The sequence below is a fragment of the Rhipicephalus sanguineus genome, chromosome 1 (assembly GCF_013339695.2).
Source record: "Rhipicephalus sanguineus isolate Rsan-2018 chromosome 1, BIME_Rsan_1.4, whole genome shotgun sequence".
Lineage (NCBI taxonomy): Eukaryota > Metazoa > Arthropoda > Arachnida > Ixodida > Ixodidae > Rhipicephalus > Rhipicephalus sanguineus.
In genome coordinates, this window is record NC_051176.1 from 249,624,941 (window position 1) to 249,913,298 (window position 288,358).

Sequence of the window (288,358 nt, forward strand, 5' to 3'; positions counted from 1 at the left end):
CGTAGGTTCGCGTGTTGCCTTACAGACGCCCAGTTGGCCTTTCGCTGATTCGCAAAAGGAAGAATTATGGCGTAGTGGGCAGTGAACAACTGTACTTGCAGTAGGCATTCTAAGATAGTTTGAAAACGGCCACTGTTTACGCGCAGTCGTCGTTTCCTTACGGCACGGTTGGGGCATGCACCGAGGGCCCGATTACGCTATCGCGTTCTACTCTTGAAGGCGAAGCTCAAACGCCCTCCCATTTTTTTGCACTTTCATTGCGAGGGCTTCGTTCCGGCAGGCGTGGTGCAGCATATGCGAGGGTTTATTGCATGGTCAGCTGCCGCCTCGTGTAAAGATCACGTGCCTCGTGACGTCCTCTGGCAAAAAGTGTTCCACACTCGCCGCCTTGACTACGAGTGGTGCTGGCTGACACTAACAGAGACTAAAAGCACAAATATCCCACAAAGTGTAGAGTTACTGTATATGCTACCTAAAGGTAGCATATACAGTAACTCTAAAAAAGTGGACAAGAGAGCGCCCTCTTTCGTAATTCTTTAAGGGGGTGTGATATCGGATTTCTGACGTCACACAAAGTATGTAGTCAAACAAAATAAAATAACTTATGAAATATACATATTAAAGCTAAAAACAGAAAATGAAAAAAACAAAAGTTGAAATTATGATGAACGCAGTAAAGTAAATTAATAAGGGAACAAAAATACGATGTCTGACGCCACAATCAACATTTACAAAACACAAAGAAAATCCGATCTTCCTGACAAATTTTGTACTGGGGCAAGTTCTTCTCAATTGAACATTCCGTCTCGTTGGACATTCATATTCTTTAGACATACAGTCTCGGTTGGGCATTCAGACTCGCTTGGACATTCAGGCTCGCCGGTCACGTGACCCATTGAACATTCCGTCTCGTTCGACATTCAGGCTCTGCCAGGTTGCCAACGGTCTTCATTTATGGCATTTCGCTCAGCCACTCAAGTGGTGTCCTCCCCTCACTTCCCCTTCACCATGTTGAAAAATTTGCTCGCCTTCCGTCGCTTCACCTACACAAAAATTACCCACCATCCCTTGCCCTCGTCCTCCCATTGAAAAGACTACCATACTCCTTTTACCTTCGTTTTGCTCGATATACCATTTACTCATACCGGTAACTTGATTGACAAATAGATATATGTTGTAGGTTTTCACGTGCTATCCAGATACGAACAAACAGCTGGTCCTGGTCATAGGCATGCGCAGGGTTCTACATGGGGGGGGGGGGGGAAGCAGCAAGTTTCATTGCACCCCCCCCCCCCTTACCGTTGGTCGAGTCCGAAAGAGAACTAGCTTCGCAATGGATGCAAAATTGAAAATGGACCAATGACGTGCTTCTCACAGCAAACGTGCTTTTTGTTCCCGGCTTTCCGGGAGTAAAGGTAGGAAGTATAAAAAGTTCTTAAAATGCAACGTCTAGAATCCACGGCCGCCATTACTGTGAAAAAGTTGCGTGACCACAACCCTGCACTTTAAACAATGGAAGGGACAAGTCCGACTGAGTTAAGATACAGGGCAGACTTCGCGCACGCCTTAGATGATTGAGAGGGGCGCCCCCTCTGCCCCCCCTCCCCTGTGTTCCTGGTCACCATTCTAGCGACTCGTGCATTTAGATTTAGGCAGTGGCGTAAATCATGGGGAGGTCAGGGTGGTTCTGACCCCTCTTGTGTTCGGGTTCGGGGGCACACCCTTGAGACTTATCTTTCAAATATCATATAGCCTGATCATATATGCTAGTCGAATGAATATTTTGATCTCCCATTAATCATACTGTACAGAACGTTTCATATTCAACTTTCTTTAACATCTATTTATTTTGCAGTGGTAACTGTGTTCAATACCCTAGGTTCTGTAAGACTATTGAAACTGCGACTGCTGTTCGAACGGTTTCCGAGAATACTGAATAGCACAATACAATTACGTGATGTATGGACCTATGCTCGTTTTCTTTTTTATTTCAAAGCATGATTTTAAATTCCCTATCATTCAAAATAAAACTTATATTTATGAAAACATGGCCACCATAGCAAGATCTGTGCTCCCCCCCCCCCCCCCCCCCCCCCCACTCTCTTGATTTTTCTGGATTTATGCGTCTGGAACGCTTGATCTGTGACCTCTCTTTTGTAGTGAAACGTACAAATTGCGTTTGGTCAGTATTGACTAGGGATGTTGAAGTAGCGTTTATTGGCAGCGTTGTATTGTGGGCGGCGGTAGTAAGGCCAGCGTCTCCTTGGCGGGCATCGGCAGCCGTGGACTAGGCAGTTCTGTGCTGTCGCAGAAAGTTGGACCGTAGTTCCCGGCGAAGATACTGGCCCGTCGGGGACTTCGGAAGGCCGGATACAAACTCCAGGCCGCCGTGCAGCTGCATCGCATGCTCCACTTGCTCTGGAAGTAATAAGTGGAATATATTGTATTTTCTGTAACATCGTATCTCTTCATTTATTGTTGCCGTATAGGGCTATAGCATCATGCCGCCACCATCGCATCCATCAGGCAGTCGCTATTTTTGCGGTCGCGTAGCACCAGTTGGGCAGTTTGTAGTATTTTTGCGTATCGTTTCCACTGCATATCTCCGTCTATACAGATATATGACTCGTTTGAATGTCGCAATGATTGGGCCGACAGTAACATGCGTTAGTGCAGCGCGAAACTACACGGGCGATGACGAAGGCTGTTCTGTGGAAATCCTCAAAGTGGAGAAAGTTTCGTCATTGCGAAATTCTCTTAATGATTCACGAAGAAAACTCGTACGTGTTTCTCTCTCGCCTGGACGGCACTTTTCTTTATACGCTGGCACTTGAGTGAAAAGTGTCGTTGGTAAGGAATGTGTTCAATTAAAAAAAAAAAGAATAGCTGGTCTTGCTGGTATGGTGTCGTTTTGGTACGGTGCAAAAGCATACATGTAGCGAAAACGCAGCACAGCGTTTACGTAAATTTCCGGGGAAAATAGTTTCCAGGGCAGGGGCTCACTTAAAACTGTTGATTTGCGCGCTCCTCTCGTTTTGTAGATGGGAGCCTGTCGAAGGTTAAAGTTATGCTGAGTGCCGCATGAGACAACATTGTTGTGTCAGCAGATGCCGACGCTAATCTTACCGCCAGTCTTATAGGTAGCAAAGCCTATCTAACCTTCCAGGGGCGTAGCGAGAAATTTTTTTCAGGGAGGTTGAGGGGGGGGGGGGGGGGTCCGATCCCCCTCTTATGTATGTCCGTACGTGTGTTTGTGTGTGGGCGTGTACGTATATAAGCATGCAAAATGTAAAAATTTCGGGCGGGGGAGGGGGGTTGAACCCTTCACCTCTCTGGCTACACCAATGTAACCAACATGGTGGAGCCATGTAGGATGCGGCAATAAACGAACGCCGCCGTGTATCCATCAAACTTCGCTTGGAAGCGCTTCAGAAGCGGCGCGCCAGCGCGCCTCTATTTCATATTTCGTGTACTAAGCGGGTTTTTGTTTTTTCTTGGAAGAAACAACCAGGCAAATTTCAGCGCGAAATAAATGCTTGATTTCAAGGTTATTTGAGGCGGCCTGTAACATTATAATTGACATATAACGATTCAAGCAATAATTCAATGTCTACCAATTAAAACAATTAACATTTAATTATGAAATAGATTGGTTCCAAGCACACGCGACTACCGCTAATGTGCCGTTGGTCTATTTTTCTAGGGCTCCTTTTTTTTTTACACGAAAGTCGTTTATACCGGGGTCCACCAAGACTTTGTTGACACAATTTCCGTCACGGATGTGATGTCAGTAAAATGCACACGAAGAAATGACAAAGAAAAAGCAGAAGAGAAAGCTTCGTTCATTGGGATGACTTGGCAGCCGAACCCATGACCTCTCGGTCCGCGACTGTAAGAGCTTTTACAAACGCATCTTATATCTTTCACACCTTCTCCCTTTCACAATGACCTTGGTTGACGTCGGGCGGTGTCGCCGTCTTGGAGAGGTGAAGTACTCCATCGTGACACTAACAAGCGCCGGCAGGACGCGCTTCGGTAGTCTCAGAGCAGCAGAAGCTGGCTGCCCGATTTCCACTCCCAGTTCGTTTCATAGTTTCAGTGAGTGCTTTGTTGCAGATAGAAACACACCAGCGGGAGCGGAATGCCTTCGCGCGTTCACGGCACCTTGCACGGCTCGAGCTACGCGAGCTCCGCCTATCGCGTTCCTGAAGCGCTGTGTGGTGGTGTATGCATGGGCAGAAGTGTAGGTTAACTGAAGAGCGCACACCTTGCCGTTTATCTCCTCAAATGACGACGCTTTCCACGGGCGCACATCGAGTACTGGTGATTATGTGCTTGTTGATGCCATCTTTGCGCGGGATCCACCATACGCTGTGTCCTGGTTTATGTTGACTACTTCAGATACCACAAAGGTTTAATCATGATCGTTGACGTATGGCCGTCGGGACGGAGATGTGCCACTAGGATGAATGTAGGTGCGTCCACGCACCTACCTCACTGGCAGCCAAAAACCAACAGAATTGTGCAAGCTCTCATTTATCAATGTACAATGAACATTGAACTACTTTTGTAAAGGCACGTTTCACTTTTGTGTTATACCGACTCCTGTGACGGAGGGATCAACCATGTCTTTTTTTAGCTTCCATTCTTAGTCCAAGTGAATAATTGATTAGATTTAACATCCCAAAACCACGATATGGTTACGAAGGACGCCGTAGTGGAGGGCTCCGGAAATTTCGACCACCTGGGGGGTTCTTTAACGTGCACCTGAATCTAAGTACACGGGTCTCAAGCATTTTCGCCCCCCATCGAAAGGCCGGGATTCGATCCCGCGACCTTCAGGTCAGCAGTCGAGCACCATGACCACTAGACCACCGCGGCGGGTTTCTTGGTTCAAGTTAGGTGGACACCCTGCATACAAGAACCGAACTTCATAGGAACGCGGGCAATATGATATATTACGCCATCAACAACTCGTTATGACCTTGAAACCATGCACGGACAGGAGTCAAGGTTCTTTCTTGGGTGTCGCGCATAGACTGACTTTAGTAGCGACATTTGAACTTAGTGCTTAGGCCGTACTCTGCGTTGGAACCTGGGTTTTGCGGGTTTCTAACATCACTTTCTCCAATAAAGGTTTCTGCACCGTTCTGAAGGATACATCCGTCAACCGTTGTTTATTGGTGCTGTATTAATACGCCTTTCTCCTGAGCACTCCTGTATCTTCACGAAACCTTAATTCTATCATTGACGGTACGCATGCGCATCAACATGTTTCGTGTGTGCTGCATTTCCATGCGAACCATCTGAAGTGAGCGCGAGATTAGGCTCGAATCCGATAGCTCCCTGCGGTGACGAAGTACACTTGTTAACTCCAAATGCCTTCAATGAAACACTTGAGGAAGTAAAACTAGAGTGAGCAAAACCTGCTCCTCGACACTGCGCGACGGAAGCATAATATGCACGCACCGGAGACGTGCAGGAGTAGCTCCTGCGCGAGCGCGTCGTCGGCGCTGACGCCGTCGGCGAGCACGACGAAGGCCCTGGGAACCTCGCCCATCTGCGGGTGGGGAATGCCCACGACGAGCGCCTCGGCGACAGCCGGGTGGCTCAGCAGGAGCTGCTCCAACTCGGCCGGCACCACGTGCACGTCCAGGCAGCGAATCAGGTCCTTCACTCGCTCCACCACGCACACGTTGCCGTCTTCATCGAAGTGGCCCACATCCCCTGCATCGGGACACTGGTGATACAGAACGCGCGGGACTTTTGTCTACGCAGGGGGTTTTATTTATCTCATATGCAGGTCTTTGAATGCCCTCTGAGGCAACTGTTTTGCGCAAGAATGGCACACGTGTCTTGACGTGATCCTGGCAAGTTCTTACATTTGTCTGCGCAATGCGCACTAGCCCGCCACACGAAAAATTAAAAAATGGGCCTGTGAAGCGCACGCTCGGCCCATGATCAGCATGGGCGCCATGCTTTTTCAACCTTAAAGGGCTCCTACACCACCCAGAGGTAGAAATTTAGTTGTGTTGTTGCAGTTGTACACGAGTCTACAAGAAACACATGCCCGCGAGAATTTTTCGAAATGGTGCCGTAATATCGGAGTTGCATGCGTTTGATAATCAAAATGCGGCCCTCACTGGTTTCGCTCTTTTCTTCGCTACGCTCCGTTCCCGTCTCTCCTCCTGGCCGAGTGTTCCTTCTCGCTGTGCGAGGAAAGAATTCAGGGAGCGCGCGTATCTGCTGGCAGACAAACAGGCTTTTGCTGCTGCTGCTGCTGTCATGACCATTATTGATTCTATTGGTGATGTCACGACCCACGACCAACTCTGGGGGTCGTGGGTCGTGACATATATATATATTATATATATATATATATATATATATATATATATATATATATATATATATCGGAGGTGGTTTGGAGCGCTTTAAGAGTTGTCGAAGGTTCACCAAACCCCCGCGCATACCCACGATGATTAAATAAAAGCTTGTTCGTACCTGTGTGCAGCCAGCCGTCAGCATCGATCGTTTGGTCTGTGGCTTCCCTGTTGTTAATGTAACCTTTCATGACTTGAGGACCTCGGGCACAGATCTCGCCGTCTTCATTGGGACCCACCGACTCTTTGGTGTGGATGTCGATGACCTATAAGGTAGAGAAAGACGCTTTGGCTTTGTGACAAACATCCGTTGCTGTTACTTTTAAAGACAGCAAGAACGCGACTTACTTTTATTTCAGTCATTGGGAAAGGAGCCCCTATTGATTCTGGGTTTGTCGTAGGCATAGTCATGAAACCAGTCAACTCTGTCATGGAATAACCTGGGCGAATCGAAAAAAAAAAAGAAACTTGCAGAACCAACTTATATGTTGGAATTATCTACGTAAAGCGAATCTTTGTGCATTTGTCGATAACTATGCGTGCAACTGTATTATCATGCAATGTTTACGTTTAGGCACCGCACATATCATAACTTTAATGCCATGCACTGTTTGGGCATGCATGACACCGGTCGTTCACAAACTGCCGAAATGCAATCTTATGCGAATACAGATATAGCATAGTTATATTGTGATATGTGGACGCAGTGATGCGCCATATGAAGCCGAAAGCTATGTTTGATGTTGGTTGAGGGAAGACTGGACAGGAGAGGTGCATGCAGATATAAGTACGACACCAAAGACAGCGGTATTAGATGAGGTTGTTATTTGCCCGTTTCATTCCTGCGAACTAGCGCGCGCACGAATCGCCTCAAAAAGCTATATACTTAGCATTGGCACGAGATAAGCTAGCGTGTGATTGTGGACTAATTGTTAGAGCATCGCGCTGTTTTGTTGCGAGGCCGATATTCCATCTCATGATTGGACACACGCTTATTTTTTTTTTTTTTTGTTCTAGTCGGGAAGACAGCAGATACACTCTAAGCCAAAATCGAGTATTTGGGGAGTATTTCTGCCACACAACAATAATCGTCATCTGGCTTGATCGCGTTTCCTTTCTTGAAAACCCAGCTCTCGTCACTTTCCTGTCAAGAATGCTATGTCACGCTGATAACGCGCGCGCCGTTCGTGACCGGGAAGTGCCGCGACCGCGGTGATAACGCGAGGAAAGCACGCGAGGTGGATGACGATTGTTGTTGTGTGGCAGAAACACTCCCAAAATACTCGATTTTGGCTTAGAGTGTACCACGGTCAGCAAAGGTTGGCAGGGATCGCGAACGAATTAAGATTGCGGTCAATCATATTTAAACTGCTGCATGAAACCAAATATGTGCACAGTGCGCGAAGAGTGCTGTTTTCCCGATTATGATGTGTGTGCGTTTGTTAATTGCTGCTGTTGCGCGGACATTGCCCGAACAAACAGTATATACCGAACATACCTCTCGGCAGGGCTGGGCAAAGATACTTTGAAATTGTATCGCGATACGATACAAGATACTAAGGCAAGAAGTATTGGAGATACAGATACAGGATACTGCCGCAATAATTGTGTCCGATACGATACTTGGCAATTGTATCTTAAGATACTTCGATACATTCTTAAATTTGTTATTATAGATCCATACAATGTAGAAGCAAGCGCCTATACACGAAGATGTCTCCTTGAAAATTTCTGACTGTGACCTATTTAGTTTCACTTGCATGAAATGTCTGTTAGTATCTCAAACGTTTTGCCCTTCTTGCTCAGAGTTTCCTTGCAAAGCAACTTATTGGGGCTTGTTTTAGCTTCTTCACAGGACAACTCGTTATACACTTCGCTGACAGCGGTTCTTGCATGTCATTTTTGTAATTGATGGGAGCCGCTGCTCAGCTTGCCGACCAGCTAGCGGGTTGCCATATAATCACAATAACGTCAATATGCCGTCTTCGCACGACGGCACAAATACAGGTGTGGACGTTTACCTTGTCCGTAAAAGACAGTTTGCACAAACAATATCGTATATCCGGACAGGTGTACAGCAGCAACAACGCTAATAGCGACTTTTTTTTTCTAGGGGGGGGGGGGGGGAGTGGCGCGGGGAACGCATGGTGTATACGGGGCTTGTGACCCTTCGCTAGCGGCCCGGCCGGCACACATGACCGTCTCCGTTTCATTTGTTTTTATTTTCTAAATAAGTATGTTCGTGAGCTACACAGACATGACTGGTCTCAAGCATTTCTTTCATGGGGAACAAGCGGTCATCATGTGCTGAAACATAACCGTGGAACAAAAACTCTATATTTCAATCCGCGTCCAAATTTCACTCGTTATGTACATCCGTATCGTCGTTTCTGGAATCCAGACTCCAAATTCCCTTCAGAAATGACCTATATATGAGATATGTGAAAGGCTTCCTTTCAAATGGCAACGTCATTTTGTTCAAACTCTCGCGACTCCACCATCTTCACTGTCCCGGCCTTTGGAGCTAAATTTCGTGACTGCGTTCCGCCGGCTATAAGCTGAGTTTGAGACTCCTGTTGTATACGTAGATGACGTAAAACTGCAATGAATTTCCATGTTCTACTTAACTGCTGGCGTAAGGGATTCTTTGTTGATATACTCACTAACGTGCAATCTTTTAGTAATTTTTCTTGAACGAGAGAACAAGTGCAACACAGAAATATCTCAGACGTATCGTATAGCTGCACAAAGCATCACAGGCCACCGCCGCTATTAGCGCTATTGCCGCTTATAGCTCCCATTACGTAGCGATTAGCAATAACAAAAATATTTAAGAAGGCCTAAAACAGGAAAACAAATATAAGTAAAATAGAGAGGTGGTTGTTTAACAAACATTCACATTGAATGAGTACAGAAATACGATACAGACGGCGCCCTTTAACAGCTATGATCATGAAGTACCGTCAACTTACCTGCTGAGGCCTGGCCCGTAGCCAGGAATTTTTTTTTTTTTGGGGGGGGGGGGAGTGGCCTGGGCCCCTAGACCCGGGCCACTTCCCCTCCCCCCTCCCCCCCCCCCCCCTCAACCAGGCCCTTAGCCAGGGGGCTAAGGGCCTGGTTGAGACAATAGAAAATTAACTGCCTATAAAAAAGTGCCTGAAACGGCTCGTTGGGACGCTCATGAGGAAAACGGAGCATTCAGTAAAACAACGTTTCTCGAATCCCCTTCTTAACATCTTTAAGATGGCTCTTCCATGATTAAAATGCAAACTCAATTTCGCTATTTTCCTAAGCGGTAAGCAGAATGTTTTGTACTGTATACTCAAGGCACGCCCACATAGTAATATATTTGTTTTCAAAATCACCTTGGTAACGTGCAAGCGTGTTAACAGTAGTAGAAATAACGCAGACAGAAGAATAAAGCAGCAATCGTTTTTTGGGAGCGCGTTACAAAAGACATACTGCATTGACCAGACCGGAAAAACAGTGCGTAGACCTAGGTAATGTATGTGATGCAAAATGACTGCTAAGAAAGCACTTGTGCTAATATTCAAATTATGATTTCATAAATTCTTTGAATAAATGTAGATGGAAGTGAAAAACTGCGGTACGCCAAGATATTTCCTGTTAGATAAACGCTTGCTCTATTAGATCTAGCATCACTACCTGTGGGTGCTAAAGTTGTTAGAATTTTATTTGCATATAAGTTAATTCATTGCATGCAAGTAAAACTTACATCCACGAGATCCTTCAAATCGCTGATATCTAAAATCCACGCGACGCAAAGCAACCCCATTCTGGCACGCATCACACTTCGTTACGGATCAAGACGCAAGAGAATCTGCAATAACGACATTGTAACAACATCAGAATTTGCGCGATAGACGCCGCACGCAGTGGAGTACGCCGCGCAGGGCAGTGGCTAAGAGCAAGTGTCGCGGCATTGGCGCAACTAAAAAGAAAGGAAATCGAGAAAACAAAAGGTACGTAGGCTGGGCGTAGACGTCGGCGTGCTTGTCTTCCTGATCTTCTACCCTCAATGAACGACTCTGGGGTAAAAATAAAATAACGTCACTGCCCTTAGACTTATTCAGATCGCTTAGCGGCACTATTACCAACTTGAGAAGAGGAGTTTGGCCAGCGATTATTGCTTTGCACGGCTGTGCTGCGATAGAAGTATCTTGTATCTTAAGATACACGATACATTAGCGAATGTATCGGGAATAGATACAGATACTCGTCTTTCGAGACGTATCGCGATACAGATACAAGATACCCATAGTGTATCTAAGATAGTATCTATGATACATGTATCTTCGATACTGCCCAGCACTGCCTCTCGGACATCCGCACTCTTACCGAAGTAGATGTGGTCCAGCTTGAACTTCTCTTTGAAATCTTCTATGATGGAAGCCGGCAAGACGCCTCCACCGAGCCCGGCACTCGTCCAGCTGGTCAAATTGTACTTGGAAACCAGGGGGCTGTTGGCTAGTGTCATCAGGCGCGTAGGCATCAGCGGCACATGTGTTATCTGGCAGAGAAGACGACACGCGCATATAGTCACTTGCAGCCGCCTCACGCGCGTTTATCGAACAGCATAGCCCAAGGGAATTCTCGATCACGTGTTGCTGCCACGGATCCCAGTTTTGACCGTGCGTGCCTTGTCATCTGACTTCATTTTGCATGCACACCCGTATAAAGCTCCACATACCACGTTGGCACAGAAATCTCGTACGCGCGCTACGAAATATTTTGTACTAGAAAATATAAGTGTACGACTCGCAGGGGCGGCTCTAAAGTGGACCAGTGCGAGGGCCACAACTAATATTACTTCCTGCCCTGGCATATCTCTCCTCCTTGAACCAAAGTAATGGACTTACTTCCTGTTCCCCCAACGAAAATGCCCATGCTCCCCCATCAGAAAAAATTACGGCGCCATCTTTGACGACTCCGGTGTTTATTCTTATATCCAGTAGAATAAAGACTGCAGGCAAATTACAGATGACGCAAGGCACAGGCAAATCTCTAATCATCGGTAAATTAAATCGTTTGCGAAGTGCATGAAGGAGGGTTATAGTGGTGGAAGCATCTACATACGCGATATTTCTCGATGGCAGCAAATATGTCCTCAGTCTCCGTGGAGGACAGCAGCACCTGCGTGCAGCCTCGAAGGCAGTTCCCAAGAACTGTGACAATGCCTGACAGGTGCACAGGCGGCATCCAATCCAGCGTCACTGGGCGAACCACGCGGGCATTGGCTACCGGCAGCGTGGCCGTCCACCTGCGCCGTTGTTGCATGTAGTAGATGTCAACGAGCGGTGAGGCTTGAGGCATCATATTTAGCACCGATTATATTCAAATTTAGAAAAATCGAAATTGATGCCTGTAAAGTGGCGCTGTGCGTACACACAGAGTGACGAGTGTCTATAGACACTGCTTCTGTAAGAGGCATGTTCGGTTAGTGTGGGGGAAATTGGCGTCTCTCGTCGCGGACAGGTTCCTCAGCACACGTCGCCGTTTCCGTACGTGTCTCCCAAGGAGTGAGAGAATATACAACGCTGCTTGTAGTTTTGGTGCTTTGCCGAGGGCTATCGGCATCACGTACGTATGGCATGGTGTTTGCGGAAGTCATGATGGCAACACTCTTTTCCGCGCGTAAACGACTCTCGCAATGGGATGAACTATAGCGAGCAGGAAGCAGATGACAGGTATACGTACGCGTCCCACATGATCTGAGTAGCGACGAAGTTGTGGTGTGTGAGCATGACGCCCTTCGGCGCCCCAGTGGTACCTCCCGAGTAGGTGATCACCATGACGGCCTCGCGTGGGTCCAGGACAGGCTCGCGAAGAGTCAGAGCTTCGCCTTCGGCTACCAGCTCGTCGTACGACTTGCACCCTTCGCAGTCGCCGTAACACACAACGCCCTGCATGAGCGAACACCGCGTCTCGCAGAGACAGCGCGTGCCAGCGTCAAACCACCGCTGCGAGGGCCGCGAAACGAAGCTGAGTGGAAGAGGGTGTTTTCGCTCAGTGAAGATCAAATTGGTCCACAAAGTTCGATCAACGGCTCTGCTGCCAAGTATACTGCTCAACGCCGTGTATATACTTTCCTACACGCGACAGTAACTATACGAACGCTTTCTGCTTTCCGTACCTTGAAGTTTTCGAGTCCCTTGGCAGCCTCGAGCATCTTCGGACAGTGTTCAGGCTCGGCAAATACTAACGACGGCTTGGAATCTTCAAGCTGGTACTTGAACTCTCCTGCAAACGGCGATGTTGTAGACATGAATGTAGTGCACTCTATGGAAACACAGAACCCCGGCACATACACCTAAAACTCCCCTGGAACTAGTGAGGTGTAACATACTCCTAACTTCCAAGGAACATATTAGCGAAATAATTTCTGAAGAAAATGAGCGGATAAATTACGAGCGCAGGTTATCTTTCCCATTCCTCGAACGTCCTCGCCTACGGGCGTGGCGGACGCAGTCGGTTGCTGACTGAAGTGCGCAGTTCTTGTCCAAATTCGAAACGCAGATTTTTAAATTAGTTCAGCCGTTTTAGTTATGCGTCTATAAATAAACACACAAAGCAAGTATAAGCGCAGTATTCATATCGCGCATCTCGCCGCCTACGTGCCAACTGTCGTTCACATGCAGCTCCGTGGTAATCTGCTCTGTCACGGCACGTGGAGCGCTTCGAGGCTGCCTTCGAGAGGGGTGACGAGCAAACCACTGTTTGAAAAGTAGACGTCCAGAGAGGAGGTAACAATGGCCACTCCACATGCGATCTTCATGCATTTTTTCCGTGCACGGCTACAAAAATTTTGCTGCGTTGCCCACATGCAAGCACCGTTTGCTATCCCCGGAACGTGTTTCCTCACCAAGCTCGGATGAGCGATTCAGGGCGCCTTCAGAAAAGATAACTGACGCATTTCGACCATATCTCAAAGCGCTCTAAGTAGTTTATGCTGCGGTAGCCAGTTCCAGTTTCGTTTAAACTTGTATATACTATATACGTAGTGACTTGACGCTGCATTAGATTAATGAATTTCTGCAATTTTACGTGCCGAAACCACAATATGATTATGAGGCACGCCGCAGTGGAGTACTCATATTCTCGCATTTCACCCCCACCGAATTGCGGCCGCCGTGGCCGGGAATCGAACCGGCGTCCTCGACCTTAGCAGCGCGGCACCTGCATGACATCGCAATGTTTTCGTACTCGCTCCGGTCCGATCTAAAGTCCCTAGATTTTTCCCTGTTCTTTAGGGACTTTAGTCCGATCCGCTCGGTCGCCTCCCATGCTGACATACTTGTCGTGCGTGATGCCAGATGTGGCAGCATATACAGGGTTTTCTTTTTTTTTTTTTGACGCTATAGGGCTTTTATAAAAAATGCTGAAGCACCTGTCGTCTTCGCGTATACGTCGAGGCGAAAATGAACGCGGTGGTAAAATTTCACCACATATTCTGACATCACTGCTCAGCCAAACGTAATATTTTAGCTAGGAATGACGAACTTGTAATTCCCAATATGCTTTAGCTTTTGCTTTAGCACAGAAAAATACTTACTCCTTGAACGGAAACCACTTATAGAACGGCCTTCGTACACCAGCAGGTGCGGGCTCCCCGAGGATAGTGCTTGGTTTTCGCTACCTATGAAGTGGGCAGGCTGTACGTGACGTCATCGCGAGGCTGTCATTTTCTTGTACTACAGCCAGCACAGTAAATAAAAAGCGGCGCTGTATCTCGTTCTGTTATCTCCAGAAGCACATCTAGTCGGAGCTGTGAATCTTACTAAATAATGGCGTACGTTGACGTCACGTGACGTCAACGTACGCCATTACTTCGTACGCTTCGCAGCTTCCACTATCACTACCCATAGATTACGTTTGCTATTCGCACTGCTAAGTTTTGGCGTCCAAGCGGTATGCGTCTGAGCACTAACATAATGATAATAATACCTATAATCGGTTACAAGCCAATAATGAATACAAGCTCCGCGCCCAGAGCTACGTCGCGCCTGTCATTCATCTGTGCAAGAAAGTCGTGCGAGGTGGTTTCCGTTCGAACCGCAAGTACTTTTTCGCTGCTAATGTAAATACTACGCATATTGCGAATTAAAAGCTCGCCGTCCTTTTGGCTGAGCAGTGACGTCGGAATCTTTGCCGAAATTTGGCAAGAAGTTCAAGTTTTCGACCAAAAACCAGCAACACGAACATGTGTCCTGTGTGGGAAAATCACCCTACCTGAAATACGCAAATGGTGCTTGACGTCACGAAAATGAGCAAATGCGATTGGATAGGACAACTTATGCAATGTGACATCGACTGCTGTGGGCGGAACTTGCTTTTATTCTTATAGGTTGTAACCGACTATGAAGTACTGGCGTAGGCGCTGCCAAATTCCGCCATATTTTCCTCCTTTTTTTTTTTTTTTCGCGTATGCGTATGCAGTCACCCTGCAGTCAAGCCAAGCAGGGCATGCAGGATGACGAACGCGACAATGCGGTGGTATGTGGCAACGTCCGGAGTGACGCCCCCGGTCGGCTGGGCACTTCGCTTACGGATTGTTTCGCCGCGGACCGACAGCAGCGTGCATCCAGAGCGGATGACCGCGAGCGCAGTGACGAGGAATTCTAGGATGAGGCCGCAGCGGACGCCCACCAAGTCGCCTGGCTGGAGGCCGAGCCGCTGCAGGGTACATGCCAGCCTGTAGCTGGCTTGCAGAACCTCGCGGTACGTCTGCCGCCGGCCGCTCACTGCGCCAATCTGTGCCAGAAACAGTCATTAAAAAAAAAAAAAAACGAGCGATATGTTCCTTAATTTTCTTCGTCTGATTGCAAAATTTTGTTCTACGAATCTGTTCTAAGGCTAAGAGGCAAAAGTTATTGAAAAGAAAAAAAAAAAACATGTTTGATCCCTCCGTCATAGGAATCGGTATAACACGAAAGTAAACCGTGTCTTCACTGGAGTATAGTTCATTGTTTGTTGTACATTGATGTATGAGAGCTTGCACAATGTCCATTAGTGTTTGGCAGCTATAGCACCGCTTGAAGTGGATGTACCCACGTTGATGCTTAGTGGCACATCTCCATGCCGACGACAGAGCGTATGCTGAATCCCGTGCAAATCCGGCCCCGACCGTTCGCATCACCTTCTCAATCGCTAGCCTATATAGCTTTGCTTCTCGGTGGATACCTCAGCCGTTTCAAGCTATCTTAGAATGCCTACTGCAAGTACAGCTGGGAAGTCCCTACTACGCCATAATTATTCCTTCTGCCAATTGGCAAAATACCCGTCCGTAGGGGACACGTGCATCTGCCCACTTTGTTGATGCTGTTGTTGATGACGATGATTAGTTATGCCTGAGCGCTTTGTCATGGGTGGGCCTTTAAACCACTCACTCGTTGCGCAACTCATATGTTTTGACGCCTGATGAAATTCTACTCTTATGCCACGTGTTATTACATGTGGTAATGACACTCCTCACGCTCCTCCTCACTCAATTTCGAGCACCGGCGTCGCTCTGTGGTAGAACACCTGCTTGCCACGCAGAAAGCGTGGGCTCGATTCCCACTCGAACCGATTATTTTTTATTATTATTTATTTATTTGTATCTATTGCGATTTTTCGCTCACAACCAACGACGCCGACGCCGGGATTTCTGTGAAACGAGCTCTTAACGCTATCGTGTTAAAATTATCAAATTATGGGAGGGTTATGCGGCCACGATGCTAGTAGCTTACGTAAACATCACGTGCGAACCTTGCAAAGAAAAATTAAAAAGACATGATGGCATAGAGTTAGTGTCACCGACGACAGTTCTCTAAGATCGTAGCTAGCTGTCTGTTGTTTCGCGACCGCAATGGAGACGATTGTGGAGTCGAGACGATCGCACGTGTGTACTTGAACATACTTTACCTTAGTATACAAAGATTACAGCGTCTTTCGCTGAACTATAAGATAGGCAAGCTTGACAATGGCCTTCGGACGCTTCTGACGTTGCTGCCTACATCAGCGCAAAAGGCACCAAAGATAGGCTGAGCCACCATACGTCCCACGAAACACAAAACCTCTAAAAAACGTCTCGAAACGGCTACAAACGACTATAGACGTCTTGGTCTACGAGAAGACCTAAAATAGACATTAAAAAAAACATTTACGCCTTAAATGTGCCATGCATACTGTTTATTAGCATTTTCAACAGCTACGGCATAGCCAGAGTCTATTTTGCCAAACAAGTTCATAACGTCTACTTCGAGACATCTTTTAGACATTTTGTCTAAAAGTGCGAGTCCACAACGACTACCTCAGTCATTCTTCGAATGTTTTCTCGAGAAGGGCCAATATGTCAAAACGGCATGCCAAAAGAGCGGTGACCGTCGGTTTTACTCAAACAAATTGCGCAGACAACAAAACCCCTAAAATAATTGTTTTTCACACCGCAACGCGATGTATACCTGTAGACATATTACTATCAACAGATAACGCTGCCTCTAGCAGCATGCTCGTACAGCAGCGACTGACAACAGGAGCAAAACGCAGGCACGCACGCAGCGCACCGTGCACTCAGCTTCGGCGGCACTCATGTTGAAACGTGTCCTTCACGATCGTGCACCGGAGATTGCGGAGGGGCCCTTTGGCGTCGTTTTGCGCTGGCAGCAGCTCGGTGTTCATTGTTTTGCGTTTTGTGTAGCGTTGCTAGCTTTTATGCACGGTTCACTGGCTGTTAACTGGTATTAAGTAACTGTACTCATGCCGTTTGCCGCATATTTTCCATCAGTGTTTCGTGAAACACGCTCTACTGTGTGTTTTTGCCGACGGTAGCCGACGCTTCGTTACAACAATGGCCGGATCTGCTCGCCACCTTCGTTGCAGCTAGGAAGCAGCTACTCGGATAACGTAGTACTTCTTTCGGTAAGTGAAATTAAGTGCACCTGACTTTTCGTCGTTACTGCTGGAACTATAGCTGCTGTTAAATATGACAGTTCTTCGTTGGTGGTTGAACCTTGGTCGAACGCGAAACTATAAATGGAGGACGCGACCGCGCGCAGTATCAGCGCCTTACAACGGCGATAATCTGCGAGACCGGCAACAGTACGCGCAGGCGCACAAAGCAGCGCTAGCGCAAGCGTCGTCTGCCACGCTGTTCCTTTCAGGACGATGCACGCCCTACCACAATGACTGTATTAGTCTCCTTAGATAAAAAAAGGGAAAACAAAAGCGGTGTGAACAAAACCATGCGCACAACTTAAACCGTGATCTACCAATTCATGTCACCTAAAGAAGGTGCTAGTATTGGCAGCAGCGCATGCTGTTGAACGCAAACGTGGAGATGAAAAAAAAAACGAAAACGTTCGTGACGTTTCTATCTGCGATTGTGCGCACTCCGGGCGCCTTTAACAAAGAAAGGGAGTGTTTGATCCTGAAAGGAACAGCCTGGCAGACGACGCTTGCGCTAGCGCTGCTTCGTGCGCCTGCGCGTACTGCTGCCAGTCTCGCAGATTATCGCCGTTGTAAGGCGCTGATACTGCGTGCGGTCGACACTCGCGCGATATTATTAAAAATGCTGGAGGCTGTACCTCGCTTTGTGGGTGCAGTTATGATTGATTGTCGTTTAAAAATAAATGACAGCATTTTATCAAATCTGTAATTGGAAATCTGACTTTAGAATGACTTGATTCTCTGTTATTTGTTGTAAATTATATTTAGCTTTCTTGTTTTTTCTTGTATGCAGCTTTTCTTCACTGCTGTTTGTACAAGACATTAGGCCTGAGACCGCGCCAAGTGTGGAAGCCAGTGCAGTTTCTTTGACGGGACCTGGAGTGCATTCATGCAGAACCTGAATTTATGTTGCTACCGTGTGTGGTAGTAAGAGTCTGTGGCCCACAACCGAAGGAGAAAACGGAACCAAAGAGGACGACGACGGTGTGCGCGAGCGAGTCGCTCGCGAAGCTCGAGAGCTGGAGAACAGGCGTTACAGCCCGTCAGTCTTTCAATATGGATGCATCACTTACTCAGTCAATTTCTTCTATTGTTGAGAAAGTAGTGGAAAAGTCCCTAGAAAAACTTCTGCTGAACATATCAGAGACATTGGCTCAAGTGATTTCGGCGCAGTTATCTGGCATTTCGGAGCAGTTAGCCAAGAGCGTTCAGAATCCTTTGGTACTATATAAGTCTTCACTTGGGTCTCTATCAGGTATTTCTAGTATTAATGTCAAGCAAGCTTCTAACTCACGAATGTCTGATCAAGAATGTCTGTCCGATTCCGGCTCTCAGAGTATTCAGGATGTAGACATGGATGCCCGGATGCTTAAACGCACCATATCTCCAACTCACAAGAAGCACAGTTCTTCTCCTAAATCCAAGAAAAGTGTGAAGGAGTCTTTGACCAGAAATGATTTTTTAAAAGATAGTATTTTGGATCAAGCAGTTGCGACTGCTTGTCTGTCATCACAATAGGGTGTCTTAGAGTCCTTCAGTGGAATTGCTGTTCTATACTTTCTGCTGTCACCGATTTATTATACCTTATTTCTCAGAATTCTCCGGACGTTATTTTATTACAAGAAACTTGGTTGTCTTCAGGTCAAACGTTTCATCTACCAAATTATAAATGTTTCCGGCTAGACAGGAATTCACGAGGTGGAGGAATAGCGTTTTTCATCGCATCAAAATTTTGTCATAGAGCGAAAGTTGTTTTCCAGACAATGTCAAGTGATCACGAAGTTTTAGTATTAGAAATTGAAACTCCAGGATCGGGTCCAATCACTCTTGTGAACAGCTACTTTCCGATTGGCGTAAAAGATGAACGTATTCTTGACTCCGCTCAGAGTCTCTGTAGACCGAATACGTTATTAGCGGGTGACTTTAATTCGCACCACGTGTCTTGGGGGTATCGCACAGACGCATCAGGAAGAATTTTGTGGAACTGGATCTGTAAAAACAACTATACATGTCTCAATTCCAAAGTTCCTACTTTTGCAAGAGGTACTTCAAGATCTGTTTTAGACTTATCATTCGCTAGCTCAACCCTTCTTATCTCTTCTTGGTCTGTAGCGAATACTGCAACTAATAGTGATCACTGCCCAATAGTGATTGATATTAATTACTCCTTGGTCCCATTGGATATCCCAACTCACAGTTTTGTTAACTATTCCAAATTTAAAACTTGCCTACAGTCAGCTTTGTCCTCTCTGACCAATTCCGATAGTGGTATTAAAGCTATGAGTCTGTGTTCGGTTTTAAAATGCTCTATGAAGAAATCGCAGTTTACGGTAACCTCAGCAAAAGAAAGACCTGTGAGTGGTTGGTGGGATTCAGAGTGTGAACGAGAGTACAGGCGTAGAAAGGCCGCATGGAAAAAACTTCTCCACAACCAGTGCCCTACTAATTGGAGTAACTATAAATTCGCCAAAGCGATGTTTAAGAGAACTGTTTCCATGGTGAAAGCTAAGTATGATGAAAACCGTTATACTTTTCTCTCAAAGAGTAGGAACAAGAAAGCCCTTTTTCGATTTCTTAGGTCGCGCAAAATTATCCCTTCGCCCATAAACATTGAATCCGTTGTTCTCTCTCCATCAGAATTGGCTGACTTATTAGATGGCATCGCACTAGGCTTACAAAAGCGCTTCACCTCTCAACTGCAATCCGTTTTCCCCAAACCTTCTTGTGTGAATGATTTCGAGCGAGTAGCTATAGAAGAACTTGCAAGTGTTGTTCACACACTTCCCAATTCAGCTCCAGGGCCAGATGGCATTTCAACAGGTATGTTAAAATTGCTATTTGAGGTGTCTTCTCAGGACCTTCTCAATCTTGTCAATTACTCACTCAAGAATGGCTGGGTTCCTCCAGATTGGAGAACTGCAAAAATAATTCCACTGCTCAAAAAACAAGGAGGAGGTGTACATATTGATAATATCAGACCTATCGCACTAACTTCACATGTTATTAAATTAATTGAAAGAGTTGTGTACAATATGATAAACAAATTTATAGCAGCTAACTCAATTCTGAGCCCATGTCAGATAGGCTTTAGACCAGGATATTCTATATGGTTTGCACATGTAGATTTAGAGGGACGGATTAAGCTTGCTCGGCACAGGCGGCAATATTCAGCATTGGTAACATTAGATTTGGCTAAGGCATACGACAGTGTAGAACATGCTACCTTGCTCAACTGTCTAACAAACTTGAACTTCCCGCAATATATTATTAATTGGCTGTATGAGTTTTTAAAGGATAGAAAATTTTACTGTTCCCAGCGTGGCTTATGTTCCCCAAAATATAGTCAGTCCAGAGGAGTCCCTCAAGGTTCCGTTCTTTCTCCTGTTTTATTTAATGTTCTATTAAGTTCAGTTCCTATGAAGACTAACGTTCATCTGTTTGTATATGCAGATGACATCGCGTTTTTCTCTTCTGCGTGTGATATTCAGTCATTGCATGCTACACTACAATCATATTTAGGAACTTTAGAGTTATGGTTTGAACAGATACGAATGACACTAAACGTCAGTAAATGTTCCGTTATTGTTTTTCCTTTGAATGCTCCAATTAGCATTTCACTACAGTACCGTCAAGAAATAATTCCCCAAAAAGACTGCGTTAAGTATTTGGGGGTGTTTTATGACGAAAAACTAACTTGGCTACATCACATTGAGCATATTAAATCGAAGGCAACTAGCAATATTGGAATGCTTCGTAAACTTGGTCGTCACCCCACTGGGTTACGCAGGGACAATCTCCTTATGATTTACCGTATGTATGTTCGCCCGATTCTAGAATTTGGTTGCGTGTTATTCTCTGGGGGGCCAGCATACAAAATTAATCCCCTGGTTCTTTTAGAGCGCGAGGCTCTTCGTAGTTGTCTAGGGGTTTCCGAAATTTACAGCGAACAGTGTTCTATATCAAGAAGCCCGAGTACCTACTCTGACTTGCAGATTCCGCATTCTTACGGTCAACACGTATTTAAAAATTTACGCATCTTCTCTAAGACGTTTACAGTTTGTATTCATTTCTGAATCGAGATCATTTTTTAATGAGCCATGGTCTCGGATACATAAGCCGCAAGTTTTGTTTGTGCAGGAGCAGCTAGATCCTTTACAGGTGAATATACGCAACATTGTTTCAAACGATTACTCATTGGCTAAGACAAAATTGAATTCGATGATATATTCCCATCCAATTCTAAATTTCTTCCCTCTAGATATCTGAAAGGCTTGCTAGAAGACCATTTAGGTCAGTTGGGAATTTTTAACGTAATTGCTACTGATGCATCCATGCGTGAAGAGAAAGCGGGAGTAGGTATTTTCTCAGAGGCTTTATCTTGGTCATTCTCACTGCGACTCCCGGATTATACTCCAATATTTGAAGCAGAGCTCTTAGCAATTCTTTTAGCCCTTCGCAAGCTTTCAGCAAATGAGTCGTCAGCTCTAATAGTCACTGATTCGAAATCTGTCTGTAGTGCTCTCACTTCAGCTTCTCCGCCCGAGTCCTCCTCCTCAAATGTGTTCATGTCATTAATTCCTAAAAACTTAAGCACTGTGCGGTTGGTATGGGTGCCAGGCCACCGTGGCATATTTTTAAACGAGATGGCGGATGTTCTCGCGCGGTGGTCCCTAGATGGTCCTGCAATGTACATTGTACCAGATACAGACTTTATTACTGCATCTAGATTCCGAAAATACTCATTACATCAGGATTCCATGAAAGCAAGATTACCACAGCAAGAATATGGTCACCTTTCTTTTCCTTGGAACAATAAATGGTGTCCCTCTCGTAAATTGGAGGTGTCCCTTACTAAACTTCGATGCCGTATTCCTCCTCTAAATTTTTATTTACACAGGGCTGGTCTGGTTCCGTCCCCTCTTTGCTTTTTATGTCAAGAGCCTGAAAACATTGATCACTTTTTAATACATTGCCGTCATTTCTCTAGTCACAGGAAAAAACATTTCGAATATTTATTCAGAAATTTGAACATTCCTCTAGATTCTGCCAATATTCTTTCCCTTGGGGCGTCTTCTCTGGGCCACAGCAACAGGAACGTTTGCATAGCTGTCTGCGAATTTCTTCGAGACACAAGAAGAGTTCCTTATTAAGTTATTTCCTATTGCAATTTGGTATTTTATAATTCTTTTCTCTAATTGATTATTTTCGATATTACGGTTCTTTTCTCATTCTATTGGCACATAACCCAAAGATTCTTATTTTATTTTCAATACTCGCTTGTAGTCCGATTAATTCAATTACTTTTGCCTAAATTTTAAATTTCCATGTAATGTTTACCGCCGGTTTCATGGCCAATCCCCCTTTGTGGGTAAGAGCCACTAGAAGAGGATCAAGCAAGCAAGCAAAACGTCGCCGGCTCGGAGAACGCGGCCAGGAACGAGCGTCCCGGGAACGAGCAATCGTTACGGGCCGGGCCTAGCAGCTGTTCCTGTGGTGAACGAGCGTGCGGGCCAGGAGCCGAGATCGTGGCCTCGGCGCCACGTCCAGGCGGTTCCGGCGCAACCCGAGCTGACCCCGTTCCGGAGCCGAGATCGTGGCCGTGGTGCCACATCCCAGTTGGCCGTCGTCAGCGTGGGCCTGTGCGTTCCGCGACGAGCGGGTCGTCGTCTGCTCGTGCACCTTCGCACGACTTCATCACTCACCTGTCCGCTTCGTGCTGGCATCGTCGCTACCTGACTGCGGTACTGTGAGTGACGCTCGACGGGCCTATACGTCAGGACGCTCCGATCCTCTTGAGTGTGGGTTATAAACTCTGAGATTTAAGACTTGAGGGATATTTGTATTGTTAAGTCAGACAAAGCGTGTGTAATTGTGTGTGTGTCAAGTCGATAAATGTGTTCCTTGTTCGTGTCTTGGTTTTCCTGCATCTGAGGGCCCAAGAACCACCACATTTGGCGAGCCTGCCATGGTGGTGGCGAGCCTGCAAATGTGGTGGTTCTTGGGCTCTCAGATGCAGGAAAACCAAGGCACGAACAAGAAACACATTTATCGACTTGACACACACAATTACACACGCTTTGTCTCACTGAACAATACTGATCGATATCCCTAAGTCCTAAATTTTAGAGTTTTAACCACACGCGAGAGCATCGGCGCGTCCTGACGTATAGGCCCGTCGAGCGTCACTCACAGTACGGCAGTCAGGTAGCGACGATGCCAGCACGAAGCGGACAGGTGAGTGATGAAGTCGTGCGAAGGTGCACGAGCAGACGACGACCCGCTCGTCGCGGAACGCACAGGCCCACGCTGACGACGACCAACTCGGATGTGGCACCACGGCCACGATCTCGGCTCCTGGCCCGCACGCTCGTTCACCACAGGAACAGCTGCTAGGCCCGGCCCGTAACGATTGCTCGTTCCCGGGACGCTCGTTCCTGGCCGCGTTCTTCCAGCCGGCGACGTTCTCCAGCTCTCGAGCTTCGCGAGCGACTCGCTCGCGCACACCGTCGTCGTCCTCTTTGGTTCCGTTTTCTCCTTCGGTTGTGGGCCACAGACTCTTACTACCACACGTGGCAATCAGCTTCACCTTGTGCGGTCACCTTCTGTCGTATTTTGTACCACATTCGGTTGCGCTTTATTAGGGGCCAAGTACCGTAGGGGCTCGGCTTGTCGGCGGTGCATCGTCGTCTGCTGTCGCCGCATACATCGTCGTGACCATTTGCTTGCCTGCATCGTCTTGTCCTGTCCATTTGCTTGAGCGCAAGAGAGGGTGCCACCACAGGCGTGCGCGCAGGGTGGGCAGGGGGGGCGCCCCCCCCTAATCACCTAAGAGGGGGGGGCGCAAAATCTGCCCCATACATTGACTTAGTAGGGTGGGGGGCGCTGCGATGAACCTTTGCCCCCCCCCCCCCCCCTGATGGGGAACCTTGCGCACGCCTATCGGTGCCACCGCCTCAGCGCTCACTGTGTGGCGAGAGAGAGCGAACGGCGCGCGTTGACTATGGAAACGCTCTTTCTGCGATGAACGCTGAACTACCAGCTCGCGAGGAACGAGAACGCGCCCTCGCCCGCAAGAGACAACGCCGATGCAGGCAGCGTCTGCTAGCGAGTTTCTTGAAAAAACCGACTGCTCGCCCTGCACAACCGTTCACCGGCCACCCCGTATATATAGGCTCTGGATCTTGACCTGCAATGTAGTGCCGCTGGGAGATTTCTCTTGTGCGTAGTTGAACAGTAAAGATTCGCAGCGTGCACTTTAACTAAAAGCGGACTGCGGGTGTCTGTGTCTAATCTTCCGTCTGTCTCTCATTTTGTCAATTAGCAGTGATTTCGTTGTGGGAAACACCGGCGCACACTGCATATGCTTGGCCCGTCACAGGTTTCACGTTAGTGGAGCTGAAACATCCTTCCCTACATGCCTTTTTTAATTAATAAAACCGATTTTACAAGATCATGGAATAATTTATTGCTTCTGATAAACATAATTATTTGTGCGCCATACACTAAACGTCATTTATGAAGTACGTGTTCATCCTCTGCGTGTTCAGATTTATTATTTGTTCGATAGTAAACCGATGTGTTCTATATATGAAAATTGGATAAATATGGTGTGCTGAAGTAATTTTCCCGGCATATGGCATTGACACATGGCACGTCGAAAATTTAAAAGTGCCACAGTGTGGACACGGCTGGATGAACAGGTATGTTAGCATAAGCGTGCGCACGTGGGGGCAGGGGGGTGGCCGCCTCCCCCCCCTCTATTCACCTAAGAGGGGGGGGGTGCAAAGTCAGCCCCACACATTGACATAATAGGGAGGGGGGCGCTGCGACTCGGGAGGGGGGGAGGCGCAATGTCAGCGCCATACATTGACATAATTGGGAGGGGGGCGCTGCGACGAACCTTCACCCCCGCCCCCCCCTAAGGGGAACCCTGCGCGCGCCTATGTATGTTAGTGATGTTGCTCGAGTGGTCACCTGCACAACTACTGACATAGGAAATGGGAGAAAAAACAGCCAAGAACTCCCGCGGGAGCTGTTTTCTGTTATAAAATAAGCTATTATAACTGTGCAACATGTTTGGTCGGCAGCCTGACGGATCCCTATGGTAGCCGTCAGGCTGCCGACCAAACATGCTGCAAAGACAGTTATATTAGCTTAATTGTTTTTTTATTTCTAAAGCCATTGCAACAAAATTACGAAAACGTCTAAAAAACGTCATAGCTTGATCTTGTCAAGACGTTTTTTTTAAAGACAACTTTTAGCGTCACATTAGCACGGCTATCCGACGGTCGGATAGCCGTCTACGGCTACAGAATGTCTTCACCAAGACATCTATTAGCCCTTTCGGCTAGCCGTTCAAGACGTTTTTTAGACGTGAAATAGCTTCTTTTGTGTTTCATGGGGTGGCCTGTGCTCATATTCGCACGGATTGTATTGCTGTATTTCATCTCGGCCCCTAGAATTTCAATTTCATGCTGTCCGTGCATAAGTAATACTTTCTGCATCATTTCTCATCCTTCGCAGCATATATATATATATATATATATATATATATATATATATATATATATATATATATATATATATATATATATATATATATATATATATATATCGAACTCGACTTTGCAATATATATGAACAAACGCGATAGAAACTGCGTGATGGGTGTCTTGTGCTGCAGGCAGCTCTTGTCCTACGTCGGCTATATATAATGACAACAGATATCAGCTGCTTGCATGCCGGTATATCAAACGCTTTTACGTGTGGAGCACTTTAGGCGCCCGGGCTGTCGTATGCTGTCGTCGCTTGGCGTAACGCAGGCAAAACCACGTATAAAAATAGAAAAAAAGGAGGAAGCAAGCGAGAAATAGAGAGAGAAAGGAAGAGAAAAAAAATAGGAAGAAAAATATAAATAATTAGAAATAAAGAGAGAAAATAAAGACAGAAAAACGTAAAAAGAGAAAAAGAAAGAAAAAAATAAAGAGAAACAAAGAAGGCTGCGCAGCTCCGCACTTCCTTCAGGCTTGGCACTACTAGTAGGAAGCTGCCTTGATTTTTTTCCCCTTTTTGTTTGTATATTTACCCTCCTGTTCGCCTCATTGCATTTCACACCACTTGAAAAACTAACTTTGTTTAGACTGGTTGAACGCCCCTTCTCCTTCACGGGGTGGCGGGTTCGATTCAACTGGGGCGGGACGCAAGAACGCTAGCGTACTTACGTCTTTGTACACGTTCCCGCATAGCCAGAATTCGGAGCGCTCCATTTCGTACGGGCGTCCCTCAGAGCGCACAGTTCTGGCTGGGACGTTAAACCCCACCGTTTAGTTTTATATTGTCAAAATGATGATCCAACTTTCGTATAAACATCAATTATACTTCAGCATCCAACAAATAAGCGCTGTTTATAAAAAATAAGTGCGTAAAAGGCACCACGTAAGCTTTTTCGAAACACGTAAGTTTAGCGCAGTGATATACATATACGTAAAGCGTTAATGGTATACCCCAGTCGAGAGCTCCTCTTTGGTTGAACAATTAAGAAGCAGTCGAGAATGCATCGCCATGTACAGCTGCGCGATTTGCATGTATAGATAAGATGCAGAGGAAGTCGAGACATTCGAGCCAGGAACTGACTTCAGCACTTTTTTGTATCGGAAAAAAATAGCACTATACGATAAAGCATGAGCACTTAGCGAGCGAACGGTCTGGCACAACCACTTGACACAGATGAAGAAGAGGAGAAATGTGTCCCGTGAAACGACAACACCGAGCATGCCACGCTCTAGAGAATAGCTATATTTCTCGCCTTAAATGTTTTGCAAGACTTTATACACAGAATCACTGATCGCAAGAAACGCGTGTGCATCGCGGGCTGTTTCTTTGAAAATCACATTCACGCACAAGCACATCGGCATGTAACTGTAAAACCTTAGCGCGGATATGTATACGGCTGAAACAAGAAGACGCTTCTCAAAAGTCAGACCGCGGGCACGAAAGTTTAGGTTGAACCACTTAATTGCCTCCCCGAAAGCTGGGCGTATACGTTTCGACAGATTCTTTGCATTTTTCGTCGTTTGACCCGATGTGCCGACTTCGGTACCCAGAGATATCTACACCATCCGCGAATCTGTCCATGCTCTGCTACCACACATGTCAACCTCGTCGGACTTGTTTGCTGAGCGCGGAGGTATGTAGGGCGCCCACCTGACAGACCGAGTCCCCGTGCTTGGACAGTGCGTTGACCATGAGGCGACTGTAGGTGAGCCCCTTGGGGATGGGCATTGGCGAGTACGCCGAGCGCAGGATCTTGCTCTCCGGGTCGAAAGACATCGCGACAGGTTCTAACCACGGAGCTTCTGCGTCTCGTGGCCGCGCGCTATCTTTCTCGACTTTAGTGCCGCGCCGCCGGTCGTCCCCCCTTGCCTTTCTATCGACGCCTTTGGGGCTATCAGCGCCGGCCCGTGGCAGGTCATCTTAGATTCGAGCCCTTACGCGCAGCGGTGAGTCAGATAAGGGCGCGAGGAATCGGCGCATGTGTATCGACGACGGTGAGCGTGCCCTCCGCGAAATTCCTTCGCCAGAAGGTAAGGCGTGCAAACAGGTGGACGCAAGAGAAGACTATAGCCCGACGACGCCGGCATTTGTGTTGTTCTCTTCTCTTTTGTTCGTGTTTGCACGCCTTACCTTACGCCGTACTTTCTTTCGTAATGAATCCCAACCAACTACCATAGCTCAACTTTCCGTTGTCCCATCCTTCGCCAGATTCCGTTCCTCGGGATTTTGTGACAATGTCCTGGTGGATACACTGACATCTGACCTCTGCTGGTGTATAGCCAGAGGTCTCACGAAAATGCGGCGGCATCATTATGACTCCTGTCTGAGAAAAGTTCTCCATGTCTATATATTTACAAATATGAGCACACTAAGCGCAAATAATCGGAGACAAGAAAGGAACAATGTAACGACGTGGACTGGCGTTCACCTCGAACTATCATTGGGGAGAAAATACAAAACGCCGGCCGAACTATCTTTTATACAGACAAATGTGTTATCAATAAACGAAAAGTATTAAAGGGGACCATGCAGAAATTTCATTGCTTTGTCCGTAATATTGATAATTGCATGGAACATACACACAGATATCGCCATGGCCGCCGCGTTAGTGCAGTGGTTACGGTGCTTGGCTGCTGACCCGAAGGCTGCGGGTTCGATGCCGGCCGCGGCAGTCGCATTTTCGATGGAGGCGAAAATGCTAGAGGTCCGTGTACTTGAACATGCACGTTAAAGAATTAAAGATTTAGGTGCACATTAAAGAACCACAGGTCGTCGAAATTTCCGGAGCACTCCTCTACGGCGTGCCTCACATCGTGGCTTTGGCGCTTAAAGGCCGAGACAGGCGTTACGATTTTCCATCCGATGCGACGTCCGACGCGGTGGTGCGGAAGCCAGAATGGTGACCTTTAATCGCATCGGACAGCCACCATTCCGGCTGCCTTACCGCCGCGTCGGACGTCGCATCGGATAGAAAATCGTACCGTCTGTCTCGGCCTTAAAACCCCAGAAGTTATTCTTACAGACATCGCCATATTTCTTTTTATACTATGCGCTGCCCTATTATATCTATCCCACTTTGTGTGTGTGTGTGTCTATGTTTTCGCATGCGTAATAAATGTGGTCTGATGTAAGTGTTGTTTGCACCCACACATAGCGTAAAATTCCGAGCAAGGTTCAACTCCGCCTCGAACCCTGTTTTCTCCCCCCTCCCCTTTTCGCAGGAACGAGGCAGGCCCAAAGAAAAGCCGCGTAGCATCCGAACTCGAAGCCTTGAATAACGTTGTTTGAGGCCCACGGCACTTGAAAATTCGTAGAAGAGGAGTCGATGATGGCTCCATGCTTTGCTGACTGTCGGACAGCTCAGCAAATTAATGCAGAGGTTTGAAACGCGTATAACCGTGACCCCCAGAGAGGGGGGGGGGGGGGGGGGCTTATCTTTAGACAAAACGACGATAGGTTCTGTGTTCCCCTCCGCCTCACTATTCTTTAGTCAAGTACGTACGGTCAAGCAAGCTTTGATACCTGCAGGTGGAGAGATACGCGTCATCGAAACAGAGACAAGTTGTCGACGCGACTGTTTAGCTGCCAATTTTCAGAACGAAAGATGGTGCCAAGTCTCTGCTGACGGGGCTGAAGGGCGGTAAGTCTGTATATTTGGAGGGAATCAACATCTGAAAATAGTGGGAAGCGAGCGAGTGCTCTCCGAAGTTCATCCCGAAGACGAGAGTTGGTGCTTGAGTGATGAACTTTTGTTAAAGAGAAGAAAAATTGGTGAACACGGGGTTTCGCTGAAGCCAGCGGCACGGCCGTGTTCATGAATTTTTCATCTCTTCAAGCTTTCATCTTCCCTTGAACTTCAAACTTTTGTTGAAGTCATAAAAAAGTAACTTCATTACTATTTCCCTCGTCCAGCTGTAATCTGCAATACGTAACTACATTTTAAAAAATTCTAGAAAAGTAGTTACAGTGGCGTACCACTCTCACTTTGTCCGCCGTTTATATATATATATATATATATATATATATATATATATATATATATATATATATGCACACAGAGGGATCATGATGATGATGCAAACTTTATTTGGGACTACACTTTCTCTGAATTTGACGTCATTATTTATATTCATGGAAATTATGAGATTATTTGCTTTTCAAAACTTTGTTTTCAATCAAGGAGGAATTTGCACAAAGATATTGTGCAGGCTGGGCCGTCCTATAGATGGCTTGCACCGACATCACGGAAACCCCGTATGTTAATTGGAGCACCAGCATGTGGAGACGCGACGCTAGCGATGCCACATTAATGCTATCAAAACATCACATGCAGGTTATTTCATTACGCACGCGCAGAGACGCTCCTGCCACGTCGTTTTCACATTGTCGTAATTTGTTTGTCATCAAAACCACCATCGTGGAGTACCAGTACATTCAGAAGCGGTGTCCATGACGTCACGTGCAAGCCATCTATACTGCGACAACACAGCAGTGTTTAATAACATTTTGGAAATATTACCGTGAAGTTATATTACCGTATACAGCGCGCCATATTTGACCTGTACTTCATCTGAGCATTCCAAACTTCACAGTCTCAATTTGGCGTTGTAAATACGATGAGTATGAAGAATCTGGTATGAGTGTACTACCTTAAATGCTCACTTATTAAACAAAACATGTGGCCGACAAAGCAACGTACTTCGCAGAAGCGTTCAGGATAATCCGAGTGCCAATTTCTTTACTCTTAGAGCCCTCTAAATAGTCTTTCTAAAGAAGAAGACCAAGTTCAGTCGATCAATATTTAAGCAAACCACATTGATCTGGTTGTGTATAGTTATAAGATTATAAATGACTGCGAATTTATATACTAGGTGTCGTTCCTCGCCCTCCTACTTTTCCCAGCTTGGGTGCGGGGTGGTCGGGAAAGCGGTGAAGTGGCCCTTTACTCCTCCCCTCCGGCTCCTCCAATTAAATAGCCTACTCAAGCTGTGTAAGCTCAAATTTTCATTTAAAAAATGTGGGTGATTATAAGTTTAAACCGCATTGTCCCCTTCCGTATAGGTCGTTAGCTGTTAATAATTGGTCGAGAATTTCTGGGTCACGCTCACAGCACCTGCTCGTATCACGACGCAACAAATGACGCGCAAGTGATCGACCGCGTAATTACCACTTACGTATGACTCCGTAACAGAAATAATAATAATAATAATAACAAACTATTTTCATTGGTCATTGGTTCTGTACTATTCGTGCAAAATTTTCGGTGTGCCATAAAATCGCCTCCTTGTTAGGCGACGTCACGAGTATGCGAGAACTCGCGGCTTTAAAATGAAGTCTGCACAATTGGCAGCGCATTACCGTGCTGAACAAAATTTTTTTTCGGAATAGCGACAGTGTCTCTTTCTGAACGTAATTCAAGAAGGCTGCTCGCCAATAATATTGGCAGCGGCTACTTATAGCAGCTTCAATACTAGTATAATGATGTTGCGCTGTTCTCACGCGTGTACAACTTTCTGTGAACTCATCGTTGCTGACAAAGAGGTAGAGAGAGAAATAAACATTATTAGGAACAGACACAGTCCTTTGCAGGTGGGCAGCCCTCTTAGTCCAGAAAATCGTGGACGCTGTTCATCTTCCTGGTGACGTAGATCAAGTTACGGGGCAAACTTGAAAGCTGGGCTTCTCAATGTGTTCGACTCCACAGCCTTGTTAAAAGCCGCCGCGACCGCTGCAGGCTACCATATGATAAGCAAGGTGAAGCAAGTTAATCGTAGACTAAAGTGGGAATCTTTTTCAGCTCTCCTGGCTAGGCACAACTAAAATGCACGACACATGTGCACACTCATCAACGCACAGCAGCTTGGATATGAAGCAGTGGCGATGCTAATCGTTTTTAATGAAAGAAAGAAACTAAATTTCCTGAAAAAACATAGAGCATTTGATTGGGCTATAAAATGTTCACTGGTTCCCGCCCGTATTTGCGTCACCGATTCCGTAAATTTCAGGCCAAGCAGAACAAAATAAAATCATGACAGATTGCTGTAATGTTATAGAGCCCCAGCTGAGCGATAGCCTCCTCTGCAATGCTCGAACGCAAGACGTGAAAGCGTGGAATAGGCAGCCCGCACCGCAGAGAGCCTACAGTGCATGGTCATGACACACGGAGGACAGTCGTCAAAGCTGAATTGGAGGACAAATTTTATAAAATTATTTACGTTATTGCTGCGTTCAAGTAAAATTTTGCCTGACTTGTTAGTTTCCCAGTCTGCAGCCGACAATTACCACTGTCGAAAGTGGGGGGGGGGGGGGGGGGGGCTCCGCCCCCCTAACATTTCTCAGTGGGGGGGCTAGCGACCCCCTTGCCCCCCCTCCCCCCGGTAGATACGCCTACGAGCATAGGCGTGCGCAGGGTTCCCCATCAGGGGGGGCAAAGGTTCATCGCAGCGCCCCCCCCCCCCCCACCCTACTAAGTCAATGTTCATCAAGGCTTGAAAGCCATTTATTTTCTCAAGACCAGCTCATAACCTCCAAAACCAATAGTTTTGAGTTTGCATGGAGGTGCTTCAAATACGGCATTCAGCTTGCAGTCGACACTATTTCAATAGATATAGCTTTTCGATACTATCTCGTTGGATCGGCTCTCTCTTATCCTGTCGATGAATCAATTAAAAACGCCCAAGTGGCATCCTTTGTCGTAAGTTTAAGCCAGCGAGCATATATACATGCAGTCTGTCATCATGCATTCCAGTCCTAAAGTTCACATATCTAACCACTTAGTCGCCCACAATCTCAACATGTTTTCTCATTTGTCATCAACAATCAAAGTACAGTAGAGTTTTCGTGCTGCATTTGGGCTAGCTTTTTCGAGACAGTGAGTCATCTGTGAAGCCAGCATTTCCGTTCTCGTATAGTGCGCTTTGCTACAGTGCTCGATTAAACTTCGAATGTACGTACTCATAAGCTGATCGAGAATAGAAGTGCAGCGTTAATGCATACGCCCGCAGCTCGGATGGATACGTGCCTTTCTGGTCTTTTCGTGCCCTGTGGAGGGGTTGCTGTATATATGCATGGGGGAGACCGCAGTGAACATCCCCCAGCCCTACTCAGACATGAGCTTTTGATCCTTGATCTCGTTTATTATCGCTTGAGGGTCTAACCTCGCTCTCTTTGGCCAGCCTGCAATTTTTCTGCTGCAGAATTTTGATCTTGAACTGTTTATCTGTGCAGGTGATGCAACTGTCACATCTTCAACAACTTTTTTCAATTTGAACACATATAACGGCCGGGGTACCCCGGAGCCTCGGTTAGGTCGCTTTATTTGCAGCTGAAACGAGCATTGCACAGTTTAGACCTACTGGTTCGGCTGCACTGCATAAAACAAACACAAATACCAAAAGAAAAGGCACGAATGTAAGAAAAAACAGGTCCTTGTGTATAGCCCTAATGACGTTACTTAACATCGTAGTTGCGAGCTACCCTTTTTATAAGCCCCGCCGTGGTGGTCTAGTGGTTATGGCGCTCGACTGCTGACCCGAAGGTCGCGGGATCGAATCCCGGCCGCGGCGGCTGCATTTTCTATGGAGGAGAAAATGTTTGAGGCTCGTGTACTTAGCTTTAGGTGCACGTTAAAGAACCCCAGGTGGTCGAAATTTCCGGAGCCCTCCACTACGGCGTCTCTCATAATCATATCGTGGTTTTGGGACGTTAAACCCCAGATATTATTATTACCCTTTTATAACACATCAAGGCAACCGATAACGAAATCTGGGGAGTCGCCTATTTATATAATTTCAACAAAAAGCAAACGGTGCGTCCTTTTCCTATTTGCGCTCCGCACCAGTGGTATCAACAAGCACAAGATTGTGTATCACTAGGTTTTGCAAGTGTTTTACAAATACGTCAAGCACAGTCGGACAGCTACCGGGTCGCAGCCTAGGATCCGGTCGAAACAATTCCAGTGCCTCTCTCTAACATATGTGATCGCCGTCTTTTGGCTTCCAGACTTCCCGTCAAACAGCCTGCCCCGACGTGCTTCTAACATTTGGCTCCTTAAGAAACCGGTTAGGAAGAAAGACGATCAGATGTGAAATTAGAGACAGATTGCGAGCTGTCAGCATGTGTTTTTCATCAAGCTCGAAATGTTCTGCTTACAGCTGAAACTTCACCCAAGAGTACCTTTTCGCTGGGCGTAGCCAGAAATTTTTTTTTTTTTTTTTTGGGGGGGGGGGGGGGGGTTCAACCATACTTTATGTATGTTCGTGCGTGCGTTTGTATGTGTGCGTGTATATATGCGCAAGCAAAATTGAAAAATTTCGGGGGGGGGGGGGGTTGAACCCCCCTCCCCTTGGCTACGCCCCTGGCCGTACGCAACGCACGATATACCCAACAACGTCCGGACGCCTCCACGCCAGAGAAAATCTGGAACATCTATGCGGCCGTTGCAGCATGCGTTGCGGAAGGCGCGCCTTCTGCCTATGGCAATATGGCGGCGCGCGGCTTCACCTGAGGTAGAGTGTACTAGAAGCTTTTGAGTGGCGCGAGCGGCTGCCTGGGCGCGGGCGTTTCAACGTGGAATGATGCGGTGGCGCTGGCGTCGACCAATCTTCCCGGGCGGATGGCTGGCAGGCGTTCCGCTGTACTACCTCTCCGTCGCGCCTAGTGTGCCGCCCAAAGTGATCTCCCTTTTTTTTCTTCCTAGTTATACCTCCTATTTTTTCATAAATATTAATGCAAATAAATATAATTTGACATTTTGATTATTATTATTATTATTATTATTATTATTATTATTATTATTATTATTGAAGTTGCCGCCGACCGCACTGCAGCTCGAAGCAGCGTAGCACATTGTACAGTATAACGAGCGCGTTTTCTTTTCCTTTTTTACAGAGTACATTTCTTAGCTGGTACACACCGCGGAAGGCCCCCCCCCCCTCACCAAAAAAAAAAAAGGAATATGCTGCACACAAAACGAAGAACCCTTGGCCCGTTCCATGTAAAACACCAAAGCTGTCATCGAATAAAGGGCGCGTTGCTTGTGGTTGCGTTCACACACGACAAAAAAGCGGGCTTTGACACTGTTTGAAGAACAGCAGAGTTTTTCCAAAGCTCACTTTTTGAAATATGGGAATGGATTTATTGTTGTAGGACCCACAAAAATGCAAACACGTAATACTGCAGAAAAATGTCTTCAATGAAACATAGTAGTGGAAGATTTTTAGAGTTTAAAAAACGCGACACCACTGCAAAGCAATGTCCTAACTGTAATCATAATAATTGATAACATAAAAATACAAGGTTTGCATATTTATAAAACAATACATTTGCAGTAAAGAAATTGTAAAAAGCATAAAATTATAAAGCCAGGATACAAAAGATAACATAAAACAAAAAAATAAGCAAGCAGAACGACAGAGTTTGGGTTGTATTTCCAAAATGCATTTAAATAAAAGAAAGATGTTATAGGTTGCAAAATCCGTCGAAGGGACACTAAAGTGGAACAATAAATCGACTTATATCGATGCATTGGGCTCCGAGAACCCTATGCCTGCTAAATTCACCATCACAGGTTTATCAATACAAAAACATTCAAGATGAAAATTTTATTGTGAGATTTCGCGTCAGAATTTGCACGTTCTCTCGCTTACAAGCCTCTTCTCGGAAAAATTGCTTTTTTTTCTTGGTGTACCTTTAAAAATTAAAAGTGAAATAAAATATGTAGGAAAAATGACATTCTTTTTACGCCACTGTAGCAATTTATAGCCTACTCAATTTCAGATGCTGCTGTGCGCTTCTTTGTTTCTCATCCCGCGACTCGTTCAAACCCTTGATATTCTCAGCCCTCTATTCAAACCCTTGATTCTCAGCCGGCACACTGGTGCCGCCGCTTTGTTTGGGTCCGCGGAGCCGGAGTTTTCAGCGTCAAATATGCAGGCATGTTGGACGAGATCCTCGGGACCTAGACGGGACTGCATCAAGGGCAAGCGTCGGCGTTCCCCTAAGAATTCGGACTTGAACACCATTGATAACATGCACGTAGTCTCTCACAATGACACAATGAAATGTGCTTCGAAATGTAATTCGCACACAGCACAATCGGCGTCAAGCGGTTTGTCAAGCCGATGGAGGTTCTGCTCCCAAAGAAGTCGTCGTTCTTCGTCTTTCGGGGCCTTAAAAAGGGATAACTTGCGACTTTGTTGCACACGTGGATATCCAGTTGTGCAACCTGGCGCGTAACAATGGTTTAAACGCTGTTTTTTTGTCATTTCGCGACCAAACGGAGATGCTGGCCATGCTGCCGAGCAAACCAAGTGGGAAGATTGGGCGATGGCAGCGCCGCCGCTACTTTCGCCGCAAGTTGGGGAAGGAACATGCAAGGGGAGAGCGTTTCGGTCGCGCCACTACCTGAGGTATCCTGAGGGGCGCCTTCTCCACTCCAGCAAATTTTATTTAAACCTCCTTGGACGTTCCCAAGGAGGTTTAAATATTTTAACCTCCTTGGGCGTTTCGGGATTATCAGACCCAGAGCTACCAATTAAAGCACAAAAGTCACAAACAAAATTTTTTCTCTGTCAGAGGGGTCCGACACACATGCCTACGAGGACAAAAAGAAGACACGTACCAGTTACAACATTACACGTGCCTGTCTGTTGGATACTTGTGTTTTTGCGCTGCCTTTTCTTTACGTTTGACCCGTGCGTCAAGATATTTTTGTTTTTTTTTTCTTGTCTTTTTTTCCCATGGTTTTTTTTTTTTCACTTAGCCATAATACAGCCGTATCGAGCCGATCGAGGCAAGCGGGCGAGTCGGGACGTGACGTCAGTAGTGGAATCACATGGCGCTTTGGGCGCTTGTTTACGTTCGTCGGAGCAGGCGGCTACGTTACGTAGATTTTGTTATTTTGACTACCTCGTCAAGTTCAGTGCGATTTTACACGGACAGTTGATTTCTACAGCAAGCGTGCTGTGCATGGAGAGGCTTCCGCCAAGGAGAAGTAGAGCCTTTAGCACCGCCACGTCGCACTAATTTTCCTTGAAGTGTTGCGACGCGTTGTTTAACGCTGCGTCACACCGCTGCTAAGAAAGTGCCGGAAAGACAAAATTAACCTTTCCTTGGTTTTCTTCAGTACTAGTGGAACTTGTCCACACTCACGCCGGGCCTTCGTTGCGGAGTGACCGCAAACATGCCTGTCAAGAGGGACGAAATGTTAGATGTTCTGTGCATGGTGTCCAAAGAAGAAAACTTGAGGGTGACACTGAAGCATTCGGCGAAAGGCGGTCTAATCACTGGTGCAACTGCGATGGCAGCCGGCTTTCTTATGGGACCTGTTGGGTTAGCAGTTGGTGAGTACATTTACAAATTGTTCCACTATTTGGTCAAGCTCTCATTTAATGCATTCGATAAGAAGTGACGCTTGTCGCCAAGGTAGTTTTTTCGTCGCAGCATTAAGTACTAGTCGGATCCAGAACTTCACGTCGTCTGTTTAACACGCGTGGGTCTTTCGCGCGCGTCAGGCATCTGTGCCGTTAATCTGTATACGCTGTTCAGTGTACTGGAAAGGCTGAAGTGTTGCGTACTGCGGGTGTGTGGAAGTGTTCGCCGTTTAAGCGTTGCCTTTAGTAAGTGATTCTATGTTGCCTTCGACGATGTCAAGTGTCTACATCAAAATATTGGGCTGCCTTTGACGTTTGTTGGTTTCTCCTGTCACACCCCTCATGACCATTCGCATACTTCTCCAGTAGAAAGTAACGCATAGCTGAGATCGACCCACTCCTTTTTTTTTTCTTAGCCTTAATGTTTGTAAATCGATGTCGCTGATATCTGCTATTAGTTCACGCGTTTGTGAATTTACTTCTTGCTTCTATAGTAGTACCTAGTAGGCCTGCATAATGAGCTACTTAATTGTACTATTTTCTCAGCCTCCAGCATCTAAAATGGCATTGAAACTTCCACCTTCGCTAATGAATGGAGATCTCCTAAAGAAACAAAAGCATCAAACACAAGGAAAACATAGACAAGCACTATTTGAAGTGCATGTGTAACTATCGTCAAGGGCTTGCCGTCACCCGCCACGGTGGTCTAGTGGTTATGGCGCTCGACTGCTGACCCGAAGGTCGCGGGATCGAATCCCGGCCGCGGCGGCTGCATTTTCGATGGAGGCGAAAATGCTTGAGGCCCGTGTACTTAGATTTAGGTGCACGTTAAAGAACCCCAGGTGGTCGAAATTTCCGGAGCCCTCCACTACGGCGTCTCTCATAATCATATCGTGGTTTTGGGACGTTAAACCCCAGATATTAAAATTATTAATTAAGGGCTTGCCGTCTAATACTCCTTGAAGGTAACTAGTCCCCTTTCATCTTACACTCCTGTCTATTTTATTTTGAAGATTTTTATCAGTAAAGATAAATGTATGCCCCACTGTGGTTCCTGATTATATGCCTAAATACACAGCTGCGTGTCATCTCATTTTGCTATAAATTCCGAAGTAACGTTTCATGCTCATACCTATTTCGTCGTGCTTGCCCCTCCATCAACCTATTTCTGCATGGTGAATTTAAATAACCATTTACTGGCGGCTGGCCCATTGTTGGCAGCAGGCCTCCATTTGAAAAGTTGGTGTTTAGAAAGAGGTAACAATCGTATTCAAATTCCCTGCGCCGTGCATAACTGATGAATTTGGCTGAGATGTTCACAGCAGTGTAATCTACCTGTGGAATGTACTGACTTATTTTAAAGGGACACTAAATAGAAACAATAAATCGGTTTAGATCGATAAATTGTGCTCTGAGAACTCTAACGTCGTTAAGTTTGCCATCATAGGTTTATTAATAGAGCAGGAAATCAAGTTCAAAGTTTCATTTTTAAATTTTGCGCCGAAATCTCCACACATGACGTCACGGATTTCAAAGTGTAGTTATTGTATTTTGGCGCCATTGGCTGGACAAGATTACCCCAAACTTGGTATGCTAAGTCTATGGCCCCCTTAGAGGACAATGTACTTCATTTTTACCGATTAGGAACTACATAGTCCCTAGTAGGCGGCGTCAAAACGTGTGACGTCATGGCGAATGGTGCGGAAACTTCTAGGTGGCGTCGCCACCCACATTTTGTTTTTGCTTGTTTTCTCGCTTACTAAGCGTCTTCTCGGAGCAAGCATGGTGTTTTTGGTATCGTGAAAGAGTACTTTACTAATATGAGAAAAATCGTTTTATGTCAAGGTCGTGGACTTTTTGACACCTTAGAACCTACAGGCAAGCCTTGGAGCACCCTAAATAATTTGCTGTAGTAGCTTTTCGCCAGCTTCGGTCTTATGGGCAATCCACACTGTGTTCTAATAAAAATGTGAAGTTTTCTATGAATATTTTGACACAGTCACGTTGGTAAACTTGGGTAGAGGAGCTTGACATTTATATTAAAGTAATGAACCTTGCTTCTTAGTGTTCACACTTCTATACCCTGTATTCCTTTTAGTGCATGATACATAGCTCACATACTTTCAAGAATGTAGATCGGACAGCTCTGACCCAGCACTCACACACATTTGAAGCTACCCAGCTCTTACATATGCGTATGTATGTTCAACAATGCACAGCTAGTAGCATTATCCTTGCCAGTGTATCTGCTTTTCGCTGCAAGCCACGAAGCCAACTACTCGCTCTGATAACCGACTTGCTCTTGTAGCTAGCAGGTAACGTGTCGCGCTACTAAGCACGAGAGCACAGGTTCAATTCCTGGCCATGGCGGCCACTTTTCGGTGGTGGCAAAATGCAAGAACACCCACATACTTTCCTTTAGGCATGTTTGAGCTTGTGTTTTTATGTGTGTGTGTCAATCAGTCAATCATTCAAAACTTTATTTCCAATATTTCCAACAGTATCATCTTCAACCACATTCACAAAAAATATTGAAATATTTTTGCTAGATGGTTAGTAACCACAGAGGTATAACCAGTATGCCTACAGCTACAGTATATGTTCACTAGCAGCACAGCATGAAAAGAGCCCAATTTTCGTGCATCTTTCAGCCAAAGTATAGTTTGCTGTGGTAATATAAATTACTATTGTAGCTAAAATGTTAATCCAACATTTCAGATACCTTATTAGCACATGCAGCAGCACCCGTAAGTTTTAAAAAATACCATTTTCAAGAACTTGATTATTCCACAGTTTTAGTTCTCTAGGAACAGTGTCCCCGTTAAATAAAATTATCTGTTGATAATTTAGTGTCTTTACCTGGCTCACATTCGTTTGGCCTGATGTTTTTGTCCTGTTAGTATCAAGTATGGTGAAACATTTGTCTCAGGAATCGTCTTCCAGGAATTCACCTACCTCAAGCACAAATAAAAATTGCGTCTTGCGAGTGGCAAGTGATCTATGTGTGTCCTCCCTTGCAGGTGGGGCACTTGGTGGCTGTGCAGCAGCAATCTTGATGCGAGACAAGTTTGTGTCTGCTGCTGAGATTATCAGCAACATGTCTGACAACCAAAAGGACGAGCTTATCACAGCTGTGCAGCGAGCTCTCTCTGACATTGAAGTTATGGACATTGTGGAGATGCTGGCTCTTCTATGTGGTGATATCCATGTCAAAAAGCGTATCATTCGTGCGATAATTGACTATTTTCACAGCCAGATGCGCTTGGAAATCATTGACTGAAGATTATTGCATCGCGGACGCTACTTTTTCAAGTTGTTCCAAATTTATAGCATGATCTCCTTTGTTAGAAGCCTTTTTTTTTTTTTTGTGCCTATGTAAATTCATGTTCATATGTGAGCCCTAGGACCCGTTCGCATTTAGAATACTCCTTTGTAGTTCTATGAAACGCGTGACCTGGACAACACGCAGAGGATGTAGTAATCCCTGCTCCCTGGGATAACTAGGGAATGAAATTTGCCTCTGTGCACTGGTAAAAAAAATTTTCAAGTCAGATCGTGGCTTCAATAACTCAATACAGTTTACTGCACAGGTTCAAAATATATGGCACAGAGGCTACAGGTACACATTTTACAAGTTTCTATCAATTCAGACTTACCCAGAAAATTTAGTTTGAAGCACTCAGCTGCTCATGTATGTGATGTGACTGGAAGTCGGAACAAAAAAATTACTTATGCATTTCGTTCCATTCGTACTCGGAAAGCATTCACCACCCTTAATGGGGCACTGACACACAATTTTGGGGCTGAGGTAGCCTGGGGGATCGATTTCCATGAGCACACTTATGTCATCTACCAAATATCAACAGCGAATAGAGGTTGGTAGGTAACTTTCTAAATTTTTAAGTTCTCGTGTGCAGTCCAGCACTGCACCTTGCGACATTGACATCATCTGACCTGTAGGTGACCCCCAACTTCCACGGCATCCCCACTGCAGCCAATCTCTTAGCTGGTGCAGCTAGTAATGATGTCAAAGTCACCATTGCCCTTTTGCCACACTTGCGCCAGCTGACTACTCTTCGGCAACTCCTCGCACGTCCGTGCCCGTGGCGAATATTTGAAAAGTGTGGAAGCCTCATCAGACAATAATAACAATGACGCTAACTGCAACGACATTGTGCCGCACATGCGGCAGGCAAAAGAAAGCGAGCAGACGATGAAGGCTGTGTGGAAGTGTGTCACAGTTCCATGTGCTGCAGTGGTGAAGTTTGTTTACCACATTTTTCATGCTAGATGGTGTTAGCTGCACCCGACAGCTTGTCATTCTCAGAGCTTTCCTAAACCGAAACTGAGACTGGTTGGTAATGAACAGACTGTACTTAATTATCTGTTGTGCAGTGTGGCAAGTGATGTGCCGTGCTGTGTCTAATAGGCCCCAGAAACATATTGCAGCAATAATATACCAGACCAAAATTTTTGAGTTTGTGCCCCTTTAAAGAAATGGATGTGGCAGAGAATGACTGGGGTGACAAAGTTGCTTGTGCAGGCATCCGCTAATGTTTAAGAGTGAAGTAAAAAAATTTTGCTTTTGTATGAAACAAATCTATTAAAAGGAAACGCTGATTGAGCATGTCAGGGTGCAATGCACTCATCATAACAATGGAGGTGCCATTTTGGGTGGCAGTGGCACACAACACTACTATTGCTTGTGACTGATATATTTAGTTTTTTGGGCATGAAGGCACTGCATAAAATAATGCTTCAAATAATGCTTTCTGCTTCAAATAGTGAAGTAGAAATATTTTTGTGTGTATGTTTGCTTAGATGTTACAATTGGCAGACTTTTTTGACACTGGCATTTGGAGATCTCAAGTGAATTAAGACATATTCATCAATACGTACACCATAGTATAGTGCCATAATGCATTTCTTATCGTTGTAATTAGTGTGTTTGCATCTCATTGTAAGCTCTTTTTCTTCCCCAGTATATTTGGTAGCAGCAGCTTGAAGCCGTTTGGCAGGGTGCAGTCTAACGAGTGTCTTGAGAAAAGGTGAGGTGTGAAGTCGAACAACTTTTTCACTGCTTTATATAATGCGTTTCATGCATTATATGGGATTTTAATGAGTGTCAAACAACACTGCTGACATTTCAGTTTTGTGTAATAATTCCAGTTACATGGATAAGAAGAAAGGGAACCAAGGGGCTTAATTTCTGTCTGTTGGATTCGTATGATTCTGTTATATGAGCAGTATGCATCCTGCCATCTTTAAAAAAATGAAGTGGAATGAGTTTTTTCCTGATTCATTTATGTGTAGATGCAGCATCATGGCATTGCTGAGCATTGCAAAGCCTAGTACAAGCGTGTTACAAACAAAAACAGGAGAACTAGACTAAAGCATCGTTGCCAGAGCTGATGAGCGGTCACAGCCACTATCTTATTACTGGTGTACATTTTTCGTGTGTAAAAGAAAGTAGCTGCAGTGGTTTTGATGCTGGGTAATTTTGTTTGATCTCGGTCTAAACATTACATCATTCAGAGTAAGATTTGGAGTAACAGTTTATAGGTTGGAAAGATAAAAAAAAACTACCACCATTTCTCATGCTCTGCATGTTATGTTTAGTGTAGCTGTATATGCTCCTGCAGTGGGAGCATGTACAAGAGCACTAGTTATGTTGGAATGGCATGGAAACACTGATAGGGGCCTGCATTTGCAATTTTATGCCAGTGTTGGTGAGAAGCAATAGGATATGCCAGTAATTTATGTAGCACTGGCACCCATTCACAGCATAATTAGCTGGTGGCCTCTTGTGTATCTCACAGGGAAACCTCAGAAGTCTGTGTACTCACTCACAAAGTTGCACGACTGAGACATGGACAGAAGGAAGACACAATTAGACACACGTGTGTCTTTCCTCTGTCCGTGTCTCAGTCACACAACTTTGTGCATTGTAATGGCAAATCAGCAGTCCGTGATTGCGACCCTAGTGAAATACAAAAGCACTTGAGTGCCCTGCCACGCAATGAGGGACACCACGACTCGCCACAGGTCTGCCATTCCACTTGTTGAGGGTGAAGGTAGTGCTGTTTGTCAGTATGAGCTTTTTTTTTACTTGATAATACACGTAGAATTAAATGCAAATACCTATACACAGTGGGCGCTTTTTCTTTTTTAGACATTACAGATTTTTTAGAATAATGCTACGACAGTCAGGGTGCCGTTGTCTTTATTGACTTGGCAGTTGTTTATATGGGAAAGTTGTTGGGTGTCACAATTCATGTAATACCGATTTTCTAGAAATCACGAAAGTTGCATGCAAGTTGAGATATTCATCACTGAATATTAATGGCGTTATGAAAACTGACTGCGCCTGGCGTGCAGAATATGCAGCCGCTCTGTTACGTCAGACCGGAACTACCCATGACAAGGAAGTGATGAAACTTGAATTGAGGTGCATTTAGTCACATAGCTGAGCAATCAAGGTGTTGGTCACATAGCTGAAATTCTAATGAAAACAATTGATTACGAGGGCACTTGCCAGATTTTTGTATTTAATCTCACATATCAACCATAAAGTGTATGTTAAACATTGCTGCTGTCTACCAAGTGTGCTGGAGGCCACTTGGCCCTCCTTGGCATGAGTCTGTTTATCTGTAGTGTGAATTGGTCAATGTCAGTAGATTTGAGCTTTGTTTTGGGGATATTATATGGTTTTAGCTCATATGGGCTTTTATAGTAACAGATGGCCACAGTGATGAGAATCATTTAGGCCAGCAATTAGTGGTATTTTGTGTGCAGTATTGAGCTGAGATTGCATACTTTATATTCTTCTTTTTGTTAGTCTTTATTCTGGAATATGTTGGGGTATGACTGCATTTAAGAGTTGGCGTGTGTTTATCTGAATGTGAGTGTATTTTAAATATGAGCTTATCTTTTTACTTCTCGCTGAAAGAAAACAAACATTGGTGGCTGTTTCAATTTTAAATGCTAATAGTATAAACTGTGCTATTTTTATGCAGTTTTCTCAATTTCTTCGTCTTGAGGTTTTAGATTTATGTTCAAAAACATTTGCAGTAGAGCACAGTAAACATGTATATTGACTGCAGAGAGTGAAACGAAAAGGATAGACAAGGATGTTAACCAAGTGAATGCATGGTTTGCTACCCATTAACTGCAGATTTTCGTAGTCATCAAGGTGGATTAATATTGTAAATGGAAAGTCAGAGGAAAAATTCGTAGCTTTTATGTGTGATGTGTACCTCTCATATACCTTTAAAAATGAAGCTTTTCCTTTTTTCCCCTTTTTTGCTCTCTTTTGTAGCTGCAATGACATTATAGAATATACGCGAATCTACTTAATATTATAGTGGGAAGAAGTAGCCAGCATATTTTCAGAAGGGTCTTATTGATAGCAAATTTGGCTGTGCAAAAGCACTTTGTACTGTGAGTTAGCATGCTTTAGCTTTGTCAGTGTTTTTATAATTCCAAGTAATCTTTCATGAAAAAAATGTTCATGCTTCATATAAGTCTGTTACATATAAAGACCTCTCATGTGGTACAAGTGCCTGAAAAAGCATTGGGCTGTGATAAAACTGCCTCCATTGTGTTTAGTAACATTTTGTAGGTGAGTGCAGTGGAACCAGAAGAGCTAGTGCCGCATGTTGTCTGTGTGCCAAAGAAACCTTTTGCGTTATGCATTGCTGTGTTGATAATTGTCAACGTGTGCTATTTTGTTACAATAAACATGTATAACTTGATTTTATAATGAAGGTGCGTTCCTGTCAAACTTGCTTATGCCTGTGGCTTCACATTCACCTGTCAAAGTGACGTATGGAGTGTTGCATTTAGATGGTTGCATCTCCACAATACACAAAATTTAAGCCTGTTCTTCAAAGAGGAGTGTTAAGGATATGAAAAGGAAAGGAGAACGAGAAATAAAACGTGGGGTGTTTATCTTGCCACCTTCTTTTGCTTTGTCCCCTCCTTCATTCTGCAGTTACATAGTGTCTTGACAGCATAACTTCCATTTTCGGGTTAATGGACTTGGTAAACAAATCAAGGGTATGCCACAACACACGCACACCAATGTCAGGCGCAATACATTATGATCACGCCATGCACAGATGGTTGCTGTGGCAAAACAGACATTTGGGCTATTTGGTTGCGTGATTGCTATGTCATAGCGCAGAAGGGAACTGAATGGATGACAATCTGCATGTGGCAGCACCAATGTAAACCACACAATGTGCGATAAAGTCGCTGCCCACTGGTATCATATAACCTGTATTGCATTTCAGACAACTGAAACACTGAATTTATGCTCCTGAGTGGTCACAGGGTTTCTGCACATTTAGTACGAATATGCTCCATTACACAACTTTTGCATGGAATTGGGTTATATCTGCCTTTTGTCTACTTTATGTTCCTACTATAATTTGCAGCAATCATATCTGATATGAACCAGGCCATGAGACAGTCTCTCTCATCTATCACCTTTTAATTGCATTTGAGGGTTAATTCCCCAATAACTGTTGTCGCAGTGAACAAGAGGGAGAGGCAGAAACGTACCCTTTCAGAATTGCAAACGTAACTTTTTGGTAATATAGTTTGCCAAGCAGATGCCTATGTAGCTCATTTTCAAATATGTGTATATGTAGACATTGGTTCCCAGAACAAAACTGCTCTTTTATTTGATCATTCACTAGCACTATGGCTAAGAAAATGTAAAGCATGTCTGTAAATCAGGAAAAGGGTTTGTTGTGTTTATACTTTTAATAATTCTCTACTACAGCAGCAGTTTCCTGTGGCTGTTGCTGTGTTGTTACGCATTCCATTTGCAGGAAAAAACTCCAATTTCTGTAGGCATTTTATTTGAGTGCTCACAATAGCTGCATAATGTAACAGCTCATGGTGTATACATAAAGCCAGTATACATTTTTGTATGTATGAATACATAACGCAGTTCCGCGCAATAAACAATATATCTCATTAACAAAACAAAAATAGGTTGTCAACACATCAACCAGCAATAACACAAATATAACTAATAATTGCTATTGGGCTCCAGATAACTAATCTTTTATGATTGTACACTGCTTAGTGTGTCAAGTACTCTCAAGCCTTTCTTGTATAAAATCAACTGCATATAAAAGTTTTTTTTTTTTTCCCCGTGCTTATGCCATACATAAAAGGCATTTAGACTAATATGGGCGGTCAAATTTCCTTACATTTTGTTAAGAAAAAAAAAATGTGCAACTGCTCACTCCTCTCCAACACAAACAATGGCAGTGTATCCATTGAAGAAGAGGCTGTGTCATAGCAAAACAAACAAAATAAATATAAACAAAAAGAAAAGCTATGCAATCCGGCACTTTTACAGTTATCAAATACTACTTTGCTTCTTGTATTTGTTAAGGCTGTTTTGTCACAATGGCAAATGGTTCAGCAAAAATAGTTTTTGGTACTCGTGGCTCTAGTGCTGCACGCTGTCTTGTCCGTAGAATAAGCTGTTCTTTTTCGCTATAATTTACTGAAACATCAAACAAGTATTGCTTTTAAATGGATGCATTATGACTGATGAACTTTACCAGGAGGTAAGCCCCTCTTAATAATGAATGTTGCATATATATGAAAAAAAAAAAATTTTTTTATGAAATTCAGGACAACAAAAGTTTCAACCAAAAAGTCATTTCCTCTGAGGTATACAGGCGCAAGCATGCATGACTGAAAGCATTGTTAATGCAGTCCCTGAGATATCTCGGGCCATTTCCAAATTTAGGTCTTGTTATATATGCATACATAAATAAGCTTGACACCTTGCAGGGGTGAAGTACGAATCACATGAAATACCATCAGGGCCTGTATTTTGTAATGCTCAGTTTCACTTTACATTTTAATCATCCCTACACGAAAAGTGGCCAATCCCAGTAACAATGGTGGTGCTGTGCATCTAGGCTAATGACCAAGAGGGAAAAAGATGAAAAATGAAATGGACCATTAGAAAATGCAGTGTTGGTTCAGGATAATAAATGAGAAGGATTACATACTTTGTTCAATACAATGCCCAGAAAAATTGTACACTTTAATCCCAACACAGCATACCATAGCTCAACCCATTTTATGCAAAACAAGGGACCATAGCCATTAAAGCTTGGACATGTAGATGCATAAGCTGCTTTCTAGTGTGCCGACAGACTTCACTTATCTTTACACTTCCCTCTTCTGCACAACCAATAACAAGGGCCATTCAACTTCACACTTTTATACCAAATATGATCATCCTGAATGGAGTCTTTACTTTCTTGCCTGTTACACAATGTGACAACCCCCCCACGAGATGTTAATGAAATGCAACATAGGAAAAAATTTTCTCTCAAATAATGCAAGGTAGTAAAGGATCACAGGATTCAAATGTCTGATGCATTGTGAATGAACCCAATGTTTTTTGCCCCTTGGAACAATCAATCTCGTGGTACCTCAAACTTTAGTATAAGAATAATCACACTTCTGTCAGCCAGGAATGAACCCACCATATTAAACCAGGAAATCTGCACATAACTAGGAAAATTAAGAGATGTGGACGAGAAAGAGCGCACAAGCCTACATCACAGGACACGAGCAAATCTGCGACTTCTTGAAGCAAGCTCGGTGGCATCTCGTGGAATAATTTTTTTCCTGAGCTTGGCAACACTGCCCTGGAAAAAGGCAGTGCAGCAGCTTTGGGCTGTAAAGACAGGGAGGAGGTGGTTTGGAAAGCAGCTGCTACAGAGCAAGCCATAAGGAAACAACACCAACAAGCGCAGCTATCATGCCCCCTTGGGGAGCAGAGGGTCAGGGTAATGGGGGAGAACTGCAGCCCAGAGCTCAGGCGGCACCTCCGCCAGCGCTCTTGAGGAAGTTGCCCAGGAAATTTTTGACAGCACTAGTGATGAGCTGCTTAACCATTGCATTTTCAGTGATGAGCTTCAAAAGTGCCTGTGGGTCCTTGAAATCCCCAAATTTGGAGATGGTGCTCTGGATGGTGTCAGCCAGCTGGTCCTTCTCCTTATCGGGCAGCTCTCTGATCACATCGGCGGCCGGACGCATCTCCGCATCCTTTCCGCTGCTGCCGCTGTCCTTGCTGTCCTTGGAGCCACCACCAAACATGCTCCCTGCACACACACACACACACACACACATTACTTAGGCACTAGTGTAGCTTGTCTGCCGTAACCGCATCTAAATTGTACAGTACTCACGGATTCAAATGAGACATCAAGTTTTTTTAGTATCACGACTGGTGTTCACAATTACTCGAGATAACCACGTCATGTTGTGACGAACCTGGCCTCTAAAAATAATGTAAGCTGATTTAGGCGCTCGAGTAGAAATTACGGCGATATGACCCGAACTTCAGACGGTGAAGACGAAAGCATGTGCATTACTTAGCCCTAAATTGTCCTGTTTCAATCCGTGAGTACTGTACATTCTAACCCCAATGATACAGATAATCTGAGATGCAACCGTGAGCTTAGCACAGGGTAGGAAAGGAGAACAGGAGAAGGCCTTGGACATTTGTATCAACTGTCTCTGGCTGGCATTGAAAAGAAAAATAGAGGCGGCACCGATTGCACATATCTCAACACCAGGTGGCAATGTCACGTCAATGGGCCCTGCAGTGTCACAGATTATTTAATCATTCTTGTAGACTGCTGTCCCAGCACACTATATTCGTCTATGGCTGCTGCAGTGTAGTGGGCCATATTCTCATTCTTGTAGGGTACTACAGCAGCATCCACAAATGGTGGAGGGGTGGTTGAATAATGCAGTCATGCCCTTAGAAATGGGGTGGTGTCAAGTGCGGCTGTTGCTGTGGGCAGCAAGGTGCTATTCTGGACCAAGGCCACTACAAACTAGACGAGTCAAAGCGTCTGACCGCGTATTACAGCTAGGCGCCACGGGAGAGCGCGCGCCGACAAGAAGCGGCCGCGAGAGGCGCTCTGGTAGAGTGACCTAGCTCTGGCCATCGTTCCCAAAGGGGGAGATAAGCGAGGGAGTGCGTTTCCACCATCTTGACACAGGCCTTTGCGCGATTAGCTCAAAATGCAGCCATTAGAGAGAGAGAGTGAAAAAGAACGTTATTTGAGCACATGGGTCCCAAGGTACCCGCACGACCCCACTGCATCACACGTTTGTGAGTTCAAGTTCCATGACGTGGGTGGCACGGCCCGGTCAGTGGCTACATTTCGCCATCCGGGTCCGTCGAGCGTAGCAGGGCTTCCCATTGCTCCCAAGTGGTCGGGAGCTCGGGGCTCCGCGGAGGAGGGTCCGCCGGGCATTCAAGGACGCCATTATATAATTTCGCAACATGTCCAACTGGATGATGTCCAGCTGCACGGACGGCGAGGCGACTGGCCATCCGCCGAGAATGGCAAAACAAGATACATGCCACAGGTTCTCATTATCGGCGTCACCACGAACCATCGAAAATGTGCGCACCTATTACTCCAACAGGGTTTACGCAACACACAGGTGACAGCCGATGCGGGTGAATGCAGTGTCGTACTGCCGTTTCACCACAGACAAACGCATATGCAGTGATTCCACTCCTGCGCCAACTGCGCCAAAGTGCGCCAAATTGTATTTACTGCGCCATCCTGATAATATCGACGAAATTTGCGCCAAACTGCGCCAGTCTCGGGTTTGGGGGCGTCTATCACCGGCAATCGCACCGCCGGCGCGTTAGAACATGTGCAGCTCGATCTTGGGGCCGCCAATAAAGTCGCAATCATGGACCAAGAATTATTCAGCTGAATAAATAGCGCTCACGCGTGCGTTCCGAGTAAGCCACGATGCCATGCACGGTGCCAACGTAGCTTCTGTTCTGCAAGTCGGCTCGACAGCAAAACGCGCTCTCCGCAGAGGCTCGTGATGTCTAGGCTTATCGGTAGCGAGAAAGTGCGACGGCGATTCATCGGCGGACGTCGTCTGTTCCAGAAACGCTGCTGATAGCTCGATTCAAGCGTCGCACGGCACGTAAGGAAAGCAATGTTCAGTAATAACTACATGAGTGCCGCTAAAATGTCTGTCACTTCTGTTTCCGGACATCGCGGAATGAAATCTGGGATCGCTCGCAGTAGATATATGGGACATTTGCTTTGCGTTTATGGGAGCACGCGAACGGTGGAAACGCGTTGACACTTTTCCTCAGATATACTTTATCCATGGATCTTCATCCAGAACAGCTTTTTCGTAATTCTTTCCGCCAGCACGTCCGAGTTTGTAATCACTCTGCGGTAAATACCCCCTAAAAGGCCCTGCCGTTTCGAGCTCACGTGCTAGGGTTCCAATTCGAATGTTTTGCTTGATTTTTTTTAAAAATGTCATCTCATTAGTAAAATCATATCTCCTGGTCGGAGCAGCGGCAAATGCACAGCTGTCAGTAGCGGGCCCGTCGCTGACGGCCCACAGTGAAGCGGCTACGCCATGTTACACGTCCGTCCCTCGCTTTCGGGGGTCAATAGCTAACGGTTAAAAAAACTCAGTTTCGCTTAAGAGCGAAGCAATGAATGCGATACCAAAAAATTGTATTGTGAAACGAAGTAAGACCAGCAGCTAACTCTTTTGGATCCGATCTCGCGTAACTCAACAAAACGCTGGTTTAAGAATATGGTCCCTCCAGGAACCGAAGCGTTTTCTTGCTCTGAGTTCTCTAAATGCGAAGTAAGCGTTGAGAGCACAGCAAGTTTACGAGCCGTCTCCTGATGCCTCGAGATAGCGCGCGCGCAAGCGACTGCGCCCTTCAAACGATGCGTCCCCCCCCCCTTCCGCTCCCCTGGCGTCCCTTCATGCTCCTTATGAAAGACTGGCGGGGCGTTTCCTCTCTGTTTGATGAGAAATCGACGGCAGGCGCGCACGCGGGAAGATGTTATCTCATGCGCTGTCCGTGCGGCGGAGACAGACGGCCGGCTAGTTTAATCTCCGCTTCAGCCGCGTTCGTCGCCAGCGCTCGCGAGCTTTTACCCGCGGCTAGAATGCGCGTGGTGATGTTATTATTAATTTGGACTTAATACGGAAAATTACGGCGACGGCAAAAATCCACCGAGAGTGTCCATATAATTGCTATCGCAAGGGTCAATGTACGGGGCAGATTTTGCCCCCCCCTTAGGTGATTAGAGGGGGCGCCCCCTCTGCCCCCCCCCCCCCCCCCTGTGCGCACGCCTATGCTCCTGGGATGATTTTTTCCATGAGATTTGCAATGAATCGAAATATTTCTAGCCTTCATAAGAGCCCCATAATAATACTGAGGTGCTTGAATGTTAATGCAATATGCTTCTGTATTGCACTCCAGGATCTAAAATTCGCTGCTCCAAAGTGCTCCCAGATGCAAAATTATCTGCTCCAAAGTGCTCCAAGATGAAAATTTTGCTCCTCCAAAGTGCTCCAAAACAGAAATTTTGCTGCTCCAAAAATTGCTCCAAATCAGAAGTCCTCGGTAGCATCACTGCATATGGGAAATGAGTGTTTTTTAATAGAAGCTGTGGGAGGCAGCTAGAACTCGATCCTGTTGTTTAGATATATCGTGACCCTGTCGTTTCGGCCGCCGTCACTAAGCCCGACCTGGCTTGAAGCAACGGAAGTCGCGAGTACGCTAGCTACAAAAGGAAACTGCTCAACAATGGACCATTGCGCAACGGTGAGCTCCGCGTCGCCCGCCGCTACACCGTCCCCGTCGCTCAGAGGCTCAAGGCCGCACGCACGGCAGGGCTTCACGCGTACAGTGTGTGACGAGCATCCGACCTCACAATCCCGCAGTGCGTAAAACGAGCGGAGCAGTCTTCACACACACGGCTCGAACAGTTGATGGTACACGAACCGACCCTTTGTGCGACAGCGGCACACATACGTCCCACTTTTCCGTCTGCACAAAAAATGCCAAGTCACTCGTATCTTACCTAAGTCTTCTCAATAAGACTCGAGGAAAATCCTTTTACCACGCTTTCGAAGGGCGGAAGTAGTGTTACAATGGCGATGAATTTCGATCAACTTTTTTATGACAGCCTCTGAATTTTCCTCTTCTTTAGGTAGAAAGAACCTACCAGTCAAAATGCCGGATAATTTCCTATTTTTCTAGTTTTTCATGCAGAGAGGCGGTTTTAGCGTCCAGACATCACGTGTTTTTGTAAATTCGCGCAATAACTTGACCGATAAATGCATCGAAACGCAATCCCCAGCGAAATTGCCACGCTCACCCCTCAACGTAACTGCGGATATTGGTGCGCGGGAATATTTTTCTTGATATCATATACCTCTTGAAAAGTAGGCACATATTCAGGGACAAGAGCCGTACTCGACGATTTCGACAGCCAATGCAAGGACAGGCAAATGGACAAAAAAATGGTTGGCGCATGCGGTGAAGTAAGCTTTACAGGAACAGACCACAGCGCTATGAAGGCTCACAAGAGGCGCAGATGCAGGTGGCGTTCTACTGCTGGAAATGAGGTCCGCATAACTTTCCTCAGCACAACATGAGAAGTGATACTCTGTGCCACTTGCTTCGGCTGTTTCATCCCAAATATGCGTTGACGTAATCGTGGGACGGTGCTTTCAAGAGTCAGTGGGACAGTTTTTTCCCACTTCTTGAAAACACTCTCATTTCAGTAAACTACTGGTTTGGTTTTGATGAAATTTGTTTTATACTATTTCTTTGTAGTTTATATGAATATATATATACCACAGCCGGTTTTTATATCATCGTGTCAAAAATATAGGCAAACCTGCAAATGGTTAATTTGTTTCTAAATATCCACATGTCCTGTAGCAAGGAGCCCACATGCAACATTTTTATACGCATGCATCTTTTCGTCGTTGGGACTTGTTCCCCAAACGATCATCATCGATCGCATACGATTCATTTATTGTAATTACTATGTCACAGTCATAGGCGTACGCAGAGGGGGGCAGGGGGGCGGCCGTCCCCCCTAGTCACCTATGAAGAGGGGGGGGGGTGCAAAGTCTGCCCCATACATTGACTTAATAGGGAGGGGGGGGGGGCGCTGCGATGAACTTTCGCCCCCATGAAGCGGAACCCTGCGCACGCCTATGGTCACAGTGACTGTGGTTCCATTCGTGACCCGGTGAAGGAGCTAGGGTGTAACTTGCAAGACCGAACACATTTAAAAACCCAGTTCTGTTGAGCTCGAGGTCGCGAGTTCGATTTATGGCCGCGTTTTGGTAGGGGCGAAATGCGAAAACGCGATATGTAAGAGCACTTAAGATTTAGGTGCACATCAAAGAACTCCAGGCGATAGAAATTAACCTGGAGTTCACCCACGGCGTGCCACATAATCATAAAGGGTGCCCCAGCTAACTCTAGCCAGAGTTTAAAAATATTCCAACGCGACCGAATGCATGTTGCTGACTGTTGCATGGAGTAAGTCACGCTATTTTTTGTGTTCTGCTTAACTGCTTAATTAGGCAAGCTCAATTAACCAACTCTTGAAGCAACGAATCTGGGCGAAAAATTCCAATGAGAACGTTGTACATCGCTTTGCAAAACGGTCGATCAGACAGTTAATTTCTAACTTTCTGTCTATTAATTATTAGTGTTTTTCTGCCGGTTTCACCTTTCGCGCACCATCTCTACTCCCGAATTAAGTTAACTGACAGTTTTACGTGAAAATGTGTAGCACTGCGTTTGGAATTCCTCCGAGGGTGTGCAAACAGTTCGTGTGTGCGACATGTTTGCGCGACGCTCTGCCGAGACGATCACTTTTGGAGATATCGCTTTCAGGGTGCACTGATTGGCTGGTTGAGCAAAGGCGGGCAATGCAGGCAAGTAGTCACTTCAGTCATTGGAGACGCGAGATTCTACGTTACGCAAAGCGCCAACGTCGCCGAAAGTGATCCGTCTCAGAATACGGCTCCTGAACGCTACGATCCATGCAGATGGCTTCGATACGTACGAATACATCCGAACGTCGCCAGTGGTCAGGGGCGTAGCCAGAAATTTTTTTCGGGAGGGGAGGGGTTCAACCATACTTTGTGTATGCTCGTGCGCGCGTTTGTATGTGTGCGTGTATATACACGCAAGCAAAAGTGAAAAATTTCGGGGGGGGTGGGGGGGTCAACCCCCCCCCCCCACTGGCTACGCCCCTGCCAGTGGTGATGTGACGTTTGCATCCCTGTATAATTGTTATCTCAACGATGTGGGGAGAGGCAGCAAGGCCGTTATTCCGTAAGCCGCACAGTTGAACATTTTTTTTTTTTGTGCTGCGCTAGAGTGCATACAAAATGCGGCCATGTTGAGGTGATGACGCTGAAAATTATCCCGTTCTTCACGAAATAGTTAAACACTAATTCCGCTCCGCCTGCTGCTGGAGTACGCATCGGCTCTTCCAGAGCTGAGACATTTCCAGCGCTTTAGGAAAAAAATAAACGCCTCAGAATAACCGAGAAACGAGGACAGAGGACGGTATACATTGTCATGTCAGCTTTTTGTTGATTATGGACAAAACTATCGTCTGCCATCCTCCTTCGTAGCCGAAATGTCCAAGATGACACATTTTATGGTGATAGCGCGCATCTAATCTTACGTAAACTTGAGCCTGGACATTTGGAAGTTAACTTGCCGTGGTAGATAAGGCGGCTAAGCGATCGGGAACGCGGGTTCGATTCCCGGCGACGACGACGGCATTTCGATGGGGGCGAAATGCGAAAACACCCATGCATTTAGGAAGGTGGCCGAAATGACCTGTGTCCCCCCACCAGCCAGGGGAGGGGGAAGGCTAGCCCCCCCCCCCCCCCCCCCTGGCTACGGGCCTGGTGGGGGGACACGAAAAAAATTCCTGGCTACGGGCCTGCCCTACGATACGATGTGACTCATATAGTGATATGGTGTTTAGGCATATGTAAATTAAACCACATGATTAATTTTAATCCGTAAGCTCTATTTATTGGTGTCTTGTTATGCGTTCGAAGAAACATTAAATGACAATAAAAAGGTTCCGTCATGTTCTCTATAGAACGTAAATACGTTGTCAGCAAGCAGCAATTGTCACAATAGGCCTATCTGTTTTGGCTGGTCTTCGTAAAGATCAAACCTGTATATGTTACTTAATTAGTAAGGTTACTTAGCGCTGTGTCCGTGCCCGTATACTCGTTCTTGTGCGTGTTTTGTTTGCGCCGTAGTCTTCATATGGATGTTTAGGTATGCGTATACGTATGGTATTATTATTATTTTTTTTTTATCCCCACGTGTCGCTCGGTATATGCCTCGAACCTGTTAGAACGTCCTCGCTCGGCGAGTCAAAAACACGCTATCCCGCCTCACCCCTACCACATGTTATTAAATGCACCGTCGGCATGAAATGAAACGCACAATAATGAACTCTTGCGCTTTAGCCTTCCGCGTTCATCCGACGCTGCAGCATATGGAGGCAACGGCGCTCTACGCATCAGGTGATCCGCCCAATTGTACTCCTTCCTCTTATTTGAAAAAAGATATCGTAAAATATCGTATAACCCATCCACGCAGCCGTCCCCCCGTCACCCCCTGTAACTATTATCGTTTCCCTTGCCAAGCTGGCTGCGTGGCGTAATGCTCTCCTATTGCTCCATAGCCAACCCTCGCCCTCTATTTTTCTTCTTGGATCGGTACTTCACTGCGATCCGGCCACGTGTACACTGTTCCCGCGCAACGTGGACGTGGCGCTTAACTATATATAACCCGCTAGGCAGTCGATTTGCCTTTTTTTTTCCCACCAAACCCACAATAGCATCGACGGAGCAGGCGCGTCCTCTCGCTTTTTCTTTTTTGATTTTTTTTCTTTTCTTTCATTTCATTCTTTGAGCTTCCAGCGTGGGACGTATTCGTTCCGTAATCCGACGTCAAATTCAATTAAACCGCCTTGCGAAATGTGCAGCGCAGGAACAGCAGCATACGAGCGTTTTATTGTTACCGTGCATGCTGCGCACATTCCAAAATTCAGCCGCTGAAGCGGACCTTTTAAGAATGATCTAATTCGGCCGCGGGATATCTTGCAAGCTACACACACTCACAAAAAAAAAAAAAAAAAAAAAACGCCGGACGAGTCTCGCTCTTCCCCTGATAATATCTACGGAATTGGATTGCGCCAATGTTGCAAATACCCAACGGCATCAACTTTCCAAGCTAGCACTTCCGTACAGTTCGTGAAATGTGACTCAGGTGCGGTCGCTAGCTGCGCCGGGATTAGCAGACGGTGAAGGGAGGGGTGTGTGCGCTAAGACGTGCAGCGCCCACACAATCTGCTCAAACGGCGCGCCACTTATCGTCCACGTTATCGCCGACGGAGTTTCGTCACACGGGCGTACGGAATGCGAAGCTCGAGGCCATTCCGGAAAGTTACGTGGATAGCATCATTGCGTCGTCCGTAGGGCGCGCCTTCATTACGCTCCCTTCTGTCCTTGTCGCATCATACTGATGATGGTACGCTCAACTGCTTACGCCTGGGCATGTTTTCAACAAGAAATGTGTGACATATATATTAGCGGCCTTTTTTTTTTTTTCGCAAGCACACGATACAAACGAAGCGCCAGAGGCGCGGGCGGGGTCCCCTACAGCAACGTGGTCGCCTCCTTCCCGGCCGTGCCTTCCTATTTTAGGTGCATTTATACTACAAGGAAAGGAATTCCGCAGAAGGATTCCGCACAGCTCCAAAAAATAGGCGGTAGTGTCTGCAAGACAGGGGCAACATCACGCTGTCGAGTACCCTGGTTCAGTGAAGCATTCTTCAGCTCCGCGATCCCCATGGCAACCGCGGCGCTGAAATTCTATCGGATGAAGCGCAAGGAAAAAGCGCGCACTCGTTTGTCAAGAGAGAAGCGACTGCGTCCGTTCTACCGTACGGACACAATGCAACGTTGAAATGACACATACGTCTTATGATATTTCGAGCTGAAAAGAGCAGGAAGATTATTACTCATTCATGGATTGCTCATCGTGCGTGCTCATCCGGCAGGTGCGTCTTTACGGTACTCGTGTGTGAAGAAAAATTGCTAGACCATTCGCTACACCATTCTCTCACTCTCACCCCAAAAGCGCGCAAAACGTTTGTAATAGTGGAAAATTATACAGCAAGGGAATGACTGCCATATGGTTGTGTCAGAATATGGTGACACAAATGGATCATAAAACCATCGTCTCCAAGACACAAGAACTACGAATGCTCTCATCCGATGGTGTGCACTACCTTTTTTCAGACGCGGAAGGCGCAGAGGTGATTGGTCAGTTTTTCTGTGCGAAGGGCTGAAGAGCAAATTATAATAAATTGGAACGCAAAAAAAAATAATAATAACCTCTACAGATGTACGAAAAGCTACAGAATCCATAACGATCGAATACAAGAGGGAGAGATGGATCGAGTAGCAGCGAGATTCCACGCAAACCTCAGTCAGTGGAAAAGCGAGGCCGCCAGATATGACAGGGCGTGTCCACACCACTGTTTCTGCCGTTGGCTCTGTGGTCAGAACAGAACCGCGTCAGAGACATGGTGCTTAGGTACCTAATCAGCGTTGACATTACTAGGTTCGATGCATAAAGAATTAACACTCATCTCTCACTGAAAATGCGGCGAAGATGCTCGTACGCCGATGCCAAGGTCACGAGGCGCGAGCGAACTGCGTCGATCCATCACCTCTGTGGAATGTAGACGCATCATGCACGACTGAAAGCTGAACACTGTGTTGTACCACTACCCGTAATTACTACCGCCCGCGTTCCAATAAAAAAATAATAGTGAACAAGTAGCGAGGTACTACGAACCAAATCCGCCCAGCTTGTTGAGCATCTTGCCGCCGATAGCTGAGCCAGCGCTCTTTGCGAGGTTTTTCTTGGAGTCGTCGTCTCCCGAGACTGCGACTTTGATGTTCTCGTCGGTGCAGAGTTGGCAGAGGATGTCCTCCAACTCCTGAGTACTCAGCTTGTCCAGATGAGCCATGCCTGACGCTGGAAAAAAGAGGACTCGGAGATACCGACCACGAAGAGCTGCTGCGCTCGTACAACTGAGCCGTTTGGGCTGTGCGGAGGAATCAATTGGCCTTGACACAAAAACTGCGCCAATGCGGCAGCAGAAAGCACCCGGAAAAAGACGCGCTCTTTTGTTTGTGAAGTTTTGGGCGCAGTGTTTCAGATAAGTCGACGTTCTATCTATGTAAAATAAATATGTGACGATAGTTAAATAATAAACCAGCGTTATATTATCTGTTGCGCGCATCTTTATTAAGCGTTCTTTCGCAATTACCTGAAACGTCACATCCGTCAGAAAGCAAGCTTCCGGAAAACGCTTTTCTTCTTCTCTCTTCATTTCTCTCTCTGTTTTTTTTTTTCTCTTTTTCAGTCGCTCTCTCCGTTTTTCTCTTCTCACTGTTGTGTTTTCGCCGCCATAAGTGAGCTCCAGGGAGCGTGCGTCATCACGTGACCTACGATCAGCTGGTCGACGCCGATTGGTTGCCCAGGGCACTGACGGCCAATCGTAGCGTCCCCCCTTGACAACTGTCGAGCGCTCGGCAACAACAACAATAGCAAAAAATTGCCTCAGCTGTGTGTTCACTGTGCAAGGGTCGCTAGCTGACGGAAGGCTTTGTTGTGGCACCTACTGGCGTTATTTTACGACTACTAAATGCATTGCAAGTCCTCCTGCTGACCAGTGTCGTCGCCTGCCATCGCAAGGAACACCATTTTGACAAGGGTAAGCCCGTGTAGTTAGTATTTAACTTCTCCGTAACGGCGCGGAGGTGACCGCTACAGTTGGGTCATTCGAAGGTCCAACACGGTGATTTTCATCGATATGTCTCGCATCTAGCCTTGGATTCCAATTCGCCCGACGTTCGTGAAATCACGATATTCGTACTACACGACACTTTTTAATGGATGGAGTGGAATTCGATTTACTCTATGTGCCTGAGGGATATGCATGATCTTAGAGACGCTCGCTTGTTTTATGCGTTGCTGTATTCGTATTCATTGTCATGGATGCCCTTGATTCATATGCAGCGACGAAACACCGTTATTTCTTTGTTTTTACCCCGCGTTTGTGCATTTTACCAGCGCGAGTGACTCCGCGCGGAGAGCGCCAACGGATTAGCCAGCTCTGCTGTTGTGGGGGGAAGAAGGGGGTTCCGGGGCGTTCCCTGTTCGCGAGGGTCCGCGCAGCCAGCCTTGGCGAGCGCCCCAGCAGACTGCTCGGTGTCCGTCGCGAACGGGGGCAGGCTGGCCCACTCGGTGCTTTCGCGCAGCTGTAATATCCTCGCAGCCGAGATTCTCCATCGAGACGCAAAGGCCTTGGTGGCGCCAGTGATAATTAGTCTTGCATACGTCCCGTTGCTGCGAGTGCCTGGCACGCGAACAACTCGAGCGGGCTTTCAGTCTTGTGCAACCCGCAGCTGCTACACTGCGGCGCGCGTCATTCGCGGCATCGTTCTCGGAGAGCCGTCCGCGCTTATCGACATCTCGACACTCCGAGCGCGGCTTGGAGCTGGGATCTGGGATCGCGCTCACTGTGCGATACACGCGAGAGGGCGGGCGAGGGGCGATCGTGCTCACCGTTGCGCGGTTTCAGTAATTCGGGCTTCATTACGTCAGTGCCTGCGCGCATTCGCTTGTTCCCGGCCTATCGCGGGTTATTTCCGAGAATACGCGCGCTGCGCGCTTTGGCCCGCCTATTTCGGGAGGCCAGCATACGCTCGCGTGCTGGTGGGCTCGGCGAGCAGTGTGCCCCTTCGACTTTGCATGACAGTTTCAAGGTCGAGTAACGCGCGGACGCCGTAGCAACTGCCCCCACTGCAGCCAAATGCACTTTCGCAGATTACGCGACCCTCCGTGCCCTGCTTACAGCGGTGACGCGGTCATCACTCTGCGGTCTAACGACTCACTAGATCTGGCTTGGCAACGAGCGAACTCGTCCTCAGTCTCACTAACTTCGTGCTCTTACACACGCCGTCCCATTGTGGCCCATTTTACCCGGTACTACTCTTAAATGAGTGGCAGTGCTTGCATGAAGTTCCCATTGTGCGTGGCAAAAGAAAACGGTGAGAGGCAGCGTGCTGTTAGAGGGGCTGAGTTTATCTCCACTCGGAGCTCCCGCAGCGCGGGCTTCGTTGCATAGCACAGAAGCTTTTAGGAAAGTACTGCGTTCTTAGTACAGTTGCATCACGCAGCGCTCGATTTCGCGCGCTAGCGTCAGCTCTATACTTTTCGGCGTGGACGAGCGACACCGCTTTGTCTGGTATAGATTTGTTAACCTGATGAATTTGCAGAAATTAAGGGAACACTTGCAGCGCTCGTTCTGCGCACCCAAAGAACCGCGGGTACGCAAAAAGAAGCAAGTCGATCGGCGGGGATACATATATTGCGGCACCGTAATCGGTCGCCTTCCCTACGAGTGAACTTAGCTGTGCTCACGTTGGACGCTGCCTCTAGCCCTTTGTGAATTTCTCACGGATATGTAGACATCCGTGAAGGGCATGTCCACACCCGCCACTGTAGCCACGAGGTCGCGGGTTCGATTCCCGGCTGCGGCGGCCGCATTTCGATGACATGGGAAAACGCTTGTGTGCTAAGGGGTATGTTAGATGTTCGAAATTAATCTGGAGTCTCGTACCACGGCGTGCCTCATAATCGTATATCGCGGTTTTTGCACGTAAAACCCAATAATTCGATGATTTATTTATTCATTTATTTATTTATTTATTTATTTATTTACTGTAATTGATGTAACCTCGTAAGGCCGCTTTTAGTGTGCACGCCCCCTCAGGTTGACTGCTCGCTCCGAGTGGCCTCTGCAGGATGTTGCCAAAGCGTTTTGCCAAACACTGTGCATTTAGCAAAGGTGTCCCCGCTTTGACCTTGGAGAGTGGAGAGGCAGATTGCCAAGTGAGACTGCAAGGGCCGCTGTGCTGCGCTTATTTTGTGCGACACGCGTTTCTCTTTCGAGACCGCAGTGGTGGAGCGCCAATATGAAACTTCAACTTCGCCTCCCGCTCGGGGCCGCGCCCTGCTTTTTGAAGTGCCACGATATGTGTACGCCAATTCCGGCTCGTTTTCTCACATTCTTGTGTTTTTTCTTTCTTTAATTCCTAATCACTTCTCGGTATTTGCTTCGTCAGCGATCGGACAGCTATATTTAATTTGCTGACCATTAACGAATGGTTACCGAAGAACAGCTGCACATTAGCTCTATTCAATTACAAACATTTCAGAATAAACGAGATCATTCACAGTGTTCACTGAGGAGCTCTCCGAAGTACAGGAGGGATCGAGCGGCCGCGGCGTTGCTCGGATGAGCATGCATGAGGGCTTTTCTGGAGGACAACTGCGCGAACGGACAGCACACAGACAGAGAAGACCGCGGGACGATGACAAGCGCGTGGCTCGGTCGCAACTCGCACAAGGAATGCCGAGCGCGTCGTGCCTCTTTTCCGTGCGCTCGAACACCGGCGCGGAGGTGAGCGGGCTTTGCCGGGCACTTTACGAGGACGACAAGTGGCACGTCGCTTGAAACTGTGGCCCAGGGCCAACTAAGCATAAGAGCGAAGGTACACAGAACCTATTTGGTCAGAACTGGCCTGTATACACTGTACGTGGTAAAGCTGTCACCAGTATGCGTGCGGAAAAGCTCATCAGTCGCACGGTTCGGTGATGAAACGTAACCACGACGCGCGCGCACGTCGAGAACGTCCGGGAGTATAACAGGCCCTAGACTCTAGTCCATCGAGCTGCGCAGCATGTTCCGACCATACCTCCGCTTTAATTGAATTGTCGGCCAACAATATTTGGAACAGCTGGCTCGTGAAAACAATTGTCATATAGCACATCTAATATCACCAAGCTGCGGAACAGATTTACATTTATTTGTGTTCCTTCGGGGGAAACACGCCTCCCCCGAATGGCCGGTGTTGTCGGATTCGGTCCGGGAGGAATTTTTCTTCAACTTGCGAAGCTTTCTTTCCTGGTAATCACCATGCCAGGGACAGGGACAGGATTTTTTTTTTTTTTTGGGGGGGGGGGGGGGGGGGGGAGGGGGGATACAATGCGTATATGGTTCTCCATTTTCCTTGGTCATGCAGGAGAACACTCCAGCTCTTACTCCCCTCCCCCCTTTAGAGATACCCCTTTAATCCAGATACTCTCGGGTGGATTTCAATATCATTAAACTCTCTAGTTTCATCCGAAAAGTCATAACGTCAAACCGCATCCGTAGAGATGGTTAATATTTGTTTTCTTGTCAGCGGCATTTTGTAATGACAGACACGTCCATATATGACATTGCGCGAATACCCGCTAGTACTGTCTGTTTACCCTTACAGAAATGGATATAGACAGTCTATAGACTCTACACGCATTTTTAGACAGTCTATAGACTGCCTAATCCATTTTTGTAAAGGTAAAGGGAAGGGACACTATAAAGTGAAACACGAAATTAGTTTAGACTGATAAATTATTCGTTTAAAACTCTGTTGTCGTTTATTTCGCAATCGTAGGTTCATTATTTAAAAGATAAAAATGAAGGCCAAAGTTGCATTTTTGAATTTCGCGCTGGTGTAACGTCACGGATTTCAATACCTCTTTATTTTGGCCGCATTTGCGCAGTAATATTTCCTGAAACGTGTTTTGTTAGGTATCTGGCTCCCTTAAAACCGCTAAAGAAATAGCGCCTAGGTGACACCGTCGAGATCTGTCACATCATGGCAAGTTGGTGCGATAACTTCAAGACGGAGTCGCCGCCTGCATTTTTCTTTTTGGCGTTTTCTGGCTTATCAAGCGTACTGTCGCGGCAAGAGTGGCGCTTTTGGTGTTGTGAATGGGTAATTTACTAATACGAGGGAAATCGTTTTTTTTTTCTTTGCCCGCCATTAAAATAAGGAAATAACATGTCATGTAAGTAATATTTGCGGTCCTGCACGGAACTTAGTGCACAATTTTGGGTCTTAGGTGCCTTGTCATCGCGAAAAAGAGGAAGAGAACGGGCGCGCTTTTTAAATTTTTATTATTATTTCTCTTTCTGTTTCTTTTTTTGTCAGTCGTATTGTGTACGTATTTCGCATACCAGTGGAGTTAAATGTGCAATTACCTCTGACGTGACGCAAGGGCAGCTGTGGAAGGCAAGCCGGTCACCTCTGTCATCCTCCCGACAAGAAAGATCACGGCGCTTTTGGAGAACCCATTTTGTCGCCTATAGTTGTTAGATGCACGCGGGTCTTGCCAAAGTGTCCGCACAGTGCACACTTGCACACACAGGTTAGTTGGTTGGTTTTATTGTTCCTTAGCAGCGGCACTGAGCTCGCATCCGGCTTCAGAGTTCGTGTTGATTTGATGTACGAAGCGGGCCGTGGATTGTGAATCGACTCACGAGCCTGTGCATTTCCAGTCTCATAATTATTCAAAAAGCTATGAATGCTAGCACTACAGAACAGTACTGTTTTCCGCTCACGTTACATGCGATCAGTGGCTCTAAGCGCCGTGACATTTATTCCTTGTAAATCACCAAAGAAAAAAAAAAAGGTTTACTTAAGAATTAATGTAAGAAAAATGAAAAGAAAGTCAGTAGAAACTACAGCTGTCTGTCCTCCTTGTCGTAATGTTGTTTGTTACGAGAGTCGTCGTCGTTCTGTCAAGGACTAAGCATTTTGTCACCTGCGCAACTTTCCACACATCCGATGCGTGACAACAATAAATTTCAGTCATGACTCTCGTTGACAGGGCGGTATCCTTGATTATCTTTTTTTTTTTTTTCATCGTAATAAATTGGGACACGCTCGAGTGGCAGCCGAGTGAATCGTTTTCCGACGCCGCCATCCGTGTGGAAAGGCGCTGCTCCTCCTCGGCCCTGGGTCGCACTGGAAAAGCCTGCGGCAGTGTCCGCGATGCTTTCGGGTTGCGCGGGTCGTCGACCGTGGCGGCGGCGATGCACTCCCTCGTCCAAGGGCCCCCCGACTCCGACGGGCCATCTGCGGCAGTAGCGACGTGCCCGCACGCCCGCGTTGCGCCCGGTCCTCTTGTTGGTCGCACGAGCGGGACACGTGCGCATCCAGACCACACGGTGGCCGCGCTGGCGACCGATTTCTATATATGTACTTCGGGTACCACGGCGCACGCGTGGTGCTGAGAAAAGCCTCAGCGTGTTCAGCCGTGGGACTTTTTAATGCGGTTCTATATTATTGTACAGGACACTCGATAGCCGCGGCCAGCGTCGTTTGTCGACTCAAAGAGCGAGCTGGTACTGGGAGCAAGTGCAGTCAAAACGTAGATGGGCCATTCCCCACGATCATTTGCGATCCTATTGCAGTCGCTCAGGTCCCAGACAACACAATAACAACCTCAGGACATCCTCAGTATGCCACCTTGAGGACATTATGATGCCCTCAGGACGTCCTGTTATGGTACTAGAATGGCACTAATCAAGTCCTGTTGTCCGTACTCATAACAACCTCAGGACGTCCTCAAAACAACACTTCAGGACTTTTTTAGTATGTTTTCAGAACAACCATTGTGCAGCCGGTTCGGTACCGTAGGTTGTGATATTTTGTATTACTACATATGAATTATTTCTTTTTAAGGTATTTACATACATTAAAGGAAAAACACCTCTGTAAGGTCTTGTGTATGTATATTGCATCAAGAAACGGAGAGGTGACAATAAGTGCTTGACTATGACAAAAAAAAAAGCTTGTTGACTGAAATTCATTTATTTAAACAGTAATTAGTCCCGACTGGTTATGAGGACCGCTTTCTCAGGCATCCGAGTCCGAGTAGTCAGAGGCAGCGTCTGAAAAAAAAAGCAATATTAAGGCATTCAACGCAAATTTGCAAAGATGTTTTGCTGTACCGGGCTACTCCTGCAAAAAAAAAGAGAAAGACGTCAAATAAAGGCAGTTACGATTTTAATGAAATGAATAATACATGCAAAAGGAACCAGATGCTGTCCCGTGTAGAACAATCTACATTTCATGACAGTCTCATGTGATGTTACCGCAGCATGCGACGACTGCGACTCAATGGCCCACGTTTGTAAACTTCATTGGAAGTCTGGCACAACGTCCTCGTCACCACGTGTATCGTGCACAGTGGACTCATTAGTGTTAGAGGCTCCGCTCTGACAGCCCACCAGTGCACTCGACACGGGCATCGAGTTAACTTGCCCGAGGTCGGGCCATGTGTTAGACGCAGACGTCGATTCCCTGTTATTCACATTGGGACTTTCCGAAGCACAATTCACCGCAATTTGTTCGACTGATGCCGATCCATTCATTGGAGCATCAGTCAGAGCGTTGAGTAACGTGAAGCACCCATCAACACGGCGATTGACCTCCCGTCGACGTCTACGATTTGCACTTTTAGATATCTCACTTTTGTTAACTGTACCCTACACTGTACTATACACACAAACAACAAATATGCGGTTTGCACTAACCTTCATTGCAAGATCCCACTCCTCCGTGCAAGATCCCATCTTAACAGTCCGTCGACTTGGAATGGCTTGGCTGGTTTGGCTACTTGACTATCCAGAACGGCAACGCATGGTCAATGGTTGCCAGCGGCTAGTTTGTTACTACACGCTACATCGGCGGATATTCACTAATATATATTTTAAATGACCATTTCGCAATATAAGCTTCGATACCCAAGATGATTAATTACTTGTGTTTCAGAAAGCGAAAGGCGTAATTTGAAGCTTTTCAACCAAAAGAGAAGCAACGCGGCGAAAATATGCCATGACTGTGTGAAACAACCGTGCTGAGAAAATTTTCATATATGATATGCATCTACTTAGCGTGAAAAGGACGCGAGGAATCATATGTAAGCGCTCAGTGCATGCGTTGCATTTGTCATCCCCAAAAGGTCCCTGGAAGAACCTTTTCAGGACAACTTGTTACCGCGCTCTCGATATTGCTTTTGTCATCCCCAAAAGGTATCTGGAAGAACTTTTTCAGGACAACTTGTTGTCCTCAGAAAGCACTCGCAAAGACGTTTCCGGGTCAAACCAGCTCGTGTCGTACTCAATACGTACCAAGGACATCGAGAAATGTGCGAGGACGACTACCATTTGAGGACGACCTCAGGACGTCGAGTGTTGTCTGGGGTGTTACATGAGGACCTGTCAGGCTTTTATTATTATTTCCGCAGCCCTGGCTTGTCACCATGAATTATACTTGGCGTATGCCGGCATATTTTGGTCGCGCCTTCATTTCGTCGCATATACCGCACATTCTTGTCTTCCTCTTGCGTTTAAAAATTGCGTGTGAATTATATAACAATATTCTGCATTCCAAGAGTAAAGGACCGGCAGCGGCCGTCGTCTGCCCATTCCAATAAAAGGTCATCTCGGCGTCTTATCTGGTTTACTTCACTTGCTTGCTTTCGATGAAGCCCCAGAGCTCATGCAGCCTGGTGCGCACGTTTCGTCCCGACGCTCACGCTCGTGAATCCTGCCGGCACACTGTGATCCCGCTCGGCCGTGTGCTGTCTCCTTCAGCCCTGTAGGTGAAATTCCAGTAGACAGATTGCTAAATTATGTAAGGTTATTGACAACAACGAGATTAGCCAAATTTGTTCTTATAGCGAGAACGAACTTGCTTGCTTACGTACGGATATCCATTTAACCAGGGAGAGGTGGGAGACGGCATGGAAAGCGCACAAAGGAAATTTGGAACGTTACACAATTAAGTTTCATTCCAGCCATGGCTATACATGACTAGAACAACACTTTTGCGACCTGGGGACGAGACGGGGAAGCCCCCACCCCACCCCAATGTTCTCAGTGTTACTGCGCGTACGCCGATTGTTAACCTATATACACACATCTTGACCAGGTCAAACTTCCGTGCTTCTTAAAATCAATCTCTTTTGTTCACGTTCTCTCGCAGAACGGACACGACCAGTTAGACAATAATGGCAGAAGCTGCGCATACGTGAAGCACGAGTTCAGCACATGACCACATAAACAACAGTCTTCGCCTTATCGCCGGTATCGCTCTACAGATAAGCTTCAGGCTTTCGCAAGCCTGACGTGCGCTGCTACATGTTTGCGGAAACGCAGAGAACCCGGCCCCTAGTAGGCCATCAGCGTTGTTTTGCTTTCGCGCGCTTCCACTAGATAACGTAGTCACGGACAAATGAAACGCGAACCAGAAGTTGCAAAGTGGAATGGTTCCGCGAGCGCTAACTCGAGAGCACTATATTTTGGATACGTGAAGAGAAGTGAATATTCTGGTACGGATTGATGCTAATCGCGCGATTGGATTAATAACGTGTGGCCCATAAAATATTTGCCGGCTTTTTCGTTGCTTTGCTCACCGCGGTTGCGTTTATAAATACAGGGCGAGCAGCTTCAAAGCAGCAGCTCTTTGTGCCGTGCAACGATGAAATGGGCGGCATGCCACGGCGGTCACAGCTTGCCGTCGACCAGGGCGGCATGCTGTTATTGCAGCACTTGTTTTGAATCCTTAGCGCAGCAGTGAAAGGCCGCTTAGAAGGAATGTGTGCTATTGAGCCACACAGGTGATAAAAATAGCTCGAGACATGGCTGACTGCGGTGATGAAACATCCAAGTCCGTTCTCGTGTTCCCGAGTGCGTGGAGCTTCGAAAAGGATATGCTGGTCAGCAGGCAGCGGTTTTAGAATATGTATATATTTACGTACGTGTGTGCCATGAATTAAAAAAGAAAATTGTGAAACTAAAATACACAGTTTTCACAACGAATCCGTTCAGTTGCGGAGGAACGGTGGATGATGAGCGAGTTATTCAAATTTTCTCTTTTATTTGTTGCAGTATATAAATGTGCTGTACCCCGAAGCCCTACAGAAAAAAAAAATCACTAAAGTGCAGTTCCTTTCGCAAAGTTTTGGTTTCGTTTCTCGCGAGGTGTATGTATCATGACGTTTTGATGCAGATGGTCACGTGGGAGCTGAGTTCGCTGACATCGCGATGATGTTTCGCGGTTATCTTATTCTTTCGCGCTGTACCCAACAGAGCCGCAATTTTCTCTTTTTTTTCTTTCTTTTATTTTTTTTTACTTTACAGCGTAAAGCTCTAGCCACTGTGGCTTTGTTTCTCGCAGACAAGAGAAAGAGTTGTTTGCGCTTATTTAGTTTAAAAAGAAACATACAAGCACTACACAACAAATGCAAAGAATAAGCAAAAACGACTTGCCGTTTTTTTTTTTACCAGATTCTGCCGCGAGCCTTCTTTCCCCCCCCCCTTCCCCCCCAAAGTTCGTCACGAAGTTCCGGTCTGATATAACGCAGCGGCGGCATTTCTTGCGCGCGCAGTTTCGATATCGCCTCGATCGGGGCCTTGAATTTCGATGATTATCTCGAATTACGTGTGTTTCTTGGGATTTCTAAAAAATGGTGTGCCATGCACTTTCACGTCCTGCAACTTTTCCACATAGACAACTGTTCTGAAGTTAATAATAAAAAAGTTAATAACGAGTTTTTGTTAATTAATAATTTCAACACAACTTTAGACGTGGTAAAGTATTTCCGTCTCGACGTAGAGTTCGTGCGCGAAGACGAGAGGTCCCTGACTGTTATAGTATTTTTCTATTAAAAAATCTGTATTGTCTAAAAAAAAACTATTTTCATTTAACCACAACCATCGCACTGAGGGACGAGATGTCTGACTTTGCAGCTTAAAGGGGCCCTGCAACACTTTTGCAGCATGGTCAGAAAACGTTTCCCGTTGATAGTCGAGGCTCATGAGAACACTCGAGCCAAACATTATAGCGCAGCATGCGGCCTGAAATTCAAAATTCTCAAAATCTGCTAGAAATCGTTCGCTTTTCTTTCTACAAATGATGCCATATACCCAAATGACCACGCCATATACCCAAATTCACGGTCATTGGATGATTTGAGTATCGTGGGCTGCATAGTTACTGCGGACGCCACGGGAGGCCGCCACGTGCCCGCGCGCTCGCTCGCGATCACACTGAAGGCCGTGCGTTCGAAGAAAAAGAAAGAAAAAATGCTCAAGGTCATGACACGCGCGTGACGTAGCTTCTTTCTCCCGTGCCATCCCTCCCTGCTTCTATAGCTTACAGCGTGCGACAAATCTCTGTCTAACTCCGCTCGTACATGACGGATTTTAAAAATTTTTGCGGCGGTCGATTCGTGAGGCAATGAACTCATTTAGTGAAGCCATTCGATGGTTACTTGGAAAAGTGTTGCAGGGCCCCTATAACTTATTGGGCTACATGGTGTTAAATAAGCGTGTGTGAAAGCGGAAGCGTTATGCCAAGCGAGCGCCGTCAGGTGGCACCACTGCGGCAATGCTTTTATAAATAACAAATTATTTTCACCTGAAAATAATTTGTTTTGCAAAATAATTGCATGAAGAATAACTTAAGTGATATATGCAGTGAAACTTGCTTATAGCAAACTGCAGGATGTATGAAACTATGATAGAATCAGGCAGTTGTGATGTATTCAAAGTCATGCTGCATTTTGATATATCATACACCATACGGTATATGCCAGCATCCCAAGGTGAACTGTTACTTGTGCCTATTGATGCTTTGGTTCGGTATGGCAATCCATCTAGCACATTCAAGAAGGTGCAAAGGCATGTATATTGACAGTAGAAATTTATAGTCCAGTAAACTATATGTGTTGAAGAAGCCTTTTTCACTCGGTGAGTGACTCCAGTTATAGTAAAAATTTTATTTATCCCCTTCACATGCAAGTTATAATGGACTGTTTCTAAATTAGTTGAATTTACTCAGATTTACTTCATAGCTCTTCTCACTCCATTGCAAGAAGGACAAAGTGGTAGAAGGTTGCTTTGTGCATTTTTAGTGGGTCATCATAATATGATATTATAACTAAATATCTGTTTAGTGTGCAGTCAGTCATCTTGCATTTTTATGCAAAAATAATTTGTTGACAGGCTTGAAGTGTATGCACAATTTAATTAGTATTGACTGCTTGCATTATTGGAAAAGATACATATTTTACATTACTGCTGGAACATAACGCATCACATTGAAAACACGATTGTATGTAGGAGTTCAGAATACCCAAAGGTCAGTGTCAGTTGCCTGCTCTTTGCCACCGCTGTACAGAACTGTCAAAAACAAGTCACATCTTTATTACTGTGCCTGAAGGTAATATTTGTCCAGATAAGCTTGGTATAACAGAGTCCTACTGTTGTTACTGGGTATTTTCAGCAGGAAGAGTTTAGTTCATGTTGTTTGCCAACCATGTAGTGTCTGATACTCTCTGAAAGTTTGGTTTCACATTGTTTTTGTCTGTGCAGGTAGACCTCTGAAAAGTCATAGAATACATTGTGCATCCTGAGTCATGTTGAGCGGCATTGCCAGCTATTTTCTCAATGCCCCGCCTACTCCGACACCTGAAGATGATGTCAACTACCGAACCATGGAGGCTGAGGATGACTGGTTGCTGGTTGATGTCACAGGTAAAGTTAATCTCCGTGATACAAACAAGCATTCAGTGTTTTTTACATTAAAATAAACTGCAGTAAAATCAACTTCAGCTTATTTCAGTTACCTTTTAAAATACTGAGTTTGGCAGGAACAACGCAGCCATGCAGACTTCCTGACTTCTTGACAAGCCTCACCAGCCCTAGAACAATGTTGACAGTACCTAAATGATGTGACACTGTGTATTGAGAACTACATAATATAACGTAGATTGCAATTTAGTAAAGCTAACATGAAACAGGTTGCATAACACAGGCATGATAAGCATAATAAACAATTACAATGTCATGCGATAAGCAAACAAAATTCATAGCACACATAATTATGGTGGCATATAGTCATAACGTGTCTGAAGCAACTAGAAATGTGACAATTAGGGCTAAGTAATGCACATACTTTCGTTTCAACCATGTTCAGTTCCTGCCATATCAGCCTAATTTCAACTCTGAACGCCTACATCAGAGCCAACATTACTTATGGCAGCCACATTTGTAATGACACGATGTGGTTATCTTGAGTAATTGCGCATACCATTCGTTATGCGTCACGTATGATGTCACGTTTTAATCTGTGAGCACTGTACAGTTCTCACGGATTGAAATGCGACAATTTAAGGCTAAGCAATGCACTACTACTATTGTTTCCACTGGCTTCAGTTCGTGTATTGGCGTAATTTTGACTCTAACATTTACATCAGAGCCAACCTTTTTTTTAGTGGCCACTTTCGAAGTGACATTGTGCGGTGATCTTGAGCAGTTGAACATACCAGTCGTTATACTGAAAATTTTGATGTCATGTTTCAATCCGTGAGGAGTGCATATATATATATATATATATACTACAATGAAATTATATGTAGATTCAAGTGTGCTTCAGATGAAAAATTTACTGGCAGGACTATAATAGTACAACATCCTATGAGATATTCATTGTTAACATGTGAAAAAAAAAGGTCGCTGAGGATACTCCCCAATGTAAAATTTTAGCGAAGCAGGACTCGTATCGGTGGCACAGAGCCTCTGCTCGGGTAGCTTGTTTAGCAGCAGTGGCCGATGCAGCACTTCCAACCATTGCAATCTGCTGCAATTCTTTGAAGACGTGTTTGTGAAAAGGTCCTCCCAGTGTCTCAGCTCACATTTGCAATGCAAAGCAATATCATTGCTGCATTCACACCCTAGCATCCAAGCTTAGCTTACATTTATATGCAGCATGTAGGAAACACAATGCACTATTATCATATTAATGTATATACTGTGCTTCTGAAAAAGCAAAAAAATAATTTGTTTTCAAAAAGCCTGATGCTGCTGAATGTAATAAAGGCATGTGTTGGTGTTTGCTTGAGTGTAAAGCAAAACGGATGCATATACCTGGTGTTTCGGATGACACTTTCAGTAATCCCAAAACAAAGAGTTTCCGAGGGAGAAATATAGTTTATTCAAAAGTAAACTGTCAGGTGTAGTAGATGCCCTTCAGTGTTAATCACGTGATGTCATGCATTCAGCAATTTTGTATTATATGCGCAGTGTAGTTCCATGTATAAAAAGTGTTGCAATGTCATTTTTTGGTCTCATCACATGAATTGATGCATTCAGCAGGTTTCTGATATGTGCGCATGGTGCAGTGAAGTTCCATATAAAAGTCAGGCTAATTGATTGTTCATTCAACAGGAATAACTAATCAACATTTAATAATAATCACAGCAATTGATGAATTGTATCTGGTGAGTTGCAAAGCAAATCTGCTCTGAACGAATTGTCAGGGTGGCACAAATTTTGAGATATTCATATCCAAAATGTGTGACGAAATATATAGGAATTTCAGTTGTTGCTTCAGAGCACAAAACTATGTTTTGCTACAGGTTACTGGAGCATATTTCAGTAGGACTGACTGTCTAGCTTGGGCTAGTAGTTGGTCTTACAATATCATGTGTTCATTTAGTGAAAATTAAACGAACACATAAGAACGAAGCATACAAGGATAAACACCCATCCTTCTCTGTTTTTGTGCATGTTTAATTTTGCTAAATCAAAATAGTGATCGATAAACTGAACAAGACTATATTTTTACAGAAAGTTTGATGGTGAATATCTTGGGAGTATGGGAATATCTTGGGAGTACTGGCTATCGATCCCGACCACGGCGGTCACATTTCGATGGAGGCGAAATGCTAGAGGCCTGTGTACTGTGCAATGTCAGTGCACATTAAAGAACGCTAGATGGTCAAAAATTCTGGAGCCCTCCACTACGCATGCCTTATAATCATATCATGGTTTTGGCAGATAATATTATAACTCACTGGCTAGAATTTGTAACTGGCAATGTAATGCACTTAATACAAAAAAAAGCTAGTGACTGCACCTGAGTTAATTAACTGTAAATTAGCATGAGTTTAGCATTTATGGATGCCCACTGCGCCTTACAGTTTACTTCGGATGAAATGTTCTTTTTCCCTTAATAACTCCATGTTAAGAATTTTTGAGTGTTATCTGAAACACTTGGTATACTTAAAAATGTAAAATATTAATTACAGTGTACATCTTGACTATGTGCAGCATTCATTAGCTTGTAACACCTGCATTTCTTATGATCCATTATGGAAAGGCCGACTTTGGCAATAAAATTGTTTTCGCTACATTTTGATAAAATTGGTCTGGGGCAAGAAAAATCTTGACTTTTTGAGTTACCTGAAAATGAAGGACCCCAAATATACTTAAGCATCTGCGAAGCATTATTTGTTTGGCACATGAGCATTGTACAGATGTTTCGTCACATTTGATATAGTACGTATTTGATGTAATCATAGTTGCACTAGTTTAGAATGACAGAAAATTGAGCTAGTTGGTACAGATTCGCGATGAACGAAGGTCGGCGTGCAAGCACGGACACAAGAGAAGAGATCAAGACAACATAAGTGCTGTGCTGTCTGCATTCAATTGTGTTGCCTTGATCTTTTCTCTTGTGTCCGTGTTTGCATGCCGACCTTATTTTATCATGAATTGCACTAGTTAATGTCTGTTTCTAAGTATAATAAAACAGATCTAGTGCAGCAATTGGAATGCATAACATGAGTGTGAGAACATGAGATGTGCTGAAAGTTAGAATCTTCAGAAAAGTATCACTCATAGCTCTTTCAAGGCGGTAAACATGTGCGATTGCTATTTTCCGAATCTTGTTTTTTCACTATATCCCTTTAGGTACATACACTGCAGTTTAAAATTCAGTTAATCTCAAGGCTTGAACTGTTGCATTTAATTTATTAGGTATTTAAAATGCAGTTAATCTCAAGGCTTGAACTGCTACATTTAATTTATTAGGTACTGTGCATCTTTATAGTGTAAAAGCACTGTTTTAAAAACATCTAGGCTCACATTATTCTGGATAACAACCATGCTTTACAGTATGAACAGCACCTAGTGCTATCAACTTATTGTTTACCATTGCTCTTTCTGGCGGCATAATTTTCCTTATGAAGATGGATATGCCTTTGTTGACGTGTTGCAGATGAGGATAGTCCACAGCTGGAAGCACCATGTGAGCGACCACGCAGCCTTCCCACAACCTTGCACGTGGCTGTGGTGGACTCTTCTCAGGAGGCTACGCCACCATCGAGTCCCTGTCCCATGGACGGAAGCTGGTAAGGGACTTAACTGACCAGCTTGAAATTAAGCTTTAAGCAGGCTGTCTGCAAGAGAAAGGACAGAGCTTGAACTATCGGCAACATGCTGGGGCAGCTATTTTAAATGTTGTAATACTATTAGCAAGAAAAGGCACATAAAAGCCAGGAAAGGAAGTAAGGTGCAAGTTTTAAGGTTGAGACATAAGTAGCTAGCTCAGCCTATCCGGGCTCAAGAGGAGCCCTCTAGTCGAGGTCAGCACAATATGTGTGGGCACGTGCAGGTATGTGACACCTCCGCCGTGCTTTGTGGCACGGCGGCCGGTGCACTTGGAGACGTCCCCTCTGGAGAACCTACTCATTGAGCACCCAAGCATGAGTGTGTATGGACCACCATGTCTGCGGGGTGCACCACTGACTCCCCCGCCTTCCCCACCACCCAGCACTGCAGCCCCGGCCAGCCGCGCCCTGCCTGGTCCCAGGCCGGCCGCACTGGCTGCCAGAGTGGGTGAGTGCCAGTTGCTTGTTTTTTAAGCCTGTATAACTCACATTGTAGCTAAGGAATAGCTTAAGAAAGTCAGGTTCATGATAGGCTTGTGCGAATAGTAAATTTTAGGTTCGAAGCAAATTCGAAGCGAATAGGGATTTGGTCGAATAATTTCGAATCGAATAGTATATATCACATATTATAAAGAAAAATGAGCATATTTATCATGACCCAACTAACCTGCACAATATTTTTTTAAATTGAAACAAGGCATGTGCAAATGTCATTCTTTTTGGTTCAAAGGAAGTGGAAGCAACTTTGAATAGTAGCAGGATTTGACTTTCAGCAGAATGCAAGTGATAACCTGTAAAATATGTGATGTTTTAAAATTTACTGTACTTAGAGCATATAAGCCAGTATAACAAGCTTTTAAACTTAAAAAGTAATCAATCGATGTGAGGGCAATATGTTCATTCAACCTTGAAGTGGGGCTTCACGGCAGTGCAGTTTTTGCCTGGAAAGGTGTATTCACGGTATAGCACCACTCCACTGCAGTGAAACCACTTTTACAGGGGGGTTACATGTGGACTAATATACACCTATTTGTTCATTTCGAATACTTCGAAATTTCCAAGAATTTAAATTCGAATCGAAGCGAATTTAAATACTGTAATGTTCATTCGAATATTCGCACAAGCCTAGTTCATAATATTGCACTCCTGAGAGTTAGTACTTCATTTTAAGATCTGTTGGGTAGATGATATTTTGTTTATGAACTTTCTTAATTATGATTACAATGCATGCAAGATTTGTAAATAATTGCATGAATAATGGTCATGACAGCTGATCTGACTTATTGTGTTAACATATTTGCATGCATGTTCATGCCTTGTGCAAGACAAAAGCACCTGTCGTGTATCAAGTGCTAGTGCACATGCATTCAGCAGAATGATCTTCATGGTAAAAGCAGTGCAAAAAGACTGCAACACGAGAAGAAGAACGCAGGACAGGTGCTGCCCTGTGTCAGCGCCTGTCCTGTGTCATTCTTCTTCTCGTGCTGCTGTCTTTTTGCGCTGCTTTTACCATGAAGGTCAACCAACTAGCCCATTTTTGCATACTATTGCAGCACAATGGTGTTTTGATTCCGAATGTGTTTTTGTGTGGATTATTTATTTGACATTTGTGCATGCTTGCATGTCAACGATTTGCATATTGTAGTAATGGTCGCCTGATGAAAGTGTGTGAGGTGTGACCTGTTGTGTGTGTAGAGCACTAAGTTGGGCTAGTTGGTGTCACTTGCTGGTTGTGAGCTGCAGTTTTTAGATGCTACTTTGTGATGGCAGCATATTTTTGTTTTGGATGGTCAATGAGCTTGTTTCGTCCAGTTGTTCTCCGTATATATGTCATCTTTAACCCATTCAACATTCAGTCGTGAGCCTGCACAAGTAGTCTTGTTCCTTCTTCCTTGTCTGTGTTTGTTAGCACAGTTACAAAGCCTGTTATGTGTGCTAGATTTGGTGGTAGCTAGGTACCATGCTTAGCTTACTGCCACCTTGGCACCACAGGGAGGTACAGGAGGTGGCAGAAGTATGAAATGACTGCATCGTACAAAAACGATAGCAATTTCAACCAGAAGGCCACACATGCTCCCTCTCAAGGGAGCTGCACTTTGACTTTGACTGACTGAGCGACACACAGTCTTTGGAGGTGTTCTTTAAGTGGAAGTGTTCACACCTTTGCAGAGGCGAGAGTTTTCGATGACTCCCTGTAGCCTGCAAGTTTGTACCTCATCAACAGCTTTTTAACAGTGCACTATGCCTGGAAAAGCAGGAAATAAAGCATAAAAACAGTGGTTCATCATGAAATAAGATGCAATCACACCAGTGTAGCAGTCAGAAATATTTTTCAGAAGTGGGGCAGGGGGGCACACTCCTTTAACTGGGAAGAAGGGACCGGGCAGGCAGCTGTTGGCTCATGTGATTTTATGTTAGGTGGACAGAGATTCCAGCGGTGGGCAGAGAGGGAAGGTGAAGGGTGGAACACATGCTTGGTGTACATTAAAAGTAACTTGACAGAAAGAGTGAGTGCATGTTCAGAATAGATAGAACAGATGCATTCACAACTGACACTGGCATCTGGAATAAGGTATGAGGAGGCACTGCGTATACTGAGGCTGGAAAGGAGAGGGAAGGGGGCTCAATTTCTTTCTGCACCCCATTTTTCTTGCCTCTGGTGACACATATGTAATGCACCTTTTCACCTTGAATGCACTGCCAGAGAAACATCAACCATGGAATGCACCTTTGGTTAATCATCAAAATGTAGAACACTCAGTGCTGAAAATGGAGATATGCTTCAAAGCAGAATATAAAGAGAAAAAAAAAGACGTGAGGCTCATCACAGGAACGGGACATGGCTTCTCTGCTTCATTACATAATGCAGAAAAAAATTGTTGCTTGCAGATATACTTACTGAGGCAGAGGGGTAGAGTGTCTTCATTGGCAGTGAAGCTCAACGCCTGGTGGTGTGGTAACTGGGCCTGTTTAATCTGTTATAACTCTTCCAGTAATGACGATTTGAAACCTTTTTCGGTATGACAGCCATGCCAAGATGGCACCTTACAACTTCCCGTGCATAACCAAAACTTACAGTGGGGCTGGGGCTTCTAAGTTTATATACATGCTTTTATTGCATATTTTTCTTAAGGCATTGATTGGGCTCCTCAGGATGCATTTTTGAAGAAGGTGAACTAACCAATATTCATACAAACGAATAAAGGAAAGGAGAGGTCTACTATTGCCAAAATCTGAAAGTCTAGAGAAAAAAAAAAAAGACTACACAAATAACAAATAAATAAAAAAAATGAAGTGTTTCTCATAATGAATCTTTACATATGGTTTACACAGCATGTGTGCAAGCTATCATCCTACAATGAAGATAATGCTTCGTGTTGTGGGATGAATGGTAAAACAGTGTGTGTTATTTATTACAACAGCAATATGCTTACTTCTGTAGCAAAAAGTAGGACACAAAGCCACAGATTTGAGGCTGTTTTTTGCCATATGGTTGCCTGATCAAAATATTAACCGTGCTGATGGCTTCAGAGGTGCAAAAGAAAGAAACCAGGTGATAACCACCTCGTTTCTTCCTCATTGGATCTCTATCGATATGTTGGCCAGCTACGTTTACCGGTGTTCATCATCAGAGAGAACCTCATGGTAGCCCAAGGCAAGATTTTTACATACACTGGATGTGCTGAACAGTATGCAGCAGTTTGTGAACGCGAGAGAATTTTCTTGTGGAGCTCTGCTTACTCTGGCATGACAATATCTCTGGCCTCAGTGCGATGGCTCGTCAAAGAAATAAATAAATTCACAAGCAAGAAGTTCAACTGTGACCAGGAGATTGAACTTTTTTGTGCGAGCGCGTATCTTTTCTTAGCACCATGACAACAGTTGGGAAAGGGTGTGTAATAAGTGCGACTATACTCGGCGACAACTTATCTTGACAGTGGAGCGAAGGCTACGGAGGCGGGGCTTCCGCATATTCGTGTTGCTCCGCAAGTAGTGCGGCAGCTTGCGGCTGATTTCGGTTTTGCTCGCTCCCAATTTAGAAAAACATATACACGAAAAATGCGAACGGGGTGACATTTAGATTGTTCAGTGTACATTTTCGTGTCGTAATACTAGTATATTCCCCCCTTATGTAATAATGACCATGCTGTTATTGATGCTTTTGTCCCCCCCCCCCTTATGTAATACCCTGAAAAGGGCCTTTAAGGGTAAATAAATGATGATGATGATATTTTTCTTGGAGAGCTAAAGAGCATGTTTGCGGCCGCACACTGGCCAACCACGTCACGGACGCCATGTTTACTTTGGAAAACGGGCGTGCTGAAAAGGTGGTGCTGTCTAAGAAATGGAAAGAAAAGGAAAGGATTCTTGCAAAGTGAACAATAACTGTATTTCACCTACGACTTCCCGCAACTGTTTGAGTCTCATAATAAATAAAGCAGCATTTATTTCAGCAAGGCAAATCACGTAATTATCAGTAAACTAAAGTACTATTTTCTGGCGCGGTAGCAGGCATGCGCTTTGGTTCTGTAGCTTCCACAGTGCTGTCAAGAAAAGTTGTCGCCGAGTATAAGAGATGTACAGATGGCCCAATAACACTCACCTAGTATACCGTCACTACATCCATCATATTCCATATCCATCATTGGCCTCCAGTGTGTCGCGCACACCAAATGAAAAGACAAGTACAGCAGCATAACATAACTCATTATGTTATGCTGCTGTAGTACCCTACAAGAATGAGAATATGGCCCACTACACTGCAGCAGCCATAGACGAATGTAGTGTGCTGGGACAGCAGTCTACAAGAATGATTAAATAATCTGTGACACTGCAGGGCCGATTGACGTGACATTGCCACCTGGTGTTGAGATATGTGCAATCGGTGCCGCCTCTATTTTTCTTTTCAATGCCAGCCAGAGACAGTTGATACAAATGTCCAAGGCCTTCTCCTGTTCTCCTTTCCTACCCTGTGCTAAGCTCACGGTTGCGGGTTCGATTCCAGCTATGGCGGCCGCATTTCGGTGGGAGCGAAATGCAAGAACACCTCTGTGCTTAGATTTAGTTGTATGTTAAAGCAGCCCAGGTGGTCAAAATTAATCGAGAGTCTCCCACTACGGCGTGCCTTATAATAATATTGTGGTTTTGGTATGTTAACCACCAGCAGTTATTACTATTTATTCCTACTCTTCCAAACTGGCTAGCCTTTGTGCATGCTTAATGGTTTGGGGGACAATAACATCTGGGTGGCACCCGACATTTGGATGAAATTGGATGAAATGATTTTTCGTAGTGTCTGTATCTGTGAGGCAGTGCTTTGCACTCCTGATGTTCACCAGATATAGCAGCAGGATGAAATATCCACCATATGACCATCGGATTGGCAGCAGCTCACACCTGATGCAAGCATGACAGAAGCACTATTACCATCTGGGTACCGTCACGTTGCGGCAACTAACGGCTCCCATTGTGAAGCTAGCAATTCAACTGGTACTGAAAAAAAAAATTATAGAAGCATCGCTGTTACAACCATCTCTGACAGCTTCGTTAATTTCGGCCTTGAGGAAATCAAATACAACTGAGTCAACGTGGTGCTTGGCACTGTGCGTGTCAGTTGGGTGGCCACCAGAAAGCAAGTTTTACGGTGCACCTCCATAAATGGTTTTGCTGTTTGTAAACAAAACAGCGTACACCTGAACGGCGCACCCCAGGAAACTTTTGGTATCCTTTACTCAATGGCCCCGGCGGTGTCTGTGTTGTGCATTTGTTTCTGTTCATTTATTTCTGGTGCACTCTCCCAGACATGCTTAGAGCAATGTGTAGCAACTGCCTAAAAGCACACAATGGTACACAGAATGACACACTGCATTTAGTGAACGTAAGCTCAAAATACATGCCTAAAATGTGCCGGTAGCCATGCCCAACATTGATCTTGCAGCATGCTGCATAAAGATAAAGCTCTTGTCATTGTGCAGTGTCATAAACTGGGCACTTTTGATAGCGATCACGTACGGTCATCAATGAGCACGTTCTAAAGCACCCAGCGTGACTGGGATAATGCATAACATACTCATTATGTTGAGCTGCCAGGCCGGCTAGGTCGCACAAACCACTCTGGCGCTCTCATGAGTGCATTATTAACACATTATATGTAGAGCTGTGCGAATAGCAAAATTTTGGGTGCGAAGCGAATTCGAATAATGAAGATTGAGTGCGAATCGAATCGAATAATTTCGAATAATTTGCGAATATTTCTCAAACATTTTTCGAATAATTCGAAGTGAAATTACAGAAAAAGTTGCAGAGAATCCCTAAGTATGTTCTTGTGAGATAGCAACATGAAAGTGTTTCTTTTCGCTATGTTGATGAAGCGCTGGTGGGGTCATATTTCATAGTTGTCTTTCTTATCAAGACTGAGGCTATGTAGAGGCCGAATTGTATTTATGAACATGATTTGGTGCAACCAAATTGTTGCCGACAACACTACACGTGATAGGCAGAGATGCCATTTCCTCAGCCTCTCCTCCTCTTTCAACATCCGTGGAAGCCCAACTGATGTGGCGGACAAGGGTGTGCTCCCTTCAAATCCAGAGTTCCAAATCTGCCTCGTAGACGTTGATATATAAGAACATCTGAAATTTTGGATGCTAAAAAGCTTCGGCGTCCGATTTTTCGGACTTCCTGCCCAAATTTCAGGTCCAAAACAGCATTAATTGAGCCCCCAACTCTGCCACATCTTTCATCTCCATATTGGAACCAGCGTTTTCTTGAGTTAATACATTTGCGACCGTAGCGGAGCATGAAAGGCAGCTTTGCCGCAATACAGGGGTGTGATGAGATGAAGCATATTCAATATCTAGGGACCACTTCCAAACGGACGTTGACTGTCTCTTGGCTAAGTTCGACCGTAACGGACCTTGAAAGGCAGCTTTGCCGCAATACGGGGGTGTGAGGAGGTGAAGCATATTGAAAATCTAGGGACCACTTCCAACCGGACTTTGTCTCTTGGCTAAGTTCGACTGTAACAGAGCTTGAAAGGCAGCTTTGCCGCAATACGAGAGTGTAATGAGGTGAAGCATATTGAAAATCTGAAGGGGTCACTTTCAATTGGACGTTGACAGCATTTGCCTTTGGGAAGTTCGAATAGTTCGAATAGTAAAATTTCAGTGCGAATCGAATCGAATAGCAAACACTATTAGAAAAATATCCGAAATTTCGAATATTCGCGCACCCCTAATTATATGTATCTGATCTTCAGTGTAATACATTTGCATCTACAGTTCCTGTCAAAAACCAAAGATTCGTCGACCTGAGTGCTACGATGACGGTTGACGGCAAGATTAGTGCATCCTCGCACTGTCGTGACAGTGCAGGTTTCACATGAGGTGACAGGTGGTTGTTTGCAGTTGTGTGAATTCACTTGTCAGCGTTGCTGTCATTGATAAGAAATGTAACTACGTTTCATTAATTGATAACAAACAATAACCGCGGGCACTGCCATAACTGTAACGTGTGCTGCGTGGCGGTACACTTTGAGTGTGGCTGCATGTGTGTCCCAAGCGTTGCTTCAGACAGTGAACATTGAGAACTGTGGCTATAACCACAAGAAACAAGTGTGCAATGACTTTTCATCCTCAGGCAGTTTTTATGCATTTGAGAAGGCATTGTGATCTGGGAGGAGCAGACGATTGCGACTTCCGCGGAAGATGGATAGGAAAATTTGTTGTTTGTAATTAGGCGCTTTGGACTAATGCCTGAGCATCACATCAGTGCCGCCAGAGTGTGCATTAAGCTTACTTGCTTTGAATAATGTGGACAGGACATATACGCAAGTTTTTCGTAGAAGTCCAGTTGTCTCTCCTGATCAACTGCAATCTGGGTACTCTTTTGGGAAGCCGTACGTTTTTACTAGCGAGAGTGCTGATCACATAGAGCATCCTAACTCTACACATCAGTGCCCAAGTACTATCAAGCACTTCGGTGAAATCGTTCTAACCACAAAAAACATTGCAAAGCAAGCAGCGGCAGCCAGCAAAGCATACGAAAAACAAGCATAACCGGAAGTTTTGTAGGGTATGTTTCCAGTGAAAGTGCAATGCTGCCAGAGAACGGCAAGCGTTGGTGAAACCGTCTATAAGCCTGGTCTCTCGCATTAACATAAAGCAATCACTGTGAGAAGAGTTCTGCTGGAATTCTTGCCATACTCACATATGGCAGAAGGTGAAGAATTGAATGCGAGTGCTACAGTTGTAAAAGCTCAAGCACTCTACAGCACACATTTTCATACTTCCAGAGCGAATGGTGCTTCATACTGCACCATTCTGCTCACACTAATTGGTGGAACTGTGAACACAGCATTTACACCCACACCAGTGCATGCTGGAATGACACAACTGGATACACCTTTTGATTGAGAGGCTGCACATTAGTATCTTAATTTGTTAAAGTTGAACTGCTACTCTGCATGCACAGCTTATTCTGTTAGTAAAGAGCAAAGAACACACAGACAGATGGACAGAGGGATATGGCAACATGGTGCCTTCCCCAGTCTGTGTGTTCATTGTGCTTTACTGACAGTATGTGGCACCAACAAGGCCAAATTTCCACTCTTCTGAAAGTTTATGCACTGAATTTCACATAAAATTCACAGTAGCTACGCAGATTTCTGTAGCAGCAATGCTTCTATTACACAAAATAAAAATATGTTCATTTCAGATAATATAAGACTTTGTGATCAGTTTTGCAGTAGAATGGATGCTGTTTTAAGGATTAGTGTCATGTGAAAGCTGCATGGCCATACAAAAATTGACATAGCCTTGACTCTGATCAAGAAATAAGGGAAGATTGCGTGTCTAAAAATAACAGTGCACTACATTCTCAGTTTAAAATGTAACTACTAAAAGTGGCAGCAGTTTCCCAATTACTCAAGGAGACATATAGATAGTGAATATAAAGACAGCGAGAGTATAGCTTGTTCACAAACCATTCAGAGGTCATCCCCTTGCTTTGTTACGGACACTAGTGCTTTCACTGAACCAAAAATGTAGGAGCTCACTTTTTGGTAACTATATAAGGCTAACGGGCAATAAAACAAGGGAAGCATGGTCAAAATACCTTTTCTTAGTTATTCAACGGTGTAAGTAAAATAGAGGGAAAGGTAAGTTATAGTAAGAGACAACATGCTGCAGAAGGGCATACAATGCATAACCTCTGCATTACAGATGCTGTGCCCTACCAATTAAGCCATAAGAATGGCTGTCACCCCAATTGCTTCCTTGAATACATGTATTTAAAGTATATCCCTGGGAGTGTAAGCAAGCACCATTCAGTCATGGTGGCTGAAGCGGAACATTCATTAGACTGCAGGCACTACGTAGTATGGGATTCTAGGTGCAGGCAGCTGGTCAATAAACCCTTGTATGTTCAAGGAGAAGGAATAACCGTTTATTGTACGAAACAGATGGTGGAAGTTTGAGCTTGTTGGTTCATGTTCTTCGGGTTGTATAGCGTGGGGGGAATGATGACAGCAAGAAGGACAATACAACTCGCAAAGCTCAAACTACCAAGGGAAGTTTATTCTTCCAGGTGGTTAAATTTATGTTGAAAAAAGAAAGACGCCATGTTAAGTTTTTGTCAAGCAATGCCAGTTATCGTAACATTGTTTTCCTTGAGAGAAATCACACAAAAACACAACAATGAGCTAACTAACTAGTCCGCTGGTTGGCGTAAAAATACCAGTTATACCAGTTGATGGAAGAATGTTTGTACTAAAAGAAGATTTCACCGTAAACATGCGTGCGCATAAGGTGCACCTTGCGGCTGTGGTGTCATTGTCCATGAGCAGGAGCCAGCTCTCGTACTCGGGTTGAGATCTCCAGTCTTTCCGGGACACGCATTGATGTAAATTTTGCTGCTTTGAAAGTGGAGAATTCACGTTCATGACGCAAGCAAAGGAAGCATAAAACCACTGACGCCAATTTTCGCTCTATTCCAATGATCGGCATACTTGAAGGGATCTGGTTCGAGTTTTTTGGACACAAGATACAAAGTGGCCCACAAATATGTAAAAGTTTTGGTGATTGATGACAAATATTTATCGTCACAGTTGTTGAATTGATGCTTATAAAAAGCAAAAAATAAATAATAAATAATCGCGATACGATGGCCAAAAAACTGGCCAATGACAGCCAGTCTTAGGTGTGGATTGGCAACCGTCCCACTTTTTTTTTTGCATTGAAGACAAAGCATATGGCAAAAACTAAAGTAATTGTTGTCGAGGCATTTAACATTTCATTTTCACACTCATGCCACACATGCAGAAGTGTAAAGTCACTTTCTAAAGATGATCTTTTTGCGTTGTTGGTAGAAGTCCATTTTATAGTTCTGCTAAATTAAATATCATATTTGTACAAATATAATGCAAGGTTTTTTCCGTGCACTTCTTCTGAAATGCAGCGAGCTCGGCCACCAGCTTTACGGGAATTAAAGCTTGACTGCTCGTCAACAGACAAATTGTAGTCAACAATGTACATATCTCGTAACACTAGACTCTAGAGAAGGAAAGATTATTTTTAAGGACTTGTTTTTCGTTGTTAGACACAATATTAATGAGAACTAACAGACAATAATGCCATAGAAAGTATAGAGGATGTTATTTGTAGTAATTAGGCTATAAATGTGAAATAAAGTGGACGAAAAGACTAGAGAGGCACAAATTTTTAAAATCATGTTACGTAACATATTCGAGATGGTCAAACATCAAAGATGGGACTCTTATTTGGCATAGAATGACATATATACTGGGTGTTTCGGCGATTGCTGCCTCCAACTCCTGCTACTGCAAGGCTTAAAAAATTTGTTTTTTCTGGTTGATATTACAACATTACATGGCGTAATAAAAAATTATGTAATTGTTATTGCAATGTTTACACTACTTGCGTAGTGCACCACCTGCACTGTCCACTAAAAATACTGCATCACACACTGAAAGCATAAAGATAGTCAAACAATATGTGATCTGACATAACCTTAGCACCACAAGTTATAGTTATACAGTATGATCTTGGTAAATGGAAACTGGTTAAAAAAAATTGCTGCTTTATTGGAAGAAATGCTTCTAATTTGGTTGATTTTGTATTTGGGTACCACACCCCTATACATCTTTTTCAATAAAAGAAACTCCTAAATATAACATATTTTCCGGGTTTCTTCAGGTTCCACTTAATGAGATTTTACCGTAATATATGAGGGATTTATTTTATTGACATCGCAGATCAAACGCTGATGCGCCAGTGAACATGCAGAATGAAAAAGCCCCAAGGCCACGCTACTTGTGTAGCTTTTAAAGTGTTACCTGCTAGGTGAAACATACTACATGGTCAGCTTTGAAACATCTGACCCCAAACTTGTGGTAAAATACATTAGTGTTGTACTTTAATTTTTCCCAGGTAGCTTCCTTAAAGTGACAAAACATTGCTGAACACTAATGCACTTCAAGGCATACTCTTTTAATTTAACTATAAGCTGGTGTTGATGGTCTTAAGATTCCAGTAAGTGGACGTGCCTTGAACACTGACCATCTTCTATTTTCACTTGGAACTTATCTCATGAAGCAATTAGTGGGAAGTTCAGTAGTCAAGTTGGTGATTATCTCATAGATCCTGATGTCTGCCAATAGTGTAAGTCTTGTGCAAAAAAATTGAGTCTGAACAAAAGAGAAGCCTTTGGCTTCAGTATGGGAGGAGTCAGGAGATGAACATGTTGCACATAGGCCCTGGCATGCTGTGGCCGAGGCGACTGAAGGGAGCACATGGGAAGGATAACTGAACTCCTTGTACTGCTGCTTTATGGCATCCCTCAGACTCAGATACTACTGAATCCTTTTCAATGCTGCTCTGGTTAGGTGTTCCCTGAATGACTCTTTAAAACTCCTGTGTAAAATTTTTGATAGGGCCTGGTGCAGTGCTCTTGAAAGGAAAGCATATGTGCTCATAACACTCGTATAAGAGCTGTTCCCGTGTAGTGAAGTGTGAACATTATTAAAGGAATGCATATGAGTAAACAGGGGGTTTCTCAGAATTTATTTAAAGGTGATGGGGCTTACCTGAGGCTAAAAAAAGTGTAGAATAACCTTTTACATCTTTTTAACAGCTGTATGTTTTTTAGCTGCAGCATGCATGCATGGTGTTGGAAAGAGGCTTTTCAAGGGTACACATTGCAATTGTCCAGGTTGGCTGGAGCAGCTACGGCCAAGTCAGCGAAGCCAAGTGCAGCGAGAACAGCGACAGTTGGGTCGAGGCCAACTAGAGCGGCAGAACCGCACAGTGCAAACTGGCAACCGACATCCCAAACGCCGTGATCGTACTGCCGCACGCCGCTCAGGAGCAAACAACAACCGCAAGTGCTAACTTGCCATTACTGCAAAGAGACTATGCTTTTGGTACTTGCACGACCGGAGGAAGAAAACAAGAGGACAAATGTGGTGGGGATTATTGGGGCTTACGAAATCTACAGTTTCTACTCTGGCCTGCCTAAAAGAAAAAGATCCAGTAGAGTGTTGTGGCCAGGAGCAGGCTCTGTGCATGTCACAGGCTCTATGCGCACAGTGCAGCTTCAGATCTGTATCATGTTGGAGATGTTAACTTCAAAGTGAGCACATGGATTGATCTGTCAGTGCAAGAAAAGAAAGTCATTTTTAGAAAGTTAAGGAAAGTATGTTTGACTGAAATATTTACTAAGAAAACATCACGGCATTTAAACACTCTGCTTGAAAATGGAAGCTTATACTGTATGTACTTATAAACCTTCATGTCAGAAGTTCCAGTGACCAGTTTCATAAATGGGAGATATTGGAAGGTCCCCATAAGATTATTTTGTTCTTTGGAACCACTGTCTCTAGTAAACAGAAGTCTGACGATCATTATTACAGTGCGTCTCCCATAGTTGAACCAGGTCGGCACCATGCCACAGCAAGAGGCATGCAGTATCCAGGCTATGTTTACAAACATGAACCATTGTAGTGGGCTGTTCTTCTGTCTTCTCTCATTTACTAAACCTCATTTGTGTACAGGGCAAGATACGTATAGTGCACAGATTGCACTTGACCACTTATTGCAGAGCAAGATCATTGCTGTAGTTATAACATGTAACTTTCATGTAACATGTTATTTTGTGTAACAGTGACTTTCATTCACCTGAAGAAAAACTCTGAAGCAGAACAATTTACTACAGCAAGTGTTTGGCATTGCCTTATATATGTTGTGGATCTAAAGTAGGGTGCTTTATGCTGTTTTAATGGGAGACGCACATCAATTTCTTTTGCTCCTACTGTAAACCTGGGCTTATTTTGCAATTTGTATTCGTGTAGTTTCTACAGTTGTTTCAAGTGTCATCTAGTGTATAAGGACAGATTTTTGTGAACATTTTTTTTTTCTTGCAGTAGTTCTTAGAAGAATTAACATAAACGTTTTTTTTTTTCATTTGGTTTTTATTTCTGTAATGAGCGGTTGATCAAGAATTTTGTCTACGAAATTTTATTTATTTATTTTTGAGAACTTGGTAATTACGAACACTTAATTCCAAAGCCCTTCTGTAGAATTCTTTTTTCTGACAACTTTATATTAGACGTGATGAAAATGCACATCGGTGCCACAGATACAAAGCTTCATTATAATATGACAATATTACTTGAGCAAAAGACTTGTGTGCATTATGTCATTGCTGATTCATACTGCAAAATGAGAAAACTGCAATTTAATGTCTGTGGGGATGGTGAAATGACACTGAAGGATGCACATTTCCTGCCATTTTGTTAAAATTTCACTATTCACTATCATTTAGCATCTAAAAGCAGGATATCTGAGCACAAGTTTTAAAACAAGGAAGGAAAAAAAAAGAAGCGGAAAATACACTTGCTCAGACAGCTACGATCTTTTTTCAGCACCTTCCCATATTTAATTTGCATTTGCCTTCAGACTACCTTGCTGCTTCTTAAGTAGAGATTTGCAAGAGTATCGTATGCAGCTTCGAATAACACATGAAAGCGAGGATCTCAGCAGGTATCCCCTCCCCAGTTTTTCCAGCCTTGTTCTCTTCTCCTTGGTCCATTTGAATATTGACCTCATGCACAGAAGGAACCTTGATGCTGCTTACTAAAAGCACTGCTAATGGATTATCCACTCCTGCATTTCAAAAAGTAATCGAAGGTAATGTGCATATGTTGAAGTGACATTTTGAACTCTTCTTAATGCACCACTCTAGTGCAAACAATTTCAAACGAATCTAAAGCATCTGTGAGGCAGTGTCTCAAACATTGGACCTGTAGAGGCAAGAATCTGTACATATATAAATACCCAGAAAAACTGATACTCTCACTGTATATATAACAAGCTTTTTATCATGCCTCAAAGCAGAGCAGAGTGAGATTGAGTTCTGCCATTGTTGCAGTATTTCCCACCTGCTATACTGTTAGGAGTATTTATGGTGACTGGATCACCTGGTCTGCTACGGAGATGGGGAAATAAAAATCGGTAAAGCACCAAGTCATCTGAAAGCTGTAAAAACCACATTGAGAGCCATCTTGCTCTCATATCCAGGGTGGCTGCATACCCATAGTTTGTTGCTATTTGCACCAAAATTTGCCTTGTTTTCTTATATTAGTGGGCTTGTACTTTCTCTATAGTACTGAGCCTGTTGAGTGTATAAAGTTAAAGAACCCAAATGCATGAGTTCCCTGCACCCCCACTTACCTGCCCACAGAAAAGAGAACTCAAAGAGCTTTAAAAAAAAGTGTAAAAGAATAAACATGAAAAAAAAGACACATATATAAATAAAAGCTTGGTAGTGCATGCTGGTATGTTGAACGTGCAAGAGAAAAAAAAAATAACTTGGTGTTTTAGCTTTGTAACCTTGTGCACGTAGGTCGCAAGAAATACATAGCTATAAAACAACAAAAAAAGACATAAAAGCTCAAAAATGCATGGCAAAAGAAAAAAAAAGAAAAAAAAAAGAAAAGAAAGGCATTAAAGATTATCAGTGTGAAGTAACTTTCAGGTGGCTTCCCCCCCCCCCTAATATATATATATATATTATACATAGTGTCTTAGCTGCTGGCTAACTATTGTGGATGTGTGTAGCGTGTGTAAATAACCACGTAAAACTCTCTGTATAAATGCGTGTGTATGCATGCACGAGTGTATGCCAGCTATGATGACTGCTTCAGAAATGCCTTTACACTGCCATCACATATGATAACGAAACAGGACACCAGTGGTTTGCAATGCATACCAGAGGTAAAGGCTGGCAGTGCCAGAGTTTGTTTGTCCCACTAAGAGCAGCACTCTCTCTCTGAAATTGCACTATTTCCCCCCCTGCAATTAACACTGTTCACAAAGTTGGGCACCTAAACAACTTTCTGCATCGATACTACTTTGGAGGTGCTGTGTGCAAACTGTCAGCAGCCAAGCTCTCTGAGCGCTAAATCTGTGCTTTCCTCATTTTACTAGCCTTACCGACTGTGTGATTCTAGCTTACCTACTTGTGAACACTTGCTGCACATTGTTGCTACAGTGCAGCTTTGTGACCTCTAACCTATGTTTCCCATACTAAATCCATAAAGCTAGTTAGTCAGCAAACCTGGAGCCTATCTGTCACCAGCGCATAATCTCTGGAATAAGGTGAATGGTTGAACAAACAGGCTGTTCCACATTGCTTTTGAGTTTGGAGTGCCTCTTCCCTTATGACAAGCATTCAAGCAGTCACATGGTTTGGTTGTTGTGCAACAAGCCACAGCACCTTTGCACCTTCCTCACGAGTCCGTCCCTATTATGCAGAGCTTGCACAAATATATGTAGAAACAAGATTTTAATAGTTCACTTTTGCTTTCTAGGTACTATAACTGCACTCATGAAAGTTTGAGTCTCCAGGGTAGAATATTCAGCTGGATGTCTCCTCTGCTAAAAATAATTAAAAAAAAGCAGTCTGTTGCACCTAAAAAATGTCATCGCATAGGCTTGCACAGTGCTTAAAAGAAGGCAGCTGCCCCTTGCAGCTGGCCCTTTCAACTGGCCAGATGTCAGTGGAACTGATGTCTCGCCTCATGCATGCTTGCCTGTCTGTCTCAAGAGGCAAGAGTTGTGGCTATTGGCATGGTATATTTTTGCCTCCATACTGTGAAAATGATCCTGCATATTATTTATTTAACTGTGACAGATAACAGAGCTTTTCTTATGCTACTGAGCTACTCTTTAGTTATCACGCTATTAATAGTCTAGCCTAAAAGAGAAATGTGTGTATCCAGGCTTGAGGAAAGCTTGACAAATCTAAGAATGTCTAATGTGTCTTCCAGTTTTTCCAATTTGGCAGTGGCCTTGAATGCATTTTAATATGGCCACACACCAAGGTACAGAGATTTAATGAAAAGCCTTATTGAGACAGATACTCTTGGGACAGAATTATCTACATCATCATTAACACAACACAGGGTGGTCTTAAATTATTAGTTACTTTTACACTCACACTGATGATTTGGCTTTTGAGTTCGCATATCTTGGCCTACAAAATATGTAAAATAGTGTAGTTATGCTGCTAATGTAATGGTTAATTTACGTGTCATGCCTGCAGTTTTCCTTTCGATATATTTATAGATATATATATTGTGCTTGTCTGACACACGACTAATTCTGAAAGCCCAATACACTTATGGTTCAAATGCATTAATAGTATGTAGAAATATGTTGAAACTGGACAGCTGATGTGTTATAAAATTAAATTAAGGTTGGATTAATGTACGTTTTTTCCTGGTACGTTTCTTCCACACGCTGTACACAGGATATGAGCAGTTACACACCTCTTCCTTTTCCATAGCTCAGCCTAAGTCAACTTTTATGCACTACAGCCTTTCGATTGCAGTGGTAACAATGTCCATCCCTTTGCCCAAAGGTGAAATGGCCATGCGACATCCATGTTGCAAGCGATGTTGACGTCATGCTTTTTAATGGGAAACTACCATGGTAAAAGAAAAATGTACAGAAGCTGACCATCTGAAAGAGGAACATTAAATATACCGATTTAAATATGCATCCAAACTGCCAAAAAAAAAAAAAAAAAAGAAAAGTGATTAACAACTGCCAGCTGGAGCGCAAGATACATGTGACTCGGCTAAACTGCTAGTTCATTCACACTTAAATTTCACACCATTGTAAGGGGCCTGCACCCCCTCTCCCTCAAGACATGCTGTGTTGGAACTTCTCACACACAATTTCGTCACGCACGTATGATAAGTGCCTGTACAATGTTGGCAGAAATATTTGGAGGCTTGAAAATTTGAACACACAGTGACAAGTGCTAATGAACGTCTTGGTTCTGTCCCTGCAAATTCATTGCATGCTTCTCATTGCATGCCTTGGTGAGACAGGCGAGTAATGCACACAAATGTGGTACTCAGCGATACCATATCTGTGTAAGTGCGGAAGAGCCAATGGTTTAGCTGAGTTACCCACCCCTTGCGCTCGTATTGACACAACGTGGTATATATTAAAATGCTCGTTTCCATCGCACTTCATCGCGAACACTGTAGAGTATTTGTGATCCCTCTACATGTATTCGAAGCTCAGTCCATAAAAAAAATATACATCTGTTGGCAAGTGCCGGCTTATTCCAAGCACCTAATAATTCTAGCAGTACCTGTGGTAGAATGTCATTAGGATCATTGTATGTGCATACGTGTGATTAGGCTTGTCAGCCAGAGCCTAGCAATATCAGCAGCCTAAGCTGCATATCCTCCGGTGAAAAGCTGTCTTTTGCAGCCATGCTTTGCACCCAAACTCAGTCCAACCACCTTTCTTTATTATTATTATTATTATTATTATTGGTATAGCATACTCTATTGACACCTTCCTGCTGTGAGATGTGTGACTGCATGTGTGAGCTCAGCAATCCTTGGCTGTATATATGTACAAAAGAACACAGCAGGATGGAACCAAAAGTCTAGTCTATGGCCCTACAGTGTGTAAAAACAAGCCCATCAAGGAAAATGTAAATGTAAAAAAAAGAAAGGGGAGCTGTCCAGGGAGGGGGGGGGGGTGCATGTAAAATGTGTGTATGTCTATTTTAAAATAATCTCGCTTAATTTGAGCGATACTGACTTGAGAAACTGCACTTGCCTCAAAATATGAGCAAAACAGCTAGAAAATGTTTGCAGCAAAGTCTGTGCGTAAAGCAAGTTCTCTAGTATGTATACTACGCTGGTTTCATCAACATCGATGAATCGAGCGCCTTGCAAAAATTTATCACTAGGTTGTGTGTCCGTAAAGCTTCTAATAATTTCTTATACCAGATGGATAGTGCAGAGGTAATATGAGTTGCAGGCATATATTGAATTAGCCACACTTTCAGGGTGCACTTTTCTTTCTTTTTTGTTTTTTGGTTACCCTTTGGAACACTGGGCAAAGCGCAATGTTGTTTTCACTCCCACCTATTTTATAGGTGGTCATCCAAATGCTATATATTTTTGGCATGTGATTTTTGTGACATCTTATGTTATTGCATTTGATTTAGAGTACTTCCTACTTCCGAGCACTATCATAACCTTTTTAAAATAATCTCAGTAAACGCCCTCGAGCTCACAGTAAATTCTGTACTTCTCTATGCCATTAATTATAGAACGCCAGCAGTAATTTCTTTCTGTGCTGAACTTTACCTATGCAGACCTGAAGAAAAAGAATATTTACAAACTGCTATGATGGAAGGCTCAACTGTTAATAAGTCGGTTTTCCAGCAGCTTAGGTTTTTGCTCTGTGAATGACAGTATGTAGTATGTGACAGGTGTCCTACATTGTAGCTACAAACGGAAAGCTTATAAAGTGCACCAACTTTGATTAGTGCATTTCATAGCTACTTCTGTGGCATTTTTGTACCCGTGCTGTTTACAGTCTTTTAAAAGTTACTTTGGCTAAGCCTTTCTGTCAAGTTTTCAATAGATGCATATTATTGAAAGCTCTGTTATCAACTCATGTGTTGTGCTGTCCACTATTTGTTGTGCGCATAGGTGCAGCAGATGTACAACAAGAAAACCTACTTGTACAGATTGATCATGCTTCACTGCTGATGCACTTAGAAAGTGTACTCACTATGCATATGTTGTGTGGTACTGTGTCACCGGAATATACCCAACGAAAAATGTTTTATAGTTTCTGCACTTCACATTCACAACACCCAAGACAAAGATACTGTGTGATGAAACAAATGTTAACCATGAAAACTGTACGACTGTTATTTATAAAATGATGACCACTATTCCAATAGGCTATTACTGTGTTTAGATGCACCCTGAGGAAGATGGGAAGAAGAAAGAAATTAAAACTTTTATTTATGCCACATCCCAGTACAGAGCTGTCATTATTTGTTTTGTGTAAGAGTTGAGATGCCTATGATAATGTTTGACGTAGCATGTGTACCTTTGCCACGAATGCCTCTACCTGTAGGGGATTCAGTGTACTGCTCCAGACATTTCCATGTTTAAATGATGATCCCACGATCACTGCATTTGCTGCAAAAAAGTCTTGAATGTTGTTCTCTGTAATTCCCGATCCAAGCAATACGGGCACTGTTGCTTCAGCTTTCACCTCTGAAAACCAGTAATACACTCGGTCACATGGAATTCTCTCAATTCTGAAGGGCTGTAATGCAAAGAATGCAACATTGCAGGGGCTTCTGCCTGTAAATAATTACTAGCAGCCAATTAGCTGCCATGTTTGCTTGCACTGAATCAAAAAACAAAACTATGCTGGCCCTTAACATTTTGAACAGAAGCAACATTTCACAAAGGCGCACCTTGCAGTTCAGTGGCACTGGGTGGCAGGCCTGTTGCACCTCCAGTCAAGATGATGCCATCACACCGAAAGAATTCAGCTGCTTTCATTGTTTCCAGGATGCTGACGTCACTTGTGATTGCATGTGAACTGGCCAGGATGAAATTACATTTTGACAACAATGAGACACGGCTGGCATGACCTGAGCAAAGATATAATGTTAAAAAAAGAGCTCTGTGATGCTGACCAGTGTTTTTTCTTTATGTCTGCAAACACAAGGATGTCCTCGGCATCAATAATGCGTCTGTAGCGTAATAGCTCGCCTGCACAGGATTCCATAATACCTTCATCTGCCACGTGCCCAAACACGAAGCCTTCAGCACGCACGAACTGGAAACCTGCACACAATTTGGTTAGTGAGCTCCCTGAAACACATCTGTCTATACAACTTCTCCTGTGTAGCTGCTGCACTAAGAGTGGAGCTGCTTCATTCAATATATTCATTTTTTTTTAACACAGAGGCACTTGTACAGTCCTGTCTTGTTGGGCACTTTGATCCCCAACCAATACTGCCCATAATGTGGTCGGTCAGTAACAACAAATCTTTTCAGAAAATAATTTAGAAATTTACCGAGACAAAGCCCTGTGATTAAATTTTGTTTCTGTGCATTGCACTGCAGATTAGAATTGAGATTTGAGAAAATGTGAGCAAATTTAGTGCATTGCTGCTATCTTTAAAAAATTGCAGTGCAGTTTGAAGCGCTTAGTGGGCCACAAGTGATGTTTTCAGTGTGCTTCGCATTAATGGAATTCCCAGTGAAAAGACTTTCACTCAAATAAAGTAAATAAAACTGAAGAGAACTGCTGTAGGAACAGTTACTGCTTGTAGATGAAGCTAGCACGTAGGAGAAAAAGCTCTTTGTTAACCATTGACCTCTATGCACAAGATGTTAGCAAACAGCTGAGAGAAGTGAAAGGCCCAGTGTTTGTCCCGAGGAAGCATGTACACTTCAGACAGCACATGAGCACGTAAGCTTTTACATAGTCGCCACAGCAGTAGACTCGCAGGCAACACACATGTTGTCTGGACAATGGATAGGGCCTGTCTGTTGTTTAGACAGCAAGTATCAGAAAAGTGTGGTGCCTGCAAGAATTATACATAATTTGAGTTGTTCATACTAACAATGTTATAAAAGCGGGGCACTACTGTGTGCCTGCCCATTGTTTCAACTTGTGCACGAGGCTATTTTGCAAGCAACACATTATCCACACTAGTGGACGCCAGAAACTGTGTGATGATCACTAATGATCACTAACTAAAATTGAAAAGCCTCTTGTGAGTAGTTTAGGAATTGTGTTGCGGAATCGGAGCTGGCCGATGCTCAAGGAATCTTTGCAAGGACCTCAAGGTTAGTACCAGTTATGAGATATCTGCAGATTCCTGTTTGAACTCTACATCTACAGATAATCCTCTGTATCATGGGACAAAGGGGTGTATAACACCAGTGTATGTAGGTCACATTTTGGAGATGAAAATCTCAAAACCAGTATTTACCTTTCAGGACTTGATCGCCTTCTTTTCTGGTAATAGCAAACTATTTTAAACCTAAGTAAATGTTTGATCAAACTAACTGACTAAATAGTGCTTCAATCCGAGATAAATTTTTATGTACTCTACTACGGCTGATATGTTGCTCAAAGTAACTTCATTATCTACTGCACTCTTTCTTGAGCTATGTCTTTGCTTATCTGTTTGACTTATAGCCTGTTTGATGCACATTCAAAATTTTAAATATTTGTACACTTATGCAACAGACTCCTACGTACGGGGGGGTGGGGGGAGGGGTGATCCCTGCTGGCGGCAAGTTATCTTTTCGTCCACTTTGCTTTCTTCACATTTATATCCCAATTATTACAAAATAACATCTTCTATACTTTCCTTGGCATTATTGTTGGTCGGTTCTCATTAATATTGTGTCTAACAAAGAAAAATGAGCCCTTAAAAGCCATCTGCTTTCCTTCATTCATAGTAAGGGTCTTGTTCTGGCAGACTTGGTGCCTTCAGGTAGTATGCGAGAGATTATTGGTCAGCTGCCAGCTCGTAAAAAGATCACGTGCTACGTGACACCAAAAAGCAGAAAAAGTGTGTTCCACATTCGCCGCCATGGGTGCGATCGGCGCTGACTAACACTCCTAGGTTTAAAATGTACATATATACCCCATAAAGTGGACGGGGGTATGACCGCCGCTGTAGCTCAGTGGTAGAGCATCAAACGCGTTATTCGAAGTTCGCAGGTTCGGTCCCTGCCGGCGGCAAGTTATCTTTTCGTCCACTTTACTTTCTTCACATTTATATCCCAATTATTACAAATAACATCTCCTATACTTTCCTTGGCATTATTGTCTGTTAGTTCTCATTAATATAAGATCAAAAGGTGTATCATAGTGTGAGATATTGACGTTAAAGAGCATTTACACCATGATCGGAAAAGCTAATTTTACGCCAGCGGGCTCATGAGTCGACTCACTCAGGCTCACTCAGACTCGGGTTAAGCCGTGAGTCATAGTCTGTGTGGAAATGTCTGAGAAAAAGTTTAGTGAGTCTGAGTCCGAGTGAGTCCGGTTGAGGAAAATTTCGGTGAGTCCGAGTCTGAGTGAGCTCTCAAAGCAAAATATATTTCTTGAGTGAGTTCCAATATTTTTGCCGACCTATGGTCCACATTCACCAGATCGCAAGTGATTGCTTGTAGAGCTGTGCACGGGCCGTATTTCTGAGCCCGAGCCTGGCCCGGGCCCGCTGACTTTGTCAAAGGCCCGCCCGAGCCCGACGGCAAAGGGCTGCGAGCCTGCCCGGCCTGGCCCGACGTACGAAAACACAATCCCGGGCCCGGACCGGCCCGGTTCACTGCGAAAAAAAAACATCGTTTTCCGCTAATTTGGCATTTTGTTGAGCACATCAAATACGATCAAACAACACACGACGAACAGTCTCTATTACACAGATTACAAATTGTTGTGCAAGAACAGCAAGCAGTCCAACGATTCCGGCTTCAACGAAGTGCAGCGCTTTTGCATTACGTAGCCCGCCGAACTGAAGTTACGTTCGCTGCTTGCACTCGTCGCCGGAATTGCTAATATCTTTTTTGCTTGCCTGGCAAGCTTGAGATATCTCTGCTGCTTGTTTTTCCAGAAGACTAAAACTTCAGATGGACAGGAGGGCGATTCCATAGAGAGATAATCGAATAGCTCATCTTTTGTAACTGCTACATTCTCACCACTGTCACTCCACTCGCTGAACAACCGCAATGGAAAGGAAAAGTGGTAAAGGGCGATCGCGGAAAAGGTGCTGTATGCGTGCTGGAAAACAATTCCCGCTCATTCTCTATATTTCGATCGGGCTTGAGTCGGGCTTTGTGCCCGGCCCGAGCCCGGCCCGATCAAACTCCAAGTAGCCCGAGCCCGGCCTGGGCCCGTGGTGAAAATACGGCGGCCCGCCCAAGCCCGGCCCGCGGGCCGGGTCGGGCTTTCGGGCTACCCGGAGCCCGTGCACACCTCTAATTGCTTGACCCACCTTCTCCATCATGGTGACTTAAAGGAATACTGACACGAATTTTAAATATTTTCGGATTGTTGCTCTAAATAAAAACACTGGTGTCGAGAACCCTAAAAAGAGTATTGTGGTGCCTGGGAATGCATCGAATATATTTTTAATACCACTGCCTTAAAAAACATTTTCGGTTTCGATATTGCGATGTGGCTTCTCAGTGCCGTGTCATCGCAGTGTGACGTCATGGGGAGACAGCAACTCGCGATGTACTAGTGGCAGGTCTGTCATCTGCTTGTGGTGCACATAAACAACGATGAGTGAATTGTTGTCCAGTGGCCATGGCAGTGATTTCTGCGATTTATGTTGTATGCAGGATGCAGAGTTCACAAACTCAGTGGAACTGTGTTGTCTCCTTGGGATAATGTCCATTGTGGTGGGGCTGGCCTGCAGATGCTCAACGACGAAAACTTTAAAATTAAAGTAAAATATTTGATACATGTTGTCTGACTCCGGTGTGTGGAGAGCGTTAACACTGCATACCAAGGAAATGAAAAATGTCCCTTTTGCGTTGTCTCAAAATCGTGTCAGCACTCCTTTAAGGAAGGCTGTTGGGCAAGTGATTACTATCCTTTATATGTACACCTTGCTATGACACTAACATCCCCCCCCCCCCCCCCCCACGCCACAGATTTGTCATTATGCAAGGTTGCTCATTGTTACTAACTCAAGTCTGACTTCAAGTTGCCCATGGCTGCGTTTCGCTTGGATCTCGCTCCTGACCATCAGTCCACCCTTGGAGCTGCTATGGTGATGTCAGAAGTAGATAAGCTCAGCTGCACCTTGACCTATATATCCCAGAGTATGGGCTGTACAACACAGGGAAAACATTACATCCAGACAATCTTTCTCCATTCTAGCAAAGGTCTGCCTTCACAGGCTCACTGTGGAAGCCAGGTGATGTGAACAATGCCAAAATATAGAGCCTGTACGTTAAGATGGACTGGTGTCCACCACTGGCACAGTTTTCATCTGTGGTGCCTTGTTCCACTTCAGCCCACAAACCAGTGCTGCTGAATACATGACTCAATGGCAAGTGTTCACCATGATTCAAGCTTCCACTAAACTCGTTTGACAGAGATGTACACTATCATTCAGACATTTCTTGCTATCTCCACATTTGGCGTCCATGTGTCTGGCCCATCAATTTTGCCAGCGAGTCTAACACAGCTTTTCCCGTTCCCATATGTAGACGGGCCAACCAGATATATTCTTGGTTAACCTCCCTGCCTTTCCTCCTCATCTCTCTTTTTCTCATGGAACCCTTGTAATGGCTCTGTTATTGTTCCACGTTCCAATGCTTACCATTACAGTTTAAACTCAATTTAACGAAGTGATGACCCCATTTGAATTATTTCGTTAAATAGGAAAGTTCATAAAATTGAAAAAGGAATTTTTCGATACTTGGATATCTAAAATCGTGTAACATAGTGACACCCAAAAACTACCACAGCATTGTTTTTGCCACCAATTTATGCCTGCACATGTGAAAAACCCGCGAGGGCAGTCTGAGGGCGGCCCGGACATGGAGCCTCCCATGTCACCCGGACGTAGGGGGCTTCATGTCCAGGCAATGCAGGCCAGGTAGGCTATGACAGGCTACCGACACACAAAGACACGGCGAACGAATGTGGTGACTGTGTGAGTAGGCCGAGCGAGAAAGTTGCAAGGGCGCGATCAGTGCGATCTGTTGCATAAACAATGAAATAACAAAAGCAACCACTGCCGCCCCAGCACCATTTGGTATACCAACTGACGAGTTCGCTGTTCTGTGCATGGGCACGGCGTGCAGGTTCATCACAATAAAACTACGGCCTTCACTAGGGCGCCAAGATGTTTGAAACGATAGTGTTAGAGTGAACGCTTGAAGAAAAACCGGTTCGGGGCAAGATTAGAAGCATATCACTGCTTTTTTACTAATTTATTTCAGCAAAGACTTCGTTAAATCGGGTTTGGTGGCCAAGTTAGTTTGTTCATTCAGGTTGATGACAACATGGAACCCTATGGGTACCTGCTGGAAAATGAAAATTTCTTCGTTGGATCGGGAACTTCCTAAAAACAGGTTTCGTTAGACCGAGTCCTTGTATTTGGCATCTATGGTGGTTATGTAAATATGGTATGTGACCTACACCTGACCAAGTGGCTTCTATTGCCCTCAAGATGGCACATACTTAGGCCAGCTGGCACACATAGCAACCAGATAGCAAGAGTGCTAAACAGCACAGCTGCAAAAGCGGTAGTAGAATGTGCCTGTTGTTTTTGCTGTCATCCTATTTCAGCAATTTCCATTTCTATTGCAGTTCCCCATCTTCCCATGCTCTTTACCCCGTACATGCTAGCTACTATGCCTTATTATTATTATTATTATTATTATTATTATCATTATTATTATTATTATTATTATTATTATTATTATTATTATTATTATTATTATTATTACCTAAAAATAAGGTCATCCTCTGTTTTTTTTGCTGCTTGAAAGGTTCATTAAGGGCTACTACAGTTACAGGCATTGCCACGTTCACCTCATGCACTATGCACCAATCTAAAGGCCATACACAACACAGTGACCATCTCCACCCGTCTATCTGTAGCACATTGGGAAACATTGAATCTATCTGTGTACACTCATTTGGGCGAAGTGGCAAAAGAACTTCTCGGGAACTTGTAGAGGTTGCCTTTCTCAGATAAAATGTGTGCATTAGTGTCAACATATCCATGCCCTGTGCAAATGGACCAATCTCACCAAATTTGGAGCACGTGTACAACTGACGTGTCAGCAATTCTTGCAGTCCTTGCCTCCTTTCCATAACGTTTCAAGGTAGCCCTGAGCTGAATGAAAGCTACATAGCCTATTTTGCTAGAGGACTTTTTGGAGGGTGTATCTTCCCAATCCTGCTCCTACTAGTGTAGTGTAGAATATTTATTTTTTACTTTCCTTCTCATTCATCTGGAGTGTTATGCCAGCAAGTCATAGTAAAAAGAGGGGAGAGAGAGAGGGGTGAAATGAAACTAAAGAAAATGTGCTTTAAATCCCAGTAATCACAGAAGTCTTGCAGTTCATTAAGGACTACTACTGATAAAGATATCCTTTGTAGCAACAGTGGCATTGTGAAGCTTGTGAAATTGGCCTATTGTCTGGATGCACTGTTTCCATTGCACTATTGCTTACAACACTTGTCACCAACTCCCTGCAACCCTTAAAGGAGTACTGATACAAAAATTTTGTATCTTGTTTTTACAGTGAACCTGTATATGGCTAAGGTCCAGGATTTTGTGGTGTCCGCAAGCAAAAGTCTAAATAAAAAAAAAAAGCTGCCAGGGCCGTCATATTTTAATAAGACTGCTTATATTGTCCCTGGAAAAAATGTCTTCCCAGCAATGCATTTGTGTTTAGAAGTGAAGCCAACTTTAAGGTTTTTTTTTTTTGTGAGCTGGCTTGCCCACACTGTTTGTTGCAGTGAAGCCCACTCATTAAAAAAAAAAAAATGCCATGCACACATGTCGCGAAGCGGAGAATGCTGTCTTATAGGTGGGCCTGGCAAAGAAATGTCACCTAATGTGCACCTCGATGGCAGTGTCGTCGTTGTGGTAGACACTGCACAGTGGTTTGAATGTTCATCCGCACATTCACAACCTGGCCTTTGATACCAAAATGGCCTCTTCCGAGTCACCATCTACCTTCACAGCGTGGAATAACTCACAATTTTTTCAGTAGTAGCAAGTAGCTTACGATCCACTTATGATAGCTGGATACCTCATTGCTCCAGTGCGTGACGGTTAACTATTTGCCGCCATTTTTATAGCGCCCAGTTTCACTTTCAGTTTCAGAGAGCGCCTAGAAAAGTCGGTCCAGAGCTGCTGAAATGTAACACAACTGGCCGCATGAGTGTCACATTTTGTCTATTACGTTTGCACGTCTTCGATCAAGGTGGTTGCTTACATTCCAGCCAAGTTGATGTCAGTGTCACCAAGTGCTGCTTTTTGCACTCAGTTGCACGACACACACTTTAAAATTGATTTTAAGTAGGGGTGTGCGAATATTCGAAATTTTGAATATTTTTCGAATAGTGTTTGCTATTCGATTCGATTCGCACTGAAATTTTACTATTCGAACTATTCGAACTTCCCAAAGACAAATGCTGTCAACGTCCAATTGAAAGTGACCCCTTCAGATTTTCAATATGCTTCACCTCATTACACTCTTGTATTGCGGCAAAGCTGCCTTTCAAGCTCTGTTACAGTCGAACTTAGCCAAGAGATAAAGTCTGGTTGGAAGTGATCCCTAGATTTTCAATATGCTTCACCTCCTCACACCCCCGTATTGCGGCAAAGCTGCCTTTCAAGGTCCGTTACGGTCGAACTTAGCCAAGAGACAGTCAACGTCCGTTTGGAAGTGGTCCCTAGATATTGAATATGCTTCACCTCATCACACCCCTGTATTGCGGCAAAGCTGCCTTTCATGCTCCGCTACGGTCGCAAATGTATTAACTCAAGAAAACGCTGGTTCCAATATGGAGATGAAAGATGTGGCAGAGTTGGGGGCTCAATTAATGCTGTTTTGGACCTGAAATTTGGGCAGGAAGTCCGAAAAATCGGACGTCGAAGCTTTTTAGCATCCAAAATTTCAGATGTTCTTATATATCGACGTCTACGAGGCAGATTTGGAACTCTGGATTTGAAGGGAGCACACCCTTGTCCGCCACATCAGTTGGGCTTCCACGGATGTTGAAAGAGGAGGAGAGGCTGAGGAAATGGCATCTCTGCCTATCACGTGTAGTGTTGTCGGCAACAACTTGGTTGCACCAAATCACGTTCATAAATACAATTCGGCCTCTACATTGCCTCACTCTTGATAAGAAAGACAACTATGAAATATGACCCCACCAGTGCTTCATCAACATAGTGAAAAGAAACACTTTCATGTTGCTATCTCACAAGAACATACTTAGAGATTCTCTGCAACTTTTTCTGTAATTTCACTTCGAATTATTCGAAAAATGTTTGAGAAATATTCGCAAATTGTTCGAAATTATTCGATTCGCACTCAATCTTCATTATTCGAATTCGCTTCGCACCCAAAATTTTGCTATTCGCACAGCTCTAATTTTAAGTATGTTCTGGGCCGTATTTGTCATCGATGCTTTGTAGATGATGTTTGTGCATTCACACAAATCAATCTGAAAAGTTATCTCGCCTCCAAAATTTTGTGTCAGTACTCCTTTAATGAGAGCTCCACGAAACAATTTCTGCATATTTGGCTTCATATTTTTCTTATTTCTCCTTTTGGTCATGGCGTGTGCCCTATTGGTTCAACACAGCATAAATTAATGCGAGCCAAAATGGGAGGTACGAGAAAATGAAATAGCTTGTGCACAGGATGGTAAGATGATATTCTTCAGGCCACAGGGAAATGTCTCAGTAAGCTTAAAGGGGTCATGAACCACCCCTTGGGCTTGTTGAAAAAACACATCCTGCGGAAAGCTGACACGGCTATGAACTGCCCTGCAAAATATTACAGTCGTGCGCGCCGCGTAAAGGCCACAAGCGGAGCGAGAAGTTGCCGTTTCCCCAGGTGCCCTCTTTTCAAACAGAGGCCGGTTCTCACTCTCGTCGGTGGGCGGGGCGTCTGTCCGTTTACGTCGCGGATCTGTCCGTTTACGTCGCAAGAGACATAGCACGCTTATTGGCCGATAGCCGACGCAAGTCGAGAGCGGCGTTCAGATCAGATGCGCTTCTTGCCATGGGGTGCCGCCACTTGCCGGCGCCGCACTCCTCAGTACACGGTAGCCGCACTCGCGCACACGAATCACAGCGGGAGAGCGATCGCGTTTCATGACGCGCGCTGACGTAACTTCTTTCCCCCGTGCCATCCCTCCCCGTGTAGCTTCCAGTGCGCTCGTCGGCACGAGGAAAGAGAGAAAGCGCTGAGAGCGTGCGCCAAACCCCCGTAACTCCGCTCATTCTTGACGAATTCGAGAAATTTTTGCGGCAATCGATTCGGGAGGCAGTAAACTCCGATACTGAGGTCATTAGATCCTTACTTGGAAAAGTGGTTCATGACCCCTTTAAAGGAAAGTTTATTAAATGGCCTTCCTTTTTTTTCATCTCTCTCTCTTTTATTAAATAGATATCATGGTGTCAACAAGTAGCTGTGCGGTAACAGCGGAAACAATTCAAGTAGAGCATAACCACTGAACATATTGGTTCCTGCAAGTAGGTAAAGAAGAGGAATTACCTGTGGCTGCTGCAACAGCTAGTGCACTTTTATTATTTCCAGCAAGTATTTGTACACCACAGGGCAAAGAAGGGAGTATCCTTTTTACTTCAGTGCAGACACGTGCCATGAAGGCAGTCAATTCCGGTCCAGCCTGATCCGGTTTGATATAGGGAAGGTCGAACATGTTTTCAACAAGGACACCATCCTGAGGAAGGAATGTACAATAGCATCTTTAACTGCACAGCTGGTTTTCAGCATAAAATTCAGGTTTTAATAATAATAATAAGGTGTTCCAACTAAGTTAAAGTGGCCATAGGTTTGAAAATACAATTTTTTTTCTAAACATGGCAGCAATGTAAAATACATACTGTTTGCACAACCATTTATGCACAAATGTCGTTATTCACAATACAGGTTTATTCTATTCTCTTTGTTCCTATATATTTAAAAACCTACATGAATGCATTGTATTCAATGCAGACATGTACAATTCACTATGGGATTGAATCCCGGCAGCGGCGGCCGCATTGTCGATGGAGGAAAAAATGCTCTAGGCCCGTGTACTTAGATTTAGGTGCACGTTGAAGAACCCCAGGTGGTCGAAATTTCAGAGCCCTCCACTACGGAGTCTGTCATATCATGGTTTTGGGATGTTAAACCCCAAGAATGAATTATTACAACGCATTAATGGGCCCCTCAACAGCTTTGTGCTTTACAAACAAACAAGCGCAGCACGTTGATTATCACGAATGTGTAGATCAGGTGCTGGTGATTTTGTCTGCAAAATATGAAATGGCTCCATGGTGCGAAAATGGTTGAAAATTTTAAGACGAAATTCTGTGCCCTTCTCAAGACAGCTGCGCTTCGGGCAAGAGTCAAAAGCACACACACATGCACTGCTTCGAAATTCACTGATTATGGCGTGCAACTTTGGTTCATTAATAAATACGAAGTGCACTGCAAAATGCACCACAAAGAGAAAGAAAATAAAAAAGAAGGTGGGGCTCATTACGGAAATCCACTGCACTGGCTTGAGCCCCACCACCAGGACCCAACAAAGCAACATGACAGGTTCGCTTGGCTCCAGCCATAGGTTGGCAAACTCACTCAGACTTGGATAAAACCATGAGTCTGAGTAAGTCCGGGTGAGTAATATCTTGGTGAGTGTGACTCCGAGTGAGTCCGGTTGAGAAAAGTTTTAGTGAGTCTGAGTTCGAGTGAGTCCGTTTGAGGAAAATTTTGGTGAGTCCAAGTGAGCCCATAGAGCGCAATATATTTCTTGAATGAGTCTGAGTGAGCTCCACACTTTTTTGCCGACCGCTCACGTTTACTCACACAAACTACGACCCACTAGCTTTCATGCGCCAGCTCAATAATTATTGATCAGAGGCATGAGCTGAGGGGGGGGGGGGGTACCTTCAACTCCTTCCAGCAAACTCTTTCACGGGAATTGCTTGATAAAAACATCTCGTGTGAGTCATCTTTCAATAAAAATGTCCTTACTGGATTACAACCACTGATAACTTGTTTTTGAAGGAAGATCAAGACACACAAGTCCTGTCCTGGGCTTGTGTGTGTGTTACTCCCTGTCCCGTCCTCGTCATTTCAGTTCCATGCTTTACAATATGAATATGTAAATATTAGTATCAAAATCATTTTAAAAAGTGCAAACAAGAATGACCTGAACCATTGGATGGTGCCGAAATATGAACAGTGACTTTACCAAACAGGATTCATATATATATATATATATATAAGAAAATGAATTGTTACAGATGGGAAAGATGGAGCGTCGTATCCATGACAGCAATTTTTGTTATCAAAGTACATTTGGTAGCAAAGTACACAAGTAATTTCTTATGAGAAACTTTTGCAACATATTTCAAAAGTGCATAAAAATTTCATGCAATCATTTCCATTTTGTCAACATGGCAACAAAATCATGAAAAATTATGATGGTTATGCAGAGTTAAGTATAACTACAGTGAAACTCATGCTACACATTTGATAGTACAGATTGCTCCTTCTTCAATGCATGAAACAATTAATGTGCTTATAATCTGTCCTTTAGATTTTTCAGGTTGTTGAGACGAATAAACGTGGCCAGTAATTTGAAGTTCACACATTGTCAACTGTTTTATGTAAAGGAATTCGCTATGACAGCCCTGTCTGTAGCTAGTTCTAGGTCACTCTACCTCTGGTCTTGTGAATTTTTGTGATACAAATACAAGGCCTTATGAGAAAAGGACATAAATGATAGGAAACCTTCTTTCTAAACTAAAGTGAGCGTATTCCGCAGACTCATAAGTGGGACGGGGGGGGGGGGTGCGGTTTGAGTAATGACGGAAGGAAGAACATGCCGTATAGCTGAAACAGAAAATTCCACTTTTAACAGTAGAGCTGTGCTTGCAGTGTGCGTGCAATGCACGCAAAAGCTCGGGCATGTGGGGGCATGCCCAACCACCTAGTTCAGCAGGTGTGAGGGAAAGCGAAGGCACTAGAGAGAGACAGCGGGGCGAAGAGTTATGGTAGAGTCACTCTAGTTATGGAGGGCGGTGGGGAAGGAGGTTGGAGCCTGGGGTGGGAGAGAGTAAAGCCTAGTAAAACGAGTGGTGCTGAGGCAAGGTCTCGGGAAAGAGGAGGTGCGAGCGTTAAGCAAATACTCTGCTAAGCGAAGTGGAGAGAAGGAGGAGAAGAATGAAATAAAACGCAAGAAACTTTCAGGCGGGATTCGAACCCGGGTACCCACGCTATGAAGGCGAGCGTGCTAACCACTCGGCTATAGCGCGGCAGCTGAATAAGAATTTATGGGAGCCATACGATTGCGCTGCTATGGGCGAGAAAACGAGAAAAAGATGGAGAGAATTAAGAGAAAGAAAGAAAAAAATGAATGAAAAACAGAAACAGAGACAGAGATGGAGAGAAAGCAATAGAGATAGAGAAAGAAAGAAATATAAAGAAAACAGATCATAGCCATGCATGTAGCAAATTTAGGGTCGCCGGGCTGTCTGACCGCGACTGCGAGCCGGCTTTCGGCCGAAAGCGGGACAAAACCGTCCCGCAAGCAGGTTGGCGGGACAGCGCGAAACCGGGACACGTCCCGCCTAAATCGGGACGTCAGGTCACTTTATTCGAAACGCATGACTAGGTAATTAAATTATATGCGCAATTGGAGAACAAATTTGGGCGGAGTAGTTGCTTCAACTTGCGTTATTACAGCACTGCAATGAGGAGCTGGGAAATGCCGACAGTTCATATTTAGCATTGCTAGCTGTAGGATAATCATGCATACGGCTACATACAACACCGCATTTCTTGTACATTTCTGCTTCCTCACAAGCTGCGTCCACTATATCCTTGCATTTCATTTTGTTGAAAGGTGCACCTGCAAAGAAATATGTCATTACGAACACGAAACCGTAGTACAGAGCAACCGTAGAGCGCGCTTATCACGAACCTGGTAAAGCTCGCACATGTATCATGCCAATCACAGCACAACGTGTGCATTTGAAAATTTCGCGGAATTTCCTCAGCGAAGTCATTTTTGGGCGATACGTATTCCCAGTGGTGACATGGACGACACAAACGAAACCTCAGTTGTCATCACCATATGATATCACCGTGGTTGCGATATGCGTGCTATGCGTGCTGATACGGGTAGACCTCAAACGTGTGTTTCAGTTTCAGTTTGGAGTTTGTTGTTCGTTGTATCGGCTGTATCACGTCTCGTTTCAATCAGCCGCACCAGTAACATTAAACGGATGTCCAAGAATTCAGTTTTGGTTTTCCGTTTTCGCTATGCTCCAAATCTAGGCAGCGGATATAGTAGTCTAGGCTGGTCTGGGCACATTGATTCAAAATATTCGCGCGATTCGCGCGCATCATATCATGGCGCACGCGCGCGGGCGGTAAACATCTTGAGTAGCTAGAAGCACGAGCAGTTTCGGGAACTTAGCACGTGCTGCCGTTCTCTTTATCTCTTTATTTATTGGGCAAGAACATTTGCGCAACATGAAAACTGTGTGTGAAGCGCTGAGTGTGCGTGGAGGTTTTAGGCATCTGTGATCATGAAGTGGTGGTGCCTGTTCCTGATCAGAGGTGCGTTTGTTTGTTTTGCTGTAGATTGACATCGGTGACCTGCTATAACAAATCGTTTCTCGTTAGATGATGCTGGGAAGGATATTGTGGAAGAATATTTTCGCCGTTTGAATGTGCTGACGGCTTCAACGTCATGGAAGGTGCGCTCAGCAGCGAACCACTTGCTACCGCTGATGCCCTATCGAGAGATTCACTTCGCGATCTTGCCATTTCTCCAGAGCACATGTGGGGAGCTTGAGGTATATAAGTATTTTTATTGGAAGCTTTCTGTTTTCAGAGGGTGAGTATTACTCTTCGTCCATTCTAATTCCTGCCATTCTACTGCTTTAGGTGTCATGGAAGTCGAGCAAGTTGGGTTCGTTCGAGAGTGATTTGCAAAGCTGGTTAGACGACATGGCAAGGTTGAAAGACACCTACCACTTTCCATCTCAGCCGTCGCCGTATGTATTCCTCGCTGCCTGCTTGAAACAAAGGGTTGTTTCAACTTTTTCTTCAACTTTTGATATTTACTTCAGGGCCGAAGGTGCCAGCGCCGCAAAATGCATCGACGACCTGCTCGACAATTTGCCAACCCCTGGTATGATGCTCATAAATAAATATTCCAAAGGGATGTTAAATCAGACCTTTTTTTTTTCATTTCAGGGACCTATATTCTAGAGATTATAATTGATAGAAGTCTGTTTAGTGACTTGGATGTCAAGTAAGTCTTGTTTGCATGTCAGGTTTCTTTCCTCAAACTCGAAGTTGGACCGACATACTTCTGAAAACTATTCTTCTTATCCCTACAACTTTTGCTGCGATTTTTCAGATGACATTGTTGCTTTGCATTTGTGAAACTGCACTTGCAACACACCTTGGTAGTTTAAGGGGTATTCAGACGGGGGAGGAATGCTCGGGGGGTAAAGGCGGAGCCTAGTGACGTCAGCTCGCGAGGAGAAGTCTCCACAAATGCCCCCCACTCACACGGACGAGGCAAACGGAGGGGGAGACCAGTGTTACTAGACTACTCTGGTGGCTTGCACCACCCGTTTGACGAGCTGCAGACGATCATCCAGCTGCACACTGGACACCCACTGCCGCTCTCTGCAGGAGCAAGTGCAACAATGTGGCCAAACAAGAGCCCGAAATTCCGCCACATCCCCCACCGCATGGGGATCGTTTGTCCTTTCGGGGAAAACGTCCCCGTCTCCTCCGAGGAGGCGCGGGGGGGTCACGCCCACTCGCTAATCCGTGACGTCGCGGTCACGTGATACGCAACCCCCCCCCCCCCCCGTCTCCCCCGAGCATTCCTCCCCCGTCTGAATACCCCTTTAGGGGCTATGATGATTCAAAATGAGACATCTTCTAAGGGTATTTGAAACTGTAGTGCACTATTCAGTCTAATTTAGAAACTGAATTCTGAAACATCGAGGTGGCCTTGTTGCTACTTCATAACAGACTGCCTAATCACACAAACCAAAACATTAGGGAGGAGCCATATAAATCTGCCTTTGTTGAGGTCAGGACATATGGCCCTTCACCTCTTCACCTCATTGTGTTTTGTATGTGCTATTAAACAGTGTCTACTTTGTTACAAGGCAGGCAAAAACAAGGATGTAGAAAAAATGCACATTTGACAACATACATTCAACAAGCCCATCTAGCCACCCTTATTGACTGTTAAACATTGATTAAAGAAGCCTGTGTCATGTAAGAGGTCATGTGACCTACTGAGCCACGAACTATAGGAGAGCCTGCAGCACAAAAAAAATTATCAGCAGCATAGTATGCCATAAAGCAGTGCTCACGGTCATTTATGAACCGTGTTTATGTGTGTCTGGGCGCATTAACGTTTGGTTTGTCGGCACATGTTTGTGCAAGGGTTCTGAGTTGGGCTAGTTGTTTCGCCATAATAAAGCTAATATTTACTGCTCTTATAAGGCCTCTGAACTACTTTCAACAACCTTTTTAGATATGTCAGATGAACACGCACATCATGTACACTATACTGTGACGGTAATCTTGAGAATGCAGCATCACTATGAGTTGCAGGGACACCACAAAATTAAAAAAAATATTTCTTGCTCATATCTTGGCCTTTCCAATGTCTCCATGTGTCATGATGTCACCAGGGTCAAAGCTATCGACTAGTTAGTTGACAAGGGATTACAGCGCCAAAATAACTAGAGATGATGAAGTGTTCCAAGAATTAAGAAGGGCTCGCCCTTCGTGTGCCACCAGACCTTTACGAAGCTTCCATTTAACAGAATGAAAATGTAAAAAATTTAAAGCATCAATTACATGTCACATTTGAATTCGTATATGAAAGTTGCTTATGTAAGTAAGTGGCTTTCTCATTAAACATTTGTCTTGCAGAGAACTTTCCAGCAACATGTCTGTTTAGCTGCTGCAGTTTTTTGCAAACAGTGTGGACTTTCATTTTCATATTGCTTAAATGAAACATCTGACATAGTGTGGCTAATGGAATAGCATTTTTGTTTTCATTTTGAGCATCTTTTCTTATTGTGTTGTTTAGGCCACTTCGATTTAGAGTTTGTGGCAGCCATTAATAGCATGTGTTAACTTCTATTTCTTTTGGTCACTGCCAACATTTTGCAGAGCCAACGTCTTACTCTATGGTTCCCTGTTCAGAGCCTATATGTGGCATCACGCTGCTTTTAGACCTCTGGGAGTTGGTTCTAACAGTTTACAGCTGAACACTTGGCTGGATGACCTGGGAGTTACTGGCTTTGCCCTTCAAGCTGCTTGGCTTCCCGTGTGGAAAGGACGCATCGCTGTGAGTCGAGTAATTTTGTCTAGAAGCATTGTATTTGCATTTTGGGAATACAAGTGCTTTTCTTCAGCCTTTCAATTACTTAGTCTCAAGGAAACCTAAAAGAACCACTTCCTGATAACTTCCACTTTTGATGGTTCAACTGTTCAGATATGGTAACTGTCATAGTTACCATGCCTGAAAACCACCAGCATGATGAAGGGCTCTACATTAGTCTGATCCTCTCATCTCCGATACCTCAATGGAGGCTGTTAACAGCTCTCAATTATGCTGTTTTTGATGTGCGTGAGCCATCTTTACATTGAAATGTTACATCGTAAATTTTTGCATTATTAGTGCTGGCTGTCTTCGACAGTATGTAGAAAGACATAAACGCATGCATTCTTATTGCGTCTTTTATTCTTTTCCATTCTTGATTTAGATACATATAGAAATGAGCTTTAGCATTTCTTAAAATATTGCTTTGTGTGGTTTGTTTTATGTTTATTTTTTGTGGAACAGACTGGAAATAGTGTGTCATCACGCCACTTCGAGCTTCAGTGCTCTGTTCCTGTTTTTGAATTGACGGCCTTAAACAAGATTTCAGCAGCTTCTGAGGAAAAATCTGTAAGTGAGGTAAGCATGCTATCTTTTATACTTTATGGGCAGCTGCTTGGATCTGCAGTCTTCATAGCTACTTGTGGTAGTTACAGACAGGACTGTCAAGTGGTATCAGTTTGCTATAACATTACCATAATTTTAGAAAACTGATTGCACGCTTGAGAGCAGCATGTTACCAGTGCGCTAATGCTCCATCACATAGGTTTTTTCATATTTCGTGAGCTTTCTTTGCAACGTGGAATAAAGGACTACATGAGATGTATCATACAGGAAACAATTAGTCTGGGGTTTCTGAAGGTTCTCTACAATGCTGTGATCATACTTTGGGTCTTCAGCCAATAATTAAAAAGTTAGGTAATTAAAAATAATTAATTCGCTAAGGAAAAATAAAAAATAGCCTGAGTAACTATAGGCTAGTGTGAATAGTATGTGTGTGGTTCAATTTGCTTCCGACAGCCTTTCATTTTTAAAGTCTTGGATCAAGTTATGTGGGACAACCTGTATAGTGTGCTGAAATTACGCAGTAGCAACACTAGCTTGCACTGGAGTTGCACCAAAACTGAGCAAATGCATTTCATGACAAGTGCTGACACAGCCTCTCTCCCCCATGTCATCCCTTCCTGTGTAGCCTCCAGTGCGCTCGTCAAAACGAAAGACACGCATGTACCCCAACCCCGCACAGTGTAACAGACTCTACCTGACAAATATATGCGAGGTCTGCCACACTGAGGTTGCCACATTAACTAACATGCTCTGGGACTGTTACAAAAGCCCGGAAGGTGCTAACTCTGGAACCCTTCCGCCGCGGTGGTCTGCTGCCTTGCACAGCCCCAGCCTTGGCCACCAACCTTAGGCTGTCCAGCAGGCCCGTGAGGTGGCGGTGAGGCAAGGCCTCGACGTCCCCACGTGTGAGACCTAAGGCCAGGTCGGCGAAAGCTCTGCAGGACTATCAATAAAGTTGTTACCAACCAACCAAATCTATCCGCTAGGCAGTAAAGTCCTGCACTGAGGTCATTCGATATTTACTTGGAAAAATGGCTTGGAGAAATGATAAAATTACCTGCGATGAATGAACGAATTATTCATAATAAATATTTTGTTGCAGCTTCATACTATAATTATGGAGCTGACACTGTCTCTTAACCAAAGCCGTAATGTATGATATGAACTCAACAAGAAACTGTGATTGTTTGACGGGGTGTGTTGCAGGTATCATTTCCTTGTGTAGAGCAGCCGTGGCTTAGTGACTGAAGCATAGGGCTTGAAAATAAATAGGCCATAATGCGAGTAACACCATGAGGAACTGATTTAGGATGAGAAGGTCAGTGGACGTGATTTTTTTTCATAACGTACGGAGTATCGAAAAGAAATGCAACCTTCCAAATTCCACCCCTGATACCTGTAACGCTGATGGAAACATGGCTGCAACCCGCATAAAAGACAGTGAACTACTTTCTTGCACTACTACCATTTCGTTATGACTGCACCAATTGAGACCTGAGGCAGTCTGGATGTTTTCCACAACATTTGTTAATGAGCTGCTTTACAGTTACAACACAGTTTCATCACGGTACCCTATGCTGCTAGTATTTTTGCTGGGTGATATTATTATCGCATGGAGATCCAACGCACCAAGCATGAATCCTTCATCTAAACATATGAAAGATTTCATGGATGTGTGCGGGACTTTCTCTTCGACATAACTTTTTCAGGAATCTATGCGAACAACAGTTTCAGGTGCTAATACACACATTCCATTCTTCCTTCTGATATAATTTTATTGCCTCGTTTGTGTGACCCTTTCCTTTTATTATTTAAAACTAGGGGTGTGCGAATATTCGAAATTTCAAATATTTTTCTAATAGTGTTTGCTATTCGATTCGATTCGCACTGGAATTTTACTATTCGAACTTCCCAAAAACATATTCAGTCAACGTCCGATTGAAAGTGACCCCTTCAGATTTTCAATATGCTTCACCTCATTACGCTCTCGTATTGCGGCAAAGCTGCCTTTCAAGCTCCGTTACGGTCGAACTTTGCCAAGACAGTCAACGTCCGATTGAAAGTGGTCCCTAGATTATCATTATGCTTCACCTCATCACACCTCGGTATTGCGGCAAAGCTGCCTTTCAAGCTCTGCTACAGTCACAAATGTATTAACTCAAGAAAACGCTGGTTCCAACATGATGAAAGATGTGGCAGAGGTGGGGGCTCAATTAATGCTGTTTTGGACCTGAAATTCGGGCAGGAAGTCCGAAAAATCGGAAGCCGAAGCTTTCTAGCATCCAAAATTTCAGATGTTCCTATATATTGACGTCTACGAGGCAGATTTGGAACTCCAGACTTGAAGGGAGCACACCCTTGTCCGCCACATCAGTTGGGCTTCAACAGAAGTTGAAAGAGGAGGAGAGGCTGAGGAAATGGCATCTTTGCCTATCACGTGTAAAGTGTTGTTGGCAACACTTTGGTTGCACCAATCATGTACATAAATAGAATTCGGCCTCTACATTGCCTCATTCTTGATAAGACAACTATGAAACACCACCCCACCAGTGCTTCAGCAACCTAGTGAAAAGAAACACTTTCATGTTGCTATCTCATAAGAATATGCTTAGGAATCCTCTCAAATTTTTTCTTCTGCAATTTCGCTTCGAAATATTAGAAAAATATTTGATTCGATTCGCACTCACACTTCAATATCCGAATTCGCTTCGCACCCAAAATTTTGCTATTCGCACAGCTCTATTTAAAACAATATCATCATGTCAAAGTCTGAAAGAATTTGTTTCTATATGAAGGCTGATATGTTCCCCTTGCTTGGCTAATATTTTCCCATTCACAAAATCATATCCAGAAAATTGGCCTAATAGTACAATACTCATATGAAGCGTTTATCATGCAAAAATAAATGTGTGTACACAGCATAGGTCGGCAAAAAAATTGGAGCTCTTTCAGACTCACTCAAGAAATATATCTTGCTCTGAGGGCTCATTCGGACTCAGACTCGCCAACATTTTCCTAAGCTGGACTCACTCGGACTCGGACTCGCTAAACTTTTTCTCAACCGGGCTCACTCGGGCTCAAATTCACCACCACGTTACTCAGCCGGACTAACTCAGACTGAGACTCACGGCTTGATTTGAGTCTGAGTGAGCCGACTCATGAGTCTGTTAGCGTAAAATTTGCTTTTTCGATTACGGTGTCAGTGCTCTTTAACGCCAATATCTCACATAATCGGTGATCTACGATACGCCATTTGATCTTGTACCGTCTTTACGAGTTATCAGTGGTTTCAATTCAGTAAGGACATTTTCTAAAATACTCAACTCACACGAGATATTTATATGATGAACTTCCCAGAGAAGAGATTGTGGGGGGAAGTTATGGCACCACCCACCCCCAACTCACGCCTCTGATCAATAAATAATAAGATGAAGCATGAACCCTAGTGCATTGAGACATATGGGAATAGACTTCAGTGTAAATTTAAGCCTGTATAAGGCTGATAGTAAAACTGAACATGAGTAGATAGGACCATAGGTCGGCAATAACAAGTGGAGCTCACTTAGACTCACTCAAGAAATATATTTTGCGCTTAGAGCTCACTCGAACTCAGACTCACCAATATTTTCCTCGACTGGACTCACTCGGGCTCAGACTCACTAAAACTTTCCTGAGCCAAACTCACTCGTACTCAGACTCGCCAAGATATCACTCACCCGGACTCGCTCAGACTCCCGGCCCGATCTGAGTCTGCGTGAATCTGACTGAGTCAACTCATGAGTGAGTTTGCCGACCTATGATACACAGTAGCCAAAACTTATCTGCGCTTGCCATAAGTTCTTGCATCTACTTTTTTTTTCCACAGTGCGCCATTTCATTGATAGTCAGCATTTGTGCTTGGTTTTCTTGTGTTTCTGTGTGCAAGCCTTTCCTTCTTTCATGATGAACTCCTACCAACTAGCTCAAATTCCTGTCGTTCTAAGCTTCATTTTTAGTACTCTGAGCTTGTGAAATGGTTTGATGTTCATGTTTAACCCTTTCTCTACCAGGAAAAAAGAAGAAAATCGTACCAAATTTACCGGAAATATTTTGTCGCTCAATCTGTAGAGCTTTTTGTCTGAATAAAACAGCACCGTTATTTCAATTCAGTGGGGTTCCTTTATTTTACTAATTGCATAAAAATATAGCTCGAAGGTGGCTTCACAGCACAGCAACACAATGAAAGCCGAGACACATATGGCATAACATGGACAAGATTAGCCACTTAGCATCAAGAAACACAACTATGACGAGTATAGTCGTTATTGGTTCCATGTGGGACTAATTTTTCTTGATGATGAGTGTAGTCGTCATCGGTCATCTTGGTACAAAATCTCATGACGACTATACTCATCAACGGGAGGGTAAGGGTTAAATATTATGGGGATAGCAGCATCATGCGCATGCTCATGGAATGCCTAGACTAGATTTCAAAAGAAAAAAAAAACGATTTAAAAAAAGATGTCTGAAAGAGTCCTCAAGGTGCTGTTAGTAAAAAAATTATTGCTGGATGAGGAGTCAACATGAATAAGGTGTCTAGGTTTACATCTGGATAGCATGGCTCCAATATTGAGGTTAGAGCACAGCTGTGAAATTCAAAATGACCTGTTGCAAAATGCAATAAAATAAAATTAAGTCAAAATAAAGGCAGATATTCCAGTTAACATCAAGGCATTCACTATCTCATGCATGCAGCAAGACTAGGTAGGCTCTTATGGAAACATTGGGTTGTCTATAACAAAATCCACCTACTTCTCAATGCTTTCCTGTGCTAAGCAAAGAATATTTGTCTGGCGTGCCCTGAATATTAGTGTCCTTAACTTTAGTAATCTTCACCTTGACACACCTGTAGCGCTACTGGTATGTAATTGAGTCATGAAAAATAAAAATACTTGTTTGGATGAAAGTGGAGATGAAGGCAAGACGAGCATAGCCATAAGTTTATCATTGTAAATCGAGAATATTGGCAGAAAATTATTTTTGTTGTACAGAACAACTTTTCTAATGGTGCACTTTTTTCCTCATATTACAGGACGACGTGGTTTGGAGTTCATATCTAGAGGTCTTGGAGGAATTTTCTTTTAGCAGCCTCCCAATGCACTTGGTCATTCCTGTTCCTTTTAGGCTGTATCCTTCCGTACTGTCACTCCATTTTCTGCATTTTACCTTGAATTGAACATTGCATGGTGATGGTAAATGCAGCTTACTGTCTCTTTTTCAGTATTGTTGGAACTTAAAAAGTAGTGTTCAGAACCTGATTGTTTTTAAATTAGATGCTTTCTTGTTCTTGCAGGTCTTTCACTATGATAGTAGCCATTGATTTGTTGTTTAATTTTTTGCTAAACAACTGTGGTCATTGCTCAGCCAAGAAAGGTTGCGTTGCTGCTTGTAAAAAGCTACAACGAACTAATAAAATAAATTAATCATACTTTTGCTTCAAATTTGCATAGAAATTCATGCATTTTAAACTTTTCTAATGAAGCAAGAATTTCCTATAAATTGTCATAATGAACCCCGCTTTTTGGTTAGTAACAAAGACTTGCTGATTATTGTGCACTGATTAGTAGAGGCCGGATTTTTAGGTGTTAAAAAAGCTCGTTTTTGGCGCCAAAAATAGGTAGGCAATACAACGTTTTAGGCTTCCAAAATAGTAAATATAGGCACAATAAAATTTCACATAAATGCAAATAATTTCAAACGAAGACGTGCGCGACCTGTATCTGCGACAGAAAAACAAATGTTATTGCTTAAAATGGCATAAAGGCGCCAACGGTTGAACACAGCCGTACAGTGCTTTGTCCCGCACGGTTCGCAGACCATGGTCTCTCCTGTGTTCTGCATGGCGAGTCGAGTGCCCACTGTCGAATCAACACACTCCTGAGTGTCTTTTCGGCATGACTGAGAAGGGCGGAACGGTAGCAGATAGCCAGATCGCTAAAAGAAAAGACTGGAGCGATTCCTCCTATTGTCCGGCTCGAATCGTGTAGAGCCAATTTCTTCCCTGGCAGTGAACTATTGGCGTAGCCAGGGAGGGAAGGGGGCATCGGGGGCTGCAACACCCCCCCCCCTAAACTTTTCAGTTTTGCGTGTGTATATATACACGCACACATACGAATGCCTGCACGAACATACATAAAGTATGGTTAACCCCCCCCCCCTTCCCACCTTTCTGAAAAATGTTCTGGCTACGCTACTGCAGTGAACACCTTACAAACTAAATTACAAACAAAACAAAAGCCCGTGCACATCACATTTTATTTCCTTTTTTTGCTCTTCACTCTCCTTTCCGCTGGCGACTCTCCACGGTCTCACATTCGCCAACTGCCGGCGCCATGTGAGTGCGGCGGCGAATGCTTGCTGGCGTGTCCCACTTCAGTGCTGCTGGCGGTTGCTTTCCGGAAGTTTGCTGGCGGTTGCTTTCCGGAAGTTTGCTGAACTAGAGGACTAGGTTGAACCCCAAACAGTTCTGAACAGTCAGCGTTGCCCGGTAACATGAATAACGGTTTCAAACTGCACTTGAAATCAAAACTAGAGGCTAAACAGTGTTCATATAAGTGCCAGTTTTGAAAATAGGCATTATAGGCATTTGTGAGCATTTAGGCACAAACGCCAAAAATAGGCATTTATAGGCACTATAAAAACACTATTAAAGCCCTTCTTAACCTCTAATTCATACTCATATATCAAAGTGGCGTGATAGGAACGCAAGGAACAAAATAGGCATTTGCCTAAAATCCGGTCTCTACTGATTAGGCTAAAGCCATGTGGCTTGTGATGCTGCTCATAACTCATATGATGCATCAATTTAGAACTCCTGCGAGGCAAGTTATGTGTTTTTTTCTATAGTTGCATCCTCATTACATTTATTTACGCTTGTGTTTTATTTAAATGAAAGCTCAATTGCCACCGACACTCACTGCTGTTTCCTTTTAAGCATCTTTTGAGTCATTCATATAACCCCCAATCTGTAATCCAGACAAATAATCTTGACAAAAACACATCAAAAGTCAAGACACATCATTGGCAACTGTTTGCAGCTTTCTTTTATTTACCATTAACCACCATTTCATGGGATATTCACTTACTAGTACTGGTTAACACTGGTCAATAATACATAATGTTCAGGTAAATAATACTAAATAACCCTAAACCAAGGCAATATGTGTTACATGCATAAAGTCCAGAAGAATGTAGGTTAGGCGACATTGATAGAGTGCAGGCAGCACTAGAGTGTGCGTGGCTGCCTACTCAACATCGTGGCCAGTCTGACAGGTTGCCATGCAATCGATAGCTGAAAAAGAAAAAAAGACCACTTCACATGATACCCTATGCCTACAGGTTATAGCATAACCTCAACGAAGCAGCCTATAGGCGCCATGTCAACTTCATCTTTTCCACTCCCTGTAAACTTTTCATGCTGTGTAACGCTATGAGGAATCAGAAAACCCAACTATTCAGTACTAATCACAAAGCAAAATTCACCAAGTGCACCTCCAGTGTAGTTTATCAGATACTGTTAAGTTGCAGGAGAGTGTGTATAGTACAAACCAGGCAGTGTTTAAATGATTGGGCGAGGTGGCATAAGCACAATGTAAAAAATAGGTATGGTAGTCATTTAGGTGTGCACTGTAATTAGTGTGCATGTGCACCAATGTTCAGTGACACTAGGTTGCTCAAGTTAGCAAAAAGCAAAAAAGAAAGAGAAATTGTAGAAGCCCACTACATCGCTAAAGCTGAAGGTAAATGTGTCATCGTGGGTTTACTCTGTTTGACTACTCATGAGGTATGTTTTCTAGATGAACACCTGTGCATATAGGCAGTATGCATGCCGTTCATCTTTCATTATTGTTGGCGTTTTTTTTAGATGGCATAAGATGGTGTTCTTTCAATAAAATTTCATTTGGCAGTTCAGCGCTTGTCCTCTTGTGTTCGTTATCTATTCTTGTCCTTGTTTTTTTCTCACTGCTTTAAGTTGGAGGCAAGATGAACCGACTCACCCAAACCAACAAGTTGTGTGTATGTTAATTGAAAAAAAAATTCACTTAGTGGCTTCATTTTGTTCTAGACTACTAGTATTGTGCAGGAATGTACCTTGCACAAATTAACTTCCAAATATTGATCACAACGACAGCTTTATTTAGTGCACCTCACTCTCATTTGGACAGTTAGTTCTGCTGTGTCTACTGTGTGATTGCCACTGGGCTGCTTTGTGATAACATGGGTGTTGTCTCATGAACACTTCTCGAATGATAAACCTTAAAACTTTTCTATCATCTCAAATTTTGTTTCTTGAAGCGAACCAGAGGTGTTGCTAACATGCTTATCACCATCTCATCTCATAAAGTCTGCTTCTAGCTAGGATGCTTTCTGCATTGCAGTAGTGTGTTGCAATATTTTTCTTCTGGCTGTGTAGAAAGAATATCTTTTAAACATCACACCAAGATTTGCCTGTCAGTTTTTATATTTGTAGCTGATTTTTAGTTCTAAGAAAGCAAGATTTGTCCAAATTTTCTTCTTGTGCTCACCATAACTTCATTGTGTCAAAACTACGGCACAAAACTTTTTTAAATTGAACGAAAAATACATGCATTTCGATGGAAGCAAGAAACGGTCACAGAAAAGGTTTTTAACGTCGTGGACTTAAGTATATTGAGGTTTGTTGTATTAAAGTGTGTGATATCGAGGTTCATTATATCGAAGTCTATTTTTTTTATGCGATCTTGTATTCATGTTTCATGCTTTTTAGCCTTTCTGAATTTACAAGTGCACCATTGCTAAGGCTTATAACTGTTCATGGGCACTTTGAAAGTAAATGAATTGACGTTAACTCAATTGAATTGAAAAGTCAGGTTTCGGCAGAAGGTATACTTACATGTTGGCTAAGCTTCATGTGCCGTTCAGAGGTTAGAAAGGCAATAGAATGTTACGTTGTATTTAATAGCTTTCATTAACAGTATTCTATTGGTACAGCGCGTATTTAATAAGCACTTTTAATTCTTCAGTGCACTATGCTGCAAAAAAATATTAGTGCCATTTATCACTTTTCTACCATAAAACACCCTAAAACTTTAATGGCGACTGTCTTGCATTACATCAACTTTGATGGAAAATATCAAGGCTAAAAATAGCATTAAAAATCAGTGTGTTTTAGTTTTTGAGCATTGTACAAATGTTTTACCAAGAGATGCCTTTTGTTGTTGTTGTGTTTTTTTTTTCAGTGAAAATTGAAAAGCTGGAACCATAACACTTACCAAAATGCATCTCGCAGTTTTTTTCTGCTATTTTTCAGTGTTATTTGTCATTCTAATCGTACACGTTGTAATTCTCCACTAGTTTTCATTAAGTGGGGCACGAATACATATAACTTCACTTGTGCACACTCATAACAAACATTCCGCAATTAGCTGTGCATTGCATTTGCCTTAACATCGTTTTCCTAGTGTGCCTACATCAACTATTCAGACTATGGCAGCATGGTTTTTGAAGTGCCAAGCAGCTGATCAGGAGGTATGTATGTGTGTGTATTTGTTACAGTGCAAAGTGTATTATTGCGATAGCAATTATATGGACAGTCTCGGTTGGAAAATGTCCGTCCCCGTCGCCGTCATTCACCGTATATGTATAAGTATGTATATATATAGAAAAGCCATAAAGAAAAATAATTCAGAAATTCTTTCCGACGCGCGGAATCGAACGGGCGACTTCTCGCTTTGCAGCCCGCCGCGTTAGACGTTAGGCCACGACAGCACCGTCTTTCAGCCTGCTAACGGCGAGCTATTTATATACACCATGCAATTCAGCATGCTTTCTTAGTGGCCACATAGATGGCGCGACGTGCGCGCGTGTGGCGCGCTTTAAAGATCGTCGCCCCGCTCGTGCGAACGCCATTGCTCTTCGCTCTACAGGGCGTGGTCGCTTTCGTTCGCTTATCTCGAGGAAAGAAGGGGCGGCCAATGGGGTGCTTCGCTTCGCTCGCTGCAGCGGCCGCGTTTGCGAAAGGAGCGCGCTGTTCAAACAGAAATAAGTAACAACTGTGACAATTAGTTCGCGCTCGTCTTGTGTGTACCTGTTCGTTCGTTTCGTGCGTCCTGCTTTATGTTTGAGCGGTGCGCTTCAAGTGCCGAGCTGTGACGCATTAGTTCGCGCTCGTCCTGTGTGCGTTCTTTTCGTGCGACCTTTGGGCTCGAGCGACGCGCTGGCAATTTCGAGCTGCTTTCCGTTCTTCGCGTTACATTACAATTTATTGCTATCGCATCCATTGCTTCGCCGTTGCGGCGAAACTGTGACTTTTTATGAACAAAGGATGAGTGAGATGGCGGAATGCTCATGTTGTTTTTGAACATTGCTGTAAAATTGAGGTGGATGGGTAGATGCATTACCAGTACTCATGCTTTCGAGAAAGTGCAAGTGGAAACAAATGAGGGGTCAAGGCAACATCACTAGCTCATGGAGTTGAGTGCACGAGTGGGTAGGGATGAGTGGGTGTATGGCTAATACTTAAACTTTTTTTTCTTCCTCACCCGAAATTAGATAGGTCTCAGTCAATTACACTTCGAATGCTCCAGACGGGCTCGTTCCCCTCGCGCGGCTTTCTCAGTCGTATCTCCACAGACGTTGACTCAAGCTGTCCGGACTGTAATGAGAGTTATTGTTCCTTAGCGCACATGCTTTGGCAATGCCCCGCGTTACCTAACGGCCCTCTATCCAGCGAAGCCGACTGGGAAGAGGCACTCCGGAGCCCATCGCTCCAGGCACAAATCCAGGCAATCCAGAGGGCCCAAGAAAGGGCGGAACATCACGGTGTCCCAGCCCCGACATGGACGCGGCCAGCGGCTTCCGCGGGTCCCCGATAGGGGTTCCCGCGAAAGCTCCTCAGGATCAAATAAAGTTCATTGTCTGTCTGTCTGTCATGCATTCTTGTGAAAAGAGAGCCATAAGTTATTGAGTCCTCGACAGTGATGTTGCCTTTTTTTTTTCAGTAAAAAAAAATTGAAATGTTCTGGAAAAATTGAATTTCAATATTTAGCCAGCAAAATCGGTTATGTTTGACGAGTTGGTAGGTGAATGCTCTTTAATGCCATAATGTTGGCGCAACATAGGCTGCGGAAAGTAGCTGCAATATTCTCCTCTTTAAAGACCAACAGGGACAAGTATCTGCTTGGGTGAATTCATTGAGTAAGTAGTATGTACCAACAAAGCAATCTTGGTGAGGTCACAAGGCTGGTAATGGCATAGCTTTTTTTGTTAGCAACCTTCAGACAGCACCTAAGCAGATGATGCATGTACTTGGTGCTCGACACTATGACGTAGGTCTAGGCATGCTGCCTCGGAGATGTTTCACCGCCCTCTTTTGTCGGAGGTCATACCAGGGAGCCACATGTTCTAGGTCATGCCCTTGTCGTGAGTCATTTCCTGGAAGTGGTAAAGGCAGCGGGATTTTTTTTTTTCAGTTTCGGTATACGAGTGGCTATTTGTAAGCTTTCTGTGACGCTCCTACTCATATTTCAAACATGAAATTGTGCATGGAGGCTCTTCTATATGTATGCTATATGTATTTGGAACTAGGAACTATGCCTTTTGGGTGGTGTAAAATTTTTTTTGCGGTTAGCCTAGTGGGATGGGTGCATGTGGGGCTTGAGCAGCTGCCGACCATGCAGCGGTTTACTACTGGTGAGCTTGCGCAGAGACGATGAAAAGAAATGTGAACAGTGCGGCGCGTCAGTGCTTTGCTGTTTGCATTTCTTCTAATTACGCTCTTGGTGGCAGTAAAAAGACGCTAGAGTCGTCCTTGATTGTATCGTGGATGACTTTTATTACCAGCAACCAAGGTTACAACTGCTTGAAATGAAATGCGAACAGCGAAGCGCATAGGTAGCGTACTGTTCATATTTCTTTGCATCACATTAGTATGTGTCATTTGTTGTATAGAATGAGTACTTCTGAGAAGTGATCACATTCGCTACGAGCATGGGGCCTGCCGCTCAGCACATATTCTTTAATTTTCATTGACTAGAGCTGCGTGACTGTGCGGCTGTCATATTGGGATGACGTTGAGCTCAAAACAAAACCATCCAAGCCCTCTAGCTCAGAATGGCAGCGTAATCTACTGATGGAAAGGCCATTGCAGTGTGAGTTTGCCTTTCTCAGTTCTTTTTTTTTTTCGTGTGATTGTTAAAATGAACTTATGTTACAATTTGCAGCTGCTTCAGTGGGCGACCAGTGCCTTCAGAAACCAAGTGGCCACTTGCATTTTATATTATTGTCAAATGGCAACATGAACCTCCTTTTCCCTTTGCGGAAAACGCCTTCCGCAACAGAAATGTGCCTCTACTCTGGCAGAGAGAGCACTTCCTCGCCACCCGTTCTTGAAAGTGCTACATGCGAGCTGCTGCAAGACATCCCACTTGTTTGCACCGATAGCATTCTTGATTCTGTGCATCACAACAATTCACATCGCCTTGCTCTGCTCAGGAACTTTATTGGTAAAGCTCAGATTCATTTATTCACTCTTTATTTCCCCATGTTTTTTTTGTTCTGTACCATTACCAGTCTCAGTGCATTCATCTATTATTTCAGCTGGTGGTCAAAGCTCCAGCCACGATGTTGAAGCGCTTGAAAAATCTTTCGATAAGATGAGTGTGGATGAGTCTGAATGGGTGATTCATGCTTCTGGGAAGCCTTCTGTGAGCCCACCTGACCACGTGAAATATGGTTAGACTCTTTCATTTGCCAATGTTTATGCTCTGTTTACTATTTTGTGCACATATACATTACTTCTTCTTCCTGTAGCGTCTCTCGGTGATCCTTCTGACTGGCCTGAAAGGCGGTTTCTTGTTTCTGAGTCACTCAAGGGATCGGCATCCGGTGAAAATCACGCACTGTCCAACGCAGGTGGTAGTCCTGGCCAGAAGAGTAAGTGGCCATCTTGCAGTGTTATTGAAATAAGTTACTCTTTCACTTGTATTCATTCATTTCTAGTGCTTTCTATATCAGCTGCTGAGATAATTAGACTGTTTGATGAATCTGGACATGCCAAACGAAAACCATTGCACCCTGTTCATGCTGTGGTGAGTGTGGCAAACTTTTCCTGTAATTATGTTTGACTTTTGCGTATTTTAAGAGAGCTAGCTTTTTTCTTTTTTTTTTATTGAGGTGATATATATAGAGTGTTCTTTGCAAAGACTGGCAAAAACCTTTTTAATCACTTATAAGAAATGGCACAATTCTAGTCCGTAAGATGCATTACTCAAAGTGGTGGGCATTACTCGCTTGAGAAATTGAAATGTGTAATTATGTACTTAACGAGGTTTCTCTAATTAAGTTTTTGATTATCTGCTTTATAGTGCATATTACAATTTATTAATTGCAGGCAGTGAGTTTGTAGGGAATATTGAGCAATTCTGAGGATGACACCAGTTAAGAGATATTTATTGCTGAAGTTTTTCATGAAATACATTAGCATTCCAGTTATTTTTGTGCTTCAGTGCATGGAGCACCATTTTGTTAAAAAGTAAATGCAGTGGATATTTACTGCAAATTTGGCGCATATCTTGAAACTCGTGTCATCCTCAGGGTTCATCCCCAAGTGAATATGCCGCGCAGTGTCACTGATTACAATTAGTAAACTGCAATATATGCTTATATTATACCGGGTGCGTGGGCTATTTGAGAACATTATTCACTATCACCATAAATACTAGCAGCTTCGCTATATCTATCTAGGCATGTAGCTTTGTATATTGACAATTCATTTTCAGATGGTGACTGCATATGGCTTTATGCAGGAAATGAACCATCATGCAGTGCTAGTTGCCTTAGCCTCTGACCACAGAGACTTGGAAATTGCCGTGTTTCTGAACATGACAACATCTTTTGTTCGCAAGGTTTGAATGGTGAGCAGTGGATGTTGTACACCATCTGCTGCTATCGTGTCTTTGTCCTGTTCTCGTTTATAAAGACGTAGTGCAACAAGAAACCATGAACATAAGTCCTTTCAGGGTGACATGGCATTTCTGATGAAGAGGAAGAAGTTGAGATGGCAGCCAGAACTGATTCTGAGTAGCATCTGCAAGCCATTGTGAATCCAGGAATGTTAATGAGAGAAATTGCAAAGGAGCTCCAGGTTGCAGAATCAACTATCTGGCTTGCAGTGAATGAGTACTTGAGGTACCATTCCTATGTCACAAGGAAAGGCCAATTCATATACTGTGGTAAAACTTGGCAGAATTGTTTGCTCTGGTCCAAGCAGTTGCTGAGCAAACTGAAGATCCCTGAGGATTACAGAATGCTCTATTGTTTTATTTTAGATGAAAAGAACTTTGACCAGGACTTAAAAGCTAACAGGCACAGCAATATGTGGCTTTTCACAAGCCCCGGTGTGGTGCAAACAGTAATGCACACAAAATTTTCATCAGCGGTGATGGTGTTAGCTGTCGTCACCAATGAGGGTGATTCCATGCCACTGCACTTCTTTGAACAAGGACTCCGTGTTAATGTGGCTGCGTACAAGGAGGTGCTTGATTGCCATTGGAAAGCCTTAGATGCAAGGATGACCTTATATACTTCAACAATATTTCACTCCCACCCACACCACCTTCGTTGCCCAAGAGTTGCTGGCCAAAAACGTCAACGACCACATTACCCTGAACCTGTGGCCACCCAGTTCTCTATATTTAAATCCATTGGACTGTGATGTATACAATGTCATTGAGAGGTAGTACAAGTAGCCAGAGTTTGCGAAGCTGTATTGAATCTGTTTTTACTGCTGAGGGCGACATTGTTGAGTAATTTTGGGAATAAACACTAGCAGAAGTACTAGTTCCTGAAAATTTATGGACATATGTTTTATTTTTACCTGAGATATGTTTTGCAGTACATCAACTGACTGCCATGTTCTCAAATACCTCGCACACCCGGTAATCAGCTAAATACATAATTAGTTTTCCATTGTAGTGCATCATTCTATTTCTTGTAAGTAATGTTTGCCTGCTCGAGTTGTTCTGCTCAAGGACTAGAAATGTGGTATCTCTAATGGGAAATTACAACATTTTTGGACAGTCTAAGGGACACAGCTTCAGCATGTGTATCGAATGCCTGAATGGTATAATTCAGGTGTTCAGTATCCTGACGAACTCACATGGACACTGATATTTTTGTCCAAACTTTGTGGTCCAGCAAAGCAATATAAAGTGAAAGCTCTGCACCACCAACGCCATGGAGTGACACTCACCTGCCATGAGTGTGACTCCGTGGAATTGATAGTGGAATTCCTGGTTTTGTGAGTGCAGTCCATTATATATATATATATATATATATATATATATATATATATTTTTGATTTTCCACATTTGTCGTTCTGAACAACAAATAATGTGGCATTTTGTATTAGTTCCCTTGAAGATGAAAAATCGGTCTTCAAGCTGCATTAGGAGCTCGAAGTCTTGACTGTATCGCCGCAATGGCCCAATAGGTAATGATTTTGTACTAATGATTGAATCAAATGCAACAATAATTGTATTTTTAGGGGCAAAGCACCAAGCCATCAATCGCTAGGAACGAAGTGGAAAGCACATATTGGCCAGATGTCCTTCAGTGCAAGTACCATGATATGTAGTAAGTATGTAATAATTAGCTGTTTAACCTTGCAGTGATTGCTGTTGTGCTGGATTGTAAGCACCTTAACATTTAATGTCAATGTGCCAGCAACGTCACCTTTGTTGTGCGATTGTTAGAACCTGTTATACCTATAGTCGGCTACAACTTTAGAAGCCTGCGGCATTTCCTCCCCAAATGCAAATGCACACAAGCCTGCACCAATGGGTGCGCACTCCAGACTGACGTCATGAGCCGGATGGCTGGTAACCCCACATTGCCGAGTGCCTGAGCGGGATTGTTTTCTTAGTCGTTGAGGCGAACGGCTGCTGCACTCGGTTGTCTGGCTGCGGTCTCTCTGGTCTTCTTAATTTGTACCCGACTATAGGTACAACTGGGAATGTATAAAAAATTCTCAACTGAGAGTGATTTCCACTATGGGAAATTTATATCTAGACAGTTGTGACATGTCCAAGTTGTAGAGCTTCGTCATTGTACCAAGCATCTAACCACAATCAATGTATTACCAAAGCCTGCTAGGGAAGCAACGAAGTCAAAGAATTCTCAAGGAAAGATTCTACTTACCCACTGTGGCAGTCACACGCACACGGATTGTTCATTTGAAGCAAGCTGGCTGCATTTTATTTTATAAACAAAAAAAAATGGCTCATGAAAATGGCAGCATTCACAGACAGTACTCCTGCTTTCTGCTTGGTACTTTTGCTTCTATGGGGCTACAAGATAATCTGGGGCACTATTTTAGAGCAGATTCTTCTGCTTGATTCTATGCTAGTTTTATTCATCACTTGTATCTGGCTGATCTTTTTGATAGCAGGGGCAGACCGTTCCTTCAAGCACTGATGAGACGCGAAAAGTGTGAGAAGTAGGATTGTGTGAATATTCGAACGAATATTACAGTATTCGAACTCGCTTCGAAACAAATTTAAACTATTCTAAATTTTGAAGTATTCGAAATGAACGAATAGACATATATAAATCGCATGTAACCCCCTGTAAAGGTGGTTTCGCTGTATTGCAGGAGTGCTATGCCATGAAAACACCTATCCAGGGGAAATCTGTACTGCTGCGAAGCCCCACTTCGAGGTTAAATGAACAAATTACCCTCACATCGATTCATCATTTTTTTAAGTTTATAAGCATGTTAAACCGGCTTATATGCTCTGATAATAGTAAAATTTAAAACGTAATGTATTTTACAAGTTTTCACTCGCATTCTACCGAAAGTCAAATCCTGCTACTAATAAAAGTTGCTTCCACTTCCCTTTGAACCAGAAAGAATGACATTTGCACATGCCTTGTTTCAATTAAAATAAAAAATATTGTGCAGGTTAGTTGGGTCATGACAAATATGCTCCTTTTTCTTTATAATATGTGATATATACTATTCGAATTTGATTTGAAATTATTCGAGAAAATCACTATTCGCTTCAAACCTAAAATTTACTATTCGCACAAGCCTAGTGCGAAGTCCTTAGTATATGAAAAGGCATCGCTACAAGGTAGCAGCCCTAGGGCAGGAGGTGCTTAAGCCTGCCTGCCCTAGGGCTAGGGAGGGGGGAGTATAAGTGGGGGTGTCACCAGCCCCTCCTTTCTCCAACGTTCCACTTCCGTTATGCAGGACAGGCCGAATGTCCATGCAAACTGTGTAGTTGTTGCACAAAGGAATATTACAACTGTTGCCTTTCATTCGTAAATTCTATTCTGATATTGGTAAATGTTTGAACCACCCCCAAACTTGAAGAACACTTCCATAGCCTCTGGATACTTGTGAGAAAGATCTACCCTGTGTCACTGCCTGTTAGCTATAGAAAGCTGTCATTTTATTATAGCATTAAAAAGTTTTTAAACTGACTACTCAATTAATATCTTTATTTTGTTTGAGGGCCTAAATAAAATACTCAGTGCCATTCCACTTTGTAAAGGTGGATGACCAGCGGAGCTGATGGGTGCATGACCTTCTTTGGGAGTTGTCGAAGGGATGCGTAAGCATTAAGTTCCATTGCAGGTTGCGGCCTTCCTCAGAACGCTGTTTTCGGGTGGCGTCAGCGTCTTCTTTGTAACATTCATCAGCATTTTGTGCAGTCCCTTAAAAGGCGTGTGGAAAAATGCATGTTTGTCATGAAATTTTCGCAAAGGAGCAATTTTCCTGATGTGCACAATTCTCCGTGTCGGCTCAATATGTTGTCCTGCAGAGGGCTTTTATTCCACCACCACGAAAGTTGACAAAGCCTTCATTAGTAAAACCTTCATAGAAAGTGTTCTCTATTTACATTTGTTCTGCACCGTGGGTACAGCGCATTCATATCGTTCGAATATAATCACTTCCTGTAAGGATGGGCGTTTGGCCCAGTGTTAAAGGGGTCATGAACCACTTTTCCAAGTAATGATCTAATGGCCTCAGTATCGGAGTGTACTGCCTCCCGAATCGATTGCCGCAAAAATTTCTCGAATCCGTCAAGAATCAGCGGAGTTACAGGGGTTTGGCGCACGCTCCCAGCGCTTTCTCTCTTTTCTCGTGCCGGCGAGCGCACTGGAAGCTAGACAGGGAGGGATGGCATGGGGCAAAGAAGTTACGCCAGCGCGCGTCATGAAACGCGATCGCTCTCCCGCTGTGATTCGCTTGCGCGAGTGCGGCTACCGTTACTGAGGAGTGCGGCGCCGGCAAGGGGCGGCACCCCGCGGCAAGAAGCGCATCTGATCCGAACGCCGCTCTCGATTTACGTCGGCTATCGGCCAATAAGCATGCTATGGGTCTTGCGACGTACAGCGGACCGACGCCCCGCCCACCGACGAGAGTGAGAACCGGCCTCTGTTTGAAAAGAGGGTGCCTGGGGAAACGGCAACTTCGCGCTCCGCTTGTGGCCATTACGCGGCGCGCAAGACTGTAATATTTGGCAGAGCAGTTCATAGCCGTGTCAGCTTTCCGCAGGATGTGTTTTTCAATCAGCCCAAGGGGTGCTTCATGACCCCTTTAAGACACTTGCTTTGGGAGCGTGGGGTCCTGGGTTCAAATCCTTCCAAGAAAAGTTAGTTTATTTTATTTCTTTATTCTCACGACATTTTTTTCTAATGTATTAGTTTCTTCCGCCACCTGATAGAGGGCGCAAGAGATTCCACTTTAATGCTTCAAGGTACGCCACTGCTCCCTAGGTGGTGCTAGGAGTTTTTGGTCTATGCACGCAGTGATCTGCTGGAAACTAGCCCAGCGTATAACAGCTCTGCTGCAAAAAGTGTTCTCGCTCAAGTTCCTTAATTTGACTTTTAGCCGCAACAATTACCATTCAGACTGACTTTGTGTATTGCAAATTGGGTCTGCATATTTATAGTGGTACAGTCTTTCATACTGACTTGAATCACGAAGGTTGGAACAATAGCTTTGCAAAGAACCAGCATCTAATGTTCTACCTGATGTAAATATTCAATCATAAATACTTGAACCAATGAAAAATATTTTTTCTGAGTCTTGCATTAAGTGTATCCTGCAAACAGTTCCACCTTTTGTTTTTTATTCTGTGCACCAAACTTAGCACTATATGACTTTATTAAAATCAAATGCAGTAGTGACTGCAATATGGCTGCAACACAATTAAGGGGGGACATGGTGTGTGGAGATATTTTCTGTATCTTATGTCCAAACCAGATGAAATTAAATAGACTTGTTTCGTTTTTCATGCTGATTTCAAATATACAATAATCTTTCTTGTAAGCAAACTGGTTTACGAGATACACAAACCTGCCTCTCTATTGTTTCCGGAGACAATAAGAGAAATGCCGTTCAGCAGAAAGTGAATATTATCAGATAGCTAGATACTACTATAAGCAATAAGTGCAACGCTGCAAACAGTTTTCAGATCGTATCATAACTAGTCATTCTGCAGATGATCGAAATTCAATGTTTGTACCATGACTACCATAAAGAAAAAACAAAATCAATTTTAAAAAATCTATGAGCAGAAAATTAGAATTCTGCTCTCAGCACTTTGTGATACACAGCTTGGGCTTTATGTTAAAAAAGTAATTACAGCTCTAGCTGTTCTAGATCATGAGGTATGACTCCGACAAGCTAAATAAATGACCCAAAAACATTTAACGTTCAGCTCGTACTCATTGCACAGATCTAAACTGCAGATGAAATACTGATCTTATAAGACTTCTCTTAGGCTTTACATGCGAAATAATAGCTGTAGATGTCCATAATATCATTTAAAAAACACTTTTTTCTTTGATGATTTTTTTGTCTCCACAAGCCATGTCCCCCCTTAAAGGGACACTAAAGAACAAAACGATTTTTCTCGCATTAGTAAAGTAGCCTTCCACGATACCAAAAACAACACGCTTTCTGTGCGCAGACGCTTAATAAGCGAGAAAACACACAAAAAGAAAATACAGGTGGCGACGCCACCTTAGAATTCCCGCACCATTTGCCGTGACATCACATATTTTTGACGGCGCCTGCTTGGGCCTACGTAGTTCCTAATCGGTTAAATCGAAGTACATTGTCCTGTGAGGGGACCAGAGACTTGACATAACGAGTTTGTGGAAATTTCGTCAAGCCAGTGACGCCAAAATACGTTAAATGCTCTTTGAAGTCTTTTACGTCACGAATTACAAAGTTCGGCGCAAAATTTAAAAATGAAACTTTGAACTTGGTTTTCTCCTCTAATAATAAACCTATGGTGGTGAAATAAACTACACAAGAGTTCTCCGAGCACACTTTATGAATCTAAACCAATTCATTGTTTCTCTTTAGTGTCCCTTTAAGCCTGCTATTAATGTACTGCAGTATGCTTGAAAATGTGATCAGAGGACCACATTCAGTGGGCTCATGTACTATAGTAATAATTTTTTGAGTAAATTGTTCATTGTACCACTTTTGATTTCTCAATGCATTTCAAAATGTTAACAGCGCATAGAACGATTAGGAAGGGACGAGACAACAGAGGTAAACAGTGCTCTTTACCTTTGTTGTCTCGTCCCTTCCTAATCGTTCTTTGCGCTGTTAACATTTTGAAATGAATCCACACCAACATGCCCAAGCATCAACCCTTGCAAACTACATTTCTCAATGCAGTTACAACACAGACTCTGAAGTACTGGAGAGCTCCTGCTGTGCAATGAAAGAGCAATGCTTGGTTGATGAGACAGCTACGACTTGCACATCTAGTCTGGAAAGTTCAACGCTGCCCCAATCCAAATCTAGGAAACCTTCAAGCAAGGCATGTGTTCCTGTACGCAAGAGTCCTCAAAAGCATAGTCTTAACAGGGACCGAACCACGCTGCGAGGCCACCAAGAAAAGCACTCTCTCTCGTCAACACGCAATGATCATGTTGCATCGGCATCTCTTCGTAGGAGCCCACGAAAGGCTTCTTCAACTCAGAATGTGCCACGGAAGACAGTCCCTCTAGCCCGGAATAGCCCGCAAGCTGCTGCTTCTCCCTTTTTGCTGCGAAGGAGCCCACGTAAAAATGCCAGAAAACACGAATATGATGATTCAAGGTGGGCTGGTTTTGTTCTCTTGCATAATTTCGAAAGGATATGAGCACATGGAGCATGTTACTCGGGCAGCCAAAGAGCTCATATAGGTATTGGGGCTGGCACAAATGTAGTGCACAGATAGATGTTGTCGAATGAAAACAATTGTACAGCATTCCCAACATCACGATTCACCAAATTGTGTGCTATGTTTCTTCCAAAGGAAGTGTCATAAAATCCTGGCTTCTCACACATTGTGCCTGCAGGCAGGGCCGTACCCAGGAATTTTTTGGGGGGGATGTTTGTGTGCAGAACGCCTAACTTCGGCAACTGGTGGTCGCTGTGAAGGCGTGAAAGTATTTTAGTGTCACCCGAAAAGTTAAAGCATGAAAAAATTTCGGGGGGTGTCAGAACCCCCTCAACCCCCCCTTAGTTACGGCTCTGCCTGCAGGATGTCATGTACATGGTTTCGTTTCCTGAAATAGTTGGTTTGCAGCCCAGCTTCACAAATGGACCACTTTGCAGCTAAATCCCAATAAAATTCACACTGATATACAGTGCCACTCACGTTAACAGCTAAGCTTGAGAAGAAGTTGACTGTGCAATGAGAACAAGTGAAAGATGATAGGTGTAATGTCAAGAGATGGAAAGACAGCACTGTGCATGAGTAAGCAGACATGGGTAGCCTATTCTACTTGACATTAAGTGGAAGCAATGAATTCTGCACTGAAGTTCCAGAATGGGTGCCAAGGGGAGGGAAGTGTAGTCGAGGGTGGCAGGCAACTACTGAAACTGGGAAAAATTTGCAGGCAAATGATTGGGTCAGCTAGTGTAAGTTGGGGGTAATTGGAGATAGGTAAAGGATGCCTGCAGTGGACGTAAGGTGGTGGTGATGTAGGTGAGGATGATAAACTCTTCCGGTTAATACCTGCCACGGTGGTCTAGTGGTAATTGCGCTCGACTGCTGACCCGAAGGTCGCGGGATCGAATCCCGGCCGCGGCGGTTGCATTTTCGATCGAGGCGAAAATGCTTGAGGCCCTTTACTTATGTTTAGGTGCATGTTAAAGACACCCAGGTGGTTGAAATTTCCTGAGCCCTCCACTACGGCAGCTCTCATAATCATATCATGGTTTTGGGACGTTAAACCTTAACAATTATTAGATTAAGCCTTGAGATTTAAGTGAAAAAAAAAAAAAAAGAAAACATTTTCGTTTCTCCAAATAAGTTCATAGAAGATGTTCATTTCTGGCAGGTGGTGACAAAAAGAAGTACTTATGGCAGCGCATTTTTATTTTAATATTAGCTCAGTTGAGCGGACTGCTTTCTTTACAGCCTCTCTGGTATATGATCTCCCCTCTTCACGTTTCCTTGTTCTATGCAAGCGTACATGCTTACATGACGTTCTTACACACTTGCATGTGCTTGCACTGGTTGGCAAAAGGACTCGCACCCACTCCTCATCAGTAGTTTTCGTGCTGATAATGTGTGTGCATGTACACACGTGCATTTAAGCATGCACGTCCAGACACTGTGGACAGAAATGTGCGCATGTGTTAGTGGATGATGCTCATGGCCATATGCCATTTAAAAGAATAAGTATTAAGGAAAATGACCGCTCTCTTTGTGAGCGCCAATTTTTGCATGTGCTTCTCTCATCGTAAGTGTACAATGTGAAGGTTAGATGTGGGTGTAAGCAAGGCGGTTTCAAGAGCAGTTCAGTTTAGGTTACACTTGTCCATGTCTTAAATGTCCACATTTAATCTTCACGCTGTACACTTACTATAATAGTTCACCAACATGTCCAATCAGCCTCATTGCTACTCTTAGTCATTAATGAGTACTACTAGATAATCCTTGCGCCAGATTAGCGTTGTTTGTCACCTCTGTGCTGTCACTATTTGGCTTGCGTGGCCCAAGTGGCTTTATGTATAGTATTGAATGTTTTTATGCACTGAGGAAGTCCTTATCTTGCATTCATTTAGTGTAGGAATGAAGTGATTATATGCATTCTCATCACAGGAGAGAGACAGTTGATGCAAATGGTGGTTCAGCAGCTGAGAAACTCCGATTGGTGAGTTATTGCTCTGTTTGTGAAGCTTGCTACAAATATGCAAGAAATGTATGTGGACTTTGTTTTTTTTTTACTTTCTTTTTATTTTTCAGAAACTGCGTGTAGCTGTGGCAAATGCTCTGGAAAAGAATGGTGTGTCTCAAAGCAGCCCCCTTTACAAACCTTGCGGCAAGAAGCTTTTTGCCATCTGTAGTACCTTTGCTAAGGTGGGTGTTGTCACGCTGTTGAAGCATGAAAGAGTGAAAAAGCCTTTCATGTGTTTCCAGTAAATTGAGCATTCTAAACTTGTATTTGTGCATTAAGCTCTGCAAAATGACCATATTGCAATGGCTGGTTAAGGGAATTAGATGGCATCTTAATATTTGCTGTGGTCTGTGGCATTTGGCACATCTGTTAATCTTTCTTTTATTTAAACACTTTTTAAGCAGGTGTGTTTTTCTGTAACCTGTGTTCAACTGAAATAAATTAACATAATTTGACTAGGTTTTTTAGTTTGTAAACGCATGCACATTATTTAGATCTATCTTTGCATACCCCTTGGCAAGTGCACCCTCCTCCTCCTGCATCTCTTTGTTGAAAATTTATTTTCTCTCAAAAGCAGGATGTATAGGTGTCAGTGATACAAGACTATCACTAGCACTACCAATACTATAAACAGTTGTGGCTGTCTAACCATCAGTAGTAAACAAAAAAACTTACAACTACTACTACGAGTCATCCTATTGACAATATTCTATAAGATGACCCAATGCACTGCACATATTTACAGCAACATAAACTTGGCAACCTTTTTGTGCATGACCTGAGCTACATGCTATGCAGATGGTGGTGAAAATCATAGTTGACCATGGCAACGGAATTTACGTGGTGTAGCTGTGCATGCCAATAATGTGAGGTGCCAAATAGCGAAACATCACCCCATGTGATGCATGTAGACCATGGAGCAAGAAATATTTACGAGTTGAAACTCGGCTATCTGTGGCAACCAGATAATGTTGCGCTTCCACGGTGCCACGTCATGCTAATGACATTGGGCAGCTGACAGAGAAATCACTGCTGGTTCAGTTGTCAAGGGAACTGGACACATGTATTGCTCTCATTCAGCTGTAGACACGTAGTGTGGACGTGAAGCACGTTCAGCCATGTGCGGTTCTTGCTACGACACCACAGACTCCTTTGCTTAAAGGAGTACTGACACGAATTTTAAATATTTTCGGCTCGTTTCTCTAAAAACACGGTTGCCGACAACCCTAAAAAGAGTTGTAGTGCTTGGGAATGCATTGAATACATATTTAATACCGCTACCTTAAAAAAGCACTTCTGGTTTCGGTATCAAGGGGGCGGCTTCACAGTGATGTGTCAACACAAGTCCGACGTCACGGGAAAACTGCAACTCGCGACATACTAGCAACAGCTGTCAGTCGCACGTGGTTCACGTAAACAACGATGAGTGAATTGTCGTCCAGCGACTCTGACAGTGATTTCTGTGATTTAGGCTGCATGCAGGACGCAGACTTTGCAAACCCAGTGAACTGTGTTGACGCGTCGTGATAATGTCCATTGCAGTGGGGCTGGCTTGATTGAGAAATGCTGGGTGACGAAATAAAATCAAGTTAAAATATTTTATATGTGTTGTCTTGCTCCGGTGTGTGGAAAGCGTTGATAGTGCATACCATGGAAACGAAAAATATCCCTTTTGGGGTGCCTCGAAATCGTGTCGGAACTTCTTTAAGGGCACAGAAAGTGACACAGCAAAAAAAAATTAATGTGCCTGCTGAAATGAATGCCGGTGTCCATAGAGTTGTCGTCTCCAAAAAAAGCGCCGCCAAAGAGAGCACGTGTGCGCGTGCTTGCCTGGCCATTCGCATTTTTTTTTTCTTGCCCCCGCTCAGTGGCTGCCACTTCGTGCCGTTAGGCGCTGCCTGTTGATGCGCCTTTGTTGGTGCATGTTATTTTTGTGGCATCTTGTTGTCCGCCCAAACCCATACTGATGTGGGTTACACCTCCTAAATGGTTCTTGTTCTGTAATGTAGACACATGGAAATAATTAGCAGAGCAAACAGACAAAGGGGGCAGAGTAAGAAGACAATGCATGCACTGTGACAAGCATCTGGGGTGGTGTCTTCTTCCTCTCTCCTTTCTCTGTTACTGTTGTTTATTTGCACAAGCTTGCACTACTTGCACAACCCTTGTGTCATTCCTTTTCACTCTTTGATGTTGTCATTACTTGTTCATTAAATCACCGTGCTCTTTCAGGATCTTGTTGGCAGTGGTCGTACAAGTGAGCTGTTACAAAAGATTGCAGATTCCCATGCAAAGCAGGTGTGTGTGTATTTGCATAAGTCAGTAATCTACCCTACTAAGCTTACATTAGCACTACTGTGCCTGTGTGCTTAATGTAGTGTTTAATGTCACTGTTTATGTACGCAGTATTTGCAAACCCTGGATATTCCACTGAGGCTAGGAAACACATGTGTACTGAGCTGATTGGGGGCAGTTTAGCATGAGACCGGCAAATGGGGATCTCCCGTTTGTGCACTTGAGGACAAATTTGCAGCGATTAACCTTAACCCCCAACATACTCATGCCAACTTAAAAAAAAAAAAAAATGCACTCATTCATTCATATATGCTTGAGCATTTGTCCCGGGATTTGTGAGGCATGGGAGCCACTCATCCCAGGGTAAGAGCTGAAGATGTAATGTGTACAGTAATTCTTCAGGGTACATTAAAAAATGAGAAAAAAATGTTCTAGAAAATGGAGCAAATATTTTAAAGCATCATAGCATATCAAAATAAAAAGAATGCAATTCTGGGGTTCCTGCCAGAAATCACTAGTTAGGGAAGGAGTGGGCTGGAGCGCATTCGGCAGGCACTCCCAAATAATGTCAGGAAATCTGCCGCTGTCATTAAAGCGAAAAGTATACAATCACTGCATACTGCCAATTCTAATATATGGGGCTGAAAAGCAACTAGAGAAAAATTTGTGGACCACGCATCGTGCAATAGGATGTAAAATGATAGGAGTAACATTAAGAAATTGGAGGACGGTAGAATGGCTCAGGGAACAAACAGGGGCTGCAGATATTCTAGTTGACATCAAACGAAAGAAATGGACCTGGGCTGGCCATGTAATGCATAGAACAGACTAACGGTGGACAGTAAGAACAACAGAATGGTTACCCAGGGATGGGAAACACACTCGAGGAAGGCAGGGAGTTAGATGCAGTGGCGAAATTAAGAAGTTCACAGGGATAACATGGAATAAGCTCACACAGGACAGGGTAAACTGGAGATCTTTGGGACAGGCCTTTGTCCTGCAGTAGACTAAATCAGGCCGAGAATGATGATGATGATGATGAGACGCTATAGGTATTTTGGATTCATTTGGTTGTAGATTATTTGGGTATATTTGAATTGTCCTCTGACAACCATTAAACCTGCTATTGCAGTAAAGGAAGGCTGGGTGCTTGTGAACTTCTGGCCCTTCACTTTTTAGGAGCAATATGCATGGACATACTTTGGTGTTGCTACATGGTCAGCTTCATGTTGCAGGTTTGCCGTGTTGAGACCAGTTTTGATTATCTGTGAAAATTTAGACTTATACTGAATAACCGCAGTAGGCTAATCCTGAGTAGATTTTTCTAAAACCGCCTCTATGTGCTACAGCCGCTTTTGCTAAGTAGCACCACCCTTGATGTGTGCAGCTGTTTGCTCATTCATTCGTCGAGCCGACCCATTTGTACACTTTCTGCTTCTTGAACTTTTGTTTTTACTGGCGTTACATGCTTGCATGTCTAAAAAGCAGTCACAGAAAGCAAAAAGTGTCACTACTGCTTGGAACCAGATGCTGAGAAGATGTTAAGTGCCACTACACACCAGAAACGTAGGGAATTATTGAAAGAGTACAGAGAAGGAGAATAGTTTGGCAGTACCTAATCCTTTCTCTACTGCTTACGAGTGTAGTTGTCAATGTAATTTGTATCAACATAGCTTAGGATGAGTATAGCTGTCATGAAGCCACATTTCTGGAAATCTCTTGGAAATTGGGTACACATTTTGATATTTCTGGTAGTATGGAAGGCATTAACCTGGTTGGTGGAAACTTGAATGAAGGGTCTTTAGGTCTGCTACATGCTTGTAGTTGCTGATGTTTGCTTGATGTCATTTAGTGTATCGAAGGATTTCCTTGAAACTTCATCTCTTGAAAATGAAACCCTTTAACTCAGCTGATCAGTTCTAGTTGCGGAGCCAGAGAGCCTGGTATTATAAGCTGACAGCTTCAAGTTTTTCAGTGAAATTTTGTGAGCCAAGGAATGTAAGGAACTTCTATGGGGCTTCTATGAGACCTAAAGCCAAGCTAAGCTCTAAGAGGCTCTCTAAAGAGTCTCTTAGGGCCCTTTGGAGCTCTGTGATAGTGCTGTGTATTTGGCATTTAATGAGAATAGCTATTGGTAAGATTTTTTTCTGGGTCTCCTGGCCCATTTTTGGTGCCTAGGTGGTGAAAGCATAAGAGAACGCTGTACAGTTGAAAGCTTGCTTTGGTGTTGAGAGATGGAATAGATAGCCGTTGAAGAATGTGCTTATTTCCTAATGTCTTGGCTAATACGACACATTTGCACTCCATTAAATCAAGTGAATTCTATTTGCCTGTTAACATGCTTATAGGTGCACGATGAGGTATTGGAATCGGGATTACTGGTCAGATTCTATACTCAATCTTGTGATAAGTAATGTATACACAGCGGTACGCTGTTAAAGGGAACACTGGAATGTGTGGCGGCTACTTAGTGCCACCGCCTGCTGGCAACTGCGATGAGTTTTGCGTTGGCACAATGAGCACCGTCTGTGGTGCTCTTTCTTCAAATGAACGGTTCGCTTAATGACAATTCGAAGTGCAGTAGCAGACAGCAGTGGACGACGAAAGAGCACCACTCACAGTGTGCATTGCACCTGTGCGAAACTCATTGCTGCTACCGGTGACACCTGCTGTGATGTTTCCTTTAACGGTGGACTGCAGTGTACATTGTGCTTGCTGCTGGGCTCTTGTCTTTGTCAGGGAGCTGAGAGAAGGCACTCTCAACTGCTACGCTGGAATATAGCGAGCAAATAGGCTTGTTCGTGGTCCTTTTCAGAATATAGAACATTTAGCTGCCATTAGCATGATTCACGGTATTAACGCATATCCAAAAATATTTCTGCCACTTCTCAAAAAGTTGTGGACCAAGTTAATGTTCTTAGAAGCCTGAATTTTTGCATGCTCTTCGCCAGCTGTTTCAGTAGACAATTGAGAAACGTGTCTTTCCTTGCCTACCAAATGTGAAACAGCTCTGTTCTGGATATAGCTATGACATACAGAACGTGTTGTAAACACCTGTAATGTCTTCCTTTTACATTCTCAAATTTCATTGTATTCTCTACAGGTTGTAAAATTTGAAGTGCTCAAGCCTGGACACCGCAAGTCCGAGACATTGGGAGCCAGTTAATGAGCTTTTTATAGTGTTTTTGATAATAAAAAGATTTTGTGTTTGCACACTCATGGTCTACATAGATAATTTTCCTGTAATATAGGAACAGATTCATGCGTACTGGACTCATTTTGCCATCTGCAAAGTCAATGACTATTATGCAAACAGTTGACCATGTTTTACCTAGTGTTGCCACCATAGGTCGGCAAAAAATGTGGAGATCACTCAGACTCACTCATGAAATATTTTTTACCCTTAGAGCTCACTCGGACTCAGACTCAGCAAAATTTTCCTCAACCGGACTCAGACTCACTAAAATTTTTCTCAGCCGGACTCACTCAAACTCACTCACGGCTCTGTCCGAGTCTGAGTGAGTCGACTCGTGAGTCAGTTAGCGCATAATAAGCTTTTTCAACCATGGCGTCAACACCAATATCTCGCATAAATGGTGCTCTGCTTAGCGCCTTTTGATCTCCTACCTTCGAATATGAGTTATCAGTGGTTGCAATCCAGTAAGGACATTTTTATTGAAAGAGATGACTAACCCGCATAGGTCGGTAAACTCACTCATGAGTCGACTCACTCAAGACTCAGATTGAGCCATGTGTCTGAGTCTGAGTGAGTAATATTTGGTGAGTCTGAGTACGAGTGAGTTCAGTTGAGACAAATTATAGTGAGTCTGAGTGAGTCCAGTTGAAAATTTTGGTGAGTCTGAGCCCAAGTGAGCCCTGAGGCCAAAATATATTGCATGAGTGCGTCTGAGTGAGCTCCACATTTTTTGCCAATGTATGGTGATAGCTTCTCAACTTCAGCATTACTATCAACCTTATGGCGGCTCACATTGATACTCACTTTTACTCACAGATACTTCAACACACTAGCGTTTGTACGCCAGCTCAATAGTTATTGATCAGAGAACACTGATCAATAAATATTGAGCTGGTGTATGAGCACTAGTGCTTTGAAGTATGTGCGAGTCGATGGAAGTAAAAACACGAGCCTACATAAGGCTGATGTTAATGCTGAAGTTGTTCAGATAGAACCAGAGGTTGGCAAAAATGTGTGGAGCTCACTCACACTCACTCAAGAAATATATTTTGCGCTTAGGGCTCACTCGGACTCACCGAAATTTTCCTCAACCGGACTCAAACTCGCCAAAATATTCACTCAGACTCGCGGCTCGATCCGAGTCTGAGTGAGTAGACTCCACTGGTTGCCGCGAATGACTCATGAATTAGTCTGCCGAACTATGGTTGCCACTAGTACAAAGCAGGTTTCTTGCAGATACCAGTTAAACCTCCTCAGTGGCATGCATTTACTCTTTTAGTGAGGTTTACCTTAATTCTAGAGAATTAAAAAACTGTTGCTAGTATGTCCACCTGGCTGTGTTAACAAAGATAAGCAAATTGAGAAATTCAAGCATCTTTCTCAACATATTTTCATTAAGCATATTAATTTTCATTAAAAAATCCATACGTGCGGCTCTTAGTAGCTTTCCAGATCTAAGCCACGCCCACCTAGCCAGTTTTCTCGTAGTTTGTGAGCCAGGCAGCGTAGCGGGGTTAGCAGCATACAATGGGCACTCTTCCTTTCGCTGCATTGCAGTAACCGCACAGTAGTTAGTCGGAGAGAGCTTACTATTTGCACCAGATTATCCCACAACAGTTTGAAGTGAACAGTACCGCTTTATTTCACATTCAATGTCCGCAAACGGTAAAGTGTGCTCGAGATGAACAATTCGCACAAGTTTAGCTACAGCGACTTGCGAACAGTTACGTTGGCTAGGTTACTTGATAATGTAGTCGTCTGGATAGTCAAAGACTTTCGGGAACTTTGCTTGCTCCTCATCGGAGTACTCTACGAGCTTCTTGGGTGCACGTCGGAGCTGCCTCAGTTGACCCGAGATGTTTTCCATAACTTCGCGAGGCACCTTGTCGTCTGTGAACAGATGCAACCTGGCCATTCGGGTCCGCCTGTTCAGGTCGCCTGGCAGTGCCCTGTACACAGCCTTCCAAAGAACCTTTGTCGCGTCCTTGTCCTGCACTTGCCACGCTGGTGTCCAAGAGCGCCCGCCAGCGAAGCGTGTATCGTGGTAATACATGCGGTACTTCCACTCGTACCAAGGCATGGCGATCTCGCTGCAGTTCGTCACCACGACGTGGTCACCGCAGTCACTTGTGGGGGAAAATATCGGTTTGTGTTTGCCTTGCAGCACGTCGGAGATCATCTCGGCGGACTGAAATGGGTTCTGCCATCGCGCGTCGTACAGAAGCCAACGGCGCGTAAACGTTGCCCACTGCTGCACCCGCTTAAAATTAGATAATGCACCCATATCAAATCAGAAAAGTGGGGAATTTGCACTTAACGATACAGGGAAGTCAGCGGCACATGGCGCGAAAGAAGCAAGCACGCCGCATCATGGAGCGACGCATGAACGAAAGGAAGAACTAAAACCGGAACCGGAACCGCAATGACATCCCGTGCAGTTTTCGCCTGACCTCACTTGTGATGTTAATCAGTGTTTTCTACAGCCGCACATTACTAGTATTTCAACACAATGGCATTTTTTATTGTTTTGCAAAACTACTGATCGTTATCACAGGATGTCGTCGCTTTGTCAGCCCTTTGGCTCAGCCACAGAGTTGTCTCAGCGCACCGCCAGGGAACGTTGAGGTCTGTAGCGCCCTGCGTCGAGAAGCGGTGTTTGTGCCGCGCGTCCCTTGTGGCTATCAGTGTGGAAGAAAACTTTGTGCGTTTTGTTGTGGGCGAACATGGCAGTAAGAGCCCAGTTTGAGAACAATAACGAGATTGGCGTGTTCGCTAAACTTTCGAACTCGTATTGCTTGGTGGCCATAGGCGGGTCAGAGAACTTCTACAGGTGAGCCCTTTCTGCTCGTCCACGTGCGCCGTCAGCGAAGTGGCTACTTTAGTGTTATGTAGTACATTTACTTTTAAAGTTAAGCGAAGTCGCAAACGATGATGCGTGCAGTGCGTATTGTTAAGCTGTCGGAGACAACTGAGTTTGCGGAAGCATAGTAGCAGCTTTGCTGTCCAGTATTTCAAAGTAGAATTGAAGTGTTACCTGCAGATGTCGCAATTTGCGGATGTAAGATCTGTGACGGGCACCTAAGTGGTAATTATACTAGAAAAAAAAAAAAAAGTAGTTGCTCGTTACTTTGTCGAGCCGCTGATTGTAGCTGAGTCAAGAATTGGACAAACACTAAAGTCTCGCGAGTGCGTGCAACTTTCCTGCTCTACAGCCAGACAGCTGACTTATCTTCGGAGCAACCCTGCGCCACCACATGAGTCAATAAAACGCGCGTGTTGTTCATTACAGCATCTTCGAAGGCGAGCTTGCGGATACCATACCCGTGATCCACGCTTCCATCGCCGGTTGCCGGATAATCGGACGGCTTACTGTGGGTACGTCGGTTATGGCAATGTGTGCTTGCACTACTGTTTATTTTTCAGAGTGCATTTTTCCTCTACATTATGTTGTAGTCATCGGGAATGTGTATGCAAGGCAAGTTATATTCATGCGATACATGATAGGCAATGCGAGTTTTCACCAGACTTGAGGAATCTCGCCTGTTCGAAGAAAAGGAATGTTCACTGGAACAACCTGTTCCCGTGTTCTTATAGATATGATGATGATGATGTGTTGGCGGCCTGCCCCTTTGCAACGGGGGAACACTTTCAGTGTCCTGACCTCAACAAAAAATAATAAAACAAATAGAAAACAAGAAGAAAAGGAAAAAAAAACAGAATAAAAAAAACGGAATGAAAAACACACAATAAAGGCAGGAGACGCGCACAGGGCAGCCTAGGTCTTAAGTCCGGCGTACCTTTGCCCACCACTCGGAAAGCCGCCTTTTCGTGACTGCCACCACGTATCGTCCACCCCCACCGTCACTGCTGCCATCTTCCTCGAGCACTTGAAACCCCAGCGCCTGTGGGAGGGTTGCGCCCTCCACCGGAGCAGTTGGGAGACTCCTGCATCGAAGAACGAGGTGCTCCTGCGTCTCCGTCTCCACACCGCAAACTCTGCACAGGCTGCTGACTACATCGTCGTCGAACCCTCTGCGGTACTCAAGAGTGCGAAGAGCCCCAGCTCTCGCCTCGAACAGGAGGCTGCTGCCAATACTGTTGTCGTAGAAGCGCGACCCACTGATGCTCTCCTTATATTTCCTGTAGCACTCGAGGGTGGACTTGGCCTCCATAGCCTTCCTCCATCGGATGTCCTCTGCTTCCCTGACTCGCAGGCGGACCTCGACCGCCCACTTAGCCGCAGTTTCAGTAGGGATGGCTTCTGCAAAGAAGCCATACTTCTTTTCATAAATGCGCCATAAATGCGCCATAAATAGACCCTTTTCATAAATGCGCCACCTGACGGTGGGCTTTTCGTCAGTTTCGCTTCGCAAAGGAGCGTGGGATAGCCAGCGCCATGGTGAGGGCATGGAAAGCGAGCCGTCAAATGCGTGAGTGCTGTGATGTTTGTGTTGGCGGCTAGTTTTCCGTGTCATCCGCTGAAATCATCCGTGTCATCCGCTGAAAAGCTACAAACTTCTCACCGAAGGAAAGGAAGGACGTCACTGTCGCGGAACTATGAGAGCGCAACCGTTGAAAATCCTGTCTGCCGCAAGCCACACCACGCAACTATTTTCCGGACTCCACGCGTTGGGTATATTTGTACGCAGTGGCGTAGCCAGTGGGGGGGGGGGGGGGGCACACCGGGCCCGTGCCCCCCCCCCCTCCCCCCCCCCCCCCCCTTCCCCGAAATTTTTTGCCATGGCACATCTGCCTGCCCTGCCCCCACTTCAGATCAAGGTGGTGCCCCCCAGCCCCCCCCCCCCCCCCCCCCCGAAAAAAATTTCTGCCTACGTCCCTGTTCGTCTGTACTAAAAATGTTGACACGTGGCTCACAATATGCGAGTACTGTCACCACTAAATGAACGGTACGCAAGTTTATTTTTATTTTTCTGGCTGGCCTTACGAACCCTCGCAGTATTTCTGCACAAACAATCTATCGCAATTCACCGCATGCAGGCACACGGGAGAAGACTATTCATTCGTAAAAGCAAGGCTACACATGGCGCCGTGAAATAAGCACGTCCGTGTCTGTAGCGCGTTTACAAAACGGCACCCTTCCGCACGTCCGTTTGACATCACGTACGGAGAGAGAACACGTGCGTTTGTTGTTCAAGTTTTATCGCGTACCTTATCGCTGTTCTCTTCGCGATATCCTCGATGGTGGCACGTGAGAACGCAGCACGTCTGCACCATTGCAGCACGCCGTCTCTACGAAAAACGCTGATGACAGTTCACGATTCGGCGGTGCTGAAATGTCACGCACTGGCACGTTGCCGAAGCCTGCGTCGTCTGCTGCGGTGCCCTCACAATGGCGGCAGACTGTAGTATGCGTGCGCGGCGCTAGGGGCGCCGTTTTTCGAAAAGGGTCTATAGACCTTTTTCATAAATACGCCACCTGACGGTGGGCTTTTCGTCAGTTTCGCTTCGCAAAGGAGCGTGGGATAGCCAGCGCCATGATGAGGGCATGGAAAGCGAGCCGTCAAATGCGTGAGTGCTGTGATGTTTGTGGTGGCGGCTAGTTCTCCGTGTCATCCGCTGAAATCTCACCGTTTGCGTGCTTGAACGAGCTCTTAGTACTCTCCGTTGGTCTTTCTGAGGTGCTTCCGCTGCACAATGAGCAACATTTTGTACCCTTCAAAGGGTTGGACGAGCAGTTTGGCTCGACTGCCGCGGTTGCGGGACCGTGACCACAGCCAACTCGCGTGCGCGCCCAGACCGGGAAAAAAAGGGCTCGCCGAAGCTACAAACTTCTCACCGATGGAAAGGAAGGACGTCACTATCGCGCAGCTATGCGACCGCAACCGGTGAAAATCCTGTCTGCTGCCGCAAGCCACACCACGCAACTATTTTCCGGACGCCACGCGTTGGGTATATTTGTATGCAGTGGCGTAGCCAGGGGGGGGGGGTCACACCGGGCCCGTGACCCCCGAAATTTTTTTTGTTGTCGTGGCACACAGAGCACAAAATGACACTCGACTACATCTGCCTGCCCGGCCCCCACTTCAGATCAAGGTGGTGCACCCCCCCCCCCCCCCCCCCCCGAAAAAAATTTCTGCCTACGTCCTTGTTTTTATGTACTAAAAAATGTTGACACGTGGCTTACGATATGCGAGTACTGTTGCTACTAAATGAACGATACGCAACTTCATTTTTATTTTTCTGGCTGGCCTTATGAACCCTCGCAGTATTTCTGCACAAACAATCTATCGCAATTCACCGCATGCAGGCACTCAGGAGAAGACTATTCATTCGTATAAGCAAGGCTACGCATGACGCTGTGAAATAAGCAGGTCCATTTCTGTAGCGAGTTTACAAAACGGCGCCCTTCCGCACGTCCGTTTGACATCACGTACGGATAGAGAGCACGTGCGTTTGTTCAAGTTTTATTGCGTACCTTATCGCTGTTCTCGTCGCGATATCCTCGATGGTGGCACATGGGAACGCAGCACGTCTGCACCATTGCAGCACGCCATCTCTACGAAAAACGTTGATGACAGTTCACGATTCGGCGGTGCTGAAATGTCACGCACTGGCATGTTGCCGAAGCCTACGTCGTCTGCTGCGGTGCCCTCACAATGGCGGCAGACTGTAGTTTGCGTGCGCGGCGCTAGGGGCGCCCTTTTTCGAAAAGGGTCTATAATGATCCTTCCAGTAACAATTAAGCATGCTCATTGCAAGCTTTCGTCAAGAACTTCGCTTCCCAAAACAACTTGCGACTGCAATAGTTATGGCCGCGCCTATAGTGCCGGCAGCCGGCATATTATCCAGGAAAGAAAGTTGCCGGCAGTTTTTCCCTATTGGATGTCCATTACCATGCGACTTATCTGCCGGCACATTTCCGGTGAGCCTGTCGTGCCGGCAATACATGTGCATGATTGTGCATGATGCCCGTATCACTGAGGCGCTTTGCCTGGCTTCGAGAGACGTTTCAACGCTATAGACATCGATGGTTTTCCACAAACGAGAGTACATTATTTTCCTGTTGCTCAGTGAAGGCCCTCTGCGCCCTTCGGGCGCGGAAAACTAATCGTGGCTTCGCCCTCACTTCGCGAGTGCGGCCATTTCGCTGATGCTCAATGGCCGGTTGGCAGGGTCTCCGTCACGCGCTACTGGCCGCTGTCGCGGCCACGCGCTGTTTAGCCCGCGCGCCTGCCCCTGCGGGGCAGGCGTGCGGGCTGGTCAACTTGAGGAGTCAAAGGACGCCCGAGGCTGGCATCTCCGGTATCGCGAGGCCGCCAATCCATCGTCAATTTGACTGTGACTTCAGGAAGCGTGCACTTCTTGTGTTACCAAGTGGCAGCGACCAGAAAAAGAGCCACGTTCACGTGGAGCGCCGTTACCGACTACACGTGCGAACAGCCGATGGCGTACGATCCGACACACGAACAAAAACTCGAATGGGGCCGTCCCGCAGAGGTCACGCTGTCGCGGGCCACCAATAGGAAAGAACTGCCGGCAACCGGTCGACCGATATAATTGACCGGCAGCCGGCAATATAGACACTACCAATAGTTATACTTCCTTCTTTCCCGATTCAATGGGCTCTCTTAAGTCGTTTTGCACGTCTTCTGGTTTAGCCACTTCCACAGGACAGTGGCACGTCTTATGACCTGCAAGTGTATTTCACCAAAAGACAAAGTGGTACAATTGTTCGTTTGGCATCCTCACTTTTTATTTTTTTTAATGCCTACTGTGGCTTTACGAGCTCAAAGACAGAGAAATGTATTACTGGCAGGATTTTGCATAAAGAAGATGGGGTGGATTGCATCAGTGATCCTTCTTTTTGTATGTGAAAGAGATGCCATTCCTAGAGGCGTGCATTACTAAGACCTAAGACATTCTCAAGACTTTCTTAAGAAAAATAGTTTTGCATGCATACCACCTCCATGTGTCAGCAAACTCACTCACCAGTCAACTCACTCAGACTCTGATCGAGCCGCGAGTCCGGGTGACTAATATTTTGTTGAGTTTGGGACCGAGTGAGTCCGGTTGAGAAAAATTTTAATCAGTCTGAGTCCGAGTGAGTCTGGTTGAGGAAAATTTTGGGGAGTCTTGAGTGAGCGCCACATTTCTTGCCGACCCACAGTCCTATCTAATTACTCAACTTCAGCCCTACTATCAGCCTTATGTCGGATCACATTTATGCTCGCATAGTTCATGCACTAGCGTTCATACGCCAGCTTAATCTTTATTGATCAGAGGTGTGAGTTACGGAGGGGGGTGTACCTTGCCCTCCCCCCAACAAACTCTTTCACAGGAAGTTCTTGATAAAAATATCTCGTGTGAGTCACCTCCTTCAATAAAAATATCCTTACTGGATTGCAACCATTGATAAGTCATTGAAGATGCGAGATTAAAGGCGCCAAGTAGAGCACCGAATATGCGAGATGTTGGTGTTAAAGAGCATAGACACCTTGGTCAAAAAAGCTAATTATATGCTAATGGACTCGTGAGTCGACTCACTCAGACTCGGATCGAGCCATCAGTCTGAGTGAGTCCGAGTGAATAATATTTTGGTGAGTTTGAGTCCGAGTGAGTCCGGTTGAGAAAAAATTTAGTGAGTCTGAGTCCGAGTGAGCCCTAACTGCAAAACATATTCCATGAGTAAGTCTGAGTGAGCTTCACACTTTTTGCCGATCTATGACCACCTCTGTGTGTGTGTGTGTGTGTGTGTGTGTGTGTGTGTGTGTGTGTGTGTGTGTGTGTGTGTGTGTGTGTGTGTGTGTGTGTGTGTGTGTGTGTAGTATATATATACAGTGATAATGTACTGAAATGGAAAGTTCTGAGAATGCTTTTGAACTGTCCATTTTAATTTTTGGGGGACATGTGGGAGCAATTTTATTCACTTACTATTCTAAGTATGCATTAGCTAAGATACATTTCTAATCCTAATGAACTACCTAGATGCTGCAATTTGTTGTGTAATGTCTGCTTCTTAGGCATTAGAGCATAGACACCTCTGTCCATGTGAACAGTGCTGTCAGAGGCGTTCTTTAAAAGATCTATTTGATGATTTCCTTTTTTTTTTAAGGCACGTGCTGTTGTGTCCTTCAAGAATATGTCAATAGCACCACAGCTGTGGCCTTATGTTTAAGTGTCTGCCTGGGGCGGGGCTGCTCTGGCTACACTTCATGCACATGTGCTTCACTGATGGCAGTGATGGTTTTTAGGGGTGGCAGTGGTGCATATAATCACCATAGTGCAAAGAATATGCGTGCACCCGATTGAATTGCTTCCCCTCATGCTCCTTGCGCCTAAACGATCTTAAGTATGCTAATAAGAGCTTCAGCTAGCCGAGTGCAGTCAGTGCTAACAAGCCAAACCATGACTTTGTCACATGGGCAGGTGTCATGATATCAACATTTTTCTTCTTTGACCTAAATGCTGCCTGTCGTCTTTGTTTTCTGGGTAGACAGAGTGCTTTTTCTCATTTATGCCCTATTCTGTCTAGTGCCTAATAGTACGCTCAGATTTTTTCGAGATGGTCACAGTGCAGCCTGTAACCACTGCACTTGGCTGATTAATCAGCGTGAATGAAGCGGTAGTGTTTAGCACACATTAATATACATCTATTTATGTGCATGCGCAGGTAATCGACATGGCTTGCTTGTGCCCAACACCACGACTGATCAGGAACTTCAGCATCTTCGAAACTCTCTTCCTGATAGTGTAAAGATACAGCGGATAGAGGAGCGCCTATCAGCACTTGGAAACGTTATCGCCTGCAATGATTACGTTGCTCTGACACACCCTGATTTAGACAAGGTTTGGTTCTTTACACACATGCATTACAATTTTGTGTGCTTCAATTGCAACGTTTCTCATAATGTTTTGTCATCTTTCATTTCTCTTTGCTTCTGACCTATCCTTTCACTGTTGACCTATACTCGTGGACAACTTTTCTTGGCAACGAAGCGAAGGCTACAAAGCCAAATTACACGAGTCCACCCACCTATGAATGTAGTTCTGTGCAGCAGACACCAATGAGATATTTTTGTTTTTCTTTATACAATGTCATTTAACGCTTTTACACGTGTGGAATGTTGCACCTTTTACGTGTACCTCAAAGGATAAATGGCGTCTGCATCTTCAAATGGGCGTCTGTCACCTTCTGGCTCTTCCATGTGCTTGCCTCAGAAACTTGTGACGAACTTTATCTGTAAATGGCGGTCTGAGCAGGCAAAGCAAATGGTACGCGATGCCGCACAGCCATCACTTTCCACAGCATACGAAATGCATGCCAAACTTTACTACTTCGTATAGGAGTACTTGTGCAGAAGCTCTGCCCCCGTACCTTTGCTTTTCTTCGCCAAGAAAAGTTGTCTGTTGGTATAGTGGGTTAATGGTTGCAACAGTGTGATTAGACAAGGGCCAAGGAAATGGGGACACATACACTGGGGAGCGAAAGTTAAAGGGACACTAAAGAGAAAGAATGAATTGGCTTAGATTCGAATGAATTGGCTTCTTTTTGCACGTTTTCTCGCTTATTAAGCGTCTACTCGCAGCAAGCGTGGTGTTTTTGGTATCGTGGAAGACTACTTTACTAATGCGAGAAAAATCGTTTTGCTGTTTAGTGTCCCTTTAAGAACAAGAACGGGAAAAATGGACAGACACGGTGCTGTGTGGTGTCTTTTCCACAGAGCTGTTTTATGTACCCTCCTTGTTCATGTTCCTTGTCTGGGCAAGAGGCTTCATGTTCATAAATTATCTTGGGCACTGCCAGAGGTTTGCGTTGGTGGCTAGACAAGTATACTTAGACACTGCACTAAAAGGGTTAAGGGGACTGACAACCAATTTTTATGGTTTTCCTTAGCACCACGGAGTGCTTAGTGATCAGAATGTCTAATCATGGAATGGCAATAGGGAAAACTCCGTGAAATATTTATAATAAAATTTTTTCTATCTGTGGCGACTATGAAGTCGTATACACACAGCACATGTTGCAAACAGTGGGAGGTGAGCGCGAGCGGTTAGTGTTTTTGTGTGGCGGTTTGCTGTGCGTGCGTGCACTCCACACGCATATGCCGCGGCTCAACATGTTCCATTAGTTGCCGCGAAAGCAGTGCCGCTTGTCAGCGTGCAACTCCTTTTACCTCATACAGAATAGAGCGGGGATGGATAATAATATACATACTCTAAATTTGAGCATGACTTATGGTGCGCATGAAAGTATCGGACTGCGTACAGCAAAGTGAATGACTCTATAATCCAGATTTAAAGGTGTTCCGCTAGGCTGCGTGACATACCGTTTTTTTTTTTCTTTGCGACTTTTAAATGCGATTTAAAAATATAAATCCTGTCCAAATCGCGAGAAGGATGCTTGAATCTGTCGCTATAATTCACCATCTTTTCAACTTCACCAGGATCCAATCGCACATTCTTGCCAGTTGTCAGTCCAGTCAACAGAGAACCTTGCATGTTGCTTGCCTAGGAAATCAGTTGGGTCCTAGTGAAAGCCTAACAGCGTTTGACTTCTTGGGTACAGAATCTGCTTGTGTCACCTAATATTCATGCTATGTATTAGTGACGTGTGCAAGCTTTTAGTCATTCTTACTGAGTGTCTTGTTTAAATATATACATGTTAGGCATGGAATTGTTCAATGATTTGAATGTGCATATTTCTTGGTAAAATGTGTGTGTACATTTATAAGAAATGTCTATGTGGTTTGTTTAATGCTACTATACTCCATTTCATACATAGTGTTCAATGCTGTGAAGACTAGTGAAACTTATTACACTAGCTGCATTCACACAAAAAAATTGTTTGGTGTTTTTAGCAGTTATTACATGAAATTGTTTTTTATTCAGACAGGGTAGTATATGAAAGAGTTTTGTAGGTTGAAGAAGAATAAACTGCAGCAAACGGCTAATGATATGATGTTTTAAATCGGTTTGTGTTTCATTGTTTTTCTTTTGGGTGTTACATTTGCGGCCCACTTTGGTGCCTTTTGAGCAGGCTCACGTACAACCACGAAACGCACGGAGATGCACATTTTGTTAATGAAACTTCTTGTGTAGCTTCCACATAGCACACTGTGTATAAAACAGTTTATGTAAACAGAATGTCAAAAACAAGTTTTGTTACTTATGTGCAACTTACAGCTGTAATAAGAGCTGTTAGCTGCATTATGATGATTACCTTCTTGCTTCTGCTTTAGAAATCACTAAAAATGACTTCTATTATGATATGTATTCTTTCAGGAAACAGAAGAAATTATAGCTGACGTACTTAAAGTTGAGGTGTTCCGGCAAACAATAGCTGGAAATGTTCTTGTTGGCAGTTACTGCGCCCTCAGCAATCAAGGTGGCCTGGTAAGAGCACACTTAATCTGCATAATATGCTTTTATGCCATTTTTCTTGTTTCGGATCTATGCTCCTCTAGCTTATGACTCACTGTCATATGTTTTTGTACGCATTTTGTGCTTTTTGTCTTAGCGCACATACAGCAAGAGCATGCGTGCACCTGCCACTGTGGCTCAGTGGCTGTGGTATTGCGCTGTGCTGCATAAGGCCATGAGCTCTATTTGCAACTGCTGGGACTAAATTTTGATAGTGGCACAATGCAGAAAACTGCCTTGCTGTGCTTTGACTGCACTTTCAAAATTCCACAGGTGATTAAGATTAATCTAGAGGCCTTTGCTAAGTGGCCCTCATAACCTAATTGTGCTATCTACATTAGCAGCAATCTGACCTAATTTTTTTTAAGCACTCTTTTTCACAATGTGTTAAAATTTGACGGTTTCCTCTTCTAGTAACCAGCATGTCGTATGCTATTTATTCTAACAGGAGTTTATGCTGTAGTACACAAACACTATGCCAGTTTATAATGGTACATTATTGCTCCAAAACTGTTTACATAGCTTTTTGTTACATGTTGATTGTCAGGAGAGAAAATTTTGTTTCATTTTGCACTAACACACATGTATTGCATGTGTTTTGGTAACTGTAAATGGTATTTGAAAGTTACATAACAAATCTGATTTCTAACTGCAAATATGAAAACCTTATCTTCCGTGAAGGTGCACCCAAGGACATCCATTGAAGACCAAGGAGAGCTTTCTTCCCTTCTACAGGTCCCTCTTGTTGTAAGTAGCAATTTTGTGTCACATTCAGTGATATTTGTGTTGCCACTGTTCTTCACTCACTAGTGCTGGCATGCAAATGGCAAAGTGTAGTGTGAGCCAGTGTGGGCTGTATAGTATGTAGATAAGCAGTGCGGTTTTGTATTGTGAAAGTAAAAAGCTTAAATGGGTACTGACACGAATATTTTCAATTGTCGTTTTTTTTTTTTTTTTTTTTTTGTCAAATGAAAGGTCAAGCCCTCAAAAGCTAGAAAAGGTAGTGGTAAGTGCGAGTGCACCCTGGAAAAGTAATTACAGTTTGTTTTTAAAAGCTAGTTTCGGTTCCTACTGTACCCCGACGTCACAACACTGTATGAGCTTCTTGTCACGTGCGTCTACGATATATAGTGACGTTTCCATGGCCGCTCCGCACCGTGGCTCCGTTGGGGACGCAAAGCAGCCATTTTGGAAGTTTTGATGGCGCACATGCGGACATCTTGGAAGTTTTGGTACCTAACGTCACACAACTAGCCAGACTGCTGCGTGAAGTCACCAGAATTTGTACTGTAGCCTGACGTCAAGCTAGTGTCAATGTCAGTAGGAGCGCCATGGAAAAATTCACTTTAATGTCAAATTAAAATATCTTATCAGCATTTGCTGAGCTTCACACTTGCTCAGAGCCGTCTGCATACAGGAGATTTGTATGGCAGAGTAAACTTGCCTTCGAAAAAAGGTGTCAGTACTCCTTCAAAGTGACAGATCTTGTCGCTCTTGCAGTGGCTTTGAAACACTTAATAAAGACTACTTACACTGAAATGATATGAAACATTTGCTTGTTGTGATAAAAAATAAAAATGAAGAATTGTCCGTAGCTGCAGTTCTTGCTTCTGAGCCAGGAAATAAATGAAAAGTTCTGCTGTTTCTTAATGTTTTGTAATGTCCTATTTTGTGGTACTGCATTGTCGGGGCTCTGACAGCATGTTTTGTGTCTGCCCAGGCGGGCACAGTGAACCGAGGCAGTGACGTAGTGGGTGCAGGGATGGTGGTGAATGACTGGTGTGCTTTTTGTGGCATGGATACTACGAGTACAGAGCTCTCAGTAGTGGAGAGCGTCTTCCGGCTGAATGAGGCTACTCCTGCAGCCATCACTACCACTATGAAGGCGTCGTTGATTGAAAGGCAAGTTGGCAGCATGCAAGGGCAATATCATTGCCTGTTGGTTGTAGACTGTGCTGTGCAAATTACCCAAGAGTCGTCAGTCCTACTCCGAGGGTGCGGGTTCGATTGCCCGCTGTGGCAGGTGCATTTATATGAGGTGAAATGTAGAAACACCTATGCACATGCACTTTAAGGAACCCCAGGTGGTCTGGATTTATCCAAGATCCTCCACTAAGGCATGCCTCATGATTGTATGTGCACCCATGTGTCCACCCGGCCACTGCGGTCACATTTCGATGGAGGTGAAATGCTAGTGTACTTGGAGTTAGGTGCACATTAAAGAACATCAGGTGGTCAAAATTTCCGGAGCCCTTCACTACGGCGTCCCTCATGATATTATTGTGGTTTTGGGACGTAAAACCCCAACAATTATGTTACCTTCATGTTTAGAAATTGTTAGTCTTTTGCTTCCTAGTACATAATGTGTTTTGTGGCCCCTGATCACATTGTCGCTACTTTACATTCAAATTTGGAATGAATGTCTAATATGATTGTTTTATTCTGTTTTGCCATTTTAGTATGACTTGATGCTGGTGGAGGAGTCAAGGTTGCTGACCATCCAAAGGTGTCCCATGTACAGTAAAAAAACATGCCCGCCTTTATCGAATTCTTTTAGCGCACATGAATTACTGAATGTACATTGAAAGGCATTAAATGATACTGCTTGCATAGAATTCAGACTTGCCTGGTTTGTTTTGCTCTGGACTTACTTTGTTCTTGACATATGGGACCTGGAAGTTGCAAGCCAGCATTTTATTGTAAGGTGTACTGGCAGAATTGTAGCCCAGTTAGTACACAAGATATTGTTGCAAAATGCTAATGTCTATGTTGGCTAATTAGATTGTCAGCTATGCTGGTATGCATTGCATGTAAAATTGCAGCAGCACAGCAGACAACCAAGTGAGCTGAAGCAACAGACAAAATGGTGTCCTGCTCCCACTTGACCGCCACCTCAAAGCACAGATGCCTTCTTGCAATTGAAACTGAGGCTAGTTTGTGTAGTATATTGTAGCAATTGTATCAAATGGGTTGGGGCACTCTGCGACTTAGCAGTATTTTTTTCTATGCCTTCACTATTTAGGCGCTTAATTCCAAGAAAAAAAAAAAGTTGGAAATTTATTTGGTACTTCTGCATACGCAAAATACCGATAGTCTTATAACGTTTTATCTTCTAGGAGTGGGTCTTTTGTCTTCCCACATGACTACAAATAAATTGTTAGATTCCCTACGCTCTATGCACAAAAAGTTTACTGGTTTTTCTTTTGAATGGTGGCAACCTCAAATGCAAAATGAACAAATATACAATAACTAAATGTTGTGAACATCAAATATGGGTTTCTCTGCAGTGCACATTTTCCCGAAATTGAATGTGGATTGAAATTGCAGGTGATAATTGCGCTTACTTTTGGATTTTCGATACTAGCCGCTTTCGAAACGCTAGCCAAAGCTTTGCTTTAAATGGAGTGGTGTCGTGTGTTGCTGTAAAAGTGAATCTGAAGCATTTTTCATGCACTGAACTGATTGATCACAGCAATGCTGTGTGCTTGATTGTTTCTTGAAGTAATGACACAAAAATATTGCATCTTGGTTTTTTTTTTGTTGCAGTTTGTAGCTAATGACTCTCTTATAACGGCTGGAAATTTCCATTTGCTCGAGCACGCATCGGTTAGTTATTTAGAGATGATTTTATAGCGCCCAGTCGCAGTTTTGGTTTCATAGAGAGGTGGGACCCTGTGGTGTTTTTATGTAAACACATATGGTCATGTGAGCACACAGGACTGTGATGCACTCTCCACGTGTGGTGCCGTTTAACAACTGCGGGAAAGAGCATGCAAGGAGCATGGCAGCCAAGACAAACTCGTGATGTAAGTGGTTGTTAGTTGTTTACATTGGAATCAAGTTGGTGTCGATGTCATGAGGTGGTCCGTTTTCCCTGCAGTTGCATGAGACAAATTTTAAAATTGATCTTACATACGGTTTGCACTATTATCAGCCATTGATATTTAGTAGACTGTGTGTGTGTGTCCACACAAATCTATCCCAAAAGTTCTCTCCTTCAAAATTTTGTCAGTACTCCTTTAAGAGTACATCTTGAGAAGGCTAAAATCCCTCAGTTTCCTTATCAATAAAAAAAGTATCCTTTAACTCAGAATTTGTTGTGAGTTTTCTTCTAAGTGTCTATTGACACTGCAGCGGAAGCCAGCAGAGGAAAGCAATTTTTATTCTGAGCCATGGACGATAGGCCAAGTGCTTCTTTCCTGTGTACCTGCTGAGCATTGGGTAAGCGCTATCGTGTCTAGTACGAGTTGCAACATGCAAGCGCTTTGCATGCATGTTGCATGCAACATGCATGCATGGCATGCTACATGCATGGCAATTGTGCATTGTAGCTCATAGTGATAATAGTTCTAGAGAAATATTAATGTTTCCACAAGGTTATTGCAGAAACAAAGGTCTTACAGGGAACTTCCGTTACCTTGTCTTATGTTAAAAAAAATAAATAAATTGACCACTGTGCCCTCTCTAAAAAAATTGCCTCTGAATGTGAGCAATGAGTTTTTTTTCCCCCCTTTTCTTGCATTTCGTACAAATAGGCAGAAACCTTGAATCAGCTCTGCTAACTTGATGAGGTATACATTGAAGGATAAAACCCTCTTCATCCAATAAAAAACTCTGGGCAGCTTTGCACTAGTTGTGCCAAGCCTGAAGGAGGCATGGAGCTGCGCGGCCTTCTGTGTTTCTCTCTTTCTTCCTTCCTTTCTTTTTCTCTCCTTTGTTTTGTCTATCTTTTTTTTTGTCTCTGTTTATTTGCATTTCTTTCTTTCTCTCCATATGTATTTCTTTCTCACTCTTTCTATTTCTTGCCTTTCTTTTTTTCTCTCTATTTCTTTCCCTCTCTTTTGTTGGATTCTCTTTCTGTCTTCCCTTTTTCCTACTCCATTTCTCTTTAGTTATATGCTCTGCTTTACCCTCTCCCATCCTCCTTTCTCTCAACTCCTAACCCCTCACTTCTCTTTCCTACCCCCTTGCTATGCTATACTATGAAATGCTATGCTGGTTCTGCTAGCGTGCCTGGATAGTCGAGTGGTTGTGACACCTGCCTTTGGGATCATGGGTACGCGGGTTCGAATCCCGCCTTGCCAAGAACTTCTCGCTTTTCCTTTCTTTCTCTATTTCTCTTGCTCTTTCTCTCTCTGTGTACTCTTGCCCATATGAGTTATTGCATTCCACACTGGACATATCTTCGCACGTGTTCTGGGAGCAAAGCAGAAGAGGACGAGGAGGAAGACGACGACAAAGAGAGCGTGCACCGGTTCATGATGATAATTTCTGTTCACACTACCCGGTGCAATGGAAAGCTTAAACAGCTCCGCTGTTAAAACGCGGAAGCTCATCTGAAATACATTACACTGCTCTCGGAATGTCTTGCGAATGTTTTGGACAATTGGGCAGCAGCCAACTTTCTTGAATATTTGTCTCAGTGGCAGGTGCAGTGGGTAGCATTCGTGGCTGTGGTCGAAGTTATAATCATTGAAAAGAAGTAAGGCCAAGTCTGTTGTACATGATACAGACACAGAAAAAGAAAAGCAAAATAGCTGGCTGTACACAACTCTCCTGCATGCCGCTCTTTCTGACCCAGTCTCTTATGAAATGAGCCACTTTTGGACGTTTCATGTCTCTTCTGCCAGTTTGGATCGTAATCAGAAATTGCACCATTTGAAAGTTCTCGACTAAACATTTTAACTGGAACACATTAAATGGTAGACAACGCTTAACTGTTCGCTGTTCACGAGACTCTAAAGGTCACTGCACATTTAATTTTATGAAAATTTTGAGTGCACATTACCTGCATGGGCTTTAAACTTGATTAATCGTATGTTTCTCGAAAAACGTTCAAAGCCCATCTGTATTTGCCATGTTTTAGTGAGTGATAGTAGTCAATGATGAAGCACTGACAGCAATGGCAAGGTTCAGTGTTGAATTCCTCCGACATTGTGCAACCATAAACTGGTGCGCAAATTTTCTGGCACCCTTAAATGAGTACTGACACGAATTTTAAATATTTTCTGATTGTTGCTCTAAATAAAAGCACTGGTGTTGAGTACCCCAAAAAGAGTATTGTGGCATCTGGGAATGCATCGAATATATTTTTAATATCGCTGCCTTAAAAAGACTCAGTTTAGATATTGAGGGGGTGGCTTCTCGGTGACGTGTCATTGCAGTGTAACGCTGGGAGACCGCAACTTGCGACGTGCTAGCGGCAGATCTGTCACCTGCTCGTGATGCACGCTAACAACGATGAGTGAATTGTCGTCCACTGACCCTGACAGTGATTTCTGCGATTTAGGGTGAATGCACGACGCAGAGTTCGCAAACTCTGGAACTTGCGTTGACTTGTCGAGATAACGTCCATTGCGGTGGGGCTGGCTTGAAGATTCTGAGTGACGAAAACTTTAAAATCAAAGTAAAATATTTTATACATGTTTTCCGACTCCGGTGTGTGGAGAGCGTTAATACTGCTTACCAAGGAAACGAAAAATGTCACTTTTGCAATGTCTCGGATTGTGCCAGTACTCCTTTAAAAACTTCAGTGTGCCATGTGGGCTCTGTAAGGGCAGCAGTATGGAGGTTTTCATTTCCACACGATGGTTTGCCTCACCCGCCATGGTGGTTAAGTGGTTATGGTGCTCGACTGCTGACCTGAACGTCTCGGGATCAAATCCCGGCCACATTTTCGATGTAGGCAAAGATGCTTGAGGCCCGTGTACTTAGATTTAGGTGCATGTTAAAGAACCACTGGTGGTCAAAATTTCCGGAGCCCTCCACTACAGCGTCGCTCATAATCGTGTCATTGTTTTGGGATGTTAAACCCCATCAATTATTATATTACAATGGTTTGCCTCATCCTCTTTGACAAGGATGTACACAGTGACAAGGTGGCAGCTTGTGCTAGTTGGTGAAACATAACGAGCAAGAACAAATTTTTTTAGTGTGCATAAAGTTGAACGAGATGCAGGTAAAATCTGTCCCATTTTTGTGCTCTAAAAATAGTTTTCCTCGTCTGAAGTAATTTATGTACAGTGGCGTGGGCTTTCCGTTTTGCTGGACAATGTTTAGCTTGGTGGAGAATGCTGTCCTCCAAATATGGTTGTATTCTAAAAAGCAGTTCGTGCACACTGTTATACATCAATGCAGCAGTATCATGAAGCCAATAATTCTCAAGAAAATGATATTCAGGGGAAATGTATGCAGAGAGATCTGTGATGTGAAAGACTGTGATAAGGTTTGCTACTATTAGCCAATTTCACACTTGTGTCTGTGGCCCAATAGAAACTGGTGTGTACACACATGTTCTTGGTGTCATGTCATGTGATGCATGCATTGTATCAAAGAGGTGTGTGCAATTTTGATCTAATGATCAGAGCATGAGGCTGTCGTGCAGAAATGGTGATGTTTGATTCCATCGTCGGACACGCACGCTTTTTTTTTTTTATGCGAGCTACTTGGCAGTACAGCAGCAGAAGTCACAACCAGATAAGTCCAGGAGGGTTCACAAACCTTCACTTTTAACAACAGCACACTGCTGTGTGGTGTCCTGCTAGATTAAATATGCAACGAAAGAAATCGCACTACCTCTAAGGATCAACGATGGGTGCACAGAGATGCAGTGTTACCATGATGCTGGCATAAAACACTGTTGAAGGAGTATGCAGTGCTCATTTGGCAGAACTGTGGTTTTCTAATGCTTTATTTGGTCCAGTAAAAATTCCTGAAACACAACATACCAATTCATTTTGGTTCTTTCAAATCTGTTTATATGGAAACTACCTACTATTAGCAGATAGCCTTGGGCAATCTTTAAAAATAAAGTTAACTATAAAGAAAAATGCGAATATTGTGTCGTTGATACCTGGATAAAATGCTTTATTCCTATCTTTATTTTTTTGCAATACCTGCCCTAATTTAATGCCTATAATTCATATACTGCCTCAATACTAGGGTTCCATCTGTCCCCTTGGCATAGGCTCACTTTCTCAAAGATCTAGCATTATGTGTGAGGGTAATGAGAAACATGCATTAACTCGCAGTAAATAAAAAGGGCGTGCACAAGTGAACCTTGGGCGCCAGTCCTGGGGCAACTGTAGACTAAATCTTTCCTGCAACGTCTGGTACGGTTTTCCCCTAATGGCGAGCACACATCCAAGGAAGCCTCCGTTGTTGAGCGGATTCAAGTTCTACCACGGAGCGCCAGTGGCACTGACAGCAATAGGCCCGCCAACCTGCATAGCAGCAGCACAGAACACACTAGCAGGTTTTCCTTAAACTATGGTACTACATCAAGCTTAATAAGTAAATCATTGCTGTACCAAGTTTCCGGACAAGCCTTGAGCGAAGTTTCTTTACGTCGGGAAAAGTGTTCCTGAAGAACAGATAGTCTGTTGTCTCGCCCCAGACAAAATCTTCGAATACAGCAACTTGGAAGTCGCACTTGCAGCAGTGAATATGACTGCAGGCCCTGCAGTTAATTTAAGAAACATTCGCTTATCGCTCTGCATTGGTCTCCGAATTCAAACGTATGCCGATGGCTATATAATGCGAGAACCTCCTTGATGCACTCGTCGACACGCCAAAGACGACATCCGTGCCGCCAAGGTAGACCATATAACACCTAATAACAAAATGACAACACACAATGGTGCAGCCGGATCATCTCGTGGCGCGAGAGGGCATACAAATTAGTTGACTTACTGGATATCTTTGCGACCGTTTAGCTTACTTTTGGTGAGATCACTCTCGGGAACCTGTCCAAAAAAAAAAAAAAATGAAGAGACGCGATAAGCTACATGTATATGCACCGCTTGCAGATCACAGTATTGTACATACGTTCAACCCCGGGACTCTGCATATTTCATTTATAGCTTCTTCAATGCTGTCATCAGAAGAAGTTCTGAAAACCAATAACTCATCGTGATGCACATAATCTAGCGAAAGAAGCTGCATGCAGTGCGTTACCCAGCTGTAGGCGCAGATGCTTGCTGGCGAATGTGTTCACAGTACTTTGCTTCGACATCGTCCAGAAGAGCATCTATGTCGTCTTCCATTGGCATTACAATATAATCAGTAGTAAACTTACGTGCCTTTCTCCTCCGTAAGAAAGCTCATCGCATGTAAACCCGCTGTCGCTGGTTTATGCAACGCCGCTGTGGTTGTCATGACAACGTCATGCGGTCACGTGGTTTTCCATTGTAGGCAGCTTGTAGGCCGCCTAGGTTAGGCCTAATCTCTACGAAGATCGGGTAAGTCGTAAGTTCACGGGCGTAGAATTTCCCGACTGTCGACATTACGTCGTCTTGTGGTAGCAGTTGTATCGTTATTGGTTGAGAACTAAATTTGTGCGTTTTCAGCGCGATGTATCAGTGAGCATAACACGGAGAGTGAGGCGTTCAGCGGAGGCGAAAATAACTGAGCAGAGACTGTGACTGAAAAATGGCCGCTGATTCGTTCACAGCCGCTGTGAACGGAATTTCGCGGACGTCTTTCGCTGTCTACAATTACAGTGCGCTTTGCTGTGTGAATGCAAATCACATTTTGCGAAGTGGTGTGCTTCTTTCAGCTACATTTTGTAATGCTATGGCCACATTCATGTTTTTTGGTGGTGCATGAGCCAAGGTCCTGCGTGCGAAAATACGCAGTGCTGATCATAGTTTTAAAAATTACGAGCAGACGATTCGGCATCGTTGCGTAGTCTCTTTATGGAGTACATCGGGCCTAACTTGCGTGATTACCGGCGCATTTCATTTCTTAATTGTGCTAAGCATGCTAAAGCGATCCATCTTTAGCTTAGTGGTTGCTCAAGCTCTCGAAATGAAATACCTTAGCAGAGTGTTCAAAGGGTCTGAGCGTCACCTTCATATCATCCTCTCAGTTGGGTGTAGAAGTGAGTGATAATTGCCCAACTGCCAAATCTTTGCAAAACTGTATATAACGCGCGGTTTGGTGGTAACCGAAGTTCATCTGCTAGACGTTCACGACATGTTTTCAGTAATAGATCACAGGAGGTGTGGGCTGCTCGGTAAACTTGGTGCTTGTTTCACGGCACTTATGGCACAGCAGTAATGTCAAAACGGAGAAAAAAAAAACAGTGTAAAACACAAAAAACAAGGATAAGAAAAGGACGGGACAAACTGGCGACGCGACCAACCAGCCCAGTACAACGCCTTGTTATGTTGCAGCAGTAATGCTTTCGTGTATAACTGTATGACCTCCTTCAATTTTGCGTAACATCTACAGACGCTATGCGCGTTGTATGCGTAAGAAATCGCCTATGCATTCCAATTTGTCATTACTACGGGCTGCTGTCGTTTCCTCATTTCAGCTCACATGAAAACACTCCGAGAACTTACTTTTACATTTATTCTAAACTCTTCAAACTCTCCCAAATTAAAGGGATGTGCGCCTACCCTTCATTCTTGGTATGCCAATTTTATGGATATTATTGTCGAATATTGTTTTATTTCTTTTTTGGTAAAGTGCATCACAAATGCCCTGTAATATTAACACAATCCATAGAGTCATTTTGCGCTGCTAGTTTAAGAAACATTGTTTTTATAAGTCGCATTTATTTCTTGTTTAAAGGGACCGACAACCAGTTTTTGTGGTACCTGTTTTCCTTAGCACAACGGAAAGCATACCAGTTGGAGTGTCTAATCATGGACGATGTGGAAAAACAGTGACACTTTTATAATAAAATTTTTTTTCTCTCCGGTGATTATGAAGTCGCATACACACAACACATGCTGGAAAAAGTGGGAGGTGAGCGCAAGAGTGGTTTGTGTTTGTGCATGGAAGTTTGCTGCACATGCGTGCGCGGAGTGCACACATGTGCCGCACCTTGACATGTTCCACTAGTTGCCGCGAAGCCAGCGCCGCTTCTCAACAGGCAACTCCTTTTACCTCACAAGCAGCACAGTATAGATTGGTGAGGGATAATAATATACATACTCAAATCTCGAGAACTAATTATGGTGCACATGAAAGCATCAGACTACGAACAGCAAGGTGAATGACTCCATAATCCAGCTTCAAGGCTGCTAGGCTGCACGACACACCAGTTTTTTGCGACTTTTTAACTCGGTTTATAAATATAAATCCTACTCTGATCTGAAATGGATGCTTGAATCTGTTGCTAATATTCATGGTCTTTTCATTTCTATTATGATCTAATCACATGTGATGTCCAGTTGTCAGTCCCTTTAACATGTAATGTGTAGATTCGCATTCGCTACAGGGTTCTATAACACGTCACGTTTAACTCTGCCATATGCTCTCAAGTATCAAATTAATGGCAAAGGAACTTATTTAATTCTGTCTGCTCTCAAGGCCGTACTACCCAAGAATTTTTTTTGGGCAGTGTTTGTGTGTAGAACGGCTAACTTTGGCAACTGGTGGTCACTGTAAAGGCGTGAAAGTATTTTAGTGTCACCCGAAAAGTTAAAGCATGCAAAAATTTTGGGGGGTGCGAGAACCTTCTCAACCCCCCTCCTTAGTTACGGCCCTGTCTGGTCTTACCATTGATCAAATTGTTATTGAGTGGCCGCACCAATGGGAAACTGTGCTCTACGGTGCTCGATTGCCAACATGTTTGCTAATGCCGAGGGTCTTTAATGACTGTTTTGCTTCTCCATGCAGTGCGCTCTGCCTACATGCGTGAAGAGCGGCGACTAAGCTACTGCTCTTGTCATTGCTCAACCGTACCATGGATGTCTTCATCTGTGGTGTGTGCCACATGGGCTTCCATGACATTGGCAAGTTTGTGGATCACAAGAACTCCCTGGGCTCTATTAGCTGTGGCCACTGCTCTGCCGTCTTTCACACTGAAGATGACTTAGCCCATCATGCACAACAGCAACATGCAACAGACACACAAGGTGAGTGCCTCTGGCACTAGCCTAGTGGTGCACGTTGGGGAGCACATTCTGGCAGTGCATATATCACTTGTAGGGCATGCCGTACGTGCTTGCCTATTAAGGAAAGCAGTGTGACTGCGAAAGTGACGTAGCTGTATGTTCTTTCCTCATTGTATGTATATACGCGAAAATCTGGATGTGGCTTCTTTTTTTCTTGCTCCAAGTATATTTGGTCACGCATATAACCACTACGTGGATCTAACTTGGAAGTGTAATATGCATGAAGTATAACATGGCCACTCGGTCTTTTGACGTGTTCATGGTGGCAGAGTTTGGTCCATGTGGATTTCTCTTCTCGACTTCAATGTTTGCAATAATTTTGAGAAATGCGCTGCATTTTTGCCACACTGGACAAATTATGCTAGTCTGCCTCACTATAGTGCTTGTTTCTGTTGAAGGGTCCGAACCTGCTGACGAGGAGATGCCTCTTGAGCAGGATATGGATACTGAACAATCTACTCAAGGCAGTGGGAGTCACCTGGCCTCTGCCAATGACAGTGGTATTGCAACTGACTCTCAGACCATTGTAGTTACAGAAAGTTTCTCATTCGAGGCCACAGGTACGAGCTTGCGCTTTTAGTTGATAGTGAACGGCATCATTTTATAGTGCGTATCATAAATGCTGGTGCACTAAGATTTTTCCCATTCATTCACATCAAATTTCAGACACTTAACTGTGCAGAATTGTTGCGTGTGCTAACCTCTCAAACGTAACCTCTGAAATGCAGCCTAAAGAACAAGTTGGAATGAGTTGACAAAATATGTACCCATGTTTATGGTTAGACACTGTTTGTTCAACTTCTTCCCTAAAGGAACATTTTAAACTGGAACTTATACTGGAATATACAAATACCGAGTATTTGTGAAATAGTATACAAATATTGAGTATTTGGGTATTATAATATAGTGGGTATATATATAATAGTATGAAAACTATTTACAGGGTTCTTTTTTTTAATGCTATGTGATTTGTTTAGTTGGACTTAATAATGTTATGAGGAAGTAGTAACAGCAGGTTTCTAGTTGACATTTCTTTCTGTATTTTGAGGCTACTTGAGCTTTGTAACATCTGACCTTTGGCAGTTCTTGTATGTCTCACCCCCACTCCTACCCCGGCATTTCTCACCTGCTGAAACATTGGAAGATCCTAATTCGGTTAAAGAGAAAATGCACTTTTTTTCTTTGACTTTTCAGTATCCTAAATAGGAATACATTTATTACAATAATAATGCTATGTGCAGATTGTGAAAAGGTTTCTTTGTATTTTCCGCAGAAAACAGTGTGGTCAGTGACATCTTTGCCTGCAGTATGTGCCAGTGTTTCGCTCTGAGTGAAGAGGAGATAGTGAATCATGTAAATGAATGTCATGAGCCCAATGCCCCTAAAGAGTCTGAAGATGCTTCTCCGTTATACTGCCGACTGCAGCAACTAGGTTCTGCTGGTATGTTTTTTGTTCTTGTGCATGATAATTTTCACCAGTGTATGCAGTTTTATCTCTACTGTGGCAAGTGGAGTTTCATGAAAAGGGTGATTTATAGGCCATTTGTAGGTCTGAAGAAATTAGCAAAGAAGTTTGGCATCCCAAAAAATTGCCCTGTAGCATTTTACATTAACAGTAGGGCATTTGTACAAGTGGCTACCCACATTTCTAAACTGGAGTACCCTACATAGAACACAGGGACATAGCCAGAAATTTTGTGTGTGTGTGTGTGTGTGTTGGGGGGGGGGGTTGAACCTCCCTGGCTATGCCAATGGTAGAACAGAATTATGTTATGCATGTGGCGTAATTGTGAAAAGATTAATCAGGATATTTCTTACCTGTCGACAGTGATGCTTACCTCCTTGCAGCATGGTAACGGCATTGTTCAGTTGCTCCTAACTTCTCTGTAAATGGATGGATCTGAATGATTACTTCAGTCAAACATTTTTTTTTTTTTTTGTGGCACCTTACAACTTCGAGCGTAAGGTGCCACCTAATACATAATATCTTGCAAGGCTGCCTGAACCTAACAGTATCCCCCTCCCTCTACTTAAACAGGAAGAGGAGGATGTTAATGGGTGAAACCTAATGGGTGAAAAAAGCACAGGGAGGTCAAAGGGGTGCAAAGTAAATGATGAAAGTGTGAGACCAACGCAGTGGCGTGCACAGCATAGTCATAGTCATGGTATGTTTTGTGACCACAGCATCAAGCCAACGGATGCGTAAATCAGCAGTTTACAATTGTTTCTTGACTGCCACTGCTGATACTGCAAGCCTGCCATGTCCAATTCTATCAACATATGGATGAGCCCTGCCTCAATTTATGTTGTGCCTTAAAATTGTACTCTACATAACATGCATCAAGAAACTAGTTGCGTTAAAAGATCATGTAATGATTTGTTTCATGTTTGAGTAATTAAATACCCATACCTAGAAATGGTGGTTGTACTATAAAAAAAAATAATAGTACTATATATATATATATATATATATATATATATATATATGTATATATATATATATAGGTGCCAAATTATTTTGTCACTACTACTTCTATGAAAATGTACTTGACAAACCTCCTGCTTTAACAAACAAGCTGCTATTCCATTACAGTAAGCTTACTACAGTCAACCTCAATCTGACGAATACAGATCTAACAAATTATCAATTATAACAAAGTAATTGAAACATATTCTTGCCATTAAAACAGTGTCACAAGTATACATTTATAAAAAATTCTTGGATATAGCAAGCCTATTTTTGTGTCAGATGGATTTCATTTTTACAAGGTTTGACTGTAGTTTCTCCTGTTGATAAAATGTTTTGCAGTTATTTCAAATGTCTTCTGAATAATAAAGCGTTTTGTGTCTCTGGAGGGCTTCGTTATAATAATATGATTGAAGATTCATTAGATTCTAGTTAACTGTAGTGACAGCCAGGTATTGGTTGTAGTGAATTGCTGCTGTAAGTTATATAGTAGCCCCTTATTTTTATGTGGTGGTAGGTAGGAGAGGCACCCTGTCCATCTTGCTGCCTTTGTGCATCCCACAAAGTGTTGTGTATGTGTGTTCCTGCTAGATGCTGTTATACAATTATGTCTCTGAATTGCCATTTTGTGTGTTTCTTTCTTTTGTGCACTTGTCCATTGTATGCAGGCCATGTCGTTTCCTGAACGAGGTTATTCAAGCTGTGTGACCTTGCTTTTTTTTTTCCCATGCTTGTGTGTGTCCCAAGCTTGATGCTGTATATACTCCATAATATAAACGAAAATGTTTTCTCCTTCTGCCTGCTGTGTGATGTGTGCAGTTGTAACAGCTCCGGGTGAAGAAAGACGGACACTGCGCATGCTTCCTGTGGATGTAGAGGAGCCACCTGCACAGACCACTACACTGCACTTAGTAGTGGAAACGAGCAGCCCACCGGTGCCTCCAAAGCGTCGCAGGGGCCGTCCTCGTAAAGTGGACCAAATTCAGAGGTACTGCCCATTTACGTTTAGTGCTTTGTAGTTGCAAGGCTACTTCAATTGGTCTGGTTCTTAAGCACCATATAATGACAGTGCTATGTGTGGTAACACTCGTTCGCATTGTGCAATTTCAATCGCAGCACTCACCCATCATGTAATACACTCGTATTCATGGATGTACCAAATCATATAGTGCCCATCTTTTCGGTCTGTCGTGGGTAGGTAAAAGAAACCTGAAGTATTTTTGGTTAGTCGTGTGAATTAATGGTAATGCGTCAACGTGCGTGTCATTCTTTTGCCTGACTGATACGATGAAACACTTTAGTCGTAGTCACAATAATGTAACAAAGGTTACATACTAAATGCAATGTTGGGGCTTGGAGTGGGGCTGCACATTGCTTGCTTGGGCACAAAGCGTAAAGAGAAACTAGTAACCTAAGAATGCATTTTCTGTAACTTTAATATTACATGGCATTGGTTATAAAGATAGAATGATGGCTGCATTGAGAAGGGTGACTATGGTGTGTGAAGATTGGAAAATTTGAACATGAATAGAGAAGTCTCTGCCTCTCACTTTGTATTTGATTAGTAAATTTACCATTAAAAATCATCCAGTATTTGTTTTTGTTTGAATATGAGGTATAGTAGCCCTTTTTGGTGTGTGCCCTCCAGGGAGAGAAGCTGATATTACAAGAAAAAACTGTTTGGATTGATGCTGCAGGAGAGCCACACTTTTTGCATAGAGAGACCGGTGCCTAAGCAAATTAGGTAGGATAATTTGTGCTCATTAAAGGGACCCTACAACACCTTTCCAAGTAATAGTTGAATGACCTTATAGGTGTTTATTGACTCACGAATTTCTTGACGGCGAAATGAAGAGCATTCACTGCATGTTACAGTCAGGTTAGTTGCGAGTTCTCTTTGTGACTTAACTAAGCAATTTGCAGGCCAGCACCAGTTGTTGAAAAGGTAGAAGAACCCGACACGCTTACAAGAGGGCAAGATGGCCTCTTTCATTGCACTCGTTGCAAGCGAGTCTTCTACAAGGAGCGGCACATTCTGGGCCACCGCTGTATGGCCAAGGGCGACTATGTTGACAACTTTGATAAGGTAAGTGTTAACCAAGCCTGCATTTCATTTTTGTTGTAAGTGATAAACACACAATGAAAAGGGATAATATTTTTGTGTTCTTCATTGCAAAGTAAGCAGATGTTCCCTAGAGTATTTCCCCCCTGTATAAGCAGTGCTGATTGACACTTGGTTCTTTCAAGCTTTCCAGTTATCCAAAATTTGGACTACGTAGTTAGGTGTAGTGTAACCAGCACAGGTTGCAAAGGTTAGACAAACAGCCATACAGCACCATGTTGGCATAGTGCAGCTACTGCATGTGGTAGCCTTGAAGGACAAGAAAGACAGGGGATGATCTCGCATAGACAACATTAGCCATTCGGTCGACATAGACAAGTGGTACATCCAGCCACTTCGCCACTGATGCTTTCCAAGCACTGTAGACTCAATAATTCAAACTTTCAGTTAATTCAAACAGATCTTAAATTTTTGGTTGGCCAGCTATGTTTTCATTGTATTTTAAAGTTGTTTAGTTCAAAATGCTCCATTGTGCAAATTTGGTTAATTCAAACTTTTTTTTGCTTGTCCATTCCTGAAAAGATCTGCTGCCTTTGTTGCTTCAAGCTGAACATTTGCATTTTTATGTCACTAACAGTCACAAATAAAGCAGAATGCCTGCATGCAAAGCCGCCAAACTATCCAAGCCACGCACACCGCAATTTCATGCTCACTGAGGAACAAAAAAAAAGAGACCATCTGGCCTTGGTCTATCGCATACCGAACGCTTTTTAAAATAACTTTTGCCGCAGTGCATTGGTGTAATGCGGGAAAGCGTCCTATGATTGAGAAGGGGCTTCCAGCTGTCACGGGACACAGCACATTACACACGTGTGCATGCGCTGTATAATAATGAGTACCAGTAACTTGAGTATGTTGCTGACGTATAAAAGCTTTGCTGGAAATCATGAAGAGCTGTCTATGGTGTCGCTGCAGCCCTGAGAAACGATAAAAATCACACTGCTAGTTGGTATCTTGCCCAGAGCCTTATTTATGAGAACTTCTATTGATTTAAACAAACTCCTGAGGTCCCCTCAAGTTTTAATTATCGAGAGCCTACTGTAATTGTCGTCACGGCTGCATGCACTGGCGAACTCCAAAGATACAAGTGTCATCGCTTGTTGTGAAAGATCTTTTTGAGCCATCAGTTTATTCTGCTGACCACTGCTTTGTATGAAAAACAAAGCGTAGCTGATGTTTGCCATCAGTGGTGGGGAACTGGCCAGCTCAGTGCGCTGTGTTGGCCATTAATTTTGTTATTGTGCAGATGTTTACGTTAGAAAAAACTGCCGTACTTTGCCAATCAATGTCCGGAAAGTATGGACAGCAAGATGTTAATTTGTGTATGGGGATGTATGATGGTCGCGTGAGCCTGTTTATCTATTTACTTATTTTAATTTTGATGCTTTCATAATTTTTGCGGTTGCGTTCGGGTTTTACTACATATTGTCGCCCCAACGTTAGATCAAGCGGGCTTTGGATATTACGGACCTGTCTCGCTGGATTACGGTCTGTTGTAACGAGTGTTGACTGGATAATGATAAACTTGTGCACATCTATTTTCTTAAGCCAAAGGTTCATCCATAAGAGCAGTTATTACTAATATTGCCTTCAGACAACTTACACTAATCTAGGCTACATTTTCTTTTTCTCCCTGAATTAAGAAACCACATTGTCTAGATGTCATTTAATTTTGTACCATTAGCTACACTTGCCTAGCCGGAGCCGATTTCGCGTGGAGCGTCATGAGCCGTGCTGCGCATACGCGAGGATCAGTGATGTCACACAGCTGGGTCACCGGCGCTGGCATCTCACACGCTTTCCCGACACCGCCGCGCGTGGCTCGCCGCTGCTGGTCTGTGCCGCATTCAAGAGGAGTGACGTCGTAGACACAGTGGCGCCAGCGCGCGCGCAGCTATTCGCATTCGCTGTGCATTCGCCGTCTGACACTGCGCTGGGGCCGCTTGATAGCACCTCTGACTGGCGTTTGCAGGTGGGTAACGCCATGGAGAAGAAGAGCGAAAATGCTGCTCGACGGCGCAGAAGAGCCGAGAAGCTTATCTCATCGGATCCCGAAGTAGTTGCCTGGCAATTAGCGGTTACCGTGTTGGGGCCATAGAGACGGCAGCGTGTTACTTCACTGACCACCGAGCCGTCTTTGTGGCAATAGAGAAGCGACCTGACGTTGAGCAAAAATAAATAAGCATGTGCCACATAATACGTATACCGTGTGTGTGTCATTGGAGCAGCAGTAAGCATGACAATCAAGCTAATCCTAGATAATCTGGAAAGCTAAGAATAATCAGCTGAACCTTTGCTAACGCTACGTATATCCTGGCATAGCCGAGCTAAGCCACTGCAATTTTTTTGTTTGTCCTTTTTTTTATTTCTTTATTGTCATACCTTATTGCATTTTTGTGCTGCATAGATTTTGTCTAGCTTTTCTCTTTATCTTCTTTGTTTAGCACCACACTTTTGTTTAGCATGAAACACTGATCAGCTTGGCTGGAGATCACTGCCGTTACTATTGGGTTGTTCTGCAGAAAGACGACGAAAGCATTGCTGCACCTGAGGAAGATACCAAAGACGCAGACACAACAGAAGACTTTCGGTTGCACCGAACCAATGAACGTGAGCCATGGACTCGAGGTCGGGGTCGTCGAGGTGGACATAGAGGTGGTCGTCGAGGCGGCCTTTGCCGAGACATCTCTGAAAGTTCACGTGATGAGATAATTGCGGGACCTGGTGAAGCCAACAAGGAGAATGTTGCGGGCCAGGATCAGGCCACAGCTGACAAATCTGCTGAAGGAGGCTCAGGTGAGGCCACACTACCAGCAAGCATAGTGTTTGGTGATGAAACCTTATTGGGAGACACAGATGGTTTAGCATGGCACATTGGTTTTTAGCATGGCAAATAGCGTCTGCTAGAGGCTGTGCTGACCAATCTTTACATAACTTTTCACTTTCAAAACTCCTTGCTTTGCCGATTGGATGTAGCTGGATTGCTACTGCTCCCACGACAGTGGCATTGTCATCGGCCTGTGAGCAAACACAGCAGACATCACCTGCTTGAGTAGGGCAGTAGGGTGGTCTGGTGAATAATTTACAGTAAGACATCAATTATGCATACCTGACAAGAACGCGGCATAACTACGTGCTAAACAGTTGTACGTGGTAACCATCTCCTGACAAGTGGCGCGCCGCTGCCAACAAATAAATAAATGTAATGCCACACAAAATGTTAGCTAAGTACCCATTTCAAGTCCTTTTCTTTCTATTGATCAAAGTGCTGAAAAAATTCCGGCTCTTGTACGAATGTCCGGTAGCATGTAGTGGCAATGCCTAGGAGCATTTCGAAACTATTGCAGGGTCTGCAACACGCAATGGCTGATGGAGCGGATGGACACATGCATTGGATTTCGCCCATATGTGTGTGTTTGTCTAAGCTGTGATCTGCTATTGAGCAAAAACTGGCACCATTTCTATGAAATGCGGTACTTGCTACCACGTGCGGGAGTGTGGTGTCGACCAACTGCAAAATGTTCGCTTTGTGTGAAATCTGTGTGGCAATCAACAGGCAGTTATAGTTGAGCTAAAAGAGTCGCATACTATACCTGGCACTCCTATTTATTCAACAGTCCAAAACCCAGTGCAAGGTAGCCAACCAGGCTCAGTCTGGCTAACCTTCCTGCCATTTCGTTATGACCTCTCTCTCCCTCGGTTTTCTTTTATACATAAGTAGAGTGCCTGCAACTGTCATACACAGAGCTTTGCAAAAACATTGGTCATATTATGTGAACAGGACCAAGTAAATGCTGTTTTACAGTCGAGCATCTGCTTATTATATTTTATTTATAACAATCAGTTAACTATGAATTATTATTTAGCTTGTGAATGGCAAATCTAATTACCATGGCATCGGATAAGAAGTGGTCAATAGTTATAAGAAACATTGAACTGGAATGATCTACAATTAAAGTTTTCATAGCAAGATACATACCTTGGTTTTTTAGGATCTCTCTAGTGCTGCACTTGACAAGTTTGTAGTACATGCATTGCAGACAGCGTTAGGGGAAACCCAAATCTCTGAACAATGGTGGAGCTGCTGTCGCTTCTTGCATCTCAATGTTGATGATGTAGAGGGCCAGTGAAGGGCCCAACTATCAGTGTGACACATTTTGTAAGATATATACTCTCTAGGTGAGGACATTCGCGAAGTGAGATCACAATATGTTTACTGATTGCGAAGGTTTTATCTTGTGCTGCTAAAGCAACCAATGCTTCGCAGGAACTTCAAACTCAATGACAGGCGGGCACCTGTCTAACCGAACAGGCCTCACCAGCTGTTGGTCATGCACAGAACATTGGCCTCTTTCTCTCTCTCTGCCATTGTCCTACTTTTGCTGCACAGTTCAGTCGTTTCAGATTTCTCGCGAAGTTCCAGTTACTCTCGCACTGGGGGGGGGGGGGGGGGGGGAGCCTTTGGTGTCTCAAAGTTACATTGTCCTGCCAATACCTAGCTGCTGCCATCAGTGGACTGGCGGGCACACACGATTGTTACTTCATGTAGTCAATAGTGACTCACAAGCAAGCTGTGAATTGTTCACACCTAAAGAGTGCTGCATATCTTATACATTGCAATGTGATGCTATTCAGACATCTTCCATAAGCAGCATGTCGTACCTGCAATAGCCACTGATGGTTTCAAGAGGCCCCTTGTTGACAACCCCCTATAACGATGTTTTAGCCATGTGTGACCGACTTTGCAAATAATATGTGTGATTGCTGTGCTATGTGTTACTCTTGGACTTTTTTTAGGATCTTTAGTAACTTAAAAAAAAATGATGCCAGTCGGCCCACCATGAGTGACAAGGATAAAGAAATATATGTGTATCCTGAATGTGAAAGGAGTTGCATCATTCTTTCTAAGCTGCCATGGCTGCAATGGCTAAGACATTAAATAACTTATCTGAGGAATATTTGAAATACTGTAACAAAGCTTCTGTGCAGTGTGTAACCTTGAAGGCATAAATGCTTTTTTCTTTCTGGGTAAGTTGGAAAATTGTTATATCTGTGGCATCATGTTCCATGGTAAATGTTGCTTGTGGTGTTTTGAGTATTGTTTCCTGGGTCTTCCTAATTTTTTTCTTCACAACTGTGTTGAATTCCTGAGACATGTGGGTGGCATTCACCATTGACCCTACAATTCTACTGTTTTTGTTCAGAAGAAGCAGAGGAACTGACTCCTCGAAAGCTGCACTGGCGTGAGGACCCCCGACACGTGCCAGTTTTCTCACGGGACGAAGAAAGGCTGGCTTTTGAGGAGCACTTAAACCAGGTTGACCTTAGCTGTGTTGACCACTTGTACACACAGCACCAGGTAGCCCAGGAGATCACATGTCCACCAGGTACCCGTCCAGCTCCCAAGGAGGTCTGCGATCTTCATGTGTTCTCTTGCAATGTCTGCAAAAAGGTGCATATCCCGTCCTTCCTTACTCTTTTTCAGTAAGACTTCTGCCCCCTATTCCTTTGTACAGTAGACTCTCAGTAAATGGAAATATCTTAAATGGAACAACTGCCTCTGATATGATTGGTTTCGTACTTGTATTCTGTTCATCTCTGAGTAAATGGAACTCCTGTTAAATGGAACATATTTGCCTGTTCTCTTCAGGTTCCGTTTAATGAGAGTCTACCTATGCTGCTTGAGTCCTTCATTAACGGTAGCAGTGCCTGGAGCTCACGTTTTTCTTTTGGTGCCATAGGAGCAGGGTTCTCCCCATGGTGAGTGGTGGTGGAAATGCCACCCACCACTCCGCTTCACTGCTTTGATTGACCCCTTTGAAATGTGCGCCTGAGGAACCAATAAGTAGCAACTGTGCGAGCAGAACGTCAGCAAATCGTGCCTTCCGCCTCCTGGTTATGTAAAAGGGATTCTGTAGAGGTGACCTTGTAGTTTCAGAGATCGCGAACTCCAGTGCCAGCGCTAGAACACAGGCATCCTTACTTCTGCTTTCTATGTGCATCTTAGATGCCAGAAATGCGCAACTAGAAATTTGGATGTGTGTTGAAAACTGGAGGTTTGAAAACTTGAAATTGTTAAACTGATGATATCCCCCCCCCCCTCGCTCTCAAAATGTCCATCACTAAAAAATTTCAGGGGAGAACCCTGCATAGAAGCATATAGATTCAGTGGAGTAACAGATTGCTGTCATGATTGCATTAATAAATGTTATTTTCCAGGAAACTGAAATATTACTGTGTAGAATAATAGCATATTTGTGTCTGTCAAAATTTCTTTACACAGAACTAGATAAAAAGGGTGGCCAAGAGCTTATTGACTGAAGCTGACAGTTTTAGCTGAAAGGAAAGACTGAAAAGGCTGAATGCACTCGTTAATATTGCTCACATTTTGCCACATATACTGTCAACTAAAATGTAGAGCTGTGCGAATAGCAAAATTTTGGGTGCGAAGCGAATTTGAATAATAAAGATTGAGTGTGAATCGAATCGAATAATTTCGAATAATCTTCAAATACCCTATTTCTCAAAGATTTTTTGAATAATTCAAAGTGAAATTACAGAAAAAGTTGCAGAGAATCCCTAAGTATGTTCTTGTGAGATCGCAACATGAAAGTGTTTCTTTTCGCTAGGTTGATGAAGCGCTGGTGGGGTCATATTTCATAGTTGTCTTTCTTATCAAGAGTGAGGCAATGTAGAGGCCAAATTGTATTTATGTACATGATTTGGTGCAACCAAAGTGTTGCTGACAACACTTTACACGTGATAGGCAGAGATGCCATTTCCTCAGCCTCTCCTCCTCTTTCAACTAAAGTGGAAGGCCAACTGATGTGGCGGACAAGGGTGTGCTCCCTTCAAGTCCGGAGTTCCAAATCTGCCTCGTAGACGTCGATATATAAGAATATCTGAAATTTTGGATGCTAAAAAGCTTCGGCGTCTGATTTTTCGGACTTCCTGCCCAAATTTCAGGTCCAAAACAGCCTTAATTGAGCTCCCAACTCTGCCACATCTTTCATCTCCATATTGGAACCAGCGTTTTCTTGAGTTAATACATTTGCAACCGTAGCGGAGCTTGAAAGGCAGCTTTGCCGCAATACGGGGGTGTGATGAGGTGAAGCATATTGAAAATCTAGGGCCCATTTCCAATCGTACTTTGTCTCTTGGCTAAGTTCGACCGTAACGGAGCTTGAAAGGCAGCTTTGCCGCAATACGAGAGTGTAATGAGGTGAAGCATATTGAAAATCTGAAGGGGTGACTTTCAACCGGACGTTGACTGCATTTGTCTTTGGGAAGTTCGAATAGTTCGAATAGTAAAATTTCAGTGCGAATCGAATCGAATGGCAAACACTATTCGAAAAATACTCGAAATTTCGAATATTTGCACACCCCTACTAAAATGTAATGAACCTCAGTGCATTGAATTCTGCACTATGATCTACCTTGCCAATTTCTCTTAGTTCTGTTCAAACCCACAGCTATTTTTTCACATTATTAAGCAAACGTATTTCGTTGTGCATTTTTAATATAATTGATTGCTTGTGTGTGGAGCATTTGTCGCGAGAAAAAGACCAGGAAAGCTCTGCCTGACATCAATTTCACCTTTTGCACGCATCCTTACCCACGCAGCTACTCTTGGTGAGCGGCAAACAACACCAATTGTCAAGTGGTAGACAAAACACCCTGCTTCATAATCTGTCATGCTGGCACCAGGTTGAGCACACTTCTGATCAGAAAGGCACATGACAAAGAGCAGCTGGGACTTTAGAAGGTTTTGTGTATATCAGCATAAGCGTGTCACACTGCTGAGTGCTTCTGCAATTTAGCCCTCAATTGGTTACATTATAGTATTAGTTTGGCTAGATGTTGGGAACTGTCACGAATCTGTCAGCCGGAGTTCTTCAAAAGCTCTCGTGCTTTCTTGGGGTTAGATTAGAGCTTCAGTGAAACTTGTTTACTGGTGCAATCGTCATCTTTACAAAAAGGAACACGCATGTGCATTGCAAATCATACACAACACACAGACTCGTCAGCCACATGTTATGCGGCGCCGTGGCGAGATGCAAGAACAAGAGAAGAGGAGCACACTGTTCTGTTTGCTGTTCTTATGCCCATCTTAAACGCTTCTTTCATCTTATTCCTTCTTGCTGCAGACCTGCAAATCAGAAGTATTGTACTACTTGAATTTGATATTAATTCACTGTATCTATTGCAGAATTGTGAGCAATTGGGGTAAACTGTGACCATTGTGGGCATCAGGATTGCCCTGTCACATTCTCCACCCTTGTGCAGTTTATGTACACCAGGGGTTGGCAACCCGCGGGGCAGTATTATGTGGCCCCCGGCGCAACGTCAGAGCCGCCCCATTCCTCCCTTTGTCACTTCCTATCTCAAGGCCGACAGGGCAATTTTGACCTAAATTGGGTTTTTGCTTGTAACCTATGTTTGTAAATTGCAACCTTGTGACGTGCGTGCTGAAAATAAACATTTCCATTCCAGTTTCTTACATCCCCCCCTTCCCCCCATCTCGATTTGCCGTGCAGCCCGCACTACATCGGCTTCATGCAATGCGGCCCTCCACCTCAAAAGGTTGCTGACCCCTGATCTACACAAATAGAAAATTGCATGAAGGAGTACAAGCAATAAAACTTATAAAGTTTCTCCTTTTTGTTTCACATCTCACCACGAAACTGTAGCACCTGTGTGTTGTGTATAATTTTGTAGCAGCCTAAAATAATATTAAGCATTAAAATAAAGGGAAGGTCGCTAGTGGGCTGGCATTAATTGCTGACCTGCAACATTTACACATGTACGGCTGTGGACTCAGATCAATTTACTTTCTTAAATTCGGTCATAATTGCAGCGTAATGAAATTGTACCCGGTATTTCGCTTTTATTTCCTGTAGCCAAATTCTCATTTCAGGAGTGCATGAAAATGTCTTCTTTTGTTCTTTTTTATCCTCTTTAGGTATTCAAAACGCAGTCGCACATGAGGCTACACTGCCTGATCCACACAGACCTCAAGCCTTTCACCTGTCATCAGTGTGATTTCAGCACCAATGCAAAGGGGAACTTGTACACGCACATGCGTAAACACACTGGAAATTACTTCAAATGTTCCCGGTGTGATTTTAGGAGCTGCAACAGAAGTCACATGGCTGAACACGAGGTAAGTTTTTGCTTGCTGGTTTGCGTTATAATAGAGAAACTCTGAAACATTGTTGAAACTGTTCATGCACTTAAACAATGAAGTCCTGCTCTGCCTATTTATTACCTTGTTTGTTTGTATCTTGGTTGTGTATTTTATTTTTCTGTGGTATGGAAATAAATAAATGTTGACAGTGCAGAATACAGCCGTCGTGCTTTCTGTGAGATATAAACTGTTTCTAGTTTTTTTTCTTTACTTTATGCAGTACATTACATACAGCACAGATACAGATCTCGATTTAAAAAAGAAAAAAAAAAAAGAAAGGAAGGACACCTTCCAAATTCAGGGATATTCTAGAATGCGTAGAAAGTAACTGCAGGTGTTTCTCTCGTTGGCACGGATCATGTATCCTTACCATGACACACTGCATCGCATCGCTGGAACTGCTGTTAGAGACGATGCACCAAAAATGCGCCAAGTGTTGTCAGGGCTGGCGTCTGCTCGACATGCAAACCGCAAGAACACGAACGCATGTGAAAGGGAGGCAGATTAGACCCGCATCCCACTGCTTTCGCAGTGTACTGCGATTCGCAGTACACGAAAGGAAAACAAGTACACATTTCCTTTGTGTGTCTTATTATTTCTCTCAAATTCCATTCGTCTATTCAAGCCACAAATTACACAAACTAAACATGTCGTGTCAAATAATTATCGCAGTGTCACGCGCTACTGTGGATGACGTCAGAACACAGATGTATACCTAGAGGAGCGACGTCAAAGCACTGACAACTACATAAGGCCATTCCTTGTTGTACGTCATCCCGTCCTTCTTTGGGCGCCTGCCCGTGAGACGAAGGGCAAGCGGCGTTCAGCTTGAAATTTGACCTATTTCTGCAGCATGCAGCGTTCCAAATTTTGGCAGGCATTATCATGAACGCCCAGTGTAGGCATTGCGCTCGTCAGCTCAAAATGGTCAGACCTGGCGAGGGGCCCTTTAAGATTTACACTTTCTTATTTTAACCGTTATAAATTTTGTCACTGATCTTCTTGACACCTTCTTATTATTATGGTCATTTCAGGCAACACACAGCAGTGTTCGGCAGCGATGTGAACTGTGCAGCAATGATTATAATACAATCAAATCCCTTGTAAACCATGTTCGCAAGTACCATACAAGTCCAGCGGGAAAGCGATATCTGGCAACTTTTCAAAGCAAACAGCTTCAGAACATGGCTGTCCTGCATGTGTGCCACCTTTGCAATCGCAAGTTTAAAAAGAAGGTAAGTATTTTAGTGCCAAGGCACACCACTCGCTTCACAGTTCAGCAGAATTCTTGCTGTTCAAATCTCCTTTTTGACTAAAGAAAACATTCTTAGTACACGAGTGTTCCAGTGGGACATTGTAAGAGTAGCCTGTGTTTAACTTTTGCCATGTTCTTGTCTAGGTGGATCGTGATCGTCACTTGTTTGTGCATAATGTCCCCGAGCCCCCCACTGCATACCAGTGTGGTCTATGTGGCTACCAGGCTTCACGGAGGACCTACCTGGAAAATCATTATAGGAAACACCGCCTTGTGTATGTCTGCTCTGTATGCTGTGGTTTGCACTTGAGTGCCACAGCTCTTCGAGCACATTTACAGGTTTGTGTGTTCTTGGTGATAGGAATGAATACTATAGTCTTCACTATAAGCTGAACATAAGCTTTAGTAGAATTGCAGTAGCCCAGCCTGTACTATGTGTCACGAATCTCTCAGATCTGCACTGTCTCAAATCCCTTATTTTTATATTTAATAGTCATAGTCATATTAATTTATTTCAGACAACCAGTACTATAGTTAGTTGCCTGTGGGACCGTCGTAAAAGCTCGGAAATCCTGATAGAGTGCTGGTTCCTCCAAGCCCTTTTCCTGCTACTTGTAACCTGTCAAGTGTTTCAGCAACAGCAAGACAGTTTTTGCTGAAACACTTGATAGGCTGCAAACTTTGATTGCTGCATTTAGCAGCTGACTGCTACATTAAACATTGAGTTTTCACTATTACGGTTAACCACAGCGGTTCCATGCAGTAATATAGGCTAAAGAGCATTTTCATCTGCTTGCTGTAATTATATGCCATAGTTACAGTTGTTTATCTTGGCTTTCATTAGAAGGAACATTTAGAGAAACGGGATGCATCAAGTGACCCTAAGCCTGACTCCAGCATTGAATGCTTTGTGGCTGAAAGTGGTCCAGTATCTACTGCTGAAGAGACGGTGCCTGCACAAATGAGCACTGAGCAGAACGACGCCCCTGAGCAAAGTGACACCCCTGAGCAAACTCAGGCCAGCACACAGTCTGAGGCTGCCCCAGAAAGTGAAGGTATTGCACTTGCACCATATACAATTCTGTCATTGTTTTGTGTCCCTTGAAAAGGCATTAGGCTATGCATGTTTACAGTCAACCGCAAAAGTTTCTGGACAATACAAGTGTGTGCCAACCTATCTATCTGCACTACCTAGCGGTACGCCACCTAGCTGTATGCCACCTACTGTCAACCAGAGTGCTAGGCTAGAAATGTGTCTCGTTCTTATTTACTGTCATGTCAGTTTTGTACTGCTACACAGCACATTTCTTCTTCATTGTTATCTGATACCAACAGAAAAGCACCTGGCTGACAAAAAGTTATATTGCTACTGCTCTCGAGTCGGAACCATGTAGCCATGCCTGCTAAGAGCATGTCACGTTATAAAGAGAAACATAAAAAAAGATTTTTGCCGAGTAAGAAAATAGACAAAGTGTCAATTAAAGGAGGCATACATCTTGGGAATAGCACTACCCTCGATGACAGCTAATGTACCAGAAGTGTCGTAAAGAGACTGTTGGTCAAGCACTTGCGTGGTCTTTAAACTTTTGCAGTTGACTGTACACTGTTTAATTCTAGAATAGAAAAATCACCAGCACTGCCTTTTGCTTTGCTCCCTGCTAGGTTGTCCTGCCTTGTTCCATTATTGTTTTTACCTTAAAGGATAACCTAAAAAGAAACCTGTAAGAGAAAAAGAAGCCTATACTGAATTACTGAAAAAACTACTTTTTAAAATTCCAGTTACGGCAAGTAGTAGTGCTTAATAATAGTAGTGCTTTTGTGGACGGCATAAAAAAAGCATGGATGTAATTTACAGTAATGCGTATTAAAACCAGTAGAACAAATTTTCGTCACAACGTTTATAAGTTCCAGTTAACTTTGGCCTTGAAATCCAAAATTATTGCAGTGAGCAAAAACAGAACTCTCGCGCTGCCACCTTCAAATATATTTTTGGTGTGCCGGGAGTGTTTTTTGGAAAAAAAATTTTCGGTTCCGTGCACTGTGGATGTGCCCACATAACATATAAAAAACCCAGGCAAAACAAAAATATCGGCCGGACAGGCATGTTTGATCTCTTGTGAAATCACCCTTTTGTCTTTTGCCGATACATAATGATATTATTTTTTTACTCAAGCTATTGCATTTGGATGCAGTGAGTGACTTTGCAGTCAGTCTTTGTGCCATGCTATAATTTTTTTTCTTTTTGTACTGGCCTCGTGGGAGTTATTGTGTTTTTGTTTTTACCATTTTCACATCACTGGCGCCGTTCTACAGTGGTTGTGCACCAAGAGTGTAGCCAGAAATTTTTTTCGGAGAGGGGGGGGGGGGGGGGGTCCACTCATGCTTTATGTACGTTTGCGTGTTTGTATGTGTGGGTGCATACTCCCCCCCCCCCTTCACCACCCTGGCTATGCCCATGTTGTACACCACTAAAATTTTCATTAGAGAATTGGTGCCCTTGCACTTAGGTATGAGGCTCATGACAGCTTTAGAAGCACAAGTAAACCCGCCGCGGTGGTCTAGTGGTTATAGTGCTCTACTGCTGACCCAAAGGTTGAGGCATCGAATCTTGGCTGTGATGGCCGCATTTCGATCGAGGCAAAATGTTACAGGCCTGTGTGCTTAAATTTAGGTGCACGTTAAAGAACCCCAGGTGGTCGAAATCTCCGGAGCCCTCCACTACAGTCTCTCTCATAATCATATCGTGGTTTTGGGACATACTAAAACCCTAACAATTACTATTATCAGAAGCACAAGTGAGATTTCAAATAAATATTAGCATTGACATTTTTGGGGCGTGTTGGTAAATGTAATTTGAAAACATAGGTTTTAAAAACATAGATTTGAAAATAAGTTGATGTTTCCTGGAAATAAAGTTGTTGAAGTTGGCGCATTGTGGTGTGGTCTCTCCTACGTCCTTGTCTGCTAGCGCTGAATATCTTTTAAAATTCAGAGGTTTCAGTATTTTCACTTCTTGCTCTTTACTGTGGATTCATGCTTTGTGCCAGAACTTCTGCTACTGTTCCAACTGCCTTCTCTCTTTGTGACTACGTTGATTTTAAAAATGAAGAAATAACCCGTGGATCATAGAGTCACTGTATATGCTACCTTTAGGTAGCAGAGTTGCGCACAGGTCCGGCTAGCAACCACAGTATTGCGGTGAAGTCGCACTTCGTTCTTGCAGGCGACATGCCTACCGTGTCGACGATTAACCTGTCTGGCGTGTCGAAGACCGACGATAAACATTGGCTGTCGATTGCTAGTGTTAATTCAGCTCGCTGCAGCGGCGGCGTCGAGAAATAAACAAGTTGGCCCAAGCGGCAGCTTCTCCGCAATGCATGGTTGCTAGCGGCGTTGGAAGACAGATGCGCAACTCTGCTACCTAAAGGTAGCAGAGTTGCTCTAGTGGATCATTGTCACTCATACAGTAACTCTAGTGGATCATTGTCACTTTGTCCTACTTGGGCTGGTTTACTTGAGGAAGGTTGACCTGCATGACAAATCGCAGTTTGCAGGTTGTATTAATTTGTTGATTTGTGCACTGCTACCAGCATGAGTGCCAGGTTTTCGGCAGGAGTGGAAAATACAGAATATCTATGCAGCAAGTTAAATAGTTGGAGGACAGTTGTTGCAGGTATTGTAAAATAAATGTTTAGGGCCCCTCAATCACCTTTGTATTCAAGTCTTAGAAACATTTTGGAATCAGTAGACTTGCTTTCAAAAATACATCATCGAAATAAATTTTTGAAAAGACCTAACTAGAGCAATGATAGTGCAGTGTCTACCTTTCCCAAGTGCACTCAACGTCCTGATTTCAGAGAGAGTGGGGCGGCACTAGTGGCAGTGTTCTACCTACAGCATTCTGTTTTATTCCCATTGGGCGGACATGCAAGCACAAGTTGACGACACTTGGTTTCTCTAAAAAATGCACGGTTCTGATGAAAATTCTAAATTCGGATTTTTGACTGCTACAGCCTCTTTGGTTAACTGTGTCGATTAGCATACACAGTCACAGTAGGAAGGAGTGCACAGATCAAAGCATCCTGCCTGGAGATAAATCTTTATCGACCAGTGGCAGTTCTCTATAAAAATGTGCCATCTGACGTCAGTTGACAGCCACTGGCAGGCACCCAACCACTTTGTTGTAGAAGAAAGATAGTTCTGATTTCATCATGGCTGATCCGGCTGAGAAGCCGGCATGGAAATAGTTTGTAGGCAGTTTTACTCGCACGGGATCAGTAATCTAGTCTATACTCGGCGACAACTTATCTTGACAGTAGAGCGAAGGCTACGGAGGCGGGGCTTCCGCATATTCGCGTTGCTCCGCAAGTAGTGCGGCAGCTTGCGGCTGATTTCGGTTTTGCTTGCTCCCAGTTTAGAAAAACATATACACGAAAAATGCGAACGGGGTGACATTTAGATTGTTCAGTGTACATTTTCGTGTCGTAATACCAGTATATTTTTCTTGGAGAGCTAAAGAGCACGTTTGCGGCCGCACACTGGCCAACCACGTCATGGACGCCATGTTTACTTTGGAAAACGGGCTTGCTGAAAAGGTGGTGCTGTCTAAGAAATGGAAAGAAAAGGAAAGGATTCTTGCAAAGTGAACAATAACTGTATTTCACCTACGACTTCCCGCAACTGTTTGAGCCTCATGTTAAATAAAGCAGCATTTATTTCAGCAAGGCAAATCACGTAATTATCAGTAAACTAAAGTACTATTTTCTGGCGCGGTAGCAGGCATGCGCTCTGGTTCTGTAGCTTCCACAGTGCTGTCACGAAAAGTTTTCGCCGAGTATACCAAGCAAAATTTCATGGCAGGTTGGCCTGCTTTCCAGAGAGTATTGCTTAGTGTACAGGGGCTTAGATAAAGGCTTACAGTGAACCTGTACACCACCAGGCAAACAACAACCCTTCTCATGATCTGTGAAGTAGATCATAGCTGTATATTTTGCAATATTTATACTAGAATGTTCAGTGGCTAAAAAAAGGTATTTCAATGTTTCATTGTGCTTGTGAACTCTTCATGCTGTGCATAAATACAAAATTTGGATGAAATTTTCTCAGCTCCTATTCTGTGTGCGAGATGTTTTCTCATCAAGCCCAAGGGTTGGGCCGGTGCCCTTTAAAACTCCCTTTCATTTAGTGTTAAAGGGTCCCTGCAAAACTTTTCCAAGAAATCGTCTAATAGCTCATTAAAAGAGCTCATTGCCTCACAAATCGACTGCCACAAAAATTTTTTGAATCCATCAAGTACGAGTGGAGTTGCAGGATGTGCCATGTGCTTTAAGCACTTCCTCCCTCCTTTGGTACCAGTGAGTGCACTGAAAGCTATGCAGGGAGGGGGATGACAAGGGGGCAAGAAATGCATTCCTTCGTCAGCGCGTGTCGTGACCTTGTGCACTTTCTTTTCATTTTTTCTTCGAACGCACGGCTTACTTTCATTGTGATCGTGAGCGCGCGAGCATGCACGTGGCGGCATCTCGCGGCGGCCACGGTAACTATGCAGCTCACAATGCTCAAATCAGCCAACCGCTGTGGACTTTGTGTATACGGTGCAGTAATTTGGGTATATGGCATCATGAGTAGAGAGAAGAGAGAGTGATTTCTAGCTGACTTTGAGAATTAATTGTAAATTCTAGGCTGTGTGTTCTCAGGAGCCTCGACTACCGATTGGCAGAGTTTTCTGACCATGCTGAAAAAGTGTTGCAGGGCCCCTTTAAGCCATCATGCCACATCATTGTACAAATGAGTTGATTAACAAAATATTTTTGGGATACCTGATCCACTTGTAGAATTTAAAGCACTTAGTGCTTGAGTTTTGCCCAAGTAGTAGGAATCTTCCATAGATGCAGTCTTCAACATTGCACTAATTAGCTACTTGCACAAGGTGATTTCTAGTGCAATATGTGTCCAGCCTTTGCAGTAACCTATGGCAGAACTGTGCCAACCAACGACAGGTAATCAGAAAACATTGGTGTAGTCAAAACAAGTTGATCATTGATGCATGTGTCGTCTCATGAAGGTGTTATTGGTCAGCTGTCATTTGCTTCTGATTTAACATAAACAAGTACTTGTTCATTTTCTTTTTTGAAGTGACCACTGAAGCAACCGTGTCAAGTGATGCAACACTGGAGTCACTTTTTGCTGATTCGATTGGCCAAAGTTGGTATCTCCCTGAGCCTGATGGTATTGCCAGTGGCTATGCCAACATACCTCAAGAGCTGACTGAAAACTCCCAGGAGTGTGACCCTGATACGCCTACTGAGACACAAGTATGTTTGTTTATATTGCCAAATTTTTGTAGTGCTTGTGAACTGAATGTCGCTAAGTGTCAGTTCACTCATTCTTGAAAAGATGCTAACTTCTTGGGGCTCTATGATTGGTTTAACTCGCTTCATGGCTCTCGCATTGTTTTGCTGTGTAACGTTGTGGCACATGCATTGTGGTTTTTAACCATACGTCACATTATGGTGATGCAAAATTTGCCAGAAAACATCATCTGGCTTGTGTGTTAGCATAACTTGGTGCACATTTGACGCCACTAAAAGCTCACACAAAACAGTATGACTGAAAGCTGTATACCAAGCAAGTGGTTTGTGTTAAACAAAACAATGGCATCGAAGGAATGAGACATTTGGCACTAATAAACAAGTTTATAGTTATTAAAGAAATTACTTGCACTAGTATGAATTTCTCATATCAGTTCTTTATTGAAGGAGTTAAAAAGAAATTAAACTGTTGCGTTACTATGCCACCAGGAGTAGAGAGCCACTAGCAGTAGATACAATCTCCCCCTTTGTCCCCTCCGATGCATGGAGGAAAGTTATTTATTCTTGTATGCTTCCATGCGTTTTTTCCATGTGCTCAAGTTGAGTGAGCCTGTAATATTAACTTTCATAAATTGCTAAAAGGCATTTGATTCAGTAGGGATACCAGCTGTCATAGAAGCATCACACAATTAAGGAGTACAAGAGGCATGCTTGAATATTTTCGCAAATATTTACAAAGAACCACAGCTGCCTCAATTCTGCACAGAAAAGTGGGAAAAATCCAATCAAGTAAAGGAGTCAGGCAAGGAGGCAATCGTTCCAGTCCTATTAACTGTAGACTTAGAGCAAAAATTTAGGCTATTAGACTGGGAATGACCAACAGTAAAAATCAATGGTAAATACCTTGGAAATCTACGATTGGCACATGACATTATCCTGTTCAGTAATGCTAGGGATGGCTTGCTACAGATTATTCAGAGCCTCAGCCATGTAAGAGTAGCATTGAAGATTAGTACACACAGGAGATGAAGGTAATGTTCAGGGTAGTCTGGCGGGAGAACAAAAATTTTTGATTGGCAGTCAGCCTCTAAAATGTGCTATAGTATGTTTTTCTAGGCCTAATATATATAGGGGATCCTGATCATGATCATCAGAGAAAAATTTACAGAATAAAAATGGGCTGTAGTGCATATGGCAGGTGTTACCAAATGATGACTAGCAGCCTACTAGTACTATTCTTGAAAAGAAGAGTGTACTATCGTTGCATTCTTCTAGTTCTAACTTATGAGACAAAAACTTGGAACTTAGTGTTAAGACACGGGAAGACAGCACTGTTAGCGAGCAAACAGGTATAGCGGGTATTCTGGTTGAGATTAAGAGCAAAAAAGGAATCTGAGCAGGCCCCCCAATGCATAGGGCAAATATCCAGTGGTTTATTAGAGTGTCAAAATTTGTGACGAAGGAAGGGAAGCACTTTCAAGGATGATGGAGGATCAGCTGGTGTGGCAAAATTAAGTTTACAGGCTTAACATAAAATTGGCTCATGAAGACCGGGGGTAATTGAAAATTGTTTGGAGAGATCTCCATTCTACAATGGACATAAATTGGCTGCTGCTTATGATGACGATGATCATTTTTTACACCATTGTCCTTTACTGACAAGACTATAATTGATTAAGTATGCCTTGTCTGCCCTGCCTCATTCAGATTTGCCATTTTGAAAATGATAGGTTATGCTATTTTTGGGCAGACAGTTATGTGATTTCGTTGTGCAATCATATTTGACATTTTGTAGAAGGCACAGCAAATGCACGTTTAACAGTGATTTGGTACTATATCTTAAACTGGTACCGTGCAACAAGGAAAAGGAAGAGACAGCTGAGCCGGCCAGAAAAAGGAACAGAGTGTTGTGCTCCTTATGGGCTCTGTTCCTTTTGGCCGGCGCTGCTGTCTCTTTCATTTCCCTGTTGTGCTGTACCAGTTTAAGAATGACAAACTAACTTGCCCAATCCTCAATATCAGTAGACTTGGTACTAGTCCTGTTTGAAGCAAGGCTAGTTGGTAGTATTTCATGATGATGTGCAAATTATGAAAGTAGACAAAGGGTGGAAAAAGTGAGGCTGAAAATGTAGAAAAAGGAATGATGGAAATAAGTACTGTTTCTGTCATTCCTTTCTGACTTTTGTCTGCTTTCATGCTGTACACATCACCATTCGTGACCCTTCATGGTAATGGCGTCCAAACAAACCAAAGGGGTCACGAGGAGATGAAGACTAGAAGTTAACTTGTCAAAACGGGCTCAATATCTTCCTTTGTTCATGCACTGTCTATCACTATGTTTGCATAAAGCACGTGTTGAACTGTGCACAATGGATTTCACAAATGCCTGCCCTCGTCAATGGTGCTCCTGTACTCTTGCTTTGTGTTGCAGGCAACCTCAACCCAGCAGAGTGGACCCCTCAGTAGTGCGGTGACAGGGCTGTGGTCAATGTCACAGCTGCATTACAAGCAGCTCAGTATGGATGTATATACTAAAATTCGGGAAGTGTTTGGAGAGGAAGAGTGTCCAGACTGTGGTCGCCTCTTTCATAGTCGCATCGACTTGGATCCCCACCGCCTTACCCACACAGATGACAAACCATTCAAGTGTTCCAAATGCCCTTATTCTTCAGGCTCTAAGGTTAGTTCACTCCTCTACTTCTTGGCTGTTGCATCCTTAAAGGGCCCCTCAACCACATCTGATCATTTTTTAACATTTCAAGTAAACGCGCACATTGAGTTCAGAATGCCGTCATGATCAACAATGTCAAATGCGGAAGTGCTACAAGCCGCGGGCGTGCCACAACATAAAAAAAGAATCCCTTGTCCTCTCCAGGCCTTTTGGTATCCCCAGTGTTGGCCATGATGTCAGCACCCGCGTCTGGTCATGTCAGGAAAAAAAACAAACAGAACCTGTTTGTCTGCTCACAGGTATGTGCGCTCGCCACACTTACCGTACTCCTCACAGGGTGAGGAGGAGCACTCGGCTAGAAGGAGAGACGAGCCGACGAATGGTGTGTAGCGAAGGAAAGAGCGAAGCAAGCAAGGGCTGCTTCGGATCATGAAACGCGTATAACTCCGCTATTATGCACCGTTTCGAAAAATTCTCATGGCTACATATTTGTTGAATACTTGTGCACAACTGCAACACGACAATCAAATTTCGACCTCTGGGTGGTTTAGGCGCCCTTTAACAAGTCTTGGGATCACATACCAGCTTCGGTGTCCGCGTTTCTGTGGGGGTGGAATGCATTAAAATTAGGCTTGTGCGAATATTCAAGCACTTTGAATATTCGAACGAATATTACAGTTTTCGAATTCGCTTCAATTCGAATTTAAATTCTTGGAAATTTCGAAGTATTCGAAATGAACGAATAGGTGTATAGTATTAGTCTGCATGTAACCCCCCTGCAAAGGTGGTTTCACTGCAGTCCAGGAGTGCTATGCCGTCTATACACCTTTCCAAGAAAAATCCGCACTGCCGCGAAGTCCCACTTCGAGTTTAAGTGAACATATTACCGTCACATCAATTCATCAGTTTTTAAGTTTAAAAGCTTGTTATACCGGCTTATGTGCTCTAAGTATAGTAAATTTTAAAATGTAACATTTTACAGGTTATCACTTGCATTCTACCAAAAGTCAAATCCTGCTACTATTCAAAGTTGCTTCCAGTTCCTTTGAACCAAAAAGAATGACATTTGCGCATGTCTTGTTTCAATGAAAAAAGAATATTGTGCAGGTTAGTTGGGTGATATCAAACATGCTCATTTTTCTTTGTAATACGTGACATATACTATTCAAATTCGATTTGAAATTATTTGACCAAATCACTGTTCACTTCGAACCTAAAATTTGCTGTTCGCACAGGCCTAATAAAATGCTTGTACAGTAAAAGCTCATTAATTTGACCCTTGTTAATTCAGAAAATTGAATAAGTCGGACATATTCTGTGGTCCCGGCCAGCATATGCATTGTTTAATGACATCAAACCCGGATAATTCGGATGATCCTCGGAGAACGCTGAGCGCAAAGCACTGCAAATGTGCGACGCAAAAGAGTGAAAACAGCATTGGTGAGCAACTGAAATGAGGTGGCGCAGACTGCATCAGTTAGTGATCACAGTTTTGTTCACATGTGGATCCGGCCCTCAGCGGCTTCGTTTTGAATTCATGCAATATGCATGCAATGTGACAAAACTCAAACGTGGCGGAAGTTGTTGAAGATGAAGAGCTTTCAGTTACAGTCTGCATGCTGGCGTAAAACTCGCTTACTCCATCACGATGTATGAACTATCAGTTGCCAGTGCAGGATGAACTATCAGTTGAAGTGCAGGATTTACGTATTCATCAAGAAAATGAAAATGTATTGATGCAACAGACATTTGTTTATTGTTTTCCTGATACTTTTGATAATTCGGCACTCGGTAAATGTGGACATTTTTTCTGGTCTCGTGAAATTTGAATTAACGAGCTTTTACTGTATATATCTAGATTCAGGTGCTTCAGGTGCACGTTAAAAGGACTCTGGGTGATCGAGGTTGATACAAAGACCCCAGTTCCTGCAGTACCTTTCATAGCCAAGCTGTGGTCCTGACATTTAAAACTCCGTCAGTTATTATTTTCCCTGCCTTTTTTTTCAAAGTGCTTTGATCGTATATTGCTTGATGATAGAGCTGTCATCCTAGCTGGCATTTGTGTAAGCACACACGGTTCACTCGATCAGAAGCCGTGAAATGTGCTCATGGTGAGTTGTGAATAACGTGAGTGGCTAATGTTAGCTAAACTTTCTTAGCATTCGGTTTTTATGCACATTGCCACTAGAGGGATTGTAAAATTGTGTGTTGTATTGGGGGCTAAAGGATTCATGGCAGTAGTTTGTGACTTTAGCCTCTGCATGTGACTTATTTGCTGATTTTCTCGGATTTGTGTTTTCCTTCTCATTTCATTCTTTTCTGCATCTTCTTAATCTGATAGTTACAAGCTAGTAAATACAATTCAGATATATTAGGCTCAACATGAGGGATCCGATTCCAAAATTGTTTGATCACGTCTGAATAGAACATTGTGACTAAATAAAGTTTTTTTTCTTTTTTTCTTTTTTTAAGGACAACCTGAAGAGGCACCAGGAGACTGCACATGAAGGACGTACCTTTCCTTGTGAACGATGTGACTTTGTGGCACAGTCTCGGAGCTCACTGTTCCAGCACCGTCAGAAGCACACGGCTAATGGTGGTCAAGGCCGGTGCCCAGTGTGCCAGCGACAGTTTCCATCCTGGCGCATTCTGCGCCAGCACTTGCTCTCCCAGCACCCTGACGCACAACAATTGTTTAAAGTAAGGTGCAATTTCTGCTAGCAGTGTTTCAGCCATGATTCATGGATTGGCATAGGCCTCTAGTCATGTACCATAGAGGGTCACTCTAATAGTACATCTAAGAAAAGAGCATGCAAGATCATTGTTTATAAAAGGGCAACCTTTAGCGTTGTTGAGCTTGCCTTTGTTCAGTAATGGCCTGCATTCAACACTTGCTGTCCATCGGGGTTCTCTTGAGAAATTTTTAGGGGTGGAAATTTTGAGAGTGCGGGGGGGATGGGAGGCGAGATATTAAGTTTAATCATTTCAAACTTCCTGTTTTCGACACTCATCCACTATTCACTTCTGGTCGTGCATTTCTGGCATCTATGACGTGCATAGAAAGCGGAATCAAGGGCACTTGTGTTCTAGAGCTTGAGTTGGCACTTGAGTTGGCGATCTTTGAAACCGCAGGGCCACCTGTTCAGATTTCTTTTTACATAGCCAGCTGGCGGGAGGCACGGCTTGCTGGTGTTGTGCATGCACAGTTGCTACTTATTGGTTTCTCAGGCACACATTTGAATGGGTCAATTGGAGCGGTGGACGGTCTATCAAAAGTGGTGGGTGGTGACCCAGAGCGGTGGGCAGTGAAGCTGAGCAGTGGGTGGCACTTCCACTGCCACCCACTGTAGGGCGAACCCTGCTGTCCATCTGTCTGAGCATGGACTGTTAGTTTGACGTGAGGCAGCATTGATGGACTGAACTTGGATGTAAATGCCTAACGCAGGAGAATGAACATGGACTGTTAGCTTGATGTGAGGCAGCATTGATGGACTGAACTTGGATGTAAATGCCTAACACAGAAGAATGAATAAAAGCTCAGTTTTATTGTTCTGTTCCTACTCTTTCCTTAGCCATTCCCCTTTCTTCTTGGTGCTGTTAGTTATAACAAATTTCTCTACTTCAGGTACCTGGTGGCCCTCCTCGAGTGATGGGGCGTCTAGGACGACGTACCTACAAGTGTCCATACTGTGGTCGTGTATTTCATCGTTCAAGCACTGATCTTCAGAAACACATGTGGATTCATGAAGGTGTAAAGCCGTTTCGATGTCCAGACTGTCCATACCAGTGTCGCAGCCGCAATAATCTCAATGTTCATCGTCTTACGCACTCCAACGACAAGCCACACCTTTGTGACCAGTGTGGTAAAGGGTACAAGTCTAAGGCTGCTCTGCGCTTGCACACACGGTAGGTGCTGCTGTAATTTCCTAAATGCAGTGCAATGTCAAAAAAAAAAAAAGATTCCATCCACATATGGAACAGCAATACTGTTGCAGTTAATGCTAAATGAAACTATGGCATTGTTTTCTTCCAGCCTTAGTGTGGGCTTGTGATTTCAATGCACAATGGTGATCTTTCTCTTCCTTTGTGAAGCTTGACAAATTGGCTTCCACATGGACACACTGACTATATAAAGACTTTTTTCTAAGAATTTGCCCTATTTTTAAATAGAAGGGACCGGAAGAAAAGCTTGTTTGTAAAAATGTATACCGCTTTTAAACCTGTTACATGCACTGTGATCCTTGAATGTGAAATGCTTCGATAAACAGTGCGTGGCTACTTTATCAACAGGTTCATTTTACATACGTTATTACAACTTTGATGCAGCAGTTGCTCTCCCTACGGTGATTGAGCGCGTGTTTTCGCTAATATCTCAACAAATACATCACACCTTGCTGCTACAAATATTTTTATTATGCTGGAATTCCACCATGCTGCTGAAGTGCTACGGAGGACCACCTCCTACAGCTACTGCATTAAGAGTTAGAGGCAATCTGCAGCATATGAAATAGGCTCTAAAATTCAAGCCAAGGTGTATGTAAAGCCTCTTAGAAAAGACTTCATTATAACCGAACGCAGTGTAGCAGAAGGATTAACTCTCATTTCAAGTGACAGTGCAAGTGAGTGATTGAGTGAGGAGTAGTAGTTCACCTGGACAACCATATTTTATTCTTTCATAAAATATTTGAACTTGTCTATTGTGAGTTTGTAAGGAAGTTATTTTTGTATTCCAGACTTTGTAGTATTATTTCATTTGAATACAAGCACCCATCACTTTTGCCATTGTGGGCAAGAAGCAAGGTTAGATTTGAATTGATATGGTTAGAAAAGTTGTTTCTGCAATAGCATTAATTCCTAAGGATAGTGAAATAAGTTTGAAGGGCCTCTTTTCTGTGGCAGCATGTGTATAGTGCTGTAACTGTTGAAACTGAAGTTGGATGCTGCAGAAGGCAGCTTCATTTAGTAGGAATCCTTTGGTGGATACTACATTCAAAATTTTTCTGCTTGAAATTCACTACAAAATGCATTGGTGACTCATGTACTATTGTCCCTCAAGATATTTTTTAAGCACCTACTTAAAGTTTACATTTACTGTGCTTGCCTTAAACTCGTTAGTTACAAAGTTCACTAGTGATCTTTATTTATTAAATGAATCTGTTCTTATCATGCACTTCTTGATTTACAACGTTGCAAATGGGCTGATGAAAAAAAGGAACAGAAAACGATTCAGCTTTTCTGCGCTGTCTTTGAATTATTTGTAAAATCTTCACTGAAGCATCCTGTGAATACTGCATGTGAGCACACTCAAGAATACTGCCGAGTCCACGTGTATTCAATCACATGCCTGAACAGAATGCTTTTTCCTAGTTTGGAAATGTTTTGAATAATGTATGTCAGTGTCTTTCGTGGCCGTGTTGCTACAAGCATCAGTTCTGAAGTTTCAGTTTTGAATAGCTCAGAAAACCAATTGCTAATTGTTCATTTTCTCATGACTAATTTGTGACACAATATTGTTTGTTTATATAAGTGCTCTCTCTATGGCCAAAAGTAAAGGTGAAGAAATTGTTCTCATTTCCCTTGACGTGAAATGGTGGTTGGTCTTTTGTGGGGTTGAGCAGTGTCAATCTGTCTTACATGCTGTAAAGCACAGCCTTCCTTTTCCAAACTGTTGTGTCTAAATTGAGCAATTAAAAAGTATTTGTTGTTTTGAATTTTCTCGCTTGTTTTGAGTGATCTTGTCATTTGGATCATGTAAACAGACCTAATTTAGCACACATTCACTTTCCTCAGTGGCAAAATGTTTGGAGGATATAGGATAGGATGAATGTATGAGTGCAAAGGCATTTTTCACTTGTAATGGCTCAATGACAGTGAATTTGTATAATTGGTGCAGAACTTTCCTGAAGCCTTTCTCAGAACTAAGTGATCACTGTCAATTTAATTTAGGCTATTCAATGTATGTGCTTCACCAGATAATGTTGACACTAATATGAACACCCCATGCATCAGCGTTGTCATTCGTGCTCTCTTCTTTTCTGCCACATTACAGAACACACGGCCGAGGAGCACTTTACCCTTGTGACAAGTGTGAATATACTGCCACCCAGAAATGCCACCTGAAACGCCACCTAGAAACACATGACATCATACGACGCTATATCTGCGAGCATTGCTCTTACTCATCAAACACTATCAATTACATGAAGGTGAGGGGGCTAGGAGGGGGCTTTTCGTGCATTTTATTATACTATTAGAACTCCTGCCACGAAACTTCCCAGGTCACTGGTACTAAAAAATTCTGGGCCTTTCTAGCACTTCGTGCTTTTATTACATCACAACTGAATTATTATAACCTTATTTGCTGTATTGAAAGGATAAATTGTGTGTCATTACATTATGTTCCACTACATTCCCTTGTCTTACATGCTCTGCTTGAATTAAGTGGCAGGGCCATGTGGGGGCAGTGGAGAGATCCACAGCCCAAGGATCTGTGATGCTTAGTGGAAATATGAAGGAACATGTATAAAAGCTTCAAGAGTAATGAACTGTACTAATTGTTGTTTCATTGAAGCTATTATGTCGATAAAGAAAAAGAGAAGTAGGCATGCCCTCGATAGGCTTTGCTGATAATTATGTGTACATGCCCTGCAAATAAATTATACCGGGTGTTTCAAGAAATGTTTAAGAACCTGACAACCAAGGGAAATGCGATATTTGTTCACTGACTTCATACTGACTTTTTCTTTGGTAGCAGACATCTTAAAGGGGTCACGAAGCACCCCTTGGGCTTGTTGAAAAAAAAAACATCCTGCGGAAAGCTGAACTGCTCAGCCAAATAAACTGTGAACTGCTCAGCCAAATATTGCAGTCGTGCCCGCAGCATAAAGGCTACAAGCAGAGCCCAAAGTTGCTGTTTTCTCAGGCGCCCTCTTTTCAAACAGAGGCCGGTTCTCACTCTCATTGGTGGGCGGGGCGTCTGCCGGTTGACGTCGCGTATCTGCCTCTCCGCGTCGCAAAAGACATAACATCCTCATTGGCCGATAGCCGACATAAATCGAGAGTGGCGTTCGGATCAGATGCGCTTCTTGCCATGGGGTGCCGCCACTTGCCGGTGCCACACTCCTCAGTCTGCTAACGTTACACGGTAGCCGCACTCGCGCATGCGAATTACAGCGGGAGAGCGATCGTGTTTCATGACGCGCGCCGACGTAATTTCTTTCTCCTGTGCCATCCCTCCCTGTGTAACTTCCAGTGCGCTCGTCGGCACGAGAAAAGAAAGAAAGCGCTGAGAGTGTGCGCCAAACCCCCGTAACTCCGCTCATTTTTGACGGATTCGAGAAATTTTTGCAGCAATTGATTAGGGAGGCAGGTAAACTCCGATACTGAGGTCATTAGATCATTACTTCGAAAAGTGGTTCATGACCCCTTTAAAATGACTAGAGACATTAATTACAGCAGTAAGTACAGAAATTTAAGATACTTCTTTTAATTAGAGGTGACAGGCAGTCTGGTTCAATGCGAGGGCCCATTGCCGCTTTCAGATTTTTCAAGAAGCAGCATCTGGTAATCTTGTGGAGTGATGAAATTCAATAAAATTCACCAGCGAAACCAAAACTTAAGTGCCGATGAGCGCAGCTGCCATACTCAAGCGGATGACCAGAATGACATCACTGTTTGCAGCAGCGATTACAGTGGTGTTAGTTCTTCTGCATTCATTAACCTACATGTGCCATGCAGGCTCTAATGGCAAGCACAGCCGCTCGCACACCACCCAGAAGCGAAGTAGATTGATATTTGCGAAAATTACCTGTCGCTGCTTTTTGGAAATCTCAAGGCAGTAATGGGCTCTTTGCAGGAAGGGTTTCAAATATCCCATTTGACCTGACCACCTGTCTCTTCTAATTAGGTAGTTAATTAATTTAACTCCCATAATTACTGACATAATTGATGTCTGTTGTCATTTTAAGGTGTCTGCTGCCATAGAAAAAGTAATTATGAAGGCAGCGAGCAAATATTGCATTTCCTTTTTGAGGACTTTTGGACACATTTTTTGAAACACCCTGTATAACACAATATGTTCTGCAGATCACGTGGCAGCAGAATATCATGCTATGCTGAAGCATATCACTTATGGTTATGCATAAACATTTGCCCTGTAATTTTGTTTTAGCTTGCTGAAAACATGATATTAATGAGTACCTACGTATTTCTATGTTTTATGGCTGCCCATTTGCTGCAGTTTCTGAGTAACACATAAAGTGCCCTTTTAAAAAGACAATTCTGGTATATAAAAAAGTTGTGAAATTTATTTAATAAGGTGCAGTTGCATGCTTTATTTGGATGTATCGAAAATTAAATTTTCATTTAACTTTGCCTGTAGCTAGTGACAGCCCAAATGGAATGCCACCACATGTAAATCACTAGCCAGCTATGAAAACTGGTGTGTGTGTGTTACTTCCTATCATCTATTCATACTACTACTATATCATGAAACTAGAAAGATATAGGGGTAGTTTGCATTTAATGTAGCATCACAAAAGAGAGAGTAGACGCTATTTCTATGTGTTTTCTATGCATCTTACATGAAATTTTCTTCTGCCTCTGTTCACATTTTTTGTTTTGCCTCTACTGTGCTGTCTCGTAGGTCCACTACAGTCGGAAACATCGTGGGGAGGTTTTCAATCAAAATTCAGTTGTTGCCGATCCCAGTTCAATTGAGCAGCAGAAAGACAGGGTGTACAAGTGTCTTAGCTGCTCTTACATTTTTGGCAACATGAATGATATGAAGCGGCACCTAAGGGTGAGCATTTCCACCATAATTGCCTCATCACTTTTTCTGGTATGCATGCACTTTTTCGTAATTCTGAGCAGTAGAGAAGTGCATTCTTCTTTCAGTATATCGTAAGAAAGTTAAAGGCTGCCTATCTATTGTTGTGGTATTTTGTTTCATGCATACTCATAATGAGTTTTCAGTTGTATTTGCAATTAAGGCAGCAGGAAGCTTATGGATGCTACTTCTGAATATGTGCTATTGCTGCATGCCAGTTACTGCTGTGTAGTTTAGTGGAACAGACAATTGGGCAAGTTGGTTAAGCTTCATCCTAAGAACAGTGCAAACAACACGTATGATATGAGTGTGTATAAAAGTGTGTCTTCATTTCAATAAACTTCATAGTTACGAGTCAGTGCCCATCCTGTTGTCTTCCTTCACGTTCATGTGTTGTATTAAGATGCTGCTAAGTGTAAGCTGCATAAATACTAGCAGTGTGTGATGAAGCTGCACCTTCTTGGCTGCTCTGCTACATCAAGCTAGAAGCACCCTGCATTTTAAGCACCGCTAGGACATCCAAGATTACATGATGCGCCTTGTCATGTTGGTTTTCAAGTGTCTCATTCAGTTTTACTGGCACTACGAATCCTTGATCATGAAACTGGTGCTCTAAAATGGTCGCATCATATTATAATCACACGTAAAGCCACCGACAGGTCTTCACTTGTGGTTAGTAGAAGCACAAATTTTTTATTAGTTGCGAAATCATATTTGCTGAAGGCATGTTTACTTGTGTCATTCTGTTGTTAAAATTGTACCGGTGCACATTGGTACAATCTCTCCTCGCACGTCCACCAAATGCAACAGGCGGGTTTTTCTGAAGAGTTTCGGCGCGGTGCCTGGCAAAAGGGTCACGAATACAAGACAGCTTCAGCACAGAAATAGACCGAGCACGCAACACACGAATGTCATCGTCTTCACTCTCGCTGGCACAGAGCTGGCACCGATGCGCATCAGTACAAAATAATGATAATAGCAACTGATCTCTAGCTTTCTTTTAATGCCTCTTGTGTAGATTCTATAAAATTTTTATCACGATAGCAATGAACTCTGCTTCAGTACAACAATGGATACTGCTATTGTGAGGAGAAGCATGCATTTTACGATTTTGTTCATTGTAGCTGAAGCATGGTGTGTGCTTGGAGAACTTGGACTTGAGTGTGGAAGAAGTATCAGCTGATGCTCTTGCAACAGAAGCAGAGGCAGCTGCAGCTAGTGCTCAGCAAGAAATGACACTGGAACCTGCCCCTAATGACAGCAACCAACTTGAGGTAGGTGAACTTGGGTCAGTGTAAAGTGTTTTCTCCAAAAATGTTAGTAAAATCAGTTTAGTTAGAAATAATTCTAAGTTCTACTACTAATTATACAAGCAAGAACTAATTAGGTTTAAGGCATTCAGCTAAACATTTTAACACCCTTTTGACTTTGCCATTGCGATGCTTACAGCAGACTTTTGTTATCTAACAACCCTAGTGGAAGTTTCTACGGGAGGTGCATACCTGCCAACTCTCCTGATTTGCCAGGAGACTCCCGATTTCTGACCTGTCTTCCCGATTGTACGATCGCGGCCATAAATCTCCCGATAAACTGCCTAACCTAATTTCGGAAAAAAAAACGGTGAATAAAACAACACAAACTTATTTATATGACACACTAAAGAAAAGGGAACGTCCATGCAGCTTGAAAGGTTTGCTGGCCACTGCTTTTTTCTGTTGTCCGCCAGGCTCTTTTCCTTTAACCAGAAACATACAGACACGGCCACACCCCAACCGCTGACGCTGGCGGTTACGTCCCCTGTTTTATAAACCAGTTTGGAGAGGCACAGTAACAGTAGAGAGGCTGGAATGCTTCTTTAGTAACAGTGTTTCAGTCAGGCCGCTGGCCCGCTTCAAATGTTCCAAGGCAACGGCCGCGGCGGCCGTATGCTGGACAATTTTGTTGACCGATCACAGGCGTCACCTGAAACAATTTTCGGAGACTCGCCCAATCGGGAGACTTGACCCCCCCCCAAGGCGAGTCTACTGATTTCAGATGTCCCTAGGTTGGCAGGTGTGGAGGTGACTGTAAATATTTTGCATATAAGCAAGGGGTCATGGTTTCCATGACAAGTTAGTTTATTGTCCTTGAAGTGGCCTGAATGTGCCAAGAAGGAACATGTTTAAGGGACTTAAAGAAAATTGTTTAGCAACCCAATACTATATATTGTATCGTGCGCAGACATATGTGTCTGAACAGTGGCTGTGTTGCTGTAGGAATGATGGTTTTAAATAGAGCTGTGCGAATAGCAAAATTTTGGGTGCGAAGCGAATTCGAATATTGAAGTGTGAGTGCGAATCAAATCGAATAATTTTCGAATATTTCTCGAATATTTCCCGTAGCCAGTACAAATGCCCTCCTCCTACGTGAACAGTTCGTTGTCAAACAATGCATCAGTAGACTTGAGAGAGGAGAGGAACTCAAGAAAACTGTCACTGTTGACACGACAGCGATTCTGAAATCTTGTTGCACAATACTCCTTGACTGTCTGTCAGAACATTGCAGAGGGTATCTTGAAGAAGGGAATAATATAAGTCCTTGATCTCTATTGAAGGGCACTGAGACTCCAGAGTTCTCGCGGTTCCAGGAATTCAGAGAACCTTCAAACAATTATGAATGATGCAGGGGCCCTTAACTTTCGTTTCATGGTGTGAAAATGTTAGCACCATTGTGGGGACATTGCAGCTTGTCTAACTCCACCTCCTCTCATGTCTTGTGGTTTTGGCATTTCTCCTTCTCCCCCTTTTATAGAGACCGGTACACCGTTCCCTCTATACGTTGATGTAAACAGGGTTCTGCCCAGAGGACCGGAGCCAGCCAGAGTCCCGGGGAGATGTCGAGGAGAGGAGCCCGGAGCTGTTAACAGTAACGTTTATTTACAGGTAGCATGTTGCTACATGATGGGGTTAGCATCGTGAGAGCTTGAGAGAACTTGTGAGAGCTTGTCGGGAGCGCATCGGCGCTCGCATTTTATGTCCTGGCCTTCCCAGGGTTCCCTGTAGGAAAAAACAATGGAGGCCAGGACAGTCCAATGAAAATTTCCATCTTCACCTCCGCCCCGAAAAGGGGAAGGTGAAACGCCGCCTCCTTCCCAACCCACGAAAGGAGAAAGAGGCACATCCAGTTCGTCCCATGGCGAGGGAAAAACACTGCCCACCGCGCACACACGGCACAGCACGAAGACGTTGAGTCTTACGTGGAAGTCAATTTCGTAGTCTGTTGCAATGATGGTTATGCGCGAGGCAGACCACGAATTGTGGAAACAGCGGCAACAAGGCGCCATGGAGAACGTGGGAAATGCATCCGCAGACGGTTCCCAGACGCTGGGTCCTTTGTCCGGGGCACCTTGACGACAAAGCAAGCCGCCTCGACGGCCAACAACTCTTCCTAATCTGTCGGTCGGTCAGGCGTGCCCAAAGGGTTTTACGAGGGGCGCAGACAACCTGAGAATATTAGACGAACGACCTTCGTGTTGTCGCCGCTCTTGGGGCATCTCTGGAACCGCTGACCCGGAAGAAATCAGGGTAGTCTTAGCCGCAACGTCTCGTGCGTCAAAGCGGCGCCAAGCCAGGCAGGCCGATCATAACAGCCCGTCCACCGTCACAGGAGGTCTCGAAGGGGTTGCAGCACCAAAGCACTCCGCAGAGACCGTAGATCTGCTCCCTTGTAGACGTTGACGCAGGCTGCACCAATCTCTGGACCTGAGCCATGGCCAGCAAACGCCAGAAACGAACCACGCAAGACCCGAGGCACAACAAACATAGAGCACTCAACTGACCTCGAGAAATGCCAGGTTACAGTTTTGGTAAAACTCCCTAGAAATTTACAATTGGTGCGCTCACTCGTGAAAATCAAGAACCAGATAACGAAGCCATAACAAACTCAGACCTATTACGTGCGAAGCAAATCAACAGCCTAACGTTTTGTATCATTTCCCAGAGAGATTCACAGCGTTCAAGGCACGCAGGTGCTACGGGCGAAACAAAACGAAAGGAGGTAGTTAATGAATTACGCCTCTCACAGTATAAGTAAAACTCAAAATCAAACTCGCGCGTATGAAAATAAAACAAACAGAGAAACAAAAAACCTACACTACACTGATGCGCATACTAACAAGTGTGCTGCAATTTACACAAGGTTTACACAGAGGCTTTTACCCTCAGCCTACTTCTCTGTTAAAAATCAACTTGCGCAAAACACTCTACTCGGGTGTTAGGTTTCGCTAAATGTAAGCAAACACTCAGTACAACAAGTATCTTAATGTCTGCAGTTATCATGAGGAAGAAAATAAAAGTTACAAAAATCGACATATTCCTTGCTCATCTGCAGACACGTGAACATTAAAAGCAAAACAATTCAAAACTGGATACAAGAGAAATTCTTGGTAGCCTTACACTGTCCGAACATTGTGCGGATAAAATAAAATCAACAAAAGCAAAAACCTACACTACACTGCAAAAACATAAGGTTTAAACAGAAGCTTTTTACCTTCAGCCTACTTCTCTGTTAAGATAAACTTGCGCGTAAAACATAAAACAAACAGAGAAACAAAACCTACACTTCACTGCAAGAACAGAAGGTTTAAACAGAGGCTTTTACCTTCAGCCTACTTCTCTGTTAAAATCAGCGCAAAACCCTCTACTCGGGTGCTAGCTTTTGCAAAATGTAAGCAAACAAGCAGTTTAGCAAATATCTCAATGTCTGCAGTTAAGATGAGGAGGAAAATAAAACTTTCAAAAATCGACACAGTCCTTGCTCATCGGCAGATGTGCAAACGTTAGACAGCTAAACAAAACAATAATAAAACTGGATACAAGACAAATTCTTAGTATCCTTCGTGACACTGCGTAATTTAATGCGGCACCCTTTTAGACGTGCTCTGGGGGGACGCGCATACCACAGTTGTCGATGGGCCAGATCGCGACGGAGGGACAAAAAGCCAACCTGTCCGAAGCACACAGTGGCGGTGACCTTTGTTCCGCGGGCGCCGAACTCCGACAAAGAGGCACCCGGACGCTTAAGCTTCCTCATTGTGGGCCTTCCAGAGCAGCGGTCACCCTCTCGCAAACTTGGGGGAGGACCTTTGTCGTTACAGTCGCGTACGCACCACCTCGCTTTGCTCCACCGTTTAGCCTTCACCAAAGATGATGAAACCAGGCGACCACTTCGGCGTCTCTTTTTCTTGGCCCTCGCGACACGCTTCATGCCTAATCTCGATTTGTGCGAGACCCGCAACTTTTGGCTTTTAGAGGACTTATTAGGGGTTTCCAGCCTCCGCTCGAGGCAACTTGGACCTTTCCCCTTTTCCCGAAGTTTTCGCTGGCGCCTTTTTCTTTCGGGGCGGCACGGAACGCTCACCGACTCGGCAATAATACTCAGAAGTACATTGCTCAAAACTCCAGGCGGCTCAACTGGCTTATCCTCGGCGTTATTTCTAGCTGTCTGCTCTTCAGGAACAACGCTACAATCGACATTTGCTAAACCAGCCGGCTCGCCATCAGATGTCTCTCCTTGATGAGAGTCATCACCTCGCGCTAATCTAAGCGCTTCATCACCTCGCGCTATGTTGAGCGCCTCTCCTTCTCGTGGTAAGCTAAGCGCCTCATCATCTGAACTTTTACAGTCTGCTTCATTAGCGCTTTCTGCTTTCGGAACCTCATGAGCAGACTCACAGGCCATCGGATCCGTCATAGCTGCCGCCGATTCGTCACCAAAACAAAGGCCTTTCGAAAGCATATCCACGTCATTCTGAGAGGGATAATGCTCGGGCAGGTTTTGGGACACCACAGTTTCCGTGGCGAGCAGTCTGAACGGTCCCTCACTCTCAATGCGGGCTAATGGCAAACACACACTTTCATTTTCAACTACTTGCCATGCACACGGGCGTTCCCCTGTGGTCACCTCATTTGTCAAAGAGTACGGATGTACACTATCAAACGTTGCGGCAGAGTCCCGCGGTACGTTTTCCTCAACTAATTCCTGAATGGGGGGTTTCAATTGTTCCAGATCATTGTCGCTGCTGTCCCCAAAACAGAGAGCATTCCTAGGCTTGCGGCAGCCGATTGCGATGTGACCTAGCTCTTTGCAACGGTGGCATACAACCGGCTTCCTAGCCTTAAACGCCTTTTCTTTCTTTCGATCTTCTGAGTGGCTCACTGTAGACGTGGACTTAGCAGGACTGCCTTTCTTTTTCTTATCTGAGGGTGCTATCTCGTTATTCGGGTTACTTGATGCCTGATAAAGTGCTAAAGCCAATCGCCTTTTCTCATTTATCCTGTCTTCTTCAGCCCATCTTTTTTTCTTCTCAACTTCCTCCCAGCACTCCTCAATTTCATCATCCTCCGCCCCGCATTCCTGAATAGCCTTAATCAGCTGTGACTCTCTCTCTTCTCTCCCAACCTTAATTCCCAGCTCTTCACACAGTAGTAAGAGGTCTGGTCTCTCTAGCTTCTTTACCAACTCCATGGTCTTCACGAGTGAGGACTTTCTACCCGCCGTGACGTTAGGTAGCGAACAAGCGAAGCCTAGACGCACGGTAAAACACTGCCAGTTTTAGAACATGAAAACTAAAATGGTGAATAGCTGTGACGTATGGTAGCGGTATAACGAAGCCTATACGCACAGAAGATTACACACAGATTTAGAAAACTTCAAAAGCTAAAACCTGGCAAAACTCAAAGAAAGTCAAGCACTCACCATATCGTTGAGGCCCGAGTCAAGCATGGGTCATCCCGTTGCTGCTAACCAGTTGATGTGTTCCAGTTGTCAGCAGCATCACACCGCTGCCATCCAGTTGATGTAGACGGGGGTCTGCCCATAGGACCGGAGCCAGCCAGAGACCCGGGGAGATGTCGAGCAGAGGAGCCCGCAGCTGTTAACAGTAACGTTTATTTACAGGTAGCGTGTTGCTACATGATGGGGTTAGCATCGTGAGAGCTTGAGAGAACTTGTGAGAGCTTGTCGGGAGCGCATCGGCGCTCGCATTTTATGTCCTGGCCTTCCCAGGGTTCCCTGTAGGAAAAAACAATGGAGGCCAGGACAGTCCAATGAAAATTTCCATCTTCACCTCCGCCCCGAAAAGGGGAAGGTGAAACGCCGCCTCCTTCCCAACCCACGAAAGGAGAAAGAGGCACATCCAGTTCGTCCCATGGCGAGGGAAAAACACTGCCCACCGCGCACACACGGCACAGCACGAAGACGTTGAGTCTTACGTGGAAGTCAATTTCGTAGTCTGTTGCAATGATGGTTATGCGCGAGGCAGACCACGAATTGTGGAAACAGCGGCAACAAGGCGCCACGGAGAACGTGGGAAATGCATCCGCAGACAGTTCCCAGACGCTGGGTCCTTTGTCCGGGGCACCTTGACGACAAAGCAAGCCGCCTCGACGGCCAACAACTCTTCCTAATCTGTCAGTCGGTCAGGCGTGCCCAAAGGGTTTTACGAGGGGCGCAGACAACCTGAGAATATTAGACGAACGACCTTCGTGTTGTCGCCGCTCTTGGGGCATCTCTGGAACCGCTGACCCGGAAGAAATCAGGGTAGTCTTAGCCGCAACGTCTCGTGCGTCAAAGCGGCGCCAAGCCAGGCAGGCCGATCATAACAACGTCTTGCATCGCATAAAATAAACCTCCACTAGGAAGTCAGCAGTTGATTTGTCTCTCTATCTCTCTCTCTCGCATTTCCCATTTTTTACGCTGTTTTTATTCTGAATTAAGGGTGTGTATGAATGAAATATCAGACATTTGCATTAGTACCTCTGAAATAACTAAGCTGAATAGCAGGTGTACTATGACCAAAAGCAAAAGAAAAATCTTTTGCATGAATTTTTTGATGACCTCTATGTGGCTTTAGTTCCATATGTATAATGCAGTATTAACCTTGTGTAACATTTCAAAACTTTGTAATGTGGAGGTTTGAAGGAAGAGGTACATTTGGGGGGGGGGGGGTGTTGAAGAAGCAAAAATATACCTTATAAGCAAAATTTCAAATTACTAGTTTTAAGCTTTTCAGCTTAGGTATAGACCCATTGCAGGCACCGTACAAGTTTCAAAAGCCCAGCGATGTGTCTGATTTCTCCAATTGCAGCTCATCAGTGCTTTTTTCAGTCTTATGTAACCTTCAAAGCTTACCAATACTACAGTAGACTCTCGATAATTCAAACTTGAGGGGACCTCAGGATTTTATTTGAATTATCAGAGGTTCGAATTATAAGAAGTTCTAATAAATATGACTCAGAGCAACACACCAACTAACACTGCGATGTTTATAGTTTCTCAGTGCCGTAGCAACGTCATAGACAGCTCTGCATGATTGCCAGTAAAATTTTTAGACTTCAGCGATAATACTGGTACTCGTAATAATACAAGGCGCGCACGGTTCTGTAATTAAGGGACGAAATGTGTTGCATCCCAGGACAGTTGCTAGCTCCTTCTAATTCTTAGGATGCTTTCTCGCATGGCATACTGCGGAAAAAGTGACTTTAAGAAACGTTTGGCACACGATAGACCAAGGCCAGAACATACAGTCTTTTTTTTTCTTGGTCAGCACGCGATTATTGGTGCGCAAGGTTCAGCTAGTTCGGCCATTTTGAAGGTAGGCAATCAGCTTTATTTGCGCCTGTTAGTAACAGAAAAATGTGAATGTTCAGCTAGAAGCAACAAACGCAGCAGATATTTCCAGACATGGACAAGCAAAACGTTTGAATTAACCAAATTTGTCCAGTGAGGCAGTTTGAATTAAGCAGCTTTAATATACATTGAAAACATAGTGGGCCAATTAAAAATTTAAGATTTGTTTGAATTAACGGAAAGTTTGAATTATCGGAGGTTGAATTACCAAGAGTCTACTGTATAGAGCAAATAGTTGCAAGTATTGCAGAGCTTGATTTCATTACAATTGGATGCCATTGATGTGCATCTTCCTTGTGATACAATGGTGAATGATGTAGGTACTCTATCTCAACGTTGCTCTATGAACTAGTTTGGTGTGACACTCCTGAAGACTTGTGCACACCATGTATTGAAATGTTATGGAAGTGTTCAGTCATCTAGGAGCTAGAAAAATGAAACAAGCAGCACAATGCCTCTCATCACATCATAATTTAACAACAGCCAGCTATGTTTCTTCAGGTTAACATACTAACGGTGTTTTTGTTTCTGTTAGTATTTTATTGACATTTTTCGTCATTGGTGTCATGTTTGCTTATGGAAGAATTGGCATCTGTCTGTGCATGTCAAGTGGCAGTGAGCCTGTAGTTCTGCAGCTCGTCATTTTCCTTATTTGAATGGCTGAAAATGACATGCAGGTGCCAGTGGAAGCTGCTGTGGAAGAGGAAACTGAGGAAGGTGCAGTAAGCCTGATACAGCATATGGTGGAGCAAGGGGCTCTGACAGCAGGCCAGGAGGTTACGCTGCAGACACTGGATGCTGATGGCCTCTTAACAACACTGAGCCCTGAGGCAATTATTGTGCGTGAGCAGGATGGCCAGCCACTACTGCTGGGCACCCAGGGTTCCTACCTCATTCAGTATGTGCAACAGGAGCCCGATGGCCTTGTCCTCCAGCAAGGACCCCACGAGCAGGTCCAACAAGAGATCATCGTTGAGCTCACACCATGATCTCCAAATGCAAAGATTGTGCGTGCTACCATTATTCGTGCCAATACGATATCATAGTTCACTCAACTAGATAGGCATCGATACAAGCTAACTTCGCCTCACCCTACCTAACATAACCTCACCAATACTCTTCCTGTGCTACCTGCAGTCATGTGAGAGAATTTGCAAGCATTCTTCAGGATGTTTTCACGATATCACCTGCTCCTCACCACAGAAACAGATTGTTATCTGGAGAATGTGAAGTGTGTCTATGGCACAGGATCAACGAAGGTTGCCAGAGTGTGTCACCAAAAAACTGCCATACAAACTTAAAATGTAGCCCAAAAGTATCCAAACACAAGAATGCTATATGACAAATGTAGCCAAAATGATAGCTAAATATATTTAAATTTGTGTAGGGCTCACTGAACTTTTTATATTTTTGCAAGAATACAGTAAAGCTCGTTAATTCAGATTTCACGGGACCAGAAAAAAATGTCTGTTACATCAATACAGTTTCATTTTCTTGATGACTATGTAAATTCTGCACTTATTTTGCATAATGGCAGTGTACAAGCCGCAATTTCCTGTCATACTGCGACTTCGTTCACTTTGCGAGCATGGTGGACTCCCGTGCTTAATTAGCCCAAAAAAGTGCTTTGCAACCCTCCCTTATTACGTATACCGTTGCCGCCACCACCACCACATGCACGTGACAATAGTTCTTTCGCAGGTAAAATGGCCGGCTACTGATTAGTTTGTCCATCGCGATGTAGCAAATGAGTTTTATGCCAGAATGCTGACAGTGGCTGAAAGCTGTTCATCTTCAACAGCTTCCACCATGTTTGAGTTTTGTGACAGTGCGCGTGCATTGCATCAAGTTAAGACGAAGCTGCTGTGTGCCGGATCCACATGTGGACAAAACTGTGGTCACTAATTGAAGAAGATAGCAATGCAGACAGCGGCACCTTTTTTCGGTTGTCTGCGAACGGCGTTTTCGCTCTTTAGCGTCGCACATTTGCGGCGCTTCGCGCTCGGCGCGCTATGAGAATTGCCCGAATGAACCGGGTTGCGGCCAAATACGACCGAATTAATGAGAGTTTGATGCCATTAAACAATGCATATGCTGGCCGGGACCAGGGAACATCTCCAAAATCCAATTTTCCGAATTAACTAAGGTTGAATTAACGAGCTTTTACTGTAATATGCCATTTTTGTCCAGATACCTTGTTCTCGCATAGGCAGTAACCTTTTTTTTTTTACATCAATGGCCGCATTGAGCCCAGAACTCTGACGATTCAACCATTCCTTTTAATATGTATAGCTTTAGTGGAGTATTTCATGCATGAAACAGCACCAGTATATTTGCATTTACTAGCGAACAACTTGACTGTGATATCCGACTCTTTGCATTTTTGCGCAGCTGATGGTTGTGTTCGAGTTGCTTTTGAGTGCCGAAAAACAAACAGATAGGTGAAGTCCACTGGCAGAGTAAAGAATATGGTTTCAGTTTTGCATCTTTAAAATTATTCATGAAGTTAGCCAGATTGGCTGTCCTGTAGTGTGCGGAGTATAGTATGTATGGGGGTGGTGATGCAGAAATGTCCGTACAGTGATAGCATGTTTAGGAACTTGAGCTGTTCAAAATTAATATAGTAGTGCCATATGCAGTGCTACTGTGTTTCTCACAGCACCAGAGTTGCTTTGGAAGAATAAACCACATCAATCAATAATTTACTCTTTTCCCCACTAATCTACTTTAAGTACTCTAGTATTGGTGCAGGTTGACCCTTGTTACAATAAGCACTTTAACAGAGCAGTTTTTTTTTTACCCTATATTTATTTAGGATCTGTCTATTTGTTACCAGAATCCAGCAAAGTAGCCTTCTGTTTTGGTACCAATATAACAAAGCTCTTTCGAGTTGTGTGCACATTCTGGGTGCCATATAGTAACACAGTGTAATCCACTTATAATGATGCTGACAAAACTGGAAAATTTGATCGCTATATCTGGACCAGCAAAAAATAAAATAAAGAACATACCCATGTTTCCCCATGCATGTAGGCTTACTTACTCACGTACAATAAGTAAACCCAGGCGGACAATGCCAGTAATGGTAACGAACACTGAACACTTTATTAAAGGCCGCCTAAATAGGCATAAAATTATTTAAACAAGCTGAAAAAGTCTGAAATTCTCTCTGAAAAACAAAACAAAAAAAACTCTTGGTTGGAGCATCAAAGTGTCTATTCATCATGGAAGAAAGTAAGGCGTGTGGACATATACACAAGAGAAGAGAACCAGACAGCACATCGTGTCTGCACACTTCACCTTCTTTCACAATGAATTCCTGCCTACTGGCTCAAATTTAATTGTTCAAAGTGTCTTGTTTTTATTCATGCTCGGAGTGCGAAAAATATTTCAGAAATGTGTTTTCAACAAATAGGTGCCTGAAGGATACATTTTTCCTGGGTATACAAGGCTCTTTCTAGTAAAATAAAAAGGTTCACGACACCATGATGCTGTGTTGTATAGCTGCTGATTTATTATGTCTTTCTGATCTTCTTTTCCTTTTTTTTTTCTTTTTTCAGTTTGCGAATGCCTGTGAAAAAGACAAGGCCAAAGAATGCTGCAAGCATGAAGCCCAGTGCAGTTTCTGCTTCATGATGTTCTGTCAGATACGTGTACATGTGCACATAAAGTGTTTCCACCGGACTAGGCAAATGTGGAATTAGTAAAACTCTGGCAGTTTTTCTTGTTAGAGGGAAAGATATATATATATCTGTCGTAGTGTAAATATTAAGCCCGAGTTTCACCAACCAAGAGCAGTCTCAAGAATTAAAGTGCTGCTGTAATGTTCCTTTGTCTGTTTCCTTTTTCTATCATAAGGCCTGTCTGTCGTTATCTATCATAGATAACACAGAAGTCTTGAAAATGCAATTTATAAGTAGCCCAGCCATGTTGTCTTGAGCTGCACGTATGTTTTCTTAAGAGAAATCTTTAATTAAAGGGACCCTGCAACACTTTTTCAAGTAATCACCAAATGACTTTATTAAGAGCTTATTGCCTCACGAATCGACTGCTGCAAAAATTTTTAGGATCTATCAAGTACGAGCGTAGTTACAGGGATTTGTCGCATGCTTTAAGAGCTTTCTCTCTCCTTTCATACTAGCTAGCACATTGAAAGCCATGCAAGGGAGGGGGAGGGGGGGCATGACTAGGGGTCAAGAAGATCAGCACACGTCATGACCTTATTAAGCACTTTTTTCCTTCGAATGCGCGACTTACTTTCAGTGTGATCGCGAGCGTGCGTGCGGCCACGGGGCGGCCGCGGTAACCAATGCAGCTCACAATGCTCAAATCTGCCAATGGCCATGGACTTTGGTTTTATGGCACGGTCGTTTGGGTTTATGGCATCATTTGTCGAGAGAAGAGGAACCGATTTCTAGCTGACTCTGAGAATTTATTGTAAATTCCAGGCTACTTGCTGTGCTATAATGTTTGGCTCACGTGTCCTCAGGAGCCTCAACTAATGATCGGCAGTGTTTTCTGACTATGCTGAAAAAGTGTTGCAGGGGCCCCTTTAGAGCTCTAGTTTAAATACATGAGAACAGCGTTTTTTTTATATGATCACACCAATTCCGACATTTAAAAACAATATGTTAGACTCTAGTGACTGTAGGAAGCATATTATTTATTTAGGCCATGATTCAAATCAAATTACTGAAAATTACAGAATTTAAAAAAACAACTACATGAAGTTTATAACTAACTCAGCAGCTATAAAAATGTGTCTGTAAACTACACCTAATAATGCATTTAATGTTGACAGAATTGATGTATAATAAACACCACTATGGAATGTACCACTAGTTTGTAAGCAAGATTTTTATAAATTAGAGCTGTGCGAATAGCAAAATTTTGAGTGCGAAGCGAATTCGAATATTGAAGTGTGAGTGCGAATTGAATTGAATATTTTTCAAATATTTCTCGAATATTTCTAGAATATTTTTCGAGTATTTTGAAGCGAAATTGCAGAAAAAAAAGTTAGAGAGGATTCCTAAGCATATTCTTATAAGATAGCAACATGAGAGAGAGAGAGAAATAACTTTATTGGGTCCAGCGGTTTGGGGAACAGGTCCCCGCCTAAACAGCGGCCAGTAGCCCTTGGGTCCTGGCGGCGTTTTCGGCCAGCTGGACGGCCCAGAAAGTGTTTCTTTTCGCTAGGTTGATGAAGCACTGGCGGGGTGGTGTTTCATAGTTGTCTTATCAAGAATGAGGCAATGTAGAGGCCAAATTCTATTTATGTACATGACATGATGCAACCGAAGCTTTGCCGACAACACTTTACACGTGATAGGCAAACATGCCATTTCCTCAGCCTCTCCTCCTCTCTCAACTACTGTGGAAGCCCAACTAATGTGGTGGACAAGGGTGTGCTCCCTTCAAGTCCAGAGTTCCAAATCTGCCTAGTAGGCGTCGATATACAAGAGCATCTGAAATTTTGGATGCTAAAAAGCTTCGGCTTCCAATTTTCCGGACTTCCTGCCAAAATTTCAGGTCCAAAACAGCACTGAGCCCCCACCTCTGCCACATCTTTCATCTCCATGTTGCAACCAGCGTTTTCTTGGGTTAGTACATTTGCGACCATAGCAGAGCTTGAAAGGCAGCTTTGCCGCCATATCGCGGTGTGATGAGGTGAAGCATATCGAAAATCTAGGGACCACTTCCAATCGGACTTTGACTCTGTCTTGGCAAAGTTCGACCGTAACGGAGCTTGAAAGGCAGCTTTGCCGCAATACGAGAGTGTAATGAGGTAAAGCATATTGAAAATATGAAGGGGTCACTTTTAATCGGACGTTGACTGTATTTGTTTTTGGGAACTTCGAATAGTAAAATTCCAGTGCGAATCGAATCTAATAGCAAACACTATTCGAAAAATATTCGAAATTTCGAGTATTCGCAGACCCCTATTATAAATCCTTCATCTGTAACAATTTTATGTAAACTGCTGTAGTTTCAAGTGGTCTTGAAATTTTCCAGCAGATGTATTAATTTACAGAACTGCGATATCTGTTTCGGTGAACAATTGTGAATTTGTAAGCTTAAAGGCACTCGGCTTAAATTATGGTGTGAATGATTCAGCTTATATGTAGCCTAACTGCTTATGCAATTTCAAAAAACTGTTTAAGGGACTGTTTAATGCTTTTATAACTTACCAATTTTCAGAAACCTTTCTTAGAAAACTCTGCCTAAATCAAAAGTCTGATCCCTGTAGTTGCTAGAATTTTAGCTTATTAACGGCAATAAATTTAGTTTAGATCTGTCAAGTGGTTGTCTCATCAAAGCATCTCGCATGTGCTTGAAATCGAGAATTTGAATTATGCTTGAACAAAAACTTCTTAAAAGGGCCTTGCGACACTTGAAATACAAAACAGTGCTGACCTGCAGTCAAGGCTCTCATGAACACGAGTGCCAAATAATATTACACTACCTATAGCAAGCAACTTACAATTTCGTGTGAAAAATGGCCAAAGGTTAGGCATGTGGGAATAGTAAATTTTATGTTTGAAGCGAATAGTGATTTGGTCAAATAATTTCAATTTAGAATCGAATACAAATAATATATGTCACATATTATTAAAAAATGAGCATGTTTGTCATGACCCAACTAACCTGCACAATATTTTACTGCGATAGCAATTATATGGACAGTCTCGACGGGTTTTTGCCGTCGCCGTCATGTCCCTCTCGTATGAAGTCCAAATTGATAAGATCCCCCCGCGCATCATATGTTCTACCCCGGATAAAAGTGCACGAGCGGGGGTGACGAATGCAGCCGAAGCAGTGATCAAACGAGCCGGCCCATTTCCGTTGCTCGGAGGGTGCATGCAATAACATCACCCTGCTCGGAAGGCCTGCCGTCGAGGCAGACAAGAAACGCCACGCCCTTCTTTAACGAGCATGAAAAGAAAAGAAGCATGCACCCTCTGTCGCTCGGAGTTTGCATTCGCTCGGAGGGGGGGGGGGGAGGTGTCGCGCGAGCAGCGCAACTTTGAATCTAAGGGCACGGTTGGGATTGCTGGCGCGTGCGCTATCTTGACAGCCATCACAGCGGGCGTCTCGTATACCCTTCTACGTGCTGCGCTCTCAACACGAAGTGACTATGCGGAGAGCATCTCTCCCTGGAGCGGCCGTATTCTCTTACACCACCGTTTTGTAGTTACGCGAGATCGGATACAAAACAGTTAGCTGCCAGCCTCACTTCGTATAACACTACAATTTGTTGCTATCGCATTCATTGCTTCGCCTTTGCAGTGAAACTGATTTTGGTTCAAAGGGAAGTGGAAGCAACTGATTTGTAGCAGGATATGACTTTCGGTAGAATGCAAGTGATAACCTGTAAAATATGTTGCGCTTAAAATTTACTATATTTAGAGCATATAAGCCGGTATAACAAGCTTTAAAAAATGAATCGATTTGAGGGTAATGTTCATTTAACCTTGAAGTGGGGCTTTGCAGCAGTGTATTTCCCCTGGATTGGTGTATTCACGGTATAACATCCCCCACTGCTGTGAAACCACCTTTACAGGGTGGTTTATTTATGTCTATTCATTCATTTGGAATACTTCGAAATTTAGAATAATTCGTGTTGAAGCGAATTCGAATACTGTAATATTCATTCGAATATTCAAAGTGCTCGAATATTCGCACGTGCCTACCAAGGACCACTTGCTCTCTCCTTTGCAATATTGTCTCAGCGAGCAGGTGCACATCTGTATGCTATGTGGTGTACGTACCACTGCTGCCCACAGGATGCTACCATGTGCTGGCACTGCGCAAATCTTCGAAGTAGCGGCCAATATGGTCAAGGAAAAAGAAGAGAAAATGCTCAAGGTTCAAGTTGCGTGGCAATGGCACGTTTCCCCGTTGGCATGTCCCCGTGTAGATTTCAATGCGTACGTGGTGCCAAAAGGGGAAAGTGCTCGTTTAGTGCAATATCTTTGCTTATAATTGATGGATTGGAAACTTTTTTTTGGACAACTTAGGACATGATGCAGGGCCTCTGTAATGGAATGCAGGTGGCAAGTTTTTAAGAGATGATTTCTTTTTCCTCTTTTGTAGTTTCCTCTTGGAGACCATAATAACAGCCAGTGTGTAAATGACCATGTTTACAATATAATTTAACATCACGCAGTTCCAGATTTCGAAATTTCTGCCAGCAGGCATGGATAACCGCAGCGATTTAAATCACGAGCACTCAATGTCATGGAGGCCACGTGAACCACCAAGACATTGATGACGAACTCGTCAGTCAGCTAAATTTCACAGATTCACTTGGTGAGCCCAGGACCATAAACAGATTCACTGTTGCATTTGCCCGTCATGTTTCAACACACCACCTGAAAGTGTGACCACAATCGGCGTGTTTATATAATGCTGTTTAGCTCTGAAAAATGGCATTTTCATTATGCTTATTACAAGTAGTCCAGAGAAGGGAGCCACGTTGCGTCTCTAGTTTGTACCTTTCATCCATGTTAAGGCAACAGGGAGACATTTAGGTGAGCGTAAAGGCTTGTACTAAATCGATCTCAATAGCAGTCATACACTCCAGATGTCACCAGGTGTTGTCAGCACCTTAACAGCATCTAGCAACAGTCATCTGCAGCATACTTTGTAAATGCATCCTCTGTAAGCACGTAAAGTCTGTGCTACAGTCACAGCCTTTAAAATTGGTGCCTATACTCCTTGAATAAGAAATGAGAGAATACAAACTGCCTTATCAGCCTGCATATAACAAGGAAAACTGAAGTTTACTGCTAACGACTCAAATTAACGCTAGACGTTATTCACAAAAGTTGGAACACGAGAACAGATGCAAATTGTATCTAGCAGTTAAAATGCAGTCCCATCTTTTGTTGTATGCAGTACAAAGATGGCTTATTTCTTTTTGTCTTGGAACAGAGACTGGAAAATGCCTTAAATTTTGGCTTTCCTTTCTCACCCTCACGTTGAAGAACTTGCCCATTCACCCGCAGTCTCAACACAATTCTGTTCTCGTCTTCACTCGCCTGTGACCTTGCATTGGAAAGGGTTACCATATTCCTCTCACATTCAGTTACAACTTCAAGTGAACAAGAAGAATGTTCTGTGAACTGTTGCAGCAGGGGGTACAGGTTTATGTTATTGGAGGCTGTGCTGCACCCCGGCATCCCGTCTTTGCCAGGCTGTTTGCCTATTATGCCTTCCCCATGCCTCTCCCAGCTGTCAATCTTCTTTCACTTTGGCTCGTGAGTAATGTGTAAGGGATCCTTTGGACTTGAGCTTATTTCGTGAGCAGACCCATTGGTCATTGCAAGAATACACGGCACAACCGCAGGAACTTTTCCCTAAGCAGCATGTTACATGGACCCATCTTACAGCGACATGCTATCAGCTACCATTCCGCATTTTTGCTCTTGGTGTGGGAGCCTCTTTCCTTTCTCAGGACTGCACGATTGTGCAGTGTTGGGGTGCCACGGTAAGTTAATAAACCAGCTTCTGATGACCAGTGAGCTTACAGCGAATGTACCATTACACACGTTGAGCACAGGCATCCAGTAGCACACTAAATTACGTGCGAGGCGATGCTCGACAAGGCCCAAACACTTGCTAAGCTTGAAACCAAAGTGGTATGTACTCCTGTGATATACTAGAACCCCACTTCACAACAGGAATATGCTACTCTATAATTGGCAGGGTGTCAAAATGTTTCAGCACCATCTGCAAGTAATAGTGCCCTTCCTGGAACTGAAGTTTGTGCAGGAAATAGTCCTAAAGAACAGTGATTCCTGGAGAAGCTAAGAACATGTTTTTGTGGTCGCAAAAAGAGCTCACACTATAGTAGTAACTAGACCCCTGGTGGATGGTTGCCATCAGCTGGGTCTGTTGTCTTTGTCGTTTTATATGCTCCCCCTGGCATGGTGCTAGTAATATGTATATGATAGATTCCTCCCTCTACTAGAGTACAATATGTAGTCGCTTGTCACCCTTAGTCTGTCTGGCACTCACAAGTTCACAACCGAAATCGTTACACTGCACAGTGCTTGCATAAGGGGTCGTCTTTAGATCACTGCATTGTGGCTGCATCAATGCAGCATCTTGTTGGCAACTTGTCGCTTTTCATCCCTCTTATACTATTCTGACCTGCCAGCACTTCTGTCGATTCTATTTCTACAATGCTTGTTTCCCTTGAAGTAAACTCGTGAATCTATAGAAAGGTGCGATGACCTCTCGGTTTTCAGCTTTAGAGCTCCAGTGTCGGTTTTGTCTTCTTTGCTTTTCTGCTCCTCCAGCACAGCACTCATACATGGCACTGGCTGGGGACAGTGTATGCCAACTGTCCTGGCTTTCAGTGGAACAGCAACTGCCAGACAAGTAGGCTCAGCTACTGGTTGTGCCAAAGATGGTACAACTGATCAATTCAATATAACCACACTTGAACAGCACTGCAACAACATTGCTTCTTCACAACTGTACTCTAGCACCACTGTAAATGCTCAAGGTATCGTAATAGTAATTATTGAGGTTAAACGTCCCAAAACCCAGTATGATTATAAGAAATGCCATAGCGGAGGACTCCAGAAATTTCGACCACCTGGGGTTCTTTAACGTACACCTAAATCTAAGTACACAAGCCTCAAGCATTTTCGCCTATGTTGAAAATGCGGCCGCCGCAGCTGGGGTTCAATCCCGCGACCTTCGGGGTCAGCAGTTGAGCACCATAACCACTAGACCACCACGGTGGGTACAAGGCATTGTCGGGAGGCTCTTCGGTAGAAATGGGAGACTGCAGATGAACGTACATTATGGCATTGAGGTAGAGTGCCCAAGAGCATTGTCAGCCAAACTGGTTAAAACCCGCTGACAATGCAAAGTTGCACGTTACCTCTTCTTTTTGGTAGAAGTGTGTGAATATTAAAGTCTTTCGAATAGAAATCAAATACGAATACCTAGCTTCAGTATAGAATCGAATAATCAAGACACGGGCTTCTTTCACTCAAACTTTTTCAAACTTTTATTTTAACATATTGCCATATGGACAACAGTACACTAGTAAGCTATTAACACAGAATGTGTGTTGATAGCTTACTATCAACACACATTCTGTGTGTTGATAGTAAGCACACATAGTAAACACACATACAGGGTGTTTTTTTAGACAATACAGATTTTTTATAAAAATCCTATGACAGTAAGGCTCTTGTCGTTTTCGCACACACACTCCACGTTGAGTTGGAAAAACTTCGCCGCAGTTAAAATGACACTGCTACCACTAATTAACAAAAACTCGTTAACTTTTTAAATTGTTGACCTGAGGGCCGGTGTTTATAATAAAAAGTTGTAGTGCATACCAATTTATGGCATACCTATTTTTTACAAATCACAAAAGTTGCACACAGTTCTGAGATATTCTTCATTGAATGTCAAGGGCAAAATCGAAACTGGTCGTGCAAAGCACGCACGAAGTGCGACTGTTCTGCTACGTCAGACCGGAACTGCCCGTCACAAGGGAGCGACGAAATTTGAATCAAGGCGCGCCGCAGCCGTATGTTTTCGTGAAAAGCTGCAAGTAATCTCACTTGTGCCCGCGCATCGCCTTATTTTCGAGTGTAGTGTTTGGTGCTTATCCATTTCTTTCGAACTGTGCACAAGAAAACCACGATATCAACCTTCTCTTTCTCTAGTAAGCATACATAAAACTCAGGGGCTGCCACTTCGGTGCTTCGTCTTGCAGACATGCGAAATAGTTATTCGCGCCTCTTTATAGTTTAAGAAACACATAAGCACCACCCATCACACACTAACATTAAGCTGTCTACTTGTGTATTTCAGAATGTTTGCCGATTTTTTTTGCCAGATTCTGCTTCTGCGCGCTTTCATTCGAATTTCGTCACTTCCCTGTCACGTGTCGTCCCGGTGTTACACCACACTTTGCGCGTGCCAGGCGCGATCAGTTTCAATTTCACCCGTGAAATTCGATGATGAATACCTCAAACTATGTGCAACTTTGTGATTTCTAAAAAATGGGTGTGCCATAAATTGGCACGCACTTCAACTTTCTAATACAAACACCTGCCCTCAAGTTAATAGGGAGTTTTAGCTTGTAACGTATACTTCTTTACGTTACCGTGTTACCGGATACCGGATGGAATCTGCGCATGCGCGAACCTTTACGGAACGTAAAGGTTTACGGAACGTAAACTACTCGCCGGATAGGCTTTACGTTTACGGCCCTATCTCGCAAATCCACCTTCGTTCGGGCTACTCGCGATATCCGCTTTGCGGAGACTCCAGCCGCCGAGTCAAAATAAGCCGAAGTGTGAGCGCCACTTACGATCACCTTATTTCAGCCGGATTACCGAGCCTAGAGCGACCTAGAATACCGAATCCGCAAACGTGAAAAGCCTAAAGACGCTGACAGGCTGGATAGGTGGCGCCATCTAGTGGGGCCATGGTGTACCAGGCGAGCACAAAATTGTTATTGCAGAAACATTGGGCATTCTACTCCTAATGTAAATGCCTTGCAGCGGCATTATTACGAATGAGTTGCCTTTTTATTCATTTTTTCCCCTCGAGAACACTAAGCAAAAACAAACGTGTGCATGATTGTGGTTGGGTGAAGCGTCACAAGATGTCGACACCATCGCCCGGTAACCTGGTATTGCTACACACCTTCGCTTATACCGGGATACTGCACATGCTAAAAACCTCTCTTATGATTTTGCCGCAGCGTAATTCAATATTATCTAAATTAAATGCAGTTTAAATGCTGTTATCATCACCACTTAGTGGTTTGCGCAAACGTAAAGGTTTACGTACGTACATAAAGGTTTACGTTTGGGCAGCTAAAAAACTGTACTAAAACTCGAGTTCCGGTAAAACGGTAAACGTAATCCGGTAACGGTAACGTAAAGAAGTATACGTTACAAGCTAAAACTCCCTAATAATTAAACAGTTAATTAACGAGTTTTGTTAATTAGTGGCAACAGTGTCATTTTATCTGCGGCAAAGCTTTTCCGCCTAGACATAGAGTTCATCTGCGCAAACTGCAAGAGGCTTACTGTCATAGGATTTTTAAAAAAGATCTGTACTGTCTTAAAAAAAAAACACTGTATGTAGAGCAATGGACAAAAGAAATGCAAACAAGAAATTATGAAGTAGAATAAGTGGTGGGTGACAACGTGAGAGCACTATCTCGAATTGCTAATTATGTGCTTTCCATAGATAGTTCAGGCCTCAAAATAAGTGTGCAAACCGAAACAATGCTGACACGCATACTTGCAGTCACAAAAAAAAAAAAAGCATTTTGGATAACTTTGCCTTATTCATAGTTCAATTGTCCATGACTGTAGTTGCTGGGAAGTCTATGTACGGTTCAACAGTACAGCAAGCCTACATGCAATGGATGATTTTAGTTTGTTGTCAGTGGTTGGACCGTGTCACTACGTCAAATGCAAGGTCTGCTGCTGCTTCGCAGTGCACCTATAAGCTCACTATTTTGCCAGCATCACTACTGCCTGTGCCAGGCCCGTTGGTGAAGGGTGCTAGTGTGCCTGCAGCTTACATCTACCCACTTTAAAGTGGAATAACTGTTTATCCAACTGGTGAAAACGGAAGCAAGCTCTCGACAATGCATTACCGCTACATCAAAAAAGAAAAGAAAAAATTTGTCTTACATATGAATCGTACCTTGGCCATGAGCCTGAACCTAGCATGACACCACATAACTTGAACAGAGCTTTTTAGGAAGCATTTATTGCAAGAAACTTCGCATATGTCAGATGGTGCATCTCGAATGGTGCTGCTTCATTGAAATGGGGTACATATGCTACTGCGTGGAGCCAACTGTGTGCAGTGTGTTGCCTACTAGGCTTGCTATTACTCTGCTGGGACGCTTGCTGTGCCATGCGCTTGCCTTCGGCGTGGGAGTGTGTGTGCTGCGAGGTTTCATCGTGCCCATACTGCTCCTCACTGTTCACGGATGTGATGGGTAGCTTGTCGGGCTAATGCAACGACGGTGAGCTGCATTTGTTTATGCAAAGCACTGCTCATTGGCGTCAGTCGCACACAAAAAAGTGGCAGAAAGTGTTGGCGTAGCATATTTGGGTTCTGGCCTATTAAATGCGTGCAGTACACTAGCTTACACTAGCACCAACAGCACTAAGCCACATGTGCTGCCAGGCAGATAGCTGAAGATGCTTATCGTGATAGGGTTGTTGGTGACAGCTTGATGACAAGTCGGTATTCGTCAATGGCCACCATCACACTGTATTTCTGGTGCTTTTCCATATAGCCTATAGGCATTGCCACAATTTTTAAAAAAGTTGAAGATCAGAAGTGTTTTTTAGGTAAGATATTTGGATTGAATAGTATTCCATCTTTTAGCATTATTCAAGTCACGTCAAATATGCAGTTTTCAAATTGAATACGAATACGTATATTACACAAGTAACATATCATTGGAATTTGAAAACTCTAATGTTCTCACACCTCTACTTCTTGGGCTAAGTAAATAAAACTGTTGTAGCGTAAGTTTTACAAGCACATAACGTATCAAACTACAGAGTAAACTGCTCACAGTACTACTATGTAACCTCACATCACTTGGTAACTAACTGTAGTGGTAGCTGGAAAAGCTTCTGGCACTTGTCAAGGTTATTCCACTCACAAGCACCACACCTGCTCCCAGTATGGAAGCAAGAATGACACAAGCAGAACAGAACACTAGATGCATAAGACATTTGCACGTAGACAGGCCTGCATTTTATTCCTTCAACTGAAGGGAAAGCACATGCTACTGCCCAAAGGTCAGTCCTTTGCATCCGCTTTCCTTTTATCTACATCACAAATTGCAAAGGAAACATAACAAGGCAGTGATTATCCTGTGCAGTACCTACTCATACTTTTTAGGCTTATAGACTATCTTCCTCGTCTTTATGACAGTCCACTTGAAGCGTTTGTAGTACCATGCCACAGCCGTGAGCACTGTGAGTATCATCATAGTCTGAAATAGCAAGTAAGTGCAGTCAATGTCTCTTCTCATACAAAAACCTTGGCATCATGACAATAGCACACAAAGGAGAAGCATGAAGTGTGGCTGAAGTGATGAGAGAATTATGTCAACAAAAAGGATTAGCAACCAGTGGAGACATCATACCAACCCTCATTGATGTCTTAGTACTCAATAATACAGATAATAACTTGCTGTAATATCCTGTATTTAGCAAAGCAGGAGCAGAACAGAAGAAAAAAAAAGCATGCAACAACAAATTAGGATATGCGAGTCTTGATGTACTGTACTGTAAAATTTACAGAACAGCGTGTTATTCGAAGATGTATGTTATTCGAAGATGTAGATGTTGAGGACATCTTGAAAAAAATAGATTAATACTAGTTTTTTTTTTCACTAAGGCAGACGTTACACGAAATGTAACCAAATGGTGTCTCAAATGGCTGACAAGTGACATCAAAATACCTTCCCGATGATCAAGTTCTGAAAAGTGATTGCTGACCCATAGTTTAAAAAAATTCGTTACTAGGCCAGTTGGTTAATATGACTAACAAAATACTGGAAATCGCAGCTTCAAGACAGGACAAAGAAAGAGACAATGAACATAGACCAAGCGCATGTTTCAGTCATGCACAACATGAGAGCTACTTATGAGGGGAGGTAAAAAAGTGAAGGGACTATTGAGAAAAGGTACATTTATTCTAATGATAGAAAACTGAAACATACATTATTTTTCTACATAACCTCCCTGCAATTCAACACACTTTGCCTAACGTTTGAAAAGTTTCTTTTTAAACCGTCAGAAAAGAAGTTTTTGGTTGCACCTGTAGCCAATTTTGCACTGCATCAATGACTCCTGCATTGGTTGCAAATGTCTTAACTTCTGGTGATGATGAGTGTTTCCAAACCATGCTCACAGCCCTACTTTCTGGTATGTCATGATGTACCCAAGTTTCATCTACAGTAACAATTTCCTCTAAAATCCATCTCCCTTGCGTTGACAATAGGCCAATGCTTACGATAGATGCGAATTCTTTCGGGACACACCTTGCACACGCTTTACAAAGTTTTAGCCTGTTGTGTAAGATGGAATACACTGAACCAATATGTAAAGTATTGGCGATTTCATCCACTGTGATTCGTCTGTTTTCTATCACAATACCCTCAACGATATTCAAATTGTCCTCAGTCACAGACATTGACGGCCTGCCCAATCTTTCCTCGTCACATCAAGAAGTTCTTCCCTGTTTGAAATGCTATACCTATTCGTAGATCTCGCTTCATGATAAACGACTGTCATCACACTACGCTTGCATTCGATGAATAATTTCTGCGGGTTTAACACCTTCCGCAAACAAAAAGCGAATCACTGCCCTAATTTCCTCCTTGGTGCAGATCAACAATGGAGCTGCCACGTTTAACGGCCCGCTACATTCTAACAACTAACACAGGAATAAGAGTGACATGTTCCATAGAAGTGCTGCAGACCACACTAATTCAGCGCAGCATTATAGCAGTGTTACCAAACCCTAGTGCGAGAAATTGCAAAAGCCCTTTTACTTTATGACTTCCCTTCGTACTTATGTCTTTGAAGACTTTACTTATGCACACACCAAGTCCTGTTGCTTCATAATGAACAAACAACCCGATCTAGACACTAACAACATATCTCTGCCACAGATTATTAAGCAATGAGCATAATAAAAGGCATTTAGAAGGCCCTGAGCACGTCCTTTTTCCGCCTAGTTGCCAGTTGTAATATTCAACAGCAAGGCAGGGCTAACATTTATAAACAATCGAAATAAGATAATCCTTTTGAATTGTGCAATAAAGCCACCATGCGTGCACTTGACACAGTGAATTGTCACAAGATCCAACTTTCCATGCAAGGATGACTGCAGTGCTGCACTTACAGCAATAGTGATAGCGCCCAAAGTAAATGAGGGCCATTTACTAAACAGAATGGAAAATTGGGAAAGTTGGTTAGAATTCACTGCAACGTGTAGTGCAACCGATGAAAGCAGAGAACAAACACACGGGACAAGAGCTAATTCCATTTACTGATTTAAACGAGCTAACACAGTCTGCACCTCAAAGTAGAAGGGGCGGGGCAACAGCTGCCCTGCTGTTATTAATCTACCAACAGATCTGCTGTCCCTCCTCTTCATTTTCTTCCAGCAATCCAGTTACAACTATCAGTTATAAGAATGGCATTTTCAGGGCACATTAATAACGATATAAGCGGGTTCGATTGTACTTACACACGCAAAATCAGAGTCGGGCCCGAGCTAAAACTCCCTTAAAAAAAAAAACAAAAAAACTTTACACTTGTTCAGCTAGATCATCTGAGCAAACACGCAAACTGTTGTTTTGAATTCCTAAAGCTTGTAATCATGCAAGGTCTTTCATCTATGAATGTAACTGTCTCTTGGTGCAGTTGTAATCTTATGTGGAAGAACTGCCATGACACTCACCTTGACGTACAACCGCTTCCGATCATCAAACTCTGGTTCGGTACAGTACTTGAGGAAAGTGGACACATCCTTGGCCATTTGTGATGCAGTGGCTGGCGTACCATCAGAATACTCAATCGCCTCATTGTACAGAGCCTGGGCCATGCCTATTGCTCCTCCAGGGAAGTACGGATTGTAGTACTGGCCCTCTTGAACCTTGACACCAGCCGGTGGATCACAGTAGCCAGTCAGCAGATAGAAGATGTAGTCCTGCAAAAATGCAACCACAAGCACCTCAGCATGATGGATAAGCACTGGACAATAAGAATGCCCTGACTTTCCAAAGACGTGGCAATGAAAACCAGGATTCTGAACCAAACCCAAACCGGATAGTAACATAAGTCAACTGAACGTTCAGCCGCAGCTCAACTCAAATTGTCACACCCAAACCAAACCTGAACTGAATATCATAATGATTAACAGCTTTGCACAATATAGTAGTTCAAAGTACCAAACATAAAGCCGATAGGAGCTCTGCAGATCTGCGATTCTTCAAACTACTTAGCCAGCATACAGACACCCTTGCAGATATTATTACCCACTAGATTGTGTACTTGCTGGCAAACATGGTCACCTTGGCAGGGACGCTTGCACTTATAGACATGGCCACAGCTGAAAAATGTTTTGACTATATAGAATAGAATAACTGCTTTCAGTGAACCTTGCAATTTGGCTGCTATGTCTGTAAGCACATTCTTTCATGGCTTTCTGCAGAGCTTCCTTCTTTTAGAGTGCACAGGAAAATCGCTATGCTGCTGTCAAGGTGTACACGTAGTTAATTTCTGTTCACAAACTCTGCCTTTAATATATACGTAAAGATATCCCTATGTTTGTGCAATCTTCCATACTGCATGCCATAACGAAAGCCATCCGAGCTCACTTTTACTGGGGTGCCTAAGACCTTTTACAATGGCTTATTTTGAACAAACCATTGCTAAAATGCGGTGATGGTGGCAATGAGAAAACTCAATTCAGCGGTTTGCACATAAGTGTTCGAAGGAGAGAAATAAAATGAGTACTGCTGTGTGGCTGCTGTGTTTGCTTTCGAACATACCGTTTCGAAAGCACAAACCCCATCCCCTTCACACACATACACATATGCCAGGCATACATTCCCAAGCCACCAGCACGCAGCTATTATAGCACCGCCAACTCAAGTAGCTGCAGCTGCTGCTCTGTCTAGAACTCATGATGCCCTATCACGCAAGTCCCAACAGGATTATAGTACATCATCCCTCTCTGCACCTCCACAACACATTGGAGGAGGTTTCAAAGGGAAGCGGGCAAACAAAGCTTTAATGGGAAGAGTGAATCATTTGGGCCATGCGATAGCTGTATGCTGTGCAAGATTCCACTTCACCACTGTAACGAAGGACACATTGCAAGGTCATACAGTGCTGGCTGTCATGAGCAAGACCAATGCACACTGCAGGGTTTGGTTACTTGAGTGAATTTAACTGCCGAGCTGAGTGCTTATTCTTTATAATGTGCATGCTGTGTGGAATGAGTGTCAGCACCCTTGCTGCCGTTCAGATGCAATGCTCGCTGCTCTCAGTGCAACTGAATAAATGTCAATGTCACGGATGTTCAATGGTCATACTGCACATCTATGTGCCAGGCAATTGGATCAGTGATCCTCCTGGTGCTTCTGCAGAGCGAGAGAACACTCCAAATGACAATTATCTAGCGTTATCTCGAGAAATGAAAGGTGAGCTGGACTTTGAGCAGCGCTCTGGTGAACAATTGTTAGATTAGGCATGCTGCTATAGACCTACTCCATGTTAGTAAACAATGGTAGGCACCGTTAGGCACTTATAGCGACGTTGCAGCGCATAGGCTTTGCCAAACGCTCGCCACTGCCCTCTGCAGTCAGCCGACAACAACTGCTGCAGCAGCTGCAGAAGCTGCCTCTGAGCACTGTGTGTTCAGGCGTCTTTAGCATGTTTAGAAGGGGCGGCCGCAACAGAGGAAGTTGCAGTGGCTCTAAGAAGGACATTCCACAAAGCTAATCAAGTTTTCTAGATAAAGCAGGCCAAGCAAACTGCTTAATTTTTGCCACATAACTAATGAGTCGGCATAGGACACAAGTAGAGGCTGGATTTTTAGGCATTAAAAAAGCTTGTTTTAGGCGCCAAAAATAGCCAGGCAAAACAACATTTCAGGCTTCCAAAATCCTAAATATGGGCACAATAAATTTTCACATAAATGCAAATAATTTCAAACGAAGACGCACGCGACCTCTATCTACGACAGGAAAACAAAAATGTTATTGCTTAAGATGGCACAAAGGCGCCAACAGTTCAACATAGTCGTGCTTTGTCCTGCGCGGTTCGCAGAACACGGTCTCTCCCGTGTTCTGCAAGGTGAGTCAAGTGTCCTCTGTCAAATCAACACACTCCTGGGTGTCTTCTCGGCATGACTGAGAAGGGCAGAGCAGGAACAGATAGCCAGATCGCTAAAAGAGCAGAAGGGAGGAATTCCTCCTATTAGCCGGGTCGAATCGCATAGAGCCAGTTTCTCCCCTGGCAGTGAACCACTGGCGTAGCCAGGAGGAAGGGGGAGTTTGGGGGTTTCAACTCCCCCCCCCCCCCCTCCGAAAAAAAATTTCTGGCTACGCTAATACAGTGAACACCTTACAAAGTAAATTACAAAAAACAAAAGCCGCGTGCACATCACATATTTCTTTCTTTTTTAGTTCTTCACTCTCCTTTCTGCTGACGGCTCTTCACGGTCTCGTATTCACCAACCGCTCGCACCATGTCTCTGTGGCGGCGAATGCTCGTCGGCGTGTCCCACTTTACGGCTGCTAGCCGTTGTTACCGGGAGTTGGTTGAACTAGAGGACTAGGTTGAACCCCATAGTTCCGAACTATCAATGTTACGCGGTAACATGAATAACGGTCTCAAACTGCTCCCGGGAGCGAAACTTGAGGCTAAATAGTGTTAATGTAAGTGCCAATTTTGAAAATAGGCATTTATAGGCATTTATACGCATTCAGTGATGCTACCGAGGACTTCTGATTTGGAGCAATTTTCGGAGCAGCAAAATTTCCATTTTGGAGCACTTTGGAGCAGCAAAATTTTCATTTTGGAGCACTTTGGAGCAGATAATTTTGCATCTGGGAGCACTTTGGAGCAGCGAATTTTACATCCTGGAGTGCAATACAGAAGCATATTGCATTAACATTCAAGCACCTGAGTATTATTATGGGGCTCTTATGAAGGCTAGAAATATTTCGATTCATTGCAAATCTCATGAAAAAAATCAACTCAGGAGCATAGGCATGCGCACAGGGGGGGGCAGGGGGGGCGCAAAATCTGCCCCGTACATTGACCCCTGCGATAGCAATTATATGGACACTGTCGGCGGATTTTTGCCGTCGCCGTTGCTGTAATTTTCCGTATAAAGTCCAAATTAATAACATCATCACGCGCATTCTAGCCGCGGGTAAAAGCTCGCGAGCGCTGGCGACGAACGCGGCTGAAGCGGAGATTAAACTAGCCGGCCGTCTGTCTCCGCCGCACGGACAGCGCATGAGATAACATCTCGCGTGCGGGCCTGCCGTCGATTGCTCATCAAACAGAGAGGAAACTACCTGCCCGTCTTTCGTAAGAAGCATGAAGGGACGCCAGGGGAGCGGAAGGGGGTGGGGGCGAGCACATCATTCGAAGGGCGCAGTCGCTTGCGCGCGCGCTATCTCGAGGCACCAGGAGACGGCTCGTAAATTTGCTGTGCTCTCAACGCTTACTTCGCGTTTAGAGAACTCAGAGCAAGAAAACGCTTTGGTTCCTGGAGGGGCCATATTCGCTTAAACCAGCGTTTTGTCGAGCTCGCGAGATCGGATCCAAAAGAGTTAGCTGCTAGTCTTACTTCGTTTCACAATACAAATTTTTGGTATCGCATTCATTGCTTCGCTCTTAAGCGAAACTGAATTTTTTTAACCATTAGCTATTGACCCCCGAAAGCGAGGGGCGGACGTGTAACATGGCGTAGCCGCTTCACTGTGGGCCGTCAGCGACGGGCCTGCTACTGACAGCTGTGCATTTGCAGCTGCTCCGAGCAGGAGATATGCTTTTATTAATGAGATGACATTTTTAAAAAAGCAAGCAAAAAATTCGAATTGGAACCCTAGCACGTGAACTCGAAAGGGCAGGGCCTTTTAGGGGGTATTTACCGCAGAGTGATTAGAAACTCGGACGCGTGCTGGCGGAAGGGAAAAAGCTGTTCTGGATGAAGATCCATGGATAAAGTATATCTGAGGAAAAGTGTCAACGCGTTTCCACCGTTCGCGTGCTCTTCCATAAACGCGAAGCAAGGAAAATTCGATAATGTCCCATATATCTACTGCGAGCGATCCCAGATTTCATTCCGCGATGTCCGGAAACAGAAGTGACAGACATTTTAGCGGCGCTCATGTAGTTATTACTGAACATATTGCTTTCCTTACGTGCCATGCGATGCTTGAAACGAGCTATCAGCAGCATTTCTGGAACAGACGACGTCCGCCGATGAATCGCCGTCACACTTTCTCACTACCGATAGGCCTAGACGTCACGAGCCTCTGCGGAGAGCGCGTTTTTGCTGTCGAGCCGACTTGCAGAACAGAAGCTGCGTCGGCACCGTGCATGGCATCGTGGCTTACTCGGAACGCACGCGCGAGCGCTATTTATTCAGCGGAATAATTCTTGGTCCATGATTGCGACTTTATTGGCAGCCCCAAGATCGAGCTGCACATGTTCTGGCGCGCCGGCGGTGCGATTGCCAGTGATAGACGCCCCCAAACCTGAGACTTTGGCGCAGTTTGGCGCAAATTTCGTCGATATTACCAGGATGGCGCAGTAAATACAATTTGGCGCACTTTGGCGCAGTTGACGCAGGAGTGGAATCACTGTGCATTTAGGCACAAACGCCAAAAATAGGCATTTATAGGCACTATAAAAACACTATAAAAGCCCTTCTTAACCTCTAATTCATGCTCATATATCAAAATGGCGCGATAGGAGCGCAAGGAACAAAATAGGCATTTGCCTAAAATCTGGTCTTTAGACACGAGTTCTCGCGTTCTGCAGCTGCAGCCAATTTCTTCAGACGGTCTTCATAAACAGGAAACCGACAAAAAGTTATAGTGCCTTTCTGGGCAATTAACCGCAATGCAGCTCATCAGTACACCGTTTCTTCTTCTTTGCATGACGTCAAATAGCACTAGCACCAGCGAAAACACAGCAGCAACAGCGGTAGGCACGGCGGCCGATGCCTACCACATGTAACTAAATGCCCAACAACGGCGCCACCGCATTTTCATGACGTAGGCGTGGTGGAATAGGCCTCTACAAAGATATTTCATGCAGATATCAGCTGGCATCCCATTTTGCCAATGAGGAAGCCTTGCATTCATATCAGACTGTGTGAGCAAAAAATGAATGCAACCAACTGAACAGCGACAATACCTGTAATGTTTCTTTACTTTCCGAATACTTACCACAAAATTTAATTTTTCTCTCAGGCTTTCCTAAATTGTGCACTTGCTGATCGCACTGCATGCTCATAATATGTTCGAGTAGTTTAGATCACTTTCCTTCTACTATTTGCCACTTCATTTATTTGCACTTGCTATATATTTGGCTCACAATATTCACTTCTAGTACCTGAATGTATAGAAAACAAAGCCTTTAAAATTTAATTTTATTTGTCCGCAATGTTATCACCAAATTACCACCGTTTATGAAAAAAAAAAAAGGAAAAAGAAAGGATTATGGTGATTAGTAATCCCCATGTGAAGCTACATTTTTAAATCTCCATCCAAATTCGGTGCTGCAAGCTATTTTTTTTTTTGCATTTTCCCAGTAATCAAAGTGGATTGTGATGAAAGCAGGGAGAGAGATCAATGTGGACGAGTGCCGCTCTTCTCTCCTAGTGATGCGACTGCCTAAAGTGCTTTGCCGGCTCTGCTGGATCGCAGAACTCAGTAACTGCAAGTAAGAGAAAATGCCGCGTCCAAGTGATGTTGTCAGCTCAAGTTCTGGCTGCACTTTTTGCATTTTTCCACTTTAGGAGTTATAAGCAAAAAACCATAGTGCCGCCTGTCGGACAGTAAAGGACACTGATGGTGTGTGTGAAGTTACATCTTAATGAAAGAGGGCAATTTGGATTGCTCTAGAGGTACCTGGAACCTTGAAACATGATTTTCCTTTAAATTAAGCATTTTCTTGGCACGAAACAAGTGCTGGACATTGACTGAACATTTAGTTTAATATATTAATATAATATAAACTTTACTAGGTTACCGCAGTTACATGATTGTAAGTTGACTGAAATGTAGGCCTGTTTATCATCATTTAGATACCCCCTTCAAAAAGACTCAGCCCCACATTTCCTTCTTCCTTCAATTTGTGCTTTTGTTACCGTGTTTATCTTTCACACATTTTCATAACTTTATTCATACACTGGTCAGAAACTTATGCACAGGACCTAGAAACTAAAATACAACAATGACAAAAACATACCAATGCGGAAATGATAAAAACATACAAAAGGTGCATGTAAAAAGCGCTACAAAAGAATGCAGGTCATACCTCCCCACCATGCCGAGCATTAGTGATGAAACTGAGGTCCGGTGGGAGGGCACCATTGTTGGCAGCGCGAGCAGCTTCATCATTCGGATACGGTGATGGAAAATAATCAGACAGCTTTCCTGGCCGCTCGAACATGTTGCCTTGTTCATCAGGACCATCTGTGATTTGCACCTGTAAGAAAATTGAGTTCGCAGTTAGTGAATTATTTGTAGGCGGATTGTGTGAAGACTCACCCCAATAACACAGACAAAACCAGCCTCTGCATATAACAATGTGACTATTGCAACAATTCTTTTTATTACCAGGGGTGTTTTTTTTTGTTATTCTAGGCAAATTTGCTTGCCTGTTGCAGATAGCACAGTTGTAGTCTTTCAGCTGGATTATTTAAAGAGACGGACATCAGTTGAATCAAGAATCTAAATACATAATCTACTGTTTATCCCAATTTCAGCCATGAAGGTTTTAATAAATTACTTTGCAGCCCCCATTCAAATTTAGCAATTACAGACAGCGAGTTACGAAGACACATCTACTTCAACTGAATTCTCAGGATGACCCCAGCTTAGAGATCTTTATTCCCAGGAAGTATATTGATATTCAAGTCGTTTTTGTATCTGAATATATAAAATAGTATTTTGACAGAAAAGTGCATTTCTCCTGCAAGTGTGGCGGTTCATATATCAAAACTGGTGCTGCCATCAGATTCATTCCAAGTGGATATGACCAGCAATCTTACGAGCTTTTACAAATTGCTGCACATGCCATAACGTAATCAGTTAAAAGTTGTGTATGTGTGTGTGTGTGTGTGTGTGTGTGTGTGTGTGTGTGTGTGTGTATGTATGTGTGTGTGTGTGTGTGTGTGAGTGTGTGTGTGTGTGTGTGTGTGTGTGTGTGTGTGTGTGTGTGTGTGTGTGTGTGTGTGTGTGTGTATATTAGGGGTGCGCGAATATTCGAAATTTCGAATATTTTTCGCTATTCGATTCGATTCGCACTGGAATTTTACTATTCGAACTATTCGAACTTCCCAAAAACAAGTACAGTCAACGTCCGAATGAAAGTGACCCCTTCAGATTTTCAATATGCTTCACCTCATTACACTCTCGTACTGCGGCAAAGCTGCCTTTCAAGCTCCGTTACGGTCGAACTTTGCCAAGACACAGTCAACGTCCGATTAAAAGTGGTCCCTAGATTTTCAGTATGCTTCACCTCATCACACCCCGGTATTGCGGCAAAGCTGCCTTTAAAGCTCCGTTACGGTCGAACATTGCCAAGACACAGCCAACGTCCAACTGGAAGTGGTCCCTAGATATTCAATTTGCTTCACCTCATTACACCCCGGCATTGCGGCAAAGCTGCCTTTCAAGCTCCGTTACAGTCGAACTTTGCCAAGATACAGTCAACGTCCGATTGAAAGTGCTCCCTAGATTTTCAATATGCTTCACCTCATTACACTCTCGTATTGCGGCAAAGGTGCTTTTCAAGCTCTGTTACGGTCGAACTTTGCCAAGACACAATGTCCGATTGGAAGTGGTCGCTAGATTTTCAATATGCTTCACCTCATCACACCCCGGTATTGCGGCAAAGCTGCCTTTCAAGCTCTGCTACCGTCGCAAATGTACTAACTCAAGAAAACGCTGGTTCCAACATGGAGATGAAAGATGTGGCAGAGTTGGGGGCTCAATTAATGCTGTTTTGGGCCTGAAATTTGGGCAGAAAGTTCGAAAAATTGGAAGCCGAAGCTTTTTAGCATCCAAAATTTCAGATGTTCTTATATATCGACGTCTACGAGGCAGATTTGGAACTCCGAACTTGAAGGGAGCACACCCTTGTCCGCCACATCAGTTGGGCTTCGACAGAAGTTGAAAGGGGAAGAGAGGCTGAGGAAATGGCATCTTTGCCTATCACGTGTAAAGTGTTGTCGGCAACACTTTGGTTGCACCAAATCATCTACATAAATAGGATTCGGCCTCTACATTGCCTCATTCTTGATAAGACAACTATGAAACATCACCCCGCCAGTGCTTCATCAACCTAGCGAAAAGAAACACTTTCATGTTGCTATCTCATAAGAATATGCTTAGGAATCCTCTCTAACTTTTTTTTTCTGCAATTTCGCTTCGAAGTATTCGAACAGTATTCTAGAAATATTCGAGAAATATTCGAAAAATATTCGATTCGATTCGCACTCACACTTCAATATTCGAATTCGCTTCGCACCCAAAATTTTGCTATTCGCACAGCTCTAATATATATATATATATATATATATATATATATATATATATATATTTGCGATTAGTGTAAAGCCGAAACGAAGGGACCAGGAAAATATGTTCTATTTAACAGGAGTTCCATTTAGTGAGACATAGAGAGAGATGCAGAATTTAAGCACGAAACCAATCATATTAGAGACAGTTGTTCTATTTAAGCAGCCACATGCACAGAAGCGAACACGTATGGTAATCTGATATAACAGCATCGATAAAAATAAGACGGCCCACATGAAGAATATGAGACAGGTATGGGTAATCAACTGGTTTTGGGTGCCTGTTAACGATGCTGGGACCAAGAGCCCTCTGTCCCATCGTCTTCTCTTATGGTGTGTGTGTGTTTTTTGCGCCAGAAGCAGTTTTGCACCTGAAGCATGAACAGATACAAACTCGCCCAACAAGAAGTTCCCTCAAAGTGTTTTCTTAATTAACCAGTGTTGAAGTAGCTAAAATAATACAAGACCCAATACTTAACAAAAAACTTTGGCGTCAAATTCTTTTCACATTGATACAATTTGTACCACAGATTATTGCTCAGCCACAATTACAAATGTGGCTGAGCAATAAGAAACACAATGAAACACAGTAAGGACTGTCTGGTGTTACATGGAAATCGCAATAAGTGAAAAAAGTTCAAGAGCTCCCTGTCGAAGTATCCATGCTGAATTTATCCTGGAAAACACACTTCACACATAGAATATCCTCTGAGATTAACCCCCCTCCCTTTCCCCTAACGGGGAAAAAGAAAAAAAAAAACAGAAGTAAGCAGAAGTTGTGGCACTCACTGATTCAGCTTCTGCCTTGGCTTCAGCCTCGGTATGTGACACCCCAACCAAGTTGCGGTACGCTACATAACGCATACTGTGACATGCCGCACAGACCTGCTTGTACACTTCGTAGCCCCTCCGAATGCTGGAAAAAACGACACGTGTATTAAAAACCAGCCTTGTAATTATGCAAAACATGCATATGAATTCACAAGATAACGTGCCAACATTAGGCAAATGTTCAGCACAAAAGTGTCCTTGCATCCTACCCCGATTAGAATATGGCTGCCAATGCTGGACATGGAGCTCATAATCTTGTGCTCAACAGCAGTATGTCAGTCAGTCACTAAGACACTGCAAATACTTTTGATAACAACAGAGTGTTTCAGCAGAGTGTTACCACTTTACTGCTACCGGCTACCATGACTGCACATGTGCAGAGTTTACTGGGCATCAGCAAGTTTAGCAGGATGCTCCTGCTGTATAGCACGTTTACAGAAGAACATGGCAGCGCCTAAGGCTGACCGTTTCAAACCTAATTCACTCATGTTACTTGCTCTTCTTCAATCAGTCGGTCTCATCTCATGCTGAGAACAAAGTACCATAAGGTGGTAAGGTAGAAAGCTGGGAAAGCTTTAATTGATGCAAACTTTGACAAAGTTTGAAAAATGGCTGAAGCACAAGGAAGAAAGGACACATCTCTCCACGCTTTGTGTTCCCATTGCTCTTCCTGCAGATTCAAAATATGAAGTATACGCACCATCTTGTCGTCGTTATTAAGAACATTTGTTCATTTTAATGCCGGTAGACCTCCGGATATCCAGCCACTGAGCCCCTAAAATTATGTTGTGGTCATCACGTGCTTCCAGCTCCCATGATCACTTTCAATATATGGAGCCAGCAAAACATAACCGTGATGTAGCACCATCTGTTATCTGGAGTTCAACATACTTTGCTGCCTCGAAGTCCATCTAGGCCCAGACGGGTCAAAACAAACAACCAATCTCAATAATAATGACAGAGCAGTGCTTACAGCTTGTCTTTGGCATGAGATGACACTAAATGATGGCCAATTTTACTATTTCTTCTACATTGTGATGAAGCAGAGAAAGAATTACGCGTGATTTAAGATAAAAGTGGGCAGCCTGGGTTCTGCCGTGTTACACAAACACGATTCACAGCAGGAGCGTCACTCAGACCTGTCAAAGTCTACATGTGCGAAGTCATGGCAGCCAGTATCGGTGGACGGTAGTGCTCACCAAAAACACTCAAATAACAGCTAAAATTAAATAATAAATATGAAAGAAGATAAGAATCAAATCAGGAATTTGAATGCACAAAGTAAAAATATTAAAGGATGAGTTAAAACAAACAATAATTTAATACAAATACACTACTGATTCCTTTTAAGCAACTTATCCCCCAAACACACATGGATTTTAACTGTCACATGGTCTAAAATCCCGGGATTAATAAAGTCACAGCATCATGTGAGCAAACAAACACCTGAAATTTCCTATGTAAACAGCACCACACAAGGCAACAAAAGCTTTACACAAATGTGGCACTTCTAACAGAGAGAAGTGAAAACATGGATAGAAACCAGAGAAAAAATTCCACTCTATGAAGGTTGCACTCCACATCACCAGGAGTTTAATGGCACACATCACATTTGGATTCCACCACGATTTCAGGGATCACAGTGCACACAGCATGACAGTGATGGCAATGGCTGGTGAACAGCTATCATGTGCTTCAATGAAGCTTTCTTTATAGTGGCATGCCCCATGACGTATGTCCCAGCAACCTGAACTGCACAGAAAGGTTCAAGTGCCTTGAAAAAGCTTGGGTATGTCAATACACTGCCACCAACGTGATGTGCAACATGAGGCTACTGCTGACTGTGGACATAATTTGCACATCATCACATGCATGCTACGAGTTTTGCAATATAAAACAAAATGAAATGTTATGAAGCAATCAAAGTCCATCAATAGGGGAAAAGAACCATGTGCAAGAAAACTACTGATGCCCTAGGTTGGCATTCACAAAACAGCCCGAATAATAAATTTTTGAGCCTTACATGAACACAGGGCAAGTTTAATGCAATGGTTTTCTTGCAACACTGGCTGTAAGAGTTTGCTGCGGTTTATTTGACAATTCACTTTGCCTGCTGCTGGCTGACAAGGGTGATATTGGTAATACATGGCAACATGAACACAGCGTGAAAGACACACACGGCATTGTAGGCAGCACCATTTGTGTCTTTCCACCTGAGTCCCCAAGTTTTTCACTGTGCTCGTTTTGCCGCTGGCTGGGACACACGAAAAAAAAAAAAAAAAAATTCATTTGATGGCATCGAATCATGTTCTGACTAGTGCTATGAATTGCATCCTTGACATTTCGGGGAGTGAAAAAAAACTTAAAGGACGCTTGAGCTTTGCCTTGTAGAGTAGAACACAATAGCCTAATCAGGCCCCGCTCACATCGCCTTCTCATTCGCTAGCCAAGCTTCGCATCTCGGTGGGTACCTCAACCATGCTGCAAGGAAAGTAGTCTGTGCGTGTAACAATGGCCATATTAAACTTTCCTAGAATGGCTACTGCAAGCGCAGTTGTGAAGTGCCCACTACACCGTAATTCATCACTTTGAAGATAAGCGAAGCACCCTCTACATGTCTAGGGCAATACGCACACCTATGCAGCTGCACACTTTGTTGATGCTGTTGCTGAAGAAGAATTATGACTGAGCACTTTGTAATGGGTGGGCCTTTCAACCACTCACTCATTGTGCAATACACATGGTGCAATGCCTAGTGCCACTATATGCTTCTGTTGCAAGATATTACATGTGTTAACACAACTCCTGGTACCACATGACGCCTGTATAAGGTTTTCTTTCCGAAACAGTTGCAAGGACTAATGTGGCTCTATGGTAGAACATCTGCTGGCCATGCAGAAAGCCTGGGTTTGATTCCGGCTAGGGCCCATGATTTTTATTATTTGCATCCATCACAATTTCTCGCCCACAATCACCAATGCTGACACTGAAATTTCTGTGACACGGGCTCTTTACCACTATTGCGTTAAAATGTCACTCAGCATGAACAGAATGGCAGAGGTAATTGTGCAACTTGTACAGCCCTCACACACAATAAAAGCTGGCATAAAATGGAACAATCTCCTGTTTCTAGACTTGATCCGATTATAACACCTCAATCTGGGTGCAAACGTTCGACCTCCCCACCACCTTGAAAAATTAGAAGTTTTCAAGAGCTGAGACGCAAATCACACACAAACATAATGCTACAAGTTTCTTTTTATCACGCTTGTATGCTCTCTAATTAGGTCAGTTACTACATTTTGAACAGCAGAGTGGGGAGAACAGTAACTAATAAGCAACAGTATGATACGATTCCATTCATAGGCACACATTTCACATCGTAACTCACTCCTCAGAAGAGCAGGGCTGCAATTTCGTAGCGATGCCCCCAACTTAATTTTATGACACTCTTGCATTTCATGATTCATGGCCGACCGATTCCATCGATAGTGAAGGCAACATGTCACTCTAATGACTGACGAAGCACAAAAATGGATACCACGGAAAAAGGCATTGCTGCAAAATCCTGACCTAGCATGTATTTAATATGCAGAGAACAGAAGAACAGGTCTTATGTCCAGCACATCAATGGAAGCATTCAGACCACCACTGCAACAATACAGCAGGCATTTGAGGACGATTTTTTTTGTTTTGATTTAGGCACTAACCTGGCATGGTCCAAGGCGCTGATCACATTCTCTTTGTGCGACCATGGCAGCTTGGGTGGATGTAACGTAAGGTCGGACGCTTTCACCGATTCATTGAGGGCATAAATTACACCTGCTACACCGGCTCCAACCACACCTACAGTGCTGAAAAACTAAAATCAACCACAGAAATTCTCATTAACAAAAGTGGATTCATACAAGTGCCTCATCAAAAAGGATGAGGGGTCATGGCATTGCAAGGACAAGCACATAAAATAGCAAACAAATGCAATAAGTTATCATGTACTACTTGTCTTAAAAGTTAAATCAAGGTGATTACTTGTTCTATAACTGAATATCTTAAGGCCAAGCTGATCAGTTCTGGAAATGTTCTCTGCTTTCAACAGAATTGGTATGGTCAGCAGAGTGGGAGGGATGTTTTTTTGTCACACAATAACTTTGGTTAGCTATCTTTTCGTCTACTTTTCTTTCTTCACATTTACCTTACATTTACTACTAAAAAGCATCCCCTATACTTTCCTTGGCATTATTGTCTGTTAGTGCTCATTAATATTGTGAATAACTTTGGTGTAGTATGTGTGACTACAAGTGGACAATTTCCAATTACAACTGTGATAATGCATGCTATACTATGGTGCATGCAACTCTGGGAAGGATTGCGATTCTCTTAAAACAAATGGTACATGTTCCTCAAATTCAGTGACAACCTGTTGTAGCAGAGCAGCTTCAACAGCTTGTTGGGTTTCAGAATTTGAAGTAAATGCACAAATTTTCAGCCAGTATCAAAAACTTAAAAACATGTTTATTGTAAGGTTAAGAGACTCGGTTACAAAATAAGGTCACCAGTTTAACACTGTGCTGGAATCAACATCGCAATTCAGCGCAGCAGCTAAAACAAGAAAAGGCGAAAGGAAAGAAATTATTTTAATGCTTCGAATGAATGAACACGGCACAACCGAAACATGTCTGACATAGAATATTAAAGCCAATAATGAATGAAGAAAACTGGAACATATTCTGCCTATATTTTAGCGCATTGTTCAAAGGTGAATAAGTGTAGTGCCTCATTGAGTCACTCCAACATGAAATAAATAATGTAGCTCAGTGCCTGTTCACGTACTTTCTGCTTTCTCAAAATGTAAGATCATCACAAAAAATTGCTAATGAAACCATAAAAACAATGACGGTTTGTAAAAACGAAAGTAGATTCTCGTGGCAAGACACACACAAGTTCAAATCGATGAGAATCGTGCTTATTTCTACACAAATGGCAACATCACGCACTACAATGATTACACTGCAATATGCGACGACACATTCCAAATATCACGAGTGTCAATGCAAGAAGGACGATAAAGAGATTTGGGGAGCATGGAGCAATCGCACAAAAATTGGAGAGACAAGGTCAAGCTGGCTTCGACTTACGACTTTCTTGCCTCTGCTCAATGGCGTGTAGGTCGATGCATGGGCCTAAAAAGCAAGTGTATTGTGTTAAGAATGTCATCCGTTTTAAACAACAGCGTGCAGATTGCTTCACTGATCTTGGATCATAATTTTAGCTTAGTAGCCTATGCCAACTTGCATAAAAAAACAAAAAACGAAAATGAAACATACACAGGTCACCGATGAGTTCGGTCCACAGCTATGCGCAGAATGCGTATGCACGTTAGAACAAAATTTAAAAGTCGAGCTGCAACTTATAGCTAAATAAATGCACGATTTTTGTTTCAGTAATTTGGATACACAAAATATACTGGTCCAACCGGCAGGCAAGATCAGCCGGTATCAGGGTTAAACAACGTGCAGTTGCACGAGCATCGTGCGCATGCCGCGCGAGCTGTTGTTACCGCGTACTAAAGGCTACTATAGAGTTACACAGGAGAACATATTTTCTGCACATTTTACCTTACTGATCAGTGATCCAGACTGTAGTCGCAGGAAACTCGCGCTGCCAAACCTCCCTACGACTGCAGCCATTCTGATGAGGGACAGCAGAGGACGTTCACGCAGCAGACGAGAACAGACGAGAGAACGGCGAGACCGGAAACCATGGCCTCCCGGAAATGTGGTACTGGTAGTACTGGATCAATGCATTGACTGCGACAAGTAGATAGAGGAGAGGAACTTTCCTTCCTTCATGCTATGCCCTCATGACATAGCTGTGTTGATGTCGTAAAACCTCGAAAAAACGAATCACATTTGTAATGGCGATTCCTTTTCGAACACTTTTCGAAAAGTCGACTAAAAATAAAATAAAAGTGATGCCAAAAAGAAACACGATTTTTTTTTCATATATATATATATATATATATATATATATATATATATATATATATATATATATATATATATATATATATATATATATATATATATATGTTTTCTAGGTTGAATATCTTGCCGTTTGATTATGTGCGCGAGCTAAGATTAGCTACATGTATTAACAGTGTAGTTAGAAACAATGAACCATTCCCTATTTCATTACTGTGTATCCCCCGACGCCTAACTAGGAACCAAACTTTTAACAACTTTAATATACCTCCCACAAAAAACGCATATAGCAAACGTCTACTACAATATACCGGAGTGAAAATTTGGAATGGCATACCGCATTATATAAAGAATACCCAGAACTTTTCCAGTTCCCTGAAGAAATACTACTTTGAAGTGTTTTTCTCTGCCTGAGTTGACTGATATACTTTGGGCTGTAATTTTTCATTATGTATATATATTGCCCTTTATGTGTTTTGTGCTTACATTGAAAGATGTTGCAATACCCTTGTTCTCTTAATTAAGCTATATTTGATACTTGCATCTACAAGATCCATTCTACAGTTCTGTACCCCGCTAATAACCAAGTTTCTGTGTTTAAAATAAGTTATGTACTTCTCTTTCCTCCTTCTTCAATCGAATTCAAGCGACTATTGTTAGCAGAAAAACATTACTTCTTGTATGAAAATATCACATTTGAGTTGTTTACTTCTATTTATTTTATTTATAAGTATTACAGTTTCAGTTATGTATACTTCAATGGGACCCGCACTAGCCTTCGGCTATGGGACCATACAGTTTGTGCTTGTTTTGTAAAAGATATTTGTGCAATAAAGAACATTCATTCATTCATTCATTCATATATATATATATATATATATATATATATAAATTACTATTCCAATATCACCACGCTTGCCTCGAGAAGACGATTGGTAAGCTAGAAAACGCACATAAAGAAAATGTGGGTGGCGACGCCATCTTCAAATTTCCGCACCAAACGCCGTGACGTCATAGATTTCGATGGCGTCTGCTGCGTCCTACGCCTGCGTCCTCCGTAGATTTAATCAGTAAAAATGAAGTACATTGTCCTCTACAGGGTCCATACTTAACATACTTAACATACCTAACATACCAAGTTTCAGGAAATTTTGTTGAGCTCATATCGTAGAAATACGAAAAATACACGTTGAAATTCGTGATGTAACGTGTGGAGATTTCGGCGCGAACTTTAAACATGAAACTTTGACCTTGATTTTCTCCTCTATTAATAAACCTATGATGGTGATATTAACGACATTAGAGTTCTCAGGGTAATATTTATCTATATAAACAGATTTCCTCTTTAGTGTCCCTTTAAAGCAAAAATGACTCGGTACAGAAAAGCGATTTCTTTTTCGACGTGTCGTCAACTCAGGCGGCACAAATATCCTATTTGGTCGCGAAATAGGTCTGTATGCCTTTAAGGGGTGGTGCCACCAAATTTGTGGCTTGCGCGTTCTTTGCTGTAAGCGCTTTCAGTGGTACTGGTGGCGCCACCAACGGCGGACGGTGGCGATAGGTGGATCTGCGCGGCTCGGAGAAGCCGTGGGTAAAGCGCCTGTTACTCTCCGTTTTTCTATTCATGTTTCATTCTGGTTTGATATTTGTACTGCCGACGCTGCTCCACTAGACAACCATGCCGTCTGTTACGTCCATTGTTCTATATTATTTGTTTTAAAATGACAGGCCCGTTTTTTAATGCGTGCGCGCGATGCACTGCGTACGTTTCTTACGTGCATGTGTCCAAGTTGTTTGTGTGATCTGTTAACACAGATGAAAAAAAATTGTTGCAGTACAAAACAGCATTCTTGTTTTATTGAACACCCCAAACAGTACAACAATGACTATTACGGCTGTATGCCTGCTTAAGAAACGCACAAAAGACACGCGATTTTATCTTCGCCCAACACTCGTAGCACTCAACTAGGCCAAGAAAACCAAAATCTAACTTGCTGAACGTTTTAACAGCCGTCACACAGCTGCATAATAATGCGTAAAAGTACTGTAGCAAATGACCAACAAACATTCACACAGCGTTTTTTTTTTTTTTTTGTTCACAGACCGTATTAACATATGAGGAAGTTAACTGCATTGCAATCACATATTTCGGAATATCTAATCACTTTCACCATTGAAGCCACAATCCTCTAACACATGCCCTTTAAATTGAGCATGACATTACTGAGACTTATATAGGAAATGCGCACGCGTGGCATTACTCAGATTTATATAGGAAATGCGCACGCGTGCAATGTATCTCGTATGCTAGATTCTCCTTTGGTACGTGCAGCTCAAAATAAAATGCGATTCTAGAAGTAATGTTCGTGGAGTAGCGAGCATATAGCAGAACAACTACTTACAGCTTCACTTACCTTTGCCAAAACGGTATTCCAATTGCAATTCAATATTAACCGACGCAACAACGATAACAACACGCCTGTTGCACACAGGCGTACCAGGTTGACGCTCGAGGCCAAGCGCGGTATTTTAAGTGTAGCACAATCGTGCGCGTACAGTACGCTAGAATATTCTGGCACAATGTCGTCAAGCTTGCGGTCACTTCAGCGGTTCCCACGATGTAGCACCAGTTGACGTCCTCGCGTCATCAAACTTCTACGACGCCGAGAACTACGCACACAGCTGACTTGGAAAAACGCGGTCTTGCAGGAGGCCATCTTGTCCTGCAACCAACGGACAAAAGTACACAACTGAGGCGCCTGAAACATTGCCGTTGATGAGATGGCAGCTGAACGAAATCAGGGCTCGTCGTCCGACGTGTGGCCACCGCCTTAACACAATATTAACGTTGCAACGTTCAAGGAAGACGCGACGAGCCCAGCCGGTCTTGTCGGGTACGCTACATGGATGGATGGATGGGTGCTATGAGCGTCCCCTTTATAACGAGGCGGTGACATGTCTGCCACCAGGCTCGAAGGCGAAAAAAAGAAAAAGAAGTAAAAAAAACTTCCTTGTTTCATGTTGTCCTAATGCCTTATCTACATTGATTAAACCTATGTTATTATACCAAAAAATATAAATTCACGGTCCATCTCTCTGCCTCTTAAGGCACAATGACCTTATTTTCCCCATTTATTTATTTTTGTACTTTACCTCTACTTTTCTGCCACCAATACTCTAACCGTCTCTTACTTATTTCTATCGCGGACGTGTTCAGCTTTCCATTGTTGTCCCTAAAACCCAAGGCTTCATGTAGACTCGTGCCCACACGTATACCTGGGTGAATATCGCCACATTCAATCAGTACATGTTCCATCGTTTCCTTAGTTCCCCCGCAGCATGTACAATGTTCTTCTTCGTTACTGAATCTCGCTTTATAACTACGCAAGGCAGCCCGACCTTGCTTCAAACAGTAAAGCGCTTCCCCTTGAATTATCATAAAACCTTTCCCTCCTTATTTCGTTTTTTCCTTTTCGGTAGTTACTCAGAGCCGGCTTCTTTTCCATCGCTGTCATCCAATAAGTCCTCTCCGCCTCTCTGACCTTCCGCTTAATGCTCCTTGTTGCCATATCGCCCGCACTGCCAGCCGTATATTTACTGGTGAGCCTCCTAGTTCTTTTTCTCCACTGCGTGTCAACGCTTTTTCTATACAAATACCTGAAAACCTTCTCTGCCCATCTACTCTCCTTCATTTTCCTCAGCCTCTCTTCGAATCTCATTTTGCTCTGCGCTTCCCTCACTTCAAAGCCTCCCATATCACCCTTTACCGCCTCATTTGTCGTCTTCCCGTGAGCGCCCAACGCGAGGCGGCCCACCGTCATTTGATTTACATCCATTCCTGATTGCACCTCTGACTTCATGCACACCACTGAGTTCCCAAATGTAAGCCCCGGAACCATCACACCCTTCCACAGCCCTCGAAGCACCTCGTACCTATTGTATCCCCATAAAGCTCTGTGCTTCATAATTGCAGCATTCCTCTTTCCCTTTGCTACCGATGCTTTCTCTTGTACCTCCATATATCTATCCCCCTCATTTACCCATACTCCGAGGTACTTGTACTCGCTTACCCTCGGTATTTTTTGGCCCTGTATTAAGACCGTATGGTCTCCGTGATCATTGAATACCATCAATCCACATTTTGTTGCACTAAATCCTAGTCCTAGAGCCTCACACTCCCTTCCGCATATATCTGCCAGTCGCTGTATATCATCTTGACTGTCCGCAAATAAGACAATATCATCAGCATAAAATAGACCTGGAAGTTTCTGCTCAACCATCGCTCCGACCTGTTTGTGTGACAAATTAAATCCAATGTTGCTACCTTCTAGCGCTTTTTCCATCCTCGCCATGTACAGCATGAATAACAGCGGGGACAAAGGGCATCCCTGTCTCAGCCCCTTGCTAATTTCAACGCTGTCCTTGCTACTTATTCCTTCCCATTCTATACAAACTGTATTTCCTCGGTATATTTCCCTCAAAAGCTGTACACAGTCGTCACCTATGCCCACTTCCTTCAATATATCCCACAAAATTTCCTGATTAACGTTGTCATACGCCCCGGTGATATCTAGATAAGCTACGTATAAGGGCCTGTTTTCTATTTTAGATATTTCTATACACTGGGTAAGAACAAACAGATTATCGTCTAACCGCCTGTCGATTCGAAATCCATTCTGAAGTTCTCCCAAAATATCATTTTGTTCTACCCACGCTTCTATTTTTAATTTTACTGCCTGCATCGCCAACCTGTATAGCACCGATGTAATTGTTAGCGGTCTATACGAGCGAATGTTATCCCTTTCTCCCTTGCCTTTATAGATTAAGTTCATTCTACTTTTTCGCCAACTGTCTGGTATTTCCCTCTCCTGTAAGCACTTTTCTACGGCTTTCAGCAGTGCTTCTTTAGTGTTATGTCCGAATTCGTTAATGAGGCTGACGGGAACCCCATCTAAGCCCGGAGTAGTGCGCTTAGGAATTTTCCTTCGGCCTTCTTCCAATTGAAATTCTCTAGTACTACATCTTCGTCGGTTGCACCCCTTTGCGTACTTTTACTCACCGGGGGAATCCCCTGGGGGACCTTTTTAAACGCATCGGCTGTTATCTTTCGGATGTAACCTAGCGCTTCATATCCTTCCAATTTATTTCCTCCTTCATCTACCATATGTTGTTGCATTGTGACAGACTTCCTACCCAGCGCTTTTAGGTGGCTCCAAAATATCCTAGGCGCGGCCTTCTTCTTTTCGCGAATCTCTGTCATCCAGCGTTCACTTTCACCTTTAATTTTTGCCTCGACTAATTTCTGCACAATGGATTTTTGCTCTAAATATATTTCCCATATTTGGTTGACTTCGTCATGTGGCCGCTTCTCCTTTTTTGCCTGTCTGTGCTCCCGTGATGCCTGACGTCGCATCTCGATCGCTTCCCGGATTTCTTTGTTCCACCAACTTTTTGGCTTTTTCTTTCCTTTCCAACAAACAGTTTTCTTCTCTATTTCCATTTCTTTCGTGATTACATGTAGCAGCTCACTATACTTCCAGTCTTTGCCTGGTAGTTCGTCTACTTTTTCCTCGACTCTTGCGGCTATATTTGTTATTTGTTTGTCATTTAGATACGAGCTGCCAAACTTTGATTCTATGTTCTTATTTTCAGTTTTATATCCCATTTGTAATATTATGCGTTTATGATCACTACCCAAGCTGTTAATGCCTTCTTCGTCTATTCTCATCTCTCTAAGTTTGTCATATATTCCTTCTGTCATGAGACAGTAATCAATGCTCGATTGCCTGTTTCTGACTTCCCACGTGATCTGCCCCTCACATTTAGGCACGTTAACTATCTCAAGACTATGTTGCTCGCAGAGATCTAGCAATAACTTGCCATTGGTGTCTGAATATCCGTCAAGGTCATGAATGTGAGCGTTCATGTCCCCTAGAAGGATTATCTCGGCATCATGACCAAATTCTTTAATATCGGTGCTTATGCATTTCACTATCTCCAGATTCTTTTCTCTGCAGTTATTCTCTGTCCACAAGTAAGCTACACCTAGCCACGTTTTCTTTCCGCCTACTGTGCCCGAAACCCATATGTGCTCTGAACACGTTTGTTTCACTCTCTCCCATTTTGTTCTGGTATGAATTAGCATTCCAACCCCCCCACCTCTCCTTTCTGATGTGATCCTGTTACATCCTTCCCAAACATAATTTTCAATATGTGGCGGCTCTTCCAAGTCTCTAAGGTGTGTTTCTGTAACCGCATAAACACCTATCTGTTCCTTGTTTAACTGTCCCTCAATCTCTAACCATTTTGCCTTTTTTCTGCCACCCTGCATGTTAATGTAACTAATTGCAACACGCGCCTTCTCCCTTCTTTTACCTTTTCTCTGTTTTTTCGCTATACTACCTGTCAAAGAGTCCCCCTGGTTGTTTTCCTCATTACAAGCTACCATGGGCACCGAAGGGCCCGCGTGCCCCCCAAAAAAGCTACTGCGCGTCCTGCAAGACGCCAACCCACCTCATGGCCAAGCCTCCTATCGAAGTGTATTCCGTCTCTTCGAAAACCACCCCACCCATAGAGTTTCCTACAATACTTACTAGAGGGAACTCTGGCGCTAGTGTCTATGGGAGCTGCGATGCATCGCGCTTCAGCCAGCATGGGAATCATGGGTAGTACACGGATTTGTCTAAACTTCGTTCTTTCGGCTCCGTTTGGCTCCGCGTCGCCTGCATCCGCTTTGTCGCAAAACAAAGTTCAGCAAAAATCAGCAGTTTCACTTCACCACTTTAACTTCTTTAGGCTCACCGATTCAAATCTGGTCACGAAGTTCACAACGATCTATTCTTTTATCCGAAAGAAAACCAAAACATAGCAATAAACAAAGCCACAAGTGCGTTCGAAGCCCACAAGCACGAAGACTAGGCAAATCCGTGTACTACCCATCATTCCCATGGTGGCTGAACGATCGCAGCGCCAGAGTTCCCTCTGTCATTTTAGGAAACTCTATGACCCCACCTGTGCACCTCTCTGTTTATTTCCACAGTGCACAGTGCACAGCGCGCGCTCTCACGGCCACCGAAAGAAATAAAAGAAAGTGGAGAGAGGAGTTAGCTTGGAGCATGGCCAATCGGTGGAAGCAAGAGGACGTGTTGCGTCGTCGGTGCGGCGTATTGTCGAGAGATGGCGCTAGTTTGTCCGTGACTTGGAAGCTGCCGGGTTTAGTTTATGCTGACGACCTGGTCTTGCTAGCCGAAAGCCCAACGGACCTGCAACAACTGGTCACCCTCGCTGCGACCCATCTGTACCACCTGGACCTGGCCTTCAATGCAAAGAAGTCTGCTGCGCTACAGTCAGGCTCCTACCCTACTGCCGACATATACCTGCCAGGAGGAGATCAGATACAATGGGCCACTGAATATCGGTACCTCGGGGTGGTATTGAGCACCTCTGGTGACTTGTTGGGGTTGCATGAAGAAAATCTGCGCACGACTTCGCAGAGAGCAGCAAACGTGCTGCGCCGGAAAAGCCTATGGGGATGCAACCGTTTCCTCCTCATCCGCGACTTGTGGAAGGCTGTTCACGTCCCAGGCCTCACATTTGCCAATGCCATACTGTGCCTCAGTGCGACAACCAGGCAGTGGCTGGAGCGTGGCCAACGGGAGGTGGGCCGCATGGCCCTTGGATGCCACCCCTAGCAAAATTCCCAATAAAAACCAATAGCCTATTGGGTTATTGACACCTATTGGTCTATTGGTTCTATAGGTCTATTGGAACTGTATTTGGCTATTGGTCTATTGGTTCTATATCAGCCTACTGGACCTATATTGGTGTATTGGTTCTCTATTAGCCAATTGGAATTATATTGGCCTATTGGTTCTGTATTTGCCTGCTGGCATTGTATTAGTTTTGTATTTGCCCACTTCTCAGCCCCATTAGAATTAGTCTTGCGCAAGTGTTTTATGGGTGTCTTGTCGTCATGCAGAAGGCCCACACTGTGGCAGCGCCCCTGCAATGATAATCACAGTGGATGAATGAGGCATATGTTCAAATATATTCTCATAATCAAAACTACAAGTGCTTCTTCTGGCCCTTGATGATGTTGACGATCTTGCGGGCGACTATTTTGCCAAGGCAACTATGTCTTGTGTCAATTTCTTCTGGACTGCCTCATCAGCACTCGAGGAAGTGCCTGAAAGATTCTGTAAATAAACAGAGCCATGAAATCAGAAAACAGTAACACATGTTTAATTAAAGTTACCTTCGAAGCAATGTATAGAAAGTAGGCGGCACAGTGAGAAATTATCTAGACCTTAATTCACTGCACATGTTCACAATGTTGCAGGAGCTGAACTATAGCAAAAAACTGAGTGAAATATTACACACCCAACTGTGGCTTATTGCGTGGAAGAAAACAGTATATCGGCAAAATTTTGCGGCAAAAAAGGAAGGAAAAGAAAGGGGCAAAATTTTTTTAAAAATTAAGCAGCACCTTATCCCGTTTACACGCTTGCGTCCTGTGTTTTTTGAGCTGTACCCAAGAATGAACTGCAAACTCGTCCTTAAATTACAGCAAACTCAATAATCACTTACTATCTGTGACGTGCTCTTTTTCACGATGGTGGTGCGACTATCATACCTAGAGCATGCCACTAAATCTCAACTTAAAGATGGCATGAAATAAATTAAGCTAAGGTAGATTCACGATGAGGCAACGGTAATATGTAAGACAGTAGTAAAGGCAGCCTAGATTCCATATCGTTGCAAGCACAACACAGCAGTCAGGCTGCAATGAGTTGGATATAACACACATGCTGCATGTTACGTGCTTATGCAATTAAGCCAACAACATTAATAAACCCACTCCTGCGATAGCCCTAATTGGGCTGCAGTATGTAAAATAAAAAATATGAAATAAAAAATCGCACCAGTGCAGTACATATGCTATGCACATTTTGTATAATGAATTATCATGTGGCCTTCTGTGGCTCTTGTGACATTATGTCGAACAAGTATGATAAGCCGATTGGCGCGCACTACAACACACAAACCGCATCGACTAGAGCGTTTTACTATAAGGCGATAAACGCGTTTTCGGCTTAACACGCACGTTGTAATACTTACAAAGGCTTGCGAGACTCCAACTACACTCACGAGCAGGGCGCCTGTCCTTTACCTCTAATCTATGCTACGTTTTTTTGTGCATACTGACAAACACAAAAACAAACTGCAGTAATATATGCGCCCAATCATTCAACTTCTGAGAGCGTGTGGACTTGCAATCGAGGCGTCGCTGGTCTCGCTGTCATCAAATACCGGAGACAAAGGACGAGGGACTTGTTTTCCCGACCTTTCAGCTTCGTCCCAAGTTTGATAAAAAAAAAAAGGTGATATCAAATAAATACTAATAGGAGTAACTACCATGCCCACTCAACTCACCAAACAATCGGAGCACATGGGCCTTGTTGCTCGTCTTGCCATTATTCTTGGTGCCACTTTGTAGAGTCGAAATCGGTCGAAATCCAAGACATTTATGGCTCAGAACGTCTCCATCTGGTGCACGCTGAACACAGTCTTCACGTTATTGTCGCGGAAGCACACTAAAGCAAACATCGTGTAAGCAGGCTTACGTGAAGCATCGAGATCACACAAAGCGCGCGCTAGGGCGACAGACACAACGTTTTGGCTTAGCTTGGCCGCAGGCTGGGCTGGCTGGGCTTGTCTTCGTATCGGCCGAGCACGGATGGCGCGCCAAACGCACGGTCGGTCGCGTTTGCAGATCCACAATTCTTTCTCCTGTATCTTTACAGCACTACTTATATTGCTTAGCATAAATAGTTATAAACTTTACATATTATCCAAAGCTTATCTTAAAGCTTAGCACATGGCTTAGCCTGCTTAACCAAGGAACGTGTAAAAAAAAAATGTTCACACATGCAGCGTCGCCACGCTGCGCACCGTCCTCACTTTTTTTTTTTTGTCACCTGGGTGGTTCTATCCGCTTGTGATCTCATGGCGGTTTCTTTATTATTATTCTGTGGTGTCTGTGTTGTCGATTCCTTCGCAAGTTCTTCTTTAGCGTGTTTTACTATAGTGCCCGTTTACCGCACGGCATGTACGGAGACACCGTACCGCCGTGGTCGACACACAGCCTTTTATATAACTCTTTTAGTCGCGTGAGTTGCTAACTGCACACGGTGTCTCACGGTGTACGATTAAGCTCAATCGGGATCAGACTTATCAAAAGTGAATTGATCCCGTCTGCAGCTTGCTTGTAATGCTGCCAATCATGATCAAGAAATTTGATCGGGATCGGGTCCGACGCGCTCAATCAGTCATAAGATGTTATAAACAGCTACCAATAGGCGGTAGCTGTTTGAACAATAAAACTCCTGTTGGCCTTATACATCTTCTGTTAGTACATTAAGAAACCAATAGGAGTACTTATTTGACCAATACAACTCCTATTGGCCCAATAAGTCACCGATAGGCAGCACCGATTTGACCAATACAACTCCTATTGGTCCAATAAGACACCAAAAGGCAGCCCCTATTTGACCAATACAACTTCTATTGGTCCAATAAGACACCAATAGGTGGTGGCTATTGGTGTATATCGGTACCCATAGAAGTCTTATACAACCAATACAGCTCCAATAGATGTCCTATAGAACCAATAGCGATTTCCTATTGGACCAATAGGAAATCCTATTGGTATTTTTGCTAGGGACGGGCGTGTCGCCATAGAGGCCATTCGGGGTGACCTGGGATGGTCCTCATTTGAGGCGCGCGAGGCGAGAAGTAAGGCTACATACGAAGGACGCCTGCGACTCATGGACGACGAACGGTGGCCCAGGCGACTGTTCAGATATGCGAGCCTAACCGGCACACAAACGCAGTGGTGCAGATGGGCAACCTGAAAAGAAAGTTCGGCTTCTCTGCAAAACCTGTGATTGAGGACAAGATGTACAAGTGGGCCCATGCCGTGAAGACGCAGGTGTGTGAGGAGGAGACGGAGCAGTGGCGGCGTGCCATGGAAAATAAATCCACACTGCTCACATACCGCACTCACAAGGCTGACATTGGCACGGAGCCCCTTTATGATAACAGCGGTGGCAGTGCACTCCTTTTTGAGGCACGTGCAGGAGCTCTGCGTACATTAGCATACCGTCGCAGGTTCGACACATCTGTGGACGTGGCCCGGGCCATATGCCGAATATGCGGCGTTGAGGAGGAGACCACAGAACACCTCGTCCTCCGCTGCGCTGACCTGTGCCCGGGTCACGTAGAGGGCACCACTTTCCCGCTGGCACTGGGATTCCGAGGAGATACGGCGAACACAGCGGTGGCCAGAGCCGTCGACGTTACAAAACAGAGATTGGTGGAGTGGTGGCGCAGAACGCGCAGACAATGCCGACGCACAGACAATGTAGACGTTCAGACAATGTCAATGTAGCCGGTCTGAAAGGAGACAATGGCTGGCTGTTGCAAACGTGACATTTCGTTATGTGTGTGTCTATCACATTTTTTTTTCTTTTCTTTCTCCTTTTTTTTTTGGTTAAGGCACTTGACAGCTGCCTACCCGTTACAAAGGGCAGGACCACAATTCATCATCATCATTCATCATCAACGAAATCGCAAACTTGATTCAAAATGCATGGGATCCTATGGGGGGTTGGGAGAGGGCACAACCGCCTTAGCCGAGCGGTGGCGCCACCATACCGATGCACGAGGCGGATAGCTCCAGGAAGCATGATGCACGCACCAAGATTCATGCATTCTCGCTAAATAATTTAATATCGCCTTTTGATGTGGACAACTTTCGGTTTCGGTTTCTGGGCGCCGAGGTTGGGCAGTGACGTAGAAGTGTAGGAGGCGTGGTCACATGACCACACAAGGCTGTGACGCACTAGCCAGGAAGCGGTAGAAACTCGCCGAGTCATGTAGCAACCGATGCTTTGCCGGTACTATAGTGAACTAGAATATACTCTAGTTCACTACAGCCGGTACGTACATTGCGGAAGTGGCGGAGGTCCGGAGGTCACTCACGTTACTACAGCAGAATTGGTGTGACGTCACTACAACTTTCGTTGCCCATCCTACAGATCTAAGTCAGTGTTGGCGCGCTGGCGATGGGTTTCGATCGGGAGAATGAGCATTTAGGTACACTTTGGAAGTGAATTAAAATGTATTCTAAACGTTTGCTGTGTCCGACCCTTCGTGTGGAGTGTCCTTGCATACAGAGGAAACCCACAACAGGCTTGTTATAGCCTCGAAATTTGATGGCACCACCCCTTTAAGACCGCGCAATCCGAAGCGCCTGAATTCGCGAACAAACTTCTCTAGCGTTTTAAAGTGGCTCTAAGGTGACGCCATCTTCTATAACGTTTTAAAGTCCCTAGATTTATTATTATAATTATTTTAAATCTGCGGATTGCGACATGCATGCGGGACAGCAGGAACATGGGGGCATAGGTCGGCAAAAAATTGAAGCTCACTCACACTCACTCAAGAAATATATTTTGCTCTGAGGACGCACTCGGACTCGGACTCAACAAAATTTTTCTCAACCGGACTCAGACTCACTAAACTTTTTTTTTTTCCAACAGACTCACTCGGACTCAAACTCACCAGCGCATTACTGAACCGGACTCACTCAGACTCACGGCTTGACCTGAGTCTGAGTCAGCCTGAGTGAGTCGAATCATGAATTCGTTAGCGTAAAATTAGCTTTTTCGATCATGGTGTCGATGCGCTTTAACGCCAATATCTCACATAATCGGGGCTCGACATTTTTATGGTATACACGACTAACACGAGATTATTTATCAAGAACTTCCCGTGAAAAAGTTTGCGGGGAGAGGAGGCACCCCTCTCCCAACTCACGCCTCTGATCAATAAATATTCAAGTGGCGCATGAACGCTATTCTATTGAGATATGTGTGGCTAGACTTGAGTATAAACGTAAGCCGATATAAGGCTGATAGTAATGCTGGAGATGAGCAGATAGGACGATATAGGTCGGCCATAAAAGGTGGAGCTCGCACAGACTCACTCACGAAATGTATTTTGCGCTTAGGGCTCACTCGGACCAGTCTCACCAATATTTTCTTCAGCCGGACTCACTCAGACTCAAAATCACCAAGATATTACTCACCCGAACTCACCCGAACTCACGCAGACTCACACTCATGGCTGCTCATGGCCCCATCTGAGTCTGAGTGAGTCGACTCATGAGTGAGTTTGCCGGCCCATTCACGGAGGGGAGGGGGGGGGGGTGGCACTAATAGATTAACGATGAATCGTTCACCGGCTTAGCCATAAATCGTTATCGATCAGGGTTTTCTCGTGGAATAATAGACATTTTTGGCGGCCGCTTTCAAAAGGGCTGAAACATATAGTTTACAGTCATTGAAACAGAGGCGTAGCCAGCAATTTTTTTCGGGGGGGGGGGGGGGGGAGGGTTCAGCCATACTTTATGTATGTTCGTGCATGCGTTTGTATGCGTGCGTGTATATATACGCAAGCAAAACTGAAAATTTTCGGGAGGGGGGGGGTTGAACCCCCCTAATCCCCCCCTTGGCTACGCCCCTGCATTGAAAGGTGGAATAAAGAGGCAAAATACAACAGCGTAACGGCTTCAGAAATATTATTTACTTCGTTAAATACTAAATATAACTCGTGCTAATGAGTTGCGGAGGGATAAACAACATATAGTTTAAAGCCAAACAAGGCAGGATTTCAGGGGATTGTGAAGACTTTGTGGTGAAATATCGTCGAACAATTAGTGTTGCTGGAATACTATGTTTCTCAAGGAGCAAACCGGAAGACGGCCCCAGCCAACAAAAAATTGAGCGTTGGCTCGAATGTTACGAAACTATCACATAAAAAGGAAGTTCAGTAATGTCGCAAGTTGGGCGAGTTGGTGATAGTTCATGATTACATATGAAGCAGCGCACGACGACAGGCACAAAATGAACGATAGGGACACCGCTGCACTCTCAACTAGTTTATTTCGCAGAAAAACATGGTTAATATACAACAAGACGGTGTACCACGTGCTACAATGACGTTCAGGCTACATCATATTTTCTAAAAAGCACACTTCGCAATCGCTCAAAGTTATCGATGCTTGGCTAATGCAGTAATCTTTTCTTTTTGCGATGTAGAAGGCCTCCATCACTTCCCTGGTCACCTGATCTCTGTGACTGGAAAGTATTTCAGTCTCCGAGAACAGCGGGGAGCAGCCACACTCCGAACAATGCCGCCTTATGTGTGAGTAAGCATTATTAGCTAATGCTCTCTTGTGCTCCGTCAACCTTGTATTTATGCAACGGCCAGTTTGGACGATGTACATCTTCCCGCATGACATGAGCAAACAGTATACTACTGCAGTCCTGCACTCAACAAACGAAAAAACGTGCTTGACAGAGCACCGAAAACTATCCTTTTTTGTTGATCGCCTCCTATCCAGCCTGGCGCAGATTTTTCCTAGTCTGTTAGGAGCAGAAAAAACAACATGTATTCCATATCGGCTGCCTACATTCTTCAGATTATGCGATATACTGTGTGCATAGGGTATTGAGACACATTTCTTTTTCTTTTCTTCAGAATTCCTAACTTTTTGAGGCTGCTCCATAGATACACCACTGCGCACATGACGAACCAACTTCTGTGCTGATCTGCGCAGAACATGTTCTTCGTAACCCGCACTAGCCAATCTATCTACTTGTCTATTGAAACTATCATTAATTTTGTGGGGACAAGATTTTGCCAAGGCAGCACGGAGGCAGCACGGAGCACGGAGGCACGGAGGCATGCCAAGGCAGCACGGAAGCCGTTGCATAAATACAAGGTTGACGGAGCACAAGAGAGCATTAGCTAATAATGCTTACTCACACATAAGGCGGCATTGTTCGGAGTGTGGCTGCTCCCCGCTGTTCTCGGAGACTGAAATACTTTCCAGTCACAGAGATCAGGTGAACAGGGAAGTGATCGAGGCCTTCCACATCGCAAAAAGAAAAGATTACTGCATTAGCCAAGCATCGATAACTTTGAGCGATTGCGAAGTGTGCTTTTTAGAAAATATGATGTAGCCTGAACGTCATTGTAGCACGTGGTACACCGTCTTGTTGTATATTAACCATGTTTTTCTGCGAAATAAACTAGCTGAGAGTGCAGTGGTGTCCCTATCGTTCCTTTTGTGCCTGTCGTCGTGCGCTGCTTCATATGTAATCATGACATAAAAAGGACGTATTGGTTCAAGTTAAGAGTTGTAGAGGATACATATATCCCATATGATAATTAGTTTACTAAGATAAGGGCCAATTCACTGTCAGGACAAAATGAAAATTAATTGAATCAGTTCGTGGCATAGGTCACCAAAAAATCTGCAGCTCAACTACAGGCTGTCCAGAGGGCCCAGACTCACCAAAATTTTCCTCAACCGGACTCACTCAGACTCAGACTCATGGCTCGACCTGAGCCTGAGCGAGTATGAGTGAGTCCACTCATGAGTCCGTTAGCGTATAATTATCTTGTTCAATCATAATTTCAATGCACATTAATGCCAATGTCTCGCACAATTGTTCCTCTGGAGTACGCATTTTATCTCCTTCCTTCAAATATGACTTATCAGTGGTTTCAATTCAGTAAGGACATTTTTATTGAAAGATATGACTCACACGAGATAATGTTATGAAGAAAATCCAGTGAAAAAGTTTGCGGGGGGCAGTTCATCTCTTTCCAACCCCCCCCCCCCCCCCTAACACACACACACACGCGCGCGCACATGTAACTCACGCCTCTCATCAATAAATATTGAGCTGACGTATAAACGCTAGTGCGTCGAAGTATGTGTGAGCAGACGCCAGTATAAACGTGACCCGACATAAGGTGCCAGTAATGCTGAAATTGAGCAGCTATCACCATAGGTCGGCAAAAAAATGTGGAGCTCACTCAGACCCCTGCACTCAAGAAATATATTTTGCTCTTAGGGCTCACTCGGACCCTGACTCACCAAAATATTACTCACCCGGTCTCACTCAGACTCACGGCTCTATCTGAGTCAGAGCGAGTCTGAGTGAGTCGACTCATGATTGAGTTTGCAGACCTACGGTTTGTGGATATGTGCCATCAAGTTGGCACATACCCACTACAGAGCAACAGTATTCTTTCATTCACCGGTTGACTCATTACTAAACGCTAGTGCACATAAGCGTATTTACCGCGGGGGCAAGGGGGGCGCTAGCCCCCCCTTCCCCCCACTGAGAAACGTTAGGGGGGCAGAGCCCCCCCCCCCCCCCCACTTTCGACAGTGGTCATTGTCGGCTGCAGACTGGGAAACTAACAAGTCAGGCAAAATTTTACTTGAACGCCGCAATAACGTAAATATGTTATAAAATTTGTCCTCCGATTCAGCTGTGACGACTGTCCTCCGTGTGTGATGACCAGAGACCGGATTTTAGGCAAATGCCTATTTTGTTCTTTGCATTCCTATCGCGCCACTTTGATATATGAGCATGAATCAGAGGTTAAGAAGGGGCTTTATAGTGTTTTTATAGTGCCTATAAATGCCTGTTATTGGGGTTCGTGCCTAAATGACTATAAGTGCCTATAAATGCCTATTTTCGAAAACGGCGCCTATACGAGCACTATTTAACCTCAAATTCCGCTTTCGAGTGCAGTTTGAAACCGTTATTCATGTTACCGGGCAATATTGACCTTTTAAAACTCTATATGACCAGAATTTCCAGCGCTCGTAGGCGGCCGCCATGTTTGGCCGACCGAGGCGCCGCGGTGCGAGCATTTCCTTGGGGGCTGCTGAAGCGCGCTGGCGCACAACGCGGTGCACCACGTTTGTGGCTCACAGTAGCGGGCGATGGCAGATTCGCAAGCGCTGCAGCCGCTCAATCTTCTCTGAATGTCGGAACATGCATCTTCTTTCATGCAACTACGTTTTCGAACGGTGGAATTCTGCCAGGGAGCTTGTCAAACTTCGCGAGAAGGTTCAGCAGCATCGTCACGAAGGTTTGAACAGTTGCAACACCGTGCAGTTGACCACTTTTTTTTTCTTTTAGAATTGTATCATATAAAGAAACGCCTTAAATTTACGCATGTAAATGGCCAGAATAAATCGAGTGCGCTGTACTTTTTTCTATTTTCCGAAAAGCAGCAGCGACAGATATTTTCGTGCCACGCTACCGTCGGACTTTGTGCTGCGCGATGGCTGCTTTGTGTTCTCTCGCAAAATAGAACGGGATTAGGCTATCATGTCAGTTTTTAACGCAGAATTCTGTGCGGTTTCTCAGCGATATTACTGCGAAAACATGGCCTGGGCGTAGTGCCCGAAGCCTGTAGCAAAGCTAGTCGCAGCGCGCATATGCCGGCCCTCAACCTGTGTTGTTAAAGAGCAGAGTCTGCAAAAAACACCCCGTCGCACAGGTGCTTTGGATCACGATCAAAACCGGCGAATATTACGTTTGAGTCCGATATTGATTAATTTCGATCCTGACCGAGCGGCGCATACGCGTGCACTTTATCGCGACATGCTTCAGTCAGGATATATACTTGAAACTGCAATTGAAGGATCGCGCCTGCAGTGACAAGATCCCTGTCACACGGGCACTTTCGATCGCAATTGAGCCGGATCAAGATTGATCGCCTCGGCCTTGCTGTCACAGTAAAACTTCGTTCTTATGAAACCACAGGTATAGACATGCCTTGCGGCTGTGAGGTTCAAGATACATATGTTCTATCCCTAGCAAAAATTCTGATAGAAAAACTGATAGGCTATCAGTTTATTGACAGGTGTATCAGTCTATAGTTGTATCAGTCTATAAGTGTATCAGTCTATAGGTGGATCAGTCTATAGGTGTACCAGTGTGTAGGTGTATCAGTCTATGGGTGCACCAGTCTATAGGTGTATCAGTCTATGGGTGCACCAGTCTATAGGTGTATCAGTCTATGGGTGTACCAGTCTAGTACCATTCTACTGCATATAAGCCCACAAGTGAATCGGTGCTTAGCCGACTGGCAGGTGGGCCACTGCATTAGAGCAAGCAGGACACAGATGAACACAGAAATCAAACAAAATCTTTTATTTGATGTTCCATTGACTTCTTAATCTTTTGATTTCATCAAATCGTTAATTTTGTTTGCGAGCGCCTTATTTAGTATCTTCTTCTTTTGCTCGACCTCTCCAATTGGAAAATTGCTTTTCAAAAAATGGTTGAAGAAATCTGCATGATCAAAAACAAAGCAAATTATGGGCACTTGTTAGGTGACAATTATATGCACTCGAAACAGAGGAGTTAATATGACAAGGAAATAAATACGAGTGCTATCAGTCTTTTTTTTTAATTAGTTTGTTGATACTTGCATAAGTGTCCAGCTCCAGTAGACAAAAATACGAGGCTTGAAGCCTTAGTAAGTAGTTATATACAAGTTGGCAGTGGAATCTCGGCTGATCTTACTATTATGCACAAAAATGCAGGCAACTACTTTCATAAACTCCAGTCAGACTGGGAAATTTTACCTACCAGAAAGCACAGCGTATTTTTCTTTATCCAAGGGAGGTTTTGCCTCTCCCTTTGTCCGGTTAGAGGCTGTTCCAATTACACTCCGCCCAACCAAGCCTGCCGTTGAATAAATGGCAACGGCCGCCTCACGAACAAAGCGGGTTTCGCTTTTTGTGCTCATGAGGCGGCTGTACAGGCCCTCAGGAATGGTGATCCCTTTGCCCAGATGCACCTATAAAACAAGTTAAAGATGATGTGCACACAACAATATGTCAATGCACATTTTCTCATTACAGCAAAGCATTATACCTTTAAGACAAAGCACACTAGAGTTTTACAATACCTCTCCGTCAGTGGTCACGTAATCGGCCTCCCTCGCACTTGTGTGGGCCACTTCAGGGCTGCCCGGGGTCGCTGTGGTGGTGCGCAGTGGCTGCACGGTAGCGGTGCGCGGCGGCTGCATGGTGGTGGTGCGTGGCAGCACATGGCGATGGCAAAGGCGCAACTTGTTGTTCTGGCTTGCGGCTGCAGCCCTCGCACAGAACGAGGTTTTTTTCTGCAATAAAAAAGTGTATGCAGAAACGTATGCAGCAAAAGAAAGTTAATCGCACCCTTAATTGTCACAGTAGCTTCTTAGGTCTCAGACTGAAGAGAGACCAGGGTGTGCAAGGCCAAATAACATAAAATAGAGCATGCAGTTGAGATATATGCCATGAAAGTACAATAATAGGTTGGGTGTCACATTTCAAAACCATGATGTGATACGGGGGACGCCGCAGTGGAGGGCTCAAGAAATTTTGACCATCTGGTGTTCTTTAATATGAGCACCATGCTGTGACAGCATGGAGAAGCATACTTACAAGTGATTAGAAAAACATGCCCGCATCACTTCTACGTATGATATATGAGCTTGCATTGCATTCTGCTTTCAGCAAAATTGTACGTTATAAGAAAAGTGCAACTTACTGATGTATACAACACTAGCAGCAGTGCATGACAATAGTTTATAAGGAAATAATAATCAAACCTGTTTTGAAAATTTTGCTGCATAGGGCCTTTTCGAGCATTCTTATTCGGTCCAAGAGTTTTGAATTTTCGGCCTTCAGCATATTCACTTCTTCTTTGAGAAGTTCTTTCTCGGTCTTTTTTCCGCCCTCAGCATCACCAAACAGGAGGTCTCGCTGCTTCTTCTTAAAATGGCTGCTCACATCCTTCATTTTCTGTTTAACAGCAGCTTGACGCTGCGTTTCCAGCAAGTGCATAGACAATTAACCCAACATTATAATTTCACAGCTTATAGCTTGTTCGCAACTAAAAACAGGGCGTATTTGCGTCTTGAAGGAAATTTCAACAGCGCGGGAATAAACACGAATGCACGAAGAGAGAGAGCTGACGATGACTCGGACAAGCGCTTGTCTGTGTCAGCTCTCCCATCCGCGCTAGCAAAAATAATTCTGAACCAGTGACTTGTACAGAAAAAATGACTATAGGCTGCGCTCATACAAAGATATAAGGATAAAATAAATTGCTATTCGGCATATTGCAACTTTACCCCCACCTGCAATAGCAAATACGACCGCACCGACGTCCGTGCGGTAGTGGAGCAGCGATGTTCTGATATATCTCCAATGGGGGGTATATCAGAGCAATGCCTCGTAGGAGGCATTGATCAAAGCATCGCTGCACCATGTGTGATACGGCACCACGTGCAGATCAAAATTGGCTGTCGGTAATAATTAGGCCGAAAAGTAGCACATCAGCTGCAATGTGAGCGATTGCAACTGACTGCACTTACTTCTTCAAACGATCCATCCACTTCATTTGAACTGCAGCTATAGGAGGAGTCGCTGCCAGGTCTTTGCGGAATGGAAGTTCGTTTTTCGGTAGCCTTCCCTGCATCGTCCTCGGTAGCTAAAAAAACATGACGAGTGGATAATTTCAGAATGACTGCTTCCTCATCTTTGTTTTTGTATTTGGAAAACAAAGAGGCGGTCATGCACTTACCGTAAGGCCTAATCACTTGAGCGTGGTAGTGGTCGCAGTGTGTTTCATCTTTCCAGAAGACTTTGTACCATTTGCGAGGATTAAAATCGCTCGTATCGTTCGGCTTGAGGTGTTTACATGCAGCCACTGGGACGATTCGCTTTTCGTTGTCGTCGCGGAAACGAACGTACGCGAACATGCCGCCGAAGAAATGCACATGGACGCGCGCTACCACTCAGCAACACACACAACAAAAACGTACGTACCAACGCGCTGTTCATGACGATGGCGGTACCATTTGTGGGTCTCAACAAAATGCAATTTCGTTTTTAAAAAACTAAGAAAATTTGCTTCATGTTTTTACAAGTTTACACGGTAATTTTTCTTAACTCACCGTAAATAAAAAATAAACAATGAGCATAGTGTCGCCTGGTTAGGGTGGCTAGCCTGGTGTCGCTCGCGTTGGTCCGTTGGTCGCATCATCATCATCATCATGGCCATCGTGATGGCCATAATGGCAATCGAGTGTGACCTGAGGAACCCTACCTCGTTGCAGGTTATCTCCTATGTTACATCATAGTTTATCATCGTTTCCGCGCCGCGCACCATCTTCAAGGCACGGCAAGCAGGGCGTGAATGTGAAGCCTCGGTCTATGCATCTTGGACCCGCTTAGATTGTTCATCGCGGCCTCACTTTGCGTGGGCTCCATGAAGCGCGCTATTTGAAGTTCGCGTTCAGTTCGACGAAAGATGGATTCAGCTCAACCACAGCCTCGGTCAAAAAGAAGGAAGCGCTATTTGGAGCCTGGATCGCATTATGTAGTACCTCGGTCAACGAGCCTATATCAAAAAGCGGCGGAGGCGCAATCTGCCAGCCAGCCACGCTCTAGCAAGAACATTCCTCAGTCTTTAGCTGGTAACGGTGGTTCTGGAGTAGCGGCGTTCGACACTCGAAGTCTCAGTGATGCACACGGTGACAGCGATGGAAATCCTGATCCCGACGACACGTACGACTTCGAGGAGAGTTCGCTCTCAAGCGATTCCGACCAAACTGCAGATTCGGCTCGCGACGATGCAAGTATGAGCGACCCACCAAGTCTCAGTTATGCACATGGTGATAGCGAAAAAAAGTTGTTCTTCTACCGGAGGATGTGGACAGAGTGTGCGTGCACATGAAAGTTGGACGAGTTTGCTATGTTGCTGATGTACCAAACTTGTTTGAAAGAGACTGATTACTGGGTGTCAGTGACAAATGTACTCAGTCTAATTTGAGTTTAACGTGGTAGGGCAATCAAAAGTTGACTTTTCTTGACCATTTCTATCGCTGTTCTCTTCACAATTGAACTTTTACTATGGTAGGCAGTTTCTTGTGTTTTTTGCAGTCAAATGCTTTCCTTTATTAGTACATGCTTTTTGATGTTCATAAATCTTGGCAAGATTACATGCAAGTATTAAACAGGTCTGTACCAGCCCTTGGTGAAAAGACATCCTGTGGATATCAGACGCTGCTATAAACATCTCACCCAAATCTTGCAGCTGTGCACGGCAAGGAGAGTTTGAAAAGCGGAATGCGATGTTGCGAATTTCTCAGGTGCCCTCTTTTCATATATATAGATGCCTGTGCTCACTTTCTTCGGACTTTCGGATGCCTACTGTATGGTGTAAAACAACAGATAGCAACAGATAGATATTGGCCTATAGCCAACATAAAACAAGAGCGGCGTTTCGATCAGATGTGCTGCTTGCCACAGGGTGCTGCCACATGCTGGCACTGCTGTCCATAATCTGCTAACATTACATAGTCACACTCGTGCATGGCAACTGCAACAGGAAAAAGCAGTCGTGCTTCATCAAACATGCTCTAGGTCACGATGTGTGCTGACATAACGTATTTCCTCAGTGCCATTCCTCCCTATAGCTTCCAACACACCTTGTCGGGATGGCCGAGAGAAAAGAGAAAGCGCTTAAAGTGCACAACAAACCCTTGTAATTCCGCTCGCTTTGAAATTTTTGTGGCAGTGGATTTGCGAGGCAATAAACTTCGACCCTGAGGTCATTCAATTATTACTTGGAAAAGCGGTTCATCCCCCCTTTAAAGGATTTCATCCAGTATGGATTATGGCACAGATGTAGTGCATCATTAAAGGCAAAGCACTATGTGGGGGAGGCAGCTAGGGCTAGCTTGGGTCGTGAAAGCAAGAAACCGCAGCACCCAGAGGCCGAGGCTTTCAACTCCGCACCGTTTCAAAAAATTATTGCATTAGCATGCTCATTTCACACTAGGACACAATTGTACTCTAAATATGAAGTTTAGTGTCCTGGGATGTTTACTGGCCCTATAAGCTAAAAATTTAAAAGTTATGTTGGTATTGCTGTGTGATGAGAAGTTTTGTTTGTATTGTTGTTTTAAGTTGTGTTTGTACTGCTCTGTGATAAGTTTTGTATACCTAGTGTCTTAAAATTCCTAAGATACCTGAATGTCAGAATAAACTGTGTTTCTATCTGGCACCTGCAACCCCATTTGTACATAGAATAAGAGATGTTCATCTAGCCTGAAACCTGCTTTGCAAAGCTCAGTGTGTTCATTATGCTTAACACCACCATGAAGCATTATATATCATTATTCTACGCATTCAAAAGCTACCAGTGGCACTCATTGAATGATGGTAATATGTCATACGATGGTCGCCAAGTGTTCAATAGAAAACACCTATACACCAATATGCATGCAGAAATGACCAATCATATATATGTGACCAGTGTGTTAAAAAAAAAGAGTAACTGTTAAAATGACACTACTGCATTTTATGAAGATCCCATAAACCAACAAAAGACTAAAAACCTATAGACTAATATACACCATAGAAATGGCCAATCAGACTGATTGAAAAACTGTTAGCACTGGTAAGACCCTGTATCAGTCTGATACAAGACTGGTAACACTGACAAGAAACTGTATCAGACTGATACGGATGTCTATCAGAACTGATAGGACTTTGTATCAGTCTTATACAAGACTGGTACAACTGATAGGAAACTGTATCAGACTGATACAGACCTCTATCAGAATTTTTGCTAGGGATGGACATGAAGTTGCAAAAAGTGAAACTATTCACTACATCGAGGTATACCTGTGCCTTTTTGAACAAATTTATAGTCAAGGTGGCCGCATTTTGGATGTGGGCAGCAAGCTTAAACACCCGTGTGTTGAAATTTCCGTGCATGTTAATAACTGAAGCTTGCTGCAGTCTGTTGCGGTGGCGCCTGTAACTTGGCTTTGCAGTTTGAGAAAACATGTGGTAAGGTGCATGGATACTGTTTTTCTCATTTCAAAATTCATCGTTGCCGTTCTAATAATTCAGTTTATTTTTTCATCCAGCAGATGATCGTGTTTTAACCCATGCACTTGCCGTGCAGCCGTTTGAATGGGTAGAAAATATGGCCTCCTGTGCAAGAGCACCTGCTCACTTATTACTTATTGAAATCAGGGGCCTTGAAAACGTCTAGAATACACGCTGCACAAACACAAGCCTCTCGTGTTCCCGTGAACGTCGCGTCTGTTGCATCAGCCGCTTCCTTTTTCGCTGGTTGTTCGGGCACCCAACGACGGCACAGTGCCACCCGGTCGAATTTTTATACATTGTACTGCCGTTCTGAGTATGCGGCAAGCAAGCACCTGAGACCGCTACTTTCTAACAGCTCTGAAAGCATTGACACAAGCGAACACGCGACGCAAGCACGGCGGTTACCTCCCGCTCTCAGCAGCCCCCGCGTCGTCTGCACCACCAGGCGGCGCCTGGTGTCGAGAGTAGCGGCGCGGCTGACACTCGCGCTACGAGGCTAAGAAAAATCTGGTCTATAACCGGAAAAACAACCGCTAGCAGCAGTGAACCGGAATGGTAGCCCGCCTCAGCGTCTGCAAGGAAATGGGGAGAGGGAAATAAAGATGGGAATCAGAAAGAAGAGGAGAGTGGCATCCTTTGCCCAGGACGCGGCGGGTGGCTTGTACAGCCGGTTGTCCAGTACAGTGTCCCCAAGGAAGTCTAGAACAGCCTTGAAGACCTGCGTGTGGCGGTGGGCAGGGAACAGGAGGTCCCTCTCTGCAGCCGCGGGATGGTGGAGAACGTATGCGAAACCGTGAGTGCCGTCAGGGGAAAGGAGGGTTTAGATCAAAATAAATAATAGATGTGATGCACACGCGGCTATTGTTTTCTTTGTAATTTACTTCTGAAAAGCCGCTCACGAGGTCACATAAATTGTAGTTAGACACTGGGAGTTGTTGCGTGCCCAATGAAGAGCGTTTTACCACAATAATGTTTCAAATTGGTTCATTATGAGCCGAGAAACCGTGATGCGAGAAGGCGATCTTTAAACCGTTGCCACTAGCCCCGTGTAGCCTTTGCAAGCAAGCACTTCCCTACCCTCTTCAGTATCGGAGCAGTAGGATCACACGACGCAGACGCATCAACATGTCATGCGCACGCGAGGTGACGTGCGCATGACGTGCCAGGGCCAGCTCGTGAACGCGATCGCTGTTGTGTCGTTTCGGCGTTCCTTTCTGTGGGATGGACCCCTCGGTGCGCGCACGTTTGGAGAGGCTGGCTCGGATCATGTATCGTTACCGCGATACACCGCGTCGCACAGCTAGAACTATTGTAAGGGACGATGCACCAAAAAGGCGCCAAGCGTTTGTCAGGGCTGGCATCGGCACGACGCGGGAATGGCGAGAACACGAACGCATGCGTGGCACGAACGCAGGCAGATTAGTCTGGCATCTCGCTGCGATTAGAAGTAAAAAAGAGAAAGAAAAAAAAATTGGCGAAGGTTGCACAATGACGCGCAAAGCTCGAAACACCCAAACTGGACGATTCTGAAGACTCATCTGGTCGCTTCGGTTGTTTCTAGGCCTTAGCTAGGTGATGCAGGTTATTTATACGTTGATACTCAGCGTAGAGAGGTTCGAGTTAAACCAGACAGTCACAGACACGACACGGATGTCCAAACTCCCGAGACAGAACCTCGCGCTGAAACGAACCGTTCGCACCTCATAGATCTACGGGTACGTCGTCGTTGACGTAGGCCTTCCATCGCTCCGGGGTCTTCTCGCAGCCGCCGTTGCCTTTCCCGTTCCCTATATAGTATTCTCTGGTTGTACGTACTCGGGCTCTTCGGCTCGCCGCCATCGCTTCTCAGCCATTTGTTGGGCTAAATGTTGCCTTCTTCATCTTTAGTTGACGAGTGGTGAGTAGTGGGACTTACCCAATTTCTGTGGCACATACCCGTTTACAATGATGATGGTTTTCTGATAGGCCGTGGCACATATCCGTTTTCTGGTAGGCCGCACACATTACGGCTAGCCTTAACAGCTTCGCTGTTAAAACGCGTGCAAATTCCGTTTCTGTGTTTTATTATTTCGCTTAGCTTTCGGTTATTCATTCAAGCAACAGATTAAACAAATTACACATGTCGTCTCGAATACTTCTCGCAGCGTCATGTGCTATTGTTGGCGACGTCAGAGACTCAGAGCATCAATGTCTACGTAGGTGAGCGACGTAAGAGCACAGGACCACTCAATGTTGAACGTCAGCCCTTCCTGCACGACGCAGGACCACTCGTTGTACGTCAGCCCTTCGATCTTGGAGCGCGCGCCTACGAGAAGAAGGGCAACGGCGTTCAGTTTGAAATTTCACATCTTTCCGCGGCGCGTAGCGTTGTAAACCTTGGCAGACGTGATCGTGAGCGCCCAGTGCATGAACTACACTTGTCAGCTCGAAATGCTCAAACATAGTGAGGGGCCCTTTGGGGTGCTCACCAGCAGGGGAGAAATTGACCCTACGCGACTAGCCCCGGCCATTACGAGGCATCCCTCCCTTCTGGTCTTTTAGCGGCCTGGGTGTCTGCTCCTGTGCTGCCCTTCTCAGCCACGCCGAAAGGAAAAAGACCCAAGAGTGCGTCGATTCGGCGGTGGGCACTTGACTCACCATGCTATAGGTAATAAAAGTACAGACCGTGTTCTGCGAGCCGTGCGGGTAAAGGGACAATTGCATGGCCATGCTGAACCGTTGGCGCCTTTGTGCCATCATAAACAACAACATTTCTGGCTTTCCTGTCGTACATACAGGTCGGGCACATCTGTGTTTGAAATTATATGAATTTATGCAAATATTTATTGTGCCATATATTTACGATTTTGGAGGCCTAAAACGGTGTTTTGCCTGCCTATTTTTGGCGTCTAAAACGCACTTTTTTAGTGCCTAAAAATCCGGCCTCTAGTGATTATAGGCTCTCTGCGGTGCGGGCTGCCAATTGCACGCTTTCGCGTCTTGCGCGTGAGCATTGCAGAGGAGGCTATCGCTTAGCTGCGGCTCTATAATATTAGAGCAATCTGTCATGATTTTATTTTGTTCTGCCTGGCTTGAAATTTACGTAATCGGCGACGCAAATACGGGCGGCAGCCAGTCATCGTTCTATATAGCCCGTTCAAAAGCTCCTTTTTTTTTCAAGAAATTTAGTTTCTTTCTTTGAAAACGATTAGTATCGCCACTGCTCTATATCCAAGCTGCTGTGAGTGGATGAGTGTGCAGAAGTGTCGAGTATTTTAGTTGTGCCTAGCCAGGAGAGCTAAAAAAGATTTCCACTTTAGTCTCCGATTAACCTGCTTCACCTTGCTTATCATATGGTAGCCTGCAGCGATCGCGGCGGCTTGTAACGAGGCAGTGGAGTCGAGCACATTGAGAAGCCCATCTTTCAAGCTTGCCCCGTAACTTGATCTACGTCACCAGGAAGATGAACAGCGTCCACGGTTATCTGGACTAAGAAGGCTGCCCACCTGCTAAGGAATCTGTTCCTAATAATGTTTATTTCTCTCTCTACCTCCCTGTCAACAACGATCAGTTCACAGAAAGTTGTATGCGGGCAAAAACAGCGCAACACCGTTATACTACTGAACGTGTCCATTACACACATATGATTCCATTTCGCCCGCTGCTGTAAGTAGCCGCTGTCAATATGATTAGCGGGCAGCTTTCTTGAATTATGTTCAGAAAGAGACACTGTTTGGCTATTCCAAAAAAAAAAAAATTGTTCAGCGCAGTAATGCGCTGCTTATTGTGCAGACTTCATTTTAACGCCGCGAGTTTACGCATACTTGTGACGTCGCCTAACAAGGAGGCGATTTTATGGCACACCGAAAATTTTTGACGAATAGCAAAGAACCAATGACCAATAATGCGCCGTACTGAAAATAGTTTAGTATTATTATTTCTTTACGCAGTCACGCGTAAGTGATAATTACGCGGTGGATCACTTGCGCGTCATTTGTTGCGTCGTGTTACGAGCAAGTGCTGTGAGCATGACCCAAAAAATTTCTACCAATCATTAACAGTTAATGACCTATATGGTAGGAGACAATGCGGGGTAGTTTAACGTGATAATCGCCCACATTTTTTGAAAGAAAATTTGAGCTTACACAGTTTGCGCAGGCTATTTACTTGGAGGAGCCGGAGGGGAGGCCACTTCACCGCTTTCCCTTCCACCCCCACCCAAGCTGGGAAAAGTAGGAGGGCAAGGAACGACACCTAGTATACAAATTCGTAGTCATTTATAAGCTTATAACTATACACAACCAGCCCTATGTGGTTTCCATAAATATTAATGGACTATCTTTTTATTCTTCTTTAGAAAGACTTTATGTTAGAGGGCTCTATGAGTAAAGAAATTGGCACTCAGCTTATTCTGAAGACTTCTGCGAAGTACCTTCCTTTGTCAGCCACATGTTTTGTTTAATAAGTGAGAATTGAAGGTACTAGAGTCGTAGCAGGTTCTTCATACTCATTGTATTTACAACGCCAAACTGAGACTGAAGTTTGCAGATGGAATGCTCAGATGAAGAACAGGTTAAATGTGGCTGTACTTTTTAAACTTCACGGTAATATTTCCAGAATATTATTAAACACTGCTGTGTTGTCGCTGTATAGGACGGCCCAACCTGCACAATCTGTTTGTGCAGATTCTTGCTTGATTGAAAACAAACCGTTTTGAAAAGCAAATCATTTCTATGAATGTAAAAAAGTCACGTCAAAATCGTCAAAATCAGAGAAAATGCATTTCCTCTCTCTCTCTCTCTCTCTCTCTCTCTCTCTCTCTCCTCTCTCTCTCTCTCTCTCTCTCTCTCTCTCTATATATATATATATATATATATATATATATATATATATATATATATATATATATATATATATATATATATATATATATATATATATATATATATATATATATCGCGTAACTTTACAAAACGCTGGAAAGACGGGCGGAGCGTTTCCTCTCTGCTTGACAAGCCATCAACCCCAGGCCTCGCACGCGGGATGATGTTTAGAGGCCGAATTTTTAGGCACCAAAAAAGCGCGTTTTAGGCGCCAAAAATAGGCAGGCAAAACAGCGTTTTAGGCCTCCAAAATCGTAAATATAGGCACAATAAATTTTTACATAAAATCAAATAATTTCAAACAAAGACGTGCCCGACCCGTATCTACGACAGGAAAGTCAGAAATGTTGTTCATGATGGCACAAAGGCGCCAGCGGTTGAACACATCCATGAAATTGTCCTTTTTCCCGCGTGGTTCGCAAAACACGGTCTCTCCTTTTATTGTCTGGCATGGTGAGTCAAGTGTCCACCTTCGAATCAACACACTCCTGGGTCTCTTTCGTTTCGGCGTGGCTGAGAAGGGCAGCACAGGAGCAGGTGCCCAGACCACTAAAAGACCAGAATGGAGGGATGCCTCGTATTGGCCGCGGCTAATCGCGTAGGTTCAATTTCTCCCCTCTTGGTGAACACCCCGAAGAGCCCCTCACCAGGTTTGAGCATTTCGAGCTGACAAGTGTAATGTATGCACTGGCCGCTTACGATCACGTCTGCCAAGGTTTGCGACGCTACGCGCTGCGGAAAGACGTGAAATTTCAAATTGAATGCCGTTGCCCTTTTTCTCGTAAGCGCGCGCCACTAGATGGAGGGGCTGACGTACAACAATGAGTGATCCTGCGTAGTTATTTGGGCACTGACGTCGCTCACCTACGTAGACACTGATGCTCTGACGTCGCTAACAATAGGCAGTTTTAGAATAGCGTACGAAAAGCTTTGCGTTGGCTTTTCGCGCAACTGCGCATGCGTCATACGCTAACCGCTTGCGGGCTCCCGTTAAGTGACGGAAATAGCGGGCAGCAAACGCTAACGCGAACTTAGCGTACGCTATTCTAAAACTGCCTAATAGGACATGACGCTGCGAGAAGTATTCGAGACGACATGTGCAATTTGTTTAATCTGTTGCTTTAACTCAGTGAATGAACGAAAGCTGAGAGAAATAATAAAACACAGAAACGGAATTCAACAGCGAAGCTCTTCAGGCTAGCCGTAATGTGTGCGTGCGGCCAACCAGAAAACGGATATGTGCCTATCAGAAAACTATCACCATCATAAACGGGTATGTGCCACAGAAATTGGGTAAATCCCACCACTGGTCAACTGAAGATGAAGAAGGCAACATTTAGCCCAACCAGTGGCTGAGAAGCGATGGCGGCGAGCCGAAGACCCCGAGTACGTACAATACTAGGAAACGGGAAAGGCAACGGCGGCTGCGAGAAGACCCCGAAGCGATGGAAGGCCTACGTCAACGACAACGTGCCCGTAGATCTGAGAGTTGCAAACGCTTGGTTTCAGAGGTTCTGTCTCGGGAGTTTGGACGTCCACGTCGTGTCTGTGACAGTCTGGTTTAACTCGAACCTCTCTACGCTGAGTATCAACGTATAAATAACCTGCATCACCTAGCTAAACCTTGCAACGACCTAAAAGCAACCTAGAAACAACCTGCATCAACTAGCTAGGCCTAGAAACAACCTAGAAGCAACCAGATTAGTCTTCAGAATGGTCCAGTTTCGCTGTTTCGAGCTTTGCTCGGCTTAGCGCAAGCTTCGGCAATTTTGTATCTTTTTTTTTTTATTTCTAATCGCAGCGACATACCAGACTTATCTGCCGCAATTCCACATGCGTTCGTGTTCTCATCATTGCCGCGTCGTGCCAATGCCAGCCCCGACAACGCTTGGCGCCTTTTTGGTGCCTTTTTGGTGCATCGTCCCTTACAGCAGTTCTAGCTGTGCGATGCGGAGTAACGATACGTGATCCGAGCCAGCCTCTCCAAACGTGTGCGTACTGAGGAGTCCATCCCACAGAAACGAACGCCGAAACGACACAGCTCGTCAACACGGATACACGGGGCTAGTGGCAAGGGTTTCAAGATCGCTTTCTCGCATCACGGTTTCTCGGCTCATAATGAACCAATTTAAAACATTCTTGTGGTAAAACGCTCTTCATTGTGCACGCAACAATGCCCAGTGGCTAACTACAATTTCTCTTGTGAGCTCGGAGAGGCTTTTTCAGAAGTAAATTACAAAGAAAACAATAGCCGCGTGTGCATCACACCTATTATTTATTTTGATCTAAACCATCCTTTCCCCTGACGGCACTGCACGGTTTCGCATTCGTTCTCCACCTTCCCGCGGCTGCACAGAGGGACCTCCTGTTCCCTGCCCACAACCACACGCAGGTCTTCAAGGCTGTTCTCGACTTCCTTGGGCACACTGTACTGGACAACCGGCTGTACAAGCCACCCGCCGCGTCCTCGGCAATGGACGCCACTCTCTTTCTTCTTTCTGATTCCCATCTTCATTTCTCTCTCCGCATTCGCCTGCAGACGCTGAGACGGGCTTCCATTCAGGTTCACTGCTGCTAGCGGTTGTTTTTCCCGAAGTTGGTTGAACTAGAGGGCTAGGTTGAACCTCATAGAGTTTTAAAAGGTCAATATTGCCCGGTAACATGAATAACGGTTTGAAACTGCACTTGAAAGCGAAATTTGAGGTTAAATAGTGCTCATGTAGGCGCCGTTTTTGAAAGTAGGCATTTATAGGCACTTACAGGCATTTAGGCACGAACCCCAAAAGTAGGCATTTATAGGCACTATAAAAACACTATGAAAGCTCTTCTTAACCTCTAATTCATGCTCATATATCTGTGGCACGATAGGAACGCAAGGAACAAAATGGGCATTTGCCTAAAATCCGGTCTCTAATGATGTTATCGCATGTGCCCTTCGTGCTGGAGACGGCCGGCTCTCTTCATTTCTGTTACCATAACTTGCACGCTTTTTCTAGAGCGTAGAACATACGATGCGCGGGGCGATGTTATCGATTTGGACTTTATACGTAGCATGACGGCGACGGCAAAGACCCGACGAGAATGTCCATGTAATTGTTATCGCAATAAAACACTAGACGGTCGCACTCACTCGTCCATGCCGTGCACTCGCCGCAGCCTTATACAGTACACCGCTGCTCCTGCTCAGCATTCCAGTTCGATTTCAGATTTTTCGCGTCACTCCTATCACTGCCTGTAAGTTGATCAATCGAAACTGTTTAATGGATCAAGTCGATTACTCATTTTGTGGGACATTCTTTCATCGATTATTCGATTAATCATTCATCAATATTACCATCCGTAGGAGGTGGGGACAACAACACGTGTGAATGATCCGTGTACAGCGGCGTAGCTTTCCAGAAATTCTTTTCGGGGGGGAGCGGGGGACTCCAAATATGCTTTACGTACGTTCGTGCGTGAGTTTGTATGTGAGCGCGCATTGAACACATGCAAAATTTCACAATTACAGGAGGGGGGGGGGTGATCCCCCCCCCCCCCCCCCCCTTTTATTACGCCAGTGTCACGTACTGTGCATTGAGAAAAGCTCCAAAATTAAATCCGTCATTGTTGTCATCAAAAACAAACGCTGGCGTGGCTCCGTAGTTGTGATCAAAAATTGGCATCCGCGCATGGCGGAGTCACAGTCACGTGAGATGTATTACGTGACTTAGCAGCCCGTAAAGTATATTACGGGCTGCTAAGTTTTGCGTCCCAGCGGGGAGGGGGGAGTGCTCGCAGCAACCGTGGGCAAGTTCGCGGAGAGAGAGATGGCGAAGCATTCGCGTGGCGCAGCCTACAGGTTCAGCAGGCACAGGTCTGGAGCAGGGGTGTTGGGCAGAGCAGAGCATGGAAGTGCAGCCACGCAAGAAGGTCCGCTTGCTCAACTGCTACCTTATGTGAGGCGGCCACTTCTCTCTCTCTCTCTCTCTCTCTCTCTCTCTCTCTCTCTCTCTCTCTATATATATATATATATATATACAATATTAATGAGAAGTAACAGACAATAATGCCAAGGAAAGTATAGGGGATATTTTTAGCAGTAAATGTAAGGTAATTGTGAGCTATCTTTTCGTCCACTTTTCTTTCTTCACAATTACCTTACATTTATTACTAAAAATATTCCCTATGCTTTCCTTGGCATTATTGTCTGTTAGTTCTCATTAATATCGTGTATAACAAAGAAAACGAGCCCTTGAAATTAACACTTCTTTCCTTCATTCATAGCGAGGGTCTCGTTCTGGCAGACTTGATGCTTTCAGGTAGTATGCGAGGGATTATTGGTCAGCTGCCAGCTCGTAATAAGTTCACGTGCTATGTGACGCCAACAAGGCAGAACAAGAGTGTTCTACACTCGCCGTCATGGCTACTGGCGGCGCTGACTGACGCTCCCACGTTTAAAATGCACACATATACCCTATAAAGTAGCTCAGTTGGTAGAGCATCGGACGCGTTATTCGAAGGTCGCAGGTTCGGTCCCTGCCCGCGGCAAGCTATCTTTTCGTCCACTTTTCTTTCTTCACAATTACCTTACATTTATTACTAAAAATATCCCCTATACTTTCCTTGGCATTATTGTCTGTTAGTTCTCATTAATATTGTGTATAACAAAGAAAACGAGCCCTTGAAATTAACACTTCTTTCCTTCATATATATATATATATATATATATATATATATATATATCAGTGGCGTAGCCAGGAATATTGTTCGGGGGAGGCTCACGTTGCAGCGCGACCTCCTCATTGAATTTTTAGAACGACTAAGTATATGAATAACATTTATTTATTTATTTATTTATTTATTTATTTATTTATTTATTTATTTATTTATTTATTATATCCTCAAAGGTCCCGTATGGGACATGAGGGGTGGGCGTCATAAAATGGCGGTATCGATGAAGGTGTATGTTAGGATGTGGTTGAGTGCTTCCTGGATGGCATAGTTGAAGCGCGCAAAATCGCGGATGACTGCTGCTTCGTTCGGAAGGTCATTCCAGTATCGGGCGGTGCGCAAAAAGAAGGGCTGCTGAAATGAGGTGGTGTGGGCACGTGGCGGAATCAGAGCATTTAAATGACTTGTGCGATGACCTCGATGGACCGGCTGGATGAGGTGGTTGTCACGCGGGGTTGAATAAAAGAATCTGTGAAAAAGGCAGAGACGTGCAATACGATGACGAAGAGCGAGGGTAGAAAGATTTAGCTGGGATTTGAGGGCGGAGACGCTCGAGTAGCGGGAATAATCTGAAACAATGAATCTGGTTGCTCGGTTCTGTACTGACTCAAGTATTTCGATATGATTAGTTTGGTGGGGGTCAAAGACAGCAGATGCATATTCAAGTCTTGGTCTGACAATGGTTTTATAAGCGAGTAGTTTAACGGAAGGTGGTGCCATGGAAATGTTACGGCGTATGTACCTGAGAGCGCGGTTAGCGGAGTGATTTATGTGATTTATATGGTCGCCCCAAGATAGGTCACTCGAAAGATGGACACCCAGGTATTTAATCGAGTCAGTAGCAGCTATATGACAGTTGTTGATTGTGTAAGTAGCCGGCGTTTGGTTTCGGCGACGATTGAAAGAAATTAGTAATGTTTTTTTCGCATTAAGGGACATCAACCAGGTGGTACACCACTGCTGAATGCGTGAGAGGTCATTCTGTAGAGAGGAGACATCGGTGGGTTTATTTATAGGGCGGTAGAGGACACAATCATCAGCAAAAAGACGGATGTTAGATTCAACGGAAAGCGGAGTATCGTTAATGTATATTAGGAATAAAAGGGGCCCTAGGACGGTACCCTGGGGCACGCCGGACAAGACATGCGAGAGGTCGGAGGAGTGATCATTAACATGCACGAATTGTTTACGGTTTGTTAGGAAGGCTTTAATCCAGTTAAAAACATGCCGATGAAGGTTTAGACGCGAGGTTTTTAGAAGGAGACTGGAGTTGGGTACCTTATCGAAGGCTTTTTCAAAATCTAAGAACAGTGTGTCAATTGGGATGTTACGGTCCATATGAAGGTGAATGCCGTGCAGGAATAATTTTAGTTGGGTCTCGCATGAGTGATCTTTACGAAAGCCATGTTGGTTTGGGTGAAAGAAGTTTACGGATGATAAAAATGTAGCAATATGAGAAAAGATTACGTGTTCCATGATCTTTGAAGAAACACTAGTGAGCGAGATCATCCACTTTTGAGCCATCTGTGTAGAGCCCGATATCAAACTTGCATCTGCAAACATATTGAGGGTCAGATAAAGATAAATAATTCAATAAATGATAATCAGGCTGAAGCCCAATAAATCCCACCACCCGGGTGACGACGCCGCTGGTTGGTGGTGTATGAGAGCACGAAAAATTTCGGGGGGGGGGGGGGGGGGGGGGGGGCTGAAGCCCCATAAGCCCCCTTCCTGGCTACGCCCCTGATATATATATATATATATATATATATATATATATATATATATATATATATATATATATATAATTATATATATATAATTGAAATGAAACACACACACACACACACACACACACACACACACACACATATATATATATATATATATATATATATATATATATATATATATATATATATATGTTTCATTTTCAATTATCTGAAATTTCAAATCATGCTTTGAAAAAAAAAGACGAGCATGGGCTCGCACCTCACGTAATTGTATTGCGCTATTGCGTATTCTCGGAAACCGGTCCAATGGCAGTTGTAGATTCAATAGCCTTACAGAGCTTAGGGCATTGAATACAGTTACCACTACAAAATAAGCAGGCATTAAAAAAATGAACACGGAATGTTCTGTGCATTATTAGTACTGACCACTTAGGAGATCGAAATATGCATTTGGATAGCATGGTCATCAGGCTATGTGATATTTGAAAGATAAATCGTCAGGGGAGGGGGGATACTTGCAAGGGTGTGTCCCCCCTAGGCTGGGGGGTCATCAGGACCCCCCTGGCAATCTCTTGATTTATGCCACTGATAACCTCTCCACAAATGAACAGTCGATTACAACTGTATGACCCTTCACCTATATGATACAACACAAGGAGTAGTGGCATGAAGCCCAGCAGCGATGGCTTGTCTGTTCCCATGGAGCACGTTTTATTTTCTTTTGATGCAAAATCAACAGATGGCTCATTGAGTGAAAAAGCTTCGTTGGCTGTGACACCACGTCACGTGCGCTCCTCGGCAGAGCTTAGCGTGGGAAAGGGAACACTAGCTGCAGCGCACCAGGTGAGGGGATGGGCATGCATCGCCGCGCCGCCACGTCACCCTCGCAAGTGCGGCCTCTAATTGAAAATTAACGTATAAAAACTATATTCAAAAGGAAAAACGTTGGTGGCAGCGAGTTTCGAACCTACAACCCCAGGTTCAGAAGCCAAGTGCCTTACCCACTCCTGCACACCAGCGCCATTTTTTTTTTCATTTTTGCCAGGCTCAATCAGCGCTTCTTATATAGCAGGCATGTGTACAGTACTCATGGACTGAAAGAGGACAATGTAGGGCTAAGTAACGCACATACTTTCGTTTCCACCGCCTTCAATTCTGGTCATATCGGCGTAATTTCGACTCTAACGCCTAGATCGAAGCCAAAATTATTTTTAGAGACCAAATTCGTCGCTTCATGACGTGGCTATATCGAGCAATTCCGAATACCAGTCGTTATACCAAAAAAAGAAAAATTGATGTCGCGTTTGAATCCGTGAGTACTGTGCACTGTTTTATGATATCATGCTACTTGGACCAACATTTTGACGTCACCGCTTTCATCACGTCGGGCTTTGCAATGAAAACTTCGGTCCAAGTAGCATGACGTGTTAAAGCGCAGTGCACAGGCCTGCTATCTACAGGATGCGTTGCGTGCGATCGGTATGTGCGTGCTCTGGTGGCCCCTGCTTCTTCCTGGATCCCTCGTCGCTCAGGACATTGCTTGCACGCGTCGATGGTATCGTATAGGCTGCTGCTTGGTGGTTCGGGTTACATTAATTTCGCATTCACAACTCACAAGGACGTGCTTATATGTCCTCTGGTTTTTATTTTCTTTCGTCCTTCACGGCTGTTTCACTGAGTAGGACTGGTGGGATAGTTATGCATGATCCTAGAAGCAGCGCCGTGCCATGAGCTCTAGGAGCAAAAACGATGTGCGGCGCGGTGGCTGCAGCTTAGACTAGAGTTACCTGCTGTACTACATGTCTAGGTGCAATTTCTGCAGGTGAGGTTCACGTTGTAAAGATGCATTTATGTTCAGAAAAATATATGTTGACCGAGTTGACGCCTGTGCATTCGCTCTATGAAAACACATAATCTATCTACCCTATTACCATAGTCCTTCAATACAATTGAGGGACTATGCTATTACTAAGCGGCCGCACCGTCGCCGCTTTCATTATCATTTTCTTTCGCACTGTGTTTTCACAAGGGCCACTTTGTCACTGTTGCATGCTGTAGCGCTTTAGCGGATTGAAGTGACATCCAAGCTGAGGAGGAGTCAGTACAGCTCTTAGGCGACAAATTCGGTGCCGCTTGAAAAGGACAGGGTTTTGTTATTTTTATTATTCTTATAACTTTTCTTTTCTTTTCTTTTTTTTTGAATTCCGCGCTCGTAGGGCATCTTCATTTCCTCGATGATCACGAAGACACGCCGCTTCGTGAGTTGCTGCAATTCTCGATCTTGTTGCTGTTGGCCGCCGCATTTTCATTTCTTCCCACCGAATGACGAGCTTACGTAGTACAGGTAGCATCCTGGAAGCAGGAAGAGAATCCACATTTAGGCGGCAGGACTAAACGCTTCTTCTTTTTTTTATAGTAGGTAAACATAGCCTCGAAATCGTTCGTTCTTGTCGAAAGCAACGACAACGCATCTTGATGTGAGACGAAGGCGAAAGCGAACGATTGTAAATAAGATTATTCTTAAGCGTCTAAATGTGACGTGTTACGGGACCCTTTATCCAAAACTGAGAACACACAGGAGTGATTATTTCCAATGGGAATCTCCTAAATAAGTTTCTGATTCTTGTTTTCGCCATTCATCGATCCTGTTGATTAAGTGTTTCCTCTCAGCAAGAAAGGCGCCGATCGGCGATAGCAATGAGTGGCCCACTGCTCCCGGTTTCTTTTATTTTCCTTCCACGGTCCCGGCCGGAGAAGAGAACGCCAGTGCGCTCGTTTGCGCTATTTGTCTTCAGGAAACAACATATCGAATTTCCAAGGTACAGATCTGAAACATCCATTCATTTTAGTGCTATAGAAGGTTCACAAATCTAAGGGTTTCCGCACTTTCCACTGACTTTAAGCGCGCAGAATACAGTTAATGAAAGAGCCAGTAGTGAGCTGCTAAGAGTAAATACTAGTCTGGCCGCCGCTAACCACTGACGTAGCAGCACGTCAACTAGGCAAGTAACAGAAAAAAAAAGTGAACACATTTGTACGCACAATGTATAGCGATGTATGTATACTCTGAAGGACGATCACCTGATGATTCAGTCAACTTTACTCATAGGTAATTATTAAATACTGTCACCGGAAATGCTGTACGAGATACTGTTGACGTGTGGGGTAATGCTTGTATCGACAAAACCGGCCGATGTATCAATGATCGCTTGGAACATGGCCTTTCGATAAAGAACAGAACATGGTCATATTGGCCGTTAAAATCGGTGTTTATCGGACAAATCTGAATTGTCAAAAATTTTACCGGCGAGTGTTTATCGGATTTTTTTTTCGGATTTATCCGAAAACTCGGAGCCCTAATTATAACCTAGATTATGTACGAAAAAATGAAGAAAAAAAATTCCGTCGCCCCGACGAAACTGCAGATGAATTTTAAAACATCGTCGCAGTAATATTTCACATATGGCTCCCACAGCAATATAATGTACATGTCGAAACCTTCGCGCGGCTACTAGATGATGCGATGGTAGCCAATGTCAAACAATAATTTTTTTCTCCGTCTTTGTGCTGCACGTATCTTATATATCCCGTAGACAGATCTGTCAAATGCGACTGTATTTCTTTTCAAATTGGCAAGCAATGTGGAACTATGCGACATTTCATGTTCGACGACTTCACATAGCTTCAAGCATCCATCTTCCCCTGAACGCCTGTCTTGCTTACAGTTTTAGTGTGTGATTTTGTGAATAATACTGAATAACTGTTGTATTACAAAAGATTACATTAGTCCAAGGAGTGCCCTGTTTGTGTCACGCAGCCGTGGTATAGTTCCCCAAACAAGAGCTCCATATTGGAGAATAGCAGAAAATTTCGATTTATATACAATAACCTTACAGCGAAAGCTACCCAACCAAGACATCAATGCTTGCGTCTCACGGCATACTTGTAAAAAAGAAAAGTGCCTATAAAGTGATGAAGGACTGAAGGTATTGAACTAGTGTATACAAATGATAAATAGAGGATATAGATGTTAGTCGCTTTATGACGCGGATAGAACATTATTGCTTTAATTTCACTGGCGTGAATTTCTTTTTTCGCTTATCAACCCAATCTGGGCAACTCTTCGTAAGCACCACAGGTATTCCGTTTCATTTATTTAAAAAAAAAGTCACAGTTTCGCCGCAACGGCGAAGCAATGAATGCGATAGCAATAAATTGGAATGTAACGCGAAGAACGGAAAGCAGCTCGAAATTGCCAGCGCGTCGCTCGAGCCCAAAGGACGCACGAAAAGAACGCATACAGCACGAGCGCAAACTAATGCGTCATAGCTCGACACTTGAAGCGCACTGCTCAAACATAAAGCAGGAAGCACGAAACGAACGAACAGGTACACACAAGACGAACGCGAACTAATTGTCACAGTTGTTACTTATTTCTGTTTGAACAGCGCACTCCTTTCGCAAACGCGGCCGCTGCAACGAGCGCAGTAATCTTAGTGCCCCCCGTTCCACCCAAGAGGCCGCCCCTTCTTTCCTAGAGATAAGCGCACGAAGGCGACCACGCCCTGTAGGGCGAACAGCAACGGCGTTCGCAGGAGCGGGGCGACGATGTTGAAAGCGCGCCACGCGCGCACGTCGCGCCATCTATGTGTTCACTAAGAAAGCATGCTGAAGTAGGTGGTGTATATAAATAGCTGGCCGTTAGCAGGCTGTCAGGTGTTGCTGTTCGTGGCCTAACGTCTAACGCCGCGCGCTGGCAAGCGAGAGGTCACACCAGGCACGTAGGCAAGGGGGGGGCCCGGGGGGCCCGGGCCCCCCCCGAAATTCGTCCGGCCTTCTATATTCCCGGGCAACTTTTGTTTTTTTTTGCCATGGAAATACTTTCTCTCGAACAATTAGGCCTTGGGCCCCCCCCGAAAAAAAATCCTGGCTACGTGCCTGGGTCACACGTTCTAGTCCGCGCGTCAGAAAGTTTTTCTGAATTATTTTTCTTTCTGGCTTTTATATATATATATATATATATATATATATATATATATATATATATATATATATATATATATATATATATATATATACGGTGAATGACGGCGGCCACCGACGGCAAAAATCAGCCGAGACTGTCCATATAATTGCTATCGCGATAAAATAAATATTCCTTTACTGTCCCTTACATCAGACTCTTCTCCTACATAAACGCATATGAGCATAGATAAACGCAGCAACAACCCCAATGTCGAGCCATACTTCCGTGGCAAGGGCTGAATATGCATTGTCAAGATCGTGGGGGTCAAAGTTTATGCTAGTTGGAGCTAAATGGAGTTGGGAGCTGAAAATAAGCGTCGATATTTTGTTCTTACATACAACACGCCAAGGCTGATATGGTTCCACTATTTTATCGTTTTTGTTGTTTTTTAAAGCCATCAATGGGCGCTTTGCTTATGACTTTTACGCGCATATATATATATATATATATATATATATATATATATATATATATATATATATATATATATATATATATATATATATATATATATATATATATATATATATATATATATGTGTGTGTGTGTGTGTGTGTGTGTGTGTGTGTGTGTGTGTGTGCCGTTATCACGATGCCAGATGTCCACGTGCGCGGTTATAGGTCAGGGCGCATTCGGCGTGCAGCGGCATCGTGCATGTGCGCATTCTTCGTGGTGTGCGGGTGTACCTGGGTTGGGTGCCAGACAGGCAGGCGCATCGTGTGGGTGGTTGCAGAGCCCCAAGCGCCGGTCGAACACGGTGCCCGGTGCGCAGCGTAGTCGGTAGGCGCGGCACGACGCACAACTGAAGAAGCCGCAGCAGTCAGCCGGGTCAGGGAACAGTCCGGAGGGCCTCCAGCAGGGACCCTGACAGCCGTCGATCACTGCAGGTCCCTGAAGATGCGCGCGATTTTACGCATCTGAGCTCAGCACCTCGCTCACAGCGCATCGTACTGTTTGTGGTGCACAGCCTTGTCCAGAGGCTGAAGAGGCGTGCATTAAGAGGAAGCTGGAGGCCAACTGCGGCGCCTCTTAATCAGACGCATGTAAAACGCAGAAATCGTTTCATTAGACAACCGCTCGAACAATATTTGGTTGAAATTTTTTGCATTTGAGAAAGTGACATTGCAGTGACTCCGTGAATTTACGAAAATTTATGATCTAAATAAAGAGAAGCATGATAGAAGTTTACAAATCTGTAACTATCTACCATAAAGAGATACCACATTTATATAAAACTGAGTCCGTAAGGGCATCTTATGCGGATAAATGTGATATAAATGAATTTACATCTTACGTGAGTATTTCGCGACGTTTTCAAAACTGTTGCAAATTGGTCACTCACAAATAAGTCGTGTGCGTCAGAGAAGCGCGTGACACAAATTTTGCCCCCCTTTGGACTTGTTAGTATGGCGCATGTTTGTTGAATCGTGAGATCGTGAAGTGTCCCTCTTCTCCCGACAACGACTTGCGAAGGTCGAGGGACGACCTTCGAAGACGACAGAAGTTGCTGTTGTTCCACCAAGATATCTCTGTATTTACTACAGATTCCTGAAGAGGCGACAGATGCGATAGAGAATTTTTGTCATGACATCAGAACACAATCTCGTCGCGTGTGTGCTGTTATAACAGGGAGCTGAAGTACTACATCAGAAGTTTGCAGTACGCAGAAATATATGTTATCACAACGGGCACCGCATTGTCACAACCGAAATGTCCCTGAAATAACACGAGAAATTTTTCGTAGCACTACAGAAGCCTGTTGAAGCAACAGACACCCAACAGAGCTTCGCGACAGACGACAGGGTAACAGCAGCATGCTATGCCCCAAACTACGACAAGACACCAAAATTTTCTGTCGTAGTATTCTGTTATATTGTTACATTGTTGTATTATATTTGTTATATGCTCTACCGCCGCCGTAGCTCAGTGGTAGAGCATCGGACGCGTCGAAGGTCGCAGGTTCGGTTCCTGCCGGCGGTAGGTTATCTTTTCGTCCACTTTACTTTCTTCACACTTATATCCCAATTATTACAAATAACATATACTTTCCTTGGCATTATTGTCTGTTAGTTCTCATTAATATTGGGTCTAACAAAGAAAAATGAGCCTTAAAAGCCATCCTCGTTCCTTCTATTTTTCAACTGCGTTATTTTTGAGCCATCGCGTGGCATATGCCATGAACATTAAACACAGTTCAGTTCATTTTCCCCCTCTCTTATCACACGTCGCGCCGAGTGGACGATCTTAGCGATATCACCGGTGCTGCGGCGTGTGAGAAATAATCGTAAACGAAAGTAATTGAACTGAAACAAAAAATGAGGCAGCAATATTCTTCAATTTGGGAAGTTTAGCGCTTTCCCCATTCGAGGGATGGAGGTGCGCTCAGCTGAGTAGCGCGAAGGAAGAGTTTCGAGTCTATGGTAGTTGGCGAATAGAGGGATTATAAGCTCTACATTCAGACTCCATATATCGAAAGTAAGTCGTGATTAAACTCTCCCCTGCTTAGGCCACTGAGCCATGTTGTTACTTACTAGGGTTTCTTCTCTCTGTTTTGTTACTGGTCTGACCAGTCGCTACGTGTCTGCCTACAACAATGCCTACAGGAAAGTGGTGAATAGCGGATTTCATCTCCATTGATGCGATAGATTGCATCCAGCGCAGCAAGCGGAGCCGAAAGTCTGTGTAGGACCGGTTACAAGAAAGTTTCCAGAAAAACAAGCTCGTTATAATGTAACGCTTATTCCTTTTTCCTTCCGTTCTTATCATAAAAGATCACGACCGGATGCTTCCGGACTGATAACGGCCGGGAACTACCTGAAATATAATCGGAATGAAATTCTTTCATTATCTTGGGCTAAATTGTCCCAGTGTCAACGTATTTAGATCAGTGCTCGCATGCGTTGTCTTATATTGCAAGCCACAGTAATTCAGCGCTTGGCATGGGAAATGTGAGGCTGAATTCATGCAAGTTTTCGCTTGTGATCGCTTTTAGTACCACCTTTGTTAATAATAAAGACTCATGAAACTTGCTTAACATTTATGTAACAGTTTTATTTAAATGCTGTTGACAAAGTACCACCTTGATTACTGAAGTCACTGCTATATTTGAACCTGCACTTATAAAATATTTCAACGGCTCTAGTTGCTGCTGTATACAAGCTTGCCTCAGTTTAAGTAATTATGGTATTTTTTTCGTTCAAAGTAATCGTATTGTTTCTTTGTTAAAGCTTGGGAATACTTCTTTCAAATAAAACGTGGAATTCTTGGGCTGTTTTAAAAATTGTTACCTTACCATTCTAGGGCTGCTTTGAAAATGGTTGTCGTACTATTCGAAAACTATTCGAACAGTGTTCGATTTGTGTTCGTATTCGATTCGGCGCAATCACTATTCGATCCGTATTCGATTCGGTTCTAAAATTCACTATTCGCACACCCCTAAAAAAGAGAGAGAACAGAGAAAAAGATTTTGCTTGTTTGTTTGTTTGTTTGCTTGTAAGTGCAGTTTGACATTGGCTGGCCGCTTTCGATAATATGTTCTCTCGAATGAGCGCTTGTGAACAATTCTTGCACGTCAACGTTTTGGGAATTCGACCTTACGAACAATTCTAGCGCAAGGGATTTTCGTGAATATTGGGTGCTCTATATGTTATTGTCACGTAAATGTGACAGTGAGAAATGCAGCAGTAAAACCGGTAAAGGTTATACTCCTTACTGGGTGAACCTTTGCCCAGCAAAACAAAACACTCACAGTAGATGGCGGCGAGCGTGGTCGTCGGTCGCCAAAAAACTGGACATTCGGTGAAACGCGTCCGCTTTTTTTACATTCGTCATGAGTGCATTCAGGAACTTGCTCTCGCAAGTTCCTGAATGCACCTAAACATTCGCGTCAGAGAACAGACTTTTGGGCTAGTTGGTTCGGTACATTCAGTACTTTGGTACTTTGGTTCGATACAATGGTTCGGTACATTAGTTCGGTACATTGAGTACTCGGTACTTTGGTATTATAACATGTTTCAGAAATACAAATCAGTTGTGAGTAGCGCACGTCCTGTCCTCTTCCTTGGTCCCCGTGTGTTCAGCGCTATGGCTTCATTGAATAAGCGTCAGGCACGCAAGCTGAGTACAACACAAGCGTCAGATGTCATGGTTGGTGAGCATCTGCTCTTGTGTGTGCGTGTGCGTGTGCGCGCGCGTGTCTGTGCGTAAAAGCAGAATTGCTTACGACAGAAAGGAAACCCAGTGGAGGACAGCAGAGAAAGAAAGGGAGGTTAACCGCAACGAAGGCGTCTCTCATAAACATCTTTCATATATTCATCGTTTGAAGTGTTTTCAAACGCTCAGAACTACGTCATTAAAGAACATCGAAACGACAAAACAAGAGCAATAAAAGAATTAAAACCATAAATTTGACGATTTTCTGTTTTTTCCTCTCTCATTTTGCTCATTTACGGTCGAGATAAACAAGTCGCGTTAAAGCGAGTCACATAGTTATAAGGCACAACTCTTTCCGCATGGTGGAGTCATTTTCACATCTGAACCCGATTACTGTGTATACTGTGCAGTCCACAAGGTAAGGACCACATAGAGCGTGGCTTTTTGGTACTCCATTGAAATACTTTATCTTATCTAAGTATCGTGCACAAATGCTTTACTAGATTGTAAGCCTGCGGGAAATTTTCTTCTTCTCCTGTCAGATATTTCTCTCTCACGAATGCCTTCATCTGGCGCTGTTACTGATAGCGGATCGTTAAGTCACTCAATTCTAACCGAAATATCAACACTTTTTCTCTTTTCGCGAACATGTACTAATCTCTCTCGCGTCCCCCCTGCACATAAATGTATTGTATACATACATGACCTCTTCGCTGACACGCGAAATTATCATGCATGGTCATCAAAGCGCGGGCGTCACTATACGAAACGTGCGCAATAATTCACGAAATCATTCGTGGTATCGGCTGTCGCGTGCGCAACGCCACGCACTAAAGAATTGTTATTGCAACGAGACAACTTATTTGCAGGGAGGTCGCTTCGTCCAATATAATCTCGGTTTTCTTCTAAATCGTTTTCATGCATTAAGTCGTCAAAGCATATAGTTTTGACGACTTTTGACTATAGTTTGTAACTGGCATCACCTCACCATTTTTGCCAGGAGATTCACCATTTGTGAGGAGGCGCGTTATACGAGCGAAGGAACACATCAGAATGCTGTAACTTCATGCGTGCACGATTTGGCAAAGCGTATGGGCCTTAAAAAGGGAGTGTATATACCGCCCACAGCTGCAGTATATAGTCACGCATGGTGAATGTGCGAGCGTACTTTAGTGTTTCTTCGTATGACGCGGAAAGACACAGCAGGGTGTGCTCACCCACGAGTCACTAGCCGATGCCGCTGTCATCCACAACACCACCGCCGTAAGAACCGCGCGACGGAGGCTCAGGAGCCAGCGGTCGCCGGAGTCTGCGCGCTGCCGGGCCGAACTCATGATGGAACTGCCACTGACCAGCCACCGCTTTAGTGCTGCCCTGTATATACAACTTGTCGGACAAAGGCCATTACTCACGTTTTCATTACGGCTCGGCCCGACGAAAGCCGGCGCGTTGAAAGGGCTCGCGCGCATAATAAGAAGGTCGCGCGGGGCCATACAAAAGCGCGGAGGACCGCGGCGCTCGGAAAGCACCCATTCCGGCCGAATGTGGGTCAGTGCTCGAGTCCGATGCTCGCTTTAGCGGCACGCATTGCGAAGGCGGCTGGCCGCGGGTCTAGGCTCGCCCGAGCCGCGGGTCTCCCGCGTGCGTCGTGCCTCCTCTTCCGGCGCCGGATGCGCTGAGGATTTTGTGGCATGAACGTCGTTGTTTTTTTTTTGTTTTTTTTTTTTTTGTTGTTTTTCTGACGCCCAGCGTGCTTCGTTGTGTCACCCAGTGTCCTTGGGCTTGAGCCGGTGCGCGTATTAACATGGAGATGCCGCCAGTGGGGCTGTGGGAAAGTGGCTATAGGTATAGGAGTTTATACGTAAACGTTACCTGCAGAAGGGCGTCGACTCTCAGCATCACGGACGGGAACGCACACACAAGCAAACGTGGCTTTCCGGGAAGAAGAAACATAATAAAATGTTAGTGTTAGCAGCTCTACAATATCTTTGCATTTTGGGTTTGAAGATGGTTCTCAAAAAAAGAAAAAAAGGCGTCATCGAGCACGTTTGAGAAAAGCTCCGACAGTCTCGCCAGTTCCACATTGTCCTGCCTACCAAATAAACTCGCACCCCGCCCACTCCGCTACCCCACCAGTCATGACATCAAACAAAGGGAAGTGAAGAGCATTTTACACCATTGGTCGAAATGGGAATCGAAGTAGGCCCGTTGTTGTATAAACCATGGCTCGAGCTTATCGATTTCATCTGCTGCCGGATATTCCGCTACATACTAGTCACGGCGTCAACATGGATATTCATGTTGTAGCATCGGAAGAGTACCAGCAGCAAATTGCACGTGGCGCTTTTCTTTTTTAATTTTATTTTTTATTGAATATATGTGAAAGTGGACGACGTCAGAGATGGTTAGCCCAAAATCATGAATTCATTGCTAAATGACACTATACACTATTCCAGAGCACTATACACATACATGCCGAATCGAACGCAAGCGTACGAAGAACGTCTCCGCGGACATCAGCGCCGAAAGCACAGTCCAGGACATACAGAGGATTGTCACCCATCACACGCCACTTAGAGCTTACACAAGTATCCTTTCATTAATGCTTTTGTACGGACAAGGGGGTCATGAGATCTACCATGTATAAGAGAAATATAGTCAAAACTCGATTTAACGCAGTGATTACCGCGCTCGAATTATTTCGTTAAATAGGGAAGTTCGTAAAATCGACAAAGGGATTTTTCGGTCCTTCGAGTTCTAAAATTGTAACGTAGAAACACCCGAAAGCGACCGCGGCGTTTAACCCTTTGCCTACAGAGCTTTTGGCCAAAAACGATACAGAAATACCGATTTTTTTATTCGCCTATTTGATTGTACGTGTCTTGAAACAACTCAGAAAACTATTTAAAGACGCTGTATTCGCAAGATACAAGCAAAATATTTTTTTTTAATGTGCAGTGGATTGGCTTCACTGCACTGCACCACAGAAGGGGCCCTGACTTCTCCAGTCTTCGGTGCAGAAAATGTCTCTTTGCAATTGAAAAAAAAATAATGCGCAGAAACGAGGGAGTCCCTTGTTTTGCGCAAAAGTTTGTTTTGGTCTATCGGCGTTCACTGCAGATACGTTGACGCGGTCGTCGTCCGAATCTTATTATTTAGAAAAATATATAAATATGCTTCTCTGAGTAGACACTGCTACACTCGCAGAAAAGCTGAAATTATTCATGCTACAAAACCTCAGCAAACAAGCGTTTTCCTCTTTTCTTTTTTTTTTTTCTGAAAAGAGCTGCTGCCGGCACGCGCGGGCCGCTTGCGCCCAAAGGAGGATGCCATTTCCTAATTCCGATTACCAGATTCCCGTCCTTGCTCGACCAAAATGCATGCTTTGAGTGCGTTTTTAAATTTTTCACTGAACCATCTGTTCAAGCCAAAGAGAACTCAGCAAAATGAACAGGTATAGCTTAACTGAGCTGCCCCCAGACGCTTCTTTCAGCGCGTACGAGCCCAGCTCTGATTCGATAGGAGCGGTACAAACCGTGTGGACGAGCTCAGCTCGTATTCGGTAGGGAAACGGTTAATTTGCCACTAACGCACGCCTCTGCGCTGGAAAAGTCTGCGAGGGCAGCACGGATATGGAGCCTCCCATTTCCGGGTGATACAGGCGAGGTAGACGGCTACGTGAAGCTTTGACAAGCTGCCGATATGCAAAGATGGGTTTACAATACTCTTAATCAGGTCCCGCTTAAAGTGCCACATATAGCCAGGAAACCGGACATTTTTCGTCTGGTTTCCTGGATATAGGCAGCATTTAACCAGGACCTGATTAAGAGTGATATATATGTTAGTGCACGTTAAAGGATCCCAGGTGGTCGAAGCTATCTGGGCCCTTCACTACGGCGTCGCTTTGGGACGTTCAATCCCATCAGCCAACCAAACCATTATGCTTCGTGTTAATCGTGTTCTCGCTGACGAATTACACAAACAGGGCTTTTTCATTCATTTCCTGACCTAATCTATCAGTTCTATACAGCTGCCTTCATACGTTTCTTTTTTTTTTCATTTTCTCGTCGTTGTTTTATAGAACAACTGGAAAGCGTCAGCGAATCGGTTAGTTGTTCTTCAGAGGCATATTCCTTCTGGTGTACATAAGGGACGGTTCAAAATTATGGACAGTAAGTCTTGCATAGGTTTACAATGCAGGTTGGAGTAAATTACTCAAAGGTGCATGCGAAGCAATCTCTTGCAAATAAGAATAAGCGTAAGAACACCGATTTACTATAAACTTAGTGCGCCCCGTTTGTGAAGTGCGGAGACAACTTGCGCTTCTCTCTCCTATATAACATATCTTTCACACCTGACGCGGCCAGGTTCGCTTAAACGGGTTTATATTGTGCTGCGATTGTTTAATAATAAGCTGCATAAGAAGACGTTAGCCTATAATAGCAATTAATACGGCACTAGGTCCGGAAGGCACTGTATTTGCACGTATGGTAACATCGGCGCAATGGCTGAGAAGGAACGTTTAGATAGGTAATCAAAAGGCGCAAAATTCAAATCCCATCCAGTAATTTGGCACTATTATTTATAAGAGTGTTATAAATGACATGATGATTGCATCAAAAGGCACCAGCAGCACTAGTTTACAACGAAATAGCCGGCGGAAAGAGCTTCCCTCTTAAAAAAATAAAGCAAACGTGAGGTGTTCAAATGGGGTAACCGCACCGAAATATCCTTTCGTGCGGGTGCATAGGTACGTTGTAGGGGCAAAGGGGGACTCAAGAAAAAACCCATAAGGGTACAAGTTTACTTACAGTGTACAGCTACGTAAATACAATGTCTTATTTGAAGCCGT

The 288,358-nt window shown here is 43.9% G+C and overlaps 12 protein-coding genes across 19 annotated transcripts; 5 read left to right on the top strand and 7 right to left on the bottom strand.

Moving 5' to 3' along the window:
* Positions 1-2,194: 2,194 nt before the first annotated feature.
* On the bottom strand, positions 2,195-27,781 carry LOC119377127 (uncharacterized). The gene is made up of 10 exons (XM_037646724.2): positions 27,534-27,781; positions 14,951-15,155; positions 12,538-12,644; positions 12,102-12,307; positions 11,481-11,664; positions 10,743-10,914; positions 6,732-6,823; positions 6,505-6,649; positions 5,470-5,727; positions 2,195-2,418 (listed from the first exon to the last, which is right to left on the bottom strand). The coding sequence occupies exons 1-10, from the start codon at positions 27,657-27,659 to the stop codon at positions 2,288-2,290; spliced, it is 1,626 nt and encodes a 541-aa protein (XP_037502652.1). The 5' UTR covers positions 27,660-27,781; the 3' UTR covers positions 2,195-2,287.
* Positions 27,782-36,704: 8,923 nt separating this feature from the next.
* On the top strand, positions 36,705-45,210 carry LOC119377151 (protein C19orf12 homolog). Its single transcript, XM_037646739.2, has 2 exons — positions 36,705-37,225; positions 40,276-45,210. Exons 1-2 carry the CDS (start codon positions 37,066-37,068, stop codon positions 40,533-40,535), a joined length of 420 nt encoding a protein of 139 aa, XP_037502667.1. The 5' UTR covers positions 36,705-37,065; the 3' UTR covers positions 40,536-45,210.
* An 892-nt stretch (positions 45,211-46,102) lies between these two features.
* On the bottom strand, positions 46,103-58,328 carry LOC119377139 (uncharacterized). Its single transcript, XM_037646732.2, has 2 exons — positions 58,035-58,328; positions 46,103-48,402 (listed from the first exon to the last, which is right to left on the bottom strand). Exons 1-2 carry the CDS (start codon positions 58,207-58,209, stop codon positions 48,116-48,118), a joined length of 462 nt encoding a protein of 153 aa, XP_037502660.2. The 5' UTR covers positions 58,210-58,328; the 3' UTR covers positions 46,103-48,115.
* A 438-nt stretch (positions 58,329-58,766) lies between these two features.
* On the top strand, positions 58,767-93,760 carry LOC119377191 (tumor protein p53-inducible nuclear protein 2). Of its 3 annotated transcripts, none has more exons than XM_037646789.2 (5): positions 58,767-58,959; positions 70,525-70,686; positions 74,213-74,345; positions 74,768-74,832; positions 86,613-93,760. In XM_037646789.2, the coding sequence occupies exons 2-5, from the start codon at positions 70,569-70,571 to the stop codon at positions 86,789-86,791; spliced, it is 495 nt and encodes a 164-aa protein (XP_037502717.1). In that variant the 5' UTR covers positions 58,767-58,959; positions 70,525-70,568; the 3' UTR covers positions 86,792-93,760. The 3 variants fall into 3 exon arrangements, with proteins under 3 accessions (XP_037502717.1, XP_037502702.1, XP_049267192.1); XM_037646774.2 differs by having other exon boundaries at positions 58,768-58,959; positions 74,609-74,832; XM_049411235.1 differs by lacking the exon at positions 58,767-58,959 and adding an exon at positions 63,466-63,506 and having other exon boundaries at positions 74,609-74,832.
* Positions 93,725-107,621, bottom strand: LOC119377169 (uncharacterized protein F13E9.13, mitochondrial). Of its 2 annotated transcripts, XM_049411225.1 has the most exons (7): positions 107,474-107,621; positions 107,319-107,401; positions 104,035-104,221; positions 94,537-94,590; positions 94,440-94,458; positions 94,215-94,342; positions 93,725-94,008 (listed from the first exon to the last, which is right to left on the bottom strand). In XM_049411225.1, exons 1-7 carry the CDS (start codon positions 107,556-107,558, stop codon positions 93,809-93,811), a joined length of 756 nt encoding a protein of 251 aa, XP_049267182.1. In that variant the 5' UTR covers positions 107,559-107,621; the 3' UTR covers positions 93,725-93,808. The 2 variants fall into 2 exon arrangements, with proteins under 2 accessions (XP_049267182.1, XP_037502690.1); XM_037646762.2 differs by having other exon boundaries at positions 94,440-94,590.
* Positions 107,622-107,858: 237 nt separating this feature from the next.
* Positions 107,859-140,219, top strand: LOC119377224 (uncharacterized). Its single transcript, XM_037646794.2, has 20 exons — positions 107,859-108,114; positions 108,181-108,353; positions 108,445-108,554; positions 108,630-108,691; positions 108,757-108,814; positions 110,713-110,890; positions 111,389-111,502; positions 116,562-116,656; positions 120,970-121,036; positions 123,543-123,657; positions 123,730-124,011; positions 124,106-124,240; positions 124,319-124,441; positions 124,508-124,596; positions 127,053-127,141; positions 132,213-132,638; positions 134,635-134,686; positions 134,779-134,892; positions 136,943-137,008; positions 140,109-140,219. Exons 1-20 carry the CDS (start codon positions 108,084-108,086, stop codon positions 140,169-140,171), a joined length of 2,442 nt encoding a protein of 813 aa, XP_037502722.1. The 5' UTR covers positions 107,859-108,083; the 3' UTR covers positions 140,172-140,219.
* Positions 140,220-141,818: 1,599 nt separating this feature from the next.
* LOC119377234 (39S ribosomal protein L13, mitochondrial) lies at positions 141,819-142,598 on the bottom strand. Its single transcript, XM_037646802.2, has one exon. The coding sequence runs from the start codon at positions 142,483-142,485 to the stop codon at positions 141,940-141,942; it is 546 nt and encodes a 181-aa protein (XP_037502730.1). The 5' UTR covers positions 142,486-142,598; the 3' UTR covers positions 141,819-141,939.
* A 215-nt stretch (positions 142,599-142,813) lies between these two features.
* On the top strand, positions 142,814-155,197 carry LOC119377246 (eukaryotic translation initiation factor 6). Its single transcript, XM_037646811.1, has 7 exons — positions 142,814-143,031; positions 143,491-143,576; positions 149,833-150,008; positions 152,445-152,555; positions 153,264-153,329; positions 154,303-154,484; positions 155,042-155,197. The coding sequence occupies exons 1-7, from the start codon at positions 142,925-142,927 to the stop codon at positions 155,049-155,051; spliced, it is 738 nt and encodes a 245-aa protein (XP_037502739.1). The 5' UTR covers positions 142,814-142,924; the 3' UTR covers positions 155,052-155,197.
* A 5,052-nt stretch (positions 155,198-160,249) lies between these two features.
* On the bottom strand, positions 160,250-162,016 carry LOC119377297 (cilia- and flagella-associated protein 418). Its single transcript, XM_037646833.2, has 6 exons — positions 161,538-162,016; positions 161,409-161,472; positions 161,274-161,326; positions 161,128-161,193; positions 160,892-161,040; positions 160,250-160,804 (listed from the first exon to the last, which is right to left on the bottom strand). The coding sequence occupies exons 1-6, from the start codon at positions 161,630-161,632 to the stop codon at positions 160,707-160,709; spliced, it is 525 nt and encodes a 174-aa protein (XP_037502761.1). The 5' UTR covers positions 161,633-162,016; the 3' UTR covers positions 160,250-160,706.
* Positions 161,805-209,835, top strand: LOC119377260 (zinc finger protein ZFAT). 2 transcript variants are annotated; one of them, XM_037646825.2, is made up of 21 exons: positions 161,805-161,821; positions 164,214-164,452; positions 164,890-164,991; positions 165,765-165,932; positions 167,778-167,946; positions 168,882-169,044; positions 171,603-171,876; positions 174,285-174,532; positions 178,043-178,243; positions 179,302-179,502; positions 179,667-179,861; positions 180,367-180,577; positions 185,658-185,836; positions 188,265-188,513; positions 190,977-191,204; positions 192,130-192,410; positions 194,554-194,710; positions 197,149-197,304; positions 198,456-198,605; positions 206,676-207,005; positions 209,559-209,835. In XM_037646825.2, exons 2-20 carry the CDS (start codon positions 164,281-164,283, stop codon positions 206,985-206,987), a joined length of 3,816 nt encoding a protein of 1,271 aa, XP_037502753.1. In that variant the 5' UTR covers positions 161,805-161,821; positions 164,214-164,280; the 3' UTR covers positions 206,988-207,005; positions 209,559-209,835. The 2 variants fall into 2 exon arrangements, with proteins under 2 accessions (XP_037502753.1, XP_037502741.1); XM_037646813.2 differs by having other exon boundaries at positions 164,890-165,051; positions 209,559-209,834.
* Positions 209,836-220,750: 10,915 nt separating this feature from the next.
* LOC119377313 (cytochrome c1, heme protein, mitochondrial) lies at positions 220,751-238,973 on the bottom strand. Its single transcript, XM_037646848.2, has 7 exons — positions 238,818-238,973; positions 238,338-238,382; positions 236,913-237,064; positions 233,161-233,287; positions 230,106-230,276; positions 223,495-223,743; positions 220,751-221,014 (listed from the first exon to the last, which is right to left on the bottom strand). Exons 1-7 carry the CDS (start codon positions 238,887-238,889, stop codon positions 220,904-220,906), a joined length of 927 nt encoding a protein of 308 aa, XP_037502776.1. The 5' UTR covers positions 238,890-238,973; the 3' UTR covers positions 220,751-220,903.
* Positions 238,974-257,271: 18,298 nt separating this feature from the next.
* Positions 257,272-260,056, bottom strand: LOC119377321 (uncharacterized). Of its 4 annotated transcripts, XM_037646857.2 has the most exons (5): positions 259,700-260,056; positions 259,491-259,606; positions 258,039-258,251; positions 257,717-257,927; positions 257,272-257,416 (listed from the first exon to the last, which is right to left on the bottom strand). In XM_037646857.2, the coding sequence occupies exons 1-5, from the start codon at positions 259,875-259,877 to the stop codon at positions 257,298-257,300; spliced, it is 837 nt and encodes a 278-aa protein (XP_037502785.1). In that variant the 5' UTR covers positions 259,878-260,056; the 3' UTR covers positions 257,272-257,297. The 4 variants fall into 4 exon arrangements, 2 of the variants coding, with proteins under 2 accessions (XP_037502785.1, XP_049267221.1); XR_007414522.1 differs by having other exon boundaries at positions 257,717-258,936; XR_007414521.1 differs by adding an exon at positions 258,723-258,936 and having other exon boundaries at positions 257,717-258,251; positions 259,491-260,056.
* Positions 260,057-288,358: the final 28,302 nt, after the last annotated feature.

Bases quoted from the DNA above. Each gene is read 5' to 3' on its own strand.
- LOC119377151 (XM_037646739.2), top strand. From the start codon at position 37,066: ATGCCTGTCAAGAGGGACGAAATGTTAGATGTTCTGTGCATGGTGTCC. The intron at 37,226-40,275 runs GTGAGTACATTT...CCTCCCTTGCAG, and splicing joins ACCTGTTGGGTTAGCAGTTG to GTGGGGCACTTGGTGGCTGT.
- LOC119377246 (XM_037646811.1), top strand. From the start codon at position 142,925: ATGGCAGTAAGAGCCCAGTTTGAGAACAATAACGAGATTGGCGTGTTC. The intron at 150,009-152,444 runs GTTTGGTTCTTT...GTATTCTTTCAG, and splicing joins CACACCCTGATTTAGACAAG to GAAACAGAAGAAATTATAGC. The intron at 153,330-154,302 runs GTAAGTAGCAAT...GTGTCTGCCCAG, and splicing joins TTCTACAGGTCCCTCTTGTT to GCGGGCACAGTGAACCGAGG.
- LOC119377127 (XM_037646724.2), bottom strand. From the start codon at position 27,659: ATGTCTTTCGACCCGGAGAGCAAGATCCTGCGCTCGGCGTACTCGCCA. The intron at 12,308-12,537 runs GTACGGAAAGCA...TCGCTCATGCAG, and splicing joins AGGGACTCGAAAACTTCAAG to GGCGTTGTGTGTTACGGCGA. The intron at 10,915-11,480 runs GTATGTAGATGC...CTTCTCTGCCAG, and splicing joins CTGCCATCGAGAAATATCGC to ATAACACATGTGCCGCTGAT.
- LOC119377139 (XM_037646732.2), bottom strand. From the start codon at position 58,209: ATGGCTCATCTGGACAAGCTGAGTACTCAGGAGTTGGAGGACATCCTC. The intron at 48,403-58,034 runs GTTCGTAGTACC...GTGTGTGTGCAG, and splicing joins CAACAAGCTGGGCGGATTTG to GGAGCATGTTTGGTGGTGGC.
- LOC119377321 (XM_049411264.1), bottom strand. From the start codon at position 259,877: ATGTTCGCGTACGTTCGTTTCCGCGACGACAACGAAAAGCGAATCGTC. The intron at 258,252-259,490 runs GTAAGTGCAGTC...TTTTTATTGCAG, and splicing joins TGGATGGATCGTTTGAAGAA to AAAAAAACCTCGTTCTGTGC. The intron at 257,417-257,716 runs GTAGGTAAAATT...TTGATCATGCAG, and splicing joins AAAATACGCTGTGCTTTCTG to ATTTCTTCAACCATTTTTTG.
- LOC119377169 (XM_037646762.2), bottom strand. From the start codon at position 107,558: ATGACTTCGCTGAGGAAATTCCGCGAAATTTTCAAATGCACACGTTGT. The intron at 94,591-104,034 runs GTAATTCCTCTT...AATTGTGTGCAG, and splicing joins AGCTGTTGCAGCAGCCACAG to GTTTCCAGTTCGTGCGTGCT. The intron at 94,009-94,214 runs GTGCGCCTTTGT...ACTGGTTTTCAG, and splicing joins CAGTGCCACTGAACTGCAAG to AGGTGAAAGCTGAAGCAACA.
- LOC119377224 (XM_037646794.2), top strand. From the start codon at position 108,084: ATGAAGTGGTGGTGCCTGTTCCTGATCAGAG. The intron at 108,555-108,629 runs GTATGTATTCCT...TATTTACTTCAG, and splicing joins TTTCCATCTCAGCCGTCGCC to GGCCGAAGGTGCCAGCGCCG. The intron at 124,241-124,318 runs GTTAGACTCTTT...TTCTTCCTGTAG, and splicing joins ACCTGACCACGTGAAATATG to CGTCTCTCGGTGATCCTTCT.
- LOC119377234 (XM_037646802.2), bottom strand. From the start codon at position 142,485: ATGGGTGCATTATCTAATTTTAAGCGGGTGCAGCAGTGGGCAACGTTT.
- LOC119377191 (XM_037646774.2), top strand. From the start codon at position 70,569: ATGTTGAGCGGCATTGCCAGCTATTTTCTCAATGCCCCGCCTACTCCG. The intron at 70,687-74,212 runs GTAAAGTTAATC...GACGTGTTGCAG, and splicing joins GTTGCTGGTTGATGTCACAG to ATGAGGATAGTCCACAGCTG. The intron at 74,833-86,612 runs GTGAGTGCCAGT...GCAATTGTCCAG, and splicing joins CGCACTGGCTGCCAGAGTGG to GTTGGCTGGAGCAGCTACGG.
- LOC119377313 (XM_037646848.2), bottom strand. From the start codon at position 238,889: ATGGCTGCAGTCGTAGGGAGGTTTGGCAGCGCGAGTTTCCTGCGACTA. The intron at 233,288-236,912 runs GTTAGTGCCTAA...CGTTTTTTCCAG, and splicing joins AGCGCCTTGGACCATGCCAG to CATTCGGAGGGGCTACGAAG. The intron at 221,015-223,494 runs GTGAGTGTCATG...TTGCTATTTCAG, and splicing joins GGAAGCGGTTGTACGTCAAG to ACTATGATGATACTCACAGT.
- LOC119377260 (XM_037646813.2), top strand. From the start codon at position 164,281: ATGGATGTCTTCATCTGTGGTGTGTGCCACATGGGCTTCCATGACATT. The intron at 164,453-164,889 runs GTGAGTGCCTCT...TTTCTGTTGAAG, and splicing joins ACATGCAACAGACACACAAG to GGTCCGAACCTGCTGACGAG. The intron at 197,305-198,455 runs GTGAGCATTTCC...TGTTCATTGTAG, and splicing joins ATATGAAGCGGCACCTAAGG to CTGAAGCATGGTGTGTGCTT.
- LOC119377297 (XM_037646833.2), bottom strand. From the start codon at position 161,632: ATGCCAATGGAAGACGACATAGATGCTCTTCTGGACGATGTCGAAGCA. The intron at 161,327-161,408 runs GTATGTACAATA...TTTTTTGGACAG, and splicing joins GCAGAGTCCCGGGGTTGAAC to GTTCCCGAGAGTGATCTCAC. The intron at 161,194-161,273 runs GTAAGTCAACTA...TTTTGTTATTAG, and splicing joins AACGGTCGCAAAGATATCCA to GTGTTATATGGTCTACCTTG.